Below are 288,358 nucleotides of genomic sequence, written 5' to 3'. Positions count from 1 at the left end.
TGATTAGATCTACACGAGTTTTCATAAATTGAAAACTATCATGTAGTAAAAAGAGTGTAGCAACGGGTTTAAATGAAAGAAAGATATCAAACATAGAAAGACATATATTTAAACCTGAAAATATTCTATTAAACAATAACACAAATAGATATTTTCTCAGATACGTCAACGTATCAGAAACGGATACGATACGTCTTTAAATGTCCCACTTCTAATGATAGTTTTCTAGATGAACCTGTTTTCAAAATTTTCAAGTCAGGAATATGACAGTTGTTATCAAATCATTAGATGTGTTTTAGCTTTTGATTTGGCCATTTTCTATTTTTGCTATTTACGTTTCCAAAATCCAGAGTCAAGACAATTGAAGAACTGATAAACAAAACGAAGAAAATAGGCAACGCATGGAAACGAAGCGATATAATATATATTATATTAAGATACAAAAACACTTCCGTATTTGACCAACAAAATCGCTAGCAGCGTCTTCATAACACAATCAAATGTGAAACTTGTCTTAATAGTTATAAAAAATACCAGGATTATAATTTAGTACGCCAGACGCGCGTTTCGTCTACATAAGACTCATCAGTGACGCTCATATTAAAAAAGTTGCAAATCTCTTAAAAAAGTTGCAAATCTTTCTTTTTTTGGTAAACTTGACAAGGTTTATCAGGTAATGATTTCCCAAAAAGAGAATGTACCAATACCGTCTTCTGTGTTAATATCATTTAAAAATTTCAATCCGCGATAGTTGGTGGCATCGACCCAGTGGTAGGCGATCAAAGTAAAACGTTATGTTTAGTCCTATGTTTAAATATTTAATTTCAATATTGACAGCAGCTACACCTATATAGAACGCTAGACTTCAAAGCTTTTTAGAATTAAAGAGTTTGGTCATCGAATTGACTGATGCTAAAATAGAAAAGCACGCTCGATATAAGATATTTTCTCTAAATCTGGACAATGATAAACTTGACGGGTACAACATTTGGAGTAGATTCTTCCTACCATTCTGATGCACCTGGGATAAACTCTGATTGAGTTCATGTTGTTCAGGCTTTAGTTTCCTATATATACAGTTTTGTAGACTGTTGTTTATACTTTCGTCATATTTTGTCATGATATTTTTGTCTCTCTTCGACTTATGAATATATTGATAGTTCCTGTTTTTTCCTGTCTCTTTTTTCTCTCCGCGTATACGGATTAAATAAATTAAAATATGGCTGAGTCTGTTTGTTTTGTTCACGCATCGTTGTAAATATAATGGAATTTGATGCGACTGTCATAGAAGTGAGTGGTTTTGCTAGATTTAAACCAGGTTCTATCCACCAATTTCTACTTATGAAAATGCCTGTACCAATTAGGAATATGACATTTGTTATTCATTCGTTTGAAATGTATGATATTTTGATTTTGCCAATTTTTTGTGGACATCCCGTTTGTTTTTTCCTCAGAATTCATTGTATTTGTGATCTTACATTTTTCTTTCATAAAACTGATAACTAGTATTTTTGAAAGGTCTACAGTCACAGCTTTATTTCAACAATATCACCATGCTGTATCATACAATGCAGTGGTAAATACATTTTATTTTGAAAAATAATGATACGAGTTCTAATTATTATAACTTAAATTAAAATTCTAAAAGATCTGTTGACAATAAATGATACGTGAGAGTTTGCAAGTTAAATGACGGCATACAGTATTCACTTTTCTATTGTGGTTTTTACCGGAACGTCTTTGGTGTTTTGTACATTTGCCAAATATCGCTTATAGGCGTTTTGAAAAAAAATACATGATATATTTCCCTAGAGATGAAAGTTATAGATTTCTTTCTCTAAATTTGTCGTTTGATGAATGTATTGTAAAGTGCTACACGTATATGTTATGTATATATAAAATATTAATAACTGTAATAACTCAGAAATAAAAATCAAGAAGTCAAAAAAAGTTTATTTTTTCATGAAATCAAACATAGGGAGTTGTCATTTCAAGACAATATGCAGAATCCAACGCTAACAGTGTCTATTCATATGAACCTTGAGTAATTTAAGCTTGGTTAGAGCTTATTGCACGATCTAAAAAGATGCATATCGAAGACAGGAGGGGTATTCCGGGGGGTTGGACCCTCCTTTTTAAATTTGTTTGTAAATTCTGAATTTAATTCTGAATTTATTTTTAATTCTACTAACGTTTCGTGGTGTTAATATTGTTGAAATTTCCTTTCAAACTGGTTGGCATCGCGCCTGATCAGACGATTTTTGAAAAGTTTAGTTACTTGAAAGGCAAGATGCAATATATAAAAATTCGAATGATAGAACATGACCCACGACTTAAATGTATGATAATGAACGAATAGATACAATAAACGGTAATAAATAAAATTGCACGAATGAATGTACAAGTCGAAAGTTTGTACTTAAGTAACAAGCAAACTGTATGATATGCATGGTTTTAGTTTCAGTTATACATGATCTGGCCATCAATATTTGACAGCTTTATTCCGTGAATGTGAAAGGAAAGGACAAATTATACTTAGAAAGAAACTGTCTCGTATTTCTACTCGAAAAAAAAGATCTAGTTGAATTGTGATATTTATTTATAAATCTTGAACCCAATTTGAGATGATTTGTGTTTTTTTTCTTCAAAAAAACATTTCTTGGAATGCATTTATTTTTGTGTATTTTAGGAATGTTAATAATTTCAAAGCCATAAAAGGGAAATACAAATATATCATATTTATAACAAAGTGGCATTTAGAGTATGTTAATACTAATTACATACTGCATCTTATTTCTTTATATCTAATATTATTTCAATCATTGATTTCAAATCTTAACCATTAAAATGTGTGTATTTGCAAAAGTACATGTTAAATTTTTTATTTAGCGATGAAAATTCGATTTATTCAAACGTAGTCTTTAGTTCCTAATCCAGTTAACTGTTATTCCTTGATGCTAAAATGTCATTAAAATAAGGTAAAGATTGTTTTAACAATGCCCAGATCCAACGGTGAGGAAACTATCTGTACACAATATTTACACATCGCTTTAACAACTGTCTTTGTTAGTTTGCAGCAACTGTAAGAGAAAGCAAAGTAGTGATATAAGTACAAATTAGAAAATAATAAATTGAAATGTACCTTCTTGATAATTTCAAGCTTTCTCTTTCATGTTAATAAACAATTTATTCTGACGTTATATCGGCAAATTGCAATGCTAATGCCAAGAATATTAAATGTATGTCCATAGAACACGGATGCCCCAATCACACAATCATATTTTATGTTCAGTGGATCGTGAGATAAAAACTCTAATTTGGCATTTAAATGAGGAAGATCATATTTTAAGGAACATGTGTACTTACGTTCAAGTTGACAGGACTTCAACTTCATAATAGTCATCACATGTACCAGGATTATAATTTAGTACGCCAGACGCGCGTTTCGTCTTCATAAGACTCAACAGGAACGCTCAAACCAAAATATTTATATAACCAAACAAGCACAAAGTTGAAGAGCATTGAGGATCCAAAATTCTAAACAATTGTGCCCAATACGGCTAAGCTAATCTATGCCTGGGATAAGAAAATCCTTAGTTTTTTTTAAAATTCGAAGTTTTGTAAACAGGAAATTTATAGAAATGACCACATAATTGATATTCATGTCAACACCGAAGTGTTGACTACTGGGTTGGTGATACCCTCGAGGAAGAAACGTCCACCAGCAGTGACATCGGTTCAGGAGTGTAAATAGTTAGCAAAGGTACCAGGATTATAATTTAGTACGCCAGACGCATAAACTTTAACTTAACGTGGAACAGACGGAAGTACGGATGGACAAACGGACGCACATACCAGAAAACATAATGCTTATAAATGCGGCATAAAAGTAGCATGTAGTCCTTAAATATCATATAATATTGCAATATTTACTAAGATATTATCTTTTTTATAAGAAAATGCCAGTACCAAGTCAGGAATGTGACATTAGTTCTCCATTCTTATTAGATGTTTGAGCTGTAAGTTTTGCCATTTTCTAAGGACATGTACGTTTTGAATTTTCCTTGAAGTTCGGTATTTTTGTGATATTACTTTATATTAGAAGAAAATAGAGAGTATTGTATTCGTCAATGAAATAGCAAACCTAAAACACAACAAATTAAAACATCAAAGAAACGTCTTCACGCTAGTGAGTTATTCGTGTAACAAGCTCTAAATTATTCCAAGTTATAAACAGGCAGTGGAAGTTAGTCATCTGAAGTTATTATAGAGATATTTACTTTCACATCTTTGGTGCAAATGGAAGTAAATGATTGGCCAATACATCTTCTCATTGGCACTGTTTTCAAAATTAAAAGAAGACCAATACATTAAATGACATTTAAAACTATATGAAGTACATTTTTGTCAAGTATAAACATTCTGATATTCGTTTCTGATACTTTCGCACGATCTGAAACTGACTTACCATAATTTATAATGTTGCATCTTAAAAGCAAATTAATCCCTATCCACAACATGCCAGATATGTTCCAAAATCCACAGGTGCCCTTCTCTTTCGTCGTCCGCTAGAAAAATACCAGATAATTAAAGCAAAAGTTTTACCTTCGAATAGTTCAAAAAAATATACCAAAATACAATCAAATTACAAAATATTATAGAGAAATCGACAAAATTGCGGTAAAAATCAGTAGCAACTACGTCATAGGTGTTCGTCGATGTTTAATTCAGATTTTGTCGAGCAGAAGTTGTTTTCTCGTCAGGTGTACTGGAGTTTAGTTATTTCCCCTGTTTTGATAAGGTTCGTGTTACTTAATCTCTAGTTTTCTATGTGATTTTTTTACAATTGTTTGTCGAATGGTAATTTCTGTTTTGTTCGTATTGTGAGTTGGTAAATATCGTATTGCACGAAAATGGCAAAGGAATCTGTTTCTGTAGTAATTTTTAACGATACATAGACAAGTTTTATCATTCTTTTCTAATGACCTTCTAAATGATGTGATTTTTCTAAGTGACGAAATAAGGCATACACATACATGAGATCAAACGAACCACGCAGCGTTGACTAAAATACGATCAACAGGTAAGAAATGGATAAATTGGCTCAGAATAAAAGAAATATATATTGTGTATAAAGGTTTTAATTAGAAATCAATATCAGAAAATTTGGTAAAATTTTACCATATAGACAATATACATGTATATGGTAAAATGCAGATTTCATACATAGGCTTCATGCTATCATTATTATTTCGTTTTTATGTATTCTTAATCCAACACTTCTTGTCAGATGATTGTTTAAAGCTCATTGCAATGTTAAGTAGTGTTATACATCAAAACCCATTCTATGATTCTTTTATATATTTGTTTCTTCTGTGTAGAAAATTTGAAAAGAGCAAATTCAAGGACCATTTAATAACTGATACAGCTACAGCAATCTCAATGAAATTACATCATTCAGCCGGATGAAGTTGACTGTAATCCCTAAAACATGTCACATTGTTCTGCTTTAACCTGTTTTTTTACCTTTGCATTATGTTGTAGAGCCCACAATTCACTGATGCACAGCTGTTTCCTAAAAGTGTCATGTATTCTGCAACTTTAAATTCGCTTAAATGTCGTTTCGATCTGGAAAAAAGTAAAGATACAGTTACAATCGGAAGCTCTTTAATTTACTACGTTATCCAAAAAAGTCTGCATCCAAATGCTATAATTTCTCATAAGCATTACTACTATAATGATTTGTTTTGCTGCTATTGGTTGCAGTTTTTCTTCACAAAGAAACCAATTGTTGTTAAATCACTAATTAGATGCTGTCATTTAGCTTTACGTTAAAGAACGGTGACTTAGTTCATTTTTCAGAATAATTTACAGTTAGAAAAAATAATTAAAGAAAAAAATAAAGATAGTATCTATCTATCCCCCTTCCACACAGAAAAAAATCAAACTGTTGAATTTAAAAAAAAATCTAAAATAAAGAAAATCGAATCAATAAAGGAAACGGTAGTATATCGTTGTTCAAAAGTCATGAATCGACCTAGAAGAAAAACAAAACAAATCCGGGCTACAAACCAAAACCGAGGGAAACACATCAACTATAAGAGGAAAACAAAAGAACACACTACTAGCATAAAAGAGGGATGAAAGATACCAAAGGGACAGTCAAACTCATAAATCTAAAATATACTGACAACACCATGGCTAAAATTGAAAAGGCAAACAGACAAACAATAGTATACATGACACAACATAGAAAACTAACTAACTGACGGGCGTATCTCAAAGCTAAAAATAATTTGATTTGTTAATTATGTTTTGCTATTGAGTAAACTTTTTCCAGGATGATAATCAGATAGGTGTTTACAGGATCAATGCTTATAGATTAATACATTGAAAACAAATGTCTTGAACAGTCACGTACAAGTTCCGTACATCTGTTTGAGGCTTCATTGACAATTTTCATTTATAATTGAATATATTAATAACGGCCATTTATTGTCCCGATATTATACACTGAAGCTGCATTCACAATTATTCCATCCCACTTCACTAATATGCTTTTCTTGATTCTAATTGATTGATTACGTTGATTAATGCTTAAAGCTGAGCTGCATTTAAATAATTACAAACTACAGAATTATTCGCCTTGATTTGAAAGTTTAGTCACCTCCTCATAAATGAACTGATCGACTTATAATACTAGCTCATGTGTAAAATTATAAAATCAAAGATTTCTTCTTAAATCCACCAACGCTCAAATATGAACAAAGAATCCGGACTATTTCCTACATATAAATAGATTACCTCACCATACCATACCACTATATTCATATACAATCACGATATTTCATTTCAGTATTACCCAATTATATTAACACCGTATAATTTAACTTGTTCTTTATTAAATTTCTCACGAAATTTTCTTTGAAATTTGTAAAAATTAAAAAGAACGCCTTTTGTGTCATAGCTCATGCATCTTTACCTCAAGATCAAGATTGAGACTTATTTTGTAAGTCATTCTATTAATATAACTTCAAAAATATTGACAAAATTGTAATTACAGACAAATGAAAATAACATTTTAATGGTAGGACTTGCTTACACCCTGGAAGGGTTTAACTAGAAAGTTCACAGTAAGTGCATTAAAGTCGCAATCTTTACGTCATAAAGTATTTGTTAAATTTGATTACAGAAATTTTTAATGTGAAAACTGGCTATCAAAACGAAATACTTGATTGTTTGCCTATTCTCTTTTGTACCTTTTGTCAGATATTTCAATTTCCTTTATTATTCTATAGACATGTGTTCATATAACTGTGTTTCTTTTAATATTAGTATACATAAATACAAGGCAGACTGCTACTGCAATAGTCGGGATTGCAAGTGATTATGGCAATAAGAATAACATTCCCATCCATAGAAGCAAAGACATATTTAACCAAAATTTTCAATTTACAGTGAGTGTTTGAGGGAATTTTTAAACTGTTGTGGCAAACATGAATTGGTTGCAAAGATGGTGAAGTATCGCATAGAAGCTACAAATAAATAATATAAAGTTCCAAACCAAATAAAAATCACTCCCCTCCATAGAAGACAAGAAAAGTCTGACAAAAATTATTCTTGTACAAGAAAGTTGTAAAATAAATGAAAAACTATATTCAAATAAGAAGGGGATTAATTTTGGAAAAATCAAAACTTAACAACAAAAATAAATAAAATAGGATCCATTTGTCATGACATCAGCCCCGTTCTCATTTGCTTGTTTATGACCTGTCGTAATGATCAATATAATGGGTGCCCTTAAACTGAGAGAAGGATTAATTACGTTTTGATTGACGTGACCTTATTCCTTGTTTTCAAAGGTGTTTGTGTAGCTCAAACTTGAACTTCTTTTAGTGTTTCGTGTGCTGTTTGTGTAACGGTTTATTTCTTCCTCTGTGATATTTTATCCTGAGGATGATTTGTCACAGTAATTTTTTTCCTGGCATGGTATTTCACAGGTAGAATTTTTCCAGAGGAGTGAAAATCTATCTGTGTTATGCGGATAGTATGTACCGGTATATATTTGCCGTATCATATTACACAAAACCTTGTGAAATATAGTCCCATTAACTAGTATGTAAGTTACTCTCAATCAATATATACCTGACTTTAATTATAAAATGTTTCACAAAGGTAGAACAAATTTGCATAATTTATCCAAGGGAGGTAATTATGAGCAATTTATATTTTAAACATATTAAGGTTCATCATAACCTTTTGGATAAAATGGCCGTAATTACACCCCAAATTTTACAATGAGTACAGACTAACCTATACACCTGCAACAGTTTTAAGGGATGGCAGGAACTAGATATATAAATTTTAAATGCATTTTATGTTTCAGAAAATTAGTAACTTTTCTAGATTTTGCTATCCATTTTTTTTCGTTCCTGCAGAAGGTGCAAAAATTAACTAAGTAGTGAAAACGATTGAGAAGCTCCCCTCATATAATCAATGTTGTGAGTAGTATTGATTTAAATGGACAATAGATGGACAATAGACACCTGTATACAATAGGTGATTTAACAGGTTTAAACTGTGTAACTGAGTGGACCGTATCAAATGAAACTCGGGTGTTTGTTTATTTTGCTATCTTCTGCAGACTGGAAAAAAATGCACATCAAAATGCAGGTAAGTTTTTCATTTTCTGAAACGTAGACTTCATATAACTTTTATATATCTAGTTCCTGCCATGCCTTAAAAATTTCCTGAATGTACCAGTTTGTCTGTACTCATAGTAATTTTTGAGGTGTAAACACGGCCATATTTTTCAATTCCTTATGATGAACCTTAATATAATATATTCCTGAATCTATTTCATAATGAAATTCTTCTTTGAATCTATTTTTTTATATATTCATTAATATAACAAGATGACTAACAACATGAATTTTTAATAAGACAGATAACATTTCACAGGTAAATACTATCCACCTGTTAAAATTCCTTTTGTTCCAATATATTGTTATGCTATAATTTATCTGATTTCCATATAATCAACAACAGCATCTTTGTCCCCAGACTATTTATATAGTTAAAAATATTATCATTATCAAATTCTTCCATTACTGTTAACAGTAGTAATGCAACTATATTTCTACCTTTACGTTTTAATGTATATTTGTACTGAGATCGGAAAACAACTCACTTTTACATGTATTTACCGTACCTTATTAAATCATGATATTATTGAATTTTCACAATTACGATCTTTGAAATTATTTCTGGTTTTCTTTCTTACGTTTAATGATAATTTTCTTTTTAAAAGAATATATTTATTTGAATTTTTTTCAGGAATTTTTTTCAATGATAATTTGTGCAATAATTCCCACTATAATACTTTATTTTAACAAAATAGGTTTAATTCAAATACACTATTATTATTTCATAGTATTTGTAACATATAAGTTTGTTTCTAATAACTATTCAATAAGTTAACTACCCAGATAGAATTTCACGGCAAAGGAAAAAATATGCCAGGGAAATATTTTCCTCCGGATAAAAAAATAACAACAACTACTGTGACATTTTTTCCTCCGGATCAAATTTCACCCGGATATAATTTTGCTTTACATTTGCTTCCGGTTCTTTTTCGTTTGGGTACTGCATGGTCTGTACACAACTCTTATTATTGATGTCTCGTCGTTTTTTTTTCACCTTCTCATATTCCTTTTAATCGACAGATATGGAGAAAGTTTTTTATTGTTTAAATATATATGTATTCATTCTTTCCCTAAGAAACGTAAAAAATCAACTGACACACAGAAAAACATAACGATAACGAGGACTAGTAAAGGCCATCAAACCTCACATACATTTTGCACTTGATAACATCAAAGTCAGACCATATGCTGTTTGTAACTTTGAAGATTTGTTTGGACTCATTAATCACCTAAACCAAATTTTAATATGTTTTTTTTTCTAGAAACATCCTTCACTGATTAATAATTTAAGACAATAAAAAGTTTAACATTGGTATTCGTCGCATTCATCTTCGGACTAAAACAATACAATACAAGTATACCACTACAAAAGAACACGAATGAATGTTATATTTCTCATTTGAATGATCATAAAAATCACAGTAGAAATAGATGATAAAGTTCTCTGAAATTGTTCATCTTGTAAATATTGTATTTACGAACGGTGAAGGGTCGTTATTCTTCAACAATAAAACAAGAAATAAAAATGTTACAAATCTAACTTGTGAACTTTCCATTTCTAAGTAGCAACATTCCAGTAGCACCTGTATATGGGGTATATATCTCCCAAATGATACGATATTCCCGTGCTTGCGTTTCCTATCATGATTTTCTTGATAGAGGGTTACTGCTCACAAGGAAGCTATTAAACCAAGAGTTCAAAATGGTTAAGTTGAAATCATCCCTTCGTAAATTTTACGGACGCCATCACGAGTTGGTTGACCGTTATGGAATAACCCTTTCACAAATGATATCGGATATGTTCCTTACGTCGTAACTACAATCCCCTTCCCTTTCATGAATTTGACCTACCGAATTAGACTATTTACCGGATTTGTAATCACATAAGCAACTCGACGGGTGATGCATGTGGAGCAGGATCTGCTTACCCTTCCGGAGCACATGAGATCACTCCTAGTTTTTGTTGGGGTTCGTGTTGTTTATTCTTTAGTTTTCTATGTTGTGTCATGTGTACTATTGTTTTTCTGTTTGTCTTTTTCATTTTTGGCCATGGCGTTGTCAATTTGTTTTAGATTTACGAGTTTGACTGTCCCTTTGGTATCTTTCGTCCCTCTTTTACACATGTTTTCAAATCAAGGGAAAAGTAGTGGATCGATGTTCAAATTTCATATTCCTATTGAGAGAACAAATCAAATCAAGACATCAAACAAAAGCTAAGGGAATCGCTTGAACCCAAAGGAAACCAGGCTGATATGATAGAAGGCAGAGGGCTCTTTCTTTATGCATAACTTGCCATGCGAATACATACTCAGTTAAAATGTCACAATTGGGAACAGAACGCTTTTGGTTTATTATGTAATGGACGACACTTCTGGTATCTAAAGTTAAATGACTGCCAAGTCATATAAGTGAAAACAAAGACATATCGTATCGGTCGACCAATTCGTTTTAGTGACGATGGTTTCCTGCCTCCAAAGAATTATGTAAGAGCAGTACAACCTGGTTAAGAAATTATAAAAGTTTAATCTATTTCATGATGCGGTTATCTTTTAATCAATTGTAAACCAAAGTGTGACGAACAGGCATATTTTTCGGTAATTCGTATATTTTCCCTTTGATCTTACTGCCTAATATTTTCGAGAATCAACGTACTGGCTGTATCACTGAAAATATTAGGCAATACGTTGTGTGACGTCATATTTACCGATAAACAGAATAATAGGTAGTTTCGTTTTTGATACTGACTATATCATATGGAATATCTTAACTCGCTCTAACGGGCTGGTCTAGATATTCCACATGATATAGTCAGTATCAAAAACGAAACTACCTATTATTCTATATATATGCATCACAATGTAAATACATACATCTCATTTGATTAGTTGGTTTACATAGTTATCCTATTGGGAAAAATATAACAAAAGTAACGAACTCTACGGTAAATTCCATAGAAACTCAAACAGTCACACGTTAGTCATAATCAAACAATGAAACAAACTGACAGCAACTTTTACGAAGACTACGAGTATGTGTTTCTTATAATGAATATCTATGAGTTACTTGAGAACAAATTTTATATTCAAATTAACGCATATGCATAGTTTGTTGAATGACTCGTTGTGACAAGTTTAAGCAACTTTTTGCAAAACTAGGACACGTTACTTTTTAAATGAGTTGTCAATGAATCAGAGTAACTGACAAATGCGCGTAAAGGGAATGTCACTACTGTAATTTTAGACAGTTTGGTTCAAATGAAATGCCATTTTTATCCGTATCATTTCTTAATACTGTAAAAAGATAATGATTATAATGTGTTAATTTTACTGCCTAAAGGTTATTTATTTATTCGATAAAATCTTTAACACTTCAATTACTTAGTTGTAACCTGAAAAAATAACACAAGTAGTAATTATTGGGATTTTAAAAGTATTCTTTAAACTAAAGACCTAATATTACAAGCATTTTGTCTTTGTAACTGGTATGCAATTTCCGTTCACGAAACCCTATAGTTTCAATTACTTAAAAGTTCACAACAAGGAAGCGTAGGTTTTATGCGTGTATCCAGTAGTTTTTACAGAACTTGGTGTTATTTGCACTAATACATATATATATTTATCCTACTTTATATATTCAGGATTTCATCACTTTTACATATTAATGTCAGACAAAGCATTATTTAAAGAAAATACCATAAAGGCAGAAAAGTCAAAGAATGAAACCATAATTGTACGAAAATCAATCCCATACGTAACACATGCAGAATAAGAAGAATTGAAACTACACCCTTAAAAATAAAGGCGACAGTAGTATACCGCTATTCAAAAGTCATAAATCGATCAAGGGAAAACAAATCTGGGTTACACATCTAAACAGGAAAACACATCAAAACAAATGTAAACTTGTGTCATTGAATGCAACTATTGATTCAACTAGCTATGCGGAAATTGGAATATAATTTAAAAAAAAATGGTATTCAAATAGCAAGGCATTTATCACCTGAGAATATGTTCACTTTGCTAGTAACCTTAGAAAAAGATAAAGCAAAGTTCAAAACACGTTACTCCCTTCTAATATAGAAGATCGTTAAAAATGGCAACGGTATTTATTAGATAAGATTTCGATAGCAAAATATTCAATTGAAGGAAGGTGTCAATGAGTTTGGATGCATAATGGGTACCAGAGCAAGCGAATTTGTAATAAAAGTAATTAGTGTCCCGCCTAAAATCATCATGGCTTTATTGTAAAGACCATGTAAAGTTGTCTTATCTTATGATTAAAACTGTATAAAATGTGTACATACATACGTACCTACCTACTCCTATGTGCTCGTTGCCGCTCGATGATAGTGATTTTGCTAAAACGCTGTCTAATAATACCAATATCAGTAACTGTGAAAACATTCCTGAAAGAAAAGATACTTTTAAGTGAAACGAAGTTGCATCAAACACGAATCTGAAAGAATGGACACCTTAAGTTCCTTGTCAATAATGTTTTATTCAATTAAGAAAAAAAGAGTTTAAAAAAAATAACTAATCTAAACATTTAAACTAAAAAAAAACCATTCAACTCGTGACCGAAGAACACTGAACATTTTTTCATGCGCCACGCTAATTCGTGAATTTTTGTGTTGTTCGGTTTTTGTAACATATTTCCCTTATTTGAGCTACTTAATTAGTTATTCTTTATTCTATGATTATTTCATAGTTAGTAAACCTCAATAGTGAGTCCTGCATTTGGACGAGGTCATTTAAACTATATAAGATCCATTGACTATCACAGCTACTATTAATTCAATTAATTTACCAATCACAATAATGCTCATTAATATCGTGTTGCATGTTTCAGTAGTACTCCAGTTAGACATAAAGTGTATATGCCTCTAAAACTTATGATAGCAACGGTATGAAAGACACTTGTGAAACTTTAATAAGTCAGAACTGAAGAAATACACCTGGAAAATAGGAAAACAAACGTGTTAACGTCATGTTACACACATGCATTTTCTTAAAGACGAAAATGTTCCTTTATAGCCGTGAATTGTATCTTACATAATAACAGAGTTTGTTTCAGACAAAATAATTTAAAAAAAAAAGAGACACAACGCCTTATGTTTGGATGCTAATAAATAGAACTATAGTAGCGTTAGGTTATTGTGAAAAATAAGCAAATTATTTGAATAGAATCAAAGAAGTATCTATATTTCAGAGGCCTAGGCGATAAAAATAAGCGGACGTATAATGAATCATGTATACAACACCAACTATTTCGTGTCGGGAAAACATTACCTACACCTCAAGTTTTAATTTACTTAATATTTAATAAGCATACGGTTAAATATGCCACTATGAATTTCATGCTAACGAATTTCGTGGGTTCATCATCTTTAATACGACGTCATACTTCTTATCAATAAAACTGCTGGACAGGAATCAGACACTAGAAACATAAGAATCTATACATGGAGCTACAATACTATTCAAACGAAATGTTCTTTTTTTTAATTTGTTGAAACCTCTATATCACTATATCAAATTATGTGTGCATACTCTCGTATCGTGAACAAATGTTGCTATAGATTTTATGCTTGCTATCTTGTGTTTATGATAATATCCTAAAGTCTTCTTATTTCATATATTCGTTGAACGTAAAAATGTTAAATTAGCGGAATGATTGGACAAAAGAAATTACCAACCATCTTCGTAATATAATATTTATATATCCAAAAGAGTATTTTTGGTATCTTAATTATAGTTTGATGTTATGTTTGTAATAAAATCGTTTTAAAGTATTATAAAAAAAACAGTAATTTTTTTCTTCTGTTCTCATTTCTTTAACAATAATGGTAACGTTGCTGTGATGATCTAGAAATTATGAATGAAAGCTTCTAAGACCGTGCAAATATACATAAACAACTATAAGCTAAAATGTATTGCAAAGAAAATCCAAATTCGGACGAAAAAATTTATATGATCCCTTTCAACCGATGCAAAACATACTAAGAAGAAAAACATGACGGACAACACTGCTGATTAAAAGTTCAAAGTTTGCGTCTTATGTAGACGAAACCCGCCTCTTTCTTTTACAATTAAAAGCCAGGCATCTTTTATGAGTTTCTTAAATTGTAGCTTTTAAAAAGATTCCAAAAAATTGAACTATTGCACGCAAAATGTTCGAGTAATTTTGAATTTGTGATTTGACAGTGTTTTTCGTGTTATTCTACAGTCGATTTATTTAATTTTGTTCTCTCACAATAACGCTTTTGCCATTGTGAAAACACTAAACACAATTTGATTCCCATTTCATAAAAAATATCAATGATAACATTTGAGTATTCTATATATGGAAACAAACCTAATTGTATTAATTGTAAAATGTTGTATTATTGTATCAGATCAGGAAATGATACAGTAACAACTAGATATTTTTGTGTTTGAAACATATTCACTTTTACAGCACATTTGTAGAAAACAACGGAAAACGTTGTTTACATTGCACAAATTATGCAATTGCTGTTTCAGGAGTCAATAAGTATACGACGGTTTTGTTTTAATTAACTAACCTGTTTTGATCATTGTTATGCCGTTGATCAGTCTTACATCTACTGTAGTAATACATACAAAAAATACTTTTATTTTGATTTATAATACCTCGAAATTTAAAGCTCTTCCTGATTTAGTCTACGTATTTCCCTCCTCACAAGAAAATCCCTTTCTACGGAATATTTGTGTTCATAAACAAATACTTAGAAGATTAACCACAAAATGTGATTAAGGAAGGGGTCTTCCTTTTTCTATATATGTACATTATTTGTTTTTTAGTGAAAAATAAAGGCATCTTTCTGGTTTCTGTAATATCATCAAAGAACATCGATTGCATCAATTTCACTTTATAATGCGATGATTAAATCAACTGAGCACATACAATCCACCCTTTGTTATAAAGTTTATTATTTGATTGATTTCAAGTGAGTATGTTTTACGCTTACATAACTACATTAACAGAAACTTCAAGTTTGATATATATAGTTAGGTTTTTATAAGCTTAACTTTAACTATACATATATATTACGTGGTAAATAAACATTTATAGTTACGAGTATTATTGAATAGATCGATAAGGCAGAGGGAATGTTCAGTAAATTTATTTTAATTTTGAAAACGAATAAGTTCCAGAATTTTTAGGCTTTTATTTGATTGTTTATAATTGCATCGATTAGTTGATATTAGAAAGTTACTGTACTTTAATATATATACTATGCAGGCTCCGTAAACAAACATATTCCCATCAAGATCACATATAATTTTTCAAATCCGGTTTCACAAAATGACAATTTTATTATCATTTATTCATTGTTTAATTGTCCACTTAACAATTAAGTTTATCTTATGTAAACATTGTAAATATTTACGTCAAATAGAATATTAACACATTTCGGAAGTATTCTGATATTTTTTATTGTTATGTGAAAACCGGTAGATATACGTTGTACTGTCGTTTGTCTATCTGTGTGTCTGTTTGATGTTCATTTTTGTACTCATGGCTTGTAATATAAAAACGAAGATGTGGTATGATTGCCAATAAAACAACTATCCACAAAAGACTAAAATGACACAGAAATTAACAACTATAGGTTCATATTATACGAACTTCAACAATGAGCAAAGCCCATACCGCATAGTCAGCTATAAAAGTATATTTTCGACTCATGAGTTTGAAGGTCCTTTTATAACATTCTCCTCTCTTATGTCACAATCAGTTTTTTGGTATATTAATATAAAAATTGAGGCCTTGGATGATTGACTCAGCAAAACAATATTTGGATGGACTGTTGATTTTGCAGAAAATATTAAAATACTGCTGTCACTATAGTTGTAATAGAATCTTAAACATTCTTACATTTCGTACTAATGACATTGAAACAATTATGATGTTACTCCTGGTCCCCTAAACTTTGAAATAGCGGCCTATTTTATTAACAACTATTTATATTGCATATTAAAATGTACTTTCCTAATTATTTGTAAAATGTAGTAATAGATTAGAAGTATACAGGATATCTTTCTATATAGAGGTTATAAAAAGAAATAAAACATTTTCGAAAAGTACATTTTTGTCAAAGCACATCATTGGAATGCGGTAATATACAAACCCATTATTTAGATTAGAACTTGAACTATTCAAAAGATAAATTAACATTATGAAATGGTATTTCCTGTCAAATAACTGGTATTGGTTTGATTTTATGAGATGTTGCGTAATGTTGACTTATAAACCTATTCTAAACGCAACATGTACCAAAAAAGTGCATATACACTCATTTCTTGCATTTTATAGACGGAAAACAATGATTTGCAGCGTATGCATTAACGTGTCAGCTCAGTGATATCAAAATGATATTTCAGGAGAGGCGAAGGATATTCAAACTCAAATGTCGAAAAAAAAACCATCAGCAAATAAAATTGAGAATGGAAATGAGAAATGTTTCAAAGAGACAACAACCCGACCATAGAAAAAAACAACAGCAGAATGTCACCAACAGGTCTTCAATGTAGCGAGAAATTCCCGCACCTGAAACTTCGTTTGAAAATTTTCATGCTACCATATGGATTTAATTTCTTAAAACAAACTGCTGAATTACTTATAAATTGATTAAATTCTTGACAACTTTTCGAATTATTAAAAGAAAAATCTAAGTTGACTTCCTTCATCTGCTTTGAGTTCATGACCGTTTTTACCTAGAACAAGACAAATAATACTTGTATTCCTAAACAATGACCTGAAATAATAAAGAATTAGTATGATACAATCAATGAAATACTGAGTTATTTGTGAATCTATGCGCAATAAAAAAATAAAAAAATAAAACATTTCCCTCCATTCCGGTATCGTTTATGAGCTTTTCACGAACATAACAACTAATAAATATGATCAACAGCCGATGACTCATTTTTGAATTTCATTAATTGAATAAAAAGATTAACCGAGGAAGAATACAAAAAAATGAGGGAATCGCATACACATCATAAGGAGAGAGACCTGGGGTTGAAGTCATAAAACTTTGCTCAGTGCTTGGCAAATCATGCTCGAAACACTAAATCCTGTATTTTGATTGATTGATTCTTGAGTCTGAGTACAAAAATCTGGCTAAAAAGTTTTATGACCGTAAGGCCAGTTCTGTCGAAATGAATAGTGTTTCCAACATTTCATGTATCAACAGCGATTGACCAGGACTTTGATAGTTGCTTACCCTGTAGAACTCTGATCGGATGCACGCAAATCCCTCGGTTTATGTTTATTACCTTGATTTGTATTCTTTGTTAATTTATAAGATTTCAACGATCGTTGTCTTACTTTACATCTTCGTCATACAAGTGACAGGTTCAGCTATCAAAATGTATAAAACCAGGTTCAATCCATTATTTCTTTACATAAGAAAATGCCTGTACCAAGTCAGGAATATGACAGTTGTTATTCATTCGTTTCATGTGTTTGAGGTTTTGATTTTGCCATTTGAGTAAAGACCTACCGTGTTGATTTTTTCTCGGAGGTAGTACTTTTGTGAGTTACTTCTTGTAACTATCCAAGAGTAGTATAATTCGAAAACATATCATGTTTCATGTCTTTTATAAAACAAAATTTCAGCATTGCAAGAGATCGCGTAAAAATCACTGATCTTTACTGTGTTGAATCTTCACGATAGGACGTTTGCAAATATCATTTTGTAATTTACTATGAACAGGATAAGTATATTTTGGAATCGAGAGATATTTATTGTCGTAACGTTTGTCTGGTGCACTATAATTGTTATCGATAATGTTAATATTTTCACTCGGTCTATACTTTTTGCTGTTAGTCTGTCAATCTTTGATTGTATCACAAACATCATTGCCAGTACGTCGATACTGGCCCAAAATATCGATATTTTGTCATTGTTGTATACTACTGCATTATACTGTTGCCTTTATTGAAAGTTATTATTGTTGAGAAAAATAACCTTTACTTTCAATAAACTGTTATCTACAATGTACATGAAATTCTGTTTGATTGCCCAGATAACTATCCACCAAAAATAAAAGATAAGGTTAAATAATTATTGTTAACTGCATTTTGTTTTGTCCTGTGGAAAACCTTCCTTTTTTGCCTTTTTTGACTTTGACTTTACTGTTTTGTTCTTTTTGATGTATATGCTTTTGGATATATTATTATAATTTGTGTATTTTCAAATTTGTTTAATCGCGTATGGCGTATATAATTATAATCCTGGTACTTTGATCACTATAAGCCTCGAACATCATTGTAGAAATATCCAAAATTCCATTCTTTTTATCGTGTGCTCTGAAACTATTACCGTTAATGCTATTAAGTAACTAAGGTTGATTTTTTTTTAATTGTAGTTGAAGTCATTCTTTGATTAAGTATTGATAAGTTAATACTATAATTTTCATTGATGGTTTTGATAACGAAATTGTTGAGAAAAATAACCTTCACTATCCACATCAACATTAAAAATGCAAAAAAACAATACATTAAATTATGCAGGCAGAGTAGATAAAATTAAACCCCAAAATCGAGTAAGGGAATACTTAATGAAACCTCTGGAAAGAATTCCTACATTACATTAGGTAAATAAGAGCCAATTTTGATTTTACATTTCGCTTTCTAATGTATGAGTTTGATTCGATTCACTGGTGACTATTACACACACAAATCACATGTCGGGGGTATCAAAAATATAAACTTGGTACCTTCTATTAGTTTTAAACGATGTTCAATACTCGTAAGTTCATATAACCCAAATTACTAATTAACTCGTAACTTAAGGAATCGCACGACTACCAAAAGGAGACTGAGTAATGCCCCGACAAGGACATGGCCAACTGCTATATAAATGCATGAGTTTCCTCTTTGCAAATTAAGACTTCGTAAACCCAATCAATAGCACGTGCTAAATTATAAATCCTGTCGTATTCCATTTTCATCCCTTCTTACTTGTCGGGACTTTAAAACTTTTTAATCTGTACACTTTCACAGGCGACCCTCCCTCAGGAAAAGATTGCTGTTCAAAGAAGAGGTCGAGGTTAACATATTTTTGAATTGTATATTTAGAGCTTCAGTAATAAATTATTGAATTCAGAGAAAACTTTTATCTACAATGTATACGAAGATGAGATTTTGTTTGATTGCTCAGATAACTATCCACCAAAAATAAAAAATTAGGTTAAACAATTATTGTTAGCTGCATTTTGTTTTGTCCTGTAAACTAAACTAGCCTGTCTTTGGTGAAAAACCCCTTGAGTCCTAAAATGGATTTTTTTTTTTTTTCAAATATCACTACTTTAAAAATTATTCCAGGGTGAAAATATTATTTTGATGATATTGAGATATATTGAACGTTTAATTCATATATGATGTTGAAATTAGAAAAGATTGGCTAAAAATGTCATATAAAAACTAACAATATCATGGCGAAAACACGAAACACGCTGAAAAGACAAACAAATACTGAGGCAGCAGATCCTCCTTCACATGCGACAAATGACGTTCGAATAATATAGAAAAACAAACGTATTTGAACTTAACAAACTTACTGTGGTGTTTTATTTAACTATTGATGAAGATGAAAATTCCTCAGGTTAGTTCTAAAAATGTCAAGAAATAAAAAGTAACGAAAGACTTGAAAAGAAATGATAAAAGGAAGGAGACGTGTTATGGTATAGACGACTGTATATCTTGTAATTACATGCAATTTCTTTTGTGAAAAATAAGAGACATCAATCCAACGACAAAACCATCAAATGAATGTCTACAAGACAACATTCAACTCAATGGTCTATACAATATGTTAAACGTTAGGTCGCACTGATCTGAAAATTCATGAATAATTTAAACAGAAGCAATCAACAGTGAATAACAGAAGTTATGAAATTTAAACAAATCATCTAGAACATTTCAAATAAAAGGGATAAAAAATGTTTCGTTTGTGGTGTTTTAATTTAAACATTAAATATAGTCACCATTATTGTATAGACATCTTGATTAAGTCATCATCTAGACATTTTAAAATTAAACAAAACATTAAGCTTATATGTTTATGGTATTTGAACTCGAACATAGCAATCCAATTTTAAACTTTCATTCTTTATAAATAAATCTTTATAGATAAGGTATATGTGACCAATTCAGCACATTATCTGGAAAATGCATTTATAGATAAATCAAAACTTCAACTAATTTTTCAGTAGACATTCACTTAAATGAACACAAAATATTGTTATCCAAAATTATGCAATTTTCGTGTATAACTCATCGATCGTTTAATGAAGTTTCCATAAATCAAGACAAGTCTAATTTTGCTTACTGTGCACATAAAACTAGATTTTGATTATCTTAAATGCTTTGTTGGTAGTTATATTTATAAACGGGTTTTACCCCTAAAATATCAATAGATTATGATTCTACAAAAATCATATCTGACTGTATGTAGGTACGTGTACCTTCATTTCACACACACATTGTTCTACCATTCGTCATATTCAGTAATTTTATTCATTTGCTTCTATTCATTTAGTTATTCAAGATACCTGAATTAAAATTTGTATACGCAAGACACGCGTTTCGTCTACATAAGACTCATCAGTGACGCTCAGATCAAAATAGTTATTAAGCCAAACCAAAGTAAAGTTGAAGAGCATTGAGGACCAACATTTGACCAAAATTGTGCCAAATACGGCTAAGTTAATCTATTCCAGGAATAAGCAAATTCTTAGTATTTAAAAACAAAACATACTTTTGTTAACCGGAAATTTATAAAATTACCATATAATTGATATTCATGTCAAAACCGAAGTGCTGACTACTCGGCTGGTGATACTCCCGGGGACGAAACCTCGACCGGCAGTGACACCGACCCAGTTGTGTACATACTATCAAAGGTATAAGATTAATAATTTAATACGCCAGACGCGCGTTTCGTCAACATATATGTACGACTCATCAGTAACGCTCAGACCAAAATAATTATTACGTCATAATACCTAGACATTAAATATCAACCTTTATGATACTCTCATGGTATCATTCATTATATAAACAGTTAACCTCCTGAATCTAATTTTACATTAAAACACCTTGATATATCACGATGAAAATATCAAAGAGAGGCTATATAAAAGCTTCATCAGACCTAATTATGCTATAATATCTTATGAAATACACGTGTAATCTATAAAGGAATAGTAATTTACAATGTAAATGTTGATTTCGTGCAAAATGGAGGCAAACATAGATACCATGATAAAACAAAGTTGTCGTTAATATTAAGTAATCACTTATTCAAGTTTCTCTATTTATACAATATTCGCTTTTTAGAACCGCTAAATTTATATGTAATAGTCAACAAAAAATACAATTATTCTTAGAACACAACATATTAAATTCTAGGTTACGACACATGTTGCTTTAAATCGGAGTTCAGTTTTTTTGTGATTGAACTTTTTTTCGTTAGAAATTCAGTTTTCAAATGTCCGACATGTTTGAAGTGAAAATAAGGAAGTTTATGGGTAATTACCAATATCATGAACTGTGTAGGCAACGAAACAAAAGCAAATATATCTCGGGGAACTTCATGACTTGAATATATAATACGTAGGTTAATGGACAATTGCGGTTGTGTTTAGGACATCAATACGTTTGATTCATTATTTTTTCTCATTTACTTCTACACATGTAGGCTGTTTATAATATATTTAAAACGAATGTAACAATTGTGGTCATTTTTACTGTACTTTTGATTTATCATTTTTTCTCATTCACTTCTGGCTAAGTTAGGAGAATGTTAACAATTATACATTACATTTTGTACATGTTCAGCGATAAAAAAAGGCAGATGCTTTTTTTTATTGAGACTTCGTCAGATTAGCAAAATAAATAAATAGGGTGTTGCTAATAAGTAAATTAAAGATAAAAACGGTATATAATCATTTCCTTGAAGGACTTTCCCAATGTGTGTCACTTTCGAATACTAGTATACAGAATAACGAAAATCAGAGTACTTTTAGCTTTGACTTTAGAAAATATCTAATTGAATTTTCGACCTCTTTCTTTCTATATCTTCCATCTGTTTTACACATAACACTAACCGAAGTTCACAGTCACACAAAAAATAGCAAAAGATAAAAAAATATTTTTCGAGTTGTGGTTCGTCAATGCTTTTCAACTTTGTACTAATTTTGACTTTCTAATTAGTTTGATTTGAGCGTCACTGATGAGTCTTGTGTAGACAAAACGCGCGTGTGGCAGATTAAATAAATAGCCTGGTACTTTTGATAACTATTAGCTTTTTACCCATTTCGTAACCTGTCATATTCCAACCAAAACACCAAAGCTGTTACAATGAACAATGTAGTAAGTTGGCCAAAATCCTTTGTAATGTAAAATGACTTATTAATAATTAAAACCAGACACAACAATTATATGACCAGTACTATTAACGTTCATAATTAACCTATCATAATGCAATACACGATTGATCTCAATCACTCCCCGGCTTCACCGTAAAATGCAAGTAGAGGATATTCTATGCATACGTTATTTTACGTTTACATGAGTGACCGGAAATGGGTTTTCAGTGTTACGAATTATTATTATAGAACGATCTGAAATATGTTCATTTACCAACCAAAAGGTAATCTAAAAGTTGTCGCTAAAATAATAGTTGCACTAAAATACGTTCCTCTCAAAAAATCTCGTCAGGATTTTCCTCTGTCATAACTAAATGTTTGTTCCTTATGGACCTTGGCTTTAGTGACTTGTCTTTGATGTCCACTGTTCGATTATTCACAACCTTAACTTAGACTTGGGGTAATTTATGGTTTGACATAGAAGTGTTAGACGACTAGTAGGAACATATTTGAGTCAATCAATTATTTTTTTGATAATCTGTTTTTTTTTAGTCTTTGTGACCCTTACACCTTAATTCCCCGCCCCCCCCCCCCCTTTTTGAAGTTTCCTTTTAAAATTGTACTCACTTTGTGTTTTTTTTTATATTTTCCAACTCCTATTTCCAGGATATTAAAATTGTTTCTTTCGAACAAAATGCAAATTGATCTTAATACATTGCAGTGGAACAGTTTTTTCTTTATTTATACGATAAATACAATATCTAATGTTTTAGGAATTAACCATCAGTATCACGAAAAATCTAATCGTATATTGTATATTTTCATGTTCTTTTATAAAGGGAGTTCGCTTCTCTGTTTCAAAGTAATTAACTTTTCAAAACACTAGTTTGATAGGGGATAAGTAATGGATTCAAAAGAGCCAAACAATATATAGGTCAATGTGCTTGTTTTTCGAGATATTAGCCATTGAAATTTGGCGGGAAAATATTCTCTCTTGACTCATCATAGCTTTATCATTGACAAGTTAAAGTTCTCAAAAACTATTCAAAAATAATTCAAATTTAATAAGACTTTTACAAATGGCTTATCGTTATACATGCAAAAGATTTATAAAAAGAAAAATAGGCGTCAAAGGGCATTTTTTAAGGCATCAAATGGATTAAACCAGAGGATTCCGAAAATCTTACAAAAAATCCCAAGTATGACAAGCCAGCTCTTTAAACAAGTGACAATTGTAATATTGTTTTAGTAAATGTTCTATGACCAAATATTCATATACAGACTTATATTCCTTTTTTTTCATCAAAATTAATGTTGTAACAGTATAGACGATGACATAGACAAATAATTTAATTATTCGAGTCAATTTACTGCTTGATATCTATTTGAATACAAACATAAATCGTTCATATCCAATTATGAATCATAAATGCATAACCCAGTATTTGTTTGCTGCAATTTCTATACCAATTAAGAAGATTACCTAACTGAATTCTAATTTTGACTTTTGCTTTTTATATTTATACATTTGTAAATTGGTTTTCTTTAATAGTTTTTACAACTGACTGCTTCCGCATACGTTGCTTTATTATTAACAAATCTTTTATACTGAAACTGTTCTATTTTTGCAACCAAAACGCACTGACCGTATAAACGTACACTTTCTATGCAATCACTGGCCGTAAAACGCCTTGCTTGTGACATTGACGATGTTTTCCGTACAGTTTTGTTGATGACGTTATGAAAAATTGCAGATTCGTAGAATTTGTGTTGTCCGCTTTAAATTCACAGTTTAATTTTTCATAATAATCAAATAACAGCGCGGCAAAAAATATTTGTCTAAAATAACGAAATTATTTTGAAATTCGGTTTCTTTTTAGTGATCATTTTGTAAATGACTCATTTCAAACTTTTGATTTGTTGTTTTTAGATGGAATTCCCATTGTCACCAATTCAACGAAAGTTAAAGAATCTAGAAACGCATTATATTTTGATGACTAAATTAAGAACATCTATCTTAAAGACTTCTATTGACGCTTGACGGTTACAAAATATTCTTGTGGAATATCGAAAATGTAATTCCTCTCACGAAAATATAGAGGCGAGTTTTACTAAAAAAAAATTAATAGCAAAGACTCCTTAGCGAGTAGATATCACTTAATATATGAAGTGCCAAAGTAATAAACAGCAACTAGCAGTCATGTTTTCGCATACCAAGGGTAATTTATATGGACAGGTGTCATATTTAATTAGAAAGTTAAATAATTCATTTTGATTAATTAATACCTTATACTATATTATGTTGTGTATAATTTTGTAATTATTTATTCAATTATATTTAATTAATAGATTTAAAAAAAATTGCATTGTTGACATTATATCTGCCAAGTGATAGTGTTATAAAGATTTAACATTGGTTATTTTCATAAAGAAAACATTTGATTAAGATCTTTATTAAAGTGCATTTTACAGTTAAAATATATGTACCTATAATTTTTTTTAAGGTGTAACTTTTGCCTTTACCTAATATCAGACAAGAATGACAAAAGTATATCCACTAATGCAAAAGAAAGCGAAAGATACTAAGTCGACTTCAAACTCTCTAATAGACATAAACTGAAAATGCAATTGAACAAAACAACCAAAAACGATAACCTTATAGACAAACAACACTATACAAAATACACCACATACAGAATCCAAAGACTGAACAAGAAACCAAACAAGAACCGGCACTGATCACAGGAGCTCCAGAAGTGTAGGCAGACTGAAAATTTGGTTTTAATTTGTGCTTTTAGGCATGATAGTAATAACTATTTTTTTATTTAACAAAACGCGAGATGCACTTTGAAAAATGTTTGCGTGTTCTACTGAACGTGTACATCGTAAGCATGCGGTAAGCGAATTGCTGTTCTAGGCAACTGAATATCTGTATGTTAGTAGCTGTTTTCAGTATCTTTCTTTTAATATAAATTAAAATGATTACCAAGACAAATGATAACTCATTTTGCAAAACTTAAAGCAGACTAATTTGCACTTTTTTAATGTTTAATATTAATGATAAATAAAATATTTAATCCGTCTATCCTAAAATAGCCAATCACATGCATTTATGCAAATATATACTTTTAAAACCCTGTATGCAAGAATTTGTTTAGGATATATAAAACGTATCCTATCCATTGACCATTGTGTGTTAAAACTTCATGTATTCCAAGTCGTAAAGCTTGTAAGCTTTCAAATATTTGGCTCTTAATATTCATGGTAAAGGTAAATCTAAAAGAAAAAGCACTGCAAATGAAATTCAAAAGTTTTGTTTTAATTTTTTTTTTTTTTTTTGTAAACTTTCTTCATCCGTATCAGTAGTGAATTTATTAAAAAGAAACTAGCCAATATCTGTTTTGAGCCTCACATTCTCAAAATAAAATAAAAATCATTACATTATAACCAATGACATCCTATGGTACGATGGTAAGGATTCTGCACCGAGTTTTCTTTCCTTTCAAAAATAATATTCAATGAAAACCAGAACGGGAAATGCATTTATACAACTCTAAAATAGCAGTGTGTTTAGAATATACACAAACCTACTAACCAAATTCATATGTGATCATTGCGAAGCTCAATATTTCCTTTACAATATAACGTGATTACAACGCTCAGTTGATTTTTACAGACTTATCTCCCTGTATTGTAATGTACCACTTTAACAAATACATATTTATCGTATCAAGGAACACTGTAATCTTAATGTTCGTGACCAGCTGATTCGAAATAACTCAATTTTACACGCTATTATCAGTTGTTGTACTAAATAAAAGATTTCACATGGTCTCGATTTAACTAGTACACGGGGACGAGATTCGATAAAAATTTCCGAAGAAACCGCATTAGTCTGTCTAATACATTGTCTGTAAGAAATATCTTTGTCTTGAGGGCTTACACTTCTTTCATAATAAAGGCCGAAAAATAACTGCCCAAAAAGTAACAATTTAAGCTACTAGTATTGTCATATACATCAATAATAAGAGCTACAACATAATGAGAAACATATATTTTGTTTCATAACCTCAAATCAAAAGCTGCTGAATTTGGTCAAGCTATAAAGTAACGCCTTGATTTACAAAAATGTTGCCATATATTTGGTAACATTGACATTTCTAAATTTGTTAATTTCGTCATGATTATGAAGTCAGCGCGATCAAAATACTTTCCAATTTGAAGCGTTGAAATTATATTTTCCTTATCTTATATCAATACAAATATCATTTTGAAAGTGTTTAAAGAATATTAATTATAAGAAATTTCTGAAGCCAAACAACAGCTCCAATAATAAATCCTCCTCCCATTCAACACTCAAAAAACAAAATTTATGCTATGACTTAAAATCATATGATTAACCCATATAGAAATCAGTATGAGATATTCATATATGAAACTGTATACGTAGTTTATCAATTAAATTATCATTTCGAGAGTATAACAAGAATACTAAAATTTCTAGCTCTATAAGAGCTCTTATTAGAATCCTATATTTAAGATTGTACTCTAAGTTTATATGTAACTGTACTTGTAATGTTTTTTTTTTTGCAACTGAATACGTAGCTTCATTTATTTAATCCTTCTGTCATTCTTTCCTTGTATTCGTTTTTAATTGCTGTAAAAGCATATAATACTGCAAATAATATAGTGTCTACGGCTAATCAATTGTTAACAATAGTCCGATCGCGATTCTTATTCAAATATGTATTTGAATATTAAATGCAACTCTGTTATGCGCAGTAATTAGCTTAGTACGTATCTTCGTTTGATTTTGGTTTAAACACATTCTTTTGATATCCTTTTTTTTAGAAAAACAAAAAGAACAGTTTCAAAAAGCTGATTAATTTGCTGTTTTATCTGCGTTATTTAGTCAGCAATATCAAATTTTAGGGAATAATATTATAGCTTATATTCTAATAGTTCAGAAATATGACAGTTGTTTTCATTCATTTGAGTTGTTTAAGCTTTTGATATTGTCATTTGACTGCGGACCTTCTGTTTTGAATTTTCAACGGAGTTTGATATTTTTGTTATCTGACTTTTAAAATAACTAACAAAAAATATACTTACTGTCATCTATATCAATTTTGATTAGAAAGTAAAATACGACTTACCTTTACCTAATTCAATAGTATCTGTATTTTCTGGTTCTATATGAAAGTTTTATTCCAAAAGTTTATGTCACAAAAAGTAAGAAAATTTCAATCTTTATAGCATTAATAAAATAAACAAATTTACTAACTTAAAGTTAATGCCACTTTTACTCTTTTAAAGCGTTACTCAATAATCTAGTCCGTTACTACACAAATCCAAACAGAAATTTACATGATAATTCGCTCTTTCGTCAAACTCCCACGACAGAGAGAACCGGATATTGCCAATAGTAATGCGATGTTGATTCCGCGTCTCTTAATGAACAATTACATATTCATACATAATCAACATATAATGATTTTATATGATACAGTCATGAACGTGTTTGGTTAAAAATAAGACCTTAAAATCGAACCACGTAACAAACAAAATAAATAAGTCATCTAATGAGAAGTGTACCATGGATTATTTTTAAAGGCGTACCCGTCATTAAATTCAATAAAATTACCTCTCAATTTGCGGTTAGGCGATTAATTAGATATCAAGTAGAACTGTTTTCTTATACTGACAATTTTCATGACGGGTTTTCTATAGGTATATTTATAATGTCCCGTTGGCGTACTTCTCTTTAAATGCTTTATAGAAAATGCAGCTAGAAAAAGCTTAATCATATCAAGTCGTTCTCAGTAAAAAAAACTCTTGATAATTCATCAACATATGAATAAAACCTCTTTCTTAGAAGCGATACGTTTGGGAAATCAAAAAAAATACCAGTTCTTTATCCCATAATAACTAATATTGAGAAATTGTCTACTTACTACATATCACTTATACAAATTAATTAGAATTATAAGAACGAGTAAGGACTTTTGAAGAAAGAGTCATCGAAGACACATAAACATGCCTCGACTCTTATTATTCTGTGAAAATGTCATGTCATCCGATTGTTGATCATTTTGTATCAATATGTTTTTCGTTTATATTCGTCATGTCAATTGAACTGCTGTGGATATTTTATAACTATGTAACACGAATTGTGTATGATCCGATTGTGTATGATCCATTTCCATTACCACATAGATTTATGTTTAAAAAACAAGTGATTGTTTCAACTTTGACAACAACAAGGCTTTAATCGAGAAAACTATATTGGTATCAATCCATGACACAAAACCAGTTCATTCACAGCAAAAACACACAAACAAATAGCTAAGAAACAGTGCTTTTATTGTTGTTCTTCAAGTCGCACTGAGACCTTTAACACGGAGAAAAAAACTCTCACCTCACTGCAAGTTTACGAGGGCCCCTAGCACCAGCTTGAGCGAAATTCTTTGTAAAAAAAAAAATCTGTGTAACCTTTTAAAGATGTAACACCACTTATAGTTGGTCTGTTAGTTTGGTTGTTGATTGTTGGTTGATCAACGCACTGTGACGAATTTAATAGTCATGTTCAGAACTAGTCCAAAATTTCAGAAGATTCTGTATTCTGTAACGTTGGTTCATTAGGTTTAAGGGCAGTGAATTTAGACTGAGGGTTTGTTAGATAAAAGCGTGATTATTTTCTAATAATAGGTCACAGACCCACAATTTACCAAGGTGTTCTCGTATTGATTCTTAAACTAGATTTGTTGCACCCTCTAGATACATGAATATATGATATGTTGCGTCATCAACTGATCCTGCATCTGTATTAATGCCAATTCAAATATACTCCTCTGAAATCTCTTGCATATTGTTCATGAAAATTATGGGTGTAAAAACTAAAATAACAAAAATTACGAACTCCGAGAAAACTTATAAAATAATGTACCATTGTCTTATGCATGTTATGTACGAATGCTTTTACCTATGTACGCTTTATATTTTCTGGTTTAATTATACAGTATACAAGTATTTGTTTAAGGGTTATACTCAATTTAACGTTTTAAAAACAAAAATTATTATGATTATGATTATTCTCCATTTTCTACGTTTAAAAGACAATTATTTATGATGAATTTATTTAGATGAAAAATATTCGAACGCTTAATAAAAAAAAGTTATGGAGGCCATAACTTTTTTTTTCTATAAGTTTCAATATTTAGTGTATAGAATGATTTTAAAAAGGTAAAATCACAAAAGAATCCGAACGCCGAGGAAAATTCAAATTGGAAAGTCCCCAACCAAATATCAAAATCAAAAGCTAAAAAACATCACATGGTAACTATGTTCTTATCCCTGACTTTTCTGTGTGTGTTACATTTTAACGTTGTTTTTCCGTTGTGTCGTTTGTTTTCTCTTGTGTTTGAGTGTAGATTCACATTACTATCAGACGTGTCACGGTACTGTTCTATCCCAAATTCGTGTGTTTGGTTTTGATATTATATTTGTTATTCTCATCGGATTTTGTCTAATGCTTAGTCCGTTTCTGTGTGTGTTACATTTTTATGTTGTGTCGTTGTTCTCCTCTTATGTTTATTGCGTATCCCTCAGTTTTAGTTTGTTACCCCGATTTTGTTTTTGTCCATGGATTTACGAGTTTTGAACAGCGGTATACTACTGTTGCCTTTTTTTGGTACAGGCATTTTCTTGAGTAGAAAATGGTGAATAACACCTTGTTGTATAACTAGTTAAACCTCTCACTTGTATGAATGATAAAATTTTAATTTATTGACAACAATGTGTGAACAAAACAAAGACATCGTTGGTAAACATGTCAAAACTATTGGTAGCAGTAAAATATGCCGCATCAAAAAATTCTCATGTTTAGTACTTTAGAATGCAGCATGAAGTATTTTATATAACAAACAAACATATATTTTATGTTAAGCGAATTTCAAATTTGCATGTTTAGATCATGAAAGTCAAATATGTTAATTGAATCATATTATACTATTAAATAAAACTAAATACTGGCAATCATTTTAATAGATGTTCATTACTATTATTAATAAGATAAATCACTTCAATTATATCGTTGTCAAAAGTAATTTTTGATAACTTCCTTTTTAAGAGACAAAATTTCATGACGCGTCATCCATGAAAGATTGTCCCCGTATTCAAAAATGTAACTTTAGATTATCTTCCTTTAACGAGACAAAAGTCCAAAAGTTTCAAACTATTGACACATACATGTATAATTGTCTGGAGGGGAAATGTTTCATAGGACAACAATTGGCTGTACATTTACACCGACATGCAGTTTTAGCATGTATACCATGCCCTTGACGTTGAAATATGAAAAGAACAAACTGCTGTGACCAAAAGCGATTAATCAACACGCATTTCTCGGAATTAAACTATATTTTTCATATTGCATACATCTAGACTAGGTCGGAAACATTTTGATCTTTCTGTTTATTATGGCGCCATCCGCAAAGCAAGTGAATATTTAAGTGATATATATGAATGGCGATTTGGATTTTTCACGGCATAGTCAATCCATAAAAAGGCTGTTCGACATAAGAGCTATCTCGGTCCAGTCCATATTCTTAATTGAGATTTCATTTAACAATACATGTGTCTTTTTGTATATGATTAAAGAGAAACGTAGCAACTTATTGACATCATAATGTAAAAGAAAACCAAAAAAGGCAACAACAAAATGAAAACGGCAATTTAAATAAGTTTAAAAACTATCGAAAAACACTCTGATTATGAAGACGTCTACACAAATATTAAATATATTCTACTAGTAATTTTAACTATAATTGTGAATGGAATCTCGAACGAAAATATATAGGAACACAAACAATATTAAACAAACCTTCCAAAAACCCAAATTGTATATGTAAATTGAAAAACCAATTTCAACGCCATGACGTTACGAAATAACCCAAGACATTCATTTATGCTGTTTAAAAGTATTGATGTACATACTTCTGCGCATCATTTCTTCTTTTTGGGGAGTTGGAGTGGTAACTCTTAAAAAATCAGAAAAATAAATTACTTCTTTAATTTCAAATCATAATTCAAAGGAACAGTCAAACTCATAAATCTAAAATTAACTGACAACGCCATGACTAAAAATGAAAAAGACAAACAATCAAACAATAGTAATAGTACACATGCCACAACATTGAAAACTAAACAATAAACAACACGAACCCCACCAAAAACTAGGGGTGATCTCAGGTGCTCCGGAAGGGTAAGCCGATCATGCTCCACATGTGGCATCCGTCGTGTTGCTTATGTGATAAAAAAAATCCGGTAAATAGTCTTAATTCGGTAGGTCATATTCACGAAATGGAGGGGAGTTGTATTGACGACGTAAGGAACATATCCGATATCATTTGTGAAACGGTTATTCCATAACGGTCAACCAATTCGTGATGACGTCCGTAAAATTAACGAAGGAATAATCAACTTCCTCATTTGGAACTCTTGGTTTAATAGCTTCCTTGTGACCCTCTATCACGAAAATCATGATAGGAAATGCAAGCACAGGGAATATCGTATCAATTGGGAGATATATACCCCGTATGTAGGTGCTGCTGGAATGTTGCTACTTAAAAATGGAAAGTTCACAATTAGAAAGCTGAAATCATCTCTTTTGTCGTAAAGTTTTGTTTTCAATCGACCCTCATTGTCAATTTCTATATGTAGGTCAATATATGAGGCAGACTTAACTGTATCTGTAGTATACTTTATCTGTAGTTTTATGGGATAGATGCGTTCCACATAGTCACGAAATTTTGAATTATTTAGTGAAAGAACATTATCTATATAGCGGAAAGTAGAGTTAAAGGATATTGCTTACTTCTTATCTTTTTTCCTAAGAAGTTCCTGCATGAAGTCCGCCTAATAATAATAAAGAAACACGTCGGCAAGTAGAGGGGCACAGTTTGTTCCCATTTGAAAGCCGACAGTCTGTTGAAAAACACGTCCTCCGAACGTAACTAATATGTTATCAATCAAGAAATCAATCATCTTGATAATATCAGTTTCAGAGATTTTTTTTCTTTGAATCAGAGTGATCCTTTACAAAGTAGGATTTATCCCTCCCTTAGACAAGATACTTGTATATTCTTTGGCCATGCTTTTTGATGAAGCAAAGCAATACCAACTTTTTCAATTTGGCATTTGTTCGGAATGTGGAATACTTGTGTGAAGAGTAGACAAATCAAATGTTTTAATACTGTTACAAGATGAAAGAGAGTAAGATAGTATGTACTCTAAAAGATCTTTGGAATTTTTAAGTATCCACATCTGATTCACACCATCTCTAGAATAGGCAGTTTCACAATAACTTTGAAGCCCGTCTTTGATTGCTGATAAAATAGATGTTAATAATTTAGAAAGAGGTTTCGTGGAGCACTTGGAAGACCCAGAAATAAACCGTTGTTTGTAAGGACACTTATGTAGTTAAGGTATCCAATACAGTGATGGAAGATCCAGTCTTTCATCTTTGGATTTAATTCCAAAAGAACATAGAACATACCTATATCCAGGATTTCCTCTTTGGTAAGTGTCGTGAGGGTGTATGTTGAGTTTCCAAGTGAATTGCCAATAACTTATTCGTTTATCAAGCAGTTAATGTAATGAGTTTTACACACAAAAACGATGTTGTTTTGGGGCTTTATCTGCGGGGACAACAACATATTTGTCATGGAGGTAGGATAGGTGTTTTGCAATATTTGGGTCTTTAAAGATAGATGTAGCATGGGCATTGATAGTTTCTTAATTCTGATTTGTATCAACGACCTCACTGTCTAAATTCATTTGGAAAGAGTGTCTACTTCTTCCTTCTCGCGTTTAGCCTATTGCCTGGCATAATCCTCTACTGAATCGATCAACATTTTAAAGTTGTATTTCCAATTGTACAGTATTCACCAAGTTTTAAAGTTGTATTTCCAGTTGAAACAGTTTTCACCTTCAAGGTTTTGCCTCTATGAAAATAATTGATTTAGATCTTAGTATAAATAATGCCAAGTTAAGATATGATTTATCCTCTTTCAACTTACACATGTTACATTAATTTTTCGAACTCCATTTAACTATAAAGTACATTTAGAAAAATACGTCAAAACCATTGACTGGTGAACTTTTAATCAATCTTCTGATAGAAAAAAAAACATATATGAAACGTCATGACAAAAGTCAAGTTTAATACAAAAACTTTCAAATATCCAAAAAAATCCAAGAAAGAAATTCTTATACGTGCATTCCTTTATTCGTCCCTTTTGATTAATCAAGATCCAACTTACCGCATTAACAATGCTGACAGAGTTAATAATATACATGTTTATCATAACTGATACCGAAACCGTAACCAAATATAGTAGTAAGATAAATGCTAAATGTTTATAATGTTGATTTACTCAATCCTTTTATTTCATTTTATTGTTTGAAAAAAATTGAATACACTAGATGGAGTATAACATCAATTCAACAATTAATATGTGTCTATAAAAAGCAAAGTTGAACTCAACGGGAATTAAAATATTCGAAAGCAAGTAATCTATAATTAAGATTTGGATATAATTTTATTAATGATGTACATTAATAATGAAACAAGATTCGTTGAAGAAAAAAATTGTACATAGTTCTACAATATGTACAATTTCGCTTCAAATATATATAAAGAAAACCTTTAATTTACAAATGAACGAAAACAAATAATTATGTAGGCAAACATTTTTATATCAGTACAATTGCATAACTACTGTTAATCTGTATCAGAAGAGGGTAGAGTGCTTTCGGCAAAATTACTTTCTACAGTTTGTTATACATTTTTATGTTTTCTCTCACCATTTCAATTTGTTTTTGTTTTTCAATTTGATTGTCCCTATTCATGTGCTAGGTTCCTCAATAATCATCCTGAATTACTTCAAAATTTTAATTGTTATCAAGAAATTAAAAACTGACTTTTACTCATTTGTGATGGATATACTATTTACAGCAGCCTTTTATATTTTCCAAAGTATTGCTTATTATCTTTTTGTTATTGGTAATTGTAAGTTTATTTCATAAAACTATCCATGAAAAATGGTCCATTGTTCATTGAGCTTTCCGATCAATAATAACATAGCCTTCAGCTACAGAATGGGAATCTACGAAGAGTGATTGGCCAGAATTGAAAGAAGCAGTTGGATTTATACATGGATAATCCCATAAAATAAATCGTCCAACCAAAAAATCAGGCATGTTTTCATTATGGACATCGTCGGATACGCTATATTTTTGTGATTTTACTTTTTTCATACACAAGTCATAATAATAAATACAATATTTATAGAGCGCATTATATAATGACAAAAATTACTCTAAGCGCTTCACATTAAAAAATATATAAAATACAAAAATACATAAATCATAGATTACAAAGCACTATCTTAAAAGAATTAAACAAGCAAATAAAAATTTATAAGATACTTATAAAAGAAATAAAAATGCATGTACTCTAAAATATATAAAACTGTCTAAAACTAATGCAGTCAATTAAAAGTATATAAAAACTACAAGAAATCCTTAAAAGCAGTCCGAAATAAATGAGTCTTGAGTTGCTTTTTAAAAACATCTAAGGAATTTACACTCCGTAAAGACGGTGGCAAATTGTTCCAGAGTGTAGGCGCAGCCTTGTTAAAACGCCTCTCACCGTAGCTTTTCGTTCGAACGTCATTTGGAGGATGAAGGAGCATACTATTTTCCGACCTGAGGGATCTACTTGGCTTGTATGGCGTAATTAAATTTTGAAGGTAACTCGGAGCCTTGCCATGCTGTGCTTTGTACACATATAAAATAAGTTTGTATTGGCAACGGTAATGTATGGGTAGCCAGTGTAACGAAATTAAAACAGGTGTAATTGAGTCAAATTTCCTTTTTCGTGTTATCAAACGTGCTGCTGTGTTTTGTACCCGCTGCAATTTACTGATAATGTTGGTGTTAGTACCGTACAACAATGCATTGCCATAGTCCAGCCTTGATGTTACTAGGGAGCATACTAGTGTTTTACAGGCTTCAACAGAAATAAGAGATCGAATTCTACCAATATTCCGAATTTGGTAAAAACAGGCCTTAGTGATCGCACTGGCTTGATGTTCCATACTGATGGTTTTATCAAAGTACATTCCCAGATTTTTTCACACAAGAAACGTCGCTCAACACTGTTCCATCAAATGTCAGACGAAAATCTGAAAGATGCTTCAATTGATGTTTTGGTGCAAAGATAATTAATTAAAGATAATAAGGGACACAGGAAATGAAATATAGTTTTCTAGGTCACAATAATGACGCGATGACTTAGAGATTGATGAATGCAATCGGTCCACACGATATTTTACAGTTTCCCGGTGATTGTTACTCACTTTGAAATTATATTTATTCATGTGAACATCCTATTGCAACACTATTATACTGTGAGACGGCTACGCAATCATAATTCAAAACCCAAAATAAACGCAAATTTGTCAATGAAAAAATCGTGAAGAAGAGTTTATGTAGAACTTTATATAAAACGAATGAAAATTTATAAAATAGTAAGTTCTCTTAATAGTTTAGTTTTTAGTTTAAACATATTTATTTATAGTGGATTGGGAAACAAGTTTTGCAACGTATAATATTAATCCCTTTCCACTCTTAATAGACATAGTCGGAACGATATTGCACCTGTTGTAGAACTATGTTCAGTTAACCTTATGACAATCCAGCTTTATGTACTTCATAAATCAATTGTATCAACATCTTAAATTGTATATTTCTTGCTTTGGTGTATTTAAGTGAATTGGTGAATTGAACCCATCCTCAAATTTCAAACGGATGAGTTAAATAAACGTTATAAACATTTACAATTCACCTCATTCTTCTTTTTGATATCGGTATCGGTTTCGGTATCGGTTTCGGCTTCGGTATAGGCTTATAGTGAACATGTCTAATAGAGGCAATAGTGGTATACCGCTGTTCAAAAGTCATGTTCACAGATTGAAAGAATTTGTTCTTGAATGTCCTTGAACGTTTACATCCTAACTGCCACAAAACGTGATGCAAGTTCTTACAACGGTTTGTTTTGAAATTAATGACAACAAGTCAACACAAATTTTATAAACATCATATATCACTGAAAGTGCCATATCAAATGCATTTTATTTTATAAAAAGCAACATTCATTGGTGAACCTACAGTTAAATGTAGTAATACCACTTTTAATGGTCGACACAGTTTGTTATTTAATGAGCAGCGATGCCATAAGCATACACTCAGACACATCTATGTGTTGTTCTAATTGCAAAAATACATTGCTTGTCAAGTTCCGTTTCAATTGACTTCTATAATTTTCCACATGGTCTAATTCAATCTTTGGAGTTATATAAGAAAGATTTATAAACTTCTCTTTCAGAGATTTGTTTTCAAGCGCGACCACAAATAAAAACTTGTCTGCTTACTCTACGAGATAAATTAAATATAAAATTGTGCAATGACTGTAGCAAAATGTCTTCCTTAGCGGAAAATAATAACTAAACGCAAATATGACTTATTACATATTAAATTTTGTTGATTTGATGTAAATTACGCACATAAAAATAAACTTTTGGGCAAATTCATTGAATCTCATAGCGAACAAACTGATAGCTGTATGCTGTGCATTACTTCACTTAAAATGAGTGTTTTATGTTTTCTGGCATTTTCAGAAATTAAACGAAAATTAGTGATGGAAAGCTAGATTAATTTGTTTATTGGAAATATAACTAAATGGTTGCAATAATTATATTAATCAGAATAATCATTACAAATTAAAGTATTCCGAGGGATAATTGGGAAAAAAATGTATGTTTCCATTTGATATTCTGCAACCAAATCATAATCGTTATATAATGCAAATCGAAGATAGTAAAAAAACTGTCCATTCAAATTAAAAATTGACGAACCAGGTTTTCTGTTATGATTTCTACGACAAATACGCTGTTTACAAACACATACGAAGGATTAACACCAGTTTTGGTTAATTCAATTCGCCAATGAAACCATTCTTGACAAATAGCACCCGTTGTAATTCTCATAAAAAAGTCACGAGTGAAAAATGGTGAACAAATTACATCGGTTAAGTGATTTCCTAAAAAGCGACTAATCTATTACTAAATTGAGTGACGAGTCAAGACAAATGACAAGTATCAATAAAGATACTATGCCCAAACAATAAATGAACATTGGTATTATGTGCTAAATTGCCAGAAATTTACCGACTACAATATATTAAGTATCAGAAATTACTACCAAAGGACGACATACATTACGAATTATAAGTTTTCCTTTACATTGCTCCTAGCTATATTTCAACAACATTCATGTTTAGAGGTCTATATATTTCTGTTGTGGAGGGTAGTGTATCGTAATTTACACAAATGGCTGGGTTATCCAGCAAAGATGCAGCCTACTCTTAGGGAAGATAATAACGTTAGTCAGACTAACCAAATAGTCTTACCAAATAGCAGACAATTTGAATGTTTCAAACAGCTTCAACTGCTGCATTCCCGTATGATCTCTGTTTTCCTATCTATCGTTTAGGAATACTAAGAAGTTACTCGAACAATGTATTGGAGTTCAATCCGGGTTTAAATGCTGTTTCTGATATTATATACCTGATTACTTCAAAAATAAGGCTACACCTGTTATTTCTTATACTTACACCAAGTCTATTGCATCCAAGATTTTTAACCACAAGATAGTTTTAGAGGCTTTTAACCTCAAAGATACGAAATCCAAGCCTCCAGATTGCTCATGTGCATCGTCACAATACAATTATAGTCCAGCTGGTCGTCATGTTATTACTGGTGACCTTGGCATTGTTACCAATGAACAACTAAGAGAGTTGTTAGCCAAAGGACCAAAATATAGAATCCTTCAGCCCATCAACTAGGAAAAGAATCTCAAGTTACTGATGGATGCAGTTGAGGACTATGCAAGAAAATGTGTAAAGCGCGAACAGACAAACCAGAACTGGTCACTTTGTCTGAATGGATCAAAGCTATTCGATCATGCATTCAGAGGCTAATACAAAAACTACGATGTAATATGAGTAAAAGAGTTACTAACTGGTCCGAGTACACAGTTATTTCGTAGTGCATTTCTTTTAGACAATAAATAAAAATTTAAAAAATCCCACCTGCGCTTTCTCAATAATATTTTTACAGTGTGTTGTACTACTTTTGGGACAAATTATATCAAAATTATAGAAAACGTCATCAGCTCTAGCTCAAAATATGGACAATTTTATGTTAAGGGGGTCTTGAAATCTTTTGACAGCTTCCGAAGTGCTAAGTTTTTACCTTTTTCAGCTGGACCTTATCACTACTTTACATAAATATTTATGACCCAAATTTTTTTACAGTGTCATTTCACCCCCAAACTTGCTATATGAGGCATAAAACATGGAGAAATAAATTTGGAAGGGGTATAACAAAAATTGACAAGTAACACACTGTCCACACTAAGGACTATATTCGTGGACAACGAAAATTAAAGGACGATAACTGTGTACTCGGACAAACTCTTTAAATTTTATGAATCCGGATGTTTTTGATGCTTTATCTCTTTGCATGACAAATATGTCGTTGTTCCAACAGATAAAGCCTCCAATAATATTGTCTTCATATGTACAAAAAACATTATTTGCAATGTCTCACAACCGAGCTTGGAATAAATAAAACTACTGGTAACCCTACATATTCTTTAACATCATTTACCAAGAACGAAAATTTACAAAATCATAAATCTGTCCTTCTTTCTTTTGGTATCAATATCAAAGAAAACGACGAAAACTTACCATCATTATACTGGATACCAAAACTACACCAAACTCCATATAAAGAACGATACATAGCTGGATCGTCAATATGTTCGACTAAACATCTTTCTAAAGTACTGACTTTTATTCTTTCTACAATTGAAGATGGGCTTCAAAAATATTGTGATGAGATTTATTCTACCAGTGATTTTCACCAGATGTGGAATCTCAAAAATTCGAAAGATCTTCTGCTTAAACTTCGATCACAAGTTTTGCAATTTTGCAGCAAAATAAAAACTTTTAGATTTTTCTACGCTATATACTACTATTCCCCATGCTTAGTTGAAAAATCAAGTTCACCATCTCATAAAACAGAGTTTTTTCTATAAAAATGGGAATCGTAGATACAAATTTCTTGTTTTGGGTTACAATAATTCATATTTTGTGAAGAATCACACTGAATCAATATATTGAAAATATACTGAAGATAATATTATCAAAATGCTGGACTTCTTTATCGACAATATATATTTGTTGAGTATGGATGATTTATATTTCAACAGACAGTCGGTATTCCAAGGGGTTCTAATTGTGCACCCCTGCTGGCCGATTTGTTTTTATACTCGTATAAAGCTAATTCATTCAGAACCTTCTTAAAGACAAAAGGAAAAAGCACCTTGCGAAATTCTTTAATTTTACTTTCCGATATATTGATGATGTTATATCATAGAATTACCCATATTTCAGGCATTACTTACATCTCATATATTCTAGTGAACTTAGAATTAATCTACTACTGATTCTAAAAGGACTGCTGCAAACCTTGATCTTTTCCTCAATATTAACGCAGATGGACGAATTCACACGACAATTTATAATAAACGGCACGATTTCAACTTCCCAATTATCAATTTCCCAATTCTCAGCAGTAACATACCATCTGCCCCTTCGTATGGTGTTGACATATCACAATTGATACGTTATTCTCGTGATTGTTCACACTATGCGTACTTCATATACAGGCGTGTGCTGCTTACGCAGAAACTGCTCCAATAAAGTTATGAGGAGGACAGATCAAAATTGACACTCCGTAAATTTTATGTATGGACACCACCACGAGTTGGTGGATCCATACGATGTTTCTTTGACAAACTAGATAAGGACATTTTTACTACATGGTAGATTGTGGTTTGTCATTACGTCGTAAACCTTTTAATTACCAAACGTGACTTATATCCGAGTGTGACGGTTTTGCTGATTGTGAATTCGAATTACTATAAGACGTGTTACGGTACTTATCTATCCAAAATTCATATATTCAGTTTAAATGTTTAGTGTTATATTTGTAATTCTAATCGGATTTTGTCAAATATGTTGACGTCTTTTTTATTATATTCATGTGTTATGGTAAAGAAAATTAATCACCGACTTCATTTATTTACCTTAGTTAGCTATTAATAAGTATTGAAATGTGCATTGTTATTAAATGTTAAATCAGTATTTAGTTCAGGTATAATCTTAAATTAATCCTTATTCATCTTATTCATTCAAATGTGACGTCATTTTTTCATTTTTTGATGATCCGTTTTACAAATTCAAATGTGACGTCATTTTTTGTCAGTTTTTACAATTTCAAATATGACGTCACTTTGCGTTAAGGTTTTCACTTATTCGGATGTGTCTATTTTTTGTGTTGCATTTTGTCGGGTTATGTAATGTATTTCGGTTGTTTCCTGTAATTAGTTAATACTTCAGTTTTATCATGTATATCTTTTGTATATTCATTTTAATAAAAGGAAGGCATTACCTGTAAATGGGGACGAAGTCTGTATGAATTATTTTTTTGTAACTTAAATATTTGTTAAAATATCTGTTGTTAGGGATTTTAGTTGTGACTTTATTAAGTTATGACGCCATATGCAATGTAAACAAAAAAACGCTATCATCAGGTAACGTTTTTTCATTATTAGGAATTATTAAAAATGAAATTGGTATTGCGTTCCTTCCTATTTTATACTAAACTGATAAATATATATTTTACTCAAAGGTTCCTACAAACAAGACCGGAAAAAGGAAGTACATTGTAGATTTCTGGGCAGATGCAGGAATTCAAAACATAACATCAAAAAAATTGAACGATTTTGAGTTCATTAGTACAATCTAAATATCGGGGGAAATTTTCCCGATTTTTTTTTAATTTTACTTCTCCTGTTCTATGTGAACAAAGGTTTATGTTATCTCAAGTTATTTAATTTCATTGAATTGTAATAATTGATTTTGATCACACAGTTTTTATTGAAGTATGTTCGCTGGTCATGTTTTTGGATTTTGTCAGATTTTTAAAATCCCTTGGTTTTTTCCATTTGAAAGCCTTAAAAATTTGTGCCCATTGACCCTCATTTTTCTTTTTATAAATCTTTTACATGTATAATTATAAACCATTTGTAAAAGTCTTATAAAAACTTTGTAATTTTTTAATTGTTTTTGAGAACTTTAAACTTGTCAATGATAAAGCTATGAATAGAAAGAAAATTTAAATGGCTTATATCTCGAAAACAAGCACACTGACCTAAATATTCTTATTACTCTTTTGGTTACTTCATTAATCCCCTATCAATATATACTAGTGTTAAGAAAAGTTATTTTAAAACTAAGTAGCGAACCTTCTGAAAAAAAGGTACACGTCTACAGCTTTCAACGTACAAACATGTGTTGAATTTATCTTTTTAAGGATTAAAAATTTGTATGACATCACTGATTTAACTTAATAAAACGATTTTTTGCCGAGCAAAGTTTTTAATCGTAATATTTTGTTCCTTTCTAACGATACCGGTATTGACAGTGACCTTACAAGTGATACTCCGAATTTGTTTCATAGTTTTTGCGGAACCCCCTAATTGTACGGAATACAACCTACTCATTGTTCCGAATAGAACCTACCTATTGTTCCGAATAGAACCTACTCATTGTTCCGAATAGAACCTACTCATTCTGCAGAATAGATTATCGTAATTTATGTTAGTGAATATAAGTTAAATAAACAGAGCAATATTATATATTAACAGAAAACACAATAAAATACTATTAGTTTTAACCTTTTTAAAGACATATTTATGACTTAAATAAAAGAAACGAACTCGTGGAACCTCAGACAATTCATTTAATTTTAGATACTTTCCGATACAAATTGAATGTTCAAGATATTTACCTAAACACAATGATGTTTTGATGAAAAGTTTAAATTTGAAACAAATAGTAACATTAAACAAAACATCCGTTTGTGTTTTATTCGTATGGTCGCCATGGTAATTATAATTTTATTATCGCCTTCAGGTCGACATTAACAATATTATCTTAATGAAAACTTTTTGTCCATTCCAGTTTATCAAATTCCGTCCGGTTTTAGATTTTTTATATTCAAAATGTCTATAAATCAATATTAAATTAGGAAAATTATTGCTGGAGCCATTACGAAGCTTATCGGGATATCGTTGGAAGAGAATCAAAATGGCGGAAGTTTAATGGTGTGACATTCTTAATAAAATAAAGAACCTGACTATAAACTTGATTATATAATTCTATGTTATCATCTGAATATCTTTGTTAATTAGCTCGTTTCTAACGACTATAACGTAAATAATTGTAACGTTATAGTAAACGTCACTTTTATATTGTCAATTTCTACCGGAAACGAAACTATCCCGAAGTAAATTTTCTGATCTTAACTAAAAAGTAAAATAAATGCAATTAAACAATCGAATCAATAAATGTAAACAGAGAGGTGATATCATGCTTTTTCTTGTGTCTTATCTTCGTAAACTAAAGAAGGGCATATGCACGGGTGTCATTCGGTTTATCGAGGGAAATGGGCGTGAAAGAATATCTAACGGCGGTCAAGTATTGAGAGACGATCGTGAAAGTTCTGGTAACGGATCGTGAAAGACATTTAATCGAGAAGACATATGAAAGATCAGTAAATATTCTAATTTGATTAATTACACAGACACATTTACGACAAAATAAAACTGTCTGTCAAAATGGTTCAACATTATGATCAGTATGTAAGAATATCCAGTTTCAAAAGTACATAGTTATTACAAAACGACAAAAGGCAGATTGCTTCCCGACATTTCAATGACATAAAAAATGTAAACAAACACGATTTTTTCACAAATTCGACTAAATAAACTACGTTTATCAAAATAAGGGCATTGTATTTGAATTAATTAAACGGTTCTCATAGTTATTTTGTATAAATATAATCTGAAACTTGGTAAATAAAGAACTATTCACACAAAATTGATTTTTTGGATCGTGAAAGATCACGTACCGCATTTTTGAAGATCGTGAAAAGGATCGTGAAAGATCTGATGCTACGAAGACGTTCATGTTGCTGACAGTGCGTGTTTCAGAATGAAGCGCGAAATATAAATCAAACGTTTAATATTTTTTATGGCTAGCATTATTCTATACAATAGTTTATTTTCTTATCTAAAGACCATCAGAATTGGCTCAATTTTATATTTTGAAATGATATAGTTATCAAAATAAATGTAATGTTGATTTGGTGCCACGCAAAAAAAGTAAATTTATATTATCCACCAATGTATGTTAGTGTATACTGCAAGTTGTTACACCCGGCACTTGAAACTTTTGTTTTAGATCTCAAAGAGGAGCTAAAATGAACTGCTGCGCATAAAAACAATCCATATCATCGCTTTCTCGGGTTATAAGCGGGGTAACAGGAAATTTTTATTTGTACAAGTACAAATAGTTATCAAAGGTACCAGGATTATAATTCAGTACGCCAGACGTACGTTTCATCTACACAAGACTCACCAGTGACGCTCATATCAAAAAATTTATTAAGACAAACAAATAAAAAGTTGAAGAGCATGGAGGATCCAAAATTCCTAAAAGTTGTACCCAATACGACTATGGTAATCCTTAGTTTTTCGAAAATTCAAAGTTTTGTAATCAAGAAATTTGTATCAAATGACCACATTATTGATATTCATGTCATCACCGAAGTGTTGATTACGGGGCTGGTGATACCCTCGGGGACGAAATGTCCACCAGCAATGGCATCGACCCAGTGGCGTAAATAGTTATTAAAGGTACTAGAATTATAATTTAGTACGCAAGACGCGCAAATACTAGTACATTAAAATTATTATTTGGGCATTCGTGAACATGTTGTTTGTAAAATAGTTGGATGATTGTAGGATGAAGTTTTTTTATCGTCATGTAAAGTACTCACTTATCATGAGTTATAGGATACCCATATTTTGTATATTGGATCCTATAAACTTAATGTCCGTCAAACAGGATTCACCTGACTCTGAATTTGCCTCATTTCATGGATGAAGATTCATTTTAGTGGTCATGTCCGTATCGAGGATTCGTTAAGATTTAGGATAACTGTCTGTTGTTATGATTGTAAGGTGTATATTTTCGACTTGTGCAAGGTTTCAACTAACATTGAACTCATTATCATGCATCATTCGGCAATGTTTGTTTTATGTTGTTTGGCCTTTTGAATATATACATGTATGCAATAACGACAAGGTGTTTCGTGTATGGTGTACATGTCTGTCTGCATGTTTCTTATATGACCATGATGACTTCAATTGTGTTTGATTTATTAAATGATAGAAAGATGTCTATGTCTGGCTGTCGGTCAGGGATCATATACTTTTGACCTTATGTTTCGAATTAATTGGCAAAGCATAACTTTTACATTTGTAAGTTTCTAAGGCACTGTAAGGATCGGAACACATTTATTTGGTGTACGGGATATTTGTAGAGATCTGTATGGCATGGTTCATTTGACCATGGCCTTTTTTTTTTATGAAACATTGATAATCTTAAGCGCATTTGACACTTCTAGTAAAACCCTTGATAGTATAGACGTTCAACACATATACTATCATAAGTAAAGCAAACAAGACATTACAGCATTTGCGCTTTGATATTCTATAATATGTACTATATAGTTAAATCAATTTTTATCTGCGTTGTTTATAAAGAACTTAAAAAGTTCTGTTGCACACAATGTTGGTTATCGTTCAATCCAAAACTACACATGAAATGTGCTGTTTTTGCTATGATTTTTTGTTTGATGGATAACATTTTGGTTTAAACGTTGCATACTATCCATATTATTGTCTAACTAGTGCCGGTGTGCCTGAAGTGCACTAGACTGATTCACAGAGCTGAATCTTTCACACTTATTTAGACACGTTATTAGTTGTTTTTTTTTTACTTTTGAAGTAAAGTGTTGAATAGAAAAAAAAATAATAGCTTTAATGTTCATCCTTATCAAAATAGGTACAGGCTTCAACCACTTGCAGATTTATCAAATGGTACTTAGTAATAGAAAAACTGATTTCTGATTACTAGTATTAAGTCTGGTCACGCATTTACTTTCACGATCGAAAAAATACGTTGCCTGATCTTTCACGATCAAGTTTGATTGAAATTCAACAAATTCAAGGTTTTCATAAACAAATTAACGCTTTTAATGGAAGAACATACTTTAATTTTACTGTACTATCAGATACACCAAAGATTAAATTTCAAATATATCATGATATTCTGAAATATGACCATTATAGGTACACAAAGCGTGTTATTTTTAATTAATTTCATAGACACGCATTGCGCCTTTTGTGTTTTTTCAAAAAGTACCTCATATTTTCTTGATCTTCTTTCACAGTTATGTTGAGGAAGTTAAACCATTTTGACAGACATATTTTTTTGTTCTGATTTGTTCAGCGTTTTGAAAATTAAGCGATTTTTTCAAAGATTCTGGACTAGAATGTACAATAAATGCCTTTCACGATCCGTTACCAGAACTTTCACGATCGTCTCTCAATACTTGACCACCGTTAGATATTCTTTCACGCCCATTTCTCTCGATAAACCGAATGACACCCGTGATATGGACGATAATCAAATAACAATCAACAATCAACCAATTAAAAAGGGAGGGTCAAATAGTTCAAAAGGTCAGATACTAGTTATTGTTTTATGTATTTCTAAAGTTTATGTCAGTATGGATACTTCGAATTCTGAAAAAAAATGTGTTTCGTGCAACTTTCATTGAACTGTTTTAATAAACTAACAGACATAATTGTTGTCCATGTTAGACAGTCGCATGTAACAGAAAAAAGCCGGAATAAAGTTTGAAGTCGAACTGACAACGGCATTACACCAAAAAAAGTCACACATAGTACACGAAACAAAACATGGACAAAAAAAATCTATCAAAACTTGTGGTGTTATCAGGTTCCCTAGAACGTTAGCAAATCCTGCTCAAAATATTACAACCGTCGTTTTGCTCATATTTACGTCTTATGCTGTTATAAGTGTATTTCGATGATGTCGCATTCGGGTTAAAGTAAACTGATCATAGATACCAGGATCAAAAACCTAAATTAACGTCACACGCGCGTTTTGTCTACAATTACTCATCAGTGGCTCTTTAATCAAAGAAATGTTAAAAAGGCCAAATAGAGTACGAAGTTGAAGAGCATTGAGGACCTAGAAGACGGGCTTGTTGTAACGATAATACGATGCTCTGGGTGCCCGTATGAATTCATGATTCATTACTTGGATGTTGATATTCATCGATAATGGCAACAGTATTTAACTGATAATATGAGGCAGGCATAAACCTGTGAATGGGGACGAAGTCTGTATGTTTTTTTTATTCAATCATGTTGATAAAAGACACCGAAATACCGTACGTAACGTTCTCGATTTTGGTTCTGTTGTCAGGGAATTAGCTGTGACGTTCTTTAAGTTATGACGTCATATTCAATGTAAACAAAAGAAACGCTTTCATCCGGTAACGTTTTTTTGATATCAAACAATTATTAAAATCGAATTTGTATTGAGATCCAATCTTATATTTGACTAGACGGATAAATATAAAAAAAAATCAAAGTCTCATGCAAACAAGACAGATATCTGCGCAAATGCGGGGAAACCCGGAACAGGAAGTAGATCTGAAAAAAAAAGTTAACGATTTTGAGTTCATTAGTAGAATGAAAAATTCGGGAAATTTTCCCGTTTTTTTTGGTTTTTTTATTGATTTTTCTACCGCAATTGGGGACTTCGTCCCCATATTAAATCTTTAAAATCGAATCCGCATTTAAAATGCTACAATCGAGAAGAAGACACGATCGGCTCCGTAATCGATAAGTATTCGCGGATATAAGGATATAAGACCAAAAATAAGTCGCTTGTGAGTTGGGACTTAAACAAATCGTATCAGTCAACCAATTCGTATAATGATCAAAAAACTTATGCATTGACAGTTCTGTCGTTCTTCAGTTCTTGATAACTGTGTAATAGCAGTTTTAATGTATGGAGCACTCCCTGCAAATGAAGTCCGTATAATGTAAAATAATCTTTATATAAATACCATTCAACCAAATAACTTTTCTGGATGTACCTTAACAAAGAAACCCTCAAAGCCAAATATTAAAAAGCCTGCACGATTGTAATATATCAATTGAGATACTATATTGTACAGGGGGTGTTTGTTTTTAGAAATGGAAAATCGTCCATCCGTATCAACATCGAGGAAAAGTTAATTTCAAGTCAAGGCATTGAAAATTGGATGTTTGTGTAGCAGGATATTATATATATCTGAAAAGGATACTTTTTGTTTTGTCTTGATGAAAGTGCTACATGAATTCTGCTCCAAACGCATACAAAAACAAGTCTGCGATGGGGATGACATTTAATACCCATTGAAATACTGACTGTCAGTTGACATGGCAATCTATCAAATTAACAAATATGTTGTCGATCAAAAACTCTAGCATTTTAATTATATCATCTTTGGTATATTTGTTGTTGGAATTATTGTGGTTCCTCACAAAGGAAAATTTTTCGTGACCTATAACAGTGTCATATTTCTTATTTTGATGAAAAGGTGTTGTTTAATGAGACAATCTATTTAATGTTTCAATTGAGTATGGATAATGGTAGTGGAAACCGTAAAAAAAACCTTTTATAAAACTTAAGAAATCCGTTAAGATATAAATTGATGATTTGTCGGGTACATTTTCTCTACATGTGGCACCCGTCGTGTTGCTTATGTTATTACAAATCCAGTAGGTCACATTCGTGAAAAGGGAAGGGTATTGTAGTTAAGACATAAGGAACATATCCGTTTTCATCTGTGAAACAGTTACTCAATAACGATTAACAGCTCGCGTCCGTAAAATTTACGAAAGGATGATTTCAACTTCACCATTTGGAATTCTTGGTTTAATAGCTTCCTTGTGAACACCAATCCTCTATCAGAGAAATCATGACAGGAAATACAAGCCCGGGAATATCGTATCAATTGGGACATGTCATCTAATAGGAGTGTTTAACCACAAATATATTTGCAAAGGAGAATGGAAATTAGGAGGGCATAAACCATATCTGGAACTTAACTCAGAAGAACGTTTGAATACGTTTCTTCTCCATTCAGAAAACGTTTTATTTTACATTCGTGTATTATAAGTATCAAACTCCAGTTAAATACTAGTATACATTTGTGTAATAAGGACAAAATTCTCAATCATACTCGTATTAACGAATCAGTTTCAAATTGCAGAAGATTGAATCAAACTTTAGTCTTTTTCAAAATGTAGACAAACCTTTCTTTTCAAATTATTTTAACAATTGGTTAACATGTTTGATTGTTATAAGAACATGTTGGTATGAGAGCCAATGAGACAACTCTACGATGGAATCACAATTTGTAAAAGTAAACTATTACAGGAAAAAGTACGGACTTACTAATGACTTTTTACCACTACGTTTACAATAGTGTTTAGAATGATAATGCCATATATTTAAGCAGCAGCGCATGCTCTCGTACGAGAAAAAATAATTTCTTCCAGTGATTACCTGCGTAGATGAATTACTCATTGAGTAAACAGATGAGATGTCAATAGCTTTGTGAATTTCACGGGAGTTGCAGCAAAAAAACAGCGTGATACGAGATATCGCGGTATACAACGATAACCTTTTGTTCCATGTTTTTCATCTATTGACGTATCATTTTCTCATTTTTATGATTCGGTCTTTTTCCAATTAGATTAAGTAGGTGTCAAAAACGAGGTGAAAATGGCTATATAATTGTTTTATTTGCGCAACAATACATGGAAACAGATTTCGATAAGGGTATCGATAGCATCATTTAAAAGTATGGTCTGTTTCATTGTAAAATGGCGGGAAAAGTGTTTCCGGGTGTCGGAAATTAAAAATTATACGGTGTATTTTTGTCAATAATTAATATGACCGTTTTATTTTAATTACGAAAGCAACAGTTTTATGGATTTTTAAGTGTTGAGTTATATAATGATACTGTTGCGCTTGCAAACGAAACTTAAAAGTGAATACAACATGTTATTTTTTTTCTATAATAAAACATTGTTGAACGAATCTCTTTTATTGATAATAATCTGACATTTAAAGGTCATTGATTGATGTCATATGTGTAATGATGTCATGTTACAACACATAATAAAGCAAAATTTACATAATGAAATTATTTGAATAGTAAAGCAAAATTATACCAGATGCAAGCAAAGAAACGGGTATTTTACTTTGTTTTTGTAATTTAGTATAAGAACCAATGTGTATATGCAAAAGGCTCACCTCTTAAGATCATGAAGATTCCTATTTTTATTTCTTTAATTTTTCAACCGCTTTATCATTTTCCTCGCCTGTTATTTGTTTTTATTTAATCAACATGTAGCTCGTTTGATCTCAGTTTGTGTGAAATTCCTATTGTGACATTATTGAAAAAGGCAACCATGTGTGCGTGATGACGACACACAGGAAAAATACATTCCTGCAATGAAATGTTTATACTACTCACAACAGTCAAATTCAATAAAATGTTTTTAACCCTTTTTCGTATGATACTAGATGTGCCGTTCTATGGTTTGGTGGTATTACACCTACACCAATGAATGAACTTAGTTGTGAAGACATTGGCAAAGACTGTGCACTTAAAACGATTTGTATAATGTAATTTGCTTGTTCTGAACAAAGAGGCGGATATAGATACAGAAATTAAACTTGTTTACAGTATCAATATAATCGCAATGCTGTTTAGAATTAGTAAGGTAATTTTGTCCTTCTAAGGTTAATTTGAAAAAAGAAAAAAAAATATTTATCCGGAAAATAATTCACCTCCTACATTGAAGAATGACACAAAATTAAATAGAAGTTGGAAGTTAAATATACTACAAAATTACGGACATTTACATAATTTTCGTTTCTATAGAATATTCCATCTTACATATGGTATCGAAGGGTTACATTGTTGGTACTGTACACGTATCCTGTTAATGGGATCCTTTTTGTTTATATACGAATGGTTTTATATATGTTTATGTATGTTGTTTTTTTCTTCTTACTTTTTTGTCTATGTCTAATCTTGTGGAAATCTTTTTTTTAAATATTGATTAAGAAGCTTTTGCCCTGCAATTGTTGATTACGTTTATATATTAAAAAATGGACATCGATAAGTCATATTTTGTGAGTTTGGGAGATTGAAGCAACTACGTATACCAAGGACGTAAAATAGATTAATTTGGTAAGGAAAGCATAATGTTATTTGAATTCCCGATTCGTCAATCCCGGTATACTAAAGTAGTGTATCGAATAAGTATTGTTCTGCCTCTTTAGCAAACCATAAAATTAACATCAATAACAAAAAATGTATAAAGGTAAAGAATATATTTGCATAGATCCTAAATTGACGTCGATTTTGACAAATTATCAATTGATTCTTTAATAAAAATTCAGAGATACGTAAATATGTTTTGGATGTTAGGCTGTTCCTATGGAAACCTTATTTAGAACGGGATATCCCATTCTTATTTTGGATAAAACCTTTTCTTTACGGTTTCAATTTAACAATGTAGATAGGTATTTGTATATCATTTTCAAATTTACAACATCGATTTTGGTTTTTTTATAACTCATAACATTACTTCAAAAATATTTGGTTTTACTAGGTTACTCATAAATCCAATCGGTACCTACATGACTTTTGTATATATTGCAAAGGGCAATGCTCTTCTCGGGATATATTTGACGTCTTTGCTCTAAACATATTGTTACCAAAACATGTTTCAATCTAATTAAAGCTAACTTTCTGTAACAGCGAATACACCAAGAAACAAATTTAAACTGCAACTAGTTGTGTTTATTTCCTAAATATAGTAACACAGCTTTATTTTGTGCAATGTCAATTTTATCATGAAACACTTTTTTTTCACAATCAGGGGTTCATTAAGGGAGGAATATAAGTCATATAAGTTTGAAACCAGTGTTACAATTTAAATAGCTATCAATGTTTTATTATAAGTTTCAGTATACAAAAATAGTAGGTCAATGTAATAAATATATCAACTTTATTGTACTCGGTACAACACTGGGAAAGGCCTCAGTAAAACCTCTCCTTTCTTCCAGTTTCTCATACAAACAAGTTGATATGTGTCTGACATTGACATAATATTGTTTATGTATTTAGTGTTTTCGCTATATTTGTTTAACGGGTGGTTAACTGCTGACTCAATCCATTTCGGATTAATTATATATGTCTATGTTGTGCTGAAACACCATTGTTCTATGCTAAAAACACATGATTAACTTCGCCGAATTTAGTTTTGCCTGTTTAATGTTAGTTACATGTTATCTTGTCGTTTTGATTGGTAACTTTCCGCGATATTCGTTTTTCGTTGATTGTTCCTCAAAAGGAAATAAATGTTGGTTTTCTGTTCTTTATTGGTTTCAATATTGGTTCGGTCGGGTTCATTTATAGTTCTCTTTGCTAAACGGTTTCCTCATTGTTGAAGACTGCAAAGTTTCAATTTATTGTACAAATCCTCTTCGTTAAGACTTAATTAACTTATTAATTTCTGTGAGAAAGACTTGTTTATTTATAAGATTCTACAACTCAAAACGGTTAACATCAAGAAGTCAATTTTCTTTTTGAGAGTGAAAGAGTAGAACTAAAGTGTGATGTCTCGATTTTATGCCACAAGTAATCCATGGTCATATCAATCAAACAATTACCTACTCAGATTCTAACAATAAAAAATCAGATTACATAACAATTAATTGTGCATGAAATCGTCCAAACCCATGATAGTTTTATTGGGAAGGATTGTTTATGTGGTATGATTAATTATCATTATAACATTCATAATACTTCTTCAAAAGAAACTGAGGAAATGACATCAACTTCCGTTAATTAGTTAACAAAAAATTGATAATATTTGTCGGTTGTAGTTTCAACGATTATTGTATTTAGGATATACTTGAAACATTGTTAAGGCTTTTAAATGGACGTTAATTATTAATCAGTGTAATCAATAACTTTGACAATGTTCATTTTAGTCATAAATATGTAATGTGTGCTCTTTTCTTTATTTAAGTATACAGATTTGTTGAGTGTCATAACTAAGCTTCTCCGATATTGGAACATACCACATTTAAATAAAAAAAATCACGTCTGATCTTGTTTGGATTTTTTTGTTGCTGTTGAGAGAATTTCTATATCAAGTTAGGTATATGGCAGTTGTAATACATTAGTTCTATTGATTGATAACGTTTGATTTTGTCTATTTTTAGGGACCCCCTTTATATTTTTCTATGGACCCCCTTCATATTTTAAATTTGCCTAGGAGTTTGGTCTTATTTTGTAGACTTGATTAATTTGTAAACTTGTCTAACATGATAAATGAATATAATATGAGTATATAACTATTAAAGTAGAAATTAGATTAGGTAAAAATTAAAGGTAACAGTTACTTAACAAATTTGTAGGTTCAACAAAGCCTTTCATTCCACAAGAAATCGGCAAAAGTACGTAACTTTCTTGTAGTTTTTGTATCAATGTTTACTGGATATACAATTCCTTTCAAAGATTGAAGAAAGAAAAGAGAGGCGAATAATACCAAATGGTCATTCAATCTCATAAGCGGAGAACAAACTGACAACTTCATGAGACAAAAAAAAAAACGATAAATAACCAAAACACACAACAAAAAATACATAAAAAACTTAATACTAGGCAAAATTAACCCTACCAAAAAAACGAGAACGATGCAAAGACAACTAGAGTAGAGAGTAACATGTTAGTGCGAAACATAATTTACAAAGCACACGCTATTGCACGGTAGACACTATGGCTGATTTACTTCGTTTTAAACCCATTCAACCAACAATGACATTGCTGTACTATCAAATTACATGATAGCTTTGTTTATTACTTATGATGTTTTTACGCGTGTTAATGTTGTTTTACTTGCTTTTTGGTTATGTTATATTTGAAATTTATGTTTATTTGTTAATAACAATATTTTCTAGTTAATACAATAATTCATCGTGAAATTTCGAGGTGCAAATTATATTTCTAGTAAAGTTATCTTGGTTGATTGTTAATTCAATGAAATAAAGGGAAAACGTTGAAATAATATGAAAATAGATTCAAAATTAATAACATTAAACCACACTTCGTGATATTAATAATTAATTCGTTTTAAAATACACACCTGATTTCCCTATGAAAAGGAATAATGAGATATGTGCAAGTAAACATATGAAACATAATCTTTTATGCGTACTATTTAAAAGTGCATAAAAACATCAGAACATCACGTCATAAATTTCATACGTCGAACGCGTATTTTTGGATTTTGCATTTGCATTCAAAGCCAATGATGTATAAGGACCTAAATAGTTGAAGAGCTATACATACATGTAAATATTGCATGTTTCTTTTTACATACTTGTGAGAATAAACCTTGCATATTGAAATACAATTTTCTGATGAATTTGAAAATAAACATATTAATCGATGCATTTAAATCAAACTAACGAACGAAAGGAAAATACTGTAATTGTGTCAGATAACATTCGTGTGGTCTTATATCATAATAAAAAGTGTTCAAAGTTGTGTTGTGAATAAAGGCCAACTTTATTAATAGAATAATCAAAGTCACAAGTCGAAACAAACACAGGGATGATATCAGATGCTCCGTTATAGTAAGCAGATCCTGCTCCACATTTTGTCTATTATTACATGGAAGTATAATCATACTTCAACTAGAAAACATAAAATCTATTGTCTGAGTTTACAGTTAAGTATCCATAATAATAAAGCTAACTCAAATTCTCAAGAAAGTTTCCACGTAAATAAAGGCAACAGTAGTATACCACTGTTCAAACTCATAAATCCATGGACAAAAATCAAAATCGGGGTAACAAACTAAAACCGAGGGAAACGCATTAAATATAAGAGGAGAACAACGACACACCACTAAAATGTAACACACACAGAAACGGACCAAGCATCAGACAAAATTTGACGCGAATAACAAATATAACATCAAAACCAAAGACATGAATTTGAGATAGTCAAGTACCGCGACACGTCTTATCGCAATGTGAATTTACACTCAAAATTAGGGAAAACAAACGACGCAACGTTAAAATGTAAAAATGTCTCCATTTTTCAACATCAAAATTAGGATAACACTTTCCGTTGATTTAGTAAAGGTTAGATGATCCCCGACTCTCACACTGATTTACAAATTTATGGAAATTTCAGCAGTAAGAGTCATAATATTAAACAAAACACTCAACACAAACAAAAACTATATAAGTAAGTCTGCATAAGACAAATAATTAATATGGTGGTTTTATGCAGTTTGCAAATTAATTAAAATGTGGGAGAAAAAGTACATTTCAGGCTATCAAATGACTGGTAAATAATAAACTACATTGCCCTTTGAGATATATATTACAATATATATGGCATTTATTGTACAGAAATATATAAAACAATGATCTTGCACTTCAACAAGGGACATTATCAAATTAACTCGATCAATTTATATGATTAAATCATATAAATCTTATAAAGAGTAAATCTTATTGTGAATCATGCAACACTATAAGCATAAGCCAAATTACAACTTTCAAGAGAGTATATAACTATGTATTGAGAAAAAAAATATTGTCCGATAATATGGTCATTACCATTGTGTTTGGTTTTGTTTGGCAAAATTGAAAATCAGAAAGTTAGAAAAATTCACTAATATTTGAACATTATAAAAACGAAGATGTCGTATGAATACCAATGAGACAACTCTCCACGAGATATGACACAGAAATTAACAACTATAGTTCACCACACGGCCTTCAACAATGAGCAAAGCCCATACCGCATATTGAGCTATACAAATTACATATTAAAATGTATTAAAATAAATGACATTCCTATGTCCCTCTGGTATCGTTCCGCCCTCTTTCAAAATAAATGGCTTTCCTATAATTTTACATAAACCAAAGTTGTGTCCAGAGGTAAATATTGCTATTGAAGACGTGTTCTTGTACAATTTTGCATTTAAAGATATAACTACAAATTATTAATCTATATATGGAATACAATACATCCAAAATGAGTATGCATTGATGAAAGAGCTTTGCTGGTTATTCTTTATCAAATACATATACAAACTCAAAAGTTAAAACATGCATGTTTCACGTTAGTATCCCGATAAATCAAATAATAACTATTTTTAACCATCTTTAAATATATCTGATCACATGTTATACTATAGGCCCTTTTGTGATTGAACCTTAAATGCACGGTCATTTTTGAGAAATATTTCAAGACTATTTTTTAATGAGCAAATTTTTTTAATGCGCAAATTTGTGTTGGTGCTGTAAAACAACTGAATGCATCGAAACGCATCGAGTGTGTGTGTGTGGGGGGCGAGATATCACCTGCTTTTAACCAGATTTGTGGCATAAACGAATATTGTTTTATTTAAATAAGCTTGTATGTATTTGAGTCCGTGTCCGGCTTTTTGTATTGTTAATGTTTATCAGCACTTAACCGTTTTCAAACTTATTGTCTCTGGTATTTTTACGTACACAAATGAAAAAAAGATTTTTTTTGATAATCACTTTATTCTTTTTTCCCCATTGGTAAAGTTATTGTTAAAATAAAGATGCATAGAAATAAATATTCTCTTAGGGTTAAAGATTGCTTTCTATTTATCGCATGAAGTGATATTTTTTCGTATCTCAATAAAAAAAAACGAACACAAACCCACCAAAACTCCGGAGTTGATCTCGGGTTTTTTTCACAGTTTACAACCCTCTTTATACCAATAGATATAAGAAGATTTTGTATTTGTGCGAATTAGACAATTTTACATCCGAGTCATCATTTTTGTAAAAAATAACCATGTGTCCACACATTAATTCACATAGAGTGAAATGTCTCATTTGGTGATTGCAATCGATAAAAATGGACTCCTTGTAAGCAACAAAAACATCGAAGACGTCATAGAAATGATATGCTTTTTATATTGCCAGCGTGTTTTTTAGTTTAATAAAAAGTAAAAGAATTAGATTTGTGTGTATATATATATATATTTCTCTAACTCTATGGGAATTTATCCCTTTCCGAACCCATTGTATAAAAAAATTTAATCAACGTGTGGTTGCTGGTGATCTCAAAAGATCATTGGATGATTTAAAGGGTCATGACCTTTTTAGCTAACTGAATGAATCAAAATATGATAACAGGTGTTAATGAAATTGACAACTTCGTGCAATGTGAAAGGCACTCGAAGGGGATTTTCGGTTAACAAAAAAAGAAAATGTCTTTTTAATCATTAGAGAAACAGATTCTTACATAGTTACTCGTGGATTATCGGAGTTATCCAATCTCGATAGTTAAATTATAAATTTTAAAGTCCTCGCCGAGGCGGCTCGGACTTTAAAATTGATAATTTAACTATCTCGATTGGATAAATCCGATAATCCACTGGTATCAATGTAAGAATCTATATATATATGTTTCATTATCAAACTGTTTTTCCAATCATTGTATGATAACACATTGTTTACATGTTTATTGTCATGGGTTGTCTTTTTATGACGTACGTCTTCTTAGAATGCAAAGAGAAAAAATGGAGACTATTTTGTCTTTTGAAATAGGTAAGTAAATGGCCATAGTTATTACCGATTTAAAAAATGTATACTGCAACACGTACTATAAATACATCGTTCAATACCTAGTCCTTGTAAAGAAAAATAATCACATAGAATTAATCCAGAGACGTCCTTTCACAGCACATTGATCCCTTTAAATTACTCTAGAGATAGCAAATATTAATAATCAAATGGCGTCAATAAATATTTGTAATCAAATGACGGTCACATCTTTATGAGCTTCAACCCTTCACTACAATCTGAAGGACGGTATTAATAACAGTTGATTAAAGGGAGTAGCAAAAATTATTTCATTTTCAACTAAAATTCATTTGTATTCCAGCAGGTATTTTATTTTTTGATATCTTAATTATGGGACTAAAATCAGAACGTCACCAGATAAAGTCAAATTTGAAGGCATATGATTTTATGTTGTAATCGAGTTTTTTTAACGTTTTATCGCAAAATTTGAATACTGAATACTTTTAAGAATTTTCTATATGATCATATTTAATATTATTCCAATAAATTGATTATAAAGGAAAATAAATAGTGGTGTTTATTATCAAATTGATTTTGAGTGGTCCCAGTGGCATAAGTAAATTCATAGTGTTATTAAAAAAAACTCTGGTACAGTGTTGGTGTTTAAATTAGGTAGTTTAAACTTGTCTCACTGTGCTGCAAAAAGTATAATAAATAAACATGCTGACCTTCTGCTGTTGTTGGTTTTTTTTTGTTGTTGATTTTTTGTTGTTGTTGATTTTTTTTTTAATTATTTGGTCGGGTTGTTGTCTCTTTGACACATTCCCCATTTCCATTCTGAATTTTATGCATTAATTTTGATTTTACTCCGATTCTAACAGCAGATACATTTTAGATGAAGTCCTAAGAAATAAATGACATTCGTATAACAAAATATTTTTGGAGTATTTCAACGGTCAGGTATTATAATGGGTACTTATTGAGCACCCCCTACTGTGCAACTAGTGGTTGCACTCATAATTCATGCAAAACGTTTGTGAAGACCAAAAGTAAGATTATATAGCAAAGTTAATTAATTTCGCTTTCATATATACATGTACTAATATTGCCCAGTCTAACAATGAATACCAAAATATATGCTTACACTATTTACTGAATGTATGCGGAATCGAAATTTCTATTAATACAAAATATATCTGCAGGTATTTTTGAAAACGGCCAAAATGTACAATCCCAAAAGAGATCGGAGGAAAATTCACTACGGAAAGTCCCTAATAAAATCACATATCAAAAGCTAAAACAAATCAAACGAATAAATTAAATTTATAAGTGATTATAATTGATCTCCATGATGTGAGTATTGGCAATTCATATTAGACAAGACCTTTTTTAAATGAGAAGAGCTCAGTGAGATTCCCTAAAAAAAACCCGAACACTCATTGTTATTTTAAAAATCAAACAGAAGAAATATCAACCAAATCAATAGTTTAAATTGTTCTGTACCAAGTCAGGAGTGTGGCAGTTGTTATCAATTCGTTGGAGTTTTTGATTTTGCCATTTGATTCCGGACGTTTTGTTTTTAATTTTTCATCTACCGAATAAGACTATTTATCGAATTTGTTATACCATAAGCAGCACAACGGGTGTCACATGTGGAGGAGGATCTGCTTACCCTTCCGGAACACCTGAGATCGCCCCCAGCTTTTGGTGTGGTTCTTGTTGCTAAGTCTTTAGTTTTCTATGTTGTGTCTTCTGTATTATTATTTATCTGTTTATCTGTTTGTCTTTTTTTATTTTTAGCAATGACGTTGTCAGTTTATTTGAAATCTATGAGTTTAAATAAATAAATAATTTTTATTTCAATGGGATGAACCCATTAGTAAAAACAAATCTTCCTGAGAGTTCTCAAAATAATAATAACATATTTATAAGTACATGGGTATTACAGTGATATGTTATACGCAATATAAAATTGTATCTATATAATAACGAAAAATCATATTAATTTGCACAATTGATGAAAAAGTTGTAATATTTTGTTTTAAAAGATACAAGTGTATTACTCAGTTTCATTTCATTAGGTAAACTGTTCCATATTTGAGAACCTAAATATGTATTTTTTGTTCTTTAAAAACATTGTTTTTGGGTTTTTTTTTAATAAAAAAAAAGAGGCAACAGTAGTATACCGCTAAACTAATAAATCGATTGAGAACAAAACAAATCCGGGTTACAAACTAAAAATGAGGGAAACGCATCAACTATAAGAGAAGAACAACGACACAACAGAAACATAACATTAAAATGTAACACACAGAAACGAACTAAATATATAACAATGGCAATTTTCCTGACTTGGTACAGGACATACTATGAAAAAAAATGGAAGGTTGAATCTGGTTTTGAGGCATGCCAAACCTTCCGCTTTTTTGGCAATGTTAAATATAACATAAAATCACAATCATTACATGACCGGTCTACAATACAAATGAATAGTAAAACATATAAGACAGAGAAACACACAAATAATGGCTTACAGTTACGGTACAGGTTTAAAATTTAATACGGCAGACGTGCGTTTCGTCCATACAAGATCAACCAGTGACGCTCAGATGAAAAAAGTTTGAAAGCCAAAACAAGTACAAGTTGAAAAGTAATGAGGACCAAAAGTTCCAAAAAATTGTGCCCAATAAAGCTAGGGTTTTTTGCCTGGGATGTAAACGTCCTTATCATTTAGAATAAGTCATACTTTGGAAACAGTAAATTTTACAAAATGACTTTATAATAGATATACATGATAAAACAGAAGTGGTGACTAACTACAGAACAAAAACGGATACATTACATAAAACAACCTAATCCAGCACATAAATATACGCAGCCGAGTTAGCCAAAGCCTCAACATACAAATTGACGTCACTTTTGAAATTCTAAAAGATCACACAAAGTGACGTCACAATTGAATTTTCTCAAAAACAAAACAGAATCAGGATTGATTCAAGATCAGATGTGTAATACTGACATTACATGTATATATTTACAACAATGGAAATTACAACACACATTAATATCAAATTATCATATAATTAGTATTATCTAGCTATGTCGGTGTTTCTTTTTTAATAAAACTGTTAACCAAATATATCGTATAAATTTCGTTAACCAAACTAAAGTCCAATAAATGAGAGGGGTTATAAAATATGTTTACCATAACACACGAATATAATAGAAAAGATGTTAAGACATTTGACAAAATCCGATGAGAATAACAAATATAACATCAAAACTAAATACATGAATTTAGGATAGAAAAGTACCGTGACATGTCTCATCTGCTTAACGTAAATTATAATTTTGATTACCAGTAAAATGAAAATCTTCTTTTAAATAATTAGGAACCATACCATTTAATGATTTACATACAAGTTTGTCTGTCCCTCTGATATCTTTCGTCCCTATCTTGTTATTTTACATTCCTAACATGTCCGATTAGTGTATTTTTACAGCTTTATTACTGTTATACAAACATGCTTTGTTTTATCACAGAAACTGAATTTCGTTGGACTACCAGATGTACAAGCTCCTTGTTTATTTTATGATACATATTTGTAAAAGATATTCAAGACACGAGGCAAATTTGGATTTAAATATTATAAAGGCACTTGTTTATTGTTTTCAGTACGATAATGTCTTTTCGGTTCATATGGTTGTTTTTTTCTTGAAGTTTATTCTCATCTTTATCTAAAATATTTCATTACTCTTTCCAATGATTTGGATAACAGCAATACCTCTAACATGTGAAACCCGTTATATATGTGAAACTGTAAGAGAAGATATAATCACTACCTTGTATGTTTAAGCATGAACTTATGCAGTTACTACATACACTAATCAAGTCTTGAATTAAAAACAAAACACAGGAAACTTGTCTATCTTATATTACAAAATCAAATTATTAAGTATCGAAAGACATATTGACATGTTTGTACTCTTATACTTATTCAACAAACAAATTGATGAAATCTGCGCCATAACTTGATACTATGGAAAAAAATTCAGTATAGTTCTTGTTTTATATCTTCCTTCTAAGGATCAAATGAACAGTTTTGTATCCGATGGAAATATTCTCTTATTTCTGTTTACGCCTTGTTTAATTTCAATTGTAAACAAAGGATTTTATAGTACAAGGAACCGCATCAGTTGCTTAAAACTCTTCTGATATATTACAAAGTACACATACCCGTATAGAACTAATGAAAAATATAAACATATTAGGTATAATATAAAAGATATATGGACTTAGGGCAAACGAACCTAACAGTTATAGAAAAGTACAAGCTACTACGATATATATAATAGGAACTCTCTAAGATGGATACTTTTCCTGTATGACATTGGTTGTCAATAAATTATATTTAGTACAAAACTATCGAAATTCTTAAAAACAAATCATCAGGGCTAGTTTGCCTTTTTGAATTATCTAAATTTGACATTGATAACAACCAGAATCGGTTTATTTTATCACCATTAGCTCGTGAAAGAGGCCTTAGGTTTACTTTGTTCGCTATAAAGATTCCGTAAATCATCAAGTTATCGTAATTGTAATGGGTACTTACTGGTCACCGCGTATTTCTTTTTCAGCACATTAGATTTATATGAAATATAATCGTTAGAAACTAAAGGTCCACGTGTCGTTGTCGAATGAATCAACAACGTCGTCATCAGTAAAATAGCGATAAATATATGATCAGGATCATCTTAATTCGATTGTTTTTCTCACTCTTGCCGTACCGGCTCAAGCGGGAATAAATCTCGTTGAGAGGACCAACAAATATAATTTTCAGAGCCGGATATATTGAATTACCCACAATGCACCGAGGATAACTTTCAGTCAAATGATTTAAGAGAAAAACAAAAAACAAAACAGTTTACAAATTGAACATTCTAACTTTGAAAACATAATGTAGTAAATATTGTATGTTATTCTAAAGATAGCTAATTATTTCATAACTGTTTCCTTATTTATTTATTTCTGGCTTATTGTAACAGATATTTTTAATTTCATCAAGTCGCAGTCTGGAGTTGTTTCCGTGTTTGATTATAGCTTTCTTTTCTTGTCATATTTGATATACAATATTTTCAATTTGGTATTAATCGGCACTGGTTGAAAACGACAGCATAGAATCAAAAGTCTTGGAATGGATTTTGAACAGATTTAATGAGTACATGTATACCTGTCGGTTGTTAGTTCTCAATAAGGAAGCATTCATACTTTATAACACATTCCTTATAGATACCAGGGCTAGAACTTTGTAAGCCAGACCCGCGCCTCATCTTTAAAAGATTTTACAGCGATAAAAAATATTTATCGAATTAAGGACCCAATTTTCACAAAGTTTGTATAAAAAACGCTCAGCTAATTATTCCTGGGGAATGATTCGAATCCTTAGTTTTGAAAAAAAAAAAGATTTCTTAACAGTTATTTTATAATAATGTCCATATAAATAAGAATTGGTGTCAATACCATACCGCTCATACACGTGATTGCACAGTAAATTTTTACATTTGCGTGTTAGCAGTCAATGCAAATAACATTTTCACGATCAAAAAAGTAAAATCACAAAAATACTGAACTCTGAGGAAAATTAAATTGGAAAGTCCCTAATCACAGGGCAAAATCAAATGACAAAACACATAAAAAACGAATGGACAAGAACTGTCATATGTCTGACTTGGTACAGGCATTGTCAAATGTAGAAAATGGTGGATTAAACCTTGTTTTATAGCGCTTAACCTCTCACGTTGTTGACAGTCTCATCAATTTTCGTTATATTTACAATAATGCGTCAACTGAACAGACATACTGAATAAAATAGTTAATTGATAGGGGAAAATGCATATTTTGTGTTTTCGTACGCATTACACGGGTTGCCGGAATAATCTTTATATCGACACGCTCGAGACCCAAATTTCCAAGGCTGTTTACGTTTTTCTTTACTTTCATATAATTTAAAAAGTTTTTTATCTAATGTGTTTGCCAGATCAAGTTCTCGATCAATATTACTAGTTTGCTACTTAAATAACGAAGTAAATATCTATTAATTAACCTAGAGTATAAACGAGTACACACAATTACCAGCGGTTGGTTATTTGTTATATTGAGACCTATATATCAATGTTACAATGACCAAAAGCTCTCAAGTTATTACCTTCAAAATACGTTAATTTCATCTAAAATACAATTTCGTTTTTTAGCGTTTAAAGAAGTTAACTACAACGATAAATCTGTTCATACCATTTAACAACCTTTCAGCATCAAAACAATATTATTTATAAGTACAATACATAATGTGTTATGGAACCTTATTAACGACAGTTATAGTAAAAACGTATTCTGTATATACTCGTTAGTTGCTCAGCCAAAAATTATTTTGACCCGGGCATGTGCCCGAATTAAAATAAAATAAAGCATGGTTACGAAAAAACAAATTATTGATTTTATTTCAAGTTTTATTTTCTAAAAATATTACATGAAAGCTCTCTAATTTTGTGGGTTTTTTTTCAAATTACATAATCTATTTTATTTCTTTTTACCGAATGTTGACGTATGACTTTAACAAAAAGTTAAATTGTTCATACATGTATGCTGAAGCATCAAGAAAGTTTCGTTGAAGTCAAATGATTGCTTGCACTAATCTGTTAATAAAGGCAACTGTAGTATATCGGTGTTCAAAAGTCATAAATCGATTGAGAAAAAACGAATTCGGGTTACAAACTATAATCAAGTTGAACGACATGTCATATGCAACTATTACAGTCATAATAACGTTCGATAACTCTGCGTGTGACTGGTTCAATTAGGATGTTTTACTGGTTACCTGATGAATTATTTAAAGAAAATTGAAAAATATATTTAGTTCACCTCGGTTTATATCCATTCGATGTCTTCTTTTATGACTATAAAATAATATTGCAAAGAATTTCATTGATAATCGGACAACACTAACCGGCATAGGTATTGTAAAAACATGCATCTACATGTGTATTGTCAAAACTTACATCGTGATTATAGGTGCCATGTTTGTTTTCTTTGATCACGTTGATGGTATGACTTAATTAATATCTCTTTAATCTAGCTATGTCCAAGGCTATTCTTATAGTTACAATAACGTGTCATATTTAATTGCAATATAAACAGTGAAATTAAATTGAATTATGTGCAAAATTATTAACAAAATAAGTGTCGAACATCTTCTACGTTTGAAAATTGTTTGTTCGCCATTTTTCAAAATTTTATAAAAATAACAACAGCATGTTTAAGCTTGATTAAAAGGAACCATTGTTCGATTACATGCTGCTTTAAGGTAAGACAATGATTGAAAACGCGAGCATCCAACAGTTATTTAATTTTCATTGTAAAAATCGTACAAATTATATTTTTACCATGTCGCCCCACGCTGTCAATTTGGTCGCCATCTTGAAAAATAATAGCAGATTTTCTGAAAATATCTTATTTTCAAATCAATTTGGAAGGGACATAATAGAAAATTAAACTATTCTATATACGATATTTCAAATATTTATGAATATAATAATAAGCACAAATACCCACAATTATTCCATCTGTTTTGTTTAAATCGCAATTTAAGGTTAAAGACGACAGAAAATCTAATATTTATCGTACTTGTATGATTTAACAGTGTGAACTATCGAGGCAATAAGACAAATTTTTAAAAGCATTTGGAAGGGAGAATATCAAAATTTAAATTATTCCAAAAGGAGTATTTATATTTCTAAATATATGAGGAATTACTATATAGACCCACACTTTTAGTATCATGAACTTAAAGTAATGTATTTCATCGATTCCAGAAAGCCCCTATGCATTTCTATACATTTTACTTGGGCTTGATACGGGTGATGTGTGACGTCACCAAAGTCACGTGATGACTGCTATAGTTGGATAAGGGCTGCTATTTAACAACAACATGCATTCCTTCGAACATTTCAAAATACTTTATGAACGCCATCACGAGTGGGTTGGCCGTAATGAAATGTCTGTTTCGCAGAGGACGACTGATATATTCCAGTTTTATTAACTTTATCACAATTTTGTCTCCTCATATGTGGCTATCTGCTCACTCTTTTGAAGCACCCGAGAACACACCAGGTTCTTATGTGGGTTTGTGTTCCTCAGTTTTAATCTTTTTATGTTCTGTTTTGTATATTGTTGTTTGTCTTTATATCGTTTTTGTTTTATTGCAAGGCTTTAACAGTTTGTTTTCGACATATGAGTTTGAATATCTCTTAGTTATCCTTTGCCTATGTTCCTCCTGTAGGATAGAAATAATGAGATTGAAATAAATAATTAAGAAATCTAGATAGTTTAAAGTCCATCATACGATGCTTTTATTTTTCTATTTCACAAAAAGTGCATTCAATATATTACTTACACATTGAAAGCATTAAAAAACCAATTGTAGCAAAACAAATGTGCTATTGATACAAGGGCCAAGGACATCAAATAAGATAGTTATTGATATCATTTCAGGGCATGTCTAAGTCCTTAGGCAATTTCAAAACAAGGGCACATTTTCAATGTATGTGTTTACGGGAATTATGAGACAATATGACGTCAATACAGCATTGTGTTTTTGTTTTTAATTAAAAGTCTGACATTTCTTTGTATGTTTTGTGGGAGATATCAATAATAATTAAAATACTGTATCTTTGAAAATAATCCAAACCACATCTAAAGGTTCTATTATGAGCCAGAATCGTGGGATGTTAAACTGAGGCTTATTAGAACCCTACAGATTCATTCTTTAATTTCCCGTTCATATCTATGAAAAAGGCATAAAATTTTATTACATACTGCAATGTTTTATAGTGATTAGTATTAACACTTATTAAGATTAAAGTTTTACAGATGTTTTAAATCTGACCTGTATGATTTTAGTATAGTGATAATATACAAAGTACAATTTAAAAACATTGTTAAAGAGGTCGACTTCACAATAAAATTCAATGCATTTTATGCATTTAGGTAAGAAGTACCTATTTCGATATATAAAAAAAAAAATTTCATTACATTTATCATAATGCTGGTGAACTATTATGATAACCATTAAATGTATGTCAAAAGATCATATGAATATGTTAGAGTAATGATAAAGGAGAGACGCACAATATAACATAGAACACCCCCCCCCCCCGAAAAATGCGAACCTCAACATAAAAAACTGGGGTTCAGGAATAAGCTCATTTGCTCTTGAGGGGTTAATTATATTGTTTCCAATAAATATAAACAAAATATTTATTTATCAATTATTTGTCGTTAACATAATGATAATATTGTTTAAAAGTATTTATGACAAAAAAGGAAAATATATCTTAATAGAATCAGAAAAAACAACCGGAAGAAAACCATTACACCATGTACGTTCGAAAACATTTTGATCTATATAACTACGGATTGAACAACACGAATTTTGCAAAAACAAAAATGGGGGTTTCTGGCTGCTCCAGAACGTTCAAAATTTACAATGCAAATCCAATTGTGCTAGGTAGCCTTTTTGGAGTAGGGTATGGAAACGGGTTTTTTTTCACATGGCATTGTGAAATTTTGAAATGACTTTTATTGTTTATGTATATTGTTAATTTTTCCACTCCAAATCTGCTATTATCAAGCTGTATTTTCGAACACATTAAAGACCTTTCATTCAGAAGACTTCTGAATCATTCGATCTTTTTATAATTATTTGATTTACCAAATTAATGCCTAGGCATCGGACAGTTGTTCGAAGAAAGGGGTTAAAAAGTAATATCACAAAATAACTGACCTCCAAGGATAATTCAAAGCGGAAATCCCTTATCAAATGACAACATCAAAAGTCCAAACACATCAAACGAATGGATAACACCTTTCGAATTCCTGACTTGAACTTATAACAGCAATGATTAAATTTGAACTGTTTACATCTGTAATATTAAATGAATATTGCAGTTGTAAAGTCTTAAACGTTTTCAATGACTACTAATATATTTATGTACATGTTTTAACATACAAGTTTAAAGGTATAACTAATTTTATTTGCTAATTGAAAATTAAGGGGAATAGAATAATTTAAGACAGCAGAGAAGACAATTCTGTTTTAATTGGTTATTACTAACCGACTGAACTAAAAGAATGAGCTATTAATACTCTAAACGTATGATGTCTCTAGTCCGGTCAAAGGGTCAGAGTGTCCTTTTTAATTAAACGATAAATTGTTGAAATTGATAACATGTTTTCATGTGCAGAGAAATTTCATTTATGACCAATGCATGATTAGATTTCATCTTTCTTATTGGTCAATGATCTTGCGGGTCAGCACGGGTTCACGTGTAAGTGCATTGTGGTCACTTCCTTTTATCATCAGCATTTGATGTGTTAACTTTTGATTCTTATCTAAATTTGTTCAAAATTCTCATCCAAATACCTCCCTTAGTGTTATTATGGCCATATGTTATTTTTTGAAGCAGAAATGTATATTTGTTTATATTTGGGGCAGATTTTTCCCATACCTTTGCCATTCTTTGTCATTTATTCAATTGATATGATATTAGTTGATGTAATTTCGTATTATTATGTATTATTAATTCATATTTTAAAAATATGAACTTTAATGTCAAATTTTTTATTTTCAAAATGTATTTTTTTGCATTTTATGATTTTGAATAAATGACCTTTTTTCGTCAGTTTAGTTTTTATATCATATAGCAAATCAAGCTCAGATTCTGGCATGTGTATACATAGTCTGTTTATGGTATCTAGCTGTCCGTCTTAAAATTCATTTTCGTTTGTTAATCATAAAAGCATGTAAATTATGTGGCTGTTAGATAATAATCTATGATTGTAAAAACTATCAACCTAAATTATATTGGAGATAAATCATTTTCTAAAAATTAAAAAAAGTGTCATATTATGCAATTTCTTAGACAGAATTATAATATAACGATATCTCTTTCCTATTATCCAAATATGCAGCTTTCCGTAGTGGATATCAAATAACAGATACTGAGTCACAACAAACTGTGAGAGCCAAGGCCGCAAATCGCATTAAACATCGCATATCTGTATTGTGATGAATTTACTAGTATACTAAAATGTTTCTCTTTTTTAGGATCTTGTATGATATACTTATAGATTTTAAAATGCTCTTTTCGATTTTGACCCAGGCATCATCTTTAGGTTTAAGCCGACATGGATTGAGGAATGATACCAGAGGATATATGAAAAAGTCGTTTTTGATTTTAACGAACGCAACCTATGTATTACTGGTAAATCATTAAACCAGGGATATCGTTACCATAAATTACTTAAAACCTGTACTAAATTTTTCCATAGATAAAAAGATTTGGTTTTGATTTTGGATGTACCTGTAGAAAACTAATTTCAAACGGGAAAGTACATCCTCTTTTTACGGAAATGTTGTGTGCCCGGAAATTTAGAAATGATCCATGTAAACTTGTCGCTCATTTAAATAAACTTTTTCTAAAACGTTACCTATTCAACACTGTAATAAGATCATTGAATATTGCTTTTATTGGTATAAATATTGATTTTTTTTATCAGTAGATTAAAAGCTAACTAAATATTACAAGTATGGTATATACGTATACATTTCATGGATCTACAATCTGTTCGATACCTGGAACTTGGCATTGCACAATTCAGGGTTATGTTTTTCTTTGGCTGTTTATGACGTCTTTACACTAAATCCATTAGATGTTGGATGTGTACGGATAGTCGTAGATGCATGATTTTTTTATTAGTTGTTAGTGGCTTTGAACTAGCTGTCAGATAACTGTGAGCACTCTCAGATCTGTTCATTGTGTCTTTTTGTGTCGGGATGTATAAATACCCGGCCACATCCACTTGTATGTTTGTCAATCTGAAGAGTCAAGCCTTTTTTTCAACTGATTTTTATAGTTCGTTATTATGTTGTACTGTTATACCACTGTCCCAGGTTAGGGGAGGGTTGGGATCCCGCTAATATGTTTAACCCCGCCACATTATTAATGGATGTGCCTGTCCCAAGTCAGGAGCCTGTTATTCAGTGGTTGTCGTTTGTTTATGTGTTACATATTTGTTTTTCGTTGATTTTTTTACATGAATAAGGCCATCAGTTTTCTCGTTTGAATTGTTTAACATTGTCTTATCGGGGCCTTTTGTGGCTGACTATGCGGTATGGGCTTTTCTCATTGTTGAAGGCCGTACGGTGACATATAGTTGTTAATCTCTGAGTCATTTTGGTCTTTTGTGGATAGTTGTCTAATTAACAATCCTACCATATCTTCTTTTTTATATTTAATGATATAATTACCACATATTAAAGTTCTGCAGAAAAGAGAAAGAATACACTTTCTTTAATTTACTGCATATTAACATTTCCTCTTATTTTTGAATATGGTAATACACAAACGCAATAATTTGGAAAAACTGATGCAAAATCGTTACTAGTAGCTATTGAAGCTATATTCTCAGAATTTTCAAAACAAATATCGTCATTGTTAGTCATTGTCATTAAGAACGCAATGACGTCACGTCATTTAGAATCGGGGCACAATAACCAATAACCACTTTTATGCCCCGGGCAGCAATATCAGAAAGACAATTTTTTATGTTGTTACATATGCAAAATCCAACGTTTTTGTAACCAATTTGTGATAATATCATAACCTGACAAGTGCTTTGTATGGTGGTGCGTAATAATTGAACTGACGTATTGTAATATATAGTTTTAATAACTGTCAACTTCCTTATGTGATTTTATACTCCTCTGATGTCGTTTTAATGTGTTTGTCTAGAGATATTAAAATGTCTTCCTTATAAAATAAAGTGTACTCTTATTCCATGAAATTGATACATGGTAATATTTGTGTTACAATATAAGTACAACACAATCAAAATATTTCCCAATTATTCTACATGTATACTTTAAAATGCATGGTTATCCATTATATCTGTTCCATAGTGTACCCATAATAACTTCCCGTTCCCCCCTGTTTTATTAAAACATACCAGTATATTTATAGGAATAGATTGGGTGGCATCTCTTTACATTTCATTCAGATGTGATTGAGACTAATATTTCGTCCGTTTATAACATATAAAACAAACCCAAACACACATTGAAATATCATTTATGATATGATCTCGCTTCAGATTTCATAATATGTAGGTAAAATTGTGGATCAAATAAAAAAAAACTACGTAGATGTTTTTGAACAGAGGATACACCAATGGTTGTATATAAATGTTCACATCTAAAAATTCGCCAAAACACCCTCGACGACAAATTAATGATTTTCAATTTTGCAAATGCTTCAATTAAAAAAATTTTTTTTTTTCAATTTTCTATGGTTAACTTTATTTTTTATTATTTCAAGTATGTAAACATAAGGAGATGTGGTACTATTGTCAATGAGACAATTATCCACAAGAGTTCAAATGGCGTGGATGTATGCCATAAATGATGGCCATCGTACGATTTACGACATTGAGAAAAAAAACTTTATTGTATATTCAGCGATAAAAGGCCCATACATGGAACTTGTAAAACTATTCAAACCAGCAAACTAATGATCTATTTCATAAAATATAAAATTTCGAAAAGCAAATATGGCGACATGAACCTTCATTAACCACTGATTTTACAGGCTCCTGACTCAGAACAAGTACAAAACGAATGTAAGGGGTTAAACAGTTGAATAAAAGCTCAGCATCCCCCTTACCTGTGACAGTATCGTTACAGAACAACAAAGGAACAAACTATGAAAATCAGTTGGTAATTGCTCAACTCAGTAGATCGGTACAAAGAACAAATTAAAACAACTAACACACTAAAATAGACACAAACAATGAAATAAGAGTTCTCTGAAAGCTAGTGTAATGCAAACCACAGAGGGAAGATACACCATATTCTCCTACACTAAATTATCCATCTTAAATTGTCTCAAAGACGCGAAACATTGTCTAGTGATATAACAAATAAAATAAAAAATAAATAATTTAATTTTTCAAAAAAAAAAAAATGTTAATACAAATAAAACATTATTATTTTTCAAAGAAGGTACTACAATGTTAAATTGATAACCTTTTAGAATAAGTCTATGCAAAAGGTTAATTTTAATATTATTCTTTAAATTTTGTTTTTGATTGCTTTTTTTATATTAAACTTTTAAACAAAATACCTTGAAGGGTAAATTGTAAAAATATATATTTATAAAATGTCAGACAAACATCCATCTTTAGATGATATCTTCTAGAGAGGATATATTGGTTTATCGGTGATATTCCACTTTAAGCACTATTTCAGCGGTCAGTTTTTTATTGGTTGAGAATCCAGTGCATTGCAAGAACCAGCGAACTTTGGTAGGAAAACTTAAAATTCTAGTCAATTAAAATAGGAGTACAGCGCACCTGACACCTGCAGAATTCTACCCCACATTAGTGTTGACAGCTAGTTACACAGTAGTCTTATTGCTTAAACCACTCGAACACTTGTTAAAAAGTAGAAACTTCAAGTACTTGAAGAGATAGTAATAACACAATATGAATGAAGATAACGGTTTTTGAACAGTGATATGTTGGTACCAGAAATACTTTTCTGGATAAAACATAATCTTTAATATGATATTTATCAGCATATCCATATGAAATTCTTTGCGCAGTTAAAATATGGATGATGTTCATGTAACAGTTTTGTCAGCTCTAAAGAAATATCAGTTTAAATTAGAAATCTTTAGTATTAAAGCAATTGTAGTAGATAAACCTTCTACAAATATCAGTTTCTAATGAAATCAACATTTGTAATTCCCTCATACAGTTTCAAAAAAATGTAAGATGTTAACTGTGTAAGTTTAAGAAAATGTATTTCTATTTTATTTTGATCTTGACAAACTTCAATTAATATAATTCAATTGAGAGTTAAATTGTGCGAGAAATCGGGTTCCATGAAATTGCCTCCTATTTGAATATTGTAATTGATTTGATGGAATCGATTGCTCCTTTATGTTTGACAATAAATTGTTGCCAATTCTATACCATTTGCGTGTAAAATAGCATGTTGCATTATGGCTGTTCTATATTAAATATCTTATTGTTGCACTCTGGTTTTTAGACAATCTGTTAATGTTGTCTTTTTATATTTGACGTTCAATTAGTACTAAAAGGTCGATAGATAGTTGTGAAAATCTCAGAATAGATGATATTCTTAATGCCAGTGTTGAAAGGGATTTGTTCTGATGGTTCTAGTTTTTCTTTATTGTTAAATCTGCATTTGTCTTCAATTGTATACTAGTCGAAAAATCGAAAATATTACAATTTTCTCATACATGTATAATGTTACTTCGACAAGGGAAAACAATGCTATCATGTCGACATTAAAGGAAAATGATTAAAATCTACAAGTTGCACGAACAATTTTATTCAACTGACCGTTTCAACATTTAAACTTTAATGACAAATTTGTTATTAATTTACATAATACCAGTCTATGGAAGAAGCGAATCGAAATAAACTTTTCTCATATCAACGAGCGATATTGTCTTATATCAACGAGTTGCATTGTGGGAAATTTCAGACGAATGTTAGCATTTGTACGAAGAAAGGCAGATTTCTAGGGATAAAGTAATGACTCTGTTCTTAAAGCGGGGTGACATTTAACACGACATACGTCTGCTGTATAATTTCCATGAATTATTTGATGTGATTACAAGCAAGGTGTATTTAAACGAGAAAATTGAATTGTTGAATAAATGAAACCTAAATGCACGATTTATCATTTGTAGATATACACATTCAATAAATATCATGTAACAATTCAGTGGAATGCAGTTGAGATGAACTCAATTGTTTGCTAAGCCAAAATCACCTATAAGTCAAAGATACTGTTCATTATCACTGAACTAGTATAAATTTGTTAAGGGGCCAGCTGAAGGACGCATCCGGGTGCGGGAATTCCTCGCTACACTAAAGACCTGTTGGTGACCTTCTGCTGTTGTTTTTTTTTCTACGGTCGGGTTGTTGTCTCTTTGACACATTCCCCGTTTCCATTCTCAATTTTATGCTATATTTTATTATATCAATGAGATGTTTGTCTTATATATATCATAGCGATGGTTTTTTTAATATACAAAATGTACGAATGCGATACTTTTCTGATACAACTACTTTATTTTTCTAATTTAAAACGAATACGATAACGCGTGACAATGCATGTCACGAAAACCGCAAACATAATTCACAAACATAGTTCGGCTAAATGTTTGAGGATCAATATCACTAAAATTTTGTATCTGTAAAAAAAAATAACGCTTACATGAACTTATCTTTTCGAAAATGTTGCTTGGCCCTATTGATAGTTGAAAGTGTTCACAACCTGTTCAGTCTATTGTTTTCAATCACGTGGTTTAACCGACTAATTCTATTTGAAGTGATGATGCAATGGCGGAATTTAGATGCGGTTGTAAATAGTATACCGACCTATAAGTTTCAAATATAGGTCCAGTGGCGGATCCAGAGGTGGGGTCAGGGAATTGGATAACCCCATTTTTTTTTGCCGATCAATGCATTTGAATGGGGACATATGGTTGAACCCCCTCCCTTTATCCTTGGTTTGGAACCCCTATTGAAAACGACTGGATCCGCCCTTGAGGTCACACTGCTATAACCTATCCACATGGGTGATATCGAAATAGACAAAAGATATCATTACTTAAAAGAAAATAAATATTCATTCAAACAATCCAATCCAATACAGCTCCAAATTACAATGAATATTCAAATGGTAAAATAAATATTCCAAACAAATTAAAATGTACAAATGCTGATGTCCCTATCTTTGAAGATACCAACTGAGTAGCCTCAGACTACAGATACAACTAAAATCAAAAATCTTGTCGAACAGAAAATGTATTTATTATTAACATAGAAAACAATATTGAGAAGATGAACGGTTCTTTTCGGATATCAAAGACTTTTCCCGTTGGTTATTCGATACCTCTATGAACATTATCAACTCGCCTTGTGGATGCTCTTTCACATCGCGATGACCGTGAGGGCATTCCGACGTATTGTTGTCACAGAGATTTGACTTTCGTTTTTGACTAGTAAACGATTGTATAAATACGCCAACATTTCTTAGTGCAAAAAAAAACAATCCGTATCGCTTGTTATAAATTCATTTCTTCAATGAATACTAAAAAACATGTTTAGAAAACAAATAAATAAGATGTAAATGTCTGTTGACGTTGGAAACGTGCATTTATCTTTTATTTATTTATAAATTTAGATCGTTCAGTGCTCTTTATTTAGTATTTTTATTGATGTATTCGTTCTTGTACCGTCATAACTGTCATTGCTGTTAAAACTTTAGAAATGTGCTAGTTCAGAATGAGACAACTTTCCATCAAAGTAATAATTTGTTTCAAGTAAACCTTTAAAGATCAAAGCAGGGCCTTAAACACGTAGCCTTGGCTCACATTGAACACCACGCTATATAGGAACCAAAAAATAACTAGTGTTAAACCATTCAAACAGAAAAACAAACAGTCTAATTTGTATAAAAAAGAAGATTCAAAAGTACAGGTCAGATTCTGTCGAATGAATCTGAACGAGGACAGTATGATTCATCGTTGTCACAAGTTAGTTTCATTGTAATCAATAAAAAAGTATTCCATGATCATGTCAGATATATATTATTTAGGTGCGTTCATTATAAAACTTGCTAAATGTTATATATGTGCAGAGGCAGATTAAGGGAGACAGGGGACCCCCCCCCCTGTTTGGGAAAATATTTGGTTGCTTATATAGGTAATCACTGAACGTGACTGGAGCGGGGGCCCTCTTAGGCAATCAGTGGGCCTTCACTTATAAAAATTTCTGGATCCGCTCCTGATGTGAACAATAATTTTGATACTTATTTGATTACGACATTGTTTATTAAACTTCATTTGTACTGGCATTTTCAAATTTTGAAAATGGTGGATGGACATGGTTTTAAGCGCTAAACCTCTCACGTGTATGACAGTCTCATCAAAAATTTACAACGATGCATGAACAAAACAGACACAATAAAAAATATTACTGTAACTGCATGCAGTAAGACACAAATGTATCGTTACCATCCGATAACGGTGTATGACAAATACAAGACACATTGTAAGTTATTTATTGTACCACTTAGCTTATGAAAAAGGGGGAGGGGTATGTTTTTTTTCCTATTTGCTATGTTATTTCTATCGCGGAAAAGTGGTTATTTTTTTTAACAATTTTACTTGAATCGTATAAAAAATTTAGAAAGATTGTCTTTTGAATAGCAATACATTTATTAAAAGATAATCAGGATATGATTATGTACCCTCCGCACCCGACCCTTTTTTTTTGTTACATTAATGTTATGTAATAATGCTGTATTTTGATTGGATGAGAAACATGGTATTTTTCACCAATTTCTATATATTGAGATTTTCTTTTCTCTGCCGGGGTATTTGCCATTAGGGAATTCCATGTTCCGGGGTATTTGCTAGCAAATACCATGGCAGACGGGGAATACCATGTCTAAAAATAACTCCATGAATTATTTTTATTCTAATATGACAAATTCATGGTCATTATAACTATATGGTTCCAGATGAAATATTTAGGATAAAAAGCATCATTATAGATTTTGGACCGAATGACGTTAACATTCCGGGAATGACGTCATAAATAAAAAAAATTGTCAACCGATCACATAAAACTGGGATCCACTCGTATTACGCTTCCCTGAAACTGATAAACAAAGTGAAGTAGTCAGCCGAGAACCAGCTTATTATCATAAAAAGGTAGATATATATACAGTCAGTGACTGTACACAAATTTTGTTATAAGACATTTTATACGGTCAATGCAATTTGACTGCGCAAATAGCATATAACTGAATGTATGCAAAAGTTATACATTCAATTCGAAATTTCATATGATACCTGATTAAAATAAACTTTCTGAGGTGGAACATTCGGTGGAATCAAACAATTATATCATGCTTACAAGGGGTATTTGCCAAAAATACCGGTTTCGAGGTCATCAAATTTCCCTCGCCTAGCGGCTCTGGAAATTTGTACCTCTCAACCGGTATTTTTGGCAAATACCCCTTGTAAGCATGATATATTTGTATAGAATATAATATTATCTTATTAGTTGATCAGTTGATAAAGTAAAAGGTATACATAAATTTTAAAAAGTTAAGAACTGACACGAAGACGAATATAAATACATGTAGGTCACTGTATGATTTCCTTTTCAGTGTGTATCGTTCAGAACATGCATGAAATATTTGCCACTGGACGTTAAACAAGCAACCAAAAATCAATCAACCTATTCAGTTTGACTCAATAAGATTTTCAAAATCTTACACAGGAATATATCAAATCTGGATTTATTTTATGAAAGTCTACTGCTAGTAGTCTGTCGTTGGTTATTTATGTATTATTGTCATTTTGTTTATTTTCTTTGGTTACATCTTCTGACATCAGACTCGGGCTTCTCTTGAACTGAATTTTAATGTGCGTATTGTTATGCGTTTATTTTTCTACATTGGTTAGAGGTATAGGGGGGGGGGGTTGAGATCTCACAAACATGTTTAACCCCGCCGCATGTTTGCGCCTGCCCCAAGTCAGGAGCCTCTGGCCTTTGTTAGTCTTGTATTATTTTTATATCAGTTTCTTGTGTAAAATTTGGAAATTAGTATGGCGTTCATTATCACTGAACTAGTATATTTTTGTTTAGGGACCAGCTGAAGGACGCCTCCGGGTGCGGGAATTTCTCGCTACATTGAAGACCTGTTGGTGACCTTCTGCTGTTGTTTTTTATTTGGTCGGGTTGTTGTCTCTTTGACACATTCCCCATTTCCATTCTCAATTTTATTAAAATTCATCTGACATATATAAGATAATGTTTCTTTATTGTAACGATAAATTAACAAAACTTCACGTTATTTGTTTCTAAAATTAAAATGTGGGACTACAATGATGGTTTTTTTACACCTATCATCGATTGAACTTTAGAAAATAAATTTCCAAATCGGCAACAAAAAACTATTAGACGAATAAAGTTTTGAAGTACATGTAGGTTATAGATTGCATGTTATCAAGGAAAATAATGACCTCACACAGGTCATTATTTTATGCGTTGGAGCATATATCATTGAAACATGGTATCGTCCGGGGTGATTCTGAAAAAGAATGACCTGTCGTTCTGAAAGAAAATAACTCCATATAAGTATATAAAAGTCAGATAATGCATTTTTTAAGGTTTTTCTTGTCGTAGAACACACCTCGGGGTGCCAGGATTGTTCAAAGAAAGACCTCCCTCCGGCTCACTTAGAATGTGAAATAAAACTCACGGACATAAAAGTTTGCTTCTAACTAACTTCTGAATATATATTTAGACTCAATTGTTGTTTATATTTTAACAATAAGTTTTAAAGTCAGTATGTTCTTAATTTTTCGTTGCCGAAAACAAGATTTTCCGCATGGAATGTCTGCATATTTACAATTGATAACAGATAATATCGCTATGTGATATAAGAAAAGTTTTTATCGATTCGCTTCTCCCATAGACTGAATACAAACTGAGTCATTTTGTAAAGATACATTGCTGACTGTTTAAGTTCAATATATTATACCCCTTAACACACACTAGAATGCTATTTTGATTGGTATTAAAGAATTTTAAAAAATAATTCTCAGCTATTTGTAACAATAAATAAACGTTATGGTACCATGTTGAAATTATTCCTTTTAAATCTAAATTTCTTCCGCGACGTTTTGGCAATACTAATATTTTGTTATACCATCATTGTGAATTGGACATTGATATTGTCCAGACTGGTACATGCGTTTATCTAAGTAATAAATCGGAAAATTATAAGCAGGACCACTAACATACAATTCTGGAAGGAAATTGTTTCCTGTTTGTCCATTGAAATGTCAAAAAGCATCAGTTATTCCATTCAAAACCAGACAATAAGCAATTGCAAAATGATTAATTATTATGACGTTCAAAATAATTTTAAATAGATCGACGTTTTTGTCAATAACCCATTAGAGATGTTTCTGAAATTATTAATGTTGAGCTAAATTTCAGTAACAGTTACCATTCATAATGCGATATTTTAAGTCGTGTTTAATGTGATTTACTGTGTACATTTTTACATCATTACAGTAGTAAATGATATTAAGATTGAAATGGTCATTTTGATCTAAGCCCGATTTGTAAACGTTTTTGTTTGTACAAAATTAATTTGATTATTATTTTGGAAAATTAATTGAATTCTAACATTTCCCTTGCCGTCTAGTCAAAACAGTGCAGTCTATTTCATGACACCAAAGACTTGTTATTTTCACTCTAAATAACGCTTACTTATTACAGTGACTAACTTAAACTTATATTTTCCACAACGGAATTCACAAGTCTTTGGTTTTTCTTTATGAAGAGTACTGTAAGGTTTGTAGTTGATGTCTTTTCGTCATTTTCCGTTGATAAAATTACATGTTTATTTTGTACAACGCTTCAGGTATTTATGGATTGGGTCTTTATTTTGAAAATCAATTTTGATTACGTACACTGAAGCTGTTCGACTGTTTCGTTTTTTATACATCCTTGGCATTCAAATTTCAGTTTTGAGCCTTCTTAATGAAGGAAATCCTGACATGCTGCAAAGACGCATGAGATTTATTAAGTGTTGCTTTAATTTTTCTTGAATTTTGGAATGTTTTGTGAAATTGAGTGTCCTTTAACGTTTTGTCGTTATTTCAGTTACTGAAAATACTGCAGTAAAAATTAAACAATCTGTTTTTAATTAATTCAAACCAAAATAAATATCAAACAAACTTTCAAAAGACCTGTCACTAAAAGAAACATTTGGGTGAGTGCTTTGGTCTTATATGAATATGCCATTTTTGGTTAAGGAGTCTTCCACATGTGGCGTTATCATTTCGTTAAGTTCGTTCATGATCATGATATGCGACTGCAATAACAGCGCTATGCTGCGGACTTCAAATTTGCCTAAACCAATTGTGATTATTTTTTTTACTGAGTTCGGATTCATAAGCATAGCATAGGACGCAAATAAAGTCGAAGGACTCTGCCGTTTCTAGAGTTTTGAGTTTATGGTATTGCCATTCGTTTTGTTCTTATTTATTAACGGATTATTGAGATTTTATCGTAGGTAAACTGTTGTTACTAATGATTTTTGCTAAGTTTTTGATAATTAGGAAAATGAGATTGAGTTGTGTCGATTTAAACAACAAGTTACTTTCATATATATATATTTATAATACTTGATACTGTGGATTCATAATTATTCGTTGGATACCAATTTTCGTGGATTTCGTGGGACCATTTGAACCACGAAATTAAATGTTCAACGAATGACAAATTTTCCTATGGCTTGTATACAAACTTCGAAAAAAACACGAAATCAAATATCCACGAACATGTAAGTTTTCCTCAATCCACGAAAATTGGTTTCCACGAAAATAAATGAATCCACAGTAATACAAATTAAGGACACTCGAAGATAAGGTGGTTTGATCAATTCTATTTTGTTCACCTCAAATCGACCTTAAATTTTACGGAAAACTAAAAGGTAACATAACAAAACTACAGAACTTCGTGCAAAATTCAAAATGAAAAGAAAAGCATAATTGTTATAATTTTTTTGTTTACAAAAAACCTGACGACATAGAAATCATGTGTCCTGATAAAATAAACACTCTCTCTTGAAAATTGATATTTTGTTCAGCAAAATTGTTATCATAATTCAAACTCAAATTGTCGCGTAATTTGTATATGCAGACGGTATCCGAAAACAATCAATAGTACGCCTGTCTTGTTTGATCATCTAGCCTATTCATGTATTGAAACGAATGTACGCTAGTAAGCCTTTTGGTATTTTTTTAAACTATTTATTACAATTCAGGAATATGACAGTTGTTTTCTCCTTATTTGGTGTCTTGGAGCGTTTGGTTTTGACATCAGTAAAAAAACAGGCTATTAGTTTAACATGGGATGTTGTTAATTAAGGACTTTGTATAATTTCTTGTGCGTGAAGTTTTTAATAAATTCCATGTTTATTTTGTATTATAATGTTTTGAACGGCTTATGACACTTTCTATAAACTATATTTTGTAAAGATAGTGTTGTGCGCTGCAGCGTACATTTTGTTTATAATGTACTATCTTCCTTGTAATATAAAGTGTTGTGCGCAGGAAAGAACATTTAAGTACAGAATAAACATTGAATTCATCAAAAAATTTAATCACAAAAGAAATTTAATCAAGTAAAAAAAAATAGGCTGTTTAAAGAACTTTCCCTTAAAAAACTCCTTTTTGTTCGGTATTGTTGTTATTTTTCTTTTGAAGCGCTTGAGAGAATAAAGTGAGGGAAGACTTGACAATAAAATGACTAAAATATGACTGTACCGGATGCAAAAATATATCAAACACACAGTAAATACTAAATTGGTCCTTTTATCAAAATCCCCATCATTATACTTTGATCAGGACAGGCAATAAATTATCATTTCGTGTAAAATATGTCGAAATTTAATAAACACGAGTGGGCTAAAAACGGCTAAATGCGAAATACAGTATTTGCGAATATAAGTTATATAGAAAAACAAGTCAATAAAAGCAACACTGAAAGGTTTAAGTTCGAGCAATATGAACAGTATTTGAGCTCTATGATTTTGAAGGACTAGAATATTTTGCCTCGTACGCGCCTGTCTTACTTTCTTCAAATCATAGCAAATCATTAGTCAAATCTTCTAACTGAAAGGAAGGCATGTTTAATTCGTTAAGTTGTAAAACCAATACCCAGTAAATGATCACAAAATAGCGTTGGTCAACATAACACTTTTGAAGGAATGATAAAAACCTGGTGTATGTGTACTCTTAATAATTTATCCACGTACAAAAGTACTATACAGATTGTGAAATACTAGTAAACTAAAGACATATCGAACTAAACAATAAAACAATTAGCTTTTAAAGAATTTATTGGTACAGTGCATTTAAAGTTCACATTGGTGATGAATGTTCAGTCTACACCTATCTGTAGCTGTTTCCGGTTTCCTCATGTAATGGTTATCTATCCCTTAAAAATGCAATATTCTTTTTTGTCATCTATATGCTTATGTCATATTAATCTATCACTTCAACAAGATTGGCTTATTAAAATGCAGACAGCCGATTAGCAAATGGACAATGTGAGCATGTAACGTGAATGACTTTTTATATAACATAAAACATTGTTTTTGAAAAAGTATATCTATGTATTGTATCATTGCTTTTTTGCACAATAATACGCAACTTACAAAAAATTACTAAATGTTTTAAAAAGGATCTCAGGGGTTGATTTCAATTGTCAAAAAGCATTTTGGTAAAATTAACTGAATCATAAGTATTTGGTAAACGTAACTGAGTTTTATACGGTTACAAAAGAGTGTCCTTTTGTTGATTAAAGTTTACAATTGAAATGTATAAACCGAACATTTCATTCATTACTAAAATTAATATATTTCCTAAAACTAGTAAGTAAAGTACAGCATAAGACTTCATTTAGATATCAATATGTGTTTACATTACTTATTGGAGTTTTAATAACCTTGACCGGAGTTAAAGCACTCGCACAGTCGGCATGTGTTGACACTATACAATGTCCTGCCGTAGTTTGGCATTAAATTTAAGTTCACATCGAAGTTTCAAGTTGACTTACAGCATCCCCAGGGAAGCTTACTTTACAAAACAACTTTTACCTGTGACAGTACTGATATTACACTGTCACAATTACATGTTCTCTGAACCAAAACACTCATCATTTGGTAAAACGATTCAAACGTTCGCATCATCATTGACATGTTTAATGTAAACTAAGTCTCAAATGAATGTGACTGTAACTTTATCATAAACTTCTCACTGCTCAGCCATTTTTGTCAGTTGTGAAAAAAACACTAAACTTGTCTCCCTTTCTGTTGTTAATGCAAATTTGCATGGTTGTTAGTTAAATTTCACGTGTGTAAATGTTACTGGCCTTGGTCTTTAGCATGAAGAACAAACATGTTTAACATGGCCAACGTTCAGTATTAAAAGTCAGCGCCATTTGGGGGAAACACTTTAAGTTTTAATCTTCGACTCTAATTCCAAGTTGATTAAATATTTAACCTGCCATGATACTGAAAAGACGAACAGAAGAAGGCATGAGCAGATCAGATAACATTAAGACTATCTACGCTTGAGGAGTAAGAAAATGAAGTTAATATTTATAAAGAAAAAGAATAATATATTTTGATATAATTATTTCTTAAAAACAATACTTGAAAGTATATTATAAACTTTTGACATGAATATTTGTTCATATGAGCCTTAGATCTGCTGTTATTTTGCAAATAATTTTAAAATCAAATCAAAGTTTCAAGTTGCAATTGTTCGCTAATTTACATGAATTTGGAATTCAATTGTTTTTTTTCGTGATAACCATAAACAATGATAACTTAAATAGGTTTGAACATGCATAAGTTTAATTTATATTTTGATAACAACGATCTTATATGTTTCCTTGATGATGTTCATTACGGTCATGGCAATGATGTTATAATAAATGAAAATCATATGCCAAATTTCAGGCAATAGATTTTTATTCTACTTGAGGCAGATGCAAAAATAAATGTTAACGACGGGATAAAGGGGGAAATAAAACCTATGTATGGTCAAAGGTGAATTAATGTCCAAATATTTGCAGAACTATTGCAGGAAATGTATTAAAATGAAGTTATTTGTGCACACAAGACGTCAGATACAGTTTCGAAAATAGCTTATTCTAAATAAAACACAAACAAAATATATTACATTATGTGCACTTTATATGTGAATCAAATGAAAAATAATAGCAATACAAACATTGAAAGCGAAGTGATGTATTGTAATGGAAAGTTTCGTCCCTTACAGAACAATTAACTTTCAAAGTCATCTGAAATATAGGTAAATAAAGAACAGTTTTAGAATTTTAACATTGTAAAAATTATTTTAAAGGAAATGTGGAGGTGGACCGATTGATTTGTCTGTTCTCTAATTTGGCTACAAGAATAATTCAGTCCCTCCCCGTAATCGATCTCTCCTACATGAGTTATTGTAGCCATGGTGAAGCAGCAAAATATAACGACTAAATTATTTCGATATTTATTTCAGTATTAAACCTTAAAAACGCATAATCGGAATATAATAATAAATTATTATTAGCTAACTTTAGTTTAGTAACAAGTTATTGTAAACTTTGTCCTATTTAAACAAAAACAAATAAACTAAGGTAAAAAATACAAACTGAAAAGGCAGAATTTTGATACATATGTAACTTCAGATATCGTTTTATCAAATTTATTATCCAAAACATCAAGAGATGGTAAAGAAAATATCAACCCGGTTCTTTCCATTATAATTATGTGATCAGTATTTTATGTTTTTGTTTGTGTTATTGTGTTTGCTTGAATAAAAAAAAATCGGGATAAGTAAGACCTCAATATACCATCTTCACCAATTAAATATACAGGTATCAAACACCAGCCTAGTAGTCAGCACTTATGTGTTGAAATGAATTATCATTGATATGGTCATAACAATAAATAAACTGTTTACAAAACTTTGACTTTTTGAAATAATTCTTTAAACCTCAGGAATAGAATACCTTAGCTGCATTTGGCAAAAATGTTTGCTCCGCAATGCTCTTCCAATTCGTACATTATTTGGCCTTTTTATCACATCATCCCTGTTGTAGACAAAACGAGTGACTGTCGTAAATTCAAATTTCAATCCTGGTATATATGATGAGTTTAATGGATGGTATAACACAAATGAATGAGCACTTAACCGTTATAATAATTTATATTCAATCAAATGAATCCAATATAAAGGTCATAAAAGATTTTAATATGCACCTTAAATAATTTTATAATTTAAATGTGGTTTGCTCTCGTTGATTTATTACACACGGAAACGTATCAAGGGACAAATATTTACTGCTGAATACAAGGAAGCGTGGTATGATTATCAAGGAGACGTCTATTACCAAGAGGCCAAATGGCGTGGATTATGAAACCAAAGGTTGTTCTGCACCAAATCATGGCTTACAGCTGTATGTAAATCAAAATAAAAACATATTGATGAGTTCGATACCCATTTCTGGAATTACCTTATTAAGAACGCTAACAATAAAAAATACAACAGCCATTGATTTAAAGGTATAAAAATGGTCATCTGGCTTCATGTCATGGCTTACAGCTTTATGTATATCAAAATTAAAACATATTGATGAGTTCGATACCCATTTCTGGAATTACCTTATTAAGAACGCTAACAATATTTTTTTTACAGCAGCTATTGATTTAAAGGTCTTAAGGTCAACTTGGTCATCTTGCTACATGTCATGGCTTAAAGCTGTGTGTATATGAAATAAAAGCACGAATTCAATATTCATTTCTGGAATTACCTTGTTGAGAATGCTAACAATAAAAATTACAAAATCCATTGATGTAAATGTACAATAAGTTAATAAGAATTGGCAATAAGCTTAATAATTAAAATATTTGAAGCAGATATATCGTTTCTCATGGGAAAAAACTTGTATATGTATATGTAAATAGATATAACGATGTTCAGAGAAATCTAGACAAAACGAAACAAAAGCCAAACCCTGTGTTATAAATAAATGAATCAACACATTGGTATAATTACCGTCCCTGTCATTTGTCAATGCATTAGAACATTATTATTTACAAGTGACATATTCATTTGAAACTGGACTAGACGGATTATGTTGTCCGATGGTCAACTCCCTTGCGATCGATCTTAAATAATAGTAATGTGAAGATTAGCATTTTAATATGACAACAGCCACATCGCATATCGTTAGCTCGTCAGCAATCTATACAGTATTTAGTATTGTAAAGAAAATGTCATATTTACTTATTTCGATACCTATCCCACAAGGAAGGCATGTTAGGCTTTTAAATACTGTCACTCGTGTCAATTATACTCTTTTATTCCCTTTTAAAACTTTAAACAAGGCATAGATTTAGGTATGTTTAATAATGAGATATATAAAACTTGACGTATTAACATGGTTATTATTATGTATAAATTATATTGAAAGATTTGTTATTAGATCATTTTGGTATGAAGTCAATTGTAAAAACAAAAATGAAATATACTGCACATTTTCAATGTGTGAACAGTCAATTCAGACTTATAGAATATAACAACATTTTCATTATTTCATTTACAAATCTGGTTATCAAACAAATCACTTCTTACATTGAGTTCATAAGTTAGGAGTTGACAATATTTGTGGGATTTTTTTTTTATTTGGAATACTGCATGGGATCAACTGTTGCAAGATGTCCAAAACACCATCAAACAAAGTTACAAAAATCTTAATCATAAAGATTGCCAAGGTCAAATATATTTGAAAGTAATTTTTGATTGTGTCGATTACCTACATTTAAAGAAAACTGGGTTAAACTGTATAACGTTTTTAAATTGCCGCATATTGTTTATCTGATATGTTATTACATTTGCTTTCAACAATGCTTATCAAAAATGTTAACGAAAAGAGTTTACAACTTTTATTTAGTTTTATGTAGTATCAATTTATTGAGGATGTTAACATTTAACATCTAGAGTTACAAGATTTCAAGATATTTAAATAACGCTCAAACACATAATAATACTTAGACCACATGCAACACATCTAAAGTTTCAAAATAAAAAATATGCCATCTTTACCTTTTATGGTAATGTTACTAATCCAAATCATTTAGTCCTGCTTATTAATCAGTCTGTTTCTATTCCAACATACTATTTTCATTTACTATTTGAATTTGTAAAGCAGTCATCAGATTTATCGAAATCTACGAATCAGAAACATGCACCCCTAAAAACAGCAATTTCCGATTTTCAGAAGAAAAATGTCTTATTTCGCAAATCAATCAATATGATAAGCTTGACGATTTAATGATTCAAAATAAAGTTAAAGGGTAATTGATTTTGTAGATTTCGAATTGACTTATTGTTGTCCTTTTCAAAGGGGAAAAGTTTTTATCATGTTTAGAAAATATTCCTATTCTGCAAGAATTTTACCGATCCGATTACACAATTGAAATAATATCAGATATGAAAGAACCAATTCAACTAAAATTCATACTATTATAACTTGCCCTTTAAGATAGATATCATTCCCCTTTTTTCACTACGAAAAAAGTTGGTATATGTAGTAAAAAACTTAAGCAAATAAGAAATACCCGAAGATGACAAGCTCTCCAAAACAAAACAAAAACGATGCGAAAACAAAATTATACCTTAGTCTTCTTTTAGACATATGTGTATTGGTACAAAATGTAAATATAGGAAAAAAGAAATATTTGTTCAAAAATGAACAACGAATCGATTTGTGTAATGAAAATCCTTAGTAATCATGCTAGTTTTCAGCTATATCCTTTCCAAATTAAAAAGGTGGAATGAAATTTATTCGGCGATGTCACAGTTGTTCGGAGTGACGTCGTCACAGCTTATATCACTGTGAAGATGGGTTTACATGGTACGATTTTCGATCCTATTTCCATTCGGATTTTTACCTATAACTTATAAAGTCGTTCCGACAAAAATTGCGTCGAATGAACACTAAAGACAGATCTAGATTGACCTGGACGGCGGTATCAAATCGGATTGAAAATTGTACCGTGTAAACGCACTCGAACGCTGTTGTGTCATGTGTATGAAAAAGAGGAATGTGTATACGTATTAGCCTTTCTAATCATTTCAAAAGCAAAGTTATCAGTGTAGTATAGTTTCAAATAAATGTGTCACTTGTAAATAATGATGTTATAATGTATTGAGAAACAACAGAGAAGGGTAATTATACCATTGTGTTGATGCATTTATATGTGACTGTACATCACAGAGTTAAGAGCTTTTGGTGTTATTTTGGGGGAGCCTTTAATAAATATATGATATGGGGGGTTTCAAAATTATTATTTTTCTCAATCTCTCTACTGTGTTAGTAACGAGTATAACGGCTAGTCAGTTAAAAAGAAGCCTGCACAACAATAGTTGTGAATTCTCAACAACAATTAAGTTACCAAATGCGATGACATATTTGATAACAATGTCTTGACGTATTACGTAGAAAATTACAATGTGCATCCGTCTAATTGATTACAAAAAAGTCTTAAAGAGTCAATCTTAAGTATTATTCACCGCAGAAATGTTAAACAAAACGTTGAAGCTTTATTGTATTCATAACAAACCTTTTAAGCAATGATTTCTTTATGACATCAATAAATTGTATGGGTTTCAAAATTATAGGCATTTTTCATTTGACTAATTTAACTTACTGCACTAATGAAAGTTGACTTCAACATTTGAAATTCGTTTATGTGGTGTTATTGGATAATAAGTTATTCAAGAATTCATGAATAATTGAAGACAGCCGCATTTTAAATGCTATCACTTTGTAGTTTGCAAAGATACTAAGACAAACAAGAATCATTATATTAAAGGAGATGTAGTCTGAAGATTCTGCTAAGCACCAGTAAAATTACCATCACAGACACATTTGAGAACGAACATCTTTGAACGAAATTACCTTTCTACTTGCATCATACTATTACATGCTTTATCAATAGATTCAAATACTCTAAAATCTCTTGATTTAGTTTTAAATGAAAGTCTTTTTTATACTTATAAAAAGAAAATGTGGTATGATTGCCAATGAGACAACTATCCACAAAAGACCAAAATGACACAAACATTAACAAATATAGGTCACCGTACGGCCTTCAACAATGAGCAAAGCCCATACCGTATAGTCAGCTATAAAAGGTCCCGATAAGACAATGTAAAACAATTCATACGAGAAAACTAACGGCCTTATTTATGAAAAAATTAAACTTGTTATGTTTAATTTATTTTAAAGAACTTACTGTATTTTATCATCTACGCTTCATGTTATGTTTCACTGATTTAGATGTGTTATGCCAGGTTCAAGCCACCATTTTTTTATAAAATGCTTTGTACCAAGTCATGAAAATGGCCATTGCGACATTAATAGTTCGTTTCTGTATGTGTTGCATTTCGGTGTTGTGTCGTAGTTCTCTTATATTTATTTGATACGTTTTCCTCAGTTTTAGTTTGTAACCCGGATTTGTTTTTTTCTCTATCGATTTATGAATTTTGAACAGCGGTATACTACTGTTGCCTTTATTTAGGCTAATTGCTTAGTCCTCAAAAAAGTAGTAAAAATCTAGTGTACCCCTCCAAGGTTATGATTATTATGGGTGCTGTATGATTAGGTTTTTATTTTTCAAACACTTAAGACGATAGTATAAAATTTTGAAGATGTAAGTATGAAAACCTCTAAATATTCTATGTTTCTATTGTGTCTTTGCATGACTGTCCATTTGACGAAATCGCCTCGGCGGTCTCGCGGAAGCGTGCTCACTTCGATTGTAAGAGGTCAAACTATGACTTGCAAATTAATTTGCGCTTGTTGTTTCTCCGCAAAGCACGAGGCATTTATGAGTTCGACTATTGCAGAGACTGATAAGTTGGAATTGAAATAATGCGTCCGGATAGGATGGCAGATCTCAATACAGACTAATTACTTATTAACTAACACGTTACAAGTTGTGTATTCTGTAAGCTTTTTTTAACACAGAAGCCAGTGCTAACAAACATTTGCTTTACCTTCCGACGCTCCAGATATAACCCTCTATCTTCGGTTTTTATGATGAGGTCTTTAATTTTATTTTGTCGGTCTCTTTTTCAACTATGCGTTTTGATTGGTACCTTTTATGAATAAAGATCCAAAGACTATCTCATCTAGAAACAAAATTAATTTATATAAATTAATTTTAATGCATACTATTATATTTGTACTTTCCTCAAATTAATAACAAATGAAATATTCACAAATTATCCAATTAGCTAAATCGCTTACAATAGTACACATTTGAGCTGCCTGTACTTTAAATTATGGAATTATATTATTATCAAATCAACAATTAGTAGAATAAATTGACATGCATATGTATTCTTCTGTGCCTACAATAAGCTAGCTCTAAGCAATGCAGTTGCCGTTTTGAAAATGCGAATTACAAATTTACTTAATAAAGATGTTTCTCTAACCAAAAGCATGTATTTTGAATGCAAATTTATCAATTATATTTTTTTCTTTCACTCTAGGACAGCAACAGTATTACGAATGTTTTTAATATTTTATTGCAACATGTTATAATTTCCAAATGGCTTCTTCGATGCAAACATCTTTCTAATCATTATATAATGCTATATGTTTAATAATTATATATAAATGTTCCAGACCGTATGAGTTCTTGGACCGTACGCGTACGGTCTGGAACGTATGCGTACTTTGTTAGTCTTGTATTATTTTAATTTTAGTTTATTGTGTACAATTTGGAAATTAGTATGCCGTTCATTATCACTGAACTAGTATATATTTGTTATGGGGCCAGCTGAAGGACGCCTCAGATTGCGGTAATTTCTCGTTACATTGAAGACCTATTGGTGACCTTCTGCTGTTGTTTTTTCTATGTTCGGGTTGTTGTCTCTTGATACATTCCCCATTTCCATTCTCAATTTTATTTTTTAAAATACTCATACGGTCGGACCGTACGCGTACGGTCTGACTAATTCTAAAAAAGATGGTCAGGTTTATTAGATACAAATGCATATAGCAGATCAACATAACTTAAAGTTCAATTGCAATTGAAACACAAACTTTATTTTTTTAAACTTTTTTTTAAATTCACGCTAATTAAATCTGTTAATCTCTTGTATCTAGCATGTCGATCAGTAATACATTAATTGAATTATGATCACTGAAATTGAAGGTCTTCTTTCCACATAATACATCTAAACTTTTTAAAGAAAAACACAACACAAACTTGTGTTGTTGACTAGCTCGAGTACTGCATATTGTGAGCTGCCGATTTAATAAGACAAATGACCAATATAAACATATTATACACTATACAATGTGAAAACAATAACATCATTGTTCAACAAAATTATATACTCATCAATGTTGACCTTTTGTAATAGAATAACTGAAAGAATGAATGTTTCGTGGCCGCCCAGGAAAAACCCTTTTAGGAAACCTGTGTCCGTTTGTCCATGCCAACGAAACTCTATCCTCACTTATCAAATGAGAACAAGAAAAACATAATGTTGTTTGTGAATATCGAAATAGATAAGAAAGCGTCTGAGTCAGTGACAACTCTACAACAGATGTATCCATCGGATCGCCATCAATGATGGTGATACATGGCTGTGTACATAGTGTTTATACAACTCGTCTAAACATCAACCCAACAATGTTAGATCTGTAAATTTGCTTTCGCAAATTTTTGTTCTTCCCTCGCCGGGATTCGAACCCATGCTACTGTGCTCTTCTTGCAGATCAGACGGATAAGAACAATGACTCTAGAAACTTTAAAAATTATAAACAATATACATCTTGCGTGCTTTCAAAATTTGGTTAATGTCAAGAATCTAAATATTCTTTCAGGTATGTAAATATTCTGGAAATTCCACAGGTAAAGTCAACCCGTTTCGGTAAAACAAAATCGTTCAAATTTACTGCTGCTACTTTATGGAACAGCCTTCCAAATCATTTCCGGACTGAAAATGTTTTTTTACATTTTAAAAGTTTTGTTCAGTCCTGGAACGGTTTGAAATGTCGCTGTTCTGCTTGCAGAAAATTATTGAGCTGCTTATGATTTATGTTGCTTTTGGATGATCTGGTCTAGCATGTTTTACTTCATTCTAAAATGTGTTGCTTTGATTTAGGTTTCAACTATTTATACTCGCATCGAAATAAAGTGTTCTTATATTATCTTATTTTATCTAAGGTTAACCATCGGTCTAATTTTTATTAAAAAAAAAACATGAAACGAGAAATATTTATTAACCACATCAATAAACAACAACCGCTGAACAATATCAATATGTTCCTAACTTAGGACAGGTGCATACAAATGCAGCTGGCTGAAACCTTTTAACAGGTGCCAACCTTCACTATAATCTAAAATAATAGTATAACATCACAACATAGTTTGTCAAACAAGAATATAATTTTTATATATTTTGTACCAGTTAAAGGTCATTTCTGTTACAAATCTACGAGTTTTATAAAAGGACAACAACAATAAAAATTTCATCGATTAATATTGCTTTGTCTTTCGTTTTCTTTGCTATTATTTGTATGTTTGTCTTTTTTTTTAGCCATGGCGTTGTCAGTTTATTTTCTATCTATGAGTTTGACTCTCTCTATGGAATCTTTAGTCCCTCTTTTATTCATCCAATATAAATGACAATCTACAGCCTTTTTCAAATCAAATTTGCAAAAACGGGAGGGGGTACAGAATACCCAATGGAGTTCTCTCTTTAAAAAAAATCAGTAAGACGTTTACTCACAAGATAATTGATAAGAGAAATTAAGCTCCTAATTAACGATCAAAATATTTGTCAAATTGCTGTACTATATATTATCCAATGAAAATATTCCTGTAAGTTGTTTCGTTACCTTATAATCCTAGTACCTCTGATAATAATGTACACCACTGGGTCGATGACACTGCTGGTGGATGTTACGTCCCCAAGGGTATCACCAGCCCGGTAGTAAGCACTTCGGTGTTGACATAAATATAAATTATATGGTCTTTTTTTTTTTAATTTTCTGTTACAAAATTTAGAATTTTTCGAAAAACTAAGAATTTTCATATCACAGGAATAGATTACCGTAGCCGTATTTGGCACAACATTTTGGAATTTAGGTCCTAAATGCTCTTCATCTTTGTACTTGTTTGGCTTTATAACTATTTTGATATGAGCGTCACTGATGAGTCTTATATAGACGAAACGCGCGTCTGACGTTTATTAGCTATTATCCTGGTACTTTTGATAATTATTTACACCAATGGGTCGATGCCACTACTGGTGCACGTTTTGTTCCCGAGGGTATCACCAGTCCATTAGTCAGCACTTCGGTGTTGACATGAATATCAATTATATGGTCTTTTTTTTATAAATTTACTGCTACAAAATTTTGAATTTTTCGAAAAACTAAGGATTTTCTTGTCCCAGGAATTACCTTAGCCGTATTTCGCACAACTGTTTTAAATTTTTGGTCCTCAATGCTCTTCAACTGTGATTATTATTTGTTAAAATCTCTTGAATTCTAAAAATTCTGTCAACAGGTCAAATGAATACGATTAAATATAAAAAGAATATGTTGTATGACTGTCAATGAGATAACTCTCCACAAAATCTATTTTAGGCAAAGTTTTGGGTATCCCATTTAGAAATTTACAACTACGCATTACATGCGAAGCAATTCTTCAAAGTTCTCGTTACTTCGTAAACTAATTATTTAGCTTGATGCGGAACATATATATTGTTAGGTTTAACAAGTAGAAATTGCAAATCCTTCTTGAAAACAATAATCTGACCCAAAGAGAATATAATTTATTGCTGCACATTTCGATGTATACATTATAATTCTGTTACGTTTCCCAACAAATCTGATGATTTACTTTTTCTTGTTCACTTTCACAACATCAAACCAGTAACAACAGGGCATGTTATTACATGATATTTTATTGGCAAATTTCCGTTTCTTATGTGTTTTTCTAAACTTCCGGTCGACTACTTCCTATTGCAGAAGAACAATAATTGTCAAGTTTAGTACACATTCTACTTTATCAAAGTGTTTTTGTGACAAAGCATTCGGTTTTATTGCTGAAGTCTGTTTTTTTATTTTTATTGTGATTTTGTTTAAATTTGTGTTCCTGGTCTTTACTCAAATGAAAATATCAAGGCAAATATAGACATATAGACGCGAATTTATATGAATAAATTGACCTTTATTTTTATAGAAGATTTTAGTGACGTGGTCATATATCATCCTTGTAAGAAAAATCTTTTGCAATTGATGCATTCAGGAAAGTCATTTTTCTAAAAAACTCTAATGAACTTGAAAAGTAGATATATGAAGGCTTAGTCTACCGCCTCATCAAGCTAAGACATCGTTTGCTGGTACCCCACTTATTAAATAAATTCCTACATCTTAATTGTGTCAGGATTTCACACAAGCTTTCTTGTGATCATTTCTGTTCTATAAATACTAATGATGTTTTATAGTCCAGTCGATTTGTGCAGATTTTTGACAAAATTGCTCAGATTGTGGTAAAAGCATGAAATTTGGAATAGAGGAAGTATATGTCATGGACAACATTTTAAGCTTTGGACCCACTCTGAAAGTCAAAATTTGCGGAAGAGGCGGCCATTTTAAAATGGCGGCCGTTTGATCTCTATAGATTAATAAACAAAATTCTAAAAAACTATTAGAGAAGATATTGACATGAAACCTGGGTAATATAATAACAGTGCTGATTCCAATTGTCTTGTTGAACAAAGTTTTTGAAAATATTACCCATATTGAATGGCGGCCATCTTGAAAAATCTTTGTTTTTTAAGCCAAAAAAAGTAGTCATTATTCGATGAAAATTAAAAAAAAAAACAATGTCGAAGATATACAAATGTATTTGTTTGAGCTATATAAATAGGACGAAAAGCGAGCCTATAAACCCCCTCCCCGAGTTTTTCTTTTGTTTCGTAGAGGGTACAAATTACTTTATATTTTCCGACAATGTACATGTCTCTAATGTTCAAAAGTAATCGACATAGTTAAAACGCGACCACAAAGAAAATCATAAAATGAACTATAACATGTATAACTCTAAAAGCAATATTCCTGCCACCGCTTGTTCAACATAGAATAAAAGGAGAATTTTATTTTACAAGACAGTATAAATAAAGCAAAAAAAATATTTGTATACCTGTCATTTATAATAGTTGGCTGATTACAGGAAAATTCGTTTTGTTGATATTGTTCATTTGAAACAACTTTCAAAAACCTTGATTGCAGACATAATCATGAATTTCATATCATACAAGTAATTAATGATATAGGAAGACCAACTGCTCAAATGTTCTCAATTATATTTAACAAAAATGAAATGTACATGATTTGTCAAACCTCATCACTCTGTCTATCATGTTCTATCACATTGTCCTCCACATTTACATAAGTAATACTGCCTTTACACATTTGCATTTCCTTAGTAACCGTGTTCACTTTGACTTATCAGTTAAGCGCTTGCTGCAAGAAGTTATTATAAAGTCATATGGTATATTCATCCCAGATGACAAGGACTTTTGGTAGCCATTTTGAATGATGGCCATTTTGAAAACATGAATTTCCAATATAACATTATTCGCTAATCTTATTTATTCACTGATTGCATTCACACTTTTTTCTACTAATATGCATTAGATATTTATAAAATGGTCAGATAAGGCATGCACATGTTTACACAATAAAGATATCAGTATGAGAATTTCTAACTGTTACCTACACGTTTGCCTAAGTAACTTTGTTAAACAGAAATTACGAATATAATATAATTTATGACTGAACGTTGTTGTTGGAAAATATCAAAATTATAGATTTCCAAAACACTGGAGCTAGATATCAGAAGAAAATACTGAGCGTTTAGAGTAGAAGGAATGTGTGAAACGGCAAGAGAGGACATGTGAGGGTTTGCATGCAATGGCAAGCAGATCCAAACAGAACAGACATAGACAGTTGAGCTGGCAATCACTCTTTTTGATGCAGGCATACAACAATGTTGGGTCTTGAATTTGTTTTTCTTCCGCTCAATTTGAAACAGTTGAATGAGGGTTATGGAACTGCAGAAGCACTCAAGACGGCACAAATCCTGTCAAACAAATTTTCAGACCTCAAAATATTTCATCAGTAAAAGAGAAAACATACTTCTGATGTTGGAGATAAATTGCCAGTTGAAAGAAAACAAGAAGTAACTAGACACTGTTAAGTGATACTGAATCAACACAAACAATGACTGCAATGTATTTTTTCTGTGGTGATGTATCTGAAGATTTCCATGATACTTCGAAATTTAAAAATCGAAAAAAATGGGACATGACTGTGCAACTGTACTACAAGACATATTTCCTTAGCCAAAGTAAGAGTTGGAGATTTCAAATCACCAGTATCCTGCTTAATGATTGATAAAACTTGACATAGCAAATAGGCAGAATAAAAGACATAGAAAGAAAGCCAAGAATCTTTTATCCTTGGAGTTGTGCTTTTCAAAATAATAAAATAGATTGACGACACACGGTCTGGCAGAGGTATTGTACCAATCTCCAAGCATGCAGATCACGCTAAATTGTACAATAAACGCCTGGAACAACTGGTAGTTATCATGGAAGGGAGGACTGATGCAACGCATCTAACAAAATAGGAATGTAACTAACAAAGGATGGCCAACCATCGAGACATAATCCAGTATAATATCGATGAGTGGAAGACAACACTCACCATTTCTCAGCTATAATAGTTCAATTGTGCAACTCGTCATCGAAGGGATGCAACTGCAACTGATCAGTCCTCCGATAGAGAGTAAGATGTCTCAAAGATTGAGGAACGGAATCATTTTGAAAGCCTACAATGAATGTCCCTGTAAACCTTTCTATTGTAGCAAGCCTAACCCTTCAAACTATTCTAGTTACTTTGACTATGAAGAGGCATTCCCCATCACGACTTAAACATTTTGTAAAAGACATGGCCTGTTTCAGATTTCCCCCGACATATTCATTGAGAATCCAGAGAAAGACGCAACCTTTCATGTGTGCTTGCATATCATCTATGGTACTGAGTAGCTAGTATTCAATTTTTCATAAATGTTGTATTAATCATTCCATCCATGACAACTAGTATTTACTAAGGACGTTTACTGTACCATTTTTCCATATCATCAATTTCAACTATTAAAACAATATCTATTCCAGACTGTGAGCCATCACTTTTTTTTATTATTTTGGCAATCTCTATTGCAATGGATAACAGATTTTTGTCTTTCTTTCTGTGTCTCGAATTCTGTCTTATTGACTTGTTGTGTAGTTTTAACACACATTAAGCATGAGATCGGCTCCTGAAATATTAATCTTCAGCACTGTATCTGGCTCAAAGAACAATGGTTAGTAGTTCAAGTGACAGTCACATACTCTATTGTCAATCACAATTGTTGATGTTTCATGATGATAGTCAGATACCTCATCACAAAGAAATAAAGAAATATCTGCAATCATTTTTCTTGTTGATTCATCACAACTGTGGCTGGTTATTCTACTGGTTTTTTTAATCCTTGACTCATTTTGTTTTTTCTGACTATATATATTAAGATTTGCTTTGACAGGATTAGTACCTTTTGCCTTGTGATTCTCCCATTGTATGGCCTTCATCATCGTTGAACAGTTGTATGCTTACAAAAAATGACTGATTACAAGCTCAAATATCTATGTCTGCTCTTTTTGTATTTGCTAGGCATTGTAAATCATCACGTGTCCTCTCTTCCCGTTGCGGAATTCTTTATTCATTTATTAGATTTGTTCAACTCTAGTGATTTTGATACCTACGTATTTTTTCCTGTTCAACATGCAGTGCTCATATTTTATATACGGATTTTTTAATGGTAAAAAAATACCTAAGCCCTACATACTAAACTGCAATTAAAAGAATTTACGTATTTCTTTAAATACAGTTATTTGTTAACATAAGCATACCTTATTTGAGCACTTGGTGAATATATCTTATATGAAAATCAACAGTCATTAATAAATGAATAGCAAAACTAGTTGTAAATGCATATAAAACTTAGTATTAGATTAAATTCAAAAAACAATTTAGGACAGCGAATAATAATATATTGCAAATTTACGTTTCCAAAATGGCCACCATTCAAGATGGCCACTGGTATATACTTCAATAGTCCTTAGTTTATATTCTTTGTCATAAGAAACACGAAAGTTTATCAAAATTAGTTAAGTAACAGATTTTTCATATTTTTTAAATAATTTTTATTGACTTTTTGGACATGATTTCAAAATGGCCGCCCAGAGCCGCCATTTTGATTTTCTGAATTGGGTCCATAGCTATAAATGTTAGTTATGACCCCAACTAACACTCTGCAAAGTTTGATGCTTTTATCACCTTCTGAGCAATTGTTTCACATTTCGACTGGACTATTAGTGGAGGAATATTCCTAAACTATCTCTTCTACTCATTGACGCACTTGAAGAGGATCGAAAGATACCAGAGGGACAGTCAAACTCATAGATCGAAAATAAACTGGCAACTCCATGGCTAAAAAATAAAAATACAAACAGAAAAATAATAGTACACAAGACACAACGTTAGAAACTAAATACTAAGCAACACGAACCCCGCCAAAAACTGATAGTGAACTTCTTTTTTATCCGGAGATAAAAGGATAGCCAGTTGCAAGTTTCCATCCCTATTGGATTCCATCAAAAAGGGCACACATTTAACATTTCAAAAGTAAATGGAAAAGTACATTTATGTCCTTCATACTTTTTATCCTCACAGTTTACAAACTTCTTATTTATAGTTCTTCAATACTATTCAAACAAGAGCCTGTAAAAGGACTTTGAATCAAGTTTTGTTTAACTTAAAATACTAAGTGCGCATAGTTAGTTGAATCCTTTTTAGCGACAATTAAACCTACGTTTTAAGTAGGCAAAGCTGAAAATACAAAACATCTACCTCCTCAGATGTACGTTATAGCCCAAACATCAGCATCTAAAATATGCAGAAATTACCGTTTGTAAACTTTAAAAAGAATAGTAATCTCACCGTTAATGATGTAAAAATGCCGAATAACAACGGGATTGCTGTTTTTGAGATAAATTATCAAATTTCTTATAAAAAAAACATAGACCAGAGTTAATTGCATATGGAATGTCTGTTTTTGAATTTTGGAAGTTCACAATGATATAAATTATTTTAACACGCACAGTCATGTGATAGAGTGAATTAAGACCCCCGTACAAGCCAATCAAAAAATGGCATTTCAACTTGAAGTATAATAAAATTTGTTTATCATATGGATAGATGTTATAACCGAAATTACATTTCAGATGAAATCAGTTTGTGTTCCATTGTTTTAAGTAGATATTATAAGATAGTGTATGAGTGCAAATGAGCCAGACAACTCTACTTTCAAGCCACAATTTGTAAAAGTAAAACCATTATAGGTCCAAGTACGGTTTTTAAAACGGAGCCGTGGCTTAAACTGAACAGCAAGCTATTTAGGACCCCAAATGTGACAAGTGTACAACCATTCAAACGGGAAATCCATCAGTCTAATCTATATAAAAAAAAAAGAGAAACGAAAAAGAAGTATAGAAATATAGGAAATAAAAAAGATATTAAAGCGAGTCATCGTGTTAACTTAGCGTTTTTCAAGATCATTCATTGTTAATTCCATAATTGCATCAACTTAAGGAACGCTATCTAAAATTATTGAAGACTTTATTTGCTTCTTTAATCTAATTAAAAGTCATGATATTAAATTTGAATAAACATAATTTTAACATTTTTCATTAATTGAATTATGTGCAATAAATTGATGGAATTTCCATTGCATAATGCTGAATGAGGCTTTACATGAGCTGAATTACAAAATGCATACGTTTGCACGTTATGATCTGTGTGATCTATAATGGAATTACTACTAAAAGTACGACAAATGCTAAATTAAAAGTGAGATATAAAAATACAAAGGAGGAGTACTGAATATGAATGAAGAGTATTTTGAATTAATTCCAATACACTACAAACCACCAAAACCCATTTTCTATTATTTCGAAATCGATAATTGGTGGGTTTAGTTTTATGATAAATTTAATTTTTAATTTTTGTTGCTCAATTTTTGGTTAATGTTTGCTTGTCCTGATTATGCGGCTAGTCGTTTTCGTTACTGATGCACACAATACTAAGATTGGTATACGTACCTTAGAAGGCTATAAACCTAATTCTAAAAACGGAAGCCAAATAACTCCCGTTGTCAACTTTTCTATATTTTTTGAAGCCTTCAATTAATATGATGTATATTTCCTAAGTTTTGCATTACCATTTTGATTTCATGATACATGTTTCCTTAGTTGACACATGCATATCTCTGAGAAAAAAAAACAGTGTTCAAATTGAGATTGAATTTTCATATTTATACCCTAACTTACAGAAATCATGATTTTGCTTAGGCACACATTACTTCAATTCATATCATCACATACAAATACAATGAAAACAAAAAAAAAGCACACACAAACATATATATCCGCAAAGTTTATAAATTGCAATTTCAATTTCTGAATCTGTGCCATAGGTTGATATGTTGACTTAGTATAAAATCCAAAAAAAATAAATAAGGGTATATGTTATTAAAAGTTGCTTTTATATATATTGTGCAATTAACCGAATTTATTAAGCTTTGAGAGCAAATGAATCTAAACTTGAAGGATGCTTGAATACTGAAGTCGATTCAAATGTAAAGTTTATGACATATAACTGCACATTGCACCCTATAACTGATTAATACCGATAATCACATGACTGATACAAAATAAGTTGTACTCAAACTTGTATATAATGTGATTCCATTCTTTTGATATAGTAAAAACTTTTCAAATATATGAGAGAAGTAACAATCGTATTTATTTTTCTATAATAATCACATTGCTGTCTATTCTTACTAAAATTAGTTACAAAGACTAAAAGGAGATGTTAGTTACAGGAATATATGCAAATGAGTCCGTCCCGCAATAAAACATTTCTCCTGGATTTCTCTATTTTTTTTCCTGCAACTCAAGTATTGTTTTCCCCTTCAAGAGGAGACTCTATAAGTTTGATTAACGTTTGTATCATCATTTTAATTTTCATATTCACGCAAAAAAAATAAATAATAAATTGTTTTAGATTTACGAGTTTGACTGTCCCTTTGGTATCTTTCGTCCCTCTTTTACATGAGTACAACATCAAACGCATAATGAAAAGTGTCTATGTAGTTTCATTATTATACATTATGTCAGGCTATTTATCGTTCAGAGTCTAGACAGTCGTCCTGTGAAAAAACATTAAGATATGAAAGACGAACACTGAGAAAATCATTGTTTGGGCTGTGTCCAACAGCCAGTTGTTCATGCATATTCAAAATGTGAACGAAGTGTCCCATGTAAGGAACCTGCAATTTAGTGGTTGTCGTTTGTTGCTGTGTAATATTTTTTTTTCGTTCATTAAACTTTGATCTTTTCACTAAGATGTGCTGTTTGTAATTAAAAGATATTTCAATCAGCATTTTTGGCGAAGGAACATTTTTCTATTGTTTGTTGAAAAGTTTGTCTGTTGAAAAGTTCATAGAATAGACACATCACATGCCCTCACTTCAAACTGTAAAACTGTAGCGATTTTTCTGCGTGGGAAAACCAGAAGATTGTATTTATCAATATTTAGAATTGTGATATCAAGATTATAAAAGAAGACAGATCCATGCGTCCAAATTGTTTGTGAGAAAATGAGACTTGCTTTTAACGTCAAGAATTGATTGATATACTCGGACCGGACGTCGACTAACAAATAGAGCGGGAACAATGGTTGATGTATGTCCGCAAACAATCTCAGAATATTACAAAGGATGATTGGTGTCTGAACATAATGTAGATTAAAGGAAAAATGCATATAGAATAAGAAGAATCTATTTTAATACATAGACGAAAGGCTAATGGCATACATAAATGTGTAAGATTACCATACTTGGCACGATAACATAGTTGTTTCATAGTTTACCAAAATATTATTGAAGATTCGTTCAATCACTACTATGGTATAATAAACGAGAAAAGATGACGTTTGATTAATTATATTCAGTGAAGGCTCATTTTGTGATTTTATATTTTTGTAAATAGGACATGCTTATCTCTAGTATTTCTGGAGAATATTATAAATGATATCTGTTCACCCAAAATTTGTTAGATACAATATTTACTTTAAAACGATGTAAATTCATATTACGGGTGGGATAAAAACAATGCAGACTTATAAATAGCTATAGAAATTGGGGTGTGGGTATGAAAAGATTTTATTGGTTGTTTGATACACAGGAATTGGGGGAGTGGGCATTAAAAGATTCTTATTTTTGTTTTGTTTGATGCACACTATTGTTATACGTAATGATGAGACAAGCCTTCGAATTACAAATAAAAGATGGGGATTTGATTGGTCTTGATCAATTTGAACAATTATTTGATCTGAATTAGGATTGAACTATCTTCCGGTAGAATCATCACTACACCACTTATGAATTGTGAGTTGTGCCATATTTTGTTAAAAACAACTTTGCAGTTATTACATGCTAGGGCGGTGGATGTAGCTTCGGAAAATACTACGTGACAATAGTTTTTAGAAACCATAATTGAACTACACATATCAGTATACTAGTCAAGTAGTCAGAGTACACATGGTCATTTTCTATCAAATGAACAGTGTATAAAAGAGGGTAACATAAATGTAGATCACAACGAGACATCATGGCCACAGACACATTATTCTGTCCCCGAACCAACCAGTTTTTGCTCTTACTCCTAATGATGTGTGCTTCATTGTAACTCGAGTGACAGCAATCCAATGTTAATGCTTATGGGTTGATCTGTTTTAAAATTGTTCCCGTCATACTAGAAGCGAGCATACACCAATCCATGACATCGTCGTGGAGGTGAAATATTCTTTACTTTTTAGGACGAGACAAAAAACCAATTAGGCAACCGGTCAAAAGCTGTGAATGAATAGAGAATCATTATTATGAATAAAACAGTTTTTTTTTATCAGACTTAGAATTAAAAACATTGAATTAATTTCGAATTAAAACTTTGTTGTTTGTAAGTTGTTTATGACAATTGTTGTCGTTGAAATAATGAGATAATTTTATTTAATTATACTGTCGAGAAGATAAATGTTTTATTTACTGATATCAACTGTAAAAATAAACAGCAACAGCAATTAATGCACTTTCCAAGTACTGATAAATGATTCTTGTGACGCAAATCAAAATATTTCAATATCTTTTTGAGATGAGATAAAATCGCAAAATTGGACATTATGATTATTGAGCATCTCGTGTTGATATGGGATGTGATATTGAAATATCGTAATTTATAGACTTTAACAGTAAAACAAAATATTTATTCATGTATTCGATTATTCACAATATTGAGAGGTCGGTCTGCTGTCGAAGACTGGTACCATTTGCTAAAATAGTCAGAAACTACAACAACCAATTAACATTTTCAAAGATAAATATTTTTTTTGGTAAATTTTGTCCATTTTCACTTTGTTTTAATTCTAAATTGATACGATTTCGATTTTGTGTATTTTAACGCTTTTTTTAAGCACCACTTTTTGGGCTATTTAGTTGCGGCCAGTTTTTCTTGATTGGTGAAGCCTGAATGACCGGAGACATTTTAATTTTAGTCTGGTGGTTTATCTCTTTTGCGTATAACCTTGCATCTTCTTTTAAATTATATAAAATAACATCAGCATGTGATTGTATCAGATGTTAGTAAAGAGGACGACATATGAAATATAGTATCCCCGTAGTAATGAACCAAGTAATGATGGTTCTCCCGCGTAACCCTATTTCAATATTTAAAACAAAAAGAACATTAAACCAAGACAATCTGATTCGAAAAATATAGACAACCAATTCTTTTTGTTGGACTTTTTATCTGTGTTGGAATTTTTATTTTAGGGTGTTTTGAAAACACGAAATAAGAGAATATGAGTTTATACAAGGGATTCAGCATGAATTTTTAGGAAACTGATAACAAAATAATTACATTTCCAAACTCTTCCGTATTGGTGGACACAAATTCAAAGAATATTTAGTATATAATCCCAAAAATAATTAACTCTTATGAAAATTCAAAACGGAATGTCCATAATCAAATGGCAAAATCAAAAGCACAAAAACATCAAACGAATGGATTACAACTGTCATGTTCCTGATATTGTACAGGCTTTTTCTTATGTAAACAAAATTGCGGATTGAACCTGGTTTTACAGCAAGGTAAACCTCTCACTTGTATGAGAGTCGCATCGAATTCCATTATATTGTCAACGACGCGTAAACAAAACAAACAGTTTAATGTCTGAAACATTACATTACGACAACCTCATACAAGAAAATAATACCATACATTCCTGTTGTAAAAACACTCCAGTAAACATATCTAGATATAACCACAGTTGACGTGAAGCCTGTAAGACTATGTTTATACTGAGGATGTTGGAGGTAAATTTGACATGTGAAAGATAAGAGGAAAGTTATATAACGTGTAACTTACATCACAAATCCCTCATTCGTCCCTTACAGTGGTACCTAACACTACAGGGAGATAACTCTGTAAAGTCAGCTAAACGTTTTAATTACGTTGTGTTGTAAAGGATATATAAAGCTTCTAAACGAATAAAATTGGTGTTAGTCTTATTGTTATATAACCAGTATAATTTTTCTAATGAAAGAGGGACGAAAAATACCAAAGGGACAGTCAAACTCATAAATCTAAAACAAACTGACAACACCATGGCTAAAAATGAAAAAGACAAACAGAAAAACAATAGTACACATGACACAACATAGAAAACTAAAGAATAAACAACACGAACCCTAACCAAGAACTAGCGGTGATCTTAGGTGCTCCGGAAGGGTAAGCAGATCCTGCTCCACATGTGGAACCCGTCGTGTAAAATGATTGGTTCAAAATTTTTGATATTTTTATATTTTTTGTAAAAGGTTCAAAGTAAATACTTTTTCAAAATTTTATGAAAATAAAAAGAGCCAAATAATTTCAGCGAAAGTGTTGGATAACACCTTAATTGCTCGGTTGAATAGAAGGAATCATGGGTAATTTTATTGTTGAAGTTTACCCGAAAGAAAAATAACGTCACGTCATTGGTTGAATTTGCATTGTTTATGACATCTTTAACCAAGCACGGCGTTTTGGTGTACATTTTTCAAAATAATACCCAGGATGCATTAGATCCTCAAACGGCGAATTGCTCGGTAGAACATTTTTTATGCAAATTTTGCTTTAAAGGCTACCGTATATTCCCGAAAGTTTCTACACATTACAATCTGTAATTCCAGATAGAAGCAATCATTTTTTAAATTGATCATAGTTTTGGAAGTTATGAATTTTCCCCCGCTTTGAAACCGACTGATTTGTTTTGTGCATGACCTACTGTAAACAATTCCTGAAAGTTTGGTTTAAATTGCCAAATTAGTATCAAACAAGCAGATGCAAATGTGATTTTTGTATGGTTACACTTTCAACTATATTCATCGAATGATGCCACCCCGTTTACACTTGATAAATCATAACTGAGGATCATTTGTATACGGCCTGTAAATCATAAATCCGTTAAAGTAGTAGGTCCGGTAAGGACCGATTTTGGCCTCAAATTTCAGTTTCATCTGACGAAAGATTTTGACCACTTTTTAAACACTTAAGTGTCTATTTCATATGATTCAATTATTTTATGTGAAAGATTTTAACTTATTTAGTCATTAAAAACGATCCGATTCAAGCTCAAATATGAAAAATCTACCAAATATGCGAAAAAATTACACTTTTCCTTTTTTTTTTTGTCAAAAATGAAAGTGGCCGCACCCGTGTTCATCCTCAATCTTTACATATTTTATGATTATCATAAAATACAACTTCAATTTCAATATTTTGGATGAACACGAATGCGGCCACTTTCGTTTCACCCGGAAACCGTCTAAAATTTAACTAAAATGCTGGAGTTTCGATGATTTCAGTAATTTAGAACGACTACATGGTGCAAGTAGCCAATATATGTGCATTGTATTGTCAAAAAACAGCCCATATTTGTGTAGCAGAACCATTTTATTATCCAATAACTAAGTAAAAGTTTACATCTTGACAATTTTGTAAAACTGCTATATTTTGGGGACAAAAAGAGGTCTTACTGAACCTACTCCTTTATATTGACCATATATATACAATTTGTTTGTATTTGATTCGTCGGTTAGAATCAAAAATTGCCTCTGGTGATCACGTAATACTTTTTATCAAAATTTAATGAAGATCTGACATGCTGCTGAATACGAATAAAATATGCCATGTAATTTTAGCAAAGAATTAAAACGCAAAGTGCAATAGGGACTGTGAATCTTGAAAGACATATTGCGTACAACAAAAAGATTTCTCCGATGAAGAGACTAAAAAAATGGAAAAATGGAAAACGCGGGAGAAAATTTAAGAATCTATTTTATCATTATGCACAGACGGATAGTTTTTAATAACCTCGTCATAGATATCAGGATTCAATTTGGTATTTGCGCCAAATGCGAGATTCGTTTACCAAAGACTCATCAGTTGCACTCGAATCCAAAAGGTTTAAAAGGCTAATAAAAGTACGAAGTTGAAGAGCATTGAGGACCAAAATTCCTTAAAGTTTTGCCAAATACAGCTAAGGTATCCTGAGATAGAAAAGCCTTAGTTTTTCAAAAATTCAAATGTTTGGTAAACAGTTAATTTATAAATATGACCATATCAATGATAATTCATGTCAGCCCAGTAGTGCCGACTATTATTAGACATGTTATTGTCTATATCAGGTCTAAGTGACAATTGGTTGTACTAACACTTTTGTTTTACTTATTATCTACAATTTTATTATCTGCATACCTTTATTAGCTTGTATTAGTAATGTTTACGTATAACAAACCGAATTGTCAAAGCGAGATAACTTCATTTCGATTTTAAAATAGTTGCAAAGTAGTTATCAAAGGTACCAGGATTATAATTTAGTACGTCATAGTTATCACACATTTTTAGTTAAACCTAATTGAAATATTCAGATAAAAAGAGGAGACTGTGACTGTTGATTTTTCCACTGATTTAAATTGAACAATTAATTCAATAGCGAATGGTACAGTATGAATACTCGCTGAAAGTAATAATTTATTACAATCAAATTAAAACTCGCTGTTCACCATACGAAAAACTGATAGTAAAAAGAAAGTATCCAAAACGAAGTTTGAAGATTACATATATATGATTAATTATTTACTTTTATTATGTAGATCATATCCCCAATTAAAACAAACGAAAAATTAAAGTAGATATAAGGAAAAGCTGATATTCTGGTTTTAGTTGCTGAACGAAATCTTCAAATATATAACAAGAACTTGTATATAGGTCAAGTGCAATTGATTCTTTCGTTTTAATTTAAGGTTACTCGGTCAGATAACCTACAGTCAACAAAAAAATGTATAATGAAATGCAGAGAACGTTTTCTGGTAACTTTCTCCTACAATGCATCAAATATTAAAGAAATGCATGTATCAAGTCAGGAATATGACAGTTGTTTCCATTCGTTTGATGTGTCTGTGCTTTTGATGTTGCCATTTGTTAAGTGATTTTTCGGTCTGATTTCTCCTAAAAGTTTGAAATCTTTTGTTATTTTACTTTTTACCCATGAGGGGATTAAATAAAGGCAACAGCAGTATACCGCGTTCAAAACTCAAAAATCCAAAGACAAAAAACAAAATCGGGGTAACAAACTAAAACCGAGGGAAACGCATTAAATATATTTTTAATATATTTAACACTCTTATTTGAATTCCACCTCATTAGATCAAATGCTTTGCCTACACTGCTTAAATGGAAATTACAAAAAAAAAAGTTTATATCTTTTTTTATTTTCTTGAGACTCACGACTGATTGATTTAAATTCTTATGAAAGTCAAGGTAAATTCAAATCAAGGCAACAGTTTTATAACTAAGGTGCACAAATGGACATATTTTTTACGGTATTTTTACACAAACCAAGACTCCTTTTCATACATTCATTTCGGATTAGACTATAAAAGTATTTGGTAGGGTAGTATAAGTGTAGTATTCGGACTTGACCAATTACCACAAACCAAATTTACAACAGGGTTAGGAAATGAAAAAAAAAATGTAAATCCTATTAATCCTAGCAAGTATTCAATGTATGCTGTCAGTGTCACATCGAGTTGTCTAGGGTTGTTTTCAGAATTCAATTTGATTATTGTTAATACATGTTAGTAGTTGGTTTGTTGTTTTATTTTATATCTTGAATGAGATGTCATTTGAACAGTACTTTGTAGTTTATCAAATATTCACCTCCGAAATGACAAATTGATACAATACGATCTTTGTTGTTAAAACAAATACACTGGGGTTCTGAAACAATACCATTGTCAGTTAACATAACGTTGCTTTGTTTGCCATCTGCAGATACAACGTATATATTGCCAGAAACAAATGCCACGACAAAAATGTTACCATAATTATCTGTGCAGAGTCCGCATGGTCCTTTCATTTCATCGCATTTAAATTACCATATTTGATTTCCAGACATATCAATACATCACAATGCATCGTCGATATAATCGCTAAAGACTACTCTATCATTCGAATGAGTGAGATAGTAAAGTGTTAATTCGCTCTGAATGTAAATTGAACTCAGAGTATTTCCTTTCAAATTAATCCTTCGTATTTCTTTATATTCTGCATCGTTATGGGTAAATGCTACGACGATGGTATCATTGAAAAAAGATAAACCATGACAAGGTTTGTCCAGAGTAATAATATTTGTTATAGTTTCATTTGATAGATCAATGAATATAATCCTTTTCTCGTCAGGATAGCTAGTAACGATATTGTCTTGATTAATAAGCGCTGCACTAAAAGCCTTACCGGTGACGGATAAATATTTCTGAAATTTTTCATTCACCGAGTGGATGGAAATTCTGCCGTTTTCTTCAACGACAACGAACCGACCATCTGTCAACGAAATCATGTTACTAACATTCTTAATGCCTTTAATACTATATTTCGATTCTAATTTTAAAGACATTTTATGAATCGATGTTTGTTCTCTGGTTTGTGCTTGTGCATCTTTTGTTTCAAATGTTGCAATATCAGTGGTAGACTTCATTTTTTTGCGCATTGATATATCTCCGAATGATTCTAGTAATTTGAAATTGAATAGTGTTTGTTCAAACATTTTGTCATACTTTAGACTAAGTTCAAATTCTTTGAATGTGTCTTTTTGTGCTATTTCCTGTACAGATAGCTGAAATTGATGTAATTGTTGTTCTATCTGATGTACCGCGAGGAAAGTTTGAATCTTTGGATGATTCTTTTCTATCAATTTTAACTGCTTAACTGCATCTTCAACGCCATTCTTCTTTCCTTGTATGTGGTTTTTCAAGTCAGTTGTTTTCAAATTTTCACGGTCTTTTAAAGCATCGACTTCTTTGCAAAGTTTTGCTTCTAATCGGTCTATCTGTTCATTCACTTCTTTCCGAATTATGCTAGCTGTCAATTTTATTATTTCATATTCATTGTCCCTCTTTTTCACATTGTTCAGAAGTTGGTCTGCGATTTTATCAAAGGAACATAGAATTGATTTAGAATCTTTCTGCAAGGCTTGCTGTATATCTTCGACATTTGTTTTCTCGACGGTGCTGGTTAAACTCACTATTCCAGTGCATTTCGCATGATCATTTGATATACATCCTTTACAGCAAGGAGTTAAGTGATTTGGACAGAAGGAAACTAGAAGTTGTCGATGTTTACAACAGTCTGTGCTTGTAGAACGGATAAATTTCGGGATTTTAATATAAGTTTCAATATCTACAGTCTGGTGATTCAGTGTTAATTTCGATTTCCTGTGATTTTTTGAACATGATGTACATAAACCTTTTTCACAGTTGTCACACCAGATATCAGCGTATTTGTTTTTAGCTTTTAAATTACACTGTCCACAAGGTACAACTTCACTAGCTGCCATATTCTGATTAAATGTAAATTATAAGGTTTCATTCACTCTATATTTATGCCAAAATTCAAAATTTAGACAGTATACAATATGATACAGATATAAGTTCTATGAATCACGCAAGATGGGCTACATTTTAAGCACATGTGTTGTATTCCATTTACATGCAGATGAGATATTTTTTTAGAATTTATATGAAAGGACATCCATTAGCGTTTAAGAGATCAACATATCGGAAACAGTATTAAGCTTTTTAATTGTTAATATACATGATTCTGTCTTGTGAAGGCTAACGTTTAAATAGGAGGCGACAGATACCAAAGAGATATCTAAGCTTAAAAGTAAAAAAAAACTGGCATGGCAAAAAAAAAACAAACCGGAAAAGTACCAAAAGACAAAAAACAAATCTTCTCAACACAAATAAAAAAAAACTATATACTGAGCAACACGAACCCAATGGAACACAAGAGTGATTTCCGGTACCTTGGAAGGGTAAGAAGCAAATTATGTTATAGTATGTCTATCGATCAAGGAAACTATGAATAAAATGTTAAAGGCTTAAAGTTGTGTTATTTTTCATTATTAACTGTGCAAGATTGCCATTATTATTTTTTTTTTATGTCATTTTTCATTATTGTTTTACATATTTCATTTACGACGTCACAGCTAGTTCTTACTTACCCCACATCTAGTGAAGTTTCCAAAAACTGCAACGGTATGAAATTATCGTTTTTGCCTTGGTATTAATTATTTAACCTTTATGTACGCAGGAATTATAGATACTGCACAAACGTCAATAGTTACAATATACCAACATTTTTTTTAAAGCTTTACTCTTGAAATATATTAATGTATATGCCATAGACAATGGTTACCTCGAAGTTCTTAATTAAAAAGGTATGATTTAAATGTTTCTCTTATCTTATATACATATATTTACGGTTTATATTAACCTTCATCAAAGATCATTATGTACTTAGTACGAAAATAAATCAAACACTTGGGTGTTTTGCTGATAAAAACGAAACAAAATGGACTAGAAACATTCCGTTTTATTTTCAAATGCTTGTTCAAATTTAATATATATAGAGGAGATAATTAAAAACAAAATTTGCGTCACATTCACTTTTTGTTGAAAAATACGATATGTTCAGCTATGCGTGTCCCAATTCATTCAACAGATGATGGCCTCTGGTAAGTTTTCTTTGAAAAATTTTGATTGTTAAGTAATTGAGTCACCAAACCCAAGTAGCAAGTGTTTCAATACTTACTTGAAAACTTGTCATTTCGACTCAGCTAATACACTTTGTCAATTTACTGAAAGTAAAAGTATAGTTCTCTCATCTAAGATGCATCTTAAAATGAAGTTGCTTTTCTGTTAGACGTTCAAGAGACAGACTCATTGTATGTTAATGCTACGTATTTAATTTCTAAACTTACAAAAAAGAAGACACCGATGTTACTCAACAAGTTCATAAGTAAAAAACTTTTGTTCATACTATCTAATAGAAACTGTTTAATTTATTGCATATGAACACATGATACGCCAATATCAATAACGATCAATAACGAATGTATGCAATAGTATTCATAATTTAATCTATTAAATTGGATTGCTTTATGTGCCAAAGATAACGAGTAATCAAACACATTGTGGATTTAAACTCTTTAAAGTCCTAAATTATTTGACGTTGTAAATTACATACAATGCCGCTTGATAAATGGGTATTACGATTTACATTTTTCTAAACCAAAACATAATGACAGCCAAAGATGTATGAATGATTGAATACCTGAGAATCTTCATGACTAACATACGACTACACATAAATGCAAAAATCCATCAACAGACATCTTTGATACAACAGATACAGTTAAGTATGTCTCATATCTTTACTTACATCTAGAAATTGACAATGAGGGTCGGTTGAAAATCAAACTTTACGACTAAAGAGAGATTATCTGAAATAAAAGAGTAATAGTTTAGGAAGGTCTATGCCAAAGTTCATGCTTGTAACAGGATGTGCACAATTTTTCACAAAGCCGCCGGACTATATATGTCACATCGAATACAGGACCGAGATTCCAATATCAAAATCCAGAGAACCATCTGGCTGATAAACTTTAAGTTTCTTTTCTGCCAAGCAAGAAAACATCATTCTACAATCAGGCAGAAACGAACATCCTGTAACACGAAACACCGTTGTATCAAGTGTCTGCACCAATGTAGGTGTCAGGTTATCGATTGTCAAAGGTGTAACAGCTACCATCATCTGTGCTTGTCTATCTTTTTGACTGAAGATTGGTATATTACATGGATCTGCTGTCACCACGACATTTCCAAATTTCTGAATAGCCGATACCATATCTTGCAAAGAGGGATGAATCTTGCACGAAAAGTTCATTTGATTAACACCTTTATTTTTTACTATAGATTGAATGTATTTTTCGTCATCCGAAACATCTTTTTCTATATTTTTCAAAACGAGAAATGTTTGCAAGCCTGATGCGTACTGCTTTATATTTGCAATATTTGTTTGGTGTTCTGTGATTTCAGTTTCCTTATCTCTTAATGACTTAAGCAGTTATCGTATTATATTACTTTCTTCTTCTTACCTCGTTTTCAGATTTTTCATTATAGTATTCTGAAGTTTATCAAAATGAAGATTGATCCTAGCACGAGTTTCTAGAATCTCTTTTTCAATTGCTTTCGTCTTTTTCCCGATTGACGCCAAGTTGTCCTCCCGATTGATTCAAAGTCTTTTAATATCAGCTGCGTTGTCTGACAAGGTTTGTTCGATGTCTGCAAAAGCATTCGAATATTTGATATTTCGTGTTATATCATCGATAAAAGTTAATTCGTGACACTTGTTACATTCCATGTGTGATTCAACTACACATTTCTTGCAGCACGGACAATCATGTTTTTTACAGAATAGCACATATTTTTCATTGTGTTTATTATTAAAACGTGCTAACTGTAATACCCTGTTAGGAAATTTCTGGTACTCGGCAATAGATACAGTGCAATGATTTCTTGTTCCTTTTGAAAAACTATGATGGTCTGTACATTCTTCACACAGCCCTTCATCACACTCAGAACACCAGACAACTGGTGGTTTTGTAATGTGGCAATAATCACATACCCCGTAAACACTCCAGTGACTTGCCATTAGTCTGCAAACGAAAAATGAAAACCTATTTCAAATATATATGATTTTACAGACTTGTCCATCCTGCATCCCATCGATAAGTAAATAGTGCAATTGCACTGTCAATGCTGTGTGTCCACTTAATTCGTTGGCTGTGGTGTAATTGATATTTAACTCTTATGAATACATGATTTATGTGAGGTTTTCTTAAAAGCAAAATATATATATATATATTTAAATAAGGCCCTTAGTTTTCTCGTTTGAATTGTTTTACATTGTCATTTCGGAGCCTTTTATGTCTGACTATGCGATATGGGCTCTGGTAATTATTAAAGGCCGTACGGTGATCTATTGTTGTTAGGGTCTGTCTCATTTTGGTCTCTTGTGGACAATTGTCTCATTGGCAATCATATCACATCTTCTTTTTTATTGATTCTGAAATTGTCTTCAGTAACTGTGATTGATAAGTACTATTTCTATACGGTTTTGTTTTGTGTGTGCTTCGTGCTGCTCTTACAAGTCAAGCCATTTCCAACTGGTTTTTTTTGTAATAATGTCGTACTTTACATTACCATTCCAGATGATTAGATGAAACTGAGTCCATATCATTCATGTGTCTTTCTTAAGACAGAAGTTTGCTATTCAGTGCTTTTTATCTGCCATTTGGGTTTTCCGTTTACTGATTTATGCATAAATGCCAAAAATTTAATAGGTTACTTTGTGGTATGGTTTCCTGAAAAATGATGATGAGTTTATTTGGCCAAAATCTTCACGTGAGCTATAGCTTATTCTGGGCGACTTTTACCTATATTTGCAGTTTTTGTTTATCACTTTGAAAATCAAAATAGACAGTGAATAAATGATTATATCATTATAGGATCTACAAATAGTGCATACTGTCATACTGTCATACTGTTAATCATGGTTGATAAAAAGACTGAAAGCCATTTAAATAGTGGGCCTGTTTGGAACATGTGTACGATCGATCTCTGAATTGCAGGTACTAGGTGCACAACGAATTCAGTAAAAGACATAAATTACTTGTCTTTGTTTCGTACTAAATGCCATACAAAAAAAAACAAGAATACATATTTGTTATATATTTAAATAGAAGACCCTTCAGTTTATTTTTTGTTCCTCTCTTTCTTCTTCAAAAGTATACAATTTTAAACGACGACAATACACAATGGTAAACTGTCTCGTTTGCATTCATACCACATTTTCTTATTTATATTATAATGGAAGAGTTTGATGAATGCCTGTTTAATCCATGTTTGTGTTTTAGCAGAAATCACAACAGAACACATGAATTGAATTACCGTACGATACTGAGCATTAAGTTGTAGTAGATGTCATAAGGTATAATTGTATCAGGTTACTAGTATCACATATATATATAGTTTTCTATGTTGTGTCTTGTGAACTTTTATTTGTCTTTTTGTCTTTTTATTTTCAGCCAAGATGTTGTCAGAGTTTGTTTTTTTTTTTTTTTTTATTTTGATGTGCATGAACTGATTGTTTACAATTTCACAATTATTTACAATGCATTTTCATAGGGTACCCTGTCTCTTTGAATCACAATTTTAAAAACAAGTACAAAAATTGCAGAGAAACTAAAGCTAGAATCTGAAGGTAGACATAATAAGAATTTATTTCAGTAAAAGTAAACATGTTTATGCGGCGAAAATTGCCTTAAATAGCAGTTGTTATGGACGCTTTCAAAATAATTATTTTCACAGAGAATTGAAAATCAATCATTCCAAATTGTAATTATTTTTGCACATAACTGGTTTATCTTTTATAAAATTAATAAATTAAAGGTACACCATCCAATCAGAAGCCTCACATATTTGTATTTTTACTACCATCTTGGGTTCAAATCTTCTTGGTGAAATGTAAACAATTAATTGCCCAATTGTAACCTCTACCAAAGCAGCATTTGTCTTGCAATAATGTTTTGCAATAATTCAATTTTGGATGTAAGGCGTCTTCTGTTTGGCTGACGTTATATTGTTATCAGCAAATATCCATAATTTAGTCATGTGACCGTGACGTCATCTACTGTTTAATATGGAATTTAGAATCGAATTATAAGAAATGACTGAATAATTTTTTCTTGTCTATTCCAAATAACATTAAAAACAAAAATTGTGGTGCACACTGTTAAATAACCCGCTACGCGCGTTATTCAGTGTACACCAAATTCTTTTGTATTTCTTCATAGACAGAAAAAATATTACAGTCATGCCTTAAATGTATCAATTTTATTTAACTGTGTCTATTCAAAATGTTGTACATCTCCTGCCAATGTATGATTTATTATGCTTTTTTAAAAAGTTATGGTAAATGTTTATGGTCAAGTAACGTCAAGTTATGATAATAGCTTCAACTGACCCCTTAGACTAGTTTAGCAAAGTAATGAATTATTGAAACTCACTTTGTAATTCTTTTTACAAATTCATTTCAATGTTGATATTGTTTGTAGACACTACATGGCATATGAAAAGAAAAAAATTAGTATGGAAGTAATAAAAAAAGAACCGATTAGGCGAGAATGGAGTAACGGCAGAAGAAACATGAAAAATTTTCACTATAGATAAAAACTCTGAAGAAGGAATTCCATTCCCAAAATACACTGCCCCCCTCTCGTGTTTGAAACATTGATAAGAAGCAAATGCTGAAAGCTGCCCTTGTCCGTCCATCTATTTCCATACTTCAAAATGTTGAACTCAATTTAGAGGAATTTGACAGTTGTTTCCTATCGTTTGGTGTGTTTGAAATTTAATTTGTTCTGCATTTTTGTTATTTTACGTTTTTCGTACATTTTAAGCATTTACTTATAAATATACTTTATATTGATTGAATATTACCTTTTTTTCTATGATACTTTACAAGTACTAACCATTAAATTTGAGTAATGGTCTGTTAAAAAAAATCTGTATTCTATACTTAGTTCTGATACCTGTCATATCAAGTAAATTGACATGCTCTGAAAACGAAAGTACAAAAACATATACATGATATAGTAGTTAAATTCAGCTAGAAATATTGATTTACTTGTAAAATTAATTCAAACTGTGTTTCTTAAATATGATTTTTATGATTTAAAATATAAAATACATTATCTTAAATGTTTGTCATCACTTCTTCGTGTGTATATATGTTCCAGACCATATGAGTATTTGGACCGTACGCGTACGGTCCGGGCCGTATACGTATAGTCGTACGGTCCGACCATACGCGTACGGTCGGACCGTATGAGTATACGCGTACAGTCCAGTACGAGCTGACTATACATGTTATTTAATCATATGGGTTAGAGAGATAAAATGAACAAACGAACAATTGAAATTAAATATTTGTTTAATTGAAAATCTAAATCCTATTTTGGTACCCTCGCCCAAGGTGACACAATTAACGTAATATTTTAAAGATTTTCATGTATGCAGTTCATGCATGTTCCTTTGTATTTGCATTTTTAGGTAAAGTTGCTAAATATTCCAAAACAAATGTCCTCCCACATTATGTTTACTTCCGATATCTTCAATTTCAGTGATTATAGTTCAATTAATGTACTTCTGATCGACATATATAAATATTAAATATAAAATTTCAATTGAACTTTTTTATATTAATTTGAGAGTTAAGTTATGTTGATCTGCTATATGCATTTGTATCTATTAAGCTTTACCAATTTTTTAATATTAGTCAGACCGTACGCGTACGGTCCGACCGTATGCGTATTTTGAAAAGTACGGTCCAAATACTCATACGGTCTGGAACATATATATATCATTACCTATCAGGAAAGTGAATATGCATGTGATTGATATGGTTTTTAATCATATGACTATGTCGGGTGATATTTTTCTTTATCATATACTCAATTCAATATCAATTAGTTCTGTACATTTGTTCCTCAATTTATTAGACATATATTAATATTCTGTCTTTTTCATTGTTTTAGTTTTGATATTTCTTCTTTAAGTCAATGTTAGTTCATAAAACGCTATGTATTATGAAATTTAATATTATAATGTGTCCTTGCAATTCATGTAAGTGAGCAAAGAGAGACAACTGGACTAGTTTAAAGACTACCGAAGCATTGTTTTCAATTACTTCACTTTGAAGTAAACGAGTGTGATAAATTGTTGAATGATTAACCAAAACACTCATAAATGATAATAGGTTTATCACCACTCAGTTTCTCCAAAATATATACTGTGTAGCTGAAATGTCCCCGTCACATGCAGAAATAACATTGGCTAAAAGGAAAAGTGTTTGTTATTTTGCTAACAAACTCAACAGGAAAAAAAGATTGCCCGTTATTTATCAAATACATTTATAAGTACTTTTTTAGGGAAATAATCTGATCTTTAAGCTTTAAATTCTTGCTTGACGAGGCATGTAACCCAAAATACCCGAAAGTCGTTATAGATATTTACGAAAAGACATCTCAAATGCAAAATAAAATGCAGCTGTCGATACAATTTGCAAACAAACCAAATTACATTGTATATGCTATACATACAAATAAAATGAAACTAATAAATAAATTGAGGGTCTTTATCATTTGTTTGGTTGCAACCTGGTTTGAAAGGCTTATCGTTTATCGAGAACTTATATAAAAGAGGATCATAAGTCATCAATGTTATTTAGCATTTGTTGTTTATTTTATTTTCTTAATTTTTAACTGGGACTAATGGAGTTTGTTGGCCTCATTATGATATCATTATTATAACAATTGAAAATGAAGCCAAACAGTGTATGTATTATATTATTCTACAATAAATAGATTTTTTTGGTTGTCATTCTGGTAAGAAATTTAGAAAGTGACACAAATAAAACAAGAAATCAAGAGGACTACATATTATTATCTTCAATAATGGATACATGTCTTTACGTTATGACAATCCCTTATTTGCTTTGTCTATATGTCCTTGTGTGTATCTTTTATACATAATCACGTGGATCTTTTTTAGATGAAATACACAAGAAGTATATAGACAATCAGCAAGAAGGAAGGAAAACTTTTAAATTGCGTTCTGCAAAAGATATGCCTAAAAGAACTCTAGTCTATATTCTTTCATACTTTGAACAACAAAAGTATTTTATATCTCTACATGTGTGACGTTTACGGGTTATAGTGCAACCTTTGCGGATTGGTAAACGTCGGTTAAACGAAAGGAAGGCTTAACAAACGTATGCGCGGTCATACTTCAGACAATTACCTCAATGATAACGACATTATTTACCAGCATTTCAATCAGCCCGATCATTCCATCGTTTCTATGACAGTACGCATTATCGAAAAAAATATACCATAGTTCTAAAAATCCTAATCTTGCAACGCCTCTCCGTAGACAAAAAGAGGACTACTGGATTATACCATTTGGAACTGCGACACCATATGGTTGTAATGACAATATTGATGGTATAGTCCTTCGTGTAGCTCGACGAAGACGCAGTCATGGTCATCGTCATTATACATCACATCCTCTGCATGATGTCGTTATTAATGACTTGCTGCCATTTATACAAAAACCGTTAGGTATTCATCAGATTCACACGAAACTTTATGCATAACCCCTTTCAAAACTTCATTTTCTGTTCAATTCTCTGTTTGGAAACCAATGTTACAAACCCTCATTTAAAACCAATGCAAACTTACACCTATAATTTCGGATATTTCAAGTCACAGACTTTGCAAGCCAGTCCGCATTTGAAAAGATGAAAAACAGAAAACATCTTTTCTTAATCTTTCGTTTGCAAACAAAGTTCTTTATGGAGTCAACTTAGGCAATATCCTTCATCATAAATTAGTTCAATCAAAAATACCTCCTTATTTCAAAGACAAGTTTGTACTAATCATTTCTTATACCAAAACCAAACCTATTGCAACTAAATTTTCAATTACAAACACGTTTTGAAGGATCTCAGTATTGACGACTTCAAGTCTAAACTTCCTGAGTGCACTTGTGCTAATTCCTAATTCACATGTAATCCGGCTGACCATGTTATCAGCATTGTTAATAGCACTTTCCTATGAAATGTGTTGTCGAAAGGTTCAAAATATCGTGAGCCGAAATCCATCAATTGGAAAAACAACTTTAAAATTTTCATTGATTCAGTAGAGGATTATGCCAGGCAATGGGCTAAGCGTGAGAAGGAAGACGTAGACACTCTTTCATAATGGGTTAAGACAGTGATGTCGTTGATACAAATCAGAATTAAGAAACTGAATGGGTCTATCAATGCCCATGCTATGTCAATCTTTAAAGACCCTAATGTTTCAAAACACTAACTTACCTTCATGAAAAATATGTTGTTGTCCCTGCAGATAAAGCCCCAAACAAAATCGAGTTTAGTGTGTAACATTCATTACATTAACTGCTTGATAAACATAGAGTCTTACATGAAGAACTACCCCCTCAGCAAGGACATCTGATATTGAAGAATTTAATTAGGTATTGACAATTCACTTGGTATATACACATCTTGGTCTAATAAGAGCAGAAATAAAAGAAAATGATGTAAACATCTAAGCACGTATCAGCATTGCCAGAAGAACAAATGGTCTCAATTCTCAAACATCTTATAAATGAATGTTGCATACCGAGATAACTTGTATTCTGAAGATACTGTGAATCCGTCCAATGAACTGTATATATAAAGTTGAAACCATATATATTGAACATTTAAGATATGAGCTGTTTGTAAATATGTGATAAGGTAGAGGCAGAGGTGTCCCATTTATTTTTATTGAATAAAGCTTAAGTGATCCTGTCGATTTTGTATTTGTTTTTTTTTATTTCCTTTTATATTTTAATCCGTGAACTGGAAACTTTTGTGTGTGCGACAAACTTTTATAACTCGTCATCTGGAAATGAGAGAGAAGCAAGAAGAAGAAGAAGAAGAAGAAGAAGAAGAGAAGCTCCAAGAAACCTCTTCCTAAATTATCAACATCAAGGCTCCGTGTTGAAGGCTATTAATTGGCCTATAACGGTTTACTTTTAAAAATAGTTACTTGGTGATGGAGAGTTGTCTCATTGGCATTCATACCACATCTTCCTATATATATTGACACATCGATCTGTGTCATCTCTGCTAACGTTCACTAATTTATCGACATTTCAGCTTTATGGACCAGCAATAGGTTTTAATTTAGGTCGGATTGTTTGGTCCGACATAACTACCTGATCAAGATTCGTTACTATCAGAGCTCCCCATGCTTCTACATCAACCCCTACCACCACGCCCACGAGTTCTAGTAGATTTTGGTGGCATGACTTTTGTTTTCGAGAAATCTACGTATTAATCAAAAATAGAAGGAATGGAACTGTATTCATATGTAACACGATGTTGAAGTTATTGCTGAGAGCGTAGTAAGATCGCGGTATAATTGTGGTAGGAACGTGCTATAATCGCAGAAGAACCGTGGTAAGATCGTGTTGCAATCGAATAACTCGTGGTACGGTCGTAGTGAGAACGTGATGAGCGTAGACATGTCGCAGAATAAGCGCGATGAGAATGTGGTATAATCGTAGCGGGATCGTTGTAGAAGCGTAATGAGGACGTAGTAGCATCGTTAAAGCAACGAAAATTTACATTTTCATGCCGCTCATACCGCGACCTCACCACGATCTTTATTTATTTCAGATCGGAGTGAGCGTGGTGCGATCGTGGTCTAGTGGGACTGGGGTTTAACATCTTGATAAAGACTCATTTAATGGCACATCAAGCTCTTCTTTGAAACAAAGAATGTTCGAGTCCTTAAAAGTATCCACACCTAAATTAAAGGTCGTAACTACAACCCCCTTTCCTTTCATGAATATGACATACCGAATTAGAATATTTACCGGATTTGTTATCACATAAGCACGCGACGGGTGCCACAGGTGGAGAAAGATCTGCTTACCCTTCCGGAGCACCTGAGATCACCCCTAGTTTTTGGTGGGGTTTGTGTTGTTTATTCTTTAGTTTTCTTTGTTGTGTTATGTGTACTATTGTCTGTTTGTTTGTCTTTTTCATTCTGAGCCATGGCGTTGTCAGTTTGTTTTAGATTTATGAGTTTGACTGTCGCTTTGGTGTCTTTCGTCCCTTTTCTAAAGAGATTGTTCTGTACGATGTATCAACAAGGCCCGCTTCGTATGACTATCATCTTATTTTGTTTTGTTTACCTGAATGACAACCTCATATTTGGCAGGAAATAATACTATAAACCTACACCAATACGATTACGTTATTAATATTTTGATGAGTTCTGGAGTAATACCGCATATACTGGTTGTTTACACTCGCCAAGAACACTAGGCTTATAAAATAATACGTATGTGACAAAAAAAAACTAAAAGAATATAAAATGCCAAAAAAAGGTCAATTAAATTATTTAACATACCGTTTTCATTGTCAAACAAAGCATTTATTAATATGTAATATTTCTATTTATCCAAATTTTAATCATTTCAAATTTATAGCTCCCTTACTCAGGCAGGAATGAAATATAAGAAAACTCTTCTAAAAAAAAAATACACGTAAATTATACTAACCAATCAACCAATCAAAGGCCAGGATGATTATACAGGGTACTATTAACACCCTCCCCCTTATATGTCTGGATGTAAATTGGGCATGTTTATCTCAAAATTTATTTCGATTATTAATTTCGATAAGTTGCTATTTATGTATACATATTTATAGAACAAATAAAGCATATTAATGAGCGTTCAAATACTATGATTATGTTCTGCATGTTAAAAATAGAGAATAAAGCAATCATACAATTTTCCTTATTGTGTGCATACATTTTATAAAAGTAATCCTAATTAAATCCACAGTTCGCTAATATCTTATTATATAATTTACCGGGTATTATAGGAGAAGAATTTGTTTGGTTTTGGATTACTAAACACTTGACTTACCATCTGTTGTTTATTTAGTTATTGCTAACATATCTTAGATTCTCCGTTAATCCGCGATATGACGACAAAGTTTGTCAATTCAGGAAATGTACATCACGGCTTTTTAACATTTTAGATTAAGGAAACCGAAAGACGTGCTTCTTAAACATTCATTATCAGGAGAGAAACGCGATACTCCATTAAGCATGTTAAGATTGTACCATAGTAAATTATTTTTTTTGACTGAAACGACCCAGATAAATTTTATGTTATGATTTATAAATCTTGTAGCACTCATAAATTTAAAATAAATCGATGATATGACGTATAAAAGATTATATAAGGCGAATACATATATTTGATTAAAATAAATGTATGCTTAAATTTCAAGTTGTATATTTCATTACTTTTCATCATAATCATTATTATTATTATTATTAAATTTGACATTAAACGTTGAACTAACAACCGTCATTCGTCTCCGGATTCATGAATTAAAATAATTCCGCAAAGGTGAGTGGACGATCTATATACAAGTAAGAATGGAAAGGTTATAAATTGAAATGTATACATACAATGAATCTAGATACATACCAAGTATATGCGAGTACAATAATACAGATTTTTACCATTGACCATTAAAAAATTATTGATCATTTAATTCTGATGATTTTATTTATGATGAAATTCCGTTTCACATTACTTATTCAAAATTGTGCACAAAAACTGATTTATAATATATTAAAGTTTATTTTGAATATCTTAGACGCATTATTCAGCTGAGGCAGGAATAAGACAAAAGCAGTCACATTTATCACATTATATACCGAATAGAAATTGTTTGTGCAAAAAATTTCATGAAACTCCTTGTCGAGTTTACATCATGTTAAATTCAAACTTTTTCAATCGATTGACTTCACTTGACTTTTATGATGAACAGTTTTTACATTAATCCAATATAATTTTTCACTTGATTATTATAGATATCTTATGTGCCAAGAATTTGTATAATTCACTAAATCAGGTTTTATCAACTTCAAATTGTTATGAAATGGTCTTGATGATGTTCTTTTTCAAAACATTTTATTTGATTTCCGTTTAATTTGTACATTTAAATCTTGTATACAGTTTCTTAATCATTCGCTGCTGATGTTTTAACAAATTTGTATCAAAAGACACTGTACATGAATCCTTTATTAAACATTTTATGCTTTCAGACATGCAAGACAAATCTCTTTCAAATTAAAGAGCAAAATATTTATTTTTTTTAATTTACGAGGGAGTAATTTCTTATTGTTTTATATTTTTGGTATTCCCTTGTGAGCCAATTTACCGTTGTATTTTTTAAAGAACAATTAACAGAATTGGCTGTCTTTCAGCTCTTGTTTTGTTTATTATTTCATGGTTAATATTGGAGTCAGATTTGACTTTAAAGTATTCCATATTGGAAAACAGTATATCAGCATTATTTGAAACAAAAGTCTTTAAATGTATTATTTTTGAAAATAACGCAAGGTACTTGGTCTGATATTAATTCTGATGTTAAATGCTTTATAATTTTTTTTATATCAAAACCATGATTTTTCTTAAGCTGTAATAATTTTCAATAACTATATCCTGAACACCTTAATCAAAATTGTCAGTTTTATGAATGTCTATTGATTAATTTCTATTGTAAATTTGATGGTTTAAGTATGCTTTTATTGAATTCATCAAATGTTCTTTTTTTATTTCCAAATCTCAATCACAAGTGGTATGCATCATTATAAAAATGAGGACTTGTTTGTTCTTATAACGCCTTTGCAGTAGAGAATATTGTTAAAAGTACCATCATGGTCGTGAAAAGCTGTGAAATCATCACCCCCCCCCCCCAAAAAAAAAAACAAACCATTCCAGTAGAAACAATACCTGCAGTGTAAATTGGCCAAAACTTTAACAAAATTTCCCCAGATTTAAGGATTTAAACATGTCCTATGAGCGTCTTGACCTTTTATATTTGCTGAAAGTGTGACTGTGGCGTAGAGATGAATTACCTGCTACAATAAAAACACTGTTCCTTTCTGTGTCAGTTATAAAGATGAATGGTATTCTGGTATTGTGGATTTTTTAATTTTCTTGTGAATTTATTTTCATGGATTGATGAAAATGTAATTTAGTGGATATATTATACTATAGCTTGGCTTTGCAAAAGTCTGCATACAACCATATTGAAAAATATGTGCTTTGTTTAATATTGCATTATTATGAATTCATAGTTTTTGTTGGTTTTTTTTCAAATTAGTTAAAATCTATTTGGTAATTTATAGTGATTAATTTTTATTTCTTTGTTTCTGTATATACAATCTCCTCTTTGAGACATTTTTAAAGATAGTGTCTACTTTTAATACATTATGTACGAAACTGCTCTAAAGAAACCCTTTCGATATCATAATGTAGGTTTGCATGACTTTATATCAGCAAATAATTACTTTAAACTTGCTGTTGACTCATGTTAGAATTTCTTTCTACATTAGTAGTTTTTTTATCATTGTTTACCGACTTTTACATTTGTGTTTCTCTCATAAAAGAGGGACGAAAGATACCAAAGGGACAGTCAAACTCATAAATCTAAAACAAACTGACAACGCCATGGCTAAAAATGAAAAAGACAAACAGAAAAACAATAGTACACATGACACAACATAGAAAACTAAAGAATAAACAACACGAACCCCACCAAAAACTAGGGGTGATCTCAGGTGCTCCGGAAGGGTAAGCAGATCCTGCTCCACATGCGGCACCCGTCGTGTTGCTTATGTGATTACAAATCCGGTAAATAGTCTAATTCGGTAGGTCAAATTCATGAAAGGGAAGGTGATTGTAGTTACGACGAAAGGAACATATCCGATATCATTTGTGAAATGGTTATTCCATAAAACAGTATACATGATTCGCTATGTTTTCTTCCCTGTTTTCAGTGTACTTGAGGTTAAGTTCATCTAATCATATTTTATTATTATATTGGTTGCGATAAGCTTAAAACAATAATTTAAAACATGTTCGTGCCTGCACCAAATCTGATAAGTTTAGATCTCAAACAAGGGCGTAACCCATATAATTTTTCACACTCTGTACACAATTATAGATTCAAATCTCACATCAAAGTTTTATTAAATAGTTCGTTTCTATGTATGTTGCATTATATATTGTTGTTTATTTTTTGTTGGACTTCTGTGTTCTGTTATTTCGTTGTTTTCCAATTATAGTTGTAGTTTGTAACCCGGATTTGTTTTCTCTCAATCGATTGGTGATTTTTACATCGGTATACTACTGTTGCTTATATTTATCTTGCACATTTAAGTGATGTTTACTTAATCAGATGGGTTTATATCTCAAACGAGAATTTAACTCTTCCAAATGTAAACAGCCTGTTCCTAATCAGATGGGTTTATATCTCAAACGAGAGTTTAACTCTTCCACATGTTAACAGCCTGTTCCAAATCAGATAGGTTTATATCTCAAACGAGAGTTTAACTCTTCCACATGTTAACAGCCTGTTCCAAATCAGATAGGTTTATATCTCAAACGAGAGTTTAACTCTTCCACATGTTAACAGCCTGTTCCAAATCAGATATGTTTATATCTCAAACCATAGTTTAACTCTTCCACATGTTAACAGCCTGTTCCAAATCAGATATGTTTATATCTCACACCATAGTTTTACTCTTCCACATGTTAACAGCCTGTTCCAAATCAGATGGGTTCATTTATTACATCATCGTTTTACCCATCCTCAGCGGTATGTACCAAATCAAATGGGATTAATTATTCATGTAACTTTACCTAATCACATGTTAATACCATTTTTACAAATAGATAGACTAGTCTTTGGTTGTCTCTAGTATACCTTATTGGTCTGAGTCTATAACAGAATTTAATGCCCGTGTAATATCATTGATAGTATAGACTCAGTTATGTTAAGTCAAGGTTTAGTTTATGATTCGAGCGTCACTGATGAGTCTTTTGTAGACGGAACATGCGTCTGGCGCATATATAAAATTTCAATCATAGTATATGTGATTAGTTTATTTATAATCATAATCTTCTTCACTCTTAACTATTTAGAGATCCTTATCCAAACTGGTACGTATAATTCACGAAAGAGATCTTGTTTGTCCTCATAACACCTTTGCAGCAGAGAATATAAAAAAAACAATCTTGAAGGCTTTATGTAGTTTTTTGTTAAAAACACCATTATGTTGGAAAAAGCAGTAAATAAAGGCAACAGTAGTATACCGCTGTTCAAAACTCATAAATCCATGGACAAAAAACAAAATCGGGGTAACAAACCAAAACCGAGCGAAACGCATTAAATATAAGAGGAGAACAACGACACAACACCGAAACGCAACACACACAGAAACTGACCAATCATCAGACAAAACACCACGAGAATAACAAATGTAACATGGAAACCAAATACATGAATTTGGGATAGACAAGTACCGTGCCACGTCTTATCTCAATATCTCAAAAATAAGAGAAAACATAAACGACTCAACGTTAAAATGCAACACAAAGAGAAACGAACAATATTATAACAATGACCATCTTCCTGACTTGGTACAGGACACTTTTAAAGGGGAATAAAAGTGGTGGGTTGAACCTGGTTTTAAGGCATGCCAAACCTCGCACTTTAATGGCAAAGTTAAATATAACATTGAAATGACAACATAATATTACAGGACTACAATACAAATAAATAGGAGAACATATTAGACACAGAAAAACATGATTAATAGATAACAAAAAGCATCAGGTTTAAAATTCAATACGCCAAAAACGCGCCTTGTCCACACAAGGCTCATCAGTGACGCCCAGATATAAAAGATCGAAAGTGAAAAAAATACAAAGTTGTACAGCTCTGAAGATCAAAAGTTGAAAAGGTTTCGCAAAATACGGCATTGTTTTTATGCCCGGGATAAGAACATTCTTATTATATAGAGCAATTCATGCTATTGCAAACAGTAAATTTTATCAAATGAATATGAAAGAGATATACACAAAGAAACTAAAGTATTAACTAATTACAGAAAACTAAACCTGAATACATAACGCCTAGATATAAAAAATCGAACGTGAAAAAGGTACAAAGTTGTACAACACTGAAGATCAAAAGTTGAAAAGGTTTTGACAAATACGGCATTGTTTTTAGGCACGGGATAAGAACATCCTTATTATATAGAATACTTAATGCTATTGCAAACAGTAAATTTTAACAAATGAATATGAAAGAGATATACATAATGAAACTGAAATATTAACTAATTACAGAAAACTAAACCCAAGTTTATCACAAAATAGACACACATCCGAATCAGTCCAAGCGTCAACGTAATTAAAAAAATTGTGACGTCACATACGATGGCGAAAAGGCAGAAACGTTATGCCACATTTGAATTTATGAAATTTAGAAACAGCATGACGTCACATATGAAAAACTATCATTCAAAAATGAGATAGAACTAGGATTGATTTAGAACTAAATACTGATAATTCATTTAAACAACATGCATATTGCAATACTTATTAATAGCAATTAACTGTAATATATATATATGTCCAGTTGGTTATGAATCCAACTTCAAACGTAAATAATCGTACAAAATTTAATATAATTAATAAAGAGGAGGTGATTAATTTTTCTATACGTCATACCTAAATATATAATAAGAAGACGTCAACACATTTGACAAAATCAACGGTCACAATCGGGAATAAGTCACGTTTGGTAATTAAAAGATTAGACGACATAATGACAAACCACAATCTACCATGTGGTAAAAATGTCCTTAGCTAGTTTGATTAAAGAGACATCATATGGATCAACCAATTCGTGATGGTGTCCATAAAATTTACGGAGTGTCAATTTTAATCTGTCCTCCTCATAACTTTGTTGGAGCAGTTTCTGCGTAAGGAGCACACTCCTGTATATGAAGTCCGTATAGTGCGAACATGCACGTGAATAACGTATCAATTGTGATATGTAAACACCATACGAAGGGGCAGAGGGTATGTTACTGCTGAGAAATGGGAAATTGATAATTGGGAAGTTGAAATCGTCCCGTTTATCATAGATTTTTGTGTGAAGTCGTCCATCTACGTCAATATTGAGGAAAAGATCAAGGTATGAAGCAGTCCTTCTAGTATCAGTAGTATCCTTAATTTCAAGTTCACTGGGATATATGAGATGTAAGTATTGGCTGAAGTATGGGTTGTTCAACGATAAAACATCATCAATATATCGAAAAGTAAAATTAAAGAATTTCGCAAGGTGCTTTTTCTTTTTGTCATCATCATCCCCCCCCAAAAAGAAAAAAACCCTGATCCATGGAAAACTAACAAAAAAACAGTATGACAGACATCAACCAACGAACCCTTGAATTTCAGGCAACAGTCACACAAAGAATGTGCGTGTTTATTCAATCGTCAGCTTACATTGGGCTGTGGTGTAAAGGCTTACTATAAGAACGACATGTGGAGCAAATCAGTTTGAAAAGGATTGGATCATTGAATTGACGCGAAGCAGAAAGTGATTAACATAAAGAAAAAGTAACAAAGAACTGAAAAACTTTAACAAAAATACCAAACTCTAAAGTATAGGGGGAAGTCCATAAGAAGTGCCAAATCAAACGTTATAAATCAATAAAACAAGCGGAAAACAACTGTCATAATCATGACTTTTACTGTATTCCCATCATGTTATGTTGTCATTTCAGCTGTATATTTAACATGGCAATAAAGCACGAAGGTTTGGCTAGCCCTTAAATCTGGTTTAACCCACCATTGTTCTTAAAATGTCTTGTTCCAATTCAGAAATATGGCAATTTGTATTTAAAAGTTAGTTATTATGTATGTTGCATTGTTGTTTGTTTTTGTTGCACTTCAGTGTTCTGTTTTTTTCGTTGTTTTCCTCATATTGTAGATGTGTTTCCCTCGGTTTTACTTTGTAATCCGGATATGTGTTCTCTCCAGCGGTATACTACTGTTGCTTTATTTTGCAGAAGTACTCTAAATTACTGAATTTAAATGTAATAACATATAAATCAAGTTCTCCAAGACTAAAGTGGCAATGTGTTTACATTCAACGGAATGAGTTAGAGGACACCACAGACCAAAAAGCAGGACTCTGTGCAATGTCCGTTCGACAATTTTAATGTATCATAAATTCGTTAATGAACAAATCTATGTTTTTGGATGTGTTTTTTTTTAAGGTAATCATCTGAACCGCTTTAAAACAAGTTGAAAGTTCGTTGTTGCTTTGATTTGTTTTACTTCTCCGATGATTTTATGTAGCTGTATATTAGGTGTTAGGATTTCTAGCTATAGCTATTTAAATCAAATTTGGGCAAATATTAGTTGACTTTTCTGCATTTGTGTGTCTGATACGGTACAAAATAAGATTAAAGCATAGTCATAAATTGCAATAAATGGATCCATTTATTTACGTACTCAAAATCTCAACCATTCTTATTCAGATATACACAATATAAACAGACAAAGTGACTCACGTTTAATATCACATTTTCATCAAAATATAATAAATAAACAAAATAAATAGCAAGAGGTCTAGCGCAGCTAGATTTCCTGAGACGAAACAAAAAATAAAGTAAATTTGATTCCGGAAATTGATTGTCCATAATTTTTTTTTGAAGCTTCATTATTCCACAGAAATTTAGATGACTACGAAAGCTCTCTGGACGGATAAATCTACCTGAAACAAACATGATTGATATTATAAACAAACAAACAAAATATACACATCACGTATAATTTCATTTTTTTTTACATTTGTAGTGTTCTAAATTCATACAACATATATTTATAAGTATCTGTATTTTGGTGTAATGTGACACTTTCCTTTATGAGTTTCACATAATCAGTTTTTTTGTTTATGTGTTTCATAAGTCTGATAAGAGCCTTTCTATGTTTTACTTGAAAAACCCGATTATATCATTTTAACTAATTTTAATATTCCAAGACTTCAGTTTTTATTATGGTTTCCTGTTTCAAAATAGCTAAATGATTTAAGTCATATATTCGAAAGATTTACAGAAGCCATCATGAATTGGATAACTTTGATTAACGATAAGAAAAACTTTAACAACATGCGCATCATCAAATTGAATGCATTGCTTATTCGTCGGATGTTGAATGTATAGATAAAGTTCCAATCTTTGGATGCCAATCACAAGGTGCCGTGTACCTGCCAAACAACACTTTTTTTCCTTATTTAAGCATGGATTATGTTCAAATAGTAGTTTCTTAATCGTAAATCGACGGGTATGCAGTCTAAATCCTCAGTCCTGCACTATACAATAGGTACACCAGGTAAGGAAAGAAACTCTGCATTGAACAAATCTCATGTAGAAACCGCCAAGAATTTGGTTAATTGTTTTAAATGCGTAAAGGAAAATACTGAGGATACAGCTATTATTGCAATTACAACACACAAAAGAAGGAATCCATTTAATTATTTGCAAAATATACTTACAAATTTATCAGATCATAAATGGCTGTCGTCCGAATTTTGCAAAAGTCTGTTTTTGTTTATGAGTGTTCTAAGTATTCCAGTATCTCTTTTCCTTCTACCACTGTGACAGAAAGAAAAAAAAATGCATAAGGAAAAAAAGAATTGCGCACATTGAGTCAGTATCGTATTTATGATATTCAGAAACACAAAATAAATTTGCATGAATCATTTTAATCTTTTTTTTTCAATTTTATGATCAATTTATATTGTGTGTTTTCTTGTTTGTTTGGGTTTTTTTGTGCTTTTTTTAATTTGAAGTTAAAGCAACAGTTTTATACTGCTAAATTAAATGCTTGAACTAATTGTGTATATGCATTATAATGCTTTTTTTCTTCTCATTACAGCAAGCAAAGCGATCAATGACGAAGCTGTCGCCTACAAATCAGCTTTTGCTGAATGAGCAGAATATTTGTGAAGACAAATTCAAGAGTTCTATGGCGCTTAACCTTTTAGAATACCTGTATATGTTTAAGCAATGAACGCGTACCCATTATCATAGCACTGTGGAGGAGGTTTTTTGTCGAAATGTATAAAGCTGTAGCGTTCTGTTCGGTGTATATATATCTATATTATATAGCTCAATTAAATATAGATATTTGCAATCAATTTAGTTTTCAAGTTACATTTGCTTTTAAATCATTTTCCCGTCTAATAAGCAATTTCTAGTATACCATGTAATGTATACTAGGAGATGGTTTGCTTGTCGTAACGTATTTTTTTAACGTAAGTGAGTGCACTGCTGTTTGCGAACTTATGTGCAATACAAACTAAAGTAATGAGAACACTGCAGTTGGGTCCATATCGCTGACATCACTTGCAATTTTGTATGAACATTTTGCTGAACAACAGCTAAATTAGAATAATAAATGCAGAATGATTTAATTTGTGACGTTAACGTTGTAAAGCAGAAATATGTTCAATTTTGCGCATTTTACGTAGCTCACTAATAAGCATGAACAATAACAGAATGTTTCAAGGAGTAAGACTGATATTGTAAGGCCATAAAATGAAAAAGTGCGCATGGTTATAACTCATTTGGTAAAATTTTGTAAATTGCGTTGTTTTACAAATAACAGTGCTTTCTAAGTAACGAATTCGGCCCTGCTTATTGTCACTGACTTGCTTCTATAGCATTATTGATCATCAAACATCGTTTTGCAATATTTGTTTGTTCATTTTTCTTTGAGGAGAAAACGTATCGTATACTAAGCACTTGTTTTTCTCAATTACTCCTTCATTTTGTTTCTATAAGAATACAGTTTATCTCGCTGCATTGCTAATATCAAATGTTATCAGTATTAATAGCGTCATGCTAGATGTATCAAGCAATTCTGGATTGGATATAACAGAGATACCTGAATGCAGAAAACATCCGTTAAGCCTGGCCAAATTTTGCAGAGATACCTACATGCCATATGGGTCAATTCTGCCATGCCCAACTATACCACTACCTCGCGACAACGCAATCAGCGCCTGAAGTTCTGCAATTCTTTGGTCTGAAGATGTCCGCTTTTCAAATCTGTAGTAAATCAAGCATGCGGTTTATGCCCAGGATGATTATAAGTGCATTGAAGCTGCAATTGGGGATGGTGTGCTGTGTCATAGAATACGTTGATGTACGGCTTCTTGGTCAGTAATTGATAAATATGAAAATAACATTTAGTTGAAAAAAATTGTTACCTGTTGTATTATTTGATAGAATTCAGTAAGTATCAAGCATGAACACATGTGCAAAAATTTCCAGAAACGAATCCGCATTTCAAGTATTCTATGACTTTTAGAAATGAAAGAGCATGCACATGAGCCTGGAAACGCTGCAGCAAAGCATCGTCATTTCTGCAATATAAATAAATTGATACCTACATTTTATTTGTGTCAAACTGACCATGCGATAGTAAAGGTCGTCCTTGGTATAATGCCAGTCTGGCTTGATAATCGGCTATACGTTGATCTGACCATGATCTCTTGGCAAACCTGTGAGTGGAAGGTAGTAGCAACATGCATATATTAGCATACATAACACAGAGGAAGAAATGGTTTTATTTTCTTCTAATGTTTATTTTTTTCTCATTACTTTTTCAAGTATTTCAATCTTTTTTTAAACCATTTCTTCGTTATATAACATAAATCATGCAAAATAATAAATGAACGGAGTTTTGTCGAGCAGAGTTTAAAAACGTTACATCAATGAAGTTGAAATGGTTCGATCATAAATGTCAATACAAGAGACGACTTAGACAGGTCACATCCCTTAGATGATCAGGTGGAATAAATAGACGACGTATCACTTGCTTGGTTTATTCTTATTATCATTCTTATTCGAAATTAACGATTTTGTTAATTGGTTTAATAACCTAATGATGATCATAATATTTTAAAAGTTTTGAATTTCAAAATATATGAGAAATTACTTTCTTATAAATGGAGATAATTTGAATTATAATTTTAAATTAGTCAATTCATAAATTAAAAGTCAGTGAACGTGGGATAACGCTATACTCGTCATACGTAACTCAAAGGCTTTTTTTTTATATCTCTACATGAGTTAAATAAACAAAAATATTATTAGTTTTTATTTGTTTATCCTTCATTATTGTAACGTTTTAAAATCTGTTCCAATGTTCTGCTCATTATATCGTTTAAATGTATAATCATTCTTAAACTAAATTAAAAGCATGTGTTTCAGCATGCCAATAAAAAGCCTACAACGTCCAATTTGTGAAAAACGACGAACTTTTAATAATAGTTAACAAAGGCACCAGTAAGTAAGTCTCTTTTTTATAAATCATATTTGTTAATGTTAACAAATATTTCATATATTGAAGGAAATGTCGCATTTACAAATTGGACTATGTAACATAATTTTATATTGCAAATGTTCATTGCTAAATATTTATATATATGAATATTAATGCATATACTGTTTCATGCTAGATATCAATACATATCATATTATATTATATTATAATGGTTATAGTATATCATATATCATTCCATCATATATACCACTTCACTTGACATTACGTTACTTGGACGAAACAACACGTACATTTTGTTGTACCTGGTGTGAAAATCAATCAGGCCGCACCCTATCTCTCGACACCCACCGGCTAGGCCCAGTCTGATCAGGGCAAGATACTCAGAGGCCTTTGCATCGGCCATTTGACGTTTAACACTGAAAACACAGTCACAAACATATAACATGAAAACACACACATATATACATAAAAACATATATTCGCGTAGAAAAGACTACACTTGCACGAATTACTGTCATGGTAATTTCAAGTAGAATACGTCTGCTCATCTCACCGGAACGACATAAAGTAGATCAATTTATTTCTACTACTGTTTATGTATCATTGTATGTACGTTTACATCTAACACAATGAATAAATTTCCATTGAAGGAAGTTGATTTCAAGTTTTTCTTTTCTTTGCCGCCATATTGGAAGACAACGTACAAGCTTCAAATTTTAACAAGAACTTCATTTAGAGAATTCATAGAGAAGTTCTGTTCTCCTGGGCAGGAGTCAACACTGTATAGTCAAGAAGCATACATATACATAAAGAATTATAGTATTAAAATAATTTCAAATTATTTAGTCTTTTCTTTTGCGGTTGTTCCGTAAATTCCCAAGTATATTCCGATTTTGGAGGCGAATTTATAATCTTGAATTCATCGGCTTTCTTTTCATTTCAAAAAATCTATATCAGAAAATTCTGAGAGAAAATGCGAGCTTGGTTTATTGTTTTAATTGGGAAACGGGTATTTTAGATGTAGATACTGTCCATATGTTGATGTATTAAACAAAATCAAGTCGTCGCAATGATAACCTTTGGTAACTTTTGGAATCATTAACTCATCTCTTTTGAGGAACATGCGGTCAAAACGTGGTATGTTCTCAAAAAGTATATCTTTAAGATGGATTTGTTCAGCGAAAAGTATTGCATGAATTGTTTCGAACAATTTTCATACATCTTAATTTTAACGCTGACTTATAATGGATTAATAAATATAGCTTTGATTAAAGTACATAGTAGGATGATATCAAATAATCATATAACTGTTCTCTGTACTCTCCTGACATTATAAAAAATCTTCTTTCTCAAAATAGCAAATAGAACAAGGCGGGGAAAGTATAATTTATCCATATTTGGCGTTTAAAACCTCTCTATCCTATAATTAATGATGGCAAAGATTTGGAATATATGAACATTTAAATTCTAAGTGATTTTAAATAATTTGTTATGACACTATCATATTGTAACGATTTTTGTCCTCAATTATTGAACATTTCCGTATGGAGATTTATTAGCATTAAAGTAATCAAATGCAGTCATTTTTGTTACTTTTATGCTGTGTTGTCATTTCTATTAATATAATTTGTTTGACATTGTATAAAAAAATACGTTTTGAAAAGCGTTGTCGTTTTTTCGAATCATCGTGTAGGAAGTTGATTATTCTTATTGTGTAACAAAGAGGCAAAACAAATCTAATAAAATTTCGAATTTAATTGATGAATAAATAAAACAACCAATCGGTACTGAGGAAGCATCAAGTTTAAAGTGGTTGTGAAAAAGCGATGATCTGCCGTTATTTTACTGCACTTATGAAAAGAGGAACGGTAATTTAAACTTCAAATAGTAAACAATTACAGAAAAGCTTCGTCGCAAAGTATGGATAAATTGATTTCAAATTAACAAATTGAGATTGATAATATAAATCTTAACAGACAAAATCAAATAAATTAGTATAAAGGAATTTTCTAGGAAAGGCATTAGTAAAGGCTTACGTTACGTCGAAGTATTTGATTTTTTACTCCCAACGCGTAATGAGAAGGTTTAATAGCAATTGACAAATATTGAATATTTCCATTCCAAACAAACCGGAAATAGTATCAAAAAGAAATACTTCATAGATAATGTTGACAGCCTTTTGATATTAATTCCAGATAGAGGATTCACACAGTTATTTTACTGAATGAAAAACGTCTTTTCAATTTAAGAGGTTATTCATGAACCATGTTGAAAATTGATGGATGAGAGCATGTTCGAGAATGACTTGGAGAAGTCGTTTTCAAATAAGAAGAGTGGTATTTCTTTCCATCTGTTTGCTGTCGTTTGAATAATTTTTGTGTATTTCAATGGTATTAAACAATTGCTAATTTTGTTTAGCATATATAAAACGTGTATCTAAAGTATACATAGAAAACAAAATTGAAATATTCATGGCAATCAATGTTTGTCAATAAATAAATCCCTACGAAAAAGGTAAAAATAAGCGTAAAACAGTTTTGAATGGAAGGCGGCAAACAATCTTTGAAATCAAAATCTGATTAAACCTATGCATTAAGAGACGAGAACAACCAATTAATACAAGTGTTTTATACATAAAACCCGGCATTAAAAAATGTAAAATGGCTGAAAAATGGAAAACTCAACGATTCTTCAAATCCAACGTATAATGTATGCAAGTCAATATTTCACAGGAGAGCGCTGATTACAATTATCATTACTCACATATATTGCTGAATACTTGCCATCATCAAGAATATCTGGCTTATACACAATTCTCGCAATATTTTTTTAAACATTGATTTGGTATTCCATATATATGCGGAATGGAGGACTACAGAACAATAATAGGTTGAACGCGGACTGCGCGGACTGCTAATATCAAAAGAAAATCAAAATGTAATGTCCTCATTTTACTTTACAGAAGTGAATATGTTTTTAGGTCTATTCATTATTTGAATAATGTTTTATGCAAAATGTGTGACAGGATACACATATGTCTTTCGTTTCATATAGATATTAGAGGTCTAGTAAAAGGGTTTGTCATATACCGAAAGTTTGTACTTGTAAATATTATTCTCTATTTTTAATTATTTTCTCAATGATTAGACTATCAAAAAGAAATAAAAATTTAAACTATGGAAGACATTTCGTTTTTTACCTTAGCCCCCACCTATATACCATGGTGACAGCCTTACAATGTTTGTTTAATATATCAAAAAGTTTAAACTTTTTTTCGACGACTTGATATGGGCATGTGACAACATCGATGATTTCGCATTAGAAAATAATTGAAAGTGTTTTGACTAACACTGTTAATTGACAAAATTCGTAGTATATGTCAATACATAGATACAGAATTTTGAATCGTAGATGATGTGAAATCTTCGATATCGGCGCATGTGTGTTTTTTTCTTTCACGGATTTGGCTTTACTTTTTGGACCTTTTGGATTATAGCTCTGCATCTTTTATATAAGCTTTGGATTTCAAATATTTTGGACACGAGCATCACTGAAGTTACATTTATTGTCGAAATGCGCATCTGGTGCAAGAAAATTGGTACCGTTAACTTTATTATTGAAATTGGAAAAGAAGACTGTAGAAAAAATGTTAAAGTCTAGAAGGAGACTGTATTTCGATGCATAGTTAGGCTACGCAGACTTCAATATGGAAAGTGAATACACGTATACTCGAACATGTCAATATCAAGACTGAAAAACGATTAAAACAAAGACTACATACAGACAAATGCATACACAAATATAAAAACAACACGTACCGATCTAAGTCATCATCTGTATATCTTGCTTGCACTACACATGCTAATAATATCGTAACTGCTACAATTATACTTGTTGTGTTTTGCTTCATGTTCATCTGAAAAAAAATCGACAAAAATATATACCTTAAATAAATAACAAAAGATCTGTTCCTGTGATTTATGGCATTGTTCAGTATACAAACTAAGAAATTTCGTTGTGGGTTTTTTGTTTTTGTTGTTATTATTGACTTATCAATTCACTTTCGCGTTCAAGTGTATATAATTTGTAATGGAATCTGATCTTAAAGTAAATAGTTATCAAGGATTATAATTAAGTACGTCAGACGCGCGTTTCGTCTACATAAGACTCATCAGTGACGCTCAGATCAAAATAGTTTCAACCACCTTTATAATACGGAAGCAAAAGCGTATAGAAGTTTCCTCTTGTTTGATAACTTCAACTAATCAGCCACTGTGTTTAATGGTTAAAAATTAAAAACAACTGTGAATGAATAGAACGAGGAAAACATTGCACGTTATTTAGCAGGGACAGAATACCAAACAATACTGAAGTTTTCTCAAGTTGCTGGCTTTTTTTTTTACATATTGAAAATGTTAGAATTTGTATTCATCTTTTATTCTATTATATTATGATTTTATTAAGTAGTATCCTTAAAGATCAACGACTTCCGCAATGCTACTAACAAAACCAATCAAGAATGCTTTTAGTGAAATCATAACCAAATATAAAAATATTTGAAATATATTAACAGTAAATAACAACAGTCTCACTCAGTTCAATGATATGTGTTTGCATCGACATTTTTTCACTTACCGAAAAAGTCTAGCTGTCTGGTATAAGAGTATTTGTTTTCAAATTGTTTTATGAAAGAATGCATTGATCAATATTTTATCAATGTAAGTAGAAGACACCGTGTACTATTACGCAGTATTTGCATTGATGTAATGGTGCATCAGAATGACACGTAGACATCAGCTAGTCATATTATTCTTAAACATGGGTTGTAGTTCAAATTATGGGTACTGATCATACCAGTTGCACCCTTAACTGCTACAGAGTAAAATTGCAAACAGTATTTGAGAACTTCAGTCAGATAAACCTATGCTGAGAAAAATTATGAAAAGACAAACATTTTTGGGGATTCTTAAAAAATATAGATATAGCAACTGAAACTGTTGAGCTAGTTTAACTAATTTATTACAATATTCAAAACAAAATGTAATGTTTTAATTGCTTATTCTTCCACTGTCAGTGTAAATGAAAGTATGGCCGCTTTTCTTTACATGAAGCAAAAGTCTAAAACTTATTAAACACAAACGTGATCGTGCAATACATATCTAAATAATGGCAAATATATTTTAATTGTGAATGACCCCGTCCACAAACAGAAACATGGTCAGTAGGTTTTGTTCATGTCTTAATGCGGCCATGTTATTTTGATTTTTTTTTTTTTTTGGGATAGCAAATCTATGATTGTCACTATTTAAAAATCCTGGGTAGAAAACGTTCGTTATAGCTTCCATGAACAATATGCTTATATATTTGTTCTACAGCTTCATAATGTTCATTTGTAACGGGAAAGCAATTTTTTAATCTGGTTCGAAGCCATTTGCTTTTTGTTCATAGTTAGACATTTCGAACGCTCATTGTACTATATAAGCTAATGTCAAAACTGATCTTCCTTCTATAAATGGTAATGGTTTTGTATTTGTTATACAGTTTCATAATGTTGAGTTATAAACTGTACGTAATTTTAACATTTGCAGAGCATTTTACTTCCTGTTTGTCGATAGTTTGAATGTTACCGCACTCATTGAACAGATGCTTGCTTTATACTACTATATACTACTATAGGGATACGCGTATTTCAAAAAAATCTATGGTGACAATAGGTTGAGGCTAGAGACAATTGTAAAATTCACGATTGTGATTTCAGCAACAAACAGGACGGGATGAACCGGAGTCATATTTTGTCAGCACTGATATCCGTGTAATGCATTGAATGATTTCGATGATCAGCTAATTTGTACTATAAATTTTCATATAGACAAGCAAGCGAGAAGTGGTATACCTTTTCACAAAGCTCCCAAACGCAAACAGCATGTATTAAAAAAGTGATTCAATACAACGTTAAATCAACGCACTAAATATTGTATTAACGGTACAAAGTACTAGGATGAGCATTGGAAATGAAATTATAGTACCGAACAACTTGTGATATAAATGATTCAATGATTTCAATGATTCTCAGTATTGACAAACAATGATGCAAGTTCATCCCGTCCTTTTTTTAAAGAAGTTCGAATCAACTCACTTAACATTGTATCAGAGGTACAAAGTAGTATGATGAACAATGGAGAGTACTAGGAAGTATCAGGATAAGAGAATTTGAATTGGAAAAAAAATGTCTTCAAATGTCACAGCTGGTACTTGTAAAATAAAAATACAGAAAACCGTATAAACTAAAAGACTTTTTTGCATGACACCAGTCAGCGGATTGCATCACAAAACAAATATCATTTAAACTGCTGTACATCATCGTTTCCTTAAACAATTATGACAATTCTATAGTTTTATATACGCAATCACTAATAGATTTTCAGTAATATGCATAAAATTGCATGTTGCGCTTTGTGTTAATTACAAATACACTTATACTTATGCAGATTGAATTGGAGAAAATGGTATAGATTAACAAATGTTTTAAATTCAATTTGAATTTCTGAGCATTTGCAATTCAGCATTTTAATGTAATTTGTAAAGACATTTTAAAGGTTAATGTCTGAATGTTACATACATTCTCGGTCAAAAAGAAAAAAACGCGAGTCGGCATTGGGTCTTTTAAAGACAAGTGGTGGTCACGTTTTGTCCTTGTATTGAAAAACCCATTTGCAAAATTTGTGTACGCCCTCACGAGCTTGTATACCGTTATATATAATCTGAGATGATATCGGATATGTTCCTTTATGTCGTAACTACAATCCCCTTCCCTTTTCGCGAATGTGACCGACCGGAATTAGACTTTTTACCTGATACCGTAAGTCGCTGTTGATTTGGAAAGGAGCAAATTAATACAAAAGAGATGATTTATGAAAGGAAAGTGAACTCTTCGAAAAAAATTAAAGTTCTTTGTTCGATTTGCCACTACCAATTTGTAATTTTACGGTCATAAATACAATTGTATTTGCAAATAGAGTTGTTTTTGCGACGATTATTGTCGAACCAATTAAACGGATTTATATCTCAAATTTACCATGGAATTTTTTCAAACACAGCAGTGCCGTTCCTATTCAAAGGAAATCCTAAATGTTCAAGATAGACATTCCATATATCCCAGAAAAGTCTATTGCACGAAGTTGTTTTCAATGATTCCGACCGTCAGCCGTGGAAAAGTCATCAGACATCGTCCAACAAAAATTGTTTCCTTCAGTTTTAGTTTGTAACCCCAATCGGTTTATGACTTTTAAACAGAGGTAAACTACTGTTGCCTTTATTTTACAAATTATGTATTTTAATTGAAATGTATTTATTTTAAATTCAAATGGTAAAAGATAAACTTGTAAATAAAACATCTGGAATTTTATATAGTTCACCGAATTTGAAAAAAAATTGCGTCGAAATGGTTAAAATCGGATATGCATACATCACCTATCACTAGTCATATTAATCCAAAGCCATATCAAGTAGCAACCCCTGGTGTATCTACTAATGAGATACGTAAACACAGTATACAAGCTGAGATCACATGTTACTACTTTGGAAAGGGACGTTAACTATTGGAAACGGAGATAATTGTTTTGTCGATCTTAACTTTGACTTGTCAATCACCATGACCAGCACATGGATAAGACTAAGATATATAGCAGACTCCCTGTCGTTGTATGGTAATTTTTTAGCTTCAAATTCATTTGAATATTCGAGGACTTTAGAAAACTGATTTCTAGTTTCCATCGTAATGACACATCAATAAACTTCAAAGCGAAATTTAACTTTCAGTTTTGAGTTTTCCTTGGACTTCAGTATTCTAGTTATTTTTTAATTGTCATGTTCTTGTCTTCCTATCTATCTTTAAAACGGTTTTGTATAATTTTATTTCATAAAAGTACAGAAACATTTCGGCTATCTGAGGCGCACAATAAGTTCCCACGAGAACCCCGACGTCAGATGCAATATTAAGCTACTAAACTCATCCGATATATTATCGATAATGAATTTCCGTTAAAAAAAATGTCCTAATTCCGATAAAACTGTGTCATACAAAGTGTTTAACAAATGATAAAACAGAAAACTTTCCTCCTTATTATATCTTGCAGTCTGTTTTAATATAGTGTCTATCCTTACACTCTAGACTACAAATCCCAAGGAAGTAAAAGTACAATTGACGCTGCATAGACATGCAATTGAAGTTCCGTTTTAGATGGATAAATACTGCTGTCATATCAAATTATCACCTTATTCAAACTAAAACAAAAGAAGATTTTTGTTTTCCAATATAATTGGTAGACGTTTTATTATTTCCTGATCGCCTGACACTTAACTTTTGGATGTTCTATATTCTGAAAACGTTTTATAATTCATTGAAAACTCCATTTTAGAATTACTTCTTTTTCAAACCTATAGACAATTGATTGTGTATGGATGTTTTATTAACAAATATGTCTGTCCTCTTTTCATGTTTACTCATTCATATTATACTACAATGAAATTTGGTCGAACCTTTGCTATTTTATATGTATATCAAGTATCCCTTTTATTTGATTAAGCAAAACTTATAAACTTTAAGCAAGTGTTCAAAATTTGGTACAAATTGACAAATTTGATTTAATACGTGAATTAGTGTTTATTGTAAATACTAAGTTAATAATTTTTGCAATTGTATTTGTAAAAAAAAAGTAAAATCACAAAATACTGAACTCCAACGACAATTCAAAAAGGAAAGTCCTAAGTCAAATGGCAAATTCAAATGATAAAACACTGAAAACGAATGGACAACAACTGTCATTTTTCTGACTTGGGACAGGTATTTTCAAATGTAGAAAATGGTGGACTGCACTTGGTTTAATAGCGCTAAACCTCTCACTTTTATGACAGTCGCATCAAATTCCATTATATTTACAAGAATGTTTGTAATATTTATATTGATATTGATATTAAAAATAAAATTTGATATTTTCGACTGATTCAGGAATGAACATAAAACAAAGATGATTGGGATATAGAGCTAACACACACTTTCAAACAGTAACAATCTCTTTTGCCTTTCTCTACAGGGAAAAAATTAAAGTCAAGTCCTTAATTTTAGCTGGTTCTAAATAGAGCTTTTATTGCTGATTATGTGATATGGACTTAGGTCATTGTTGAAGGCCGTACGGTGACTTATAATTGTTAATTTCTATGTCATTTGGTCTCTTGTGAAGAGTTGTCTCATAGTCACTTATACCACAGCTTCTTATCTATATGGCATAGTTTCCATTTGGCAAAAGGCAAATAGTTATTTCGTTAAAAAAAGAAATCTATATCGTTATGCTAACGCATTTTCCAAATACACACTTTTCGCTTTAAAAAGACAAAGAGTATAAAGTTATAGAAAACAAAGGTTAGGAGGTATCCATCCATTACACAATATCAGAACATGCACAGCAAAAACACATAAAAAAGCAAAGGAACAGCGCTTTTATCTCTAATTTTAGAATCATTTAAATACTTAGTTTAATTATATATAGTAAACGTTATATTATAACAAATATTTAATGATATTTGACAATGATCAAGCATGCCACTGCATTATAAAATCATAAAGAACAAGTCATCAAATATTGTGACAGCAGCAACACTATAATATTTTATATTCATTTACATTATTAAATGCTGATAAAACTCAATATCGTATTAAAATACTATTAATAATACTAGAAAGTTAAATTGTTATAAAAATCCTACCTTTTCTGGAAAAGAATTAGTCTTTCTTAGATCCAAGTTCAGAAGTAAGTGAAAGATTAATTTAGATTTTTCAATATTTATAGATTTTTTCTATTTAATTCGTGACGCAATGGGAACATTAGCAATACCACGAATGAAGGCGATGTAAACTTCAAGTGACCAATCAAATACAGTAACTGAAGTCTGTAAAAAAAAAGTGAGAGCCAACTGTCCTAAATGAACTGCTTCGCCCATTTACGTGACAACAAATATGGCATAATTGTTTAAAACTGTCCGACATGTCACGTCAGACGCAAGATAGAGAGGTACTTCAGAAAAAAAATATCGGTTTTGTAGCACTGGCTATTACTTTCGATAACTTGCTTTCTATGTGATTTTTTAAATGATGGTTCATTAATTTATATAATGTATATCACTACTAGTTTCGGTATTTCAATCGTAACACATACAATACTATAAGTGTGGTTTAATTGACGTTTAAGTAAAGTGATTTTACTCTAATTGGGTTATAAGTTTGTAGTAAACGTGTCCTGTTTTAGATTAGCGGTTACTGCGATTCAGGTAACACTTATGAAATTAATAAATATTTCAAAAAAATGGACAGCTTGATATAAAAGACAACATTGGATTTAATACGGATATCTTAACACCATTTTATACCAATTTTCCCTTTCGTAGTTTTCCGTTTTTCTACGTGGCTTAGTCAGTTTCTTTTCGACTTGTGAGTTTGAATAAACCTTCTTTGTTCCCTGTCTTTGCCTTCTGTGAGTTTGAATAACCCTTCTTTGTTCCCTGTCTCTGCCTTCTGTCTTTGGTGTGTACTGACAACTTATAAAATACAAGAAAATGAAGTCTTTTCGTGCAAGAGTGCATTGTATATTATTTAAGAGAGGCCAAAGATACCAAAACGACATTCAAAATCATAAGTAAAAAATAAACTGACAACGCCATGGATAAAAAAAAAAAAAAAAAAAGACAAACACCAAACACCAAACACCAAACACAAAATACAACAGAGAAAACTAGAGACTGAGCAACACGAACACACTGAACCTGGTGTGATCTCAGGTACTTCGGAAGGGTTCTCTTTGTTTCGGTTTGATCTTGAATCTATTTTTTGATTTACACATTTTAACTGAAAACAATCTCATACAAAAAAGTAATTGTTCGACTACACTGGCAGTACATAAAGAAACTCCGATTGTTTAAAATGAGAAATATGAGTTTGGTGGCAATTTGAATTATTTATATTATTACACGCACTTTATTTTTAGTTCTAGGTTAATTAAAATTATTTTAAAATGATATGGATTTAAATTTGCTACATCAATTAATCACCAGACGGGTCTGAAGTCAAGTGTCAATATTAAAATCCCAACTTGATTTATCTTTGTGTCCTTTTGTTTGTCTTCAAATATTTCTAAATATGCAAACACAATTTAAGATAAAACAAATTTATCAATACAGAACGGTAACGTCCAGACTTTCGCAATTATATGATGTCCAACGTATTAATCTACCTTGACAATCATTTTAGTCAATAATGGTAAAACATTCAAACACAACTTTGGAGGATAGACTTTAAATTTGAAAAAGGCAGCATATTTACTTTTTGAAGAATAAAGTTGCAAAATATAGACTATTTTATGCACACACGAAATTTCTGGTATAATTGTTTATTTGAAATTAAATACATGGAACAGTGCACATTTGTAATTGTCAGTGCAAGAAGACGATTTAAAAGAAAAGTAACAAGATGAGTGATATCTATTAAAAAAGCAATAATACTTTTCCTATTCTTTCCTCCAAAAACTCATAAAATCCCATTACATAACAAAACTATGCTCATATGAAACAATAAAATTTAATCAACATCTAGTTTTGACAGATAATATCTGATAGTGATAAACTTCGAAATATATAGAATATCATTTAAACCATTAAACATTTACAATAAATCGTAAATATCTTTTTGACATTCATCTCATACCATAATAATCATTTAAACAATTTCAGCATGATGAGCAATTCATTCATCACCTCTGATACTAATTATACTGATGTATACCATTGCATACATAGGCCTAGCTTAAATTTAAAGCCCCGTGATTTCATACTAAATACTTTACTTTGTGTGAACAAGAGGTCATTCAGATTTTCTGAAAGGAAAAGGATGCGATACAATAAAGGTTAAAAGAAATTGCCAAATAAACCATAACAAACAACAACGATAAACACAAGGTCCACCCATTCCACGCTTAAAAAAACTTTCGCTCATCTATCTAGAAACACATTAAAAACACATGGTACTCCTAACCCGGCTGGCCTGACACAAATCTATCGTATACATATCTGTCTAATCTAAAACGTTATATATGGAAAGAAGTTAACAAGTTAACAAGTTACAAGTTGAACATGAACTTGAACTTGAACTTGAACTAAAACAATTACATGAGCGTAAATAGATCTAAAAACTCTTTACTCTATTATCAAAAATTAAACTTCAATTACATTAAGAAAATTCCCTCATTATAGTACATATGGAATTCGATAATAATACATTAATCAACATGCCGTAACCAACTATTAATAAATCAATTAATCATTTCTATTGAAAAAAGGTTTATTTTGTAAGTACATTAACTGAATTGTGGACGAAGTCAATAAACGTCAGCTCATATAGTGATAGCTGTGTGACATCACAAAACGTCAAATGACAAATGTCACGTACGTCATAATGCATTGTCTACACGAGGAAGGCCGATCAACGTGAATATACGTTGGAATTTTATAAAGTACAAAATGGTACATTCAACCCACTTGAGAAAATCAATTTCAAGCGACCACTTTAATTAGATGTAATCTGTAAAGGGTGTGAGTTTCCTCATTAACACAATTTTGGCATAATTCTCAACATTGAAATCAAGTTTAATTACTCTCTTTCTTGTCAAACGAAATAGTGCTTTACACAAAACTATTAGGGAAATTTTTGTTTGATAAGCCGAATAACGTTTTATACTACCGTGTCTAACACATCTCCTTAAAAGGTCGAGAAAAGTCCTTAATCAAACTACAAATGGGTGCAACAAAGTCTCAGTAGTAGCAGTCAAAGCCCCTGCTATGCGAACTATGAGGATTCCTCACTATACTAAAGGTTCAGTAAAATATTGAAACAACACGTTATTAATTTCTTGCGTCCGAAGCGCTTTTCTGGAATTACCTTCATCAGGAACGCTCAAAGCCAAACATTTGAAATCCGAAGATGTATAAGTACCGAAACCGTTGAAGAGCTGTATGTCAAATCATTCGAAAAATCTTAATATGCATATAGGTAAACACTTAAAGTCGTATAAAAAGCAAAATTGACTAAAACTTTGACAATATATATATTACATAAATCTACAAACACTTTTGTGACAATATAGTTTGTGCAAAATATGATAATTTTTACTGATTAATATCATGGCAGATTAATATTGACATATGACAATTACTTTTCAGGCAAATCACCGGTTTTATAAACAAAAATCGGATTTTCATTCTGTATTTCTCTGTTTATTCATGACAAAAGCGTTAATTCAAATGTCTTATTTTAATGGGGACATACAAGTAGCGATATACGGGGGACGTATACTAGCTGCTCTCGGCGGTAATTTTATCATTTTCCTCGCGCCTAGATACGCCCCTGCATACTTGTACTCCATGTTTGCAAATAAGTCCGGTGAAACATATCAATGTTAGCAATATTTAACTCCTTTCTAAAACAAGTATGTAGGATTTAAAAGATGCAAAATTGTGTAAAAACAACATAACAACTTAAAGATTTTGTTATATATAAATCAAAGACGAATGAATTTCGATAATTGTGATTTGCCTTGATAAGTGTCTTTTTTAAGGTACGTATAATAGCACATTGTCTTCTGTAAATCGATAACTTAAAACCTAACAACTTCATGAAACAAACTTTGAACAATATTCGGTACGAACAATAGAAACTGAATACATGTATATATTAATCTAAACGGAATGTTCAAGGTAAAATATTGGTTCAAATAGAAATATGACCAGTGTTTTCGAAGAAAACATGAATTATGGGAAAAGGGGACATTGAAGAAAGTAACGAAAACACCCAAAGGATCCCAACACCTCATCGATGTCTTATTAAGGTGACCAATTTAGTTTGCCAAAGTCAAAACATTTGTAGATGTAATAATAGATAAAAGTAATGTTGCACTTAATAGTATGAATTATGGTACGTTACCCACAAAGTTACCAACACAGAATTTTAAATTCCTTTATACATTAAATAACAGGATGTATTAAACAACTTGATAGCTATAGTGGTAAGAACATCATACGACCTAATTTGACGACCTCCCTAAGTGCAACCAAATCAAATTGAAGATTATTTCCTTCTATTCAAGATAATACGCTGTAGTCCTTAGGTGTAAGTGTCAAGTACTGAAGAGGTTAACTTTCGAACAGTTGTTTCAGCTGGTCACAACCAGAATATTGGACAATGTTTCGGTTCGTTTCCGTTGACCTATCTTACACTCTTTTAGTAAAAAATAAAATCACTAAAATACAGAACTCTGAGGAAAATTCAAAACGGAAAGTCCCGAATCAAATTGCAAAAAATTAAAAGCTCAAACACATCAAACGAATGGACGACAACTGTCATATTCCTGACTTGGTGCCGGCATTTTTTTATGTAGAAAATGGTTGATTGAACCAGGTTTTATAGCGCTAAACTTCTTACTTATGCGACAGTCGCAAAGTTAGGGGTACAGTAGTCAACATTGCGTGTTAATCTTAATCACAATAAAAACAAACAAATATTTAATAAAGGAGGACCTAACGGCATATATGCATTGGAACGAATATACACATGCTCTTTTCTCAAAAAAATAACCCCATATATACCTAAATATAATACAAATTAATATATCAAACTCCCTTTTCGAGATACACTTTTTAACCATTTCGCTGTGAGAAGACGAATTTATTTATGCCCGCGTCACACTGTCCCGATTTTTACGCCGATGGCAACACGATTATGGAATATTTCAACAGCGGGACTGATCGTATCCAGATTGGGCTATTCGTAGTGCCATCTTTAACCATCGTAGAACCATCGGCCACTTTTTCTAGCCTTCGGGAACAACTTCGGGAAGGGTTCTAAATTTTTTAACATGTTAAAAAATCCCCGAAGGTGTGTCCGATGTTGAGGGTTCGTATTGAGTTCGTATCACCATCCTCACCATCGTAATGTCACCGGGAATGCATCTTTGAGCATCGTATTGCATTCGTGTTTCCATCGTTTCCATCGGGCAGTTTTGATATTACGATGTCTACACGAATGAATCACGAAGCTACCCGAAGGTCTTACGATGGCAACACGACTTCGTGAGGACCTCGTAATCCTGTCGTGTTGCCATCGAATAAAAGTACGAAGGCGACAAGATGGAACTACGATGGCAATAAATCCAGCTAAATGTAAGTTAACTTTCGCGCTAAAATACATTGCAAGTGCCATGCGCGGTATACACTGGTCAGTCTAATACGACAGTTAAGAAAGACGTTCACAAAACAATGAGCTCATATCATATGATTCTATGAGAACAAGAAAGGCGACAGCGTTGTTTGTATTTATTTAAATGGAACAAGAAGAGCAGCTATTACAGGCTCAGGATTTACTTTTATAAGTAAAATATTATTTTTTGTCAATTTGTCATATCAAGTAACATAATGAAAATCATAAACGCGCCTCGTACACAAACACTGCAGGTACACGTATATAGGCAAACCAACTTTTTCTTCATTATTCTGATTTTTTATGTATCGTCTGAGTTGTTGTCACACCAATGTTTACTCCATAACCATTTTGTTTTCTATATGTCATAATTTGCCGCATTTGTTGCTTTCCCCACATCCTTCCCTTTGTCTATATTATTATGATATTCTTCTGGAAAGAGCTCCTTTTGAATAACAGGGATCAACGAACCTATTACATTACCTTTGAGATAGATCAGTAAACATGGGCATAATTATGGGTGATAATTCAAACTAGTGCACATATTACGGGGCGCCGAATGGGACTGTTATGGTTTTGTACAAAATTCAATTTTGTCATAACAAAATCATTTTTGTCTTACAAAACTATGTGCTACAGACTTGTTTTGTGAGAACTTCAATTTTGTGATGACAAAATTCATTTGTGTAGACAAAATTCATTTTTGTCATTACAAAATTCATTTTTGTAGACAAAATTCATATTTGTCATGACAAAAGTCAATTTTGTCTAAAAGGTATGCAAATATGTTTATATAAACATATTTGCATACAAAATTGACTTTTGTTACCTGATATGGAAATTAAATCACAAAAGTAATTGTGTGAGGTAAGATTCAATTTTGTCAATTTTGTTGAGACAAAAGTCAATTTTGTGACGACAAAATTCATTTTTGTGACGACAAAATTCAATTTTGTAACGACAAAATTCAATTTTGTAACAACAAAATTGACTTTTATGAGACAAAATTGACTTTCGTGAGACAAAATTGACTTTCGTGAGACAAAAATCAATTTTGTTCAGACAAAATTCAATTTTGTCAATTTTGTTGATTTTGATGAGACAAAAGTGAATTTTGTCAATCTTGTTGAGACAAAAATCAATTTTGTCAATTTTGTTGAGACAAAAGTGAATTTTGTTAATTTTGTTGAGACAAAAGTGAATTTTGTCAATTTTGTAAAATTGACAAAAATCAATTTTGTCAATTTTGTTGAGACAAAAGTCAATTTTGTTAATTTTGTTGAGACAAAAGTCAATTTTGTCAATTTTGTTGAGACAAAAATCAATTTTGTCAATTTTGTTGAGACAAAAGTCAATTTTGTTAATTTTGTTGAGACAAAAGTCAATTTTGTCAATTTTGTTGAGACAAAAGTCAATTTTGTGACGACAAAATTCATTTTTGTGACGACAAAATTCAATTTTGTAACAACAAAATTGACTTTTATGAGACAAAATTGACTTTCGTGAGACAAAATTGACTTTCGTGAGACAAAAATCAATTTTGTTGAGACAAAATTCAATTTTGTCAATTTTGTTGAGACAAAATTCAATTTTGTCAATTTTGTTGAGACAAAATTCAATTTTGTCAATTTTGTTGAGACAAAATTCAATTTTGTCAATTTTGTTGAGACAAAATTCAATTTTGTTGAGACAAAATTCAATTTTGTCAATTTTGTTGAGACAAAAGTCAATTTTGTCGCACATTGGTCAATTTTGTCTCACATTGGTCAATTTTGTCAATTTTGTTGAGACAAAAGTCAATTTTGTCAATTTTGTTGAGACAAAAGTCAATTTTGTCAATTTTGTTGAGACAAAAGTCAATTTTGTGTAACAAAAGTCAATTTTGTGTAACAAAAGTCAATTTTGTGTAACAAAAGTCAATTTTGTGTAACAAAAGTCGATTTTGTATGCAAATTAGTTCACAGAAACCAAACTTAAATAATTTGAATACAAAATTCACTTTTGTCGCCCAATTTTCAAATTAGGTAACACAATTCAATTCTGTGTAACAAAAATGAATTTTGTCATGACAAAAGTGACTTTTGTCCGCTGATAGATAATTTTGTATGACAAAATTTCAAATTAGTAGTATGATACAAATTTTGTTAAACTGAACTCATTTTTGTTGAACAAAAGTCACCTTTGTCCGTACAAAATTGAATTTTGAGTACAAAACCACAAGAGTCCCATTCGGCGCCCCGTACATATTTGATACATAAACTATTTTTTAGAAATCAACCAAAACATTCAGTAACTAAAAATACCTTTAATATTGTCTTTAGAACCAGCAGGTAAAAATATGAGCAACCAATTTCCTATGTATTATGCTATTTCAAGGATAAAAAACAAGGCCATCTGCATGACCTTGACCTTTGGCCTTGAACGTAAAAAATGTCAGATCATTACAAAAAGGAACAACATACCAAATGTGGTTAAAGTCTTTTGAAGCATATTGGTTTTAGAGTGTCCAATATAATTTAAATGCATCGTAAGCTGTACACGACGTCTTTTAGACATCATATGGCCATCCGCCATCATCGTTATCCATCGTGTAGCCTTCGTAATCCATCGTGTAGGCTTCGGCTGAGATATGAAGCTTAGATACCCGTCTTCGGTAAATCTTCGTATGTCCATCTTTTGCTATCGTATATAATTTCGACACCATCGTATAGACTTCGTTATTCATCGTACTTGCTTCGGTAACTTTTTGGTATTTTAACGAGATCGGGACCAACTTCGTACGAACTTACAATTTTCGCATTCGGGTTTTCATCGTATATAAAAATCGGGACAGTGTGACACGGGCATTACGGTTGACCTACTTTTAAGGGGTGTCTTGTGATACATTTCAGATAAAGAAACTCAGAATCTTTGTAAACATTGAATGTATTCATATATCTAACTTTTTCACGGTTAACTCGTAAGTTGTCATCTTTTAATTAAAGGAGTCATGTCTTTCAATGTATTTATTTACCCCAAATATTCAAAAAGTCTAGAGTTTAAACACAGTAAAAAAAAGTACAAATTTACTTTTCATCAATATCTTAGTGCATTTTCAATTTTGTCTAGCCCCTATCAAAAATATATATAAAGAGATATTGTACTACTTTCTTGACACCATATACGTTTAAATGAAATATTTGGCATAATGACACAGTAATAGGAGGAAATCATAACTTATACCTAATACTTTAAAATGTCAATCTTATATTTCCGCAATAAGTGTCGATTTAGTAATATTGCTTCGATCTTAAAAGCATCTTATAATGACATGTGGAGAGTTATTAAATTCAGAAGCTATTTTTGTAGTTTATAAAGGTCGTTTGAGAAGGCAAAGCATGCGACCTTATGACATTATTGCACTGTTCGGTAACCTTCGGTGGGCATTTGTGAAATTCGTGTAAATTTAGACTTGAATTTCGAGGTTTTCATTTTTGCGAAAAATGCGACAGAGTTATAAACGCAAAATGATAAAATCGCAATAATAAATGCACGCAATAATTTCAGAATTTACAGTAACCGATGAAAGGGTTTTCATACCTTAATAAAATTAACGGTACCAATTTTCTTGCACCAGATGCGCATTTCGACAATACATGTCTCTTCAGTGATCCTCGTGGCCAAAATATTAAAGTAGCTTTTACAGCTATTTTCCTAAAGCATATTGAGCAAGACTTTAGTTAGCTTGCTTACTTTATTTTTATAATGTACAATCATTAGGATAATACCCTATTAAATTTAAATAGTATATATACAGGTTAAACTACGCCTAAATATTCTGTTTAAAGATGTCAATCTTATTTACAAAGCTTGTATAAACAATTTTGCAAACAAAGCAAGCAAGCCAGCCAAAGTTTTCCTTTACATGCAGTAGGAAATTAGCTGTAAAGAAATTCTATATTCTCCTTGATTTTGGGATTATGTGGAGTTAAATACTTTGAGTTTCTCCTGTAAGAACTAACCATTATATGTCTATTACTAAATACTACATACGTTTAAATTGGAATGGTATATCAAATGAAGAAGTGTCAAATTATCATAACATTCAAAAACTTTCATTCAAGACCAAACAGCCTATTTATTTATATCAGTGATTTTTCCTTCAAATTTTGTGTGAAGGTGTTGCAAAACAAAATTTCTGATTTATTCTCCTTCTAGTGTGGACTCGGTGGCCAAGTGGTCTAAGTTAAGTGTGAAGTCCATTTTCACTGAACAAGTACACGTTTTGTGAAAGGGCCAACTGAAAGGTATGCTGGTATGCTGGATTTTCTCCTGTGCTGAAGACTCATTGATGGACTTCGGCTGTTATCTGCTTTTTTGTCGGTTTGTTGTCTCTTTGACACATTCCCCATTACCATTCTCAATTTTGATAAGACTAACATTTACATCCTTAGCCTTTCAACACAGAGGTTTTCAGTTCGTGCCCCTCACGTGTCATGTGCGTTCGACTGCATTCGTAATGGACTTGTATTATAAGTATTCCTGTTGAAGGACGATGGTTTTCGTCGGGCACTCCTCCACCAATAAACACTTATAGTCATGATGATTTTTTTTAAGTTGTTATTGGCTTGAAACTACCTTTCATTAATTGTAAGTACAGTGGACCCGTACACAGGCGCTTGGGTATATAATACAGATATTTTTATTTTATTTTTTGTTGTTGATTAAAATATTCAATTTTCTCTATTTATAATACACTATCTATCACTTCTGTGCATGTATCACCTAGTTTCGAGTGATTAAACGACTCAGAGAAAATACCCAATTTTACTATCCATAATATGTTAATCAACAACAAAAAATAAAATAAAAATATCTGTATCATATACCCAAGCGCCTGTGGACCCGTAGTTTGGTAAATTGTGTTCTATTTTTCGATATTTTCTTTTAACTTTTTTGTATCGATCTGATGAGTCTAAACTTTTGCAGTGATGTTTATAGTTTCTTCTTATTTTGTATTGTTACGCTTTGACACATCTAGTTTTTTACATACAACAGGCCGTAACTTTTCTCATTTGAAATGTTTAACATATGTCATTTTGCACATTTTTTAGCTGCCTATGCGGTATGGAATTTCCTCATCGTTGAAGGTCGTACGGTGACCTATAGCTGTTAAATTATATATCATTTGGTCTCTAATGTACTAGTATATAAGTAGTGTTGTCATTTAAGCAGGTTTACCACATTTTTTTATTTATTTTTCGGATTTTTATATTCATTTTGTTTTCAAACGTTAAAACACCGAAAGGCTAGTTGAAAAATCATATGACCAAAAGGGACAGCAAATAATATCCAAAATCAAACAAAGGTCAACTTTTTAAGGGAGTTAGATTCTTAGTTTTTTGATAATTTCTAAGTGTACCAACTAAAGCCTTGAATGATTTTGCTTTCTAAAGGATTTTAAGGTACTTTTTGCTTTCTAATTTTTAAGTCTCGAACACACCACATAAAGGTTTTACAAAACACGTACATGTTGGTTCAGAAATGTGTGTCATCCGTCAATTTATCAAACGCTGAAGATTTTCTTCAACAACATTTAAAACCACTTTAGAGACATAATCAAATCAAATAAGAAATGACACAAATTATATAATGTTCATGCCGTTCTAAATAACGACATACTAGAAGAAGCCGATATTGTAAAAACTGAGAGAAAAAAATATACCTGAAATACCAAATTAAGACTGTTGCACGCGATAAAAGGCTAACAATCTGTTGGAATACGTGAGACGTGTAATGTAAGACCTGCGCTGTGTGTAGTGTGTGGGTATCTAATAAAACTAATCTCGGATTATCGGTTAAATACAAAGAATATGCACGGCATAACATATCGTTATTGTAGTATATTAACTATCTTTAGAGAAACAAAAGATACTTATGTAGAAAAGGAGATGCGGGGAATGCGATGATGAGATAGCACAAAATTCAACAGCACCAAAAAATATCTAAGTGTGTTAAAATCAGTGGATATACTGGGTTTTCCTCCATTATTATACAAAGTGCAACAAACGTGAAAGCTCGCACGTAAACATAAAAGGAGTTATGAACCAAACTTTCTAATATCACCACCTACGTCATTTGGCCTCTGATGTGCAGTTGTTTCATTGGCAATCATACCACATGTCAAGGCCTTTGAAAACTTTTCGCAAAATGTCAAAGTGTAGAAACATTTTGTAAACGCTTAATTGAGACGTTTAAGACCATGGTTCTCGATCGTGTTCTTGGCAACTTATGAATATACGTTTTAATGGCTTTCTTTTTACTATTTGTTTACTTATACAAAGTGTAATATTTCCTTATAATTTCGATAGGATGCCCGTATTAAAAGATCGTTTGGTATATTTTTATTTTAAGGTACACTTTTTATCCCAAAAACAAAAATACCCCGTAAATCTCATTTATTAATAAGATTCATATCCGTGCAATCCTCGACAATGTAAAATAAGATTGCATGATTGGCAATACGACAACTCTCCGGCTTCCAGAGACCTAATGCCATATAATTTTACAACTATAGGCCACTGTACGGCGGTAAACAATGAGAAAGCAACGACTTGACAAGGAAAATTATCAGGAATACATAGATTCTATTCATTGATATCCAAAACGTCACATTGGCTTTTTTATTTCTCAAGTTAAAAGAAGTATATCAGAAGGTGAGTCATCCTCATTGTATTGTAAATTCTTCATTCTATCGTGTCTCCATCCTAGTCATTAAACTTCTAATGTCGACTCAGAATACATTTTATCTATTTTAAGATTAATCTTTTAATCAGCCGAAAATATTCTGTAAACACGTATTCAGGTTGGTTTAAGAAAGTTTAAATCAATAACATTTTATCATTTGTTTTGTTGTTCGTTACTTTTCCCCCTGATAAACCTACAGACATGTCAGATTTATATGACGCATCAAGTCAAAACTTACGGAATACAGTCGGTATTTACTTTTAAGATATTTACAAAATAAAGTGTTTTTCCGGACAAATTGTCCCTTTGTTTGCTTAATTCTTGTGGAATTCATAAATGGCTTGCATCGTCAATAACATAATTTATGAAATATGAAGATGAAGATTACTTTTATGATCTTTTATTATCTTTTTGGCAAATATCACCGTATGTTCTGTAATTTACCAGCTGACCACGTGGCTTCTTGTTGTTATGACGTTCGTCTGTACACTACTGGCCTAACATTAAATGCAGTCTTTATACCTGCAATATTTAATAATTAGGTATTTTGACCTATCATTTTATTGACAAGAACTTGTAATGTACCAAGAGTTTCAGTGTTTCAGCAGCCTACGTCAGTTTTTTGGCGTTGTTTAACTTTTGATTGTTGATTTTTTTTTAAATTATATATTTTTCTTGTGTTGAATGCCTGTGTACACGTGTCCTATTTATTTTCGAGAATTCTATTTTCTAGATAATTATTTTGTTGTTAAGTCATGATAATAAAACCCATCACTTTACAATTGAAATTTGAAACTAAAAAATAACTTGGAGCCTTTCTCGTGAATTTAGAACCTTACTTTCTTTCATTGGTAGCTTTCCAACCTACCAGATCAACTAAACAATCAGGGAATTATAATTATAACCAAAACATGTCTAAAAAGAGTATTCAGAAACTTTCCAAAAATGGACAGTAATTTTTGCTTTAATATCTATTAAACAACCGATATAAAATGTGTGTCATGTCTGTCACATCTGTGATGACTCTGTACTTTTTTTTATTCAAAAATACATGTCCTTGTCACCATCTTATGGTGTTTATATATCTCAACTTGTACGATTCGCTCGTGTATGTAACAACGTATTAGATTTTAGCGAGAGAAATTTATGTATTACTGAAAAATTATTACACCAGGTTTTCGATATCACAAACTGGTCAAAACATTTACTAAATTTTATCACCGGTATAAGGAAATAATTCGTAAATATAACTCAACATGCAGACATCTTATACGTTCAGGTATTTCACATCCAAAATTTTATGGAAATATTCTTTATAAAGCACAAAAATGTCAGTATTCTCCTCAAAAACTAACAAAACCTTTAAATAGACTTACTAAAAGGGGATATAGTTACGATACTGTTGTCAGATCATTAAAGATTGCATATTTTGGCTTTAACATTGATTCACTGATAGGGTCTTTGCATCGGACCTAAACACATTTATTTCTAAAAAAAACAGTTGTTGGCATGACACGGGTTATGTTCTTCTCATATATTTAATGATAGTATGATACTAAACCCCTAACTGGAAGGATTGTACCTGATATTCATATGATGAAGACAATATCTTTCAATCAGTTTAATTGAGGTCTGGAGCTGGCATGTCAGTTAACTGCTAGTAGTCTGTTGTTATTTATGTATTATTGTCATTTTATTTATTTTCTTTTGTTACATCTTTTGACATCGGACTCGGACTTCTCTTGAACTGAATTTTAATGTGCGTATTGTTATTCTTTTACTTTTCTACATTGGCTAGAGGTATAGGGGGATGGTTGAGATCTCATAAACATGTTTAACCCCGCCGCAATTTTGCGCCTGTCCCAAGTCAGGAGCCTCTGGCCTTTGTTAGTCTTGTATGATTTTTAAATTGTTTCTTGTGTATAATTCGGAGTTTAGTATGATGTCCATTATCACTGTACTATTATGCATATTTTAGGGGCCATATAAATGTAATACATTTAAAAATAAACAATGTAAAAGACAGATATTTTCAAGGATTCCGGTATCCGTATGCATGACAATTGTTTTCTGAATAACCTTTATCATCGCCAAAACCTTGAAGTACGGAAGGTCACAAATGTAAAACGTTTCAGAATATCATAATCGTAATTAGACGATAAAATTTTATAAGCAATATTGTAGGTATTGATAAGAACTACAGTACATACTTTCATCACGGATGTTTGAAATATAGGAAGCAAACACCATCTGTTGAAACGTGATGGAAATGACCGTTTATACTTTCACGAAGACGAGACATTTCCTGGATAGACATCACTTTTAGATTGGTCAGAACTTAGCATTGCTAATCATATGTTTTCTCCCGACATTTCCTGGATAGACAGACATCACTTTTAGATTGGTCAGAACTTAGTATAGCTAATCATATGTTTTCCCCCTAAATTCTAGTCGGTGATAGATAAAAAACATCATTTTGTGTCAAACTGGATATTTGTCGGGTCAATAGTTGTAGAAGACAAAAAAAAACAAATATACCTTGTTTTTTAAAACAGAAAACGAATGACTGTGATAAGTGACAACAAAAGACATCGTTTGGTTTAAATAGTGTTCTGAATATTGCTACATAGCATATTAAGATGCGTTTATTACTTTGTGAAAATGTTCGGTGACACACAATAAGCTTACTACCCGTATATAGTGTAACAGTACAACATGATACACACTAGAAAATCACACTGACATCTTCATGACTCAAACCAGGGAAATCTGATCATGATTCTAGCCAATTCAGCATAAAAAATTGTAGTTCTCTATAGCTCAACCGATTATGACTGGCTTGTATATACTACTCAATGGAATGTATTCTGTTACACGTCTACATTTATAGTCGTCATGACTCGTTACAGCACACACACTGGTTAGATAGTATATCATATAAATGCCGTGGATTCTTTTTAGATGGGCGACAAATGAGATTGGAGATTTTGATTCTAAATAGACAATCATATTGTCTCTTCTTGGATACTGACCCAGGATCACCTTGTTTGGAGTCCGCGTTATAACTGACTGTGCTAAAGCTGTACTTCCCGAGTGTCAGTGATAACGACTGGTTATTAAGTAGGCCATGCACAAAATATATAATTCTTTATAAATAAAGGTAAAAGTAGTATACTGCTGTTCAAAAGTCATAACTCGATTGAGAGAAAACAAATCCGGGTTACAAACTAAAGGTGTCAGACGACCAATCAAAAATCCCTATCTGTTCAACCTTTTGCCATTGTAACAGCTTTCAGAATATTTTAACTTAAGTTTAACTTCATAGAAAGCAGGTATATCCTAAATTGTGCATGTATCAGCCTTCTACATGACAATTTTTAACATACCTTTAAAGACTTCTAAGAAAAAAACTGACCTAAGAAAAAACTAACCTTAGAACAGAGGTATTTCTCTATCATGCTCTTTATTACTGGATTATAATAGTTGATGTCACTTGTGACTCCCTCGGTCATTAGGTGTCTCACAAGTGACATCAACTATTATAATTCAGTAATAAAGAGCAAGTTAGAAAATTTCAAAAATATATGTAGAACATCTTTATTTTCTCATATTCTGATAAAACATTACGTTTCTTTAGAATATAGAATGAGCGTATTTGACTGTGAATCTTATATTTCACAAAAAATGTATGCTTGTTGAATAAAATTAAAAGGTGACAAGGGACCACTTAAAATATTCTCAAAAGTAAATTGTTTTACGATACAAATTTGAGAAGCAAAACGCTGAAATTACTGCTAGAATAGAATAGGGCATTAGAAAGACATAATGAGCAACAGATTAATTTTCTGATGGTCAAAAACTCAAACTGTAAAATAATGTCACAAAGCATTGGACAAACTAGTCATCGTTCAGTAGGGATAAGGACATATTAAACCCGGTACATTGACGGTGTCTATTAAAATTACATGCTTGCAATTTTGACAACAAAGAGCAAAGATCTGTTACTAATATACAAATCTATGCTCACCAAAAGTGTTGTAGAATGTTTGCTCAAACGTTGTGATATAGAGTAACATCTGAAGACAAGGGAGTATCAGGCTGTATACAACGATTTGATTGAACATTGTATTTCATATGTGTCATAAAGTGTCAATTCAGGAACTTGACTTTAAAACAAGATACTACACATCCTATAAAACTGTAGGTTTACCTTTATTGTAGCGAATACGATGAAGTAAAAGTTTGCGGAAATCAAACAATAAAATAGTTTGTTAAATCTGAGCTAATTTTGAACTTATCATAAAATTATGGAAACTCCTATTCATATGCAAGTCGTTCACATGTTAGTTCGCTCAAAGAAATTAATTATAGAATCACATTTGGAATATCAAACATAAGCCTTTAACAACTTTGTTTTACAGACTTAAACAGTTTATAAATAGACTTAAAGGAAGTAAATGTCAAAGTTTATTTTCAAATCTACTGAATCAGATCAATATACTATTTGATTTCTTGTAAACTGATTGCGTGATAAATTGCACTTTTAACAGCATGCATTCTATAAGATAATATTGTAACCACGAATTCTTCTTTGGACACTGTTTGAGTTTTTATTATTTTGAAGCAAATGGCTCGCAATGTTTTGATTTTAGTATCTTCCAATATTGAGTTTATAAAAAAAAGAGTGGCACAAGATTTGTTAACAACGCCATATCATATTAAATATATCTCCTAATAAAATCTTGTTGGACTGTATACATATTAAAGCATAGCCGAAAGATGCTAGAGGGGCATTCATATTAAGTCGAAAATAAATTGACAACGCCATGGCTAAAAAAGCAAAGACAAAACGACAAACAATAGTAATTAACATAGAAAACTAAAGACTGGGCGACACGAACAACACAAATTGGGGGTTATCTCAGGTATTCCGGAAGGGTAAAAATCGTGCACCATGTGTGGTACCTGTCGTGATGCTCATTTTATCCCAAGGAGGATAATAAGTCTAATTCGTTATGTCAAATACGGTAAAAGATGACGGCTAGCTACGACGTAATGAACATATCCGCTATTATCTGTGTAACGAATATTTCAAAACAATCAACCGACTCGTGATAATATCCGTACAACTTACGAAGGTATGATTTCAACTTGACCACCTGTAACTTTTGGTTTAATTGCCTCCGTGAGAAAAACAAACCTCTACCATATACAAATGAAGCCATGAGAGAAAATACAATCCCTGGAATATCGTTTCAACAGGGAAATATATATTCTGTATACAGGTGCTGGTGGAATGTTGCTGCATAGAATGGAAAGTTTATATTTTGGAAGCTGAACTCATATTTTCTGTCGTAAAATTTTGTTTTCGCCCGACATTCATTGTCACCTTTAATACCTATGATACTCGTATATGCGTTGTCTCCGTGTGTTTATTTTGTACAAACGTGCTTACAAAGTCTGTTTGTGTTTTTGGTTTCATATGTTAGATTACTTGGCTTCTCAGCTATATTTGTCGAATGAATTCCAGAAACATGCCTTGTTAAGAGGTATAATGTTATACAGATGAATTTATACAGATGGATTTTGAGTTACTTTCTAGTTTACTTGGCTAAGCATACTTTTTGACGGAATGGCAGTTCTAAGCTTGTATATACAAAAAATGTTATCAAAGGTACCAGGATTATAAAACTTTGCTTCAGTCATTGTACACTAGTTTTAATGTTCAGCTTCTCTTATAGATCAATAACCTGTCTTTAAACGACGAATTTTGTAGTGGGCGGTCCATGGATTGGAGTTCTCACGACATATGTACTTTAACTTAAATACTGTTTTTTCAGTTTCCACTATTACTTTATATGATAATTATATCTGCAATTTTATAAAGAATTTTGATAAATTGATTTGGAAGAAACATTTTCATATAACTATTACCAATAAATTACAAAAATCAAATACAGAAATAGGCCGTTACCTTTGCTATGGCTTTAAAATTCAAAAGAAGTTTATTATACAAACTATTAAAAATTGCCTATCATAAGCCAAGGTGAAAAAGTACACCGTCACAGGGAGATCGTTCTGGTATATATTGACATCGATTACACGAAACTTGCATTTACAAATACTCTTTAAAAAGAACAATTTCGTTAACATTATGGTATGTATAGGAAAATTTTCATTGTTTAATAAATAAAACATAAAAATGCATGTCACGAAACGTTAGTTCCGTTTACAATTTTGTTCGATAGCAAAATGTATTGAATTCATAAGAAATTCATATTGATATACAAAAATTGAAATATAGAATTTAACACAATAACCTATGGTTTTATTATATTAAGTAAGACTTGTGAACGCGATCACGAAACGTACATGATACAAAACGAAACCTTTATAAATGTATTTAGATTTTTAAATCAAAAGGCATAACCTAAACATAACCAATATCAAAACGTTTATAAAATTATGTTTACAGCTATATTCATTAAAAAGATGTCAGGCTAAAGTGATTTCATATAATTCAAGTTCGAGGGAACTATCGTTTTTAAGTAAAAACGTATGTTCATAATACGCTTGCATAGTGACATGAAAGGGTTAAGGTTAAATCGCATTTGATTAAATGAAGCTGAACTGGCGGGAAAATTGCGATTGAGACTAGTTAATTCACCCCGTTAAAGACATTAAGGGTGTCTATCCTATATGGATATTTGCGTCTTTCCCATCGAACTTGAGATAATGAATACAATAATACAATTAAATCTGCCTCATATCTAGAAATTTATAATCAGGGTCGTTTGATAACAAAAATTAACGACGAAAAATACGAACTTTCCAATCAAATGTAGAAACATTCCAGCAACGTCTGCATACGGAGTATATATCTCACAGTTGAAACGACTTTACAGGGCTAATGTTATCTATCTTTCCTTGTAAGAGAGTTACTGCTCACAGGTAAGATTGTATACCAAATTTCCCAAGTGGTGGTGAAGTTGACATAATCTCTGAGTAAATTTTACGGACATCACGAGTTTGATTACGGATATGTTCCAATTGTCGTAATTCCAATCCAGTCGTCTGTTCTCTGAATACGACAAACCAAATTAGACTTATCGCAGGGTTTGTACTAACATGAGCAGCACAACGGTTGCCACATTTGGAACAAGATCTGCTTACCATCCGGATGACACCTGAGATCAACACATGTTTTGGTCGGTGCATTACGTTTGCGCGCATTACCATTACATTTGCGCGCAAAAATCATTACGTTTGCGCGCAGCTTTTGATAACATTTGCGCGCATTTTTTGACAGGTAAACTCAGGTTAAATACAGATTATAATACTTATTTATTCATTAAATTGTTCTATTTTTACAAATATAAGTACCCCTTTCGTTAGTATAAGTCTCCTGCTCACCAACGAGGAGGTGGAAGTCGGATTTAGTAGATATAAGAAGATGTGGTATTAGTGCCAATGTGACAACTCCCCATCCAAATAACAATTTATAAAAGTAACAACAAGCTATAAATGGTTCCAAAATTACAAGACTTAGTGTAAAACCATTCAAACGGGAAAACCAACGGTTTAATCTATATAATAAACAAGTTACAAAAACACGTATAAATTACATAAACAAACGACAACTACTGTACATCAGATTCATGACTTAGGCCAGGTGCAAACATTTGTAGAGAGATAAAACGTTTTAATGGTACCAAACCTTCTCCCTTTTTCCGAAACAATAGTTATAACATCACAACATAGAAAAACACGCGATAAAATATAAGGCTTAACTAATAAAAAAACGTAACACACTATGAACGAATAAATTTGATCCCTAGATTCTTAATTTTGCGCAACCAACTTTGGCTTAAATGAAAACGGCAGCAGTCTTTTCTAGTATGTGGAAACACAGATTTAAATGCATTGTGCATTGCGATTTTAAAGTCAACATGTACGATCCTTGGTTTAAACATAATGTTTCTGTATGTACACTACGAAGATATCATGTTGAGCTAAAAAGTGTAAATTTCATCTGTTTTGGATGGTAAGAGAGCAAATACTAGTGGTACATAATGTCCCAATATAAGTACATGAAAAGTGAAAAGTTGTTCAAAATATTTTGTACGGTATACTGAAAGTTCCGTTAATGAAAAGTTATTATTTAATTATGATTTAATTCAAAATTATATTTTACCTGAGTTTACCTGTAAAATGAATGCGCGCAAACGTAATCAAAAGCTGCGCGCAAACGTAAAACATTTTAATCCCCAAATGCGCGCAAACGTAGTGTGCCCGTTTTGGTTGGGGTTCGTGTTTGTTACTCAGTCTTTTGTTATCTATAAGGTAGTTCGTGAACTGATGTTTGTCTGTTGGTCTGGTTTCGTTTTAGTCATGGGGTTGTCAGTTTATTTTCGACTAATGAGTTTGAATGTGCTTTTGTTATCTGTCGCCTCTTTTTTTCCAACTCATACACTATGCACATATGTGTGTGAGTGTACTTGCTTTTAGAATAAGCTTTATAACATCTAATGAGATGAATAGAAGCCAAGTTCTACTTTATTTTATTTCTCCGAGTGTCACCTTAAATATTGATATGCAATGGGGGAAAATTTAGAAAATATTTTGTTTTTAAACCGGGTTTTCAAAACGAAGTCTAAGGTTGGCAATGTTCTCATTTCCGACTAGGATATATATCCGAAATTTTCAGAAATAAGAAGTTGATAAGGCCTCTCCTGGAATGCGATGAACCAGGAATGCCTAAAATTCAATTTCATCAATTTTATCAAAATTAGCAATCTATGAATAGAATTCTCTTCATATTGACGAATTTTCAGTTCGACATATGTAATATACTTTGGGTGATAAGGGAAAAATCGTTGACGGTCTTGTCTTTTCAGACATCAAGGCGCTTGCTTTGGAGGTAGCACTTATATTATTTTACATTTTTCTTTGAAGATGGGATAAGCATGAATAAAGGCAACAGTAGTATACCGCTGTTCAAATCTCATAAATCCATGGACAAAAAACAAAATCGGGGCAACAAACCAAAACTGAGGGAAACGCATTAAATATAAGAGGAGAACAACGACACAACACCGAAACGCAACAGCACACAGAAACGGACCAAGCAACAGACAAAACACCACAAGAATAACAAATATAACATCAAAACCGAATACATGAATATGGGATAGACAAGTACCGTGCCACGTCTTATCTCAAAAATAAGAGTAAACAGAAACGACTCAACGTTAAAATGCAACACACACACAGAAACGAACAATATTATAACAATGGCCATCTTCCTGACTTGGTACAGGACACTTTTAACAACATCTTTGTCATAAAAATTTACTTAGGATAAAGCATTCTACGATCTCTTTGTTATATCATTTGTACTGAAGATAAACCGTTCTACATCCACGTTTGAAAATAGAATAAATTAGGATAAACTGTTCCTCGGCAACTTTGACGTAGAATATGAACTGAGGATAAACAAAGGCAACAGTGGTATACCGATGTTCAAAAGTCATAAAACGATTGAAAGAAACCAATCCGGGTTACAAACTTGAATGTTTTCTACGATCATCTTTGTATTACAAGATCAACCGAGGATAACATTTTTTATAACATTTGTATAATACAAGATGAACTGACGATAACACTTTCTATAACAATACTGAGGATAATCTGGACTACAGCCTCTTTTTTATACAAGATGAATTGAGAATGAAGCATTCTACAACATCTTTCTTATAGAAGATAAATTGAGAATGAAGCATTCTACAATATCTTTTTTATAGAAGATGAATTGAGAATGAAGCATTCTGCAACATCTTTCTAATAGAAGATGAATTGAGAGTGAAGCATTCTACAACATCTTTCTTAAAGAAGATGAATTGAGAGTGAAGCATTCTACAACATCTTTCTTATAGAAGATGAATTGAGAGTGAAACATTCTACAACATCTTTCTTATAGAAGATGAATTGAGAATGAAGCATTCTACAACATCTTTCTTATAGAAGATGAATTGAGAGTGAAGCATTCTACAACATCTTTCTTATAGAAGATGAATTGAGAGTGAAGCATTCTACAATATCTTTTTTATAGAAGATGAATTGAGAATGAAGCATTCTGCAACATCTTTCTAATAGAAAATGAATTGAGAATGAAGCATTCTACAACATCTTTCTTATAGAAGATGAATTGAGAGTGAAGCATTCTACAACATCTTTCTTATAGAAGATGAATTGAGAGTGAAGCATTCCACAGCATTCTTTAATAGAAGATACTAGTATATCTACAATAATTTATTATGAAGATAGCTTTAAGCTTAACATTATTGTTTGTCCAGTCAGTGTCAAAGTAACGATACACCGTAAGTACGTCGTCTGAACGTTACTGCCATATTTGGTATAAAGTGGTTGATTGGTTTTGGAAAACACTGTTCTCGCCATCGTATGTGACGTCACATTTTTTTAATTACGTTGACGCCTGGACTGATTCGGATGTGTGTCTATTTTGTGATAAACTCGGGTTTAGTTTTCTGTAATTAGTTAATACTTCAGTTTCATTACTGTTTGCAATAGCATTAAGTGTTCTATATAATAAGGATGTTCTTATCCCGTGCATAAAAACAATGCCGTATTTGTCAAAACCTTTTCAACTTTTGATATTCAGTGCTGTACAACTTTGTACCTTTTTCACGTTCGATCTTTTATATCTAGGCGTTATGTATTCAGGTTTAGTTTTCTGTAATTAGTTAATACTTCAGTTTCTTTTTGTATATCTCTTTCATATTCATTTGATAAAATTTACTGTTTGCAATAGCATGAATTGTTCTATATAATAAGAATGTTCTTATCCCGGGCATAAAAACAATGCCGTATTTGGCGAAACTTTTTCAACTTTTGATCTTCAGTGCTGTACAACTTTGTACTTTTTTCACTTTCGATCTTTTATATCTGGGCGTTACTGGTGAGTCTTGTGTGGACAAGGCGCGTTTTTGGCATATTGAATTTTAAACCTGATGCTTTTTGTTATCTATTAATCATGTTTTTCTTTGTCTAATATGTTCTCCTATTTGTTTGTATTGTAGTCCTGTAATATTATGTTGTCATTTCAATGTTATATTTAACTTTGCCATTAAAGTGCGAGGTTTGACATGCCATAAAACCAGGTTCAACCCACCAATTTTATTCCCCTTTAAAAGTGTCCTGTACCAAGTCAGGGAGATGGCCATTGTTATATTATTGTTCGTTTCTGTGTGTGTTGCATTTTAACGTTGAGTCGTTTGTGTTTTCTCTTATTTTTGAGATATTGAGATAAGACGTGGCACGGTACTTGTCTATCCCAAATTCATGTATTTGGTTTTCATGTTATATTTTTTATTCTCGTGGTGTTTTGTCTGATGCTTGGTCCGTTTCTGTGTGTGTTGCGTTTCGGTGTTGTGTCGTTGTTCTCCTCTTACATTTTATGCGTTTCCCTCGGTTTTGGTTTGTTACCCCGATTTTGTTTTTTTGTCCATGGATTTATGAGTTTTGAACAGCGGTATACTACTGTTGCCTTTATTTCTCGATAATTCACATAGTCTCTTAAGTAGAATGATTTCGACGATTGAAATGTATATCGGTTACCCGAAAAATATCGAAGTTATAAATCACACACATTCTGCAAGTATCTGGCAGGGTTTTTGTGTGAGCTTGACAAGGATATGACCATTTCTGTAATATTGAATTGAGTGGTTTGATCTCACGAAATAGTCATATCGGATGATCGATCAACAGCAGAATAATTCTAACATTCAGTATACAAGGAACATTTCATCATATTTGGTATAAACTAGTGTAGGAAACGTCTTTTTTATTTGTTTTCCAATATTAGCGTTTTACATTTAAGTGCCAGTCTTTGTAAGAATCAGGCAATTTAGGTAAAAATCAAAACATGAGCAGAAAAAAACCACCGAGCTAATCATGCTATTTAATACTAACCATCATCCTGAGTTGACATTTATTAGTCTTCCGTTTGTGTGTGTCTGGTAATATCAAATAACTCGGTTTGAAAATTGGTTAGAATGATAGCAAATTATAGAGTTATCTCCCCTTATTTGTTAATTTCTAGTGCATTTCAACCAAATTGTATCTTCTATTACCAGAACAGAAAATGGAAATGGATGTTATTTTTGTGCATTACTACATATTATGAACTGAAATCAATATCAAATTGGGTGGGTTATTTTGGTCATGTTTTCACCACTGCCTGATTCTTAGACAGACTGGCACTTAATTACATTCAATCATGAACCTTCTTTGCGGATGTTCGAGTTGTTCAAAATTTTCAAAACTTTGTTTAGTGTCGAACGAGGAGCTTTCTCCTATATTTGATTTAAATTGTTTAAGCGATTTCCAAGATGACGTTTAAGATTTTTCTATGGATTTTTATCCAACGTTTGACTGCAAAAAAAAGATCAGACCTTTCTCGTAGGCAGTGAAACATAATGTGTATGAAGCGAAATAGAAACTACCAATTGCTCTAGCATACTGGTTTCAAACTGGTAAGTTCCGAGAACGGAAGTTATTTAGCAGTATTGTGCTATAGCCATTGAGTGGTAGACGTCGTGTTCAATTTCCAGCCGGGTAAAACAAAAGACTTAAACTGAATGTAATATTTGCTGCTTCTGTCCCATGTATAATGCTTTTTTGAGTAAAAACAAATACTTATCGGCTCGGAATCAGAAAAAAAAGTGTTCGGGAAAGCCAGTTTAGCACGTGAAAAGTCCACAACTTCAAAGTACTCTGCATCTTAATATCAGATTAACATGATTCCGTCTTTTTATGCTTGTTACATTTGTTGTTGTACGCTAGACACCTTCACATCCTCGTCATCATGTTTAATTAACAGACAAACGACATACTCTAATATATAGGAAAAATCCATATACGGTCTTTAGCCAATTGATCGTCCCAGATTGTCTTGTGTTGGTTTTGAACAAGATTGGAACATAATAAAGTCAAGATAATATTTGCCTGCAAAGTGAATTTTGTTTTATGCGTTTGAATGAATGATTCGTTATTACAAATAATGAATGTGTATTGTAAACAGAAATTAAGATCTTTTCATACATTAGGATTGTAAATTAAATCTAGAATGATTTATAATGCAATTAAACTTTTTTTATATCGAAACAACACAAATGTGTTGGCTTGTTCACAGAATTCTGCAACGCATTCTATTCACAACAAAAAAGTGGTTAACGGTGTTAAATTTAAACAGGGAGTACATAATATGCTGGCATTATTTTTGCTGGAGACTTTGATTAGTACGTGATGTGTTGTATTTTTTTTTCTAAAATATTAAATTTGGGTAGATTTTTTTTATGCAATATCAAGTGTAGTATCGGGAAAAAAATGCTGTAATTTGAAATTTGAAAGAGTAGCACAAATATAACACACTTTTCTAAAAAAAAAAACCAAGTATTTCATTTCATTAGTGATGCTCATAATTTTTTGAATTCCAACATCAAAGTCCTGTGTTCGCGGTTGGGATTGGGTTTTCCACCACATTTAACTTTCATTTGTTTTTCTAAGGAAATGATGGGTTAGATTATGAAACCGTTTGAGGATACCAAGTGAGTTGATCAGATGCTGCTATATGGGAACACTGTTCCTTAATAGAGAATAAAAACCTAATTTCACTAAGAAGGTGGTCTGAACTAAGGCACTATAGTCTCTGTGCCTATAGTACTCTTCATTCACAAGGGCAATCCATCATTTTTTTTTATATAGCATAACATCTCACTTCAACTTGATAGGTTGTAGCATATCACATGTTTAAGACATTACTTATGTAATAAGTCCTAAGGTTTTAATGTAAGTAAAAAGGGGAATTTCGGGTACACGTCAACGAGACAGTAACCAACACCCACGCACACAGGCACTTGTCTCTAAACAAAATTTCCTATGTACCTTAATATAACTGTTATATTAAGGTATATAGGAATTTTTTTTTAGAGACAAGTGCCTGTGCCCACGCACAAAAAAGGAAATCCATGTACCCATGTCCATATGTATGTATTCAGCTTCAAATCATAGACCTTTGCGGTATATTCCCGACAGGTGAGCAGCAAATTTATGTATAAACTACTTATTGTAAATGATAAAAAGACAACTTGAATAATAGAAATTAAGTTTAAATATTAAGGAGTATCGTTATTTTTTGAAAATTAAAACATCAGTCATGATTTTGAAAATACACAGTTGAAGAGGGGGAACCATTCCCCAAACACCTGTTACATGAACAGGAAAATAGAATTTTAATTACAGAAGGTTATTTTTTTAAATTTAGGAATGTTTAACCGAAAATTAACTGAAATGTATCTTTGATAAAAACAGCCAAAAAAAATATAAACGGATGAACACGGACCAACACTGTATATCCGGAATTATGACGTTACCGAAATTGTTTTCATTTTAGATAATTTGACAACAAAATTTTGCCTAAGCCGGTTAGCTAGGAAGAACATCATGGCACTTGCACGAGGTAAAGCAAACATGTTCAACTTTTTAATATACTTAGAACAAGAAATTGTTCATAATATAACATGTTTGCATCCCTATACTTTTCAGTTAAATACAAGAAAATTAATAAGTTTTAAAATTGGACTTTGCACTTTTTGAACATGCCTGATTATGATGTTGCTATATTTTAATATATATATATATTTTAATGGAAACATATATCCTACAAGAAAAGAATAGCTAGCATGTCACATAAGCCTATATTTCATCAACAAGGGGGTTGATACTTGTATTGGTCAACTGTTTAGAATTTTTAACAGGTCAGGAATAACTGCCACAGTGGCGCATCCAGAACTTTTCCTAAGGGGGGGCCTCTGACTGACCTAAGAGGGGGCCCGCTTCAGTCATGCTTCAATGATTCCCTATATAATCAACCAAATTTTTCCCACAAAAGGGGGGGCCAGGGCCCCCCTGGATCCGCCTATGTGCCAATTGCCTGAATTGGTGGATTATACATTTACCTCAATTGACGTATAATCCACCAATTGAGGTATATTGGTTGACATATAATATGCTAGTGTGAAATAGGAGCATCATTTTGCAATTTTCAACCTATTTTATACCGTTGTTGAGTCCTCCTAAAGTTTCAGATTTGTGGAAACGTGCTGCATCTCTTGAGAATTCCAGGCGAAGTGGGCGAAGAAGTAGCTTTCCCGACCGTCACTTCGCTTTCCCCGACCTCCAAAAGCGAAAAGAAGTCGCCCTGTTCTTGAAGATACTCGCTTTCAGTCGCTTCCGTCATCGGACATTTTCAATTTTTACCAAGTTGATGAAACATCAATTTTTTATTGATATTAAAGAAATTTAGACATAAACGATTCATTATCTTAAGAAAAGAGGTTGAAGCATTGTCTTTGAAGTCTGTAGCAGGTTATTTGATAAAAATACAACTTGTTATCACTTCGTGCATTTCCACTTGTTCCGGTGCTTGTTACTCGAAAACGTACATCAACCTATATTTCGGCGGAAAAATAAGTTTGTTTCTTCATTTAAACGTGATACAAGTTGCCTCCAGTAAGTGTTTAATCCATTTATTGTATTATAAATGTAATGTTCCCTTCCAAATAACTTGTCAAACATCGTTTATTTTTGTAAATTTTCTTGCAATCGTCCGCCATTGACCGATTTCTAAACTACGGATCTCAATCGGTCCAGCTATGACCGAAATCCGTACTTTTACAATAATTACTACGGACGCACGGATGGAACAGCTAACAGAAAAATATTGATTCCAAAGGGGAAAATTACGTATTCCACACGAATTAAAAGACTTTTGGTTACATCTAATTGATTGGTGTATATAGTTCTCTATATTTTTTATGGATTGTTTCAAACTATTGTAAAGTTGCTTAAGTCTTAGACTATAACACTAATGTCAATATATTATGGCCCAGCTTACCTTTATATATCTTTTGATGAGAAACACTGAATTTCATACGCAAGATAGTTTTTAATTATAAAATTGTAATTATTATATATTATAATTTCTTTACCTTTAAAAAAATTTTTTTTTTTGTGCTAGATATTTAGTTGGTAGTTTCTCACAAGGACCTTAGTAAAACTTAACAACTTTTAATTTGAAATGTTGCTTTAATTGTATACTCAGATATGAATTGAACATTATAAAAAGAACATTATTTACATATGACCCTTTATACTATACATGCTATAGTATAATCCAAACATTGTAGCGCACCGCGCGAAAGAGCACTTCTCTTTCAAATCTCACCACTTCTCCCTATCAGTTTCAAAAAGAGAAGTCACTTCTCCCTATAATTCTGAAGTAGTGTGAGCCCTGGAATGCATGTGTAAAACAATTCTGGCGGCTACGGCGTTAGCTAACTTCTTCAAAGCTTTATATTTTAGAAGGTGGAAGACCTGGATGCTTCATACTTTGAATATAGATGCCTCATGTTACGAAGTTTCCATATTTTAGAAGGTGGAAGACCTGGATGCTTTATACTTTGTATATAGACATGATAGATGCCTCATGTTACGAATTTTCCGTCAGTCAAATGTCCAATGTCCTTGACCTCATTTTCATGGTTCAGTGACTACTTGAAAAAAAAGTTAAGATTTTTGGTATTGTTAATTTCTCTCTTATTATAAGTAATACGATAACTATATTTGGTATGTGTGTTCCTTGCAAGGTCCTCATGCCCGTCAGACAGTTTTTACTTGACCTCGACCTCATTTCATGGATTAGTGAACAAGGTGAAGTTTTGGTGGTCAAGTCCATATCTTGGATACTATGAGCAATAGATGTACATGTAGTATATTCTGTGTATGGAAGGACTGTAAGCTGTACATGTCCAACTGGCAGGTGTCATCTCTATGTCAGTCGTGCAGGTTATAATTGACATTGACCTCATTTTCACGGTTTATTGATCAGTGTTCAGTTTTTGCGTTTTGGTCTGTTTTTCTTATTCTGTATGTAATACTTCTACTATACTGGGTATATGGAATGATTGTAAGGTGTACATGTCTAGTTTGTAGGTGTCATCTGACCTTGACCTCTTTTTCATGGTTCAGTGGTCAAAGTTAAGTTTTTTTGTTTTTTTCTAATACTATATGACATAGGTCAACTATATTTGGTGTATGGAAATATTTTATGATCTATATGTCAGTCGTGCAGGTTTTATTTGACCTTGACCTCATTTTTATGGTTCATTGAACAGTGTTAAGTTTTTGTGTTTTGGTCTGTTTGTCTTAATAAACTATAAAGCAACAGGTCAACTATATTTGTTGTATGGAAGAATTAGTAGCTGTACATGTCTGTCTGGCATGGTTCATCTGCCCTTACAATGTACCTCATTTTCATGGTTCATTGGTCAATGTTTAGTTTTCTTGGTTAATGTTAAGTTTACGTGACAGTGTAATAAAGCTTTACATTTAGGACTATGAACATAATATCGAATGATTAGTAAAGAAGGCGAGACATTTCAGCGTGTGCACTCTTGTTCACATAGTTCTTCACTTTAAAGTGGAGTTTCATAAGTACCTAGATTTATTGCACCAATGATATCAAATCATTTGAGAAGTGAGAAGACAAATATTATTGATAAGGGAAAAAAATGGTAGGCAAAGACTTTGTGTTATAATTTGTTTTTTCTCAACTTATAAGTTTGAATGTCCTTTTAGTATCTATTGCTTTTCTTTTTCAAATTATTATAACTGGCGGTATTATGAACTATGATCAAAGACAATACTGCAAGTTGCAGCTAGGGTTGACAAATAATGATCCAGCGGGGACTATTCATATTTGTCTGTGTGTATATTTGCGAAAATAGTTTGTTGCAGATTTTTTTCTCTTATTTGTATTTACAATCAACATGATCAAAGATTAGAGTTTCAAACAAGTGAATGTATTAATTAATATATTAACCATGATAACATCTATTTATCATGCTTATATAACTTTTATCTTTTAGAAGAAGGTTTTAATATAAACTGTTCTTAGAGTAGAACAAGTATAATTCAAAGACACTGGTGTCCACTTAACCAATTGTACATTTACATTTATTGTTGGAATATTTTATTAAGGAGTGAGTGCATTGCGAAAAAGAGAGAAAAAATTAAAACTAATTTAACATTAATTATTAACTTTACAATAAATTTCAGCTGTAAAAGATGTGTTTATTGTATCTGCCAAGAGAACAGCCTTTGGAACATATGGCGGGAAGTTAACAGGCAAGACAGCCACTGATCTGATGGAAGTAGCTGCAAAAAGTGCATTAGCAGAAGGGAATGTTAATCCTGCAGCTGTTGGCAGTGTTGTTATAGGAAATGTGTTACATGTATGTAAACTTTAATAACTAACTTGTCCTTTACTTTGTTATAACTTTACTCCAGGGGTAAATGTTGTGTAGAAATATTAATACTTTGGTGGTCTTTCTTCTGGTAGAAAAACATGTGATAAAGTGTGGCATTCATTTGGTTATGCTAGATGTATAAATTTTCAGCCAAGTCCAATCAAAATTTGGATGAACATCAGCTTCCTTGTGTACAGAGTGCTAAGTCCTTTGTTTGTTATATTTATTTCTATTGCAACAACAGTAATGGGTCTGAAAGTGGCCTATTGCATGAGAATATTTTTTTAACCCTTTTCAACCTAACATTGTTTCCCACTGTCAATCCAAATCCCCCCTTTCTGCTTTTGTTCTAGTTATAGTAAACTGAAGATGGTATTGGATGATAGTCAATTTTACATGAGCAATATTTTGTTTGATTTTGTTACCACCAGTCACCCCCCTGAGAAGTTTTAATATAATTTTCCTAGTATGTTGTTCCCATAGGTGGTGCATGTTTACACCTGTTCTGAGGTACAGACAAGGTATGGATATAGAAACTCATAGAGAATTATTTTATAGTTAAAATCCTTTAAAGTCTGATTTAAGAATGAAGTCAGAAGGGGTTCATGTCTCAAGATATTGATTTGATATTTGATTTATAGTTTTATCCTGACAAGTTACAGATCAAGATAGAATTGTGTACAAGTTTGATGATTTTGTGCAGAGTTATGGTCCTTGGACTTAGAAAACTTACACTAATATTAATCAGTGTTCCTCACTGTTTTTCATCATGCTTAAATATATTGACTTGTAATTTGTTACACAGTTTATACCATGACATGTTTTAGATCAAGTAAGCATGTTTTGTTCCAGTATAATGAACTTTTAACCAGTAAGGGACTATGTATTGTTTTGATTTATTTTTTCAGTCTGCAGCCGATACAATATACATTGCCCGCCATGTTGGATTGAGGTGTGGTGTGCCTGTTGGTGTACCTGCCTTAACAGTCAACAGATTATGTGGATCGGGTTTCCAAGCAATAGTCAATGGAGCTCAGGTTAATGTTTAATACAAAAGATATAAACTATAGACATCATGATAGAGATGCCTTTTTTGTTTACTACTATATTGCAACTTTAAAATTTCAGGATAAACTAATTTCTATAATAGCTTTGCATGCATCAAAATATTCATGGATATAAATATAATTATATAAGTGTTCTTCTGTTTTAAAAGCACTGGCTTATATTTATTTCTCATCTGTGATTGGAATTGTTAGATTTTTAAATTGGTGTATGTCCATGATGTCTGCCTACTAAAGTGGGGGCTACCCAGGTAGAATGTAACTTTTGTGGTTATTCATTTTGTTTATCCAATCAACTGCTTTTGAATAAGTAGATTTCAATGAAACTTAAGCATCTTATGGCAAAGCACGCCTCAAATTATGTTTTGTTTACAGCTGATTTTTTTTTAGTTTTCATAATAAGAAGTGGGCTTTGCCTTATACATTTGTACATAAAAATGCCTTCAATGGGGATAGCTTAATTAAGTTTAATTTATTACATGCTTAATTCAGTGTTTGTTATTGTCCTGTTACAAACTTTTACAAATTTTATCTTTATCTCTTTACTTTATGCAATATTTAAACTATTGTAGGAAATAATGTTAGGAGATTGTAACATTGTATTAGTTGGTGGATCAGATAACATGAGCCAGGCTCCATTCGCTGTCAGGAATATCAGATTTGGTACAAAGCTTGGACAGGACCTTAAGGTAAACAATCATAGTTTAAATGAAATTACACTTTATTAAAGTTATGAGATGTAGACAACCATGTGATTGGGTTACATATTATAAAACTATCCAACACACCGAAAGATATATATATGCAAACGTTCTGCATTTTTTTAGCACCTGGCAAATGTGCTTACAATGTATAAATAAGATGAAATTTGGAACATTTATGATAGTTATGAATTGCTGATAACTGGTACCCTTTACACTGTAGAAATAAGGATATGTGGAATGATTGACAATGAGACAACTATCCACCAAAGATCAAATGAAGTGGATGTTAGAAATTATAGGCAACTCATGTGCACTCTTGTAATAGAATTTAACAACAGGGAGCCAGAAGCAAATTTCCATCCACTCCATCAATATCCAATCATTAAACCTAGTGCAATGTTAGTTTACAGCTAAAATTGCATTTATACAATTAACAATGAAAAATACATACTGTTTTCAATTTATCCTATATTAGTTAGAAGACTTAATGTGGGCAGCTTTAACAGATTCACACACAGGCCTTCCTATGGCTATCACAGCAGAAAACTTGGCAGAACAATACAATATATCTAGGGAGGACTGTGATAAATATGCCCTCCAAACACAGCAAAGGTGGAAACAAGGTACATAACTCTTTAAATGTCTGAACTATCCACCTTGAGTGGCTCAAATTCAGTCACGGTGTAAACAAGGTACATAACTCTTTAATGTCAAAACAGAATACCACCATAAGAGTGGCTTTGAAATCAAGTCAAGGTGGAAACAAGGTACACAACTCTTTAATGTCAGAACATTAAACCACCACTATAGTCTCTTCAAAGTTCAGTCAAGGTGGTAATAAGTTACATAACTCTTCAAGGTCACAACATTAAACCACCACTATAGTCGCTTCAAAGTTCAGTCAAGATGGTAATAAGTTAAATAACTCTTCAAGGTCACAACATTAAACCACCACTATAGTCGCTTCAAAGTTCAGTCAAGATGGTAATAAGTTACATAACTCTTCAAGGTCACAACATTAAACCACCACTATAGTCGCTTCAAAGTTCAGTCAAGATGGTAATAAGTTACATAACTCTTCAAGGTCACAACATTAAACCACCACTATAGTCGCTTCAAAGTTCAGTCAAGATGGTAATAAGTTAAATAACTCTTCAAGGTCACAACATTAAACCACCACTATAGTCGCTTCAAGTTCAGTCAAGATGGTAATAAGTTACATAACTCTTCAAGGTCACAACATTAAACCACCACTATAGTCGCTTCAAAGTTCAGTCAAGATGGTAATAAGTTACATAACTCTTCAAGGTCACAACATTAAACCACCACTATAGTCGCTTCAAAGTTCAGTCAAGATGGTAATAAGTTAAATAACTCTTCAAGGTCACAACATTAAACCACCACTATAGTCGCTTCAAGTTCAGTCAAGATGGTAATAAGTTACATAACTCTTCAAGGTCACAACATTAAACCACCACTATAGTCGCTTCAAGTTCAGTCAAGATGGTAATAAGTTACATAACTCTTCAAGGTCACAACATTAAACCACCACTATAGTCGCTTTGAAACTCAGTCAAGATGGTAATAAGTTACATAACTCTTCAAGGTCACAACATTAAATCACCACTATAGTCATTTCGAAACTCAGAAACGGTGGAAACAAAGTACATAACTTTTTTAAGGTCAACATGGCATCACTATAGACCCTTTGAAATTCAGTCGTGAAAACAAGAGACATAACTCTTTAGAGTCACAACGTTATACCATCACTAGAGTGGCTTCAAAATTCAGTCAAGGTTGGAGCAAGGTTAAAACTCTGTAAGGTCAGTTTAATATAACATCATTAAATGTTCATTTCTTATTCATATTATATTTTTCCAGTAAGGGAAACTGTAGAAATGTCAAACATACCATAGGGATGAATTTTTAATGTTACATACATATATTTGCATAAATAAACAACTTAATATTTTTCTTTCAATATAAGGCTGTTAAACTAAAAATATAAACATTATAAAAATATGCTACTTTTTCAATTTAGAATCCATGTGTATATTGAACTTTGTGTGTTTTATACTTCAGCACAAGACAGTGGTGTTTTTAAAGCAGAAATTACACCAATGACCCTTAAGGGCAGAAAAGGTAGGTTGATATGTTGAGTTTGTCTTATTGTTATTCTGGAATCAAGAGAAATGTTTACATAAACAGCATTTTAACAGAAGAGACTTGTAAAGCAGAGAGTCTAAATCTTTATTACTTTATTTCTGTTTTTTTTTTAAGTGCACTAACTACAAAAAAAACCTCCCAAAATGTTTTTCAATCTACTTAAGTAAGAAATATTTTCTGAAATTTCCTCTGTACCAATTAAGAAAGAAAGAAATTCTATACTCTATGCAAATATAAAAAGATGTGATATGATTGCCAATGAAACAGCTATCCATTAAAGTTTAAATGAAGAGGATATAAGCAATTTTAGGTGTAATACCACTAAATCATGGTATGTCACATCTGGTTGTATACAAAAATAGGTTGAAAAAAATATTCCCTTGATTTGACAGTTGTAGGTAATTTGTAGGTAATTAATTCTTCATTTTATTGCAGTAAAACATTTCTGTGTCATAAACATATGTCTTGGGCATTTCAAAGCACCATTATTTTTTTATTTGGGGTTTCTATAGAATATTTTGTAAACTTGAAGTTACATGGTTACTAAATCTTGTACACAGGTCAGAAAAGGGGAGAAATTTGATTGGTTAACTTCCAGTCACCAGCAGTGATGGTTATTTTCTTTTATGCAATGAAATGTTATGTGATTTTTTTCTATTGTACTGGACAGGATAAAACTTTATGCCAAGTATTTCTTTATTTGAAACAAAGATAAATTCTGCACATTTTTTTGAAAAGTGCAAATTTAACAAAGAAAACCAATGGTGGCATTACACATAATGGGCAATAATCGTACAACATTCAACAATGAGAAAAACTCAATGCATATGGTCGGCTATAAAAGGCCCAGACATGAAAAATAGGAAACAATTTAATAAATGAAAGGCAACAATTGTAATTATAACAAGAAGACACTGTTTAATTATTGACCAAGAATTTTAGGCTATTTTCTTCTTACTTGAGGAAGGTTGTGGTATAAATTTGAAATCATGTTATGTCAAATATTTATCACAGTTAAAAGAGCCTTTTCAAGAACCATAACTGCTTTATGTATTTTAGGACCAGAGGTATTTGAGGTTGATGAACACCCCAGACCTCAGACTACAATGGAAACACTTGGAAAACTCCCTACTGTATTCAAGAAAAATGGTACTGTCACTGCAGGAAATGCTTCAGTGAGTACACTTGTAATACATACTGTGGATTCATTGAGGTTCAAATAGTATTAGCATAAAGACAGAGAAAATTTTATAGATAATTTTCATGAATGATTCTACATTTGTTGTGCCGGTAAAAATTTCACTTCATAGTTGTTTGCAAGCTATACATGTACATGTATTTGGATGGTTTATAAATGTAAGATATTAAATAAGTATCACGAAATCTACTCAGAAAATGTTTCCTATAAAATTTGTTCTTTCAATAATTTACCATGTAGATTGATAAAGTTATGTGTCACTAAAATAGATAGTTATGTTGTAGTCCATTATTTTTACTATGTGTGTTTTATAGGGAGTGTGTGATGGAGCAGCTGCATTAGTATTAGCCAATGAACAAGCAATCAAAGACCACAATCTTAAACCTCTAGCAAGACTAGCAGCTTATGGCATTGCAGGTAATATGCTGCTATATAAAGTACTAATAACAAACTCAAATATCCCTTTATAGGATATCTGGCTGGTTTGAGCAAAGAATATTTGCTGATTCATCTGTATTTTAAGCAATTAATATAACAATAGATCAAGGAATCAAATAGCTAGTTTGCACTGGAAATTTCTTAACCAATGAACAAAAAATAGATAGAAATAAAATGAGAAAAAATCTTTACACAACTTCAATAGGTGTGCAAACTTTCTGTGAAGTATTTACATCTTGTTTGAAAACTGCAAGAGTTGATAACACAAAATTGGTAATGTTATCTGTAAATTTTGCTGAAAATGACCAGTTCTCAAGGCTTACAAAATGGAATAAATATTCTTCAACCAATTTCAGGAAAGCAGATGCACAACTTCAACATGTGTCCTACTACACATATACTGATATACAATGATCTGGGTTGAAATATGATAGGGTCACATTAACAAAAAGCTGATTGTGTCAGATTCTTAAGTTTGGTGATAACAATATCATATTGCCATGATTGCTGTGACATGACTCTCATGAATTATTCAGCAATGAGGTGAATCAGAGCTAACTATAAAGCTTTTAGTCTTTACAGTTTAAATTTTGTCAGTCTATTCTCTTTTTTTAAACAGAAGGGTTGATAAACTAGATGTGCGAAATATGGATCTTTTACCTCTTAAAAATATTTTTAACTTGAAACTTGATGCAAACATTTTTTGAATGAAACACACAGTAAATTAATTGGAGTATCTTTGTTTTAGGTTGTGATCCCAAGATAATGGGTATAGGACCAGCACCTGCATCAAGAGCAGCTCTAAAAGCTATTGGTAAAGAAGTTAAAGATATGGATATAGTTGATGTAAGTCAGTCTGTTCAAGCTTTGTACAGATATCTTTATACTGTTTATTAAGTAATTTCCTAAAGAATTAAAAATAGATATTGGCAGAACCGAAAAAGACCAAAATAAATCAGAATTTCTCATTTCAAAGAAAACAATTTTTTTACTGATTGTCCTACTATCTATACGACTCTGCTCTGCTCTTAATATTAATCCATATCACGGCTTTGTGACGTCAAATACCTTGACCCAGCCTTAATAACTTTGAACTGGACATATCAGCAAAGTCATAATGTTTGAACTAATGTTGATAAGTTTGACCTGAACTTATCAAGTCAACTCCTGGTTGCTGGTGAAACTAAGAAAACACTTCCAAAAGACGCAATCTGTTATCAGGTTATCGTCATATTGATATTGTAAAATATCAACATACAGACAACCTGATAATCAGTACTCATGGCTATTTTGTGCATTTTTCCTTTGATCTTTTTTTCTGATAGTTCTATTACCGTAGCTGGATTTGGCAAAACTTTTAGGAATTTGGGTCCTCAATTTGACCTTTTTAACTTTTTTTTGATTCAAGCGTCACTGATGAGTCTTTTGAAGCCGAAACGTGCGTCTGGCGTTTATACAAAATTTAGTCCTGGGTATCTATGATGAGTTTATTTCATATCATGTTACTCGCTTGAGATGGAAAATTATTGCTAGAAACTAAGGAGGCATGTGGTGTTGCCAAAGAATTTGACATGAAATTGGCAATATCGTCACAGGTAAAGTAGCGATAAACAGATTATCATTGCTCATCTCAACTAGATTGCTTTTCTCACTTTCGCCATCCTGGCTCAAGCCAGAAAATCAATCTCTTTGAGATGATCAACGATAATCTATAATTATTGCTCTCCTTCTTTTGAAATGCACATCAGGGGCCAAATTTTCAAACCATACTACAAGATTAAAAATATTTGACAATAAACTTTTCTTTTTACAGGTGAATGAAGCTTTTGCACCACAATTTCTAGCTGTTGCTAAAGAATTAGGTCTAAATAATGACATAACCAACATGGCAGGAGGAGCCATAGCCTTAGGTCATCCACTGGCTGCATCAGGTGCTAGAATTACTGGTCATTTAGTCCATGAATTACAGTAAGTATTCTTTTTAAAAATCTTATTGAGTGTCAGAATTTGCCAATCTAAAACTCTGTTTTACTGGTTCAAATATCTGTTTTCTTAGCTTTGCTCAATTCACAACAAGAAAACCTACATTCAATGTAGGCCAATATAAAACAAAACAATTATCTCCATAACCTTACAATAAACAATATTTTCTGATTTCTCTTGAAATTGTTCTTTTTTTAAACAAGCAGCAACAATATGATACTAAAATCTGACAGAGGGGAATTTAGATTTATTTATAATTGCTACTGGTCACTATAAAATCAGCAATTAAGACTCATTCAGATACCTTAAATGATTTATTGTTCTGTTGAAATTAAAAACTTTAAATTTGATAATTAAACAATGGTATCTAAAATTTTGTGTAAAGTCACCACAATTTTTAGGCAGTTAAGCTGTCTTATGCGAGCACCCTGGATTTGTGTGCTACCCAATAAATGCTGAAATATGTGCCATTGTTATCATCTAGCTGGCTACTATATTAATTATAACTTATTGGACAGTTTTTTCATACTTTTTATTCTGGATTACAAAAAATATGACCAGAAAAACTTTAAATGATCGTCGATTTTCCCAAAAGTTTTGAAGTTGCACATAGGAAATAGAGCACATTAGAAATCCTTATGTAGTTTATTCTCCCCTGAGCTTTTGGCTAAGATGTCAAAGAACAAAGGTATGAAATATTTAATCGCCGAAAATCTTTAAAGACAAGTAGTAAAGATTTCCCAAATTGCAAAAGTCGTAGGAATATTGTTTGTCGTCAATACATAGTCAACTACGTATGTATACGTCAGTAGTCTATTATATAAGTTCAACTGATCACGCTGTTGGCGGCAATTTTGAATCAGAAAACGAAAATTTCATATCTTTTCAATTTGGACGCAAGGTTTCAAATTAGCGGTGGTCCGAGGTCTGCAACCTTCCAATTTTGCAGTCGGACTTTCTACTTGGTTACTAGCTACGCCCTTCATGCCCGATGGACCTTGAAAGAAAATAAAAAAATAACTTTGCAAACATTTTTACCAAAGTTTCCTAATAAAGATCAATAAACGATCTCAAACTTATTTTTATCATTACCATTCATGAGAGCGATGTTCAATTTGTTCAACCGCTAGCTTTATACAGAAAATCGCCGATTAATAATGTGTAAAATCGTATCTCACTCTGTCAAAAACAACATTGAAAATAAAATGGCTGCCGCGAGATTACAATATCGGATCCGATTCCGGAAGCGGATATGGGTAATCCCGGGTTTTGGCTATTTTAAACTAGAGAAAATCCAGACAGGTGACAAAATACATCTATGCATGGTGAATAAATATAAACACTAGAATTGAAAACCAAAAGATATATGCTGAGACTACTATAAAGAAGTCTCAGATATATATATAAAAGATGAAAAAGCAGAAAAAATTTTGTATATCTATTATAGTGTCAAAATCCAATACAATGTAACAGTGGTAACAGTTTATCTAACAGTTTAATTTTTTTTTATCAGTGATAAATGTTGGTAATGCATGTTAAATGTTTTTCAAGTTAAACATATTACTGCAATTTCAAGGGGAATTTTAATCTTCTCAGTTTTGATAGGTCAGTTAAAATAGCTGGAAGTTTCTGATATAAAAAAAAAGATGTGGTATGATTGCCAATGAGACAACTATCCACAACAGACCAAAATGAAATATAGGGGAGGTCCCTGTGGTCACCCTACCCCTCATGTTTAAGAACTTTGAAACAGTTGGGATCCACAACTCTAAATTAAATGAAATATAGGGGGAGTCCATGCAGTCACCTGATTGAGAAATTGGAAACAGTCGAGATCCCCACCTTTAGATTAAACCATATATATTCATGTATGAGAACTAATCAAATGAAATATAGGGAGAGTCCTTAGGGTCACCCTACCCACTCCTGTTTGATAACTTAGAAGCAGATGAGATCCCCACTCCTCAACCATATATATTCATGTATTGGACAATATAACAAATAAAATTAAATAAAGGGGAAGTCACTGGGGTCCCCCACCCCCTCCTGTTTGAAAACTTGATAACGGTCGAGATCCCCACCAATAAACCATATATATTCATGTATGGGACAATATAAAAAATCAAATGAAAATTAGGGGTAGTCCCTAGGGTCACCCCACACCCTCTTGTGTGTGTTTTGAGAACTTGTAAAAGATTGAGATACCAACGCCTAAACCATATTCATTCCTGTTTGTCATTTCAAAAAAGATTGAATGACATACAAGGTCAATCTTGTAGGCAACACATATGCATATCACTTTGTTAGACCCTAACACCTGTCATTTTATTACAAACTTAGACATCATGGACTTGGGGTGAAGGTGGGAGTCGTTTACATTTATAAGTCAGACCTCACCATTGATCCCTGTAGTAGTAAACATTTGTCTGATTTGTGTCTCATAACTTTTGTACTGTACAACACAAACTCAGTTTTTGTTTCCAGGGAAGCAAGTCCATTCATACTTTTACAAGCTTGTACTAAAGTCAACTTGAACTACTAACAGTCAACTAATACGAACAATTACAATCAAGTAGAAGAACTGCAATCATTGCAAATTTGAACCACTGCTGACTCATTAAAGACTCATTACCATTCGTGGTCATGTGTGTTGCTATTGACAACCTTGATAAAATATGAATTATTTGGCTTAATGTTTCATTCATTAAATGAACATAAATGTACAATAATATATGAATGTTTAATGTTTGTTCTTTTAAATCTTTAAAAAATGTTGAAGCAACATTGCCACAGTTTTCATAATTATGTTTGCCTTGGTTTTTGGTTAACTGCCTACAGTGCTTACAGGGCTTTGATTAAATTTTAGAAATGAAGTCACTTCTATGTCTAAACAATTTTAATCAAACATTATTTTACTTGATATAGTTTATCACTACAGATGGGATGGTTCTCATAGAATGCTAGGTAATTGGTTAAACAACCTATATTTTTGTTCAGGTGTACTACATTGATGAGTGCACAATTGTTGTCAAAATCAAAATCATATATCATACCTGTTTATTTTTCAGTCGACAGAACAAGAACATGGCTCTGGGTTCAGCATGTATAGGTGGAGGACAGGGAATGACAGTTATTGTAGAGAAATGTTAACCAATCAAAAACTCTCATAAATTCATGTGATCAAATATCCATTTATAGTAACTGATGTAATATTTATTCAAATTGTGTGATGGACCAATTTTATCTTTTTCAAGGGAGGTGCAGCTGTTTTATTCATATGTGATGTGATACATTTTCAGTATCAAGGACTCAATCCATTAATGGCTGCTTGTTTTTTTGTGCCAAACATATCTGTATGAAACCTTTCAAATGGAGAATTAATGCATACATGGTGGAAACATGTCCACTTGAATAAAATAGCATTTTATGTGATTAATTATTATTAATTTAATTCAAAACTGTAGGCAGTTTTGGTGCAGAGAAGAATATACTATGCATTTGTGAATATGCAAATAAATAGTTATAACCAGTTGTTAAATGTTATGTTATTTTTGCCCATTCAGTTATCCCTTAAATTCATAACAAGTGTGGTCAAAGGTTTTTGCTTCCTATATAATAAATGGATAATTTACCCCTTGTAAAAACTATGTAAACCTAAATCTGTAACCTGGTAAAGGATGTGCTTTTAGACGCAAACACTGGAATCTGATACAAAAATTTCACAATTTGATTTTATTCATAATTTAAAGTTTTAACATTCAGCAGCAATACAATTGGAGTACCATATCATAGACATAATGTAAAGTAAATGTACTGTTTTCAACAAAAGGCAAATGAATTTGAAACCTGCTATATTCATCTCCCAAAAATTGTTTGCATGTTAAGTGAGCTTGATAAGCAGTTTAATTGCTGTGTTGTGCATTTTTCCTTTGATCGTTTATTGTGATTATTCATCTTGCTTGAAATGGAAAATTATCGCCAGAAATTTAGGAGGCATGGGGCGTTGCCAATGAAATTGACAACGTTGTCATAGGTAAAATAGTGATAAGCAGATTATCATTGGTCATCTCAACTTGATTGCTCTTCTTGCCATACCGGCTCAAGCAAGAAAATTGATCTATAACCATAGTTGGTGTTATTGATGGAGTCTTGTGTTTATACCATTGACGTACTGAGTATCATTATTTTTCATTTGATGTAATTTTCATTGATTTGGGGGGTATAAATGGTCAACCACGAATTTGAATTTTCCAAAGAAGGACCAAATTTCTATATTCTTGTATGCAGACCTCGGCAAAACCATGAAATCTAAACACAAAATAAATTTGATATTTCCAGTCAACAAAAAATAGGTACCAACTAAAATAATTGAATCAACAGTACATATACTGTCTCCATGAGCTTGTAGGTGTAAATCATAAAGTGTTAAATGAATATTGATTAATCTGGGAAGTTGAAGATTATCCACCTGAGGAATAAAATTAAAGGGGAGATAATCAAACTTATTTACTCCAATGATAAAGGGGAGATAAGTGAATCAACCTTTTTTAATGTCTCACAAACGTTCAACTCTTCTATAACAACTAAACTGATATTGATGAAACTTTATACTACCTTAGAACAAAACGTAAGTATGTACATATAAGAATATTCAACTGTTCCAATTTGTTAAAGGGGAAATTATCAAATTTACTAATTTCAATATTGTATTATGTAGCAATGTCGTATATGGTTTTTCAAGGGTCAAGGCTGCAGGTCTTACTTTGAAAGGATTTCAGAAAAGAAAATAAGCTTTGTTTTCAATATATCATACTTTTCAATTTATATCTGCAACCTACTGAAGACAGTGCTGTTTGCTTATCTTTTAGCAAAATTATTTCATGCATTATTCAAAGTGAACCATAACATCATCAACATGAAAACGAATTAATTGATCCTATGGGTTGAGTCAATGTGATGGGGTGTAGTTATTTGAGACTTTTCCTGGATAGAGGAAGAAATATTTGTATACAATAGGCCTTCTGCAGAACCCAAAGATATGTTGTAAGGGTCCTTTAACATCACACTCTCCCTACATCAGTCATGGGGTCAATTATTTAATAACGATATATATACAGCAAATTACCTGTCCGAAGTCATATTCCTTGGTTGTTTATTGATGTGGTTCATAAATGTTTCACATTTTTCGTATTTATATAGATTAAACTGCTTATTTTTGGGTGTTAGAATTGTTTTTCACTACATGTATTTATCTTTTTGGGCCCTTTATGGTTTGCTTTCGGTGTGAGCCAAGGCTCCATGTTGAAGGCTATGCTTTCTCCTATAATGGTTTACTTTTACAAATTGTGACTTGGATGGAGATATGTCTCATTGGCACTTATACCATATCTTCTTATATCTATAAAAGCAAATACATTTGTGTAATTACCAATAAAACAGACTTTAACATAAAATTGAAACTCTCTGTATAAAAATATTTATTATGAAAAAGATGGTTTGATACAAAGGATTAATATATACATTTATTACATTCTGGAATGCTTGAAGTATGTATTGCCTTCCAGTCAACTTAACTGAATGAAATAAAACATTCACGTATGGAATGAAAAAGCTATGTTTATTATCAAAATTTCTAACATATATTTGTCTTAAGAAGGCCTTTAAAGTGTGGTTCTTTTAAGCTCATTATTTGTTTTAACAAGGAACTATCAAAAGGATGAGTTGGCTCATACAATGTCTCCTTTTTCATAGATTTGTGTTCTAAACAAATACATGGGATATTATCTTAAATTCTATTTTTTTTATTCTTCAAAATGAACAAGCATACATTTTATAAGAGAACCATATAATAGAGTTGATGTGATAACTACTTTATTACCTAAACCAAAAACTTTTACTTCATACAATATGAAAGGGAATACACATAGATTGGAAAACATAATACCCTTGCTGTACCCCATTTCTATCTTAGGCATACAGAATGAAAAATGACCACACATTGCATAGTTAATTATATCAAGCATAAAACTATTGGCAGTTTTCCCCAAAATTTGAAATTTTTATCCCAAAATGATTAAAAAAATTTCTTGAAATCAATAATTTAAAAAAAATATATGCAGTCCTGGGAACCATCAGTTGACATGGTTGAGTATATACAATGAAAAAATACATTTATGATTCATGATACTGTGCTAGATAATTAAATCTATATTTGATTACAAATATCTACAAATTTACAATAATGATATGCATTCTTTTAAATTGTGCAAAAATTTCAAGATTAATATTTAAATGCATAGTTTGAACTTTGTCACTGATTTTCAAGATAAAGTGAATTGAAGAATATGGCATAAAAATAAGAAAATTAAAATGTTCAAAATTAGAATATTTTTTTTTATATATATTTGTTTTTCCACTGGTTTCTATGTTAATTTTTACTTTTAAAGATCAAATCAAATGATTACAAGATGTAAATACTTTCTTAATTGATCAGAAAATGGTAAAACTAAATTTTACGGAAAATGTGCATCCGATTCTGTAAAAGCTGAATACAATATCCATGTTACATGTACATGCGAGAACTGAAATTATTATAGTACATTTCAACATATTTGGTTTTATTTTTTTTGCACAGGATGATTTATAAGCACTTTTATTTAATCTTATTTAATTATCCTGATATAATTATGAATAAAGATAAGTTGTGACATGGTATCATGACATCTATTCAATAGTTTACAGCAGTCTTTTAAAGATAAATGTCAGTGCTAAGCACACGATCGTCATTGGTAAGACCTTCTGTGTCATTTTATTTGCAGAATTACATCCATTCCAATCATTACAGAAACAATATTTTATCTTAGGGTTTGTAAGAGATCCTGGATTCCAGAAATCGTTGTTTCTTGCTGGTAAACAGTAACCATGACGACGCAAGTTTGGCATCCTCAGTCTGTGTCTTGTTGATTTCATCAGAACATTTTCACATTCTCTGGTAATATAGGTTTCACCTTAAAAAAAATATGTTATATATTACCAGGATATAATGTATTAGCATAGCCAGCATAGCCTGTAAAGTAATAAAGTGTCAAATGTTAACCATACTTTAACCTTGTTCACTGATCCATGAAATGATGTCGAGGTCAAGTGAAAACTGTCTTATAGGCATGAGGACCTTGCAAGGTATGCACATACAAAATATAGTTATCCTATTACTCATAATAAGAGAGAAATTAACATTACAAAAAATCTTAACTTTTTTTCAAGTAGTCACTGAACCATGAAATGAGGTCTATGACAATGGACAATAATGTGACAGACTGAAAACTCGTAACATGGAGCATCTATATATAAAGTATGAAACATACTGGTCTTTATCCTTCTAAAATATAACGCTTGTAAGAAAGTAGCTATCATCTCAGCTGCAGTAGCATCACTATCCCTATGTCGAGCTTTCAGTGACAAAAGTCGCAGGCTCAACAAAGTTTATCCTAAATGTTAATTAGCATTGTGGGTTAACTATGGTCAGAGGGTCATCTCAGCACTTTCAATTTCATAGATTTCTGAAATACTTACTTCCAACTTGCTCTGTGATTTTGACACAGAATTGTGAGTCACCACAGTCTTTCCAAGGGAACATCCACCACACCAAATCATCTCCACAGCCACCCATAGCACTGAAACAACGGTGGCACATTATTGCTGAGCCTAAAATAGCAATTTAAAAATAAACTAACAAATGCATCCATAGAGACTCAAGTTATACAAAAAAATGTGTGTTGCTGTTTAAGATATAGTCCTGAAGAAGAAAATATGATAATGGTAAAAATAAAATTAAGAATGGAAATGGGGAATGTGTCTAAAGAGAAAACAACCCGACCAAAGAGCACATAACAGCGAAGGCCACCAATGGGTCTTCAATGCAGCAAGAAAATCCTGAAACAGGAGGCGTGATCCAGCTGGCCCCTAAAAAAATGTATAAATGTGTTAGACAGAAATTCTTTTTTATTGTTTAATTTTGAGCTATGTATACATGAGGAAGGCCTACTATTTTGTTACAATATACTTCCAATACATTGTATGTCAGAAAACACTTTTTGGTAGAAAGTAAATCCATTAACACAAGTATTTTTCCTTATGGCCTGCATGACATAAATAAGTTTAATTAGTAAATTCTATATTTGTGTCTCTTAATTCAGACCACTTTACAGACCTTAATTTCTCTTATATTGCATAACAGTCAGTGTCACCTATGAAAAACAGGTTTACTTTAACATTACAGCTGTTATCCTATTGATAGCAAGTCAAAGGTTTGGTTGACTTGCTTGCTTTGTTTGTATTTAAGTTTGCAAGCATATAGATTACATTGTATATTGTAATTAAGATTGACATGTGCAATTTTAAGTAAAATATACACAAGTTAAATTGCACCTTTTCATATTGTTTTCAAATGTCAATCTGAATTACAATGCTTGAGCGAATATAAAAAAAACAAAACAAGAAAGCATGCAAACCAAACTGAACTTTGAACTAGCATATTGATTACAGCTGTAAACAGAAACTCAGCTTGACAAATATAGATAAATTCTCCTTATTATTTACTGAAAAGAGTTGAATTATTTATAAATGCTAAATCTACATGTATGCATGCAGAACAATTGTATTTGAAGAAGAAAAAACAGAAATTACTTTTATTTTGTAATTGAAATCAAGACAATTTCTTGTTGAAACCAACAGTGAAGATATTACACCCAATAAATAAAACAGTATCTAGCAAATGTAATTAAAAACTTTCAAAATGTAACTTTAAGTGAATTTGAAATGTTTTCAATGGTCTGCGTTTAAACGGTAAATAATTTAATTTAATATTCGACTGGATATTAATCTAAAGAATGTCATTGATGTAGAAAGGCAAAGGAAACAGAACTTTTATTACTGAGAATTTCAGACTAAATTATTAGACTTTCAATCTTATAAAACAAAATACCGGAAGACACAATTGTCGAGTGTTTATTGTGTTTTTGTCGCGAGTGGTTTATCCTTTTTCATCAAAGGACCAAGTTACATAATATACTTCTTATAAAGTTGAATGATCTTTCATTACCTTCATAGCAAAGGCTCAGTATTATAGTTATTAACAATAAAATATTTGTCTTCATTTTGTCAATATTGTCCTACATAACGGAAGTGTCTTCGAATGATTCACCTTTATTGGTTACCTGCGCAGGTGCAAATTTAAAGGGAGATAATTTATACAGGTATTTTTTTTTCTCAAATTAGTGTCAACGCAATGAAAGATTTTCTCTGAGGGCAATCTCTGAACTTTTACTCAAATAAAAGAAACACAATTGTAAGAAATTATCTAAATAATTAAATAATTCAGATGGAAGGACCGTTTCAACAGTTTAAGGACTTGTCATTCAGTGAAACTTAAAAAAAAAAGGGGGGAGGGTGTTAAAAAATAAATGAATTGGGAATTGGGAATTTCCAAGTTTTTATCTGTATGTTACACATGCAATAACTTATATACAATAGTGTTTCCAATTGGCGATACTTTTTAATTTTGAAAATCATAAAAAATAATGAATATTTTACTTCAGTGAATTAGCCACGATCTGATATACATGTATCAGAGACATATAATACATTAAAAAAATAACAACAACTACTGTGACATTTTTTCCTCCGGATCAAATAGTAGTCTCAGTTCAGAAGGAGTTTCGAACAACTTATTCAGATTGCATTGAGTCTGCAGCCCATGTATAGCTCGGGTTGTCCCGCAAATCTATACACTGCATTTAAAACAGGGGCATTTTTTATATTTCAATTAGTATTTTTAGTTTAATTTTTTTTTTTAAATAATTATTTTCTTTCCATATATTATTAAAAATATTTGTTAATTTGCTTTTAATACGCCCATTCCCCCAAATAAATGAGTGCACATACCTATTTAACTTTCTAAACTATACTATGTTGGCTTCTTTATTTTTAATAGTTATGCATATTTGTTAAGACTCGAAGCCAACTGAACCTTTTTCGCAAACTGTAATGATTAACAATTGTAGGTATATATATATATTTTATTTTTTATTCTATTTTTTTTGGGGGGGGGGGGGGGCAATTACCGGTACAATGAAAAGCACAGTTCCTTTCAAATCAATATTTCTGTATGAATTACAAAATATGTGAAAGTTTGAATTTGAAAAAAAGGTTTTACTGAATTTGATATAATCATCATGTCAAATTCATTATATATGGACATATCATTTCTGTAAATAATTTGCTTTAATAAATATCTGGAAGGCGGTCATTTTTTAATGTTTCAATTTTGATGTACTGCCCGATTCCTATTAAAATTGAATGATGTATTTGCATGAAATGTGAAAATAGAAACAATGCGAATTAAGTCTTTTGTTATAATGACATAGTAATATAAGTTATAAAGAAGAGGAAGACCAGAGAGTAATGGGATGCTAAATTATAAAATGGGCAAAGTTTATCAAGAACAGAGAATAAAGGCCGAAAAATTAATGAAATTACAGAAATGAAAAAGTTCTATTTTAAATCCGGGTGCCGTATTGAAATCTAGATATCAGGTGCACGTTTGTTATAGGCAATTTTGCCGGTTAGTTCGTTTTTATGACTTCTTTTATTATTGGTATAGATAGTATCATACAAATATATGTTGTCAGCGTACTCGTTTTCTGTTCTTTTTTGTCGGATTGTTGTATCTAGACTTTGACACATTCCCCATTTCCGTCTTAATTTTTATTATCACAAAACAAAACTTCACGTACTTTTTCACGGAGACAATCGGCCTCTATAGAGTCATGCAATATTATCATTACTGAACTAGATAGTATTATAGGCCCGAGCTGTGCAGGTTTTGAAGGCTGATGAGACCAAAATAATCAGCTAATGATGAACAATTCTATACGAAAAAGGTCTAACAATTGAACATTTTAGAGTGATATGCACGTGGAAATAAGGAGTCTTAGAAAAAAAAAATCATATGCATTCAAAACACTGAATTTAATTCTTCTAGTTATCCTATAGTCCAAATGACGTCTTGAAAGGCTATTTAAGAAATAATTCATGGGGGCTTGAATATATCGTGATTTTACCACAGGTTGGCCCTTTATGACAAATTTCATCGTTCTATGACGTCGGGTTCCTCATTCATTAAAAAACATATGACGTGGGGGTACAATGGGAACAGCCCATGACATATATTCATATTTTACCACGGGTGTGTACTCAAAGCGTTTGAAGGACGTCATGTTAGAATATAATTTTAAGGCGTCAAAGAAAAAAAATATATTAGCCTTTCAAGACGTCATAATTATTTGGACTAGTTTGCCCACTGATAAATGTGAATCAGTTGAAATAAAAGGAAAAGGTTATGTATAAGCGACACCGCAATATATTGACAAAGATACAATAAAAGTCATACAATAACTAGACTATATTAACAAACGTCCCTCAACAATAGACAAGTGTTTTGATTATATACACCAAGCTCTCATCCGGCCTGATGGCTTCACAGTTGTGAATGAATGTACAAAAGATCTACATGTCATTGACACACAATTTTTATGAGAAAATTATAAGAAAGAACAGTTAAATTCCCGACTTCATCTTGGTTAGAGCATTAACGGGTTATCATGAAACGATGTGAAAAGACGTTTTAAAATCTGCAGCCTCCATTATTTTAATGTGCATTTACAAAGATGTGGATATATAAGACACACAAAAACGACATATAAAAATATTCAAAAACGGATAGGGGCTATAACAGAGACATGCATAGTGGAGGGGGAGGACAGGGGGGTACCCTTCTCCCACCCTCTTCTCCTTTCTCCTTTCTCCCATTAGAATAAAACATCTTCTTTTGAGATATTTTTTTGTTGAAATATTAGATTATTTTTTAAAAGGAGAGATATTTGATTTTTTCTCCTTTCTCCAACTTTTTCTCCTTTCTCCAAGCCTTCCTCTCCTTTCTCCTTTCTCCCTGTCTCCCTTACCCCTGTCCTCCCCCTCATAGTGATACACATGTGTTTATATGTCTCTGGGGTTACCATCTGGGTTTTGCTTTAACACTTGCAGAAATCATATATGTCTTAATATAATGATTGTAAAAGTAGGATAATTTAAAATTATCATTTGATCACTTGTGAAGAGTTGTATCATTGGAAATCATACCACATCTATGTTTAACTTGACAACGCCACTGAGCATGACAAAAAAGACCAAAAGACAAAACAGCTTTCAAAACATATCATGAAAACTATTTAGCCTGAGCAACTCCAAAACCCATCAAAACTTTGTATGAATATATAATCTCTTGTAACATTTAAGTGAATTTCAGATATGCATCAAAGACACTCCCTGTTTGATCATTCTCCCTGGGATTAAGCCATTTTTAAAAGGGGGTCCTAACCCAGGACAAAAAAAAGGGGGGGGGGGGGGGGGGTCAGCTACATGTCCCCATTCAAATGCATTGACCCAACCCTCGAATACTTTGCAATTTTGTCATATCCTTTATAAGGTATGTAATCTATTGTCACATACTTCTCTGTACCTGGTACAATTTAAAATAATTGGTAAGCAAATTTTGATGCATCAGCGGTAAATTTGAATGGCATCAAATGGGACTTCTGGTTATTTCTAGTATGCAGATTCTGACATTTTAGAGGTTTTTAATATTAATGAACCTAACAGCCAGTCTTTTTAAAAGATTTAACCATATATTTATAAATAATTTTCACCAAAAATCAATGTTGATCACTGAAAAATAAAATATGGTCATGGTCATTTGAACGTTGTCAGCAAAATATTGGTATAATCTTTTATATGCATAGCTAATTTCAAATAATGAAAGCATTGTTATAATGCAATGGGGCATTGCTTTGATGAAGAATTTCTTTTTTTCTCTCTGAAAAAATCCAAAGCAAACTGTAATTAAGACACATGGACAAAAGCATTTGGAAAAGAAAATCTTGGACACATTTGCGTCCAATTATATGTCCGGTGACCTTAAATAAATGATTTTTTTTTCCATCCAGCTTTACATGTTAATTTGTTCAGTAGTTACAAACCTCAGCCATCTTAGATTTTGGCAACAACACCATCATAGGGTGTAAATTTATCATCAGATGTCTTACAGTCAATTACTGCAACAATAAGGATATACATGTACTAGTATTGGTGCAACCAATATTTATACTTTAAGATTTTGAAAAAAAATTCATCCATTTTAGTTCTAGTAATGAATACCATTTCAATGGGAAAGCAGAAGGCCTCTGATCTTGTTTTGATTTTAAAAAAATTAAACATTGGCCCAAAACCTAATAAGAGGGTGGTAAAGGGTTATTTTTCGTGCAACATGTTTTGCCATTTTTATATTATGTGCAGCCATGAAAAAGGTTCGTTATTCACTGTGTTTCTTGAAATGAGTAGAAATCAACATGCAAGACATTTTTAATTGTTTGTTCATCATGAAATGACAATTTTATTTCGCATTCTACCATTCTACCATGCAGAACACCCCCCTCCCCTGTAATAAAATTTGTGCAGGTATGAATTCTATCACTGTTCTATTTATAGAAATAATGGCTTCATTGGTAAGTTCATAGAAACATCTATAATAAAATGAGCAGATCTGTTTGTGTAAAACTTCTAAGATTAAATTAATTTGTTTGACTGTATCTAGAAATTAACATGCACTGTGCTCTTTTTTCTGCTTTTTATTAGATTATTTGTATTTAGTTATTTTGGGAAGTTTTGGAAAAGACAATGATTTCAAAATGTCCAGGTAAACATCCGGTTCAGAAATATGACCAAAATGAATAAACTTTCAATAAACCATTAATGGTACCATTAAAGCGTTTAATCCAGCTGCAATTATTTGCACCTGTCCTAAGTCAGGAATTTGATGTTCAGTGATTTATAAGTGTTTATGTTTTTTTATATATAGATTAGATCATTGGCTTTCCCATTTGAATGGTTTTACACTAGAAATTCTTGGGGCCTTTTATAGTTTGCTGTTCGTTGTGAGCATAGGCTTCATGTTTAAGACCATAACTTAATCTATAATGGTTTACTTTTTAAATTGTGACTTGGATGGAGAGTTGTCTCATTGGCACTCATACCACATTTTCTTATATCTATTTACCAGTTGACAATATGAATTCTAAAACTAAAACAATCTATTGACACACCAGACATTTTGGTGATTTGACCTATTTGTAGGTCTTACTTTGCTGAACATTTTTGTCTTTTAAAGATTCTATCGATCATATTTTCTGTAAAAAAAAAATGTGGTAAAACTATCTATCTAGGGCAATCACTCCTACAAGGAATCTTTTGACTATTTCAGTAATGTTGACTTATATGCAAATTTTAGATGAAAGACAAAAACAGGAATGTGTCCCCAGTACATGGATGCCCCATCCACACTATCATTTTCTATGTTCAGTGGACCTTGAAAATGGGGTAAAAACTCTTAATTTGGCATTAAAATTAGAAAAGTCATCATAGGGAACATGAATACTAAGTTTCAAGTTGATCGGACTTCAACTTCATCAAAACTACCTCGACCAAAAACTTTAACCTGAAGCAGGACAGAGGGACAAATGGATGGATGCACAGACCAGAAAACATAATGCCCATAAATAATAAAATAATAAAAATAAAAATGCATTTTCCCAAAAAAGTTCTTTTTTTAGTCATGGTGGCACATTTTTTAACTGACCAGAATAAAAAGAAACATTTTATACTTGATACCAAGTTTGGTTGAAATTGAATCGGTTGTTTCAAAGTAGAAATCTTTGAAAAAGAATATGACGAAGACGGAGCAATGCCAAGTGATGGCAATAGCTCACCTGGGCCTCTTGGTTTGGAAAACTAAAAATGGCTAATATTGAACCTCTTTCAATAAAAATGTTATAACAAAAAAGATGGTTTATTGATAATAAAGTCTTCATTGAAAATATTGTAACAAAAAAGATGGTTTTATTGATAATGAACAACACACGACTATGTAACGAATGTGATGATTGGTCTTTCAACAGCAGCATAAAATGTTTTATAAGAACTTTGATCTTCAGCTAGTGTCCATTGTATCACCTGGTGCAGCTACAAAACAAAGGTATATATTAGTGAATAGAAAAGACATTATTTACATAAAATATTTCTTTAATTTGTTATGGATGGATTGGACAGCTGCAGACTGAATTTCTAATGAAGTTTACTTTCCCAACAAAATTCAGAGACTAATTATCCTCTGTAATCATGGTAATGTAATCATGAGCCTGTTCCAATTCTGAGTCTGGTCAACAGTTGTCTTATGTCATATCTTAATGTTTTTTTTGCGTGGAAAATTTGGTTCTCTAATCACTACTTTTTGTTTTAACTAGGGGCATTTAAAACTTGAAAAATATTGTACATTTTTGTACTAAAAGGACCTGTCTATGTTTGATGACTGTCTGTTGTCCTCTTGATGTCATTTGGTTAATAAATATGCTTGGTTACTATCTAATTGACATTATACATAACAAAATTTCTGCTTTCACTCATTAGCTTAATATAAATCTTCATTCTACATTTATTCATTTTTTAAAATCTCTTCATTCTCTCTATTATTATACACAAAATATAGCCCCAAGTAGAAGTTTTTACAAAATAGCATGAACATGGAAATAATGAACACAAATAGCAATCAAAGCACCTTAATGCTGTGAACCAGTCAATCTTACTCGATGATTAAAATGCCACCTATCTATAGAGGAAAAAACTATTACATTACATTAAACAACTTCTCTGTAAATGTTTCACTCCAACTGGCTGTTGAAGGCTCCTTACAAAGTATCGACAGAAATTTGTTAAAATTCTTCATCTAACTTTTTAAGGTTAGGTTGGAAGTGTTCTAGCTAGGTTTTGAAAAGGGCTGGGTGTTTGGTTGAAAAATAACAGTAGGTAAGTAAACCATTGATGTTTGACATTTTGCATGTACAGTACTGTGGATTTATTATTATTCGTTGAATACCAATTTTCGTGGATTTCGTTGGTACTGGTAAACCATGCAATTAAATTTTCAAGAATGCCACATTTTCTATAGGCTTGTATGCAGACCTCACCAAAACCATGAAATTAAATATCCATGAACATACAGGTTTTTGTTATCCACGAAAATAAATGAATCCACAGTATGTCACAAATTACACACACGAACATATTATGACATGGAATTAATTATTTTAATACCTACATAATATGTACAAAACAAACATCATGAATAAAACTTAAAAATAGATCGTCTTCTCAATCTAAAATTGAAAATAATGAACAGTTGGAATTTACATATGTATTTAGCAACTGTGGATTTTAAAGTTGTGTCTAGCATTCCTGATGAAGTTTTTCTATAAAATTGTATCTGCCTTTAAAACCTGGGACTTCCTTTGTAGTGTTGCATTAGTGCATACATACTCTTTAAAGATATAGATGAATTGTTTTGTGTTTTATAAGATAAGCTAACATTTTATAAAATCATTTCTTTTCTTATTCAATTTAGTAATCATTTTTGTGTAAAAAAATACACAAAATTCTACGAAACGTCATCTACTCTTTGTCACAATAAAAGTTTGTCATTACACATTAACATTTTTATAAATCTTAAAATTGAGAATGGAAATGGGGAATGTGCCAAAGAGACAACAACCCGACCAAATAAAAAAAAAAACAGCAGAAGGTCACCAACAGGTCTTCAATGTAGAGAGAAATTCCCGCACCCGGAGTCGTCCTTCAGCTGGCCCCTAAACAAATATATACTAGTTCAGTGATAATGAACGCCATACTAATTTCCAAATTGTACACAAGAAACTAAAATTAAAATAATACAAGACTAACAAAGGCCAGAGGCTCCTGACTTGGGACAGGCGCAAAAATGCGGCGGGGTTAAACATGTTTGTGAGATCTCAACCCTCCCCCTATACCTCTAACCAATGTAGAAAAGTAAACACTTAACAATACGCACATTAAAATTCAGTTCAAGAGAAGTCCAAGTCTGATGTCAGAAGATGTAACCAAAGAAAATAAACAAAATGACAATAATACATAAATAACAACAGACTACTAGCAGTTAACTGACATGCCAGCTCCAGACTTCAATTAAACTGACTGAAAGATTATGATTTCATCATATGAACATCAGGCACAATCCTTCCCGTTAGGGGTTTAGTATCATACCATCATAACATATATGAGAAGAACATAACCAGTGTCATGCCAACAACTGTTTTTAGAATAAATGTGTTTAGTTCCGACGCAAAGACCTTATCAGTGACCCAATATTAACCCCAAAATATGCAATCTTGAATGACTTGACAACAGTATCGTAATTATATCCCTTCATAATAAGTCTATTCAAAGGTTTTGTAAGTTTCTGAGGTGAATACTGACACCTTTGTGCTTTATAAAGAATATTTCCATAAAAAATTGGATGTGAAATACCTGAACGTATAAGAAGTCTGCATGTTGAGCTATATTTACGAATGATGTCTTTATACCGATGATAAAATTTAGTAAATGTTTTGACTAGTTTGTGATATCGAAAACCCTTGTGTAATAATTTTTCAGTAATACATAAATTTCTTTCGTTAAAATCTGAAACATTGTTACATACACGAGAGAATCGTACAAGTTTAGATATATAAACACCGTAAGATGGTGACAAGGGAATGTCACCATCTAAAAATGGATAATTAACGATAGGAAATGAAAAATCATCCCTATTTTCATAAATTTAAGTATTCAGCCTGCATGCTTCAAAATTAATTTGATACTCCAGAAAATCTGCATTCAAATAATACAATCAAAAATTAAAATGTAATTATTTTTATTTTATTGAAATGTCCAGTTTTAATTTTTGCAACATTATAAACCTCTCTAGACATTTTAAAATTTATAGTAGACAAAATCTGATATAAACATAATCCAAACAAAATGAATAAGATACTGATTTTAACTAAACATATTTTTTAAACTCCATCTTCACTGCTGTGCAATACATACCAAGTTCATTAAACATAAATGCTTGTTGATATTCCTTTAAGAACTGTGATGATCTGGACTCATCCAAAAACAATGAATAGACTCTCTTTATGTCATCAACCTCTACCTCTGTACCCTATTACATAATAAAATTATTTTTACAAACAAATTGCGAAAACATAGCAAAAATTAACATCACAACATCAATGAACATTTGTTTATAGTTTGTGTGTGTGTTTAAATAAGTATGATACCTTAAAATGTATTTAGTTTTAAACTCCATTCAGAAATGTTGAAGAAAAGTGTGATAATGTATATTCATATTCATGTGTAGAATCAGGCAATATTGAATAAAATCATCTTCATTCACTCCAAAGAATTGACAAAGTGTTTGTAGATTTTTATTTATCTTGTAATTTAAAGTTGAGTTTATTTGTGTAGAGTTTATTTGTGTATCTCAAAAATTGAAAAATGCTGAAAATAAAGTATTTCATTTCTTTTTGTTTTTTCCAAAAAAATCTACTTTTTCATAAGTTACAGTTCCACATCATGATAACAATAAAGACCTAAACCTACTTTTCTCTTCCGTGATACTAGATTTGCAGCTGTAATTAACTGTATTGAATATCGTAATGATGTTTCCATTCCTATCCTGGTTAATACAGTCAAAGCATCATCAGTCATTTCAACATCTTCTTCTTCACATCTGCAACAAAGTTTTAAAAATGTAGGCTGTTCCATTAAACTTATAGAATCATTTTAAAGAGATAAATAATTTTTTCATTTATTTCAGATGAATTTCTGATATTATATGTGTTTACATTCACAGCATAATGAACACTTTATTTTAACAAGAGTGCACACACTGAAATGTCTCGCCTTCTTTACTAATCATTGATATTATGTTGATAGTCCTAAGTATAAAGCTTTATTACAACTGTCACATAAACTTAACATTAACCAAGATAGGTAAACAAAGACCAATGAACCATGAAAATGAGGTCAAGGTTAGATGAACCATGCCAGGCAGACATGTACAGCTAACAATGCTTCCATACAACAAATATAGTTGACCTATTACTTAAAGTTTTAGAAAAATAGACCAAAACACAAAAACTTAACACTGTGCGATGAACCGCGAAAAATTAAGGTTATGGTCAAATAAAATCTGCGGGACTGACATTTAGATCATAATATATTTCAGTACACCAAATATAGTTGACCTTTGGCATATAATATTAGATAAAAAGACCAAAACTTAAAAAATTAACTTTGACCACTGAACCATGAAAATGAGGTCAAGGTCAAATGACATCTGCTCACTAGACATGTACACCTTACAATCCTTCCATACAACAAATATAGTAGACCTATTGCATAAAGTATGAGAAAAACGGACCAAAACACAAAAACTTAACTATAACCACTGAACCATGAAAATGAGGTCAAGGTTAGATGACATCTGCCCACTAGACATGTACACCTTACAATCATTCCATACAACAAATATAGTAGACATATTGCATAAAGTATGAGAAAAACAGACCAAAACACAAAAACTTAACTGTAACCACTGAACCATGAAAATGAGGTCAAGGTCAGGTGACACCTGCCAGTTGGACATGTACACCTTACAGTCCTTCCATACACCAAATATACTAACCCTATTGCTTATAGTATCTGAGATATGGACTTGACCACCAAAACTTAACCTTGTTCACTGATCCATGAAATGAGGTCGAGGTCAAGTGAAAACTGTCTGACGGGCATGTCAGAGGACCTTGCAAGGTACGCACATACCAAATATAGTTATCCTATTACTTATAATAAGAGAGAATTGAAGATTACAAAAATTCTGAACTTTTTTTTCAAGTGGTCACTGAACCATGAAAATGAGGTCAAGGACATTGGACATGTGACTGGCGGAAACTTCGTATCCTGAGGCATCTATATACAAAGTATGAAGCATCCAGGTCTTTCACCTTCTAAAATATAAACCTTTTAAGAAGTGAGCTAACACCGCCGCCGCCGGACCACTATCCCTATGTCGAGCTTTCTGCAACAAAAGTTGCAGGCGTGACAAAAATGTGTCGTAAAGTTAATTCTAGGATTATTTTATTCTGTTTCAGTTTTAATTATGAAAAATTTGAAGTACAACTAGATGTATCAAAGCGACATGAATGGCCCCGTCCCAAAAAGTTAAAAAAATCTGCAATTTGAATAACACATGTGGACACAAACATGATGGTTGTCTCACATATCAAAAATCAGCCCAAAATCTGGAGAGAAATAGAGAAAAAGTCTGTATAACTGTGATTTTCAACAATTTATCGAAGTCAAAAGCCCATAATTTGGCAAAAATTATTGGAGTGGAACAGAACTTAAACTTGATCTGAAACTCATCATGGTTAATTTACATATCAAAAATCAGCCCAATATCTGAAGGCATTTAGAAAAAAAGTCAGTATAACTGTAATTTTCAACAATTTATCAAAGTCCAAAACCCATAATTTTGACAAAAATAAGTGGAGCGGAGCAGAACGAAACTTAAACTTGATCTGTAACACATCATGGTTAGCGCACAAATCAAAAATCAGCCCAATATCTGATGGTATTTAGAAAAGAAGACTGTATAATGGTTTGTTGCGGAATGAAGGAATTACAGAATTTCCGAAATTTCCGAAATGGGTAAAACTATATGGCACTGACAACTTAAAAATACAAATCATAAAGGGTTTTGTTAAAAAAATATCAATTAGTTTACCTATTACATGTAAATTGATTCAATGCCTTGTTTTATATTTTTCCATTGTATAGCATAGGAGGTAAAACTTATAATTTTTACCCTTATCTTGTGTTATTTTTTTCCCACTGATAGTGTGAGAGGTATAATTGACAATCCTTACCTAATATTTAATATCTGTTTAATTTCTTTTTCACTGTATGGTGTGGTAGATATAATTAACAATCTGTCTAACAGATCTATAGGTATACCATGAGGACTTTGGTATTGGGTACCTCGTATCCTGAAAATAAATAATATTTTATATACTTTTTAACTCAACAATAAAAAGATGCAATACAATACAGATATGTATAAGTAAATCATCTGTCCGTCCATTAAACAAGAAAACTAGAGGCTCCAAAGAGCCTGTGTCGCTCACCTTGGTCTATGTCAATATTAAACAAAGGACACATTTGAATTCATGTCAAAATTGTGTTTTGGTGATTGTGAAGTGTTTGTACATCTTACTTTACTGAACATTCTTGCTGATTACAATATTATTTCTATCTATATTGAACTTGGCCTAAATGTTTCAGTCGAAAATGTTAGTTAAAATTTACAAATTTTATGAAAATTGTTAACTAGAGGTTCTAAAGAGCCTGTGTCGCTCACCTTGATATATGTGAATTAAACAAAGGAAGCAGAGAGTTCATGACAAAATTGTGTTTAGGTGATTGTGATGTGTTTGTACATTTTACTTTACTGAACATTCTTGCTGCTTACAATTATCTCTATCTATAATGAACTTGTCACTGTAGTTTCAGTGGAAAATGTTAGAAAAAATTTACAAATTTTATGCAAATTGTTAAAAATTGATTATAAAGGACAATAACTTCTTAGGGGGTCAATTGACATTTTGGTCATTTTGACTTATTTTTGAGTCTTAAATTGCTGTACATTATTGCTGTTTACAGTTTATCTCTATCTATAATAATATTCAGGATAATAACCCAAAACAGCAAAATTTCCTTAAAATTACCAATTTAGGGGCAGCAACCTAACAATGAGTTGTCCGATTCATCTAAAAATTTCAGGGCAGATAGATCTTGACCAGATAATTTTTTTTACTCATTGTCAGATTTGCTCTAAATGCTCTTGTTTTTGAGTTACAAGCCAAAAACTACATTTTACCCCTATGTTCTATTTTTAGCCATTGCGGCCATCTTGGTTGGTTGGCCGGGTAACAAAACACAAATTTTAAACTAGATACATCAATGATGATTGTGGCCAAGTTTGGATTAATTTGGCCCAGTAGTTTCAGAGGAGAAGATTTTTGTAAATGATAACCAAGATTTACGAAAAATGGTTAAAAATTGACAACAAAGGGCAATAACTCCCAAAGGGGTCAACTGAACATTTTGGTCATGTTGACTTATTTGTAAATTTTACTTTGCTAAACATTATTGTTTACAGTTTATCTCTATCTATAATAATATTCAAGATAATAACCAAAAACAGCAAAATTTCCTTAAAATTACCAATTCAGGGGCAGCAACCCAACAACGGAATGCCTGATTCATCTGAAAATTTCAGGGCAGATAGATCTTGACCTGATAAACAGTTTTACCCAGTCAGATTTGCTCTAAATGCTTTGTTTTTTGAGTTATAAGCCAAAAACTGCATTTTACCCCTATGTTCTATTTTAAGCCATGGCGGCCATCTTGGTTGGTTGACCGGGTCACGCCACACATTTTTTAAACTACTTACCCCAATGATGATTGTGGCCAAGTTTGGTTTAATTTGGCCCAGTAGTTTCAGAGGAGAAGATTTTTGTAAATGTTAACAATGACGACGGACGACGGACGCAAAGTGATGGGAAAAGCTCACTTGGCTCTTTGGGCCAGGTGAGCTAAAAAGGGAAGTTTGATTTCAACATAATTGGTTTCAGAGATATTATGTTTCAGTAGTATTTCCTCATCTGCTAGCTCTCTTACAGATTATTCCAATGTAAAACTTTATCTTTTAATATAGACTTATATTTGGTACAAAATGTAAATATTAAAATATTTTTTTAAGGGTTGAAATCTGGATAATTTCGCCACAATAAAACACAAACATTATTTTCTTTTTTCTATGAGAAGAGGCTTTTGGAGATATCTTAATCACTACTTACCGTGTAATTCCTCTATTTGTAGCCATAATTAAAATTGGTGACATATCACTTTCTAATGCTCTATTCAAGAAGGAAAAACACTCAATATCTAACATATGTACTTCATCAATAAATAACACCTGAAAAAAGAATATTGCACATATATTTTTTGTCAAGATTTCTTCACCAAGTCATTTCATGTTCTTAACGGAATGAATTGCAGTCACATACATTCAATAGAACATCAAAAATATGTAACTCAAAACTTTTGTTCATATTTTAAATTTTAAATCATTTCTTTAATACAGTAACGACAGCAGTTATGGACATCTAACTTTTTTCCAGAGAGGAAAACTCACACACTTCTTTCACTCTTTGCTTTTATAAGATCAGCCATATTAGATGATATCCAGAATATCATATGATTGGTCAATGGAAGAAAGGGAGCTTTGTTTTTACATATGTTATACTAATATAAGTTTTGTTTTTCTATCACCAAATTCATTTTGTTTTTTTTACGTTTGCTTTCCTTTGGAAACCATCCACTTATATCATTTCACAGAGTAAATAAATGACGCATAATTAAACCTACACCAGGTACAATCTCTGCTTTTCCTTCTTCCCGCCATTCTGCCACTTTTGAATTGATTTGTTCTCGAACTTCACTTTTTATTTCTCCAGTGTCACCTGTAAATATATCACATGTGATGAGTTCCTACAATTCTTAAAGTAAATTATGTTGAACTACCAAGTGAAACTGCGAGCTACTGCTCAATGATGATACCCCCACAGAAAGTGGATAATATTAATAGTGTAAAAATATGCAAGTGTTCGGTAAACAGGAAGTTGTCGAGTGATGAATCTGAAAACGCATCACACGGTATAGCTGACTTATATAAATCCTGAAACCAAATTTCAGAAATCCTTGTATTGTAGTTCCTGATATTCCTTTCAAATAGATTATTTTTATAGTATTTGGTCAAAGTTTTTTTTATTGATTCATTGATTAACATGATTAAATAGCTAACAAATATTCTGGGGAAAAACATGTTAGTTTGTAATTGGAATGACAAATAACTGTTTATAATTGAAAATTTCTGTCACAGTAGATTAAAGATGAGACAGAAAGTCAAGAAATGATAAAAAAATTAGAATTTCACATGAAAAAAAAACATGAGTCAGAACAAAACCTTTTGGTCACTTTGGTGTGACTTTAAAATCAATACCAATTCAGTCTGGTTGAAAAAAAATAATAAGTTGCTATTTAAACTTTGTCTAATTTTACCTGAAAACAATGCTAAGAATCCCTGTGTTCGACTGTTGATGACATCTATCTCATGTAAAGTCACTGTATGTACAACCTCTTTCCTCTTCTGTAATTCACCTTCAGGACACTGTACAAATTTTGTCTGTAAAATAAAATTTAACTTATAAAATTGAGAATAGAAATGGGGAATGTGTCAAAGGACCATAGAGCATACAACAGCAGAAGGACACCATTATGCATTTTTTAAATATTTAATGTCATAAAATTTGGGTACAAATAAAGGTATTGGAAAACATAACAATTTGTATAGAAGGTGACATCACAGGTTATTCTACCATCCTTAACAACCCTATTTAAAGCATATCCTGCAACTTATGACTCATTACCTTAATAAATGCCAATATAAAACCATTAAAAGTGCTAGTTTATTATGCAAAGTCTATTATTTATTATTATTATTAATAATGTTGTATTGATATAAAATATTATAAAATCATTGTGCTGGTAAATGGTAAATGTCAATCATTCTCCTAGCAAATAACCAATCTTGAAATGATGAGTTCAAAGGGAGTACCAACCTGTGCACCCATAGCATCATAATCTCTAGCTCTCGTAAATGAACGGCCAAGTTTTGTAATTTTTCCTGTAGCTTTATCTATTGTGATGATGTCCCTAAAAAAAGACAAAATTGTTCTTAAATGAAAACAAGAACCTACAGTAAAATACCATTAGGAAAATGTATATCATACATATTACAGTGACCTTAAGTTTACTTCATCCATCTCAATTGGTTTTTTGATAAATAGTTATTGGTAATTTTACCTCACATTCATATTCTTTTATTGACAAATAAAAAATATTTATCATGCTTTTTTAGATTCTACATGTGTATATTTTTGTTATTAACAAGCAACAATAATGTGAGTTTGAAGTGATTCCTAGATGAATCATTTGAAATCAATTAAGAGATAACAGTATTGTATTTGAAGTTTTAAGGACGTCCATCTGTGGTTTTATTGTCGCAAATTTAATTAACCTGCCAACGCAGAGAGGAGACAGGTAAACAGGTATTTGTGACAGTAACACTACCGATGGACATCTGCAATGCTTAAAATACAATACAGTTATCTCTATTCTAGTGCAAAACAAGTTCATAATTAAATTTAAATCATTATTATAGTGTAAAATCTTCATTGAAGAAAATTTTGAAAAAAAATGTAATCTTCTTTGGTGAAGTCATAGGTATGTTTCCACCGTCAAACATAAACACCGGATCTTTTCTGGCTTCTGTGCCCCTTCAGAATGTAAAATGTCAGCTTCCTTAGTTACAGACAATGAGATAGAAAATTTTAAGCTAACTGTCATCCAATCAGAACCATTGATACAAAATAATTGCATTAGAATAATACTTACCCTGCTGATACCTTTTCTTTTGTGAGAGATTCAATCATTTTCTGTCCAAGATCATATATTGTTTCCATTTCTGTTGTTTTCAAAGTTAACTTTCCAACTTTTGCTCCCTACAAAGAAAAATAATTATCATTTTTCAATGAGAAAAGAATCTACCAGAGGTTAAATACCTTAACACTATGAAGCTTGCTAATACATCTAACTTGAATTATAATAATTATTGAATTTAGGTGTGTCCTTGGAGTCCTTTGCATAGAGATATTTAAACAATGCTGAGTATCCCATATAATGATCACCTGAACATGTTTCATTTGCTAATGTGTGGTATAAATGTGTTATGGTGATGTTTTGACTTCAGGTTTACCTAACTTTTATCCTTCGTGGCATGACCCACTTTTTTCCCGATTAAATCACATTTTCACATGTATAGTACATACATGATATGAACATGAAACAAGCTGGATTCAGCTTAAATTTGGATTGTGATTAAACAGTTGACACAGCATAGGTTTCTGACACAGAATAAATGTGGTCTAATGAACTTAAAATTTTTGGTTTTGCCTTTGAGCAATTCACTATGCTGTTGAATATCAATCCTCTCAAAAAAATGTATGAAGAAATTTTCTTTTTATTTATAAAATTTCAAATGATAAAAATTGAACCCCCCCCCCCCCCCCCCCCCCAATTTTTTTTTCACATCCCCCTTTCCTTTATTCCAAAACCGATCTCAATTCAAATTTCTAATGGAGTTTGCAACAATAATTACTCATTTAAATACATCATAAAATATTAAAATGTAAAAAAAGTGCTTGTTATCACTGAATGTAAAGATTGTTTTTATTTATCAGTTGGTAGTAAAAGTGAATATACATTGTATATTGTATAAAACAATGATTTAAGTTGATTCAACTACTATTCTGGACAAAGAAAGATAACTCCAATTGAAATTTTTTGCTATGGCACAATATTGTGCAATTAGATATTTCTTGCTATTGCGCAATACTGTGCAATTGAAAATACTTGCTATTGAATTGAAGATTTCTTTCTATTGCGCAATAATGTGCAAATGAAAATTTCTTGCTATTGCACAATACTGTGCAATAGCAGATTTCTTGCTATTGCTGAGTCCTGTGCAATTGAAATAACTTGCTATTGCACAATACTTAATATAATAATTTTGGATCCTGATTTGGACCAACTTGAAAAATGTGCACATAATCAAAAATCTAAGTTCATATTTGGATTCAGCATATCAAAGAACCCCAAGAATTCAATTTTTGTTAAAATCAAACTAAGTTTAATTTTGGACCCTTTGGACTTTAATGTAGACCAATATAAAACAGGACCAAAAATTAAGAATCTACATACACAGTCAGATTTGGCATATCAAAGAACCCCATTTATTCAATTTTTGATGAAATCAAACAAAGTTTAATTTTGAACCCTTTGGGCCCCTTATTCCAAAAATGTTTGGACCAAAACTCCCAAAATCAATACCAACCTTCCTTTTATGGTCACTAACCTTGTGTTTAAATTCCATAGATTTTTAATCACTTATACTAAAGTTATTGTGCAAAAACCAAGAATAATGCTTATTTGGGCCCTTTTTTGGCCCCTAATTCCTAAACTGTTGGAACCAAAACTCCCAAAATCAATCCCAACCTTCCTTTTGTGGTCATAAACCTTATGTCAAAATTTCATAGATTTCTATTTACTTAAAACTAAAGTTATTGTGCGAAAAACCAAGAAAATGCTTATTTGGGCCCTTTTTGGCCCCTAATTCCTAAAATGTTGGGATAAAAACTCCAAAAATCAATCCCAACCTTCCTTCTGTGGTCATAAACCTTGTGTTAAAATTTCATAGATTTCTATTTAATTTTACTAAAGTTAGTGTGTGAAAACTAAAACGACGACGCCAACGTGATAGCAATATACGACAAAAAAAATTTTCAATTTTTGCGGTCATATAAAAATTATTATCAAAGATCAGCTGTTTTGCATGTAAGCTTATGGAGCAGTCATTTAAAAGACTGCTACCATAATAGTTACAGAATTTGTGTGCAGTTTTCCAAACAGAACAGTATATTTATCTACTAACCGTTCCTGTTGCAGGTCTGTCTATTTGTATTTCAACAACTTCTCCTTCAATTATTTCTGTTTCTTCCCTGAAATCAAAACACACTATAGGTTAATAAGCAGTTTAAAAAATTGCTTGTTTAATGACTGAACACTAAATCATGTCTCCCCCTTTATAATTATCTCCCCTTAATTTTTAACTTTTCAATTTTTTTTTAACTTTTATTAAAAGTTATGATTAAAGCCTTTCTTTTGTTTACTTATTGTAAGATTGCTTTCACAAAATTATCTGTTTTTCTTTTAGAATGATTTGAAAAATTCTAATAGGATTGTTTTATTATTTTCAAAAAATATATGCAGTAACTAAAAGGTGGTCACCATCTTGGATTGTAAAATAAATGGTAATTATGTGGGTATGGAAAAAAGTGTGATTAAAGTAATAAAGAAATCCATGTCATATAAATAAATGTTCATTTTAATGTTTTATTGTCTTTTAACCTTATGTTCCAAAATAGATCTTCTAAGGGAGACAACTCAGATAATTTAAATTCATTAAAAAAAAATACGTTTCCTTAATTTCTTTTTTTGCTGCAACAAGAATAAAATACAGCAACCTTGTTTTTTCTTCCCCTCAAGTTTTTAATGCCATCTTTTCATTTTTGTTTCTAAATTTCATTATTTGCATTGGTTATACCAGAAACTGACAATCTACTCAAATTAATGTATATATGTTGTGACTATGTCCATTTCAGAATAATGAATTTAAGGGATATTCTATCTCTTCATAATACTTACTTGATTCTGACTCCTATAGACTTTCTGAAAGCCTGTGTTAGAGCTTCTGTTTTACTCATTTCAAGGGAGAATATTTCACTACCAGCAATACTTGTAAATGGAGTATCTGTTCCAAGTGCTTGAGCCATTCCTGAAATAATGTGAACATTATCATAAAAATATGTACATGGACATGCTTACATCTATTTCTTTTAAGCATATTTAGTTCAAGTTTGTAGATGTCTACATGAGTAGAGTTATAATATTTCAATGAACTGTGGTTGCCATAAGCTTGAAAAATTTCATGATACTTAGGCATGATGGTGTTAAGTAGAAATCTAGGATATATGTAAACAAACATTTGGGTCATTTAAACCAATCATTTCAAATCTCTGTAACTTTAAAATGAAAAAGTTTGTAAAAATGCTCATTTAAAATCTTCTTATGTGATCTAATAATACCAACCCATAGCTATGGCGGTCTTGCCTGTACCAGGATGGCCTGCTATCAGTATGGCACGTCCTGCAATTTTTCCTTCCTACAAATATACAAATATTGTAAATTGTGGCAAATTTATTATTTTCACTATGGTTGTGACAGTCACTTGACTTTGAATTATATGAAATGGTTCTGGCACTGAAAATCTTTTTGACAGATGTATATTGATTATAAAGCCAAATTGCATAGCCATGTTTAATTCATTGTTGTAACATGCACACTACTGTAAAGGGAATTTTATTTCACTACTCAATCTATATCTAAATTACCTTAATTATTTCCAAAATAACACCAGCAGCTCTTCTGGCATCAACCTGTCCAACCATTCCCTGGGACACATTTCTGGCTTCAAGTGCATCATCTAAACCAAGTCCTCTGATGTGTGAATGTGCTCCTAGAAAATATTAAAAAAGATTTACATACATTATGAAATGTTGAATATCAAACTATTCTTAGTTGGCCTATATAACCAAGAACTCAATACCCGGATTGTCCTGCTGCTGAGTACTTTTATGGTAAGTTGCGTGGTAATATTTAAAAAAATAATTTATTCAATGAATAAAATACAACAATTACTAAATTCCTTTAATTCTTTATCAAGACTAACACAAAACAAATACATATTCTAAATTAATCTGACTGTTGCATGATCTATGTGTAAAATTAAAATCTCCATAGAGGAAAGTGTTAACAAAGTTTACCTATTCTTTCAATCCTTGTCACCTCTCTCACTTCTTTAACGGTTTCTGCTGATGGCTGTAAAAACAAAAAAATTTTAAGCACACATTTCTTTTTAGCTTGCCTTGTCTTGTCTTATTCATGTTATTCAAATTTTCAGAATAAAGCAAAACAAGATATTCTGTAAGGTTTTTGAGGTAGTTAAATTGAATATTTAAACTTTAAAAGATTCCTAATTCAGATTAAAGCAATAGTCATGATAGAAGAAGTTAAAATAAGTTGAAACTACATGTAATTAAGATTTTTTTTAAAAAGCATTTTTTATGTTTTGAATTTATTCAATTTAGAGGTACTGTGTCTTTTTAATGTGTTTGAAGTGACGATGCCTTAGCTTAGTACATTTCGATCCTGTGGTGATGGAAGTCACATGACAGATTCAACTAACTACATATCCCGATACTAGTCTATTAGGCAAAAAAAAATATGTCTGTTTACGGATACTCGACCAACCCTATTTTGAGCACCGACCCTAAGCCATTTTATTTCCGTCGTAAAGTGAAAAATACACTGAACTCGTGTTAAAAGTGAAGATAGTGTTGCCTGATACATCCCAATGTTCATAATAATGAATATGATAGCTGTTTAAGAAATTCGTGACTCGTGTGATGAAATAAACATTAAGTTGCCATTTTTTTCCAATTAATAACAAAGGGAAATAATTCAATCATTAAAATTACAGGTTATCTCGGCCAATGATCAACTCGGACCACAATAAGACGAAATCGCACACTCAAAATCATGTCACAAAAAAATAAAATGCAAATACCGACCTACCTACCCTATTTTTTAAAGCATGTAACCTTAAACAGACATATCATCGTGTAATGTGTTTTCGTATTAATAACAATTTTTACTGCTTACGGTTTTCACTGTTGAGTTTTTATTCAGGTGTTTACTCAAATTTAAAAAGCATGTCCTGTAGATTGATTTCAGGTATCTAGTTTTTTGTCAAGGCTTACTACGATTTTTGACCATTTCCGATTACTTTGCGATTTTTGTATGTCAAATAAACAGCGTCATATGTTTTCGTATGAATTAAAAATTGGATCAGTACACGGACAGGAAATGACTATAAAATCCGGAAATAAATATTTTTCAAAGTCGTGGTTCTGGTGATCGTGTGAATCATAAAAAAAGTTAATTAATACTTTTCAGTACTAAAAATTACTAGCAAATAGTTTTAGGTTGGTGTTTCATGTGCTGAAATTGTTAGATTTTGATTAGTTTCAGATTGGCACCTGGTTTGTACAAAATACATTATTTTTTCTAAAATAAAATGCAGTTTTCAAAATTTACGATTAAATATAAAAAAGTTAAGACTGTAATCATCTTCATGTGTCAAGGATGTATAAAAAGAATTGTCAATAAAATATTGAATAATTAGATTTTGAACAACCATTTTATATAAGAACCCTGTTTATTTTAAATCGCTGGTTTGTAATTAAAACGGCAAAAAAAACACATGACAGTCGTATGTCTTGAAGATCAGATGCCTGACAGGCAAAAAACATATCTGGACTTTATTTTAACCTTTCAGAATTTTTTTCCACAACTATTCTAGTGATGCATATTTTTGACGTTAAATAAAAATGGCTAAATATGTCAGTTTTATTAAATTTGTTCTAACGTCTTTAAAAAGCGCTGTTTTTTTATGGCCTTACGAGTATTGTTGATGCTGGTAGATATTTAGAATCATTAACACTATTAGTGTAGGTGTACCGTGGGCTGAAGACCTGCTTTAGTACAATTATTACTATAGACAGTTTTGATATTCACCTTATGGCTATTTGTCTGCCATTACTGGATATCACACAGGTGCAATTTTGACGCCCTAAAACAAATTATCTAACGCCACAATGGAAAAGTGATTGTTGTATGTGTCAAAGTTCAAGTGGCCAGGTCAGCTGAGATAAGCAACAAGTTGTATAAACGTATTTACACTTTTGGTATTTAGCTGAATCTTGCCTCCGAATGACCTTAGATCTACTCAGAATCACCGAATCACCTTTTGACGTAAAGCAACAATCACTTTTCAATTATGACGTCAAATATTTTAAATTGTGATGTCAAAGTTTACGGGAACCTGTGTGATTTTATGTAATGGCGGACAAATTTGCATACAAGTGTAAATACGTCTATTCATGAAATCATGCATTTTAGAATTTCTCTTATTTTTTTACTTTTTTCAATTTTGTTGGAAAATTTTATATGAAATTGAGTTGCAATTTTGGAATGACATATTTCCTCTAAAACATCTCTTCTCAGTCTTCGAAAATGCACTTTTCAAGAAATGATTGGTAACTACTCATGCTTTTACTTGTTTTCCTTCACTTTTCGCTTTTTGTTTTTGTTGACAACAAACACGTGGGGCCGTCACCTAACCGATTCGGAACAAAAATAAACTTTGGAAGTCAATAAACGTCTAGAAGTCTAGTTTTAAAGTTTAGAATGCGTTCTTTTAATAATCATGATGTGATTACAGTCCAAAAGAGTTGATTTATCATGAAAAAGAAGAAAATGCGACTTACGACTGCCATTGCCGGTGTTTGTAGCGCCCTCTACCGAAGTACAATAATCTTCTGAGTCGACAAGAATATTCTGGAAACGGACATGTAAAAACGTGAAATTAAAATCTCTATGGTTTCTCACACAGACACTTGCCTTTAATTATTTTTAACTTAATACCTGTTATAAAAAGGTATAAAATGATTTTTTCAAGAGTCTCAGAGACAAGTGCCTGTGATTATATGGTTCTCTTTAATTTAATTTTTAATTTGTTTAAAATTGACATAAAAAAAAACTGAAAAAAGGCATGATAAATAGTGAAAATTTTACTCCTCCAAGTATCAACTTAAACAATTCAAATGACTGACAGCCCACTTTTTAAAGTTTTGCTTAGGTACTTGGGAATGTGACATTTTTTAGCCCCTTCCCCCTTTTTTTTTTATAAATATTTTTATTTTACTTTTAATTTAGATTATTTTCATGTTTTTTTGTGGGATAAATTAACACACATTTACTATCAACTATATATTTTAAGTTTACTATCAACAGAGATCTGTGGATGATTCAGTTGTAGGCATTTACCTCAGAATAATCAATATTTTCCTCTGTATACATAAATATAACAAGGTATATAATAAAAAAAAATCTGAGACAAGTGCCTGTGTGTGGATAGTAAACGAGAAGTACATGTCATTTATAGACAAATATATTTGGCAGTTGCTATTTGTCCGGCTAGCCGGACGAATAGTACCAGGACTATTTGTCCGGCCAATACAATGCGCATGTCACTATAATATTTGTGTGTGCGTGTAATATTATCCTAAGCAGCACCAGGGGGTAGCACATGTTTGTAATCTTTAGTGTTAGGGCCTAATCTTAATTGTTACTGGTAATTGAAATAAATTTGTTGTTTTCTTCATACATGTCATACTGGTATATATAGTCCAATGTGGTTAACGAATAATTAAAAAAAATCATATATATACTATATATATATATTAAGGTGGTACCTAACACTACAGGGAGATAACTCAGTAAAATCAGCAGAACGTTTTAATGACGTTGTGTTCATAAGGGAATATTAAGCTTCTCAATGATCAAAATAAGTGTGTCAAACTGCTATATAACCAGTGTAATTTTTCTGATAAAACGGTTGGTTCAAATTTTTTGAAATTTTTATATTTTTGTCAAAGGGTCAAAGTAAATACTTTGTTATAATTTTAAGAAAATTAAATGAGCTAAATTAATTTTAGTTAAAGTGTTAGGTACCACCTTAATATATATAATGTATATATATATGATTTTTTTTAATTATTCGTTATATATATATATATTAAATTGTACGTGAGGGGTTCGGGTTGACACGGTGTGCTCCTTTCCACAAATTTCTCTTCTCTTTATTTCTCCTTATCCCATCTTTGTTGTTCCGTGTATTTCATTACTCCACTGTTTATAATCTTATTTCCAACATCTCCACTTCAAGTTTGTAGCCTCAATCCCCCTTCTATATACCACTTGAAGTCTTCGAGGGCTACTTGCAAGATTCATTTTTGGAATATAACTAAGCTAGATTTCATTCAGTTATACGGTCCCAGTTATACATGCAATTGTAAATGCCACTCTCAGCTATACTCTTGCTTTGAACATCTTTTTCGCCATTTACACAGCTGTAGCGAGTCAAATAATTTTGTTAAACTATAGTTCTCCGATCAATTATCTTTTATTTCCCATTTTCCTTGTAATTTCAATTTTTAGAGTCCCCTTTATAAAATTATATCATTCTTAGAAGTTCATAGTGTCAAATTCCGAAAACTGCAAAACTTATCACAAATATTGATATCAGCGTTTTCAGCCATGATCTTAAAATTGAAAATCAGTGATCAGATGACACACGCTCCCTTGGTGCTACTGAAGATAATATTACACGCACTTCCGAACGCACATTATATGACATGCGCATTACAATGGCCGGACAAATAGCCCTGACATTATTCGTCCGGCTAGCCGGACAAATAGCCACTCCGAATATATTTTAGTTGATATATCCCAGAAAAAAGAATAAATAAAAAGTGACACTGTTTGATGCAACAATGCCAGGTGACAACATGGAATCCATGGAGGCTCAAGTTGAACTTCAGTGTTCATTGAATAATAGAAGACTCTAGCCCCCATGACCTTTCAAGAGAATTTAATATAGTTCTCAATGAATGGAGAGATTCTTGGAATAGGAAGACTTTTGCTTGATTGTGATGAAATCTCAAAATCCTGCAAAAGACATAACTGGTGCAACTTGGTTATGATTAGGAGCTAAACTTATGAATAAGATTTTAGTCAAGAGATGTATGTTGGGTCCTCATTATTTAACGATTCTTACAAGTCTCTGACATGTACTTTCATTTCTGATCAGGCTTAATAGATTTATAATAAAAAAAAAAGTAAACTGATTTTCTATAGTGTTCAAAATTACATTAAATGAATATATAATACTTCCCCTTTGAAATTTATTCTGCATCATGGCTATAAACTGAATGCATTAATGTTTTTGTCATGGTTTCAATCTCTTTCATGCAGAGAATGTTGACAACTGTATGAAGGACTCTTGGCATCAATTTAAAATATTGATAATCTTGCATCGTCTGGTTGTTGTCTCAATGATGTATGTATACCACAAATATTGGCATGTATGCAATTTTATGACATTTTTCTCAGAAATTATACAAGTCAAGGATTGCTAAAATTTGGAATCAACCTCATAGTATTTGACCATGCTGTTAAGTTCAGTTCACGTAGGCAACACTTCTATATTTTTTCCATGTTAGATCTCATATTACACCAATGTGAACTCTTTTCCATGTTAGATCTCATATTACACCAATGTGAACTCTTTTCCATGTTAGATCTCATATAACACCAATGTGAACTCTTTTCCATGTTAGATCTCATATAACACCAATGTGAACTCACCTCTACCAATTACTATGTACTATGTACTATTTGTATTTTGTTTTTGCATGTCTTTCTCTGTAACTTTGATTTTATTGTGGTTTTTTTTTAGGAAAATAAAGTATTGTATTGTTAAATGGTTTTTACATTCATAATTCATCCACTTCCTGTCTACCAAATACTTATAATGGAGACATTATTAGTGGGGAAATCCAAATGAATAATACTGAAAAAAGGCAATGAATTTGGTTTTCATAAAAAAAACAAAGTTTTGCGGAATTTGTTTAATGTGCTAAAATGAATCAAAAGCACTGCATGATGTATAAATTATTGTGTATATACAAAAATAATATAATAAATATAAATAACAAAATAATAAATCATAAATACAAAATATATTAAATAATTTCATTTACAACTTTGAATCATTGGTACATATGAATAATGTATATGAATTAACAGACATAAAGTTTTTTTTGCTATACCAGACTGAATAAACTACAGTCAAAATTCACAACAGAAAACTTTAACACATAATATTTCTGGTGTTTTAGCTTGTCACAGCACATTCGTCAGGTTTATCCTTTTCATGGTTTTAAAACATTATGATATTTCTTTTCTTTCTAATTATATTCTTTTGCAGGAGATGCAATTGTTCATGTTTTTGTAGCCATAAAAACAACAAAGATCAAATACACCACAATTTTTTTTTTTTTTTACTGTATTCAACGTAGAATAGCCAAGCGCTTTGAGTCAACACAAATTACCAGTTTATACTATCGTATGATAAACGATTGGCCTGGCTGGTATTTATGCTGAAACTTCAGGTAGAAAGCACACACTGAGCGAAATACAAGGGAACTGTTTATCATGTTATAAACAGAAAATTTTGCTTGTAGTTTCAAGCCAAACTTTCAAGCAAATTATGGCTGCCGATAAAAGTTTTGAACATGAATAAAAATAAACAGTGCCGTCACATCAAAGGACAATTTTAATACAGGCAACGTTAATATACAAACGGCCAACCACAGTATATCGACATATCTAAGCGGCTCAATTTTAAACTACATTTTGCATTTACAAAAAATGGGATAGCACATTTAACCATAAAACTTTACACAGACATTACACCAAGACAACATTTAGGCATAATGAACATAATCTGGCAAAAGACATATCAAACTGCTTTGTATACAACACTCATTATACATCTAATAAAATTTATATTTCTTTAACTTTTAGCCACCATGTGCAAAATCTAAAGCATAAGAAATGTATACATGGTACATTCATAATCAAACTTGACAATTTCACAATAAAATGAACTGTTGCAGCAAATAATGATCTGCTTGACTTACAATTAAATTTCAAAGTTGCAAAAATATGTATTTGTATCAAATCTATATCAATCTTAATTCTATACATTTGGTCTTTTGAATGTTGAAAAGGGAGACAGCTCATTGCTTTTTAAAATTTTATTGAATTACAGATGCAACTTAGGATGGGTAAACATTTATCATTTTTTTTAATTGTAGATTCTAAAAAGTGATTAAAACAGGAAATTTGTTGAAACATAGAAACAATTATAGATAATATAAAATTCTGTCTTTAAATAATAAAACATATCACTTGTAGACCTCTATATAGAGTTTTTTTTAACCTTTTCACAATGTGGTACATGTATTATCAAATCATGAGCTTAGGATTTAATATTCACAAAATGGTTAGAATGCAAATAATACAATACTAATTTGTCTAGTTCAATATCAAGCTATAGACAACATTTCTTCTGTCAATCACCCAGATCTAACCTCTAATTCATCATTAAAGATAAATAAAATTATGAACATTCTAAAACAGCACCAAATTATAAGGATATATATATCAAATTCTCTGAAAGACTGTCAGTAAATTGTAGTGTGCCTCCATCAATGAATAACTGAGCAATACTCCTTAACAGAAAATTGTGAAAATTCTCAAAATGTTGTTCCTTAGGTAACACTTACTTTTCTTGAACATAAACTGGCAAAAATTTCTACCCAATTGTTGTAATAACACTCCACAAAATAAAGCTGTGCATAATACAAATAGAATAAAATTATAATTATGTCTTTTTCAAATATATTATTATTGACAAGTAAAAGATATTAGAATCTCATTTCATTATCATTATATATATATCGATTCATCATTATTTTATTGAATGAAAAAGGCATCTTCTATTTATGTAATTAATCAATTGACTGAAACTTTATTTCGCAAAGATTTTGGTCTCCTTTTTCAATTGGATGTATTCCAGATCTCACATTCTCATTGAACAGTTGGTCAAGGTCTGTATCACTACATCCTAAAGTTTTACCCTGCTTAATTGAGTCAGACTCAATGTACCACTCGTTTATGACCCCCTCCCCATCCAATGTCATTATTTTTGTTCTGTGGATTCCTCCATGACATTTTTTCCTTTCTTTTCTGTCCTGTTGGTGCAGAGCCTCCTTTTATTGGTGGCAACCTGGTTTGTGCTGAAATAAATAAAAGTAAGTTAGACATTAAACACATTTGCATTAAACATCATTTTGGTATGATGTCTTCTGTAAGAATTAAATTTTTGTTAATATGTATGATTTAGGTGAATTTCTATTTCAATAAAACTGATCCAATGAAAACATCTTACTACCATGATTATAAAGATTAGAAGATGTGGTACAATTATCAATCAGATAACACTCTACCAAAGACCAAACGACATAGAAGTTAACAACTATAGGTAACTTTACAGCCTTCAACAATGAGCAAAACCCATACCGCATAGTCAACTATAAAAGGCTACAATATTGACTACCTACATGAACATAATAATATTGGATTTCAATGATATCTTATTACACCCGTCTGTTACTTACAATCACTAGAACTGGCAGAAAATCTCCTTGGTTTACTGAATTCTCCCTGTATACTAACACTATCAACTGACATTAGGTCTACTGGACTACTCTGAAAGTATATAAGCTTACAATGTGAGTGGTCATACTTTATGCAATTTTGATCTAACAAAAAAAAAAAATTAATTATCTCCCCTTATAAGTATTAACAGTGTCTTTTTCTTCTTCTTGAATTTACACCTAGAGAATTTCTACACAGATATGCAAAATATGTGTGTGACGGACATTATGTTTCTTATCAACTAGTTGAGTATTTTTTATCTCATATATATCCTTAAGTCTAATAATACTTTATGAAGTAAAAAAGGTCAACTTTATACTAATCAATGAAAAATTTCTTACAACAAGTCTGACAGCTTTCCCTGACATTAAATCAGAATCCAGTTTAGGTAGGTTTCCATCACTTCCAAATCTCTGCCTTGTCCTTTTCCTAAAATCACCAATTGAATGTTAAATATGCTTAATTTTTAATCAGTTTCCCAAACATAATGTATAGATTACCATGAGCAAATGCCTGTATAACAGTTGTACTATTAATGTTTAAAATGTGTAAAAAAAAACATGTCATGTCAAAGCGCTAACATTATCAGTGTACAAACATGTCCCCATTAAATGTAAAATATTCATGCATTGTTAAAAGTGTTAAGTGCTTTTTATTTTATTTTTCTGCATGTTCTTTAATGAATATTTATTTTAAAATCTAATGATCAAGATTATTTTGATTTTTTCACAAGCTTAATAAAATTCACAATTTTTAGTAAATAAATTCAAATCAACATAAAAGTCCTTTAAGTTAGTAATGGCAAATTTTCCAGCAATGGAATATTTTTTTATTTCACAAAATGTAAGATATTTTTTTTGTCAATGAAATAGGCTTTTGATTGATTGATTGTTGATGCTTTAACACCACTTTTGGGCTATTTCTTGGCAGTCATATTTTATGGGTGGAGGAAGCCAGAGTGCCAGAGAAAACTTTTGATAGGAAAACTAATAATCCTATTCATTAAGATTGGAGTCAAATGCACCTGCATGAGCGGGGTTTGAACTCACAACCTCAGATTGACTGGCTAGTGATGACAATAGTAGAACTACTTACAACCCCTTGGCCACTGAGGCACCCAACTAGTTTTACTGTGGATTCGTTTATTTTCGTGGGTACCAATTTTCGTGGATTGAGGAATACTTACATGTTCGTGGATATTTGATTTCGTGGTTTTGCCAAAGTCTGCATACAAGCCATGAGAAAATTTGTCATTCCTTGAAGATTTAATTTCGTGGTTCAACTGTTCCCACGAAATCCACAAAAATTGGTATCCAACGAATAGTAATGAATCCACAGTATAATTTTTATACATACCCTTGATTATTTGTGTTGATGGGAGAATCACTGACATCATAGTCTCCCACCTGTGTATGTAACCATTCAAATGTTCGTGACACTTTCTCACTTTTCTCTATTCTCTTCTCTCTATCTGCATTATCTATTTCTTTCTGTCGCTCTGCAAATGAAAAAAACAACCTCATGTTGAAAATTGGTTTAAAAGCCTAAATATAATGTATTTCACGAAAGAAAAACAGAAGACAGACTGCTTGCTGTGATTAGTTGCCATTTCTACAAATAAACTCTACAAGCCAGTTGATTTAATCAAAATTTTCAGCATAGGAATGAAGATACTATGTTTATGGTATATTTAGTTTTTTAAGGTAAACACTATCAACACTGTGTCATTCTATCTCTTTACCTTGAAAATATTCTTTTCTTGGAAGAATTTTCCTGCTTGGTGCCTGAACATGTGGATAATGAGAGACTTCTTCTAGTTTTCTGAACAAGACCAATCGTTGTTTTGGATCTGTAAAGACAAAATAAAATACATTAGAAAGAACAAAGTATTATTAAAGCTGTATTACTCTTTAATCAGGTTGTTATCTTTTTGACAGGTTTACCTCTTTCCTTTCTCTATTCTAGCAAATGTTATTTGTCAATAATTTTGAAATGTGATATATGAATGTTTAGAAATATACAGCACCCAAAAGATTGTTAAACAGGAAAAGAATTTTATAATCATATACTTAAGAAATTATACCTGTAAACTTGAATTTATATAGATTTTAATACAAGTTAGCCCTATATGCTAAATATTTTACCATGAACTGTATATAAAGGTAAATAGCCTCCTTTTCTCATAGAAAATGGAACATTATTGTTAGAAAAGTAAACCTTTGGAAGTGCAATAATTGCCAAGAAAGTGACAGAAAATAATTAAATGCCATTGTACAGATATATACCTAGTTTACTAAGTTTCTTTCTCCTTTCTGCATTGTATTTCATTTTCTTTGCTCTTTGCATCATTAAATGTGCAGTTTCATTGTTTTTGAATCCCCTAAATAAGAGAAAATAGTTATAGTGACAAAGAAAAAAATCATACAAACTAATAGTTCATTCTTCTTTTATCATGTTTATTTGCACAAACTATTCTCTAGTCAGGGACCCATTGCTAAATTCATTCATAAAACACTTAAACTGCTGCAGATTATAAAAAGAGCATTCATTGTTTAAGTGAATGAATTTCTAATATTAACATGGTGGTTTTAAAAAAGGCACTACAGTAACATACACTAGACTATTTTTTTATAAAAGCTGCTATGGTTCATTGAACCCTTTTCTGATGAAGAAAATACTGAATTAATTACCACTCTTCTGATATCTTCTCTTCTTTCCTAGACTGTACTGTTCTATGTGTATCTGTACCACTAATAAGGGATGATGGAGGCCTGGGATAATTTTGCTGTCCTTGAATATCAGACAGAGGTGAATCCATTCCTCTCCATGCTCTCCTTGGTTGCTGAGGAGGATGTGGGTTATCTCCCAGTGGCAGAGCTGGAATTTTTGGTGGTGTGGTTTTCTTCCCAGAAGGAGGTTTTCCCAACACTGCATGTCTATAAATAAATCAAATTATTTATCTTTCCATCTCAATTCATAATATTACAACATCTTTACTAGGTTTCTGGTGTGTAGCAATAAAACACAAAGTGAACATGTATGTTTGATTCAGAAATTTGTATGCATGCTATAATTATTGATATTGTTAAATTGTTGGTAACATTTCCTAAAATCTAGTGTCAAAAGTCAGAACCTTTCTTAACATGAGGATTTTTCAATATATTTATCATAGATTCAAATATTTGTTGACAAATTGGATACAAAGTTACAACGCTTGCTGTCAATTTCTTCAATATTCCTTACTTCATTCTTGATTAGAAAGGAATCAGTGATAAAGAACAGAACAGACTTTGGTAAGCAAGTTCTTGCTTTTGATAAAATGATTTTAAAATGCATAGAGAAGGCAAAAAAACAACAGAACTTGTATTAATTCACTTCTTACCTGTTTGGAATCTGTGGTGTTGATGGTGGTCTCCAATCATCTAATATGTCCTAAAACAACAGAAATTAAAGCCAACTGATATACAAAAGTAACATATACAGTATAAAAAAGATAAGAGGGATTATCAAGAATTTTTCCCTAAGATCATGAAATATTTAAAATAGTCAAATAAAAAATGTTGCTTATTTCAAGAGCCTGAAGATCAAGGTTTTCAGTGTGTACATTTGATTGGAAATATGAAATTATTCATTAATTCATCATTGGCATGGCTACAGATTTTGTCATAAATAAGTCACAACATTATGCCATTTCTTATTAACTACATGAGAAGTGGTATTCACTTACCAGATTACCAGTTTTATATATACATATAAACTTTACCTCATTAAAATTAAGATCATTCATATCAATTTCACCAAACTCATCATCATCTTCAAGTTTGGCAAAATCTAAAGCTCTTTCTAATCTACATCTTACACTGTAACCCCTCCATGTGGCCTACAAAAGAAACATGCAGTCAATACTATGATAGTATTTTTTTTATTTCAATTCTAATTGTTCTATTAATTTCATGTTTGGTTTTAAACTCTACAATAATCAAATGAACATTTTGAAGGATATTAAAAAGAAATATTTTAGATTTATGGTACACCCTAAATACAATGTGCTTCTTAAGTAAATCAGTGTAAGTTGGTGATTAATAGCTTGAGGTATTGTCCAGACACCTGTTAATTGTTTAATACTGTATGTTGACCTCTAGCATGTCTTTTACTGTTTGTGTCCTTGGTTTGTTGTATCATTGATGTATACTTCACATCTCTTAGTCTTCATATATAGTCTCAATTTTATATTCATCTGTCATATTGTAGATGGCAAAATAATTATTTTCTTTAATCAATTCTTTCTTAAAAAGTTGAAAGATAATCTACATCTTGAAATGCAAGAAATACAAATCTAATGGCAATAGAAAACTTGTTGCAAGGAGAAATCAATTGGAGAATTAGACTCTTTAGTCTTAGAGGCATGATTTTTTATTAGTTGTTAGTGGCTTTGAACTAGCTGTCAGATAACTGTGAGTACTCTCAGATCCGTTCATTGTGTCTTTTTGTGTCGGGATGTATAGTACTAAGTACCCGGCCACATCCACTTGTATTTTTTGTCTATCTGATGAGTTAAGCCTTTTTCAACTGATTTTTATAGTAAGTTCTTATGTTGTACTGTTATACCACTGTCCCAGGTTAGGGGGAGGATTGGGATCCCGTTAACATGTTTAACCCCGCCACATTATTTATGTATGTGCCTGTCCCAAGTCAGGAGCCTGTAATTCAGTGGTTGTTGTTTGTTTATGTGTTACAAAATTTGTTTTTAGTTCATTTTTTTACATAAATAAGGCCGTTAGTTTTCTCGTTTGAATTGTTTTACATTGTCTTATTGGGGCCTTTTATAGCTGACTATGCGTTATGGGCTTTGGTCATTGTTGAAGGCCGTACGGTGACCTATTATCACCTATAGTTGTTAATGTTTGTGTCAATTTGGTCTTTTGTGGATAGTTATCTCATTGGCAATCATACCACATTATTATTTAACATATTTTTATATTGAGAATTTTTTAAATATTTTTTTATTTCCCTTTGCATAAAAAATTAATTACATGACTGCAAAACAGTTTTAAGTGAATAAATCCTCACCTGGATTTTAATGGCGGCATTATGAAGTTCCAATAAGACAGCCATATCAAAGCTTTGATCCTGTACAACCTGTTCATACCATCTCCGTACTGAATATCCTCTCCATGCTGACTGTATCTTTACTGCTGCTTCATGTCTTCTGTGTAATCTGAAGAAAAGTTTCATATAAATTATTTTGTTTTCAAATGCCAAAATTTTATTTAGAATATCCTTTCTAAAATTAACATATAGTGATATTGAAAGACAGCTTCACACACATGTCTAATTTATTTTTGAAGTCAATCAGAGAACACTGTTTCATTTCCTCTGATTTATACTTGTCATTTTTTTCCTCTACTACAATCAATTAAGTTATGTTAGTATTTCAGCAATTTACTGGTAAAAAGTTTTGCACCTTTTTGTTAAATGCAGGCCTGGAGATTGTATCTAAGTATGAAATAAACTTACTTCTTTTGACTAGTAGTATCATCCTCAAGAATATTTTGAACAACTTTGGCAGTGATCACTGGTTTTACCACAGCCACATTATCTCCCCTGACTAGACCATTTGAACCACCACTTTTACAACCTCCATCATGAAGAGCTTTTTCAAACATATCCTTAGGGCTCATATAAGAGTCTTGTATCACTTTATTTGCTCTTGCTGATCGTGGCCTTCCAGATTTTGGAGTTGATGGTGCTGTCGGTTGTGCTATTGATATTTCACCATACTCATGAGCATATCTATTGTCTTCGGCCATCTTATGAGTTTTATCACAGAATTTAAAATAAATTTCACATAGTTCTGACAGATTTGATGAATCTAAATGGAATCTGCAAAGAAAGAAAAATATTTACATATGAAAGTTCATATCAACATTAGAAAAGACATGAAATGGGGTTCAAACTAAACCTCCCCACTTATTTTGATTTTAACAGGGACGTATATAAGTCCTTGATTTTAAGAAAAAAATATGAATTTAAAAATACATTAAATTATCAAATATTTATGGTATTGCTGATATGAGTAAGAAAAAACAAATCAAACCCACCACATTTTCATGAGCTAGTAAGAAGCTTGTTCTTGAATGTCTTTAGTTTAATCTTAATGCTTGTTTTTGTCATTTAGGGAAATTGGCTTTGCAAGCTGATATTTGGTAGCTTCTATTAAAATCATTTTCTGTTTTTCTGAGTTGAGGGCAATTTAGAGCTTCAAATGTTGAAAGGTCACTTGTTTATTGTAGAAGACCAATAACTTATAGATGGTTTTTAGGCTTTAAGCGTTGTTGGGTTGCTGTCTTATTCAAATACATCCCAAATCTCATTTTCTTAACATCTACTGTGGATTCATTTATATGCGATGGATAACAATTTTCATTGATTTCGTGGGCAGAGATGAACTTAAAAATTAAATGTTCAACAAATAACAAATTTTACGTAGGCTTGTATTAAGATTTCGGCAAAACCACAAAATCTTATATCCACTATTATGCAAGTTTTCCTTAAACCACGAAAATTGGTACCTACAAAAATAAATGAATCTACTGTATACTTACTTTAATTCTTGCTGGAATCTATGATGTACATCTTTCATCATTTGAACTTGGTGTAGACACATGGCTTCAAAGCCATTCCTTGGTTTTATAGGTGAACCGAACTGTGTTGATTCTAGCGTGGCATCATCTAGTTGGTGTAATCTTGTCAAATCTTTAGTCAGTTTCTTTCTAAAACTACACATAAAATCTCATTATGAAAATATTTTTATTTTTTAAAATAATTCACCAGCATTATGCATATGGTTATCATTATTTCTATGGTTTAACTCAATATTAAAGAATTTCACAAGAAGATTAGTAATTACTGCCTCAATCAGTTCAGTTAATCATATTCAATGGAAATATTTGTGTATTGGTGATTTTAATAAAAGATCTAATATTTAGTTGGTGCAAGTTTCTTTCTTCAAATTTATTTCAAAACAATGACCCCCTGAATTAATAGGTCAATATCTTTTGTTTTTGTTTTAGCTTGACCTACTTCATTATTATTATCATATGTCAAGTTGTTGTTTATAAAGATTTTCCAACAATTCATATATCCATTTTGCAAATAAACAACCTTATTTGAAAGTAACCATGTTGTTCAAAAAATTGATTTTAGACAAAAAACATATAACCCTAAATTACCTATCTGTATCTTCTAGACTTTCTACTGCTGGATTACCACATAAGTGTAACATTTCTATATATATATAGCTTTGTAATGAAGACTGGAACACATCTATATCTGAAAGAATGATGTAGCTATGAATAACTACTGCAGGATTACCACATAAGTGTAACATTTCTATATATATATATAGCTTTGTAATGAAGACTGGAACACATCTATATCTGAAAGAATAATGTAGCTATGAATAACTACTGCAGGATTACCACATAAGTGTAACATTTCTATATATATATAGCTTTGTAATGAAGACTGGAACACATCTATATCTGAAAGAATAATGTAGCTATGAATAACTACTGCAGGATTACCACATAAGTGTAACATTTCTATATATATATAGCTTTGTAATGAAGACTGGAACACATCTATATCTGAAAGAATAATGTAGCTATGAATAACTACTGCAGGATTACCACATAAGTGTAACATTTCTATATATATATAGCTTTGTAATGAAGACTGGAACACATCTATATCTGAAAGAATAATGTAGCTATGAATAACTACTGCTGGATTACCACATAAGTGTAACATTTCTATATATATATAGCTTTGTAATGAAGACTGGAACACATCTATATCTGAAAGAATAATGTAGCTATGAATAACTACTGCAGGATTACCACATAAGTGTAACATTTCTATATATATATAGCTTTGTAATGAAGACTGGAACACATCTATATCTGAAAGAATAATGTAGCTATGAATAACTACTGCAGGATTACCACATAAGTGTAACATTTCTATATATATATATAGCTTTGTAATGAAGACTGGAACACATCTATATCTGAAAGAATAATGTAGCTATGAATTACTACTGCAGGATTACCACATAAGTGTAACATTTCTATATATATATAGCTTTGTAATGAAGACTGGAACACATCTATATCTGAAAGAATAATGTAGCTATGAATAACTACTGCAGGATTACCACATAAGTGTAACATTTCTATATATATATAGCTTTGTAATGAAGACTGGAACACATCTATATCTGAAAGAATAATGTAGCTATGAATAACTACTGCAGGATTACCACATAAGTGTAACATTTCTATATATATATAACTTTGTAATGAAGACTGGAACACATCTATATCTGAAAGAATAATGTAGCTATGAATAACTACTGCAGGATTACCACATAAGTGTAACATTTCTATATATATATAACTTTGTAATGAAGACTGGAACACATCTATATCTGAAAGAATAATGTTACTATGAATAATTAAAGATTTACAGACTCTTTGTCAAAAGTTACTTAAGGTCTTTACACGCATGTATTAATACCTTCACTTATCATTATAAAATTTGTAATGTAACACAATTTCATCTATTATTATAAAGCCCAGTTAACTAACACTTTTATGAATTCAAAGCTTCAAAAAAATATGTCTAGTTTTCTAGTTTAAAATATTATATTATATACATATGAAATTCTGACATACAAGTTTCAGACAAGAATACTAAAACTGAAAAAAATATAATTAAAAAGTGCCCATGAATGAACTTATCAGGCATCAACAATAAAACAGGTAATTTGAATTAGAAAGTGAATTCTGGAAAACGATAAAAAAGTAATTCTTACCTAAAACCTGGTTATTACTTAGATTAAAATCTCGCAGTAATAATAGGTTCTCTAAGCTGACTATATCTTCCAAACTGAAATAAACATTTTCGAAATTGAAATTTACAACTTCTAACATCATAACCTTTGTCAACTAATATAAGTACTTGTTTTCGTGTTCCTTTAAAATGAAATGAAAATGAACAAGACAAAGAAAATAATTATCAAAAATGCCTTCTTTAAATGTTTTAGGGTAGACTGTTGACATTTAGATTTGATAAGTGAATGAAAAAGATATCCTACGTTTCAAACAAGCCATATCAGTTCACTATATAAGGATTAGTTAATTACAACATCACTGATTTTTTATAAGACAGCTGTTTTTGTTTTCTATTATTTTCCTTGCTAAAAATATGAAAAATATCATTTTTTTGTAGTTTTGTGTTCATGCTGTTTAAATTCATATGATATTACATCTTTAAAGTTTTCAATCTGTTCTTCAACAGTACTTGCTATTTTTCAATCCATTTTTCTTTTTTACAACAATTACAATTTACCTATTTTGACTAATATTAAGTTTTTGCACCAAAGGTAACCAGGACTGAGTCAAATCATCAAGTGAAGTTATATTGTTATCTTCCAATATTAAATCTTGTAACAATACATGGTTCTGTAAATCTGGAATCTACGAAGAAAAAAACAATGGTTAAATTTGCCACAAAATAAGCATACTTTTCATTCATTGAAAATCATTTATTCATTGATTTAACTACACAATATCGTGATCAAGTATCCGTTAGTAAAAATACTGATACAGTATACAATTTTTTAAATGTTTAAAGTATGTCCTCTTTTTAAATTTTCATCTTTAAGCAAATCCTGATATCATATTTTCAGTCTTAATTCTATAAATACCAAAATAGTCGTCCTATCTGACATTTTACCAAAATAGTCGTCTTATCTGACATTTTACCAAAATAGTTGTCTTGTCTGACATTTTACCAATGGTATTATGTTTATGATTGTATTGTGACATTTAGTGAGTATGGATACAAATGGCAGATTGTGCATATATAGGAGAGAAGGCTAACCTAGTCAAAAGCATCCGGTTGTGTTCCTTTTGGAATTCAAGCTATCTGATTGGTGGCCTTTAACTGTTTTCTGCTCTTTGGTCAGATTGTTGTCTCTTTTACACATTCCCCATTTCCATCCTCAATTTTATTTGCTCTTCTTAATAAATTCATGAGGTATAAAACTAGGTAAACTTCTGTTTCCTAAGTCACAATTTTTCACAATTTGATTTGAATAAAAGCAGATACAAACCTGGAGAAGATTGTTTGCAGATAAATTTAAATGTTGCAGAAGACACAATTTGTTTATATCTTGAACTTCCTGTAGATGATTATGGGATAGGTCTAGATACTGTATTGTGGGCGTGTCTCCCAATCCTGATGTATTGATCAGCTGGTTTCTGCCAAGTTTCAATGTATGAAGTCTGCGTAAACCATGTAACCCACCTAGAGTGGTAAAAGATTAATGATCATCTTCATTGATGAAACTTCATTTTTTTTATTATTCAAATGAATATCTGTATCTTGACATTGCCCAAGCTAGGTTCATGTATTCTCTGACTCTTTATAAAGTTCATTATTTTGAACATACATTTGGCCTTTAGTTTTCATGTTTTAATTGTTCTACATTTGTCATTATAGCTGAGATATGAACATTGCTCACTGTTGAAGGCCGTACGGTGACCTATAGTTGTTAATTTCTGGTTAATTTCGGTCTCTTGTGAAGAGTTGTCTCATTCGCAATCATAACAGTCACATCTTTTCTTTTCATATATCAATTAAACTGATTTAGATACATACTGCAGTGTATCACCATTCAAATGCAAAAAGCATCACATTTTTTTCTTTATATTCATAATCAAAATTATTCATATCAATAAACAAGACTGTGACCATAGTTCATGGATGCCCCACGATCATTTTCTATGTTCAGTGGACCCTGAAATTTGGGTCAAAAATCTAATTTGGCATTAAAAATTAGAAAGATCATATCATAAGGAATATGTGAACTGAGTTTCAAGTTGATTAGACTTCAGCTTCTTCAAAATATTATTGACCGAAAACTTTAACCTGAAGAAGGAGAGACAGGGCATATAAATTATATGGTCAATAATGTGTTCCCCATTTTCCAAGGCATTAGATCACTTACCAAGTCTAGTAATTTTATTGTCTGACAAGTCCAGCCATCGTACATCAGTACACCCATCCATTCCATGTATTCCACTCAGTGAATTATTACTCAGGTCTATAAACTTTATACTGCCCAAGGACTTTAGGTCTATATATTCTATCTTGTTATTCTAAAGAAATAACAAATTCATTATCAGAAGTTTAAGAGCAATACATCACAGAAAATAATAATATAAATCAGATATAAAATGAAAATCTTCAATCATATCCTACTGAAAAGCTCACATCTTACAGCAAAATAAAGACAAGACTTAGTTTCATTAGTAAAGATTTTATATTTAAACATGCTAAACTCATAAAAATATCAAGTTAAACTGCATATGGCAAACACTAAATGTTACATTTTAAATACATTTATGGTAAATATAATAGATGTATTCTGGAATATCTTACCTTTAAATCTAAGTATTGTAACTGTTTACAATTCTGGAGTCCTTCAACTGCAATTAAGTTACAGTTGACCATCTTTAGATACTGCAGACCAGTACACTGACCAAAAGTAGACATATTACTTCCTGGCAAATCTTTTAATTCAACTGTTGTTACCTGTAAATATAATAAAGGAAAATTCAATTAATTATAGATACAGATTCTATAATGAAACAAGAAGCTTTTCTTACTTGTTATTCTTACTGATGACATCAAATTTACTATGAATTCAGAAATCATTGTGAGGTTTATATTATTGTGAATATTTACTAATACAACTTTGTGAGTATGGCAATAATAAGCACTTGCATTCTGTTATTCATACATATTTGTATGAAGATTTTTCAAGAAATAGCAATAATAAAGCTTGCATTTTGTCCTTTCTTTAAAATTTGCAAAATCAAATACACACAATAATTTCCAAAGCTTGACCTAATATCGTGTTTGTTACTAAGTGTGTGAATTCTATTGAAAGAACATACAAAATATCAATAAAACATTAATTTTAATTACATTTGGACATTGTAAACCGTATATCGTCAATGGAGCAGATAAAAATATATTCAATCAAATTTCTTTACCATTCAATTAGAACAGAGAATGGAAACAAGTCATGTGTCAAAAAGACAACAACCCAACCAAAGAGAAGAAAGCAGCAGAGGGCCACCAATGGGTCTTCAGAAATCTCATGCTGGTAAGCAGACTTCAGCTGACCCCTAAACAATAGCATACTAGTTTAACAAAATGGATGCAACACTAAACTTTCAAAAACTATAAATTATCCAAATTTTTTCCTGTTACCTGTCTGAGGGATGCTACTTTGGCCGCTGTTGTTATTATGCTTTCTTCCAACATTTGTAATTTCTTAGCAGAAGATGGCCGTCTAGGTGGACGTTTACTGGTAGAGGCTTTCAGCTTCCAAGGTTCATTGCTGACTTTACTGAAATTTAAAAATAGAAATACTAGTAAAACATACCAAAATAATATCATTATGTCACCCGATCGACAATGTCGGGTGACATATTGCTTTTCCTCTGTTTCTTTTTCTGTATTATTATTATACTTCCACCTATTTTGTCCGGCAGTTTTTTTGAGGTGAAATGGAACCAATCTTAATGATAGTTCACTATAAGGTGGAACACAAAATTTCGGGTTGCTGTAGGGTCTAAGACCATAAAAAATGGCTGCCGTTTCCATGGAAACAGAACAATTGTGAAAAATTACAGTTTTTGGTTTTGGTGAATATTTTGGAGATGCTTAAACCAGGAATCATAATATTTTGATACAATGTAGGTGCCGGCCATATACTGGTTTTGGATGATTTTGGCAATCATTGGAACTACTGTGTTGCCATGGAAACTACACCAAAAATTTCAAAAATATGAAAATGCTCCAATTTTTTGGAAACAATAACATAACGATGAGCAACATTGGTAGATGTGGAATTTGGCGTTGGAATTTCAAAAATGTCTGCCGTTTCCATGGAAACAATACAAAAACGTCAAAATGCTCCAAAAACACCCGGGTTTGGTGAATAACTTTGGTATGCTTCAACTTAAAATCATCAAATTTTCATGCAATATAGTTGTCCACTATATACAGGTTTTGAATGATTTTGACAATCATTGGAACTTCTCTGTTACCATGGATACAGGATCAAATATTTAATAAATTTCAAAATCCTCCAAAATTGATGAAACTTAATATGATTGTAGACTGGCAAGTCTAGATGAGACTTTTGACTTTGGAATTTCCAAAATGGCCACCATTGCCATGGAAACTGCAAAAAAGTCAAAAATTCTCAAATTGCTTTGAACTTAATGAAACTTGATATTATTGTTAACTGGCAAGTAAAGATGAGACTTTTGACTTTGAAATTTTCAAAATGGCTGCCGTTGCCATGGAAACCGCAGAAATGTAAAACTTTTGACCAATTCTCTATATGTACTGAAAATTTACAATCAGATATATCGCAATGCATTGTTCTGCATTTACTATTAAATTGTTTTGAAATGGCTGCCGCTTAGTGGCAATAGGGGAAGGGTGACATCTGCTATTGCTTGCAATGGCAATTCTAGTTTTAATTGGTTTCTGTCCTGGTTTTGAATTTTCTTGTTGGCAGGTAATGTTCAAGAATTCATTTGGTTTTTATTTTTACTTCCGTAATCTTAATTATTTTTTTTACTTCATAAATGACAATTTCGTTTGTAAATAATATTTATCTTTAAATTAATCTTAACACAAAAATGGTGTCTATACTAACCTCCATGGAGTACATGATTTGATCCATCCAAGTCTTTTACTTTCCAGATGACTTGGTAATCCTTCCATCATGGATGATAAACCATTCTTTAATCTGTTAATAAATTTAAAAAATATTAGATATATGTTTTTTTTTCCCTTTGTTTTAAAACTTTAAAAGTAAAAGAATGAATTGATATCATTATATTCCCAAAATATGTTTGCTGAATCCCATCATGCCATTATACATATGGGTCATACTTTACAAAAATATTTCTTTACTAAACATCAGGGATAGGGGGTAATCTGTAATTGTAATCGATTACATTTCTTTTTTAAGTTGACACTAATCTGTAATGGAAGACATTTTCGATTACATGTAATTGTAATTTAAATTTATGATGTTATAGTAGATTGCTTTTCAATTACATTTCGTTTTCAGGGAACATTGATAAAAACTTTGAGAAAACAAGAATATATGTCCTTTGGCAATCATGCCCCACTGGCACTATTTTATTTAAATGTTTAATGATCTGTAAATCCAACCAACATTTGTATCAGATATCAAAAATGTTTGGCCTCAAGTATCACAGAAGAGACATTTATTGTTGAAATCCCTGCCTGGTGCATTAAATTTGGTACCCTTTATGTTATTTTAAAACATTCACAACAAGAATGTGTCCAAAGTACACGGATGACCCACTCGCACTATCATTTTCCATGTTCAATGGACCATGAAAATTGGTAAAAAATATAATAAGGCATTAAAATTAGAAAGATCATATCATAGGGAACATGTGTACTTAGTTTCAAGTTGATTGGACTTCAGCTTCATCAAAAACTACCTTGAACAAAAACTTTAACCTGAAACTCGCACTTTCATTTTCTATGTTCAGTGGACCCTGAAATTGGGTTCAAAAGTTTAATTTGGCTTTAAAATTAGGAAGATCATATCATAAGTAACATGTGTACTAAGTTTCAAGTTGATTGGACTTCAGCTTCATCAAAAACTACCTTGACCAAAAACTTAAACCTGAAGCGGGATAGACGGATGGACAGATGGAAGAACGAACAGACGAACGGACGCACAGACCAGAAAACATAATGCCTCTTTACTATCGTAGGTGGGGCATAAAAATTTTGCATCATTATGCACATGTGTACTGTTTCAAGCTGATGTTCAATATACATGTCCAACCTATTTACCTTTCATCAGTATCACCATTAAGACTAGCAGACGTAGAATCTCTAACCAATCCATCTTTAACCCTCCGTACAGATTTTCTGGGAGAATTTTTGTCACGATGACTAATACAGCCATTTGTTTTAAAATCAGTACTTTTTATAATCGTGTTATCACTCCTATCATCTGACTCTTCATTTAAAAATTCTTTTAATTTTTCTTCTTGTTTTTTCAGTTCAGCTTCTTGTCTTTCTACTTCTTGTTTCTTAAGTTCTTCCTGTCTTATCCTTTCCATTTCTTCCTTCTGTTGGTCTTCTTTTAATTTTTTCTTTTCCTCCTTTTCTTGTTTTTCTCTCTCCAACTTTTTCTGTTTCTCCTCCTCTTGTTTTCTAACCTTTTCTTCCTCTTCTTTTTGCTTTCTTTCCACCTCCTCCCTTTTTTTCCTTTCTTCCTCTTCTGAAAAAGCAATTTGGAAAAATTATACACTAATGTTTTTTTTATTCAAATTTTGAATTCATCTTACTGATTAGCTCCATATAGGAACATGTCTATGATATCTGTTAGGGAAATGATTTTAGCCATTAGAATACCACTCATTAGATATTTAATATTTTCTAGCTAAGAAAACATGGGTATATAAATTCTTTGTATGTCCATTTGTATATTTTGTAAGTTTTGAGACTTTACGAAATTTAGTTACAGACAGATTCATTGAAAGATCTTTTTTTTTAAGAATACGATTGCTGTTGGATTGGATGGATTAGTATGGACTAAAGTGTAGATAAAACATATTCCTAAATAGCTACCTTTTTTCTTTTGTTTTTCCTCTTCTTTACGCTGTCTCTCTTCTTCCTGCTTTTGTCTTTTTTCTTCTTCCTTTCTTTTCTTCTCTTCCTCTTTTCTCCTTTTTTCTTCTTCCTTCCTAAGTTTCTCCTCTTCAGCCTTTATCCTTTTTTCCTCTTCCTTTTTATTTTTTTCTTCTTTCTCTCTTTGTTTCCAATCTGCTTCCTCTTGCTTTCTTTTTTCCTCCTCTTCTTTCTTCATTCTTTCCTCCTCCTTTCTTTTTTCTTCTTTAACCCTCTTTTCTTCATCTTGTATCTTTTGTCTATATGATATTTTTAAAACATATTAACTTTTTTATTTAAATTCAAAACTTTCTGATTTGTACCGTGACACATTGTTCTTATTTTAAATTTGAGAAACTAGTCAGACCAAAAACAATTACCAAACAAGTGGACAGTATACGTTATAAAAAAAATAATGGACAGGTAAAACACTAACAGATTCTAGTGGAAAGATTTGATTGCCTTCATAATAATTAGTTGATAGTATGCTTATTTTCTTTTGCAGACTGGCACTTATATGAAAGAAATTGTTTAACTGTTTTCAGAAGCATTTACTAAATGATGAAGGAAAAGCTGACCTCTCTTCATCTTCCTCAATTTTTTTCTGTTCTTTTTCTATTTCTTTATATCTTTCTTTTCTTCTCTTTCCTTGAGCCTCCTTCCATCTTTTGTCAATTTCTGTTTTATGTTGCTTTCTAGTGCTATCAAATAAAAATAGCATGAGTCTTAATTAACTGCCTCTCTTCATTTTTATCATATATCTAACACATAGTTATATTTATTGAGAAAAGAGGGAGTAACAAGAATGTGTGTCCATAGGATACTACAGCCAGCTCACACTATACCACTTATTGATTAAGTAAACTGTGCAATGAAATCAGGTTTGAAAACCATAATTTGACATATATACTTTAAAATTTGTACTAAGTTTCAAGTTTAACTTCATGGCAAACCACCTAGTTCATTTTTTTATAAAATAAGGCCGTTAGTTTTCTCGTTTGAATTGTTTTACATTGTCATATCAACCAAAAACTTCAACCTGATATGCACTCTCAAATTTTCATATTCAATGAAATGCAAATTTAGGGTCAAAAGCTAATATTTCGCCCTTCTCATTTTAAAGTAACATCATAATGAACATGATTATAAAGTTCAATGTTGATGTGACTGTAATTTCAAAAAAAACTTTAACTGATAAGAAACAGACAAACAGACAGACACACAGACTAGAAAACTTGATGCCCCACAATTTAAAAAAAAACACTAAAATAATCAGCAGAGCAGAACCAAATGTAAACAGGATCCATTACTCATCTTGGTAGATTCACATACTAAAAATTAGCTTTATAAGTGAACACATTTAAAAGAAAAGTCCCTATAATTGTTCATTACAAAATGATGGAATGTTGACACAGCCTTAACATTTTTTTTTCCTTTATCGTTTATTTTAGATGTTTTATTATTATGGTACAAGTCTTTTACCAGTATCCTTTATAAACAGATTGTATTTTAACAGCAGCCATTTCCTTTTTTTCCTTTTGTTTGGTTTGTTCTTCTTTTACTCTTTTTTCCCATTCCTCTTTCTCTCTCTTGGATATTTCTTCAAGTTCTTCAATCTTTTTCTATAATTTTTAAAAATAATTCATATATCTAAAAATTGTCAGTATTTAAAAAAAAAAAAAAAAGATCAAATGAGTTTATAATAAATAGCTGTTTAATCAAATTGTAAAATATACCAGTGAGAGTGGATTCATCTATGTTTTTGAAATTTTCTCTTTGGATACCATAGATATTAGTCAAACACGAATTTTACTTTAAACTCATGTACTCATGGAATTCAACACAGTATATTTAATGTGATTTTTATCAAGGGACAAAAATGAGTCTAAACTGTGAAATAAGGCTGTTAGTTTTCTCGTTTGAATTGTTTTACATTGTCTTATCGGGGCCTTTATAGCTGACTATGCTGTATGGGCTTTGCTCATTGTTGAAGGCCTTACAGTGACCTATAGTTGTTAATGTTTGTGTCATTTTGGTCTTTTGTGGATAGTTGTCTCATTGGCAATCATACCACATCTTCTTTTTTATATATTGTGATTTCAGAAAATGTATCTTCAATAGTTTTTTTTCATTTTTTAGAGACCTATAACTTCACATTTTTTACAACTAAAAATTAACACAATATCTAATTGGAACGAAAACAAAATATTCTTTAATGTAATGACTTTGATGACAGCAATTTTTTTGTGTAAAAGAAGTATGAGAAAAAGATATAAACTACATTTCAGAAACAGGACAAATATGAAATAAATCAATCAACAATTAAGAAATAATTCATGGGGGCTTGAATATATCGTGATTTTACCACGGGTTGGCCCTTTATGACAAATATTTTACCCTGAGCGTTAGCGAGGGGTAAAATATTGGCATAAAGGGACAATCCGTGGTAAAATCTAGATATATTCAAGCCCCCATGAATTATTTCGATTCTTATAGGACAAATACGGAAATTCTTTTGGATCAAAGCGCTCCAGGTGGGGGCAAATATTTGCCGTTCTCATAAATAAACGCACTATTAAGTCGACGTAAAAGAACGTAGCAAACTGAATTAGTGACATGTTTTAACTATTTGAAATAAGGTATTTAGATAGTTTTGGGTGAATTTAAATGATAATTTACTTATAAGTCTTACATGTATTAAAAAAAATGGTTTATACCACATTTTAGCATCGTTTGTTTACTTTTCCTTGTTGTGATGAATTTTGGATTCATAAGCGTGAATTTTCCCGTAAAATGCTTATATGCTTACGTCATTGTTCTATGACGTCGGGTTCCTCATTCATTAAAAAACATATGACGTGGGGGTAAAATGGGAACAGCCCATGATATATATTCATATTTTACCACGGGTGTGTACTCAAAGCGTTTGAAGAAAGTCATGTTAGAATGAGTTGTATGCAATGTGCACATATAAACAATAATTTTCTAGAGAAAACTAACAAACCTGTTGTGTCTTCATTTCTTCTTCTAATTGTTGTTCTATTATCTTTTGTTGTTTTTCTTCTTCTTCTTGTCTTCTCTTCAATAAATTTTAAAATTATTTTCATTCATACTGATTAATTTAATCTGATTAATTTAATTCTAATTTCTTAGAATTTTTAATTGACAAACAAATATTTTCAATTCATATATTCTCCAGTTTTGACAGTTTAATGTGGCGTCGCACTAAATCCTTGAAATCAATTTTGTAAACTTTATGTTCATTATATGTATTCTTAAAAACATTACAATTTTTTTTCAGTACAGAATATATTATTTAACTGTATTCTTGATGTTTTTGATATTTTGCTTGCATTTTCAGGTGCTATTCTACACATCAGCAGATTTGATTGCAGCACCATGAAGCCTGGGCCCTTTTTTTATGGTGCTCCTTATAAGACAAATGCATGGACTTATCACTCCAAACATTGGCTTACCAGGACCCCCTTTTATCATAATCACGGATATGCACAATCTACATACATGTACAATTTAATTAAGTTTCAAGCACCACCTAATGTACATTAATTTGCCTTGAAATAATAGAAAATTTACTTCATATTAAATAATGGTACCTTTCTTTCGGTAAGAAGTCTAGATTCTTCTCTCTCAAACTGAAGTTTTTGTTCTTGCTTCTTTGTTTCAATTTCTTGTTCATATATTTCTTCATCATGTCTTTCTTTCTCAATCAACTGAAAATCATAAAAGATAACATTTGATAATTGTTTTTTTTAGTTTCATTGTAGAATTTCATACTCTCTATTTGCATATTTATCAAAAGGCAGATATGTAATCAGAGTTTTATTGGAGCCAAGAGAAAATTACAAGACCATGAGGAAAAGAAAATACACACATAGCTAGAATCTAATTAGACATGAGGCCTAATAAAGAGATGGAAAGCTTCTGTTCAAAATATATATGAAGAACAGAAAATGTAGATTATATGTGTAAAAGAGGCAGCAACCCAACAACAACAAAATTCAAATGACATATAGAGGGCAACATACATTTTTTAATGGTAATTATTGAAAAGAAAGGTTAAGATGCATCAACTCATGAAACAAAATCACTAAATACAATGACAAAATAAGGAAGGAAAGGCGCTGCTTTTGCTGTTTTTCATCACAATCACAGAGAGGCCTTCAACATGGAGCAAAAACTTGTTCATGCAATCCAATGCAATATTTTCAGTTGAATTCTTGATGTCAACCTCCTTACATCTGTGGAATGAGGAACATAGATGTGTAGTAATCTCAACCAATCATCAATTATATATAGCAAAGAACTCATACCCATAGGTCCATAAATTGCTCAACAATCTCACTGTAGCATGCAAAAACAATATGACAACATCAGTCAACATATACATTTCAACAAAGCTCTATGCATGCACATTTTTTTTTTATAAATATCCTCTTAATGTGTGCAAGCATGGTAGGCCAAGCATACTTGATATATATGGCATAGATGGTAGGTGGGCATAGATGTTAGGTGGGCATTGCCAAAAGCATGGTTGGCCAATCATACTTGATACATACGGCATAGATGGTAGGTGGGCATTGCTATAAGCATGGTAGGCCAAGCATACTTGATATATATGGCATAGATGGTAGGTGAGCATTGCTAAAAGCATGGTAGGCCAAGCATACTTGATATATATGGCATTGATGGTAGGTGGGCATTGCTATAAGCATGGTAGGCCAAGCATACTTGATATATATGGCATAGATGGTAGGTGGGCATTGCGTGTAAGCATGATAGGCCAAGCATACTTGATATATATGACATAGATGGTAGGTGGGCATTGCGTGTAAGCATGGTAGGCCAAGCATACTTGATATATATGGCATAGATGGTAGATGGGCATATAAACAACAAACCTGATTAAGTTGATCTTCTTGTTTTTTAGACTGCTCTTGTATTCTATCTTTCTGTCCGGCCAATATTTCCTTAAACTCTAACTGTTCCCTAGTTACCAATACCATAGCTTTATTTTCTGTAATCATCCATGATTTTCTTTAAGAACTCATTAACTCAGTTCCTTATATGATTCTTGACTGATATTAAAACTTAATTATAAATTCATCAAACTCATACACTTAATCAATGAGAAAGTTTATTTCACACACTTTTATAAATAGTGTTTTCTCTATCAAAATATTAATCACAGATTATTTTCCCTCTTAACATTGACAAACAGAAAAGTTAAAAATTTCTATTTTATGCATAAACTGCTACAATCGACCGTTTGGCATTCAAGGGAAATCATATCATTGAACTTTTTGACCTGATAATACTTGCTTTGCGATGTCAAATTCATCCACATATTTTTCTTTCATAGTGTATTCAATATATTTTACTTCATTTGTTAAAAAAGAATGACATTTGACCAAATTGGCAGCTCTAACCTTCTTTTTCTTCTGTAATCTTGTTATCGTCCTCAGAATCTGAGAACAGGTCATCATCTTCATCACTATCATCCTTTTCAAGGTCTTCTAAAATCTTGTGAAATGAAAATAATGACAAATTAAATATGATGAACATAATCTGGTAGAGAGTAGTCTTATTGGCAAATACTTGTAACGAACTGACAAATTATATCTATATCGTGATGACAGTATAACATAATTCTGTATTAGATGACATTTAAATGAAATATGCTGAAAATGCAGAATACATAAAAATTTAAAAACCAAATCAATTCTGTTTACCTTTAATCTTAAATCCTCTGTGTTTTCACCATTTTCTGTAATATTTTGCTGAAGATCTTCATCATAAGGAATGACGTCTCTAGAACCTATCAAAATACAGTTCAACACATCATACTACTCAAAAGTACATTACAATTTTTTAAAGTCTGTTATTTTCATAAATTTGTGTGATGTTGTTATTATTGTGCAGGGATCCATAGGTTTTAGAATAATAAAATAACACCATTAAAGTTTAGATAACATAATTTGCAGGAAGAGTTTACTGAAAGTGCAATTGTTTATCACTCGTTTTTATGCAGTGCTCAACAATTTCAATGATAAGTACACACTAAAATTTCTAAATTTACAATACCAAGTTTCAAGTTTGTAATGATTCTATTTTTTGTTTCCCTCATGCTAAATTGTCCATTGTTTTTTTAGTGTGTTACAACTTTTGTGTTTTATGCGGATTTTTTACATATAAAATACACAAAACTCAACTCTTACGTAACTTACTAGTAATATCAACTGACTGTCTGAGAAGGTCATCACATTCTGCAAGGTCAAGTTCAAAGGCTGCTGTCTGTTGCTGCAGAGATTTTACATAGTTGTCAAATTCTCCAGGGAGGACCTGTAAAACATATATTATGATTGAATTGATTGATTGGTACTAAATCATATTTATGTTTAGCATCAAATATAATTTTTATATTGACAAGACTTTAACATTTTAATATGATAAGAATCATAAGATCATGAATTATAGTTTTAAAGCAAAATCCAGAATAAAAAAATATAGTCAACACTACACGATTCTGTCAACTATTGTTTATGTAAATAGATACATGCATCAAAATTGTCAAATAAAATGTAGGTGTACATTTTATGTCTGAAATTATTCAAATCACACACCCTAATATCTGCTTCAATGATTTGATTTTTTTTCTCACAAATATGACTTTCAGCATTCTGTATTAGTCTAAAAATTGTTGAATTTTTGGTAACCGACATAGGGTTTTGTGAAAGATTATTAAATTAATCTTGAGCAATAAAAATGTTTCATTGTATCAAATTTATTCCATAAACTAATATTATATTTCAATTTGGTATTTACAAAATGATGATGTTTAATATTAAAAACAAAATGGGTTTGAATTTTTTTTTTATCTGCAATGATAAATTACTGGAAACCCACAATTTTGTTCTTCATCTATCATACATCCTGAATTCTATACCTCATTTACATCTTCTGATGAACTATTATCACTGTTCAACACATCTGAGGCACTGATATCTGAAGACTCTAAGTCTGCTTCCGTTAATTTGTCAAGTCCTTTCTGTATTTCAGCCTCAATAAACGCCTCTTCATCAGACTCCATCTTGTCAACCTTTAAAATAATAAAGAACATCAACTGTTAAGAGGGACAAATGTAATCTCTCTGTTGGTTTTCATATCTATAAATGTATAAAGGGTTCTGCAGAATCCTGTGTCTCATTGGTGATTTTTGCTATCAGTGGCTTTTTAAGTGTAATGTTGACTGTAAACAAGAATGTGTCCTCAGTACACGAATGCCCCACTTGCACTATCATTTTCTATGTTCAGTAGACTGTGAAATTGGGGTAAAATCTCTAATTTGGCATTAAAATTGGAAAGATCATATCATAGGGAACACGTGTACCAAGTTTGCAGTCGATTGGACTTCAACTTCATCAAAAACTACCTTGACCAAAAACTTTAACCTGAAGCGGGACAGACGGACGAATGAACAGACAGACTAACAAATGGACAGACAAAAGGAGGCACAGACCAGAAAACATAATGCCCCTCTACTAACATAGGTGGGGCATAAAAATAAGTCCATTTATCATTATGATATATATGAGGGGGGATAGGACATTTATCGGGACTCCGATATCGGGTTTTTTTAAGCTTGGGATTTCGGGAATGACCCTTTCGGGATCCGAGAATTTCTTTATTTGAATTTCGGGACCTCAGGATTTTGTTTTTTAAACCCCGGGATTTCGGGATTTCTTGTTTTTAAGCTCGGGATTTCGGTATCAGGACCCATCCTATCCCCCTTCATATATGATGTTCATCAAAATGATACAGAGCCTTTTTTTTCTAAATTTAACCTTTATATATCTTGATCTTGGAGTTCAGTTTATATCCAAGTTTAAAACAATCCTAGAGGTTACAAAGTTATCATGCAAAAAAAAAACTTCATCAGAAAACTTAATCAGAGACTGCCTTTAAATGATAAGTTTAAAGAACTGAAGGGATAAGTAAAAATTAATGAATGTGGGTTTTGGACGCCCAACTTCTGTTCTTAATGATTTTATAAATTAAAAGTGTTTGGCCAGAATATAAATAAATTTTTTTATGAGTCTTTATCATGTTAAATAGTTGTCAATTTGTATAGACTATAGGTTCCAATTTGTTCGGTCCTACTAAAAAGCGCCTGAGAGCGCTTGGAAAATAAAAAGTGCCCGGGAAAGACAAAAAAGTGCCCAAGAGTATACAATAATAATATTTTATAACAATAAATGTTTTCCTGAATAAAAAAATAAAAAATCATTGCTTGTTTCGTCCTTAATATAAATGGGGATATGTACAATGCTAAATGTACATCTTAAGTGTGTAGACAGTGTTGCTGCATACATGGTCTGCAAATAGTCAAACAATAACATTGCAAAGGATCTAAGAGCTAGGGTTCTGCAGCTAAGTTGCCTCATGCCAATGCATTATCTATATATTTTCCCCGGGCAATTTTTATTCTTCCCCTGGCACTTTTTCTTCACTCGGGTGCTTTTTAGTAGGATCCCATTTGTCTTCAAATCAATCGTGTCTCTATAAATAAATTAGCTTTATTTAGAGTTGGCAAGGTATACAAACATAGACAAACATAAGCTCTAATGAACTTTTAACCGACATGATGATAAATACACCTTATTGCTATTAGCCTATTTGGCCAGCCGCTTGACCTTTTGACGCATACAACAATCACTTTTCCATTATGGCGTCAGATATTTTGTTTTAAGACGTCAAAATTTTACAGAACCTGTGTGATATCCAGTAATGGCGGACAAATAGCGATAAGGTTTATGTTCTTCTTCTTCTTCTTCCGTTAAGGAGTTGACCTCATATTTGAGTGATTTACTAACTCCGCTCGGTAAAACAGGAGGCTTCTCCATTGATTAAAAGTGAATATTAACAAAAATTTTAAAACTATATACACTGTACAATTTGGCAAGCTGATGTCTAGTTAAGTTGCAACTGGGTCCAGGGCACACTGGCTAATCTGGCCCTGAACTCCTCGAGTGCTGGTGCAGCTGCTATTGTGTCTGGCAGAAGGTTCCAGTCCCTTATAGAGCGTGGGAAGAAGGAGTTGTTGTATACTTCCTTAGTAGCTCTTATCTGTCTTAGTCTGTGGCCACCCCTTGTTCTGTTGTCCCCAGATGTGTAGTAGATAGATGGTTGTATCTCCACTAGTTGGTTCTGTATCTTGTAGCATAGTATGAGTCGCTGTTTAATTCGTCTATACTGTAGGGGATCCCACTGGAGTTGGTCTAGTAGTCCAGTGACGCATCCTGGGGAAGTGTCTGTGTACTGATTGTAGACAAATCGTGCTGCTTTACGCTGTACCCAGTAGATGTCTTTGATCAAGGCGGTTTGATGGGGGTCCCACACTGTGGCAGCGTACTCAATCGATGGTCTGATGAGTGCACAATAGTCAATAGGCTGTGTTTTTAACAGATGGTTTGCATTGGCCCATCCTAATGACAATTTGTTTGGGCATGCCTATTCACAGATTTATATAAGTTTAAAAATAGTTTTGGTGATTTTTTTATGACTTGTTACTTATTCTGCGGTTTATTTCTGCTTTTAGTGTTGTTTTGCACATTTTCTTTACTTGTTTAGAGAGACTGTAAAGTAAAATTATTGTTACGGCCTTATTCTTTCGCAGTAAAATTATCAGTTAGTTCTCTTTACTCTTAATCTTACATTAAAGGAAATCTTATTATTTCACTAAATTTATTAAAAAGCTTGGTCTACATATGCAATCATTTACCGTTGTATTGGGTATCAATTTTTCATTCTAACGACTGTTGAAAATTTGTTTATATCCGCCATAGCGTTGGCATGTTCTTGGTCAGGAATTTGATCATTCCTGCGTTTTAGAATACAGATCATGCGCCTTCCATAAAGCATTAAATAGACACTGATTTTATTTCACTGCTAGGTATTTGCTAATCGAATTTTAGCATACCAGCGAATTTTAGCTTACAGTTGAATTTGATTGATTGATAAAAAAAACAATGATTATAGATATTACCACATACATTGATTACTCGATTGATTAATTAATTAATTGATGAATTGATGGATTGAATGATTACTCAATTAATTAATTAATTGATTGGTTGATTATTTGATTGATTGATTGATTGATTGATTGATTGATTGATTGATTGACACCTACTTTGTAATAATTTTTTTTGTACATTTCCTCATCTTTTTTTATTTTAAATAAAAAACATGTATAGTTACCATTAATTATCATTATCGGATAATATGTTTCATTTTAACCAATTTCTTCTTTGAGATTGAATTTCAAGCCTTTTTATCTTGATAAATGGGTCCCATTAACAATTTGAGTATTGGGATAAAAATCTCTTCTTTTGGTTTCTTGTTGCATATTGGACAATTTTATTATGTCCTAGGTTGAATAAATTCTAGAATAAGATTTAACATTTGTGATTTGAAAATATTTGAAACAAGAAGAAAGTGAGATTTTTAGCAGGTACGTCATTATCATTACATGTATGTCAAATTTCATGAATACATGTACATATGGATGGAGATTCTGTGTTATTCCCTTTCAAAGAAACATTCATTATAATTCATTACTTTTAATATCGATTATGAGTCAGCAGGTAGTGCCATGTGACCCAGAGGCGGATTTATAATTTTTTCAGGGGACCCGCCCCCTTTTTTGTGGGAGAAATTTTTGTTGATTATTTAGGCAATCACTAAAGCATGACTGGAGTATACCCCCTCTTAGGAAGTCAGTGAGCGCCACTTCTGAAAAATTCTGGATCTGCCACTAAATATCCCTGTCATAGTGTCTTAACATTTTTTATATCAAGTTTCGATGGATATGAGATGATTTCAAATCCGGATAATCAGGGTTAGACCGAATACACAGTCGTTTTAGTTTTTCTTGTTTTTTGAAGCTGTCAGAAGTTCTCCAGCGCCAAAACAAAATCATAATAGATCATAGTTTCTGTTGAGATAAAACAGATGAAACGATCTTTAGATTGATATTTAGTCAATATCCCTCTGTCTGCTGAATTTTAAATGTAAATTTAAATAATTTTGGAAGTTGCAAAACAAAGTAAACGTCCAACAAAAAGGGGAGTCTAGATAACGGATTATATTTTAATGATCCACAATATTTACAACTTTTATAACAGATGTAAAGGAATTATCCTTGTCCTACATCTATCCTTGAAAATTTTGTTACATTTTCATTAAATACCTAATCATATACACTTACCATTTGTAACATGTACACGGGTAAGCGTGTCGATTTCTAATTTAGAATGAGTCTATTACCAGTTTAATATTGGCAGTGTCTGCGCGTACCCGCATGCGGGTACGAATAGTCAAATTGCCGTTCTAGGCTGCGCGTACCCACATCCGGTTTTCTAATAAAATGTCATTGGATCGGGTATAAAACGTAAAATATCTACGGAAATTATCGATAGAATGGGGATATCGTGTAGAACGAGTGAAAAGTATGAAAAATAATATTTTCAAATTGTATTTATTAAATAATGATACATAATAATCATTGCAAAATTAAATGCACAATGATGGAAAATGAACCTGTACAGTCCCTGTAAAAAGAAAAACATGATAGAAATTAATACTATTATAAAATTTTATTGCAAATTTAAAGAATATTTTTTTTATAAATTAAAAATATACCCATATGATATTTTAAAATAATCTTTAAGTAAAATGTTAAACAGAAACTAAAATTTTAAAATATATAAAACCGTGACTAAATTTTAAAATTAAAGCATGAGTTTATAAAAATAAAAATTTAAAGAAGCAAGTAATAATGATTAATGAAACGTGAACAGAGGCTGGCAACATTTGAAATGTGCAGCCGGGATGAAATCCGTGCCAAAACAATCATATTTGATATGTAAAATGTGTTAAATCTTAATTAGTTACATGAATCTTTTGTAATTGGTTTAAATTGATATTATAACTTGCTTCTTTAATTTTTATAAACTCCAGCTTTAATTTTAGTAGTTTTCTTTTACTTTTTTCTTTTCAGGGACTGTACAGTTTCATTTTCCATCATTGTGCATTTGATTTTAATTAATAAATACAATTTAAAAATATTATTTTTTCATATTCTTCACTCGTTCTACACGAAATCCCTATACTATCGATAATTTTCTTACATATTTCACGTTTCATTCCCGATTCGATGGCCTTTTATTAGAAAACCGGATGTGGGTACGCGCAGCCTAGAACGGCAATTTGACTATTCGTACCCGCATGCGGGTACGCGCAGACACTGCCTTTAATATTGGATCCAAAATGTTCTATTCACAAAATATATAACAAGTGATCTTTATTCATAAATTTACATCAATGAACCAAAATATAGATAACTGCTCTTTGCTGTCTCTGATAAAGAGGGTGGTAAAGGGGTGTGTTTGCACGACAAAAACGTGAAATAAGACACAATTTCACACTGAACTTGTGAATCTTTTTTGACTGAGTCACTGTCTTCTTTTATATATTAACTCTTTGTTTTACTTGATATTCCAATTTAGTATACACATTTATGATACAGTTGGTTTGCGGCTTTTAAAAAATACGTCTTGACAATCCCTACCAAGTGTTTGAATTTTATTAGAAAAATACCGAGCACGCAAAATAAGACTTTGAAAATCACGATGCATGTAAAATTAAAAAAGCAGAACACGTTGAACGAGGCACCTGCACGTCAAATAAAATAGTAAAAACACATTGAACGTGAAATAAAAAACAGTGATGATGTTGCACGAAAATAACCCTTTACCACCCTCGATAAACTATATAAACTAGTCTACTTTAAATAGTTGTCCTCCTGGTACAATTATGTACTCTACAAGTTAACACACTTGTCAACTGCATCACTCGTTCTCTTGGTACAATTATGTACCTTACAAGTTGGTCACACAGACTCACACTTGTCCAATACGTCACTCATTCTCTTGGTACAATTATGTACCTTACAATTTGGTCACACAGACTCACACTTGTCCTATTCATTGATTCAAACATGTGGCTGTATTTATCATGTTTTGTTAGATCTCAACCCTCCCCTATTCCTCCAGCCAATGTGCTAGAAATAAACAAAACACACTAAAACTCAGTTTAAAAGAAGTCATGAGTCTGAAGTTAAAATAAGTAACAGAAGATAGTTATTAAAATGACAATGTTAAATATGAACCAACAAAGAACTAAAGGTAATTTCTTGAATCATGTCTTTCACCAGAAAAGATTGCCAATTTCGCACGCTTTCATGATGTCATTTCCCAGATAGAAGCGCACCTGTATCACTGCTCTATAAAAAGTTTGCAGCACTTTCATAATCACCATTTTGTAAGTTAGTATGGAAATAATTAATGTTGTGTAAGTACATAATCGTGATTGCTGTATAACTGGGGGAAGGTGACCATCTTTTTAGATTTTAATTTCCTAAATATTTTGTGCAGTATAAAATAAAACTTTTTCACCCGTTTGCTCAACATGTGTTGGAAATTTCTATGCTTACATTTTTGTCTTGTGCTAATCAAAGTCACATGATAGGTTCATATGAAAACTGTATCCCGAAACTGGCCTATTAGAAGTTACTGACAAGCCAGGTCCTTACTTCAACTAAACTGAAAGATAATTTATATCTTCATCATATAAATATCAATCACTATCCCTTCTGCATTTGTCCTGTTAGGGGTGTAGTATCACTCCTTCATAAATTATATGAAAAAAACATGACCTGTATGATACTGGCAACTGGTTTTAGAATAAATGTGCTTATTTCCTATGCAAATACCCTATTTGTTGAATTGCAATAGACAGTAGATCAGGTAATTGTAATACTGGTTTTATTTTCAGATAAAAATGACATTGATAGAAAGCAATCATACAAGACTGCAATAAAATTCTACTACAGCTATTGAACAGATACCTCAACGGTAAGATCTTGTTTTAACATACATACATGTACATGTATGCAAGTTAATGTTCCATTACATCAAAACTGCTTTTTTTAAGTCAATTTTTTTTTTTGCTTTGAGGAGGCAAGACACATACAATTGATACCTTGAAATGGTACTTCAGAATTCTCTGAAAGCCCTGTTAAAGCAGATCTTTTTTGTATATTGAACACAACTATGATATAATAAAATGGTGTCTTACTTCACATGAAAGTATGAAATTATTTGTATAGCAAAGACTTAGTTAGATATGGTGAAAAATGTATAATATAAAAAAGAAGATGTGGTATGATTGCCCATGAGACAACTATCCACAAAAGACCAAAATGACACTAACATTAATAACTATAGGTCACTGTATGGCCTTCAACAATGAGCAAAGCCAGTACTGCGTAGTCAGCTATAAAATAAACAAACGACAATCACTGAATTTACAGGCTCCTGACTTTGGACAGGGCACATACAAAAATAATGTGGGGGGGGGGGGTGTTAAACATGTTAGCGGGATCCCAACCCTCCCCCTAACCTGGGACAGTGGTATAACAGTACAACATAAGAAAGAACTATAAAAATCAGTTTTAAAAAGATTAACTCATCAAATGGACAAAAATACAAGTGGACGTGGCCGGGTACTTATACATCCCGGCACAAAAAGACACAATGAACAGATCTGAGAGTACTCACAGTTATCTGACAGCTAGTTCAAAGCCACTAACAACTAATAAAAAAATCATGCATCTAAGACTAAACTGTCAATCCGTACACATCCAACATCCAATGGATTTAGATTAAAGACGTCATAAACGACCAGAAAAAAACATGACCTTGTGAATACTGGTAAGCTTTTAAACCAGTTTAGTGTAGAAGATAGAAGAAGAATGTGTAGAAACTATTTAAATGATGATATTGTTAGGATTCTCCATAGTTGGATGTAGTGCATGCAAGACGAATTTCATTGGCATCATAAGCATGATAAGATTTTATTTATATCATTATAATTGGCTATTATACATTCAGAAGTTTTCGGATCTTTACCTTTATCATGTTTATAGGAACAAGAAATATAATTACACCAATGGCTGCAATTTGTATTGTTTTCTTCAAAGAGTTTTTCAGTAAACAAACTATTCAATATTTAGATTGTCTGTTGTATATATATATATATAATATTGTATTTTTCAGATGGACAATTGTAAACATGTAACTAAGATAAGACCCAACTGGAACCATTCATGCTTGAATCCTCAGAAATGGTTGTGTTATATCTGTGGTACAACTGAGAGTGTTTGGGTAAGGAAGAATAGAACATGTTTTCAGTTTCAAATAAATATATTTTTTTGCCAAATGCTCTATATCCAATTGACATGATAACTATTTACCATTTATTAAAGTTACTGTAAATATTGAAGCCTCAAGGTGTGATAATTATAAAAGTTATTGGTGAAGTTGTTTTGTCAAGTTTCATAATGAAATGTATAGGAAAAATACAATCATCAAATATAATAATTAACATTAAAATGATATTTAACACTTAGTTTGAAAATGATGTATAGCATATAAAACTTTCTAAACCATCTTGACTTTATTTAATACTTAGAGGCACATTTAAAAAAAATAAAATAAAGTGTCCTTTAAAAGAGATTATGTTCATTTTTAAGTTACCAGCAGTGAAAAGTATTCTGTCCGACAATTGGACCAATGTTTCTTCAGTCTTTCATAAGTGACTGAAAATACTAATCACAAAACTTTTAATAATTATGGTAGAAGTCCGGTAGCCTTTGCCTTTTGGATCAACATGATCAACTATAATGTTTAAAAATTTGAATGTGTGAGATTTTATCTGGGAATTTGCATTTGTTCTATTCCATTTTCTTAACAGGTATTATGTACCACCATTTTTATTTCCCAGATCTAATATAAGACATATGTGACATTGCAGGAAATTCTTGTAGCATTTTATCTTTATATTTTCAGGCATGTTTGAGCTGTCCAAATGTGGCTTGTGGAAGATTTAATGAAGAACATGCTCTTAAACATTATCAAGAAAGTAAAGTATGTACACCACTCACTAACTATTTTTGTCTACACAGAATCAACCATTATCTTTAACTTTATTTAGTACTGAAATAGCAACTTTCTTTTAGATATCTAATACTTGGCACCTTTTAACTCATTTTGAACTTTGTATATTTCAAGGACTTTAAAAATCATAAATTTTATAGGTCCAATGAATTCTTAGCAGAAAGTGACAAAATTTGGTTGTAAACCCAAGCAGATGATAGAAAAGAAAGGAAATTATGTAACAATTTATTTATCAGAATGACATCACACAAATGAAAAATATAAAAGCAGGAGAATAACTGTTCTTCATCTCAAAGTCATATTATGATGATCATTATATCTATCAAATAAATTAACATGATGAATTAGGAGTTATGAGGAAAAGTATGTTTTGGCAGCAACTCATACAACAAAAGACGTAAAGAGGTTTAGTTATGCCACTGCCGTAAACAATGATGGCATCAATTGTTATCCTTGACCATGTTGACCTTCCATCAATCCAATTGTTGGTTGTTTGATGCTTTAGCAAGGGCATTGGTTTATACACATTCTTGTGTTATAACTGTAAACCAACTTATTTTCGCGTATACTTTATTTTGCGTTTTACTTATTCTTGTTCCCTTCGCAGCTATTAAATTTCGGGATATTCTTATTTCTTAGTGTACTTTAATAAGAAAAGATCAAAATTTTAAATATTCGCGACGATTTATATTCACGTTATTTTTCTATTCGTGAAATTCGTGAAAAAAAATCGCTTGCGAAAATAAGTTGGTTTGCAGTACATGTGTTTATGTTCTGTAAGGTTGCTGTCATATAACTCACATAAACTTTATTCATATAAATCTATATCTTTCAGCATCCTTTGAGTATTGAAGTTAACAACAGATATGTATACTGGTAAGTTCACTCTTATTTTGATTTCAGTGTGACCATTAAATGCATAGTTGAGGTTCTGTTGAAAGTTGAGGTTCCCTACAGTAATTTTGGGTTCCATTATCAATTAAAAAAAAATGGTCCGAACAAAAAGAACCAATCAATCTTTCATAAATTCAGATTTGTATCATATTGATTTCTTTGACTATTTTCATAGTTTGTTGTGTTTTTAATAAAGATCAAAATTATACTTAAAGCTTAAATATATCTGGTGCAGGCATGTAAGATTATATGAAGGTACTATAACCTTTATTTTTTCTACAGTTATGAATGTGATGACTATGTCATGAATGATAATGCTGCTGGTGATCTGAAGATTCTACGGAGTGCTTTGAGTGCCATAGCTACACAAACATTTACAGATATAGAATCTCGAGGGAGAAGACTTCTAAGGTCTTACTCTGTTACAGCTGTAGCATCAACGTAAGTTTTTTCAAAGGATAATCTGGAGTCAATTGAAATTAGGTGTATGTTTTAAACAGTTGAGGCATCATTCTATTCAATGTTCAAAAGAAAGTAATACCCATCAATGTCCATAGGTCCAAACAGTTCAGTTTTTCAAAAGGAGATTTGTGAAATGTTTCAGTATAAATAAAAAGATTTTTTAAAGTATATTTGATTTAAGATTGTAGCCCAACAACAACAAAAACAAAAACATTCCTAACTTGTTTAATCAAATATTTTAGCACCAATGCCTGTAGAATTGCGCAAGGACTATATAAAGATTTTCGCAACTGTTTTGCAATTCATATTTTCATTAGAAGCAGTCATTCCCATATTAATTATGGTGAAAAATGGGATTAAAATGTGTTTTTTTTTCTAATGTTTAAATAAACTTGTTAAACATCATCTCAACAATTGAAATGCACATTTAAGTTTTAATAGTATAATTCCACCACAGCACATACAGAGCTTGCAATCAACGATGATTGGTATTTGAAATTTCCCTAGAAAAAAATCTTGTTAATTTATTTAGTTCTGGAGTTATTAGTGTTCAACAGGTTTTTTCTTTAGAATCATGGTTATATGATGTATTGCTTGAATGTGATGTTAACTGAAATAATTTTCTAATTTAATATGTTAAGAATATGATGGTAAAACAAAATGATATATCTTAATTCCCTGTTTACCAGCATGCAATATGAAATATGAGGGGACAGTGCTATCATATGTTGTATACCCTTATAAATATGTGTATGTTGGCTTCAATGCATAAAACAAGAATTTGAATTTTGTTTTTAGGACAACAGCTGAAGATGATGACAGACTGGCCACATCAGTATGGCATTATAGGTAGGTTTAATTAATGTAAGCAACTAATGGTTTCTGTTTAGCCTTCGACAATGAGCCGAACCCATACTTATAGTCAGCTATAAAAAGCCATCCCAAAATGTTTAAATTCATGTGAAAGAAAACCAAGTTTATTTTTAGCACTGTATGGGACAGTATACCATTCTGCAACATGGTAAATTCATAATCATTGTGGTGTTTTTATTAATGGTAATATTGCTATAGTAGTATCAGGTTTACAATACTATAAACATGCATCCAGTTGTTGGCATGACACGGATTATGTTCTGCTCATATTATATGTTATGATGGTATGATACTAAACCCCTAACGGAAAGGATTGTGCCTGATGTTTATATGATGAAATCATAATCTTTCAGTCAGTTTAATTGAAGTCTGGAGCTGGCATGTCAGTTAACTGCTAGTAGTCTGTTGTTATTTATGTATTATTGTCATTTTATTTATTTTCTTTGGTTACATCTTCTGACATCAGACTTGGACTTCTCTTGAACTGAATTTTAATGTGCCTATTGTTATGCGTTTACTTTTCTGCATTGGCTAGAGGTATAGGAGGAGGGTTGAGATCTCACAAACATGTTTAACCCGGCTGCATTTTTGCGCCTATCCCAAGTCAGGAGCCTCTGGCCTTTGTTAGTCTTGTATTATTTTAATTTTAGTTTCTTGTGAACAATTTGGAAATTAATATGGTGTTCATTATCACTGAACTAGTATATATTTGTTTAGAGGCCAGCTGAAGGACGCCTCCGGGTGCAGGAATTTCTCGCTACATTGAAGACCTGTTGGTGACTTCTGCTGTTGTTTTTTCTATGGTCGGGTTGTTGTCTCTTTGACACATTCCCCATTTCCATTCTCAATTTTATTCTTAATTTCATTAGTGATTTTCCTTCACAATACTTTTAAAATGGCATTGATTAAATCTCATACTTTTAATAGTAAACAGATATTCTCAATAATAAATGCACACATTTATTGCTGAATTAAGAGTATCAAGTAGAGATGATATATAAAAAGATCATTGCTATCTTCAGGGGCTGATCCAAGTGTAAATAATCTAAAGAGGGAATTAAAGGGGAAACAATTTTTGTAAATTTTATGCTAAAAGTCCAAAATCAATCATGATATTTTCAAACATTTTTGGCAATCAAAAGGGATGTATGCCCTGTACAGCTGACCCTGGATCCACCAATGTACTCAAAGAAAAGTTTTCTTGGTGATTTCCGTTGTAATATTTGATTTGCTTTGATATATTTATAGGCATACATTACTAACAAAGACATTACGTGCCTGGACAAGATTTGTTAAAGAAACCAAAGAAGAGAAGGTAATACAGAGTTTGTCTACTGAGGTGTTGTCTTTATTTTATACCCTGGCTCAACAGGATGGAATGTTTTCTAGTTTACCTTTGACTCTGTATGTGACTCAAAGTTATAAATATTGTGATTTGATGTTGGGCGGATGGGTCAAAGTGTATACTTTGAAATTATTGTAATCAACTTTTTTTTCAGTTTTCAGCTAAATACCTGAAACTTAATCATGTTAATAGGAAGACTTCACATATGTTAAAGTTGTGCACCTTTTTTTATGGAACTGTTTCTCATTTGTCCAATCTATGGAATTTTGACCTTTTTTGGCAAAATTGATGAATGAGAGTACACGTTTTGTGAAGTTAGCTCCTGCAACAGTTTTCTACACAGATATCTGAAACTTCACAGAAAGCTTGCACATATGTTGAATTTGTGTATCATGAAATTGTTTGAGGAATTTTTCAAATTTCATAATTGAATGTTTTATATAGAGCATTTGCCAATCTTAAAGAAACCATCTGTACAACCCGCCTTGGAGGCTTTAATCTTTCTTTATCATCAAGTACAAGTCATAGTTTCTTGTTATATGGCAACCAACTTCATCTGGTTATTAGTACAAATTTGTTTTTTGTTATGTCCCACTTATGGGCATTATGTCTTCTGGTCTGCGCGTCCAACCATTTGTTTGTCCGTCCATCCGTTCGTCTGTCCGTCCTGCTTCAGGTTAAAGTTTTAAATCAAGGAAGGTTAAAGTTTTTGGTCAAGTTTTGGATGAAGTTGAGGTCCAATCAACTAGAAACTTAGTACACATGTTCCGTGTGATATGATCTTCCTAATTTTAATGCCAAATTAGAGTTTTCACCCCATTTTCACGGTCAACTCAACATAGAGAATGATGAAGCGGATGGGCTAGCTGTGTACTGGGGACACATTCTTGTTGAATCAATGTTCCACTTCTTTTTTGCCGAATTATGATTTTAAAATATCATGAAATTTTGGTCACATTTTTTTCTGCAACTGCAAGTCATAGGATCTGTAATATTGCAGCAAGATTTATGTGGTTATGCCATATTGCGTGACATTGTTTTTACATTCTTCAATACTTCCTGTTAAAACGTTTACATTAAAAATGACCTGTGCAAATGAAACATGGTGGCTTACTGTCAGACCTATTATCCTATTAAAAAAACCTTTCAAATTTGACTTAAAGTGACCTGGTGACCAGGGGCAATTTTTAAACGTTACCTGTCTACTTTTTTAAAAGTGCTTACTGGAGCCCCTCTGTTTACAATTCTCTCACATATGTTACAAAGATATGTTAGTTTAAATAACTTTGAATCATTTCTAAATGCCTTTGGTTTCAGAGACTGAATAATTTCTAAATTCCCATCTTCAAATTGCTGCAGCTTTCAGATAACATAAATATCCTCCACATGTCTTTACACATTTGTTTTCCTTTTCCTTTTTCAGCAATCACAGCTGAGAGCTATAAGATTTTTGGTACCAACCTTCATCTTAGTAAGCTATAGGATTTCATACATTCTTACATCCCGATATATTTATGTTTGGTAAATACATGTATGTCCTTCGTATGTAATGCATGTATGGAAATCCTTTGCATTTCTCTGGTTTGCTGCAAATAATGTCATAATGATATCTGGTACAAATTTTATTTAATGTAAAATATAACATGTTCGCATTTTTTTTTTAGATATGCAGCTCATCTGTTTGCTTTCTGTGAAATACATGTGCCTTTCCTTTGCTTGACAGCCTTGTGCATAAACACTATCATGGCAACTTCTATTCAAAGCTTATCCATCAGTTTTATATATAATATCCAATCACATGAAGTTATTACTGTGTTGCTTAACAGTTGGTATTGATCATATTTGTAGTAGTCTGCATCATACATTGTTCATCACAACATCTTGAAAATGGCTAGACAGGAGTCAACAAAACTTGCATAGATTTTTCTTCAGGACAGGCAGAATGCACAAGTTATTTTTAGGTTTCCAATACCAAATCATGAATTTAGCATTTTCTACTTATATCAATTTGTTAATTGATATCTCTTTAAACAGCTCTGAGGCAAAAGAATTTTACCATATTTGCAAAATTCTTCTACAGAACACAAAGTTGTGCACATGCTTTTTAGATTTTTGAATTAAATGATTTTTTGGGTTTCCCATACAAAAGCATGGATCTTGCCATATGTGCTTATATTATTGAAAGGCAGCTGACAACGCATCTATAAATGTCATTGTGTGGATTTCTTGTCCTCAATGTTCGCCAAAATGAAAATATGACACTAAACTTGATTTGCGTTATTTTACAAAAATCACACAGAAAAAAACATATTTTTCTACAGACAATTAAAAGAAAACATCATCAGAAGTATTTATAATCCCTGCAATTTCTAATTTTCATCTCAAGAATTCTTTTTACACTTTTTTTTTTAGCAAACTTTCTATTTGTTTGTTACCCTATATCTAAAAGTAGTTCTTTATAGCATTAGCTTCATAATATTTGTTAATGCTTTCTTTTTATTTTTTAGACACCTCGTAAAACTCCAGTAAAAGAAGAAGAGTCCCCTTCATTTTTACGACGGAGAACTTTAATTCCTGGAATGACAGGTCTAAGGAATTTAGGAAATACCTGCTACATGAATTCCATTTTACAAATACTAAGGTTAGTATTTGATATAAGAAATACATGTTAGTATAGTAAAGGGTACTTTTTAACTGAATCATATTTCTAATTTTCAAAACTGCTTTTTTTATAAGTTTTTCATAATCTTTGCACTTACATCAAAACATCAAAACATCAGGACAAGAACAAATACATCCAAAAATTATGCTGTTGAAGGTTAACTTTGGCTTTTATCAAACAATTGAAACTAGGCAATGTTTTTTCACTGTCTAGGATGCATTACTCTTATCTCAAAACTCAACCGCTCTTATATTTAGGGTTTATATTGTGTTGAGTATATTTACATTATAAGTAATGATTTATTTTTTTGAAAATTTATGTTCTTGATGATTTGACCCTTGAAAATAGTTTCAGCTTTGAAGCAAAATAAACCTCGACTCTTTTTTTGTCAGAATAGCAGAGAGAGGAAAATATAGAACTTGTAATCATTGAAAAGATTTTTCTCTGATATGATTACTTCAAAGTCATGGGTTTGAAAATATCACTTGCCATTACAATTTTTGATCAAATTGTTTCATTTACAGCCATATAGAAGTGCTGAGAGATTTTTTCCGTTTTTCTGTGAAGCAGTTATCAAGCAGAGTTGCCAGCCCTGAAAATAGTCCTACAGGAGCTGCCTTTTCTGTGTCGCCAAGACCATCAATAAGAATGCTTAGCAGACAGACTACAACTGAATGTTTTCAAGTATGAAATTAACTGATTGTCATGTGATAGTGGTATATCCCTACTTTCAAAATTCTTGATTTGACATTCATTTTGGCAAATGTGCATATTTTAGCAGTATATTTTTACAAATTTATGACTTGAATATGTAATGTTTACATACTTTATTCACAGGTTGCTAAATTTTTTAATCTTTTACATGTGTAAAACTATTCTTTTTATGTTTTGGAAATATTTGTACACATGCATAAACATTTTGCAGTGTTTTATTAAATTTTATTGAGATCCATAATGGCAATAAACATCGAAACATTATGAAATATTTCACTTTTAGTTTGTAACCTAGATTTGTTTTTTCTCTATCGATTTATGAATTTTGAACAGCGGTATACTATTGTTGCCTTTATTCATTTCATTAGAATCTAGTTTTTTGATAACTAAGTTGTTGGAACTTATACCACAGTTATTATTTTGCTTTATATATACCAGATGCAGAGCTAACAGCTAAAGCTCTAATAAAGTAAAAATATAGTGATAGCTCTGCTAAAGGACTTTTATTCATATTGGTTTAATATCTTATATTTCATAATGTTGCTATTTTAAGTTCAACATTTTCATTTTAATATCAAAATCACATACCAACGAGACATATATGTCTGTCTACATTTAGAACAATTGGCTTTGATTTGATAGCATTTTATTTCAGTATTTGAACACCAAAACCCCATCAACTCCACCAACGCCAAAGTTACCTAAATTAGGTGGATTGAATGGTGGGTCGAGTGGATCAAGTCATTCCACACCAGTAAATAAACAGCTTATATTAAATGTGGAAGATTGTTCAACAGAGAAAATGTAAGAATTATATATTTATAATTATATTAGGAAGTTTGATAGTTCATAATTGAGGGGATTTCATTTTATAAGAGAGACTAATTATCATTGAAAATTTATAATTGATGAATTCAAAATGTCACATGTCGAGCTTCTAATCTTCCCCATTCATAGATACATAATTTATTTGAAAAGAAACCACCAAAGATAAACCATAAAAAAAAACCTTCAGACACCAAACATGTTTATGTTTTAAAATAAGGATGGTTTTCTTTTGTAATATAAGTATCACACTATGTAAACACAAAGTTTAATTATTATAAAACTCTGAATCATATATGTTTACCTGAACAACGATATGTAAATATTTATTTACAAGATGGTATTTCAAAATTTCCAGTTTTCCAGGTTGATAAATGAATTTTGTTGCGAGAAATCTGAATGAGGTTCTCAATGCCAAATAATAGACATATTGTCTGTTGACGAGTTTTAATACCAAGACCTACTGTTATTGAAATTTCTGTCTGGAAAGGCAATTATTTTTTAACAAAAAAAATGAATAATTGTTTGAACATCTTTGTATGAAGATTTTTAGCTTTCAATACACTGTATAATTCTGTTATAGATCTATGTGCCAAGAATTGAATGGACTGTTTAGGGTATTATGGTCTGGCAGATGGGCCCAAGTTAGTCCCCATGCTTTTTTACATTCTGTATGGCATGCTATACCAGCCTTCAAAGGCCATGCTCAACATGATGCTCAGGAATTCTTATGGTAAGTTTATATTACTTTCTTCTAATGTTTCCTGTCCAATACTGGTAGTCCAGTTAATCTAGCATAACTTTGACCCTAACCTTGAAGAAATTGCAACAGAAGATTGTTAAGTTTTAATCTTAAGCATTATACCCCAAATGTACACAGAAAAAGTCCCATAAAACATGTAAAATGTAACTTGAAGAAAACACTAAAATCAGGATTTTATAATTCCTATGTAGATTTGCATTGATATGGGAGATAACTCTGCAAAAAAGGCAGAAATAACAATAAGAATTGATATAAAATTATAACTTTACCACTTCTATTCAACAAAATGTATTGACTTTTGATATTTTAGCTGTCTTTATAGTATAACAAACAACTCTAAAGGTATTTACCAAGCTTCTACCTAGATTTCATAATTCATTGACCATTTTTCAGCATATCTCAAATTGAATAAAGTAATTTAGTATATATTCTTCTTTTTGTGGTTTAAAGTTCCATTAAACAAGGTAGATGCTGAACAAACATTATTTACTTTCATAATATTCCCATTTTTCTTTCAAAATGGTCACAATGGAACAATACATTTGCAATTTCATCAATGTAAGATGTGAAGAAAAAAAATTCCCATAACAAATCGAATTTGTACATTTCATGAGCAGAAGATTATATAATAAAGTCAAATACAGATATATAACCCCATCAAAGTATCATAATTTACATGAATTTTAAGAAAATCAACCAAAAACTGTTAAAAAAGACTCATTTTGGCGGAGTGATCTCCCTTTCCACAATTAATTTCCATAAGAAATTGAAGATGCAGATTTTGAGTTTTTCTCAAGTTAGATTTTATGGAACTTATTTCTGTGTATATTTGGGGCTTAATGCTTTAGATTAGAACTAAAACATTTTTCTGTTGCAATTAGTTTGAGGTTCAAACTTAGTTCGACCTGACTACAATTATATAAAATTGATACATTTATGTTGCCATTACATAATTATGGGTAAATACAACAATTATCAAATATAACTTAATATAAAGAGGTTTTAGCTATGAGAAATATGAAAAAAAAGAAATATTATTATTTGTGGTTTAGTGAAACAGTGAAATAATAATTTGCTTTTAGCAAGCAACTTAGTTCAATTTGGTCTAAAGAAGCTTATACTGTGGCTTCATACTGTTGTTTGCCAATTTTCATGGATTTCAGGGATACAGGAGACCCACAAATTCAAATGTTCAAAGAATTACAAATTTTCTTCAAGGAATGAATGGAGATTTTGCGAAAACCACGAAATTAAATATCCAAGAATATTCAAGTTTTCCTCAAACCACGAAAATTGGTATCTACCAAAATAAATCAATCCACAGTAATCATCACTGACGAATTATTCACTGGCAAGTAAAAAAAGACCTCATTGAATCTGTATTCATGTGACCTTCAATTCAACCCCTTAGCTAGTGATTGTTAACACTTTAATATGTTAGGCGTGTTCAGCCATTACAAAATAGTATTTCTTGTACATTTCAGTGAGTTGTTAGACAAACTTGAGAAAGAACTAGACGAAACAGAAGGTCAAAAACATTCAAACATTTTAACAAGAACATTTCAGGGAAAACTGGTAAGCCAGGTAGGTAAAAGTTTAATTAGGAAAATCATATACTGTAAACCTCTTCAACAATCATATACTGTAAACCTGGTCAACAATCATATACTGTAAACCTCGTCAACAATCATATACTGTAAACCTCGTCAACAATCATATACTGTAAACCTCTTCAACAATCATATACTGTAAACCTCGTCAACAATCATATACTGTAAACCTGGTCAACAATCATATACTGTAAACCTGGTCAACAATCATATACTGTAAACCTCGTCAACAATCATATACTGTAAACCTCGTCAACAATCATATACTGTAAACCCTGTCAACAATCATATACTGTAAACCTCGTCAACAATCATATACTGTAAACCTCGTCAACAATCATATACTGTAAACCTCGTCAACAATCATATACTGTAAACCTCGTCAACAATCATATACTGTAAACCTCGACAACAATCATATACTGTAAACCTCGTCAACAATCATATACTGTAAACCTCGTCAACAATCATATACTGTAAACCTCGTCAACAATCATATACTGTAAACCTCGTCAACAATCATATACTGTAAACCTCGTCAACAATCATATACTGTAAACCTCGTCAACAATCATATACTGTAAACCTGGTCAACAATCATATACTGTAAACCTCGTCAACAATCATATACTGTAAACCTCGTCAACAATCATATACTGTAAACCTGGTCAACAATCATATACTGTAAACCTCGTCAACAATCATATACTGTAAACCTGGTCAACAATCATATACTGTAAACCTCGTCAACAATCATATACTGAAACCTCGTCAACAATTCTTTATAAAAGAAATTGGGCCTCATTGGCAAAGATGTCTTTGTAATCCTTCTGTATTGGTAACAAGGCTGTAAAACCTGAGTTTGTTAGTTCCGACCCTGCTCACAACAAGTCTGTAAAACCTGAGTTTGTGAGTTCCAACCCTGCTCACAACAAGATGTGTTCAACTGATCTCAATTGACAAAGGTTTCTAGCTTTCCTGCTGAAGGTCAGTGGTTATCTCCAGATTCCTCATTGGTATAGCCAAGGATTGGTTCAAAACAGACAAACTTATAAAAGACAATAGTGGAAATGCAATGACCATAACATGATGAGTATTTAAAATTTCATACAACAAAAGAATAAGAACAACTTAAACTTGCTAAATGTCCTAGATCTTGGTAAAACTCCTGCCACCCATGTCATAGTAGTGAATCATTCTAGGCTAGAGAAGCAAAATTATTCATACAACATAGATTTGTGTCCGTCTGGTTTGCCATGAGTGTTTGAAGATTCACATGACAAAATATTATGAACAACTAAACCAGACTGAATGTCAAAGATCTTAGTAAAAATCATACAAATTGGAAAGAGCCACTCATGAGAACAGTGCTGATTTACATTGCAAGTTAATTATTCATTTTCTATTTTATTAACATGTATTTATCTTTGTATTTTTAGGTAAAATGTTTGAAATGTAAGAACCTATCATCAAGAGAAGATCCATTCCTAGATCTATCATTAGAATTTCCACAGAGATACCAAATTACCAGTAAAAACTCCAAGTTAGCAGAGGATCCATGTCATTTAACAGGTAATTTAATGAACTAAAAGAAAGTTACTATTATTTATAACTATGTTTAATAACACTTGGGGCATATTTTGTATAACAAAATCAAAGAAATAAGATCTTTATAAGACTTGACTATCTTATTTGAACTTTGCAAATATAAAGATATGTACACATCCCCATAAGAGCCTCCACACAGATATTCCACCCTTTACTCTCCTGTGCCACTGTCCTGGCCAGGTTTCAACATCCTTGTTGGTTCCTTTCTTTCTCTGTTGTCAAAGAAGCTCTGGATAATTTTGTAGACTGAGGTCTTTGTTATCTATAGCAAGACTCACACATTTGTCTCAGAAATGGACCTTTGGCTGAGTAATGAGTTTATTTTACATTCTTATTTATTTCAGAAATGCTTGCTCAATTTACAGATACAGAAGAACTAGATGGAGAGATATACCACTGTGAGAAATGCAATGGTAATACATGTATATCATCAGATATCAAATAATAAAATAAAATTTTATTTCACATTTTAGATATCATGATATTTATTAATTTCTTTCTGTGACTGTGTCTTTCAATTTTGCTAATTCTGTAAAATTTCATGTTGAAATGGGTCTGTGTATACCATATGATTATAACTGAACAATTTATCAGAAAATAATTTGATCTACATTTATCACAAATGATTACCTGCACATTGCTGTTAGTAATTAGACATGAATTACAAGTGCATTTAATGCAATATTTCATGCATAATTATATAATATTTAAACTGTTAAGGTGGTACCCAACACTTTCACTAAAATTAATTTGGCTCGTTTAATTTTCCTAAAATTTTGTCAAAGTATTTACTTTGACCCTTTAACAAAACTATAAAAATTTCAAAACTTTTGAACCAACTGTTTTGTCAGAAAAATTACACTTGTTATATAGCAGTTTGACAAACATCAATTTTGATCATTGAGAAGCTTTATATTCCTTTCCCAACACAACGTCATTAAAACGTTTAGCTAACTTTACAGAGTTATCTGCCTGTAGTGTTAGATACCACCTTAAAAGAATAATAATACCTACTCTTGGATCAGAGATCATGGTTAATATATAAATTTTAAACCGTTTGGGTTCATGTATTTTATTTAATTGAATAGGGATTGCTTTATGTCACATATCATGTAACTTGACATGAAATACATGCTACACAATTATGAAACTTTACCAAAGATTACTTTAAGATAATAGTGCACTAAATATATGTTAAATTGTGTTGCGATATAAGTAAGTTAATAGTTATGGCTAATATATGTGGTTTACTATAAATTCTAATATGACGTGCTTCTTTCGCTTTGTAAACAACACTGTGTGAAAATTCTCGATATATCTATACTTTATAGCGCAGACTCAGAGATATACATAATAATGGATGTTACAATATACCTCCCACGTAAATCCACATGTATTTGAACCTACATTGCAAACGCTTTGCCAAATTTATTGTATTACTTATTTTAATTAAACAAAAAACATTGCAGAACTTTTATTCTTATTCAGATGCATAATAAAAAGAATTAATGTATTGCAACTAGTTTTGTTTATTTCCTAAATATAGTAACACTGTATATTTTGTGCAATGTCAATTTCATCATGGAACACTTTCTCTACAATGAGGGGTTCATTAAGGGATGCAAATAAGCTTGATATTTATGTTACGATTTAAAAAAATATCAATTTACTAATGGTCACTAATTTAAGTTGCAGTATAAAAACAATATTTAGTCAATATCACAAAAATAAAAACTTTTTTTTAACCAACGTATAATATTGTATTAAAATGGAATTCTGAGGTTTTCTATTTTATTGCCTTTGATTCAGCGAGTCAACATGGCAGCTCCTTCTTTACGAAATGTCAATTTTGGATTTGACGGTAGCTTACGAGAAAACATGTAAATTAAAAATCGGAAATATTAGGTTTTGAGAATTAAACATATTTTTTCTAGCGGTTATTAACGAAATAATAAATGCAAGTTAAAGATGTATGGGAATATTTGAGCCGGTTTATCTAACAAGGAGTAAAAAAGAACAGCTCCACACACGGCATACCAACCCTCGCTTCAGTATTTAAATTAACTTATTTGTCCTATTAGAATCGAAATAATTCATGGAAGCCATAGATTTGTTGTAAATTTACACATGGCCTGGGCCGTGATATTCGTTAATTTTATCCCTCGCTAACGCTCAGGATAAAATTCGAATATCACGGCCCAGGCCATGTGTAAATTTACAACAAATCTATGGCTTCCATGAATTATTTCTTAAACAGGAGATTTGAATGTAACACAGAAATATTAAGAGAGGGAACGATTATATTTAATATAGACACAAGTAAAAAATCATACAGGATATTTCTTCTATAAAAAATATCATACAAAATTAAAAAAAGAAATATTTAAAAAATGTGTTATGGTTGTTGATAATCATTTTAAATTTATGATGGAAATATAATACAGTATGTGTTTTGATATAACAAAGCAATGATATTGTAGATTTTTCATTTATTTCAGCCAAAAGAAAGAAAGATATCCTTTATACAAAGGCTGAGAAGAGACTGCTAATCAAGAAACTACCTCCTGTCCTGAGACTTCACCTTAAAAGATTTAGGTAGTATGAATTTCACACAGTATTACAGGGATAAAGAAAGTTAAAAATTTGATTGAACTTTCTTGCTCTAATAATAGAATAGGTGTTTCTTATGCATTTATTTCTGAGAAAGCTATTAGGTCATTCAGTTTTAGTTAAAAAAATATCTGCAGCCATACACAACATCATTTATAAGTATTGATAGTGACAACTCATTTATTAAGCCTTGGTAAATTGATAAAATAATATAAAAAGAATGACTTGAACTAGCTGACCCCCCCAAACAAACAGAAATAAATAAATAAGAATATAAAGAAAAAACAAAAATGTAATAAGGTACTATAATGAAGAGAAATATCCAATTTTAAACATGGTTATTTCACTCCTCTGACGTCATACAACTTGAGGTCTTGTCAAGATGTCAATAATGTCGAATCAAAGCAAATTGTGAATGCATAGAAAAAATATAGGTCTTTACATTTTCTACGGTAATTTCATAAAAAAATAATTTGTTTATGTAATAAAAAGAATACCTAATCAAATATCAAAAAAAAATATTCAACTTGTGACTGAACAACACTGATAATTAACTCATGCGCTTACACACATTTGTGAATAATTGTGTTGTTTGGTCACTGGTTGGATATTTTTCGATATTTGAATTTGTTGATTAGTTATTTTATTTATTACATCGGCATTCTCTATTTGAATTTTTCGATTAGTTATTCTATAATTATATCAAAATGACATATGGATAACTCTGGAAAAAAATGTGGAGTCAAAGAGAATGAACTAAAAACTCATCAAAGTTTGAAATAGTTGGATTATTTATCTTGAATTATTCAAAATTAAATAAGATGAGGGTGGAGAGTAAAAATGTATTTTTATTTTCAGATGGTCTGGTCGATTACATCGTGAGAAGATTCACACACCTGCTATGTTTGATGAAGTGTTAGACATGGGACCATTCTGTGACTGTACATCAGACACTAATACAGGGAATGTTAATTACAGACTGACAGGGGTCGTGATACATCATGGAACAGGATTCAAATCAGGACATTACACAGCAAATTGTTGGAATTCTGAAGCTGGTAGGTTTGGGATATAAAGAAGATGATCCATACAAATTACTAATAAAGATAAAAACATCATCCCTGTTTTATCCCTGGATTGTAATTTTCATGCTTATTACCTGAATAGCTCTGGTTATTCAGATAATTTTGAAAAGTTTTGCTTTAAACATTTTGCCAAACTTATGCACACAAAAAAAATTCAAATGGATTGCTACTGGAAAAAACTATTTTATTATCGTAATGATATGTTATATTAAAAAAATACCATTTATTTGATCCCTTTCATATCATTACAGATTCATGGATCAACTTCAACGACTCTAGAGTGAGATACATTCCAATAGAAGAAGTTTTATTAAGCCAGGCATATATATTGATTTATCAACGTCAGGATGAAGAACTGGCTTCACCGATAGAACCTGATGATGAAGAGGTCTCAACATCAATAGATTCTCAGGGACTTTCTTTAACTTTAAAAAAGGAGATTTCACAAAAAATTGATGAGGATATTACATTCAATTTTAAGACACCACCTTTAGATACTTCTAGGAGGTTGAAAAGGAAAAGAAAATCTACCTCCGATACTCCATTTAGGATTATCAAAAGGAGACGCTCAACATTGTGGTGACAAAGGCACAGCTCAAATAACATCAGGGATTAAACAGATTAATAGTTTTAAATATCTTATAATTAGATTCATGGTTTTTATTAGTTCATAGGTAATTCTACCTTTAGTCTATACATCTAAACCATATAAATAATATACATACACTTTTGTTCATTTTTTTTATAAAGGAGATAATTTGAGCAAGCTATTTAGGTCATGGAACTTCTTGCTATATTGCAACCATTTCATATCTTGTAAACCAACTTATTTTGTGGATACTACTATTCTCTCTTTGTTTCTCAACAACTTCACAGTGATTCATTTTCAGTGATTTCTAACTTTCTAACTGTTTATGCATTCATAAAAAATGAGACTTGTATTTGACTTATACCCATACTTTTTCTTGTCATAAAAAACACATACACAAGTTCTTCCCTTGCATTATTGAGTGTAACAGTTTAAGTGAGAAGGAGTAAGAATATCAGTTTGTATCAATCTTTTGTTAATTTCATCCTTAGTTTGAATATTTTGAATATTTTTGAACATTTTTCATGTTCTTAAATAGGGCCTGTTATAGCTCTCTATACAGTATGGGTTTTTCTCATTGATGAAGGCCATGCTGTAACCTATAAATTTGAAATTGAAATACTACAAACCTTTTTTGTCATCAGATTATAAATCTCCTTGTCATTATGTTTGAAATCTCAGGTTATGTAATGGTACAATGAAATATGTACCTTTATTTTTTAAATGATAAATGCTATGTTTTTCTGTAGTTTAGAGTGTATTGATAAGAATTAGGAAGGCAAGATGGATGCATACTTCATACTTTTGTTATGCACTTTTATATAGCTATCTGCTTATTAGTCTAAGTTTATGCTGAAGTTTTACTTTAAATGACAAGATAAAGCAAGTGTTATCTAAACAGAAGGTAAATGCAATAATTAAAACTGGTTGTTTTGTAAACTGAATATTACTACATTTCTAAAAAGAAATTCAACTTTTGTCCCCTTTAATTACTTTGAACAGTCTTAGATGTCTATTAATTGGAGCCTTGACCAGTCAGAACTTTCCATACAGTTACATTCCCATAATTTCTGAATTGGTCCATTACATTAATAGAATAATAATTTATTAAGATTATGGTAAGCAGTTTGAAAAATATTAAAAAGTATGCATTTTAAGATTCATCACATATTTCACAATTATACACCATACATGGTATTTAAAACAGTTTGTCATTTGAATGTAGACAGAGGGTTGTTTCATATTTCACACATATTTTTTTTAGTTATATTCATGACAAATTTAAATGGCAGCAAGTATTTTAATTTCAACATTACATTTTATATTTACATATTCTAATTTGAGTTTACATTATGTTTTTTTTAGGTTAAAGGTCATATACCCACCTATTTCAATTCATACAAGTCTGTGTTTTTGTTTATGACTTGTATTCTATTACATCAAACATACAATTCATAGATTTATTCTTTTTCAGTTGAAATATTGTGTTGACTATTCAAGCAAAACATGTTTTTTTGGGCAAATTTCCGAGGTAATGGACTTCAAATTTGCATTTTTTAACGGTTAACCCCTGTGAAAACGTTGAGTAACAATTTGATTTATAATCCATTGTATCATATTTGTTTTCAGTTAGTTTAGCAATGCTGCATTAAACTTTAATTGTAAAGAACTTTCTGTTTTAAATAGACGTATTTACACTTGTATGCAAATTTGTCCGCCATTACATAACATCACACAGGTTCCCGTAAACTTTGACTTCATAATTCAAAACATATGACGTCACAACTAACAAGTGATTGTTGCTTGACGTCAAAAGGTTATTTGGAGGTGATGTAAGGTCATTTGGAGGCAAGATACAGCTAAATACCAAAAGTGTAAATACGTTTATTAAGTTCAATCATTTAGATTTTAATCCACAGGCACTTAATTATCAGAATATTGAATTTCTCCCTTTTTAGAAAATTCAAATATATCAAGTGCTTCTGACTTAAAAAAAAAGAAGAAATTGGTGCCCTATTAGTATTGAATATAGTATAGATAATTTACAATTTTAAAACAAAATGACTTCAGCTTTAATTGATCTGAAAATTGTGAATTGATGTTGTGTGAAAATTGCTGCTATAACTGTTTAGTTGATTTCCATAAAATATCATAATAAAATTTAGAATTATATTCTTATATATGATTCTTATTGGTGAAACAGGCTCAGTCTATGGAAGGTGCGACACGATAAAAACTTTTCTTATATCAATGAGCGATATTGTCTTATATCAACGAGTTGCATTGTGGGAAATTTCAGACGAATTTTAGCATTTGTACGAAGAAAGGCAGATTTCTCGGTATAAACTAATGACTCTTTTCTTAAAACAGGGTATCATTTAACACGACATACATCTGGTGTATAATTTTCATGAGTTATTTTATGTAATAACAAGCAAGGTGTATTTAAACGAGAAAATTGAATTATTGAATAAATGGAACATAATTGCACAATTTATCATTTGTAAATGTACACATTCTATAAATATTATGTAGCAAATTCAATGGAATGCAATTGAGATGAATTCAATTGTTTGCTACGCCAAAATCACCTATAAGTCAACGATACTGCTATATTTTGAAATATCAATGCAATATTTGTCTTATATCATAGCGATAATTTTTTAATATCAAAAAATTATGAATGCGATACTTTTCTAATATAAATGCTATAGTTTTCTAATATAAAATGAATACGATGACATGTCACAATGCATGTCAAGAAAACTGCAAACATAATTCACAAACTTTGATCATGACCGGTTTAATGTTTTAGGATCAATATCACTAAAATTTCGTAATTGAAACAAAATTAACGCTTACATGAACTTTCAAAAATGATTCTTGACCTATTGATTGTTGAAAGTGTAAATAATAAGTTCAGTCTATTGTTTTCAATCACATTGTTTAACTGACTAACTAACATGTTTAACCCCGCAACATTATTTATGTATGTGCCTGTCCGAAGTCAGGAGCCTGTAATTCAGTTGTTGTCGTTTGTTTATGTGTTACATATTTGTTTTTCGTTCATTTTTTTTTTTACATAAATAAGGCCGTTAGTTTTCTCGTTTGAATTGTTTTACATTGTCTTATCGGGCCTTTTATAGCTGACTATGTGGTATTGGCTTTGCTCCTTGTTGAAGGCCGTACGGTGACCTATAGTTGTTAATGTCTGTGTTATTTTGGTCACTTGTGGACAGTTGTCTCATCTTCTTTTTTATAATTCTATTTGAAGTTAGGATGCAATGGCGGAATTTAAATGCGGTTGCAAATATGTCTACCGACTATTAGATTATAATATACTGGTCACACTGCTATAGCCTATCCACCTTGGTAATATCGAAATAGACAAAGAACATCATTACTTAAAAGAAACATTCATTCAAACAATCCAATCCAATACAGCTCCAAATTACAATAAATAGTCAAATGGTAAATTCAATAATCCAAACAAATTACAATGTACAAATGCTGATGTCCCGAACTTTGAACAAACCAGCTGAGTAGTCTTAGACTATAAATCTGACAACTTCAGATACAACGAAAATCAAAAATCTTGTCAGACAGAAAATGTATTTGTTATTAACATGGAAAAAGATATTGAGAAGAAAAACAGTTCTTTTTTGGATATCAAAGACTTTTCCCGTTGGTAAATCGATATCTCTATGAACATAATCAGCTCGCCGCGTTGACGCTCTTTTAAATCGCGATGACCGTGAGGGTATTCCGATGTATTGTTGCCACAAAGATTTGACTTTCGTTTTTGTCTAGTAACCGATCATACAAATAAGTGTACTTTTCTTAATGCAAAATAAAAATCTGTATCGCTTGTTATAAATTCATTTCTTCAATGAGTACTAAAACAAAATGTTTAGAACACAAAAAAATAAGATGTAAATGTCTTTTGACGTAATAAATGTGTATATATCTTTTCTATATTAATACATTTAGATCGTTCAGTTGGAGGACTGGAAAGCAGTTATTTATAAAGGGAAATTTTAAAGATTTATAGATATAAGAAGATGGTGCATGAGTTTGAGTGAGACAACTTTCCATCATAGTAATTATTTGTTTAGAGTAAACCATTATAGATCAAAGTAGGTCCTTAAACACGGAGACTGAACCCACAGCAAACACCACGGTATATAGGAACAAAACATTACTAGTGTTAAACCAATCAAACAGAAAAACCAACGGTCTAATTTGTTAATTTGTAAAAAAAAAAGGAGATTCAAAAGTACAGGTCAGATTTTGTCGAATCAATCTGAACGAGGACAGTATGATTCATCTTTGTCACAAGTTAGTTTCATTGTTATCCAATGAAAGGGTTCCATACGTGCGTTGCGAGCATATCAGATATATATTATTTCGGTGCTTTCATTATGAAATTTGCTAAATGTTATCTATGTGAACAATCATTTTGATACTTAGCTATTTGATTACATCATTGTTTATTAAACCCTTATTTGATTCGTTTTGCTTCCAAAACTTATTGAGAAATTTGTAAGACGTTACCAAAAACAATTTGAATTTAAGCAATGCTCTTAAAACTGCTAATTTATATACAAAACTACTAAGAAGTAAAATCACAAAAATACTGAACTCCGATCCGAGGAAAATTCAAAACAGAAAGTCCCTTAAATGGTAAAATCAAATGATAAAACACACCAAACGAATAATTAACAACTGTCATGTTTCTGACTCAGTACTGGCATTTTGAAAATGGTGGATTGAGCCTGGTTTTATAGCGCTTAACCTCTCATGTGTATGACAGTCCAATCAAATTCTGTCATATTTACAACTATGCGTGAACAAAACAGGCATAATGGGTAAAATTGTCAAAATATGGGTACAACAGTCTAATATTCATACTAATCGGTACTAATATTGATATAACAAAAACACCGCTATGATATTTAAAAAGTATCGCATTGATATTTTAAAAGCATCGCATTGTTTATTTATGTATATAAGAAAAACACAGCACTTCAAATTTTACACGGACATAAACTTTAGCTTCTAACTAACTTCTGAATGTATACTAAGACTCAATTGTTGTTTATATTTGAACAATAAGTTTTAAAGTTAGTATTTTCTTAATTTTTCGATGCCGAAAACAACATTTTCTGCATGGAATGTCTGCATATTTACAGTTTGATATTAGACAATATCGCTCATTGATATAAGAAAAGTTTTTATCGATACGCTTCTTCCATAGACTGAGGCTGTTTTCTAAAATGTTTCTGTAAACATATTTGTATTAATACTCTGTAGATACATGTATCAAATATTATATAACTTAGACAGATAACACATGAAAATGACTTCAAACTTGGAGTTTACTATGGACCATTCAATTAACTGCAAGAATAGGTATATTACTTTAGGTTATTTTTTTCTTCTTCGTTTAAACTTTTTAAAAGAACCGTATTATAGTAGTTATAGAGAATGTTTAACAGAAATCCACAGACTGTCTCACCTCAAAAGTGAATTATTTTTCATATAACTTTTGTTAGTTATTAAATGTTTATTTTTTTAAGTTGCTTGATAAATTATTAGAAGAAAATGTAAGGTGTTGAATCCCACCTTTGGAAAAAAAAATGCTGAGGATAGCAAGAATTAAAAATGGACGATTTTATGGCAAAAAGTTTTTTTCAATCAAAGAACGTGGTTCCCCCAATAAGTCCACCGCCAATTATTGAGTTGTTATTGTTGATGTATAATCCACACGCACCCTTCAAATCACTTAGAATTAATGAGGTCAGTATGCATTTGTAAATATAGAATAGATAGTATATTCATTTATAGATAAAGATATAGAATAGATTATCTTATATTGTTATTCAGTTTCTCTTCATTTTGAATAGCTATATAGATTTAATATATGCAATCAAAAAAAATATACACTAAAATACTATGTTGAGAATAGAATCTAGTAATATATTGTTGGCAATAAATGAATTAAAATTTATGTGTTTTTGGTTATAAACAGGAATATGAAAAGTCTTGTCTTCAATAATCATGCTTCACTTTGAATTCAGTCAACCATAAGTTCAGTCTTTGAATTTCTAAGTATGGTCAGAGAATACAGTTATCGTCCTTTGATTTTCATTGTCTACAAATAAGTCCTTAAGTTAGTGTGGACAATGTATAACTTGCAATTGGATATCATTTTTCCAGTAGTAGAACACTACACTATACACATCTTTTTGAGATAGAACAGGTGCCATTTATTTAATTTAAATTTATAGTCTAAATGAACTGCACTACAAAATAACTTGTGTTCTCGGGCCATATGCTTAAGGGAAACTTTGAATATTGATGTATATATTCCTCACAATTTTCAAAAGTTTAAAATGAAATGAGAAAGCCTGTGTTGCTTGCAACAGGCTTTTGGATCAGTTTCAAATTTGATAATTAATAATACTCTTCATAGATACCAGGATTAAAATTTTGTACACCGATGCATAAATCTTCTACAAAAGACTCCTCAGTGACTTATCTGATCAACATGAAACAACAACAAAAAACACCAGTAGTGTAGCTATAGGCAATTTTATAGTGTATGCCAAAAACTCAGTGAGGGGTCTAGGGGAATTGCAATGGAGGATAAAATGTATAAACTATAGTTGTGTACTAACTCAGCATTTAGTTCCTGCTATGATTATGTAGGTTATAAAATAACTCATTGGTGAAAGATGATTCATTATGATGATATGTGAATGACTGATTAACATCGAACAGCAAATTAGATACATATCCAAGACAAAAAAATATTTATACAACCCGGCTTTTTACTAGGTTGAAATGTCGAGCTGGATGTTTTAACATGCTAGTTATTCAGGTAAAAGTCAACAGTAAAATGTCTCACACTACCTGGACACATTATTTGGACTCCGACCAGTTTGCTCTTTCTGTTAATGCCGTGTGTTTGAAGAAGCAACACATGCCAATAGAATGTTCTAGTGACAAATTCTGTATTTTCCTGTTATTCATAGATTTTTTTTTTACATTTTGCACTGCCTTAATTTTACTATAACAAGTTATAATATAATTTATTATTAAATTACACTTAAAGACTTATATAAATGATAAGAGTAACAACAAAGATGTACAAAGATGAATTTAAAAGACCAAGATAGTTACAAAAAGATGCTGAGCAGGCATTTAATATTAAGTTCATGTGTTAGCACTGTTTATATTGCTACATATAAAACAGTTAGAGGATGCTGTTGAAATTGACGATAAGGTGCATCACTATCTAGTCAATGAAAAGTGCTACAATGTTTATAAATAAGCAGCACATAATCAGTGACGAGAAAGGCTGTTAGACAGTCGTTATTTTAGAAGTTCATATGCTAACATTCTTGTATGAAAATAGAAACTACATGAGAGGAAAGAGAAAACTGCACTTCCATTGGACCACCACATCAATCCCTTGCATTAACATTCTCTAACTCTTTCACTCAACCTTACCTCTTTACATTACTCTCTTAAAATTATCCTTATCTCTCAATTCGTCCTTTTTCTCTCTATAAAACATACATTTTAAATTGCCACTTTCATTTATATTAGACCGTTGGTTTTCCCGTTCGAATGGTTTTACACTAGTAATTTTTAGGCCCTTTATAGCTTGTAGTTCGGTGTGAGCCAAGGCTCCGTGTTGAAGGCCGTACATTGACCTATAATGGTTTTTCTTTTTAAAATTGTTATTTGTATGGAGAGTTGTCTCATTGGCACTCACACCACATGTTCCTATTTCTATCTCTAATTCTCTCTCTAGATTTCAAATGTTTTAAAAGGTGTAAGTCTTTCTAGTGAAGGATAATACAAAAAGCGTTTCAGCATTAGAAGGTGTTAAAGATATTTTAAAACAATTAAATATAAAAGAAGAGAAAGGTAAAAGTAAAAAAAAAATTGCCAAAAGTTTTGAAAATGCCAATTGGTACAAAAGTACCTGTCTGCTTGTACTAGCCAACTGGCCTGTGGGTAAGCTGGAAATTGATGTGCTAGTTCACAAAGACAAATATCACAGTTAGACATTTACCTTTTCTTGTCGGAGTACCAGTCTCTGATTTGACTTTGACATGACACCAGTATAGACGATTTTGTTTTTATAAAAACAATAAAATCTCATATATTCAAATTTTTGAAAAAAATGTAAAACATAAAATTTGTGAGACATCCTGGAATACAATTTTGATAACAGTAAAATATAAAGTGACCCTTTTAAATGAACAATTACAAAGGTTAGTATCTCATTTAAAATTGAGATAAAAAAAAAAGTGTAAAACATACCAAACTAAAATGGATAACACATAATATACCCTTTTTAGATAAAAAAAAAAAAAAATACCAGTAAAACATCTCCAATATTAATTTGATAAAACAGTAAAACATCCCGAATTAAAATTTTGGGATAAAACCAGATATATATAGTATCGCCAGTTAGACGTTTTGTGTATACCATATACTTGCATTCTGCTTTTTCTTGAAAGTAAGACCTTATCATGCACATGATTTCTGAATTATACCTCACTGAGTTTGTTATACTGTACTTGCACTAAAGCTTTACCATTTCATGACCTGAGGTGTACAGCTTCTTTTTAGAACTTGGTTGGTATAACAATACATATATCAATAGTATATCAATTAAATGATGACACAAAATGTTTGAGCTGTATAGTGGGGAATACAATTGCACATGAATATACAGAAACTCAAATGAGGAAATAAGCAGAATAAAGTATATCAGAAAACAGTTAAAGAATATGTTACTGCATAAATATCGTGCGTCTAAATCACTTTTCACTATTGACCTTCAAATCTAAACATTTAAAAACCAATGATGTTAAAATATCATAGAGTTGTTTGAAGCTATGAAAAGGGACAAACACAATTGCCGAATTTATATAAGTCCAACATCGAATGAAGATTTTGAAATTTTAGTTTCTTTAAAAAAATACATTTCAGTATATCAAAAAACGGTTTCATAAATATATTTTATACATAATGCCAGAACCGAAGCAATGTTCACTGAGTTGATGGTTTCCTTCGAGAACAAAAAGTATGCCGTCAATGTGATCGAATCAGTACTAGTAAATGAAACTACCTATTCTAGATTTCGCTTGTCAGAAAAAAGTAAAATAACAAAAACACCGCTTCCGAGGAAAATTTTAAACGGAAAGTCCGCCATCAAATGGCAAAATCAAAGCTTAACCACATCAAACTAATGAATAACAACTGCCATATTCCTGATAGAACAAATATTTTCTTATGCCGAAGCTCTTTTTGCATATATCTTCATTAGGGACACTTAAACATAAACGTTTAAAATCTAAGAATGTACGCAAAATTACGTTTACACGTTACTAGCTATATTATATTAGCGACTCATTTCAAATTATCAAGATTATTTCATACTATTGATATTAGTTATCAAAGGTACCAGGATTATTATTTAATACGACAGAAGCGCGTTTCGTCTTCATTAAACTCACCAGTGACGCTCAGATTAAATTAGTTGTAAAGCAAAACAAAGTTGAAGAGCATTGATGACCAAAAATTTCAAAAGTTGTGCCAAGTACGTTTAAGGTAATCTATTCATGTGATAAGAAAATCCTAAGTGTTTCGAAAAAAATTCAGTTTGGCAACAGGAAATTTATAAAAATGGCCATATAATTTATATTCATGGCCATATAATTTATATTCATGATATTATATTGACATATAAACGCATACGATACATGTATCATCAATACAACGAAACCACAGAAGCAATCAACAAATTACAGTTTGGATTTATTTCATTGTAACAGTTGTATATGTCAAAAGCATTTTTGTATGATTATGATTATTTCGAAATTATTTAAACCTGGTATAAATATAACATGTATAACATCATAGATGCAATTTATTGCTAATTTTGTCCAATTAACATGTAATTTCATGGAGTACAATATGAGTAATTTACATATAGATGTAAATGATTGTACAAAAGCAATAAAAAATTAAACTGATAGATGGCCTTTGCATTGCTGATGATATGCTGGACATTTCAAAATTGATTTAACCTTTAAATAAGATTTTCAATGACCAAATTATGAAAGTATATTAATCAACCTGAAGAGTGCACCATTTCTTTCAAAACAACATAAAGGCTTAACTGTACGGAAAAATCAACGCTTCAGCATTACAATCGAAGGTCTAAAATGTATCTTATATTTTATGTTATATGTGTATCTGGTATAACTTATGCAAGGCTTATTTGGACCTACAATATACACTTTAAAATGATTTTTTTACTATTCTTATCAACCGCACATATAATTAATCGCAATGAAAAAAACCCATACACAATACATAAGTTTGTCTTAGATATGGTCCTTGATTCATACCTTGAATCATATATCCTATGTAACGTTTACATTGTATGACGTCAGACAAGCAAAGCAAAGAATGTGTTTTCAAATTTGTTAGGTGCTTTTTTTGCTTTTGTAAATGTTTGTTTGTTTTGAGATTGAAACAGAGCGATGACTGCTGTCCCATATTGTAACTTTTTTTCCTATCATATGTCTTTTTTGTTCATTCATCGTTGCATGCAATATAACGGAATTTGGTGCAACTGTCACACAAATGAAAGGTTTAGCCCTATAAAACCACCATTTTTTACATTTGTACCAAGTCAGGAATTTGGCAGTTGTTGTCCATTCGTTTGATGTGTTTTGTCCTTTGATTTTTCCGTTTGAACACATGAAACCATGGAGTTTTATTTTTGCAAAAAATATGTTTTCTCAAGATGCGCACTTGAACATATTATCTTTATGTCATAATAGCGTCAATGTAATACACGAAAATGCATATTTATAACTGCGTGTTCATGGGGGCGGGATTTATTTTACACATTTAAAAAAATATTTGTATCCGTATAATTTTTCATGAAATTCAGTGCAACACTACAGCTTATAAGTATATTCAATAATCCACTAGATTGTCCAATATAAATTACTAAGTAGTTAATAAATACACGTAAATACATCACACAACTGACAATTTTATCATACATGTACTAAAATAGACATAACTTCAAGGTGACGGTTGCTCTTATGTTAAAAGACGATGTTGATGCTTATCATATTTCTCTTCAGCTTTGGTAAGTTCAACTTTCATATTGATAACAGTATTTGAAAATATGGGTTTCGATTTATCTTTCGGATAAGTTTATTTCCCCCATATGGTCAAACTTACTTTGTAAAAATGCCTTTGGACAGTAAATTTGATGTACATGTTCCGGACCATATGAGTATTTGGACCATACGCGTATGGTCATGACCATATGGGTATATACTCATATGGTCCGACCATACGCGTATGGTCTGACCATACGCGTATGGTCGGGGTAATTAACACTCTGTTACAGTTTACTTTTAATACTTCTCAACTCTTCATATGGTATGATCGTTCATTCAAAATACGCTATCATATAGGTAATTTTATCATTGTATTATAATAAAAAGATAAGCTAAATAAAAATGAGAAGTTTCACATAGTTACTTAATTTTACTTAATTGTCGAATTTAAAGTAAACACATTTTATACCGATGGTCATTACCGATTTGTTATTACGAGTAAATGGCAATATGTCGAATAAAAAATTAAATTCCAAAAATTTCTAAATGAACTGTTACATAAGAAGTCACTGGAAAGCAGCATACTATTAGTTTATTTAAGTTGTGTTGTGAAGATGGTGTATTGCAGTCATTTTACGATATTTGAGATCTAGAGCTTCTTAAAAACACTGTAGACATCAGAATTGCCAAAGACCTCGGTATCACTGAACGCAGCTGTAAAAAGGGCCTGTTTTTCACTCGCAAACAAAATGTGTAAATGAAAGATCGTGCACAAATTTCTTTCAAATGCAAAAAGCTATGATACCGTGTAGAAGTGAATGTCATCCAAACCTAAATGCACGAATGTAACTAGCGATGAAAACTAACTATGGCATCAATATTAAATTTTTACGTAGCTTTTTGGATTATAAAATTAAAAAAAATGTCATGTTTTAAACCATCACTGTTTTTTTAGATAAAGTTTTTGTATTATTGAAACGTTTATAATGTAATTTGAAAAAATATATATACCTATATAGTCCAAATACTCATATGGTCCGGCTCATTAATAACCAAACGAGTATTATACTCATATGGTCCGACCATACGCGTACGGTCCGACCATACGCGTATGGTCGGACCATATGAGTATACGCATATGGTCATGACCATACGCGTATGGTCCAAATACTCATATGGTCCGGAACATACATAAGCATAAGTGTGAGATTTTTTAATTTGCAACAACCGCTTCAAACATCCGATAATTTTTTATTCTTTTAGCATAGTGAATCATATGATACATTTGAATCTGTTGAAGAATGTGATATTTTTCTATGCAATATCTTTTAACATGGAGAAACATACGAGATTATTTTTTCATTTAATATCTTTTAATATGGTAAAAGATATGAACCTTTTTTTTTTTTATCTATGATCTTTTATCATGATTGTAAAACATACGATTTTTTTTTATTTCATGTCTTTGAACATGGCAAAACATATGATATTTTTTTATTTGATAGCTTTTACCATGGTGGAACATACGGTATTGTTTATCTAATACCTTTTAACATGGTGAAACATACGGGAATTTTTTTTAATATATTGTAACATGGTGAAACATCCGATATGTTTTATTTAATATCTTTCAATTTGGTGAAACATACGATACTGTTTGTTTCCACAAAGCAGCAGTTCACATGCAAAAGGAAAATTTAAGCATGAATGATACTTTTTAATTAATATTGCTGCCTCTTCGGCGTTTATTCAACATATTTTTCCTCAAAATTTATGTCAGTGTAACAAACGAATATTTTATAACTCTCGTTGTCCAATGTAGGAAACCGAGCAGAAAGTGTTTCGATGAATGAAGATGATTTCCTGTCCCTACTGATAACGGACTACAATAAAATGGTTCGCCCCTCAAACAAGGAACAACCCATTACTAACGTCAACCACAGTCTAGCAATACAAAGGATAGTGAAATTTGTAAGTTTAAGAAATTTAAAAGGCAAGCTTCCGAAATAATATCTTACAATTTTTAAAATGATAAGAAAAAGATAACAAACCTTTCAGAGAAAACCTAGTAAACATAAAAAGTTCATAACATGATGACATTATTATATAATATATTATTATATAGTATCACTTTATGTATATGTAACACTCAGAAACGTGTCCTTCCCCCCAAACGTGTCCGATACTCCCAAACGTGTCCACATCGACGTCACTGAACTGCAAAACATGTCTAGTTGTAAAAAGGGCGTCAAAGCGTGTCATTTGTATTATTTTAACGCCTAAACGTGTCCATTTTTTAATAAACACCCAAACGTGCCCAATCCGTCAAACGTGCCCAATCCCCCAAACTTGTCCTATAATATAAAGGAAACTAAAAGATTGTTACACTGATATTCCGTAAAAATAAAACTGTCCTTTTCCGCTCCAAAAAAAGTATAATTTAATTCCGAGTTACGATTAGTGTAGATACCTAAAAACCGTAAACAAATTTAGGCCCAATCCTAAATCCCCGGTATGATAATAAAACTTATGTATAGTATTTATTGTTAATATGATATCGTTCAAATAATGCATGAAATATTTGGCACTGGACTCATGACTCTTGTTTGTATGTCTTCACTTTATTAGTGATGCTGGAAATCTAAAATTTATTAAAATACCTGATAACGAGTTTATGATTTTATTATCTTTTAAAATATATAAAAAAAGGAAGTCAATTCTTTTAAAATCCTACCTTGCAGTATTCGCGGATTACAGATGATTTCCTAATGCTTGCAAAGTAAAACTTTGGTTGGCTTGCTTGCTTTGTTTGTGTATAATTGTAAATACAAGCTTTGTAAATAAGACTGACATCTTTAAACAATATGTATAGGCATAGTTTATCCTGAATATATTATATTTGAATTTAATTTGATGTTATCCTGTAGTAAACGCTTAATCCAACTGAACTAGAATTGTTTGTACATGTATGTGCGCTCTTAACGAGCATAATACTTGCAACTGGAGTATAAGCAATTTCAGTCAAAAGTCGATTTATATGTTACAGATTAAATTTGCAAAAACAACCGGCATTGAACTAACTGATACTAATAAATGATCATTTTATCAACTGTGTCCCCCATTATAGAATTGCCGTAAACGTTATTGATTTTATTCATGTATTAGCGCTAAAAGACGTGAGACGTCCTGGTGTTAAATAGTGGACACGCTTTGGCGAATAACAATAATCGGACACGTTTGGGGGTTATAAAATCAGACACGTTTAGGGAATATTGGATATTACGGACACGTTTAGGGAGAATAGACACGTTTGGGGGAATCGGACACGTTTGGGGGACAGGACACGTTTGGGAGTGTTACATATATACTCCAAATTCATACAAATAATTCTCGTTTCTTTTTTGCGCTAAGGGTTTTAAGGTTGAAATTGACATTAAATGCATCTCATACTTATTGTCTCTTTGAATGATTTTTAAGAACTCACATGAGCTGATAGTTGATGCATGGATGCCAACAACTTGGACAGATACTCGACTCAGTGCAGCAGCAGACAGATTCCGGGACGATTTCAGCCATATTTCTATTCCGCAGTCTGCAGTATGGTTACCCGATATTACTCTTTATCAGCGGTAAGTGATATTGCTACGTTTTTTGTGTTCTCTTTTTAAATTAGATTGTAGAATTGGTTTATAAATAAATTTAAACAACAGATACTGGGTTTGTTGTTATTCATGCTCAAATTTTTATATTTTATACCTGATTGAAAACTTGATGTTAGTTGTAATCAAACTTTACCTCTGTGATTTCTAAGCATTCAACCGTTTATTCTTATTTCGTATTGTGAAAAACGAATTTTCTTCGACAAAAGATATCAAATTGAGAATAGAATTAGACAAGGAAAAAATTGTAACACAAGCAGAAAATAAACTCTTCAGGGATGCCAGGACTAAAACTGTTTACACCAGATACGCATTTCGTCTACATAAGACTCAGTGACGATATTAACAAAAAAGTTGAAAAGACCTTTCAAAGTATGTAGTTGAAGAGCATCAAGAGTCCAAAATTCAAAAAGGAAAATTACTTTCATATCATCGAAATTATGCTTTTTCTGATTTAAAAGGGTGATCTAAACTTATTTTAGAATAATTCTTATATGATTTGCATATTAGGACATACGTTAATATGATTGTTCGTGAGTGCTTCCGGTAGTTCGATAGACGACGTTGACCGAACTTCTTTATAACCAATGTAAACAAGATGGCGGCGAAATAAACACCGACGTTTACAAAAATTATTTTCACTGCACGTTATCGTTAAATGAAATAATACAAAAAAACATTCGTTTGAATGATAAGAGATTTTGCAGTTTACTTTTTATCAGATAACAAATTTCATTTAGTACATATTTTTGGGTTAAACAACAAATATATTCATGCGCCAGGCCTATTCAATGACATAAATATACAATTTACGTGTGATAGAGGTAGCGAGTGAAGAAAAATATATTCCCTATCTCCAATTTTAAAGAATTATAAGGATTAAACGCATATTAAAAGGAATTTATTGGTGTATAAACTTGACCAAGTCAATCACAAACATATGATAAAAGTCCGTTGGACTTTTATTTGTTTGTGGGTGAATTGGTCGAGATAATACGCTAATAAATTCATGTAAAAAGGCCTTTAATCCCATAATATTTCCAAAAAACAGTATGCCTCTTTTATGAAAATTCAAACATGTTTTGTGATATTTCTTTGTAGACCAAAGACACACCTTGACTACGAACCAAATGTGTTGTTGTATGGCGGTGGTCGAATGGTGTACGTTCCATCATCTCGGATTTGGACGGACGATTGTAAAGATGTAGGTAATGGTATTACCGAATGCTCCTTCCAGTTTGGTCCATGGAGTTATGACACTGATGACGTAAACCTAATGTCGGATGGAATTTCAATGCATGAATTTCGTGAACACTCAGAGTTTGAGATTGTTGAATCAAAAGCAGTTCGAAAGGACTACAAAGGACCATGCTGTGACGGATATTGGGCTTGTATCAAGTACACCCTGTCTATAAGACTCATATGATTAGTAAAACAAAATAGTAACTTGTATATAGAACTAACATTTTATCAAATTAATCGTGTATTTAATTGTCTCCTTATATAAACAATGATAAAATTCAACTCTGAGTCTGCAGAACACGATCTATCAATCATCTTATTTGTAACGTTATATTCGTGTGTGTTGCACATTCTGGTATATTTATTAGGCCAATAAAAAGTATATGAAAATTATAAAGTCTTTTTTTTAACATGTTTGCCTACTTGATATACCAATAAAGTTTATTGGACTACTGGACTAGATGTTATATGGAACTTATTGGGTCAGAAAGGAATGCTATCTTAAATGCGTCGATGTATCATCCTTTGGTCTTTTGTTTTTTGTAACTCAACATTATTTAGCGATATCAATTTGAAATAAAAAAGAAAGTTGTTGAAAACAGACTAACTAGCCATAGACAGGGATTCTCAGACAAACATTAATCTACATTTTTTTTTACCAAAGTTTTGTGTCATTTCCAAAGGAATCACACGCGTACTAAGTTTCAAATTATTTTTAGAAGAAACACACGAGACCATTAATAATGTCCAAAGGGTGCACACCATATAAAAGAAAAAAATTATATCAAAAGGGTACATACGAGACCAAAGATTGAAATAACCTCAAAAGGGTATATGTATACACATTACAAAGTTTGGAATAACCTCTCGTCGTACACACACAACAAAAGGTTACCACAGTTTGGAATTAACTCAGAAAGAGTTCACACGACGCATCAGTTTAATCAACCATTTCTACATTAGAAAAGGCCTGTATCAAGCCAGAAAAGTGACCGTTGTTATCTATTTATTTTATGAGTTGACCTTTGATTAGGGACTTTCCGTTTTGAATTTTCTCGCAGTTTTAATATTTTTGCGATCTTACTTCTTGATATGCCTTCTATTTAAATAAAACCAGGTTCAATCCACCAATGTCTACAAAAGGACATGCCTGTACTAAATCAGAAATGTGACAGTTGATTTTCATTTGTTTGGTGTATTCGAGCTTTGGATTTTGACATTTGATACAGCACTTTCCGTTTTAAATATAATAATCATAATAAAAAACAACAAATAGTATGTTTGAATTTTGGCATTTTTTTTGTCATGGATTTATTAGGGCAGTTCAACTATATATCAACCGGCCTATGAATTTGCATTCATCGACAATGTCTCATTAATGTCCAAGATAAAAACATAGAAGGGCAACCATCATATGTTTTCTCCAAATGGCAACTGGGCTACCAGACGCCAACTGTAATAAATTCAGCCATTCAGTAAATCAATATATTCAGTTCATATTCTGTCCAATCCATGACGCTTCTTTAACGATATCTGAAAATATACAACAGAGAGCAGAAAATATTCTCAGGGGTGGGATAGGGTGGGTTTTGTGTTCCTTCAGTTCAAATCATGCAATGAACAAATCACGAAAAGCATGCAATTTTATACCAAATAAAAGCGGGAAAACCGCTTTCGAAATTATGTAGGTGAATGAAAGACGCTCACGTTCTTTAAAATTAAAGAAAAGATAACTCTAGTTTAGCAGACGATAATCTTAATTTATTAAATTGATTAAATGCTTATAGTGCGGTGACTGAAGGTAGATTTTTTTGAATTTAATCTCCCCACCGAACACACACCTATATAATATATCATTGGAAAGAGGAAATCGTTTACTATAATAATATGCCTGTCGTCAGGACTTGGTATGGTCACAATTTTTTTAAATTGAGGTCAAAGGTCATATGTGAAAATCTGTGAAAATTTGGGAGGGTTTCAATTTTGACATTTTTTTCTATTTCTAAACTCTACACAAAAACAAACGATACTGTTTTGGCCTTATTAATGTTTGTTATTATACATAAATCTTAATCATTAAGATTTATTTTATCAAAAAAATCCTAAAACGACGTTTTATAAACAAAACTTCAAAAATTAAGTTTTCAACCTATAAAATGTTTAGAGCACCTTAACCTTTTGAAAAATTTCTATTTCAGGTAAAAATCAAGTGTCATGAAGGACAATACTTTAAAATTATTTTTTAAACTATCATATTGGGTGAGATATCAAATCAAAGCAATAGAACACTTCAGTCAAATATGACCTCAAATTGAATTGCGGATACTTCAGGTTTTATTATAGACTATTCGTTGCTTTTGATTTTTTTTCTCACTATTATTACTGCTTCCATGTAGTTTTATCTGTTGTTGCGTATTTTACTCTGGTTAATATCTATTACATTATAAGTTTTGTACCTATATCCCCCTTTTTTCCCCTTGCAACGTACCACAAACTTCAAAAGTATTCCATATAAAAAAAGAAGATGTGATATGATTGCAAATGAGGCAACCCTCCAAATGAGACATAAATTACCAATACGTCCAGTACGGGCTTCAACAATGAGTAAAATTTATACTGCATATTCTTCAATTCACGAAATTAATATTGTAAAACAAACGAAAAATCTCTCGACCTGATTGATGTACAAAATGAATAGGAAACAAAAAAATATAGTATATAGAAACATACGACAAACACTGCATTACCGTCTCGTGACTTGAAACAGACACAAACAGAATGTGGCGGGTTATGACTTTTTTAAGGGCCACCAACACTCCCCAAACCTGGGGGCTGGGACCGTGTGGTTCAGTTCAACAAGCTCTGTACCTAATCAACCGTTATCTCCATCATCTTCATTTTCACAAACCGTCACAAGACATGTTTTTAATATTTCTATACATTTCACTCATGGCCAGAGATATGCACATGAAAGGTTCTGCTCAAAGCAAACACGTTATTTTGAGTTTTTCTTTACAAGTACAGACAAGGTATTGTAGGAAGTCCGAAGACATTTGTTCCCAAAGAAATACCAGCTTCAAACCATCCCTTTCAATTCATCCAACTTTGAAGATTTAACAGAGATCTAAAATAGGGTTCAGATGACATCCATAATTATGCTTGTCTGCAAAGATGATTGGGAAACATTATGCATGAGACATACACACTATCTTGATTTCGCTCAATTTCATGGTTGGCAACACATTAGATGTAGCGTCGCACTCTACTTTAAGAAGCATAAAATCCATTGGAATTCAATATTTCAACAAGGTGTTTCGAACAAAAATCATGGTACATTTGTAAAGCCAATCCTAAATGAAAAGGAGTAAAAAAAAATGGTCACATAAACGGTTGACCAAACAATTGCTTAAGCAATTACGCAATTTCTGTGCTGCCATTTCCTGAGAATAGTCTTGGCTATGCAGTTTCATCGAGTTACCATAAAATGAATTGCAATAAAGACGAAGGCATTGACTGAATTGAAGAAGAAAGAGACAATTCATCCGAAGTTGGGTATACTTCTGTAGAGTTTGTAGAGCTGTCTTTTCTATTGTATACTTGCAGTGGAATGACATATCTGTCCGTTATTTGTGTCTATTACATTTGACATAAAAATTTTGAGTTCAGTTTTCAATCGACTAACAGCTGATATGGCATCTCAAATAGTTATTTTGCTACAAAATATTGTTAAATTTGCCTTGAACTTGTTGAAGTTGTTTGACAACTGAATTTCTATAGAAATCAATGAGTTAATAGTTATCAAAGGTACCAGGATTATAATTTAGTACGCCAGACGCGCGTTTCGTCTACATAAGACTCATCAGTGACGCTCAAATCAAAAATATTTATAAACCCAAACAAGTACAAAGTTGAAGAGCATTGAGGATCCAAAATTCCAAAAAGTTGTGCCAAATACGGCTAAGGTAATCTATGCCTGGGATAAGAAAATCCTTAGTTTTTCAAAAAGTTTAAAGTTTTGTATACAGGAAATTTATAAAAATGACCACATTATTGATATTCATGTCAACACCGAAATGTTGACTACTGGGCTGGTGATACCCTCAGGGACGAAACGTCCACCAGCAGTGGCATCGACCCAGTGAGACTGCATTTTAAGTAGAATATTTTCAATTAGAATCAGCTGGAAGAAAAGATCTACTACTAAGTAGTATATTTATCTAGTAACGGTGTCATGAGGAATGACCATTACATCGTTGTCAATTGCCAAAATAAAATTAGTAAAAGCAGTATCGTGATCTGAGATATTTGCTTTTTTTTTCGCTTTTAGCAAATAATTTGTAATGCAACCAAAATGACAGAGTGCTCAAGAAGTTTAAAAGATGGACGGGAAACTATTTCAACTTTAACTTTATCTGACACGGTTAAAACATTCTTAATACGCTCATCTGATTCAAACTTGAGTAGTTTTTTATCTTTCTAAAATGTTTTGTTGCAACAAAATATACAAGCGCTCAAGTTGTACGACTGCATTCTAGAACGCGTACACATACCCGAAACTGAGGGACAACAGTCCGATAATTGTATGTCGTCATTAAATATCAGATTAGAAGCTTCCTCGCTTTAAAAGGGGGGACAAATATGTTTACTTGTGTAACTTTTGAAGCATGAACAATGATACACAGCCTGCACGGAGTTCTGTAAATTAACAGCTTTCGCATGAAACAGTTTGATGTTCACCTCATCTAATCTTTTATTCAATACAGATACAAAATTCGACTTTCCTATACTAGGAAATTGACTCAAAATTTCAGTCCATTTTTTCTTTTATTTGCAAATTAAGCACTGCATTAAATTTAACAACTTCTTTCTTTTCTTTGGACTAAATGGAGCAAGTTGAAACATACTTGACATATCACGGAATATTTACTGAAACTATCCGTCAATTATTTTGATTTTACAATTAGACTTTTCTGACAAAGTATATTTAATGTTTTATAACAAAAAAAACAGAGTAT

At 31.4% G+C, this 288,358-nt stretch overlaps 8 protein-coding genes and 1 long non-coding RNA gene across 18 annotated transcripts; 3 read left to right on the top strand and 6 right to left on the bottom strand.

Annotated features, from left to right (window-relative positions):
* Positions 1–1,933: 1,933 nt before the first annotated feature.
* LOC134685062 (uncharacterized) lies at positions 1,934–86,849 on the bottom strand. 5 transcript variants are annotated; one of them, XR_010101256.1, is made up of 5 exons: positions 86,829–86,849; positions 13,017–13,110; positions 5,527–5,628; positions 4,469–4,568; positions 1,934–3,080 (listed from the first exon to the last, which is right to left on the bottom strand). It is a non-coding gene; the product is annotated as an uncharacterized LOC134685062 (long non-coding RNA). The 5 variants fall into 5 exon arrangements; XR_010101253.1 differs by lacking the exon at positions 86,829–86,849 and adding an exon at positions 28,264–28,528; XR_010101255.1 differs by lacking the exon at positions 86,829–86,849 and adding an exon at positions 15,948–16,065.
* Positions 86,850–108,486: 21,637 nt separating this feature from the next.
* LOC134683745 (uncharacterized) lies at positions 108,487–109,914 on the bottom strand. Its single transcript, XM_063543058.1, has one exon. The coding sequence runs from the start codon at positions 109,912–109,914 to the stop codon at positions 108,487–108,489; it is 1,428 nt and encodes a 475-aa protein (XP_063399128.1).
* A 19,496-nt stretch (positions 109,915–129,410) lies between these two features.
* On the bottom strand, positions 129,411–143,286 carry LOC134683549 (uncharacterized). 5 transcript variants are annotated; one of them, XM_063542859.1, is made up of 6 exons: positions 143,048–143,286; positions 137,104–137,201; positions 132,390–132,500; positions 131,935–132,045; positions 130,488–130,587; positions 129,411–129,707 (listed from the first exon to the last, which is right to left on the bottom strand). In XM_063542859.1, the coding sequence occupies exons 2-5, from the start codon at positions 137,199–137,201 to the stop codon at positions 130,500–130,502; spliced, it is 408 nt and encodes a 135-aa protein (XP_063398929.1). In that variant the 5' UTR covers positions 143,048–143,286; the 3' UTR covers positions 129,411–129,707; positions 130,488–130,499. The 5 variants fall into 5 exon arrangements, 1 of the variants encoding a protein (XP_063398929.1); XR_010101048.1 differs by lacking the exon at positions 131,935–132,045; XR_010101049.1 differs by lacking the exon at positions 131,935–132,045 and having other exon boundaries at positions 129,411–129,703.
* Positions 143,287–169,740: 26,454 nt separating this feature from the next.
* Positions 169,741–184,780, top strand: LOC134685061 (3-ketoacyl-CoA thiolase, mitochondrial-like). The gene is made up of 11 exons (XM_063544446.1): positions 169,741–169,845; positions 173,505–173,680; positions 174,604–174,732; positions 175,332–175,448; positions 175,939–176,086; positions 177,546–177,605; positions 178,689–178,804; positions 179,142–179,244; positions 180,014–180,111; positions 181,079–181,233; positions 184,317–184,780. The coding sequence occupies exons 1-11, from the start codon at positions 169,830–169,832 to the stop codon at positions 184,396–184,398; spliced, it is 1,200 nt and encodes a 399-aa protein (XP_063400516.1). The 5' UTR covers positions 169,741–169,829; the 3' UTR covers positions 184,399–184,780.
* A 1,932-nt stretch (positions 184,781–186,712) lies between these two features.
* On the bottom strand, positions 186,713–190,503 carry LOC134685060 (uncharacterized). Its single transcript, XM_063544445.1, has 3 exons — positions 190,349–190,503; positions 188,821–188,952; positions 186,713–188,255 (listed from the first exon to the last, which is right to left on the bottom strand). Exons 1-3 carry the CDS (start codon positions 190,401–190,403, stop codon positions 187,984–187,986), a joined length of 459 nt encoding a protein of 152 aa, XP_063400515.1. The 5' UTR covers positions 190,404–190,503; the 3' UTR covers positions 186,713–187,983.
* A 5,685-nt stretch (positions 190,504–196,188) lies between these two features.
* Positions 196,189–213,591, bottom strand: LOC134685059 (ruvB-like 2). 2 transcript variants are annotated; one of them, XR_010101251.1, is made up of 16 exons: positions 213,462–213,591; positions 210,897–210,951; positions 210,465–210,589; positions 210,163–210,235; positions 209,719–209,848; positions 208,946–209,012; positions 206,851–206,957; positions 206,016–206,109; positions 205,456–205,579; positions 204,763–204,857; positions 204,192–204,310; positions 202,200–202,319; positions 199,870–199,999; positions 199,315–199,429; positions 197,513–197,570; positions 196,189–196,380 (listed from the first exon to the last, which is right to left on the bottom strand). XR_010101251.1 is itself a non-coding variant. In XM_063544444.1 (15 exons), the coding sequence occupies exons 1-15, from the start codon at positions 213,468–213,470 to the stop codon at positions 196,349–196,351; spliced, it is 1,395 nt and encodes a 464-aa protein (XP_063400514.1). In that variant the 5' UTR covers positions 213,471–213,591; the 3' UTR covers positions 196,189–196,348. The 2 variants fall into 2 exon arrangements, 1 of the variants encoding a protein (XP_063400514.1); XM_063544444.1 differs by lacking the exon at positions 197,513–197,570.
* A 4,282-nt stretch (positions 213,592–217,873) lies between these two features.
* LOC134683744 (leucine-rich repeat and IQ domain-containing protein 1-like) lies at positions 217,874–245,046 on the bottom strand. The gene is made up of 32 exons (XM_063543057.1): positions 244,937–245,046; positions 242,102–242,254; positions 241,383–241,497; positions 240,888–240,973; positions 240,585–240,678; positions 240,057–240,172; positions 238,752–238,868; positions 238,142–238,216; positions 236,620–236,759; positions 235,716–235,838; positions 235,099–235,397; positions 234,316–234,748; positions 233,132–233,224; positions 231,670–231,808; positions 230,833–230,985; positions 230,399–230,549; positions 229,502–229,695; positions 228,736–228,863; positions 228,200–228,273; positions 226,554–226,653; positions 225,927–226,100; positions 224,839–225,204; positions 224,392–224,539; positions 223,085–223,201; positions 222,704–222,753; positions 222,012–222,257; positions 221,607–221,701; positions 221,063–221,170; positions 220,678–220,819; positions 219,663–219,750; positions 219,282–219,372; positions 217,874–218,900 (listed from the first exon to the last, which is right to left on the bottom strand). The coding sequence occupies exons 2-32, from the start codon at positions 242,243–242,245 to the stop codon at positions 218,761–218,763; spliced, it is 4,539 nt and encodes a 1,512-aa protein (XP_063399127.1). The 5' UTR covers positions 242,246–242,254; positions 244,937–245,046; the 3' UTR covers positions 217,874–218,760.
* Positions 245,047–246,078: 1,032 nt separating this feature from the next.
* LOC134685058 (ubiquitin carboxyl-terminal hydrolase 44-like) lies at positions 246,079–267,315 on the top strand. Its single transcript, XM_063544443.1, has 18 exons — positions 246,079–246,227; positions 249,052–249,131; positions 250,335–250,442; positions 251,127–251,204; positions 252,070–252,110; positions 252,411–252,569; positions 253,389–253,439; positions 254,712–254,778; positions 257,316–257,449; positions 257,995–258,154; positions 258,840–258,988; positions 259,593–259,742; positions 261,257–261,356; positions 262,822–262,954; positions 263,335–263,403; positions 265,489–265,585; positions 266,459–266,658; positions 266,937–267,315. Exons 3-18 carry the CDS (start codon positions 250,335–250,337, stop codon positions 267,266–267,268), a joined length of 2,028 nt encoding a protein of 675 aa, XP_063400513.1. The 5' UTR covers positions 246,079–246,227; positions 249,052–249,131; the 3' UTR covers positions 267,269–267,315.
* Positions 267,316–278,355: 11,040 nt separating this feature from the next.
* Positions 278,356–283,527, top strand: LOC134683742 (neuronal acetylcholine receptor subunit alpha-3-like). Its single transcript, XM_063543056.1, has 4 exons — positions 278,356–278,465; positions 280,265–280,413; positions 281,920–282,071; positions 283,203–283,527. Exons 1-4 carry the CDS (start codon positions 278,432–278,434, stop codon positions 283,525–283,527), a joined length of 660 nt encoding a protein of 219 aa, XP_063399126.1. The 5' UTR covers positions 278,356–278,431.
* Positions 283,528–288,358: the final 4,831 nt, after the last annotated feature.

This window comes from Mytilus trossulus, chromosome 9 (assembly GCF_036588685.1).
Source record: "Mytilus trossulus isolate FHL-02 chromosome 9, PNRI_Mtr1.1.1.hap1, whole genome shotgun sequence".
NCBI lineage: Eukaryota > Metazoa > Mollusca > Bivalvia > Mytilida > Mytilidae > Mytilus > Mytilus trossulus.
This window is presented reverse-complemented; position numbering and strand designations above follow the sequence as displayed.

What these genes read in the sequence shown, in the direction of transcription:
- LOC134683745 (XM_063543058.1), bottom strand. Translation starts at nt 109,914, where the DNA reads ATGGCAGCTAGTGAAGTTGTACCTTGTGGACAGTGTAATTTAAAAGCT.
- LOC134683549 (XM_063542859.1), bottom strand. Translation starts at nt 137,201, where the DNA reads ATGAACATGAAGCAAAACACAACAAGTATAATTGTAGCAGTTACGATA. An exon ending in ACAGATGATGACTTAGATCG is followed by an intron (nt 132,501 to 137,103) that starts GTACGTGTTGTT and finishes TTCCACTCACAG; the next exon opens with GTTTGCCAAGAGATCATGGT. An exon ending in CAGTTTGACACAAATAAAAT is followed by an intron (nt 132,046 to 132,389) that starts GTAGGTATCAAT and finishes GATTTACTACAG; the next exon opens with ATTTGAAAAGCGGACATCTT.
- LOC134685061 (XM_063544446.1), top strand. An exon ending in AGCAGCTTATGGCATTGCAG is followed by an intron (nt 179,245 to 180,013) that starts GTAATATGCTGC and finishes TCTTTGTTTTAG; the next exon opens with GTTGTGATCCCAAGATAATG. An exon ending in CATTTAGTCCATGAATTACA is followed by an intron (nt 181,234 to 184,316) that starts GTAAGTATTCTT and finishes TTTATTTTTCAG; the next exon opens with TCGACAGAACAAGAACATGG.
- LOC134685060 (XM_063544445.1), bottom strand. Translation starts at nt 190,403, where the DNA reads ATGAAGACAAATATTTTATTGTTAATAACTATAATACTGAGCCTTTGC. An exon ending in ACTGAGCCTTTGCTATGAAG is followed by an intron (nt 188,953 to 190,348) that starts GTAATGAAAGAT and finishes TTGCTATTTTAG; the next exon opens with GCTCAGCAATAATGTGCCAC. An exon ending in AATCACAGAGCAAGTTGGAA is followed by an intron (nt 188,256 to 188,820) that starts GTAAGTATTTCA and finishes ATTTTTTTTAAG; the next exon opens with GTGAAACCTATATTACCAGA.
- LOC134685059 (XM_063544444.1), bottom strand. An exon ending in ACAGACCTGCAACAGGAACG is followed by an intron (nt 206,958 to 208,945) that starts GTTAGTAGATAA and finishes TTTTCTTTGTAG; the next exon opens with GGAGCAAAAGTTGGAAAGTT. An exon ending in TAGTATCACGGAAGAGAAAA is followed by an intron (nt 199,430 to 199,869) that starts GTAGGTTTAGGT and finishes ATTATGTAATAG; the next exon opens with GGTACAGAGGTAGAGGTTGA.
- LOC134683744 (XM_063543057.1), bottom strand. Translation starts at nt 242,245, where the DNA reads ATGGAGTCTGATGAAGAGGCGTTTATTGAGGCTGAAATACAGAAAGGA. An exon ending in GATTACAGAAGAAAAAGAAG is followed by an intron (nt 240,173 to 240,584) that starts GTTAGAGCTGCC and finishes GGATGATTACAG; the next exon opens with AAAATAAAGCTATGGTATTG. An exon ending in AAGAAGATCAACTTAATCAG is followed by an intron (nt 238,869 to 240,056) that starts GTTTGTTGTTTA and finishes TATGATTTTCAG; the next exon opens with TTGATTGAGAAAGAAAGACA.
- LOC134685058 (XM_063544443.1), top strand. Translation starts at nt 250,335, where the DNA reads ATGGACAATTGTAAACATGTAACTAAGATAAGACCCAACTGGAACCAT. An exon ending in AACATTATCAAGAAAGTAAA is followed by an intron (nt 251,205 to 252,069) that starts GTATGTACACCA and finishes TATATCTTTCAG; the next exon opens with CATCCTTTGAGTATTGAAGT. An exon ending in GGATCCATGTCATTTAACAG is followed by an intron (nt 262,955 to 263,334) that starts GTAATTTAATGA and finishes TATTTATTTCAG; the next exon opens with AAATGCTTGCTCAATTTACA.
- LOC134683742 (XM_063543056.1), top strand. Translation starts at nt 278,432, where the DNA reads ATGTTGATGCTTATCATATTTCTCTTCAGCTTTG. An exon ending in CATATTTCTCTTCAGCTTTG is followed by an intron (nt 278,466 to 280,264) that starts GTAAGTTCAACT and finishes TGTCCAATGTAG; the next exon opens with GAAACCGAGCAGAAAGTGTT. An exon ending in GATATTACTCTTTATCAGCG is followed by an intron (nt 282,072 to 283,202) that starts GTAAGTGATATT and finishes ATTTCTTTGTAG; the next exon opens with ACCAAAGACACACCTTGACT.